The following is a 243,793-nucleotide window of genomic DNA, read 5'->3' as shown; positions in this document are numbered from 1 at the left end:
CTAGATTAATTTAATGCTGCATATTCATTTGGTTTATTTGACGTTTCTGTCAAACACATTAAACTTCTGGTCGGTAATAATTTTGTTTAAAGATTATAGATCTAATATTCAACAAACCTATCATAAGATCAGAGCTGCTGGCTGTGCATTCAGTTTAATTTAATGTAATTCAGGTTACTTAAACAGACTTTCTGAGACTTTCACATCATATTTCTTGAGTCAATAATCACAGCAAGATCTTTTACTGATTGAAATTGTCAAACATGCGGTGAAAGAACTGATTAATGCAGATGTTTTCTAATCCCCTGAGTTTTCCCACATTCTTGTGTAGTGGACCTGAACACGCCCGAGTGAGGCGCGAGACCGGCGACAGAACTTCAGGAGTTCTGATTGGTTGAGTGGTCGTAAGCGGTACCGCCCCCTCAAACACTATCTGAACAACAAGACTTGATATCGCGAGAAAGGTTATTAAAAGGAAGTGAGATAACAGAGGAAAACTTTTCTTAAAGACGCCGTAGTTTTGACTACTTGTAAAGAGATCACTTGCTTTATTGTGAAAGCGGAGAGTTGGAGAGTCACCACGCTTTGCATTCCTCCAGCTGTGCATTCCTCCAGCTGTGCATTCCTCCAGCTGTGCATTCCTCCAGCTGTGTTCGTTGTGTATGATGAGTGTGCTCGCGGTTTGTCGCCGTGGCTTTGTAACGCGTTTGGTCAGGCGAAGCTGTTATGCATTTAACCCGGAGAGAAGAACCCAATGGCTTCAGTCTCACAGATTCAAAACAACAAGCCCGAAAAACTTCACCGATTATTACAGTCTGATGCACTTCCCCAAAACACCAGTCCCTCCACTCTTCAACTTCGCTAAAGATGTGCTGGACCACTGGGAATCCGTGGAAAAGGTACTGAATTGTTATAACTGTAAAACATGCGAGAGGGGACAGGTGATGCACGTGACACCAAAACAAACAAACATAACCCAGAACTTTACAATCATTACTGATACTTTCTGTATAATTCTGTATCATAAGGAAATGTGCATGAAATAGCTCAAAATAAATAAATGGTTGGCTCATTAAATACGTTTAGTTTCATAAAGATAAATCTACATGTTCTTTTGCTTTTGGGTTATTAAATTAATAGGTTAATTTATTCATGAACCATTTTTCTATATGCATAAATTATTTGAATTAATGTGCATTATCGAGATTTTCTTTTTTAAACTGATGTTAAAATATCTAAAACAAATGTTCTGTTGTGTTGTAATAATTTGGGCAAAATCTTATGAGATTACTTACATAAATAGAGATTACTTAAGAATGTCCCTTTTGTAATATTCAGAAATAAATGAAAATATATGAAAATAAAATATTTTCAGAGGTTAAAAAATAAAATAAATAAACAAATAAATAAATAAAACACAATTAACTCTTTTCTTTTGGCTGTTTCCATTAGGGGTTGCCACAGCGGTTCATTCTTCCCCATAATCCAGCTCCCGCAAAAAAATATATTTTTATTACCCGCTACTCTGCCTTTTTTTTTTTTCCTTTTGAATATGAAAAAAAGAAACGGAAAATTAACAAACGTTTCGTTTTATTTGAGTGACTTTTTGTGTAAATGATGAACATGGACATGAACAAGGAGTTTTTTAGAACATAGAACAACCACTTGCTTGCGTTGGGTCGTGCGGGAGTGAATGTCTCTAGTCTATACCCCCCTGTCCTTTAAATCTGCCTCTTTCAAATCAACTCACATCCATAAACCGCCTCCTTGGTCTTCCTCTTTTCCTCCTTCCTGGTGGCTCCATCCTTAGCATTCTGCTACTGATATACCCCATGTCCCTCCTCTACACATGTCCAAACCATCTCAGTCTCGCCTCCCTCACTTTTCCCCAAAACATCCTACATGCGCTTTTTCTCTAATAAACTTGTTTCTAATCCTGTCCATCGTCGTCACTCCCAACGAAAACCTCAGCATCTTCAGCTCTGCTACCTCCAGCTCCGCCTCCTGTCTTTTACTCAATGCCACTGTCTCTAAACCACACAACATCGCAGGTCTCACCACCGTCCTCTAAACTTTCCCTTTCATTCTTGCAGATACTCTTCTATCACACATCACTCCTGTCATTTTTCTCCATCCACTCCACTCTGCCTGCACTCTTTTCTTCACTTCTCTAACACAATCTCCATTACTCTGCACTGGTGATCACAGGTACCTGAACTCCTCCACCTTCACCACCTCTTCTCCCTGCAACCGCTTCACTCCCCTGCCCTCCCTCTAATTTACACACATGTACTCTGTCTTACTCCTACTGACTTTCATTCCCCTTCTCTCCAGCATGTACCTCCACCTTTCCAGGCTCTTCTCAACCTGCTCACTACTCTCACCACAAATCACAATATCTTTGGCAAACATCATAGTCCATGCAGACTCCTGTCTGACCTCGTCCTTCAACCAGTCCATCACCACCAATGTATATTGTTAAGAGCGCTATACAAATAAAAATCCGATCCTTGTTGCAATTCCACCTCGACCTGTTGTTCTTACTGCACACTTCACTGCTGTCACACTGTCACACTTTAATTTAATTTAATAAATTTTTATTTGTATGGCACTTTTAACAACGAACATTGTCTAAAATCAGCTTTACACGTATAATGTGGTGATATAGATTGAATACGATGTTCTTGATGTGTAAGTTTGTCCCTGAAGAGCAAAATCATACATGTCCTGCACCACTCTCACATACTTCTCTGACACACCTGACTTCCTCATACAATACCACAACTCCTCTCTCGACAGCCTATTGTACACTTTCTCTAAATCCACAAACACACAATGCAGTTTCTTCTGACCTTCTCCATACTTCTCCATCAACATTTTTGTAAAAGGTATATTAAAAGTATAAATATATATATATATATATATATATATATATATATATATATATATATATATATATATATATATATATATAAAAACTTGAAACAAAACAAATTTATAAACTTATAAAATTACACTACACAATCTACACAGTTTAGGGCTTGTGCATGAAGCAAAAAGATAAATGTAAAATAATTAAATATAATTTTAACAATAGACATTGTTTAAGGAAGGCGTTAGAGAAATAATTTCTAAGATATTACTAATGTAAAAATCTGTTAATATGAGTTTATCTCATAAGTTTTCACTGAAATGGTAAGAGGAAGAAACCTTGAGAGGAACCAGACTCAGAAAGAAACCATCCAACCAACCAAATGCCCATTTATTATAGTTTTGTTATTTTTGAGGTTATCAACTCTTCACTGATAAAATGCAAAAACAGAAGCAAACAGAATGCACATAATCTGAACCAAGTGTTTTTAGATGGATAATGAAATGGAAAAGCAGAATTAAATAGAAGGAGAATATTGTATTATTAAGTAAATAAATGCAAAAATAAGCTTCATTTCCTAATTTATGACTTAATTTATGAATTTTTTATATATAAATTTTATTTTTTCTTTAATCCTCAACTGCTGGATAAAAGCTAATGAATACTACAATTAAATTTCATCCTGCCCTTTTTACATAAAATTTCATAAAAATAATAAAAACTAATAAATATTTCACCAAGTAATAATACCATGGAAAACCATTACATTGGAACTTACACTGTTTTAATCTTTTCATAGTTTTGCATGTTATTTCTATTGGCACATGTTACCTACTGTATCACTTTTCCTGCTATACATTAATGCAAGTTAATGTTAATGTTAAATCTTTTCTTTTCTGTAGGCTGGTGGGAAGTCGTCTCAGCCGGCTCTATGGTGGGTTAATGATAGAAATGAAGAGATCAGATGGAGTTTTGAAGAGCTGGGCTTCTACTCCAAACAGCTAGCTAATGTTTTGACTGATGAATGCCATTTGAAAAGGGGAGATCGAGTCCTTCTTGTCCTGCCCAGAGTCCCAGAGTGGTGGCTGGTCAATATCGCCTGCCTCAGAACAGGTAATCGCACTCATGTTCATGGCTGTAGGCTGATCATCACTTTCTTAGCTACTGCCACAACATTTGATTACATTCTAAAGCTGAAGTTTCTAATTTTATAGTGTTTTATAGTTTTAACATAAGTAAAAAAAAGTAATACACAGTGATGAGCAGAGGTGGCAAAAGTACACACATCCTTCACTTAAGTAGAAGTACAGATACTCATGTTTTAAAATACTCGGGTAAATGTTGAAGTACTGACTACACTTTTTTACTTAAGATTAAGTGAAGAAGTTTGGGCTTTGACATGTACTTAAGTAAAAAGTAGCCATTACCAGTACCTGTTTTAGTGTCTTGTTGGTAACTGGACGTAATCATAATAAAATATTTAATAACAACTTAATCACACATTTCTTTCTGTTCTAAATGTACCATATAATAAAACTTTGTTATTAATACTCTAAGCAACATGGACATAGATAATATAGATTAATTATGCAAATGTTTGTTTATTATTAGTGAAACCAAACTAAACATAATTTAGCAAAATATTCTTGTAAATGTTTTAAAGTAAGTATGGTGGTTTAAATTACATAAATCATCAGGACACCAAACGGTTAATGAGGTGATACCGGAGAAACTACCTCTGCTAACCTTCATATGGATTACATAATTAGAGAAAATTTGTTTTCGATGTGAATTTGTTTATGTAAATTGTTGAGTTTTCCATACATACATTTATTATGTCTGTGAGGTGAGTATTCATGGAGATCCATGTTGTATTATTTATGTGTTTGTTAAGGGAGATGACAGAGGTGGCAGAGAGCGCCCCCTGTATGTTTTCTTTATTTTACAAAATCAAAGAGTTTTGTAATCATAAATGTGTATACAAATAAAAAAAGACCCTTATAAATGATATAAGATATAAATGATGTATTGCTCTCATCAGTACGATCAAAAAAGTTCTCAGCTTTATGAGGAAAAATGCCACAAACGCGTTTGTCGACCCCCAAAGGGTAAATTGTGTGGATTTTGGTGTTTGATTCATGACTTGGTACATCAGTAAAACAAGTGTTTACTGATTATAAATATTGTTTTGGTAGAGTTTATTTATTTGTTTTATATCTGAAAGGACATCGTGAATAAATTGTTGCACTGAAATCATTAATTTCGCCAATTTTATATTTAGTTATTTATTTATGTATTTCTATTTTTTGTATAAAAATTGTCAAATAGAAATGCTTCAGTGAAAGAGCGTTAATGAAATTTAGCGCCTTTAAAATGACTTTAAAGAGAGATGGCACGAGAGCGCCCCCCTATCTGTTTACTTTATTTTATAAAAGCACAGCGTTTTGTTGTTATGAGTGTTTACAAATAAATTAAACCCTTCACAGATTCGTATGATGTATTGCTCTTATCTGTACGATCAAAAAAGACCCCTAGAGGGTTAAATGTGCGCATCATAGCGGATTTTGGTGCTGATTTGAGTAAAGAGCCTGTTTTGAAAATGTAAGACGTAGAAAGTACATATATTTGTGTAAATAATTTAATGAGTGAAAGTAAAATGTTGTCTGAAAAAGAAATACTGAAGTTAAGTACTAATACTAGAAAAATCTACTTATGTACAGTAACAAAGAATTTGTAATTCGTTACTTTCCACCTCTGGTGATGAGCACCAAGACATTGGACATTTTTGCATGCCCAGTCCTATGATTCCAGTTGCCTATGTATGTAAAAGATTAGGCAAAAAAAAACTTAACTAACATAATTTAATAACACATGGGTAGCTAGTTAGCGAGTTAAGTGAATTTACAGTAATTAAAGGTAACAGGTATAATTTCATGAAACCATAAACACTGATAATTTCTGACCTCAAGCAAAATACTTGCTTGTTACTACTTGTTACTACTACTACTATTACAACTACTTTATGGAAATTAGCATTAGAATTTAGCAATTAGCAAAACATTTGTGTTTTTACTTGACAATCATCTTCCCGACACTTGTGTGATCTCCTAATATCAGCGCTGTAAATTTGTTAAAAACAGTTTTCACAATGAAACAAAACGTAATTCTTGGTAAAGTCTACCATACACTCTACGATGTCTGTGGTGCCTTTTCTGATCAGGTAAGAATGACACAGCACACAGAATGGTGCAAATGTTCTTCTTCAGATTTCATGCAGATAACAGACATGTATATATACACTGGAAAGAATCCTAAGCTAAAACTGTTCCTGATTGGGTAAGAGGACATAGTAACCAGAGACGTGTGAGCCCAGACAAAGACTTTCTGTATACCTTACATACATCACACTGTAAAGATCCTATAGACACTGAACAGACAACATAGGAGAACCAGTTTAGAGAACCAGTGTGAGGCCAATCTTAACTCTAACAAAAGGTGAATTACTTAACAAGTTAAGCAATTAATTTTTATTTGTAGAGCACTTTTAACAATGAACATTGTCTCAAAGCAGCCTTACACAGATAATGTGTTAATAAAGAATGATTGTTCTTTATAAGTGTAAGTTTGCCTTTGATAAACAAACCAGTGGTAATTGCGGCAGGAAAAAACTCCCTGAGGTGGCATAAGGAAGAAACCTTAAAAGGACCCAGACTCACGAGGGAACCCATCCTCATCTGGGTTGCACCGAATGTTTATTTATTGCAGTTAAATGATTTTGAAGTGTACAGTGATGGTGATCAGATTCAAAGTGTAGTCTTGTGTCAGTGTAGCAGACTGATGACATTAACTACAGTCCAAATCCATCCTCAAAGCTCCTGTGTTACTCTGTAATTTCATGGATTCCCAGGCTGTTGATGTGAAACCATTTCCAGCTGCAAAGAGAGAGAGAAAGAGCAACCTGTCTGCATTGCAGTGTTGGATTATTATTAACATGTTGCCATTGTATTTATAATTAAGTTTTTCTTTTTGAAAAAATATTTGCAGATTTTCAGCGTTCCATAAATAAAGTTTTAAATGAGCATTTAATTAAATCAATTTTTCTAGTTTTAAAGCAGTTATTCATGATTGAGCTTATACCTTTTATTTATAATTTTTATTTCAATGCATTTAAATGCATTCAAAAGTTAAAACAAATGAACAATTTCAAAAATAAGACATGATGGCAAGATGTGTTAAATTGATCGGCTCATGGAAATGAATGGATTTGACATTTCTATATGTTAAAAATAACCAGTAGAAGCTTCTGGCAGCAAGTGAATAATTTAGAGTGCTTTATGACCACTTTCCACTCCTGTGACTGTGTTGTAAAAGTATTCAGCTGAAATCTGGAATTAATTTTTCACGTCTTTATACACTCTCTATGCTCTGACAGGTACAGTTCTGATCCCTGGAACATCCCAGCATACAGCCAGAGACATCCTGCATCGTTTGCAGGTCTCCCAAGCAAAGTGTCTGATCACAGATCAAAGTATGGCACCACTAATAGAAGCTGTGACTCCACAGTGTCCCACACTGACCTCTAAACTTCTGCTTTCCAACAAAGAGCGCCCAGGATGGGGCAACCTTGCAGCATTAATAAAGTGAGAACTTAGATCTTTTTTTTCCCCTTTATGTTTCTTATGCTTTGCATATTGTCAAAGAACACCATTAATCCATCATAAAACCACTGTTATACATGCCTTCTCATGGGTTATTTTTTTATTACAATACACAACTACACACTACTAATGACACAACATCTGCATTCCTAACACTTATTAGTTCTAACAGGAATTACACAATATGTAACCAATATATGATAATAAAGGCTGAAACATGCTCTTTTAGAGACTTGTAAAGTAACAGCATATTTATGAACTTCAGGAGTGCTTCTGCAGAACATGTATGTGTGAACACGAGAAGTGATGAACCAATGACCATCTTCTTCACCAGTGGAACCACTGGATCTCCCAAAATGACAGTTCACAGTCATTGTAGCTACGGCCTGGGTCTTACCATCAATGGCAGGTAAGTGTGTTGTAAGGTAAAAATGCCAAAGGATGTATTAATAAGAAAAAAATAACACAGAACCTTGGTTCATTAATGTTTTGACTGAAGTATTTGATCTGAAGGTTAGAAAATAAAAAATAAACTATGCAGAGACATAATTACCGTATCTTGCTGTCAGTAACACGAATGCTGTTTATATTTGGAACTCTGTGTGTGTCTGTATTTTATGGTTGTGTTGTAACAGGTACTGGTTAGATCTTACTGATGGTGATGTGTTTTGGAACACCTCGGATACAGGCTGGGCTAAATCTGCATGGAGCAGTGTGTTTGCTCCATGGACTCAGGGAGCGTGTGTGTTTGCACACCATATGCCACGCTTCGATTCTAAAACTGTCCTCAAGGTGTGTTTAAAATAAATCAGAATGTTTATTATATCACCATCTTATCATGTTTACTGCTAGACTGCTCCAGGTCATTCAGATTTAAAGGATCCCTTCTCCCAACTACTGTTTTGAGATCTCTCCACAGTTGTTCTATGTGATTCAGGTCTGGACTCATTACTGGCCATTTCAGAACTCTCCAGCGCTTTGTTTGTAACTATTTCTGAGTGCTTTTTAAAGTGTGTTTTGGGTCAGTGTGGTGCTGGAAGACCCATGACCTCTGGTGGAGATGCAGCTTTCTGACACTGGCCACTACATTGTGCCTCAAAATTCTTTGGTAATCAACAGATTTCATTAAACCGTTCACACTGTCAAGGCATTCAGTGCCAGAAGCAGCAGACCAACCACAAAACATCTTTGAATCTCCACCATGTTTGACTGTAGGAGCTGTGTTCTTTCTTTGTTGGCCTCATTTCTTTTTCTGTAAACAGTGACATGATGCCCTTTACCAAAAAGCTCTACTTTTTTCTTATCTGTCCACAGTATGTTCTCCCAGAAGGATTGTGGTTTTGTCACATAGGTTTTGTCAAACTCCAGTCTTGCTTTTTTATGCCTTTGTGTCAGCAGTGGTGTCCTCCTGGGTCTCCTACCATAGCGTCTCTTTTCATTCAGATGGCGCCGGATAGTGCAAGCTGACACTGTTGTACCCTGAGTCTGCAGATCAGTTGAATTTGTTTGGAAGTTAATTGAAGCTCTTTATCCACCCTTCAAACAATCTTTTGTTGTAATTTTTCATTAATTTTGCTCTTCAGTAATGGGCTGTAAACCTCTTGATGATATTGCACACAGTGGACACATGAACATAAAGATCTCTGGAGATGGACTTGTAGCCTTGAGATTTTCCATGTTTTTTCACAATTGTTTTTCTTGAATCCAGAGCTCTTTACACTTCTTTTTTTCTCCATGCTCAGTGTGACACAATACAACAAATGTTGAGTGAACCTTTCTCCATTTTAACTTGTTGCAAGTATAATTACTATATTGCCACACTTGTTACCTGCCACAGGTCTGTCTAAATACAAGTTACAGGAGCATCACATGTTTGAAAACAATTATTTCTTACAATTTTGTTTCTGACAGAATTTCAAGGGTTTCGATATTTTTGGCCATGACTTTTTTAACAACAAAAAAAAGACTCTTTTGTACAACATTTGAAAATGAGCTCACATGCCTCCCAGTTGTTGAGATGTTTCTACACTTGATTGGAGCCTACCTGTGGAAAAGTGTATTGATTGAAAATGATTTAGGAAGGCACAGATCTCTTTACAGTGCGCTTCACAGCTGACAATGCATATTAGAGCAAAACCCAGCGACAAGGTCAAAAGAACTGCCTGAAGATCTCAAAGACCAGATTATTAAAAGGCACAGATCAGGGGAAAGCTACAGAAATATGGATGCTGCACTGAAGATTTCCAAGAGCACAACTCTCAAATGGAAGAAGCGTGGTACAACCAGGACTGTGTTCTGACACATAAAACCATAAAATTTGAAGGAGGTATACTTTTTATTTTCACATTACAGTAAATATGGACAAAGGTATTAGGACTTCTGACTTCCAGCCAGATGTGGTTCCTCCCTTAACTGTTAATACAAAGTTAGCGTCTTTGGATGGTCTAGCATTTAATAATTGCTTCATTTTAACTAGGAGACCTGAACCTATTCCAGCATGATAATGCCCTGTGCACAAAGCCAACCGCATAAAGTTATGGTTTACATGAGTTGGAGCAGAAAATGTTATGTTTGCCTGCTGCAGAGCTCTGACCTTATTCCTGTTAAACACCTTTGGTATAAATTGGAATACTGACTGCCCCCCAGGCCCTCCTATTTGACTTCAGTACCTGAACATCTTCTCAGAACAGTGGAGGTTATTATAACAGCAAATGGGGAATGAATTTGGACTAGGTTATTTAAAAAAAAAAAAGCACATATGTATGTATGTATGTATGTATACATATAATGTTCTTAGGAGACATTTGTACAAAAGATTTACTAAAAAAAAAAAAAATCATAACTAAATAAATTGTTACAAAATAAATAGATTTTTTTGGTAATTTAACTGTAATTTCTTTAAAAACCCACTTTTTTTCTTTACTTAATTAAATTTTTTTTTATTGCTGTATTGTAATAAATTCTAGTTCAACCAAAGCCATTTATACTTTGCACTTGTGTTTTAGACTCTCTGCAGGTATCCCATCAGTACTCTCTGCACTGCTCCAACAGCTTATCGCATGTTAGTACACGAAGATCCTTCCAGGTGATGCATCAACAAATTTTACCTCAGTCTTGTCGTCATTAGTCGTATCCACCAATAACAATACCTGCACCATACAATCTCAGTAGGTTGTGAATGTGGTTTGTTGGTCAGGCTCAAAGGTGGTCTTTGTGCTTTATGTCTAAATAAAACACCACACTGACATGAGTTGACATAAACCTGAGCTATTTTACCTTTGTAAACATGCTAGTATAATCCTTACCTGATAGGATTGGTAAGGCTATTAAGAATTTTAGTCGAGTTTAACCAAATATTAGGAAGGAAACACCATAAATACCTATTTTGGTGATTCACATGCATTGTGTATAACCAAAGTTGCTACTACTGACTGTTATTTAATTTTTCCAGTCATATTATTTGTTAACAATGGCAGAGCTGAAAATGTTGAGGTTTTCATTGGGAGTGACGAGGATGGACAGGATTAGAAATGAGTTTATTTAACCCTTCCATGCACATGTAGGACGTTTTGAATTTGAGGGAGTTGATATTGAGATGGTTTGGACATGTGTAGAGGAGGGACATGGGGTAAATCGGTAGGAGAATGCTGAGGTTGGCGTTTGTTAACAATAATAGTACGGTGCTTGTAATGATGGATGTGACTGTTTGTATACACAAAGCAAGGAATTTCCATCTGACAAATTAAAGAAGACATGGCTGGTTCTCTTTAAATCATCCATTGAATCACTTCCTTTTTAAGTGAATGTATATTTGTTTGTATTAATATAGCCAAATGATTGTCTTTTTTAATGCAATTAGGGCAAATATAAAACCATGTTTTAATTTGAATAACCCTAATTACTTTACATACTTACACTAATTAAAACTGCCAGTTTGTCTGTGTAGCAGTGACCAGAACCAGACTATACTGATTAGACTGCCATGTGTGTGAGAGGTTTCAATTTCAGGCTCTGGAGCACTGCCTGTGTGCTGGAGAGCCCATCAACCCTGAGGTGATAAGTAAATGGAGAGAGATCACAGGCCTTGATATCTACGAGGGATATGGCCAGACTGAGACTGTGAGTAAATGAGGGAAGGGTCAGTAAAACAATGTGCAGTGAATTGACAATTGATACAATATTAAACCGGTTATATAGCCTAACAGTGCAACAGTACATTATGCAAACAATATATAATTATAAGGGAATAATAAAAGAAAAGGGACCTGTCTCTTCATATCATCACTTTTGTTTTTGAAAAGAGCACATATGGCTATGATGGTCTGGTATCCAAAAACAAAACGCACTGTGCATCATGATTGCATAGAATTAGCAGACAATTTATGATACACAAAATATTCCAAGTGTGTTGATATTTAGTACAGCACTAGTACATTGCACTGTATCACCCAGCATGTGTGTTAATTATGACATGATAACTAATATCACACCCACATTACTTTGCCTGCATGAGTAACCCTTCCATTGACACAATAAACTCACAAACCAATAAACTTACAAACCAATAAACAAAACCTAAATGCAAAGTACAGCTGAATAAATCATACCACCTATTTCAACAAATTATTGAACTTAAATGATCCTGCGGTAATGTAATATATATTTGAAAATATTCTGATTGTTGAACTGAAAACCTAAACACCTCATTCAAAGGGTTTGATTCATTTGTGCCGTCCCTTTGCTCAGGGAGTACATGACAAATATGTGCTTATAAATATTATATTAAATAAATGCCTAAAGTGGGCATTTGGGGCCAGTAATGTCTTCTCTCCTGGCCTAAACTCTGTAAGAATCACTGACAGAAAATCACAAAATATTTTAACAATTTTTAGCATCAATTTGTATTCAATTATTCCCCAAAAGGCTATTCTCTTCATTTCATAAAATTTATCTTGTGTGCGTTGATACAAGGAGCAGAGTAAGTTTCGGTTTCTATCTAATCAGATTTCAGCCATCACATCATGTGTTGATCAAATTGATTTGGTCACAGATAAAAGGACATTTGCAAGACGGTCTTTTCAAGAAAAGCTGGACATTGTGAGGAAGGTCAGCCAAAACAGTATAAGCTCGAAACATTTATACTAAACCGGCATAGAATTTGCACATAAACATAGACTTGTGTGTGCCTGTGCAATTGGAAATGTTATTCAATGTTCTGTAAGCAGTAATACAAGTAACTACAGAAGAATATTATACTTTAGTTTCATAAAGCACAAATGCATAGCTAATTTAGACCTAATTCTATACAATTATGTTTTTGGTAATTCAGGTTTTAATTGCTGGCACATTTAAAGGTATGGAAATTAGACCTGGCTCTTTTGGCAAAGCATCACCAGCTTATGATGTGCAGGTAAATGTAATCTTTGCACAAACAGGTTTAATCATTTTGATTTTGTTATTGAATCTTTGTGACTTTTAAATGTATTAAATTATATGAACATTTGTATTTCATTTCTAACACATTTTGTTCTATGTGGTAACTGTAGGTTGTAAATGAGGAGGGAACTATTGTTGCTCCGGGAACAGAAGGAAATCTGGCTATCAGAGTGAAACCAGAAAGACCGTTCTCTCTCTTCACTGAGTACTTGGTATCTACTTTCTGTTCTGTCTTGACAGTAATTTGTTACTGTACTTAAGTAGATTTTTCTTCATGTATCTGCACTTTACTAAAGTATTTCGATTTGGGGAGACTTTTACTTTAACTTCAATATATTACAAAGTCAAATATTTTACTTTTTACTCAAATCAAATCAAATTAAATTTTATTTGTCACATACACCTAAAATTTGATTTGATTTGAGTAAAAAACTCGACTACATTTGCAAATCAAGTCAATCCTTTTTATTTGAGTGAATAGAAAAAATTAACTGGTCAAACACACAGCAAGACACCAATCAGGGTAGAGAGCGAGCTCTGTTTTGACCTGTTTTAATTGCTGCTTATTGGTATCTATTTAGTACGAACATACAATTCAGCATCAGTTTAACAGCAAGCAGAACATTTTGAGAGCAATGAAAGAAACTCCTGAATATAACTTGCCACAACACCCATGGCCTTATTTGCACAATTTTCTGAAGTAGTTGAAAAGAAGATTTTGGGCTCATGATAATTTTAATAGATATCAATCAGTGTTTGACTTATTAATATCATTCTATTCTATTTTATTCGATCGGTGTGCTAAGAGTAACATTAGAGTCTTTTTCCATAGTCTGAGTTGATTAAGCAACAGTCTTATTACAAAAAATGTTAATAGGAACATTATAGCTATTATAAATTATAGTACTTTGTATACTTAAGTACATTTGAAGTCAAATTCTTTTGTACTTTTTCTTGTGGGAAAGTTTAAAGGGAGCACTTTTACTGGAATAATAGTTTGTGTACTTTCTCCACCACTTATATTTGTGTTTATTTTATTATTGGTTATATATTTTAATATCTTGAGGTGCCTACATTTCTGTCAGTTCTGAGAACATGGCACAAGTAAAAACATCTCAAAAATAGTTAATTAGGCATTTATGGTATGTAGCAAATATTAGGCAGGTTTTCATAATGTTATGCCTGATCAGTGTAAATATTTATTGCAGTGTCTTCACTAACTGCTAACACAATGGCTTTTTGTTATATTTTACAAACAAAGAGACAAAAATATAACTTGACTAAATATTTGCCATGCTGAATTTAGGGAGAGGCAGAGAAAACAGCTAAGTGTTTCCGTGGTGATTTCTACCTTACGGGTGATAGAGGGGTAATGGACCAAGACGGATATCTGTGGTTCGTTGGCAGAGCTGATGATGTCATATTGTCTGCAGGGTAAGTCTGGTGAGATAAATGATGATTTAGTTTTTCATGTATGCAGCTTCTTCTCAAATATTTGTATTTTAATCAATTAAAATATTAATCTATAAATATTATTTTAAATGTTAATTTATTTAAAAAAACAATTAATCGGGTAACCCAGCCATTAGCGTTGCACAAGCCAGTGCACTCTTAGTGCTGGTCCTAAGCCCAAATAAATAGGGAGGGTTGCGTTTGGAAGGACATCCAGCTTAAATTGTGCCAAATCAAAAATGTGGATCACGAAAGAAAAATTCATACCGAATCCGTTCGACGCCCAGGTTACCAATGACCGCTACAGGTATTGTTAACCAACAGGTACTGGTGGAAATTGGGCAGCTGTTGGCCAAAAGAGGAGAAGGAGACGAGGAAGATGTCTACAGAGACAGCAGGAAAAGGAGAAGTGTAGGAGAGTAGAGGTTCGGGTTGGTTTTTTAAATGTCGGTACTATGACTGGTAAAGGGAGAGAGGTAGCTGATATGATGGAGAGGAGAAAGGTAGATATGTTGTGTGTTCAGGAGACCAAGTGGAAATGGAGTAAGAACAGGAACATTGGAGGTGGGTTTCAACTGTTCTATCATGGTGTGGATGGAAAGAGAAATGGTGGAGGGGTGATCCTGAAAGAAGAGAACAGTAAGAGTGTAGTGGAGGTGAAGAGAGTTTCTGATGAACGTGAAGCTGGAAGTTGAAGGGGTGATGATAAATGTCATCAGTGCTTATGCTCCTCAAGTGGGTTGTGAAATGGAGGAAAAATTCTGGATGAGTTAGATGAAGTGGTAGAAGGTGTACCTGGTAATTGGGGCTGAAGGGAACAGAGGTGATGAGGAGGTGATGGGTAGGTATGGCCTTAAGGAGAGGAATTTGGAAGGGCAGATGGTGGTAGATTTTGCTAAAAGGATGAAAATAAAATTGGTAAATACTTATTTTGAGAAGAAGGAGGATTATAGGGTGACGCATAAGAGCAGAGGAAGGTGCACACAGGTGGAATATGTTCTTTGCAAGAGATGCAACCTGAAGGAGATGGGAGACTGTAAGGTGTTGGCGGAGGACAGTGTAGCTAGACAGCATTGGATGGTGGTCTGTAGGATTGTTTTGGAGGTGAAGATGAAGAGGAGGAGAGTAAGGACTGAAAAAAGAATAAGATGGTGGAAACTAAAGGAGGAAGATTAGTGTGAGATTCAGGGAAAAGGTCAGACAGAGGCTTGGTGGTGGTGAAGAGGTGCTGGATGATTGGTCAACTACTGCAGAATTGATAAGGGAGACAGATAGAAAGATACTTGGTGTGGCATCTGGAAATAGAAAGGAAGACAAAGAGACGTGGTAGTGGAATGAGGAAGTGCAGCAAAGCATAAGGAGGAAGAGGTTGGCGAAACAGAATTGGGATCAGCAGAGAGATAAGAAAAGTAGGCTGTGGTGAGCCCTGCTACTTTCGTTGGGAGTGACGAGGATGGACAAAATTAGAAATGAGTTTATTAGAGGGCCACAGATGTAGGACTTTTTAGGGACAACGTGAAAGAGGCTTGATTAAGATGGATTGGACATGTGCAGAGGAGGGACATGGGGTATATTGTTAGGAGAATGCTGAGGTTGGAGTCACCAGTAAGGAGGAAAAGTGGAAGAAGTTTATGGATGTGGTGAAGGAAGACATGCAGGTAGTTGTTTTGAAAGAGGCAGATGTAGAGGACAGAGTAGTATGTAGACGCATGATGCTTTATGCAAATGTATGTTTATTATTATTGAATCCATAGAGAACATAGAGCATTAAGACAAAATATTCTTGTATATGTTTTAAAGTAATTATTGTGTATTTATTTACTTAAATCAATAGGACACCAAACAAAACTTTTGCTGTGTTTCCACACGGATGGTTTTAATTGGTGGATATGTGCGTCATGGTGGATTTTGGTGCTTTATTTGAGACTTGGTGCATCAATAAAACAAATGTTTGGTGATTAAAAAAAATGTTTTCCGGTGGAGTTTTTTTTAATATTTATTTATATATAATTTTTAATAACAAATTGTTAAACAGAAAGGCCCGCTGCCATTAAAATGAATTTGTGTATTATTATTAAAGCAATTTCATATACCGTATTTTCCGGACTATTAGCCGCTATTTTTTCCCCACGCTTTGAATTCCGCGGCTAAACAATAAAGCGACTAATTTATGGATTTTTCCTGGGTTTTTCCTGGTTTCACAATCTTCAAGCCAAAAAACTGAGCCCCATAACATTAGACCAATGAAATTGCCAAACGGGTTCAGGTGAACGAATGAAATTCTTTATATTAAATCGCGCTCCCACTGAATCGGGCCGCACCACATCAGAAATATGATTGAGGTTCCTTTGACGTTTGACCTGCCGCTCACTCGGACTGTCTACAGGAAATGCGAATCGTTCTTCACGCTGAAAACAACCGGGCATGAAAAACACACTTCACCATGCACTTCACCAAATCATTGTAAAATTCAGTGTGTGTGGCTTATATTTGGGTGCGTTTAATATTCCGGAAATTACGGTATTCTATTCAGTTGCATTTTTTGTATAGAGCATACTTTTAGCATAGTGATCATCACAAAGTAGCTTTACAGATGTAGGTTTCGATCCCTAGAGAATGCCAGAGTTAAAAGTGGTAAGGAAAATCTCTTGAGCAGAATTCAAAGGATGCTGTAGTCTTTATTATTTTAGGTATTTATAAAGAACTTGCACCTTTTAATTGAAGGAATGTGGGATCATAATAGACAGAAGAGGTTTTATTAAGGTTCTATGTATTGACAACCCATCTTCTTCTTCTTTCGGCTGCTCCTATTAGGGGTCGCCACAGCAGATCATCCGTCTCCATACCACCCTGTCCTCTACATCTGCCTCTTTTACACCAACAACCTGCATGTCTTCCCTCACCACATCCATGAACCTCCTCCTTGGCCTTCCTCTTTTCCTCCTTCCTGGTGGCTCCATCCTCAGCATTCTCCTACCAATATAACTCATGTCCCTCCTCTGCACATGTCCAAACCATCTCAATCATGCCTCCATCACCTTGTCACCAAAACATCCTACATGCGCTGTCCCTCTAATAAACTCATTTCTAATCTTATCCATCCTCGTCACTCCCAACGAAAACCTCAAAATCTTCAGCTCTGCTACCTCCAGCTCCACCTCCTGTCTTTTACTCAATGCCACTGTCTCTAGTCCATACAACATCGCAGGTCTCACCACAGACCAATAAACTTTCCATTTCATTTTTGCAGATACCCTACTATCACAAATCACTCCTGTCACTCTTGTCCACCCACTCCACCGTGCCTGCACTCTTTTCTTCACTTCTCTAACACACTCACCATTACTTTGCACTGTTGACCCCAGGTACCTGAATTCCTCCACCTTCTCCAGCTCTTCTCCCTGCAACGGCACAACTCCACTGCCCTCCCTCTCATTCACACACATGTATTCTGTCTTACTCCTACTGAGTTTCATTCCCCTTCTCTCCAGCGCATATCTCCAACTCTCCAGGCTCTTCTCAACCTGCTCCCTACTCTCACAACAAATCACAATATCATCCGCAAACATCATAGTCCAGGGAGACTCTTGTCTGACCTCGTCCGTCAACCTGTCCATCAACACTGCAAACAGGAAAGGGCTCAGGGCCGATCCTTGATGCAATCCAACCTTTACCTTGAACCAGTCTGTTGTTCCTACTGCACACTTCACTGCTGTCACACTGTCCTCATACATGTCCTGCACCACCCTCACATACTTCTCTGACACACATGACTTCCTCATACAATACCACAACTCCTCTCTTGGCACCCTGTCGTACGCTTTCTCTAAATCCACAAATACGCAATGCAATTCCTTCTGTCCTTCTCTATACTTCTCTAACATTCTCAAAGCAAATAATGCTCTTCCTCGGCATGAAACCATACTGTTGCTCAGCCTGGCTTCCACTACTCTTTCCCATAACTTCATGGTGTGACTGATTAACTTTATTCCCCTGTAGTTACTGCAGGTCTGCACATCTCCCTTATGCTTAAAGATCGGTTCCAGCACACTCCTTCTCCATTTCTCAAGCATCCTCTCACCTTCCAGAATCTTGTTAAACAATCTGGTTAAAAACTCCACTGCCATCTCTCCTAAACATCTCCATGCTTCTACCGGTATGTCATCTGGTCCAACCGACTTTCCACTCTTCATCCTCTTAATCGCTGCTCTCACTTCCTCCTTACTAATCCTATCCACTTCCTACTTTACCAACTCCACATCATCCAACCTTCTCTCTCTTTAATTTTCCTCATTTATCAGCTGCTCAAAATACTCCCTCCACCTTCTCAACACACTCTCCTCACTAGTCAACACATTTACATCTCCATCCTTTATTGCTCTAACTTGCAACACATCCTTCCCAGCTCGGTCCCTCTGCCTGGCCAATCGGTACAAATCCTTTTCTCCTTCCTTAGTGTTCAACCTCTCATACAGCTCCTCGTATGCTTTTTTCTTGGCTTTTGCCACATCCCTCTTCACCTGCTGCCACAACTCCTTGTACTCCTGCATACTTTTATCATCACTCTGTCTATCCCACTTCTGTTTTATTAACCTTTTTCCCCTTATGCTCTCCTGCACTTCCTCATTCCACCACCACGTCTCTTTGTCTTCCTTTCTATTTCCAGATGTCACACCAAGTACTTTTCTAGCTGCCTCCCTCATCATTCCTGCAGTAGCTTCCCAATCATCCAGAAACCTCTTCACCACCACCAAGCCCCTGTCTGACCTCTTCCCTGAATCTCACACTACACTCTTCCTCCTTAAGTTTCCACCATCTTATTCTTCTGTCAGTCTTCACTCTCCTCCTCTTCTTCTTCGCCTCCAAAACCATCCTACAGACCACTATCCGACACTGTCTCCTGCCAACACTTTACAGTCTCTAATCTCCTTCAGGTTGCATCTCCTACATAGAACATAATCCACCTGTGTGCACCTTCCTCCACTCTTATACGTCACCCTATGATCCTCCTTCTTCTTAAAATACGTGTTCACCACTGCCATTTTCATCCTTTTAGCAAAATCTACCACCATCTGCCCTTCCACATTCCACTCCTTTAGGCCATACCTACCCATCACCTCCTCATCACCTCTGTTCCCTTCACCTACATGCCCAATAAAGTCTGCCCCAATCACCAATCGTTCTTTCCTAGGTACACCATCTACCACTTCGTCTAATTCACTCCAGAATTTTTCCTTCTCCTCTATCTCACAGCCGACTTGTGGAGCATAAGCACTGATGACATTTATCATCATCCCTTCAACTTCCAGCTTCAGGTTCATCACTGTATCAAAAACTGTCTTCACCTCCACTACACTCTTACTGTACTCTTCCTTCAGAATCACCCCTACACCATTTCTCTTTCCATCCACACCATAATAGAACAGTTTAAACCCACCTACAATGTTCCTGGCCTTACTCCCGTTACACTTAGTCTCCTGAACACACAACATATCTACCTTTCTCCTCTCCATCATATCAGCTACCTCTCTCCCTTTACCAGTCATAGTACCAACATTTAAAGTACCAACTCTAACCTTTACTCTCCTACACTGCTCCTTTCCCTGTCGTCTCTGTAGACGTCTTCCTCCTCTCCTTCTCCTCCTTTGGCAAACAGTAGCCCAATTTCCACTGATACCTTGTTGGCTAACGATACCTGTGGCGGTCGTTGTTAACCCGGGCCTCAACCGATCCGGTATAAATTTCTTAATTGTGACCCGCATATTCGATTTGGCACATGTTTTACGCTAGATGCCGTTCCTAACGCAACCCTCCCCATTTATCCGGGCTTGGGACCGGCACTGGCTTGTGCCTCCCTAATGGCTGGGTTATATATTGACAGCCCATATTGGATGTAAATTGGATTGCTGTTCTTTTATCATGGTAAAAACAACTGAAAAAAAGATCAGTACATACAGTACAGTTCTATATAGGTACACTATAGTCCCCTTAAATCTCTAAACTTCTTACATTCCCAACTTGTTATTTGGATATTCAAATTAAATTGAAATGTACACTGGCTGGTTAATACAATAAAATTAAACGAAAGGTCAGACAGATTTTGTTTAATAGCATCAAATGACAATGTACTTTACTTCCATTCTCTAATAGTTGGCTTTTGCAGATATCGTATTGGCCCATTTGAGGTGGAAAATGCTTTAATAGAACATGAGGCTGTGGCCGAGTCAGCTGTGGTCAGCAGTCCTGACCCAGTCAGAGGAGAGGTAATGCACCGAACAATCTGCTTCAATAACTTAATTTGTACTGCTTTATTTTGCATGGATTGTTTACACACACTTCAAGACTTCTTAGCTCACACTGAATCAAACAAAATATGTGTACAGTCATCATGTACAGCTGTCGTGATGTTTGGCTTTGAAGAGCACATTTCAGATGCCTTTATACAGGTGAATTGCCCAGCAGTTTAAAACATGATCATACATGATCCTACAGCATTTTGACAGAAGGGCAAACAGCCACTCTTTATAGATGTGGTGGCAGAAAAGCACATCACAATGCGCAACACATCAGTTTTATTATTATGACTCACAGTATCATTTATCTGAACTATTTTTCATGACACTAGGGAGTTGTGAGCTGTTTGTGCTGCAGAATTTGTGCTGCAAATTAATTTGAAGTGCAAGATTTTTTTTTGAATCGTGATCATTATGTTAAAAAAAAAAAAAAAATTATATATATGTCTTTTTTTCTATTTCTCTTTCTTTTACTCAGGTAGTGAAGGCATTTGTTGTGCTTACTTTAGAATATAAAAACAGAGACCAAAATGAACTAATCAGGCAACTGCAGGCACATGTGAAGAAAGTCACGGCTCCGTATAAATACCCTCGCAAGGTAAACACACACACCCACAAAGCAAAAATAAATTAATAAGGTGAAATAACAGTAATGATAAATAACAGCAATGAATAGGATACAAAAATTAGTAAGCATATACATAAAAATACAAAAACGTCTGTTAAAATAAGCAGTTTATATACAGAATAGTTACTCACTTCATCTGAGCCTACTTCTATATTTAACTTAACTTTAAAGTTTATAATTACATATATTTATTCTGACAATCCTTGCCTTGTTTGATACATATTTCCAGGACCAAATTCAGGGAGGTGTATGTAGTTATTATGCTACTTAGAGCTAAAACCAACCTTCAGAAAACCAGCGATCCAACCAGCCTTATCCATTTTAAAGGTTTAGTCAAAGTCAAAGAGAAAATCAGGGATTGCAATTATTGTCTTATTACATTGTAGTGCATCGTCTCAGTTTGCATTTCACATTTTTTTTTTTATATTTATCTTTTATTGTGCATGTTTTTTGTATGATTTATTCTCTTATACCTTGTTTTGCCTTTTGTCCTGATATCAATATTGTTTTGTGATTGTGAAGCACTTTGTCTGACCTCATTGTGTGATGTACAAGTAAATTAGTTTGGTCTTGCACTTGACTGTGACTTGTCTTGTAGCACCACTGCATTTGAAACTTTGCAGTAAAAAAAAAAAAAAAAAAAAAAAGTTGCAAATTAAATGCAGTTGTGTGCAGGGTTTTTTGTCTGTTTTGTGATTGAAATTTTTGTTTGATGATAGATTGAGTTTGTGGACCAGCTTCCCAAGACAGTGAGTGGCAAAATCCGGAGAGTGGAACTGAGGAAGAAGGAATGGGGACTGTCATAACCACTATAACTGCACTCTGGTGTTATTCATCAGCACCATTTACACTTAATATAATACATACTCCAAATATTTACACTTAAAATACAGGACATATAAACCTGGATTGGATATGAGAAAACTCAAAATCATCAGAATTTCTACATTTTTCTAAACTCAGAAAGGAACTGGAAATCTTTGCATATGGACCTCATTTATAATGTATTGATTGTGTTTTTTTCATTGTACATTAAGCTTCAATAATCCCTTTATACTGGTCAGGGGTGCATGAGAGTCACAACCGTTCTTAATGTCACCCATTCACCAGGTGTAATTTACAATAGATAAGCCACCTATTGTCATAGTTTTTAGGATGTTAGAGAAAGCTGAAGACCCTGAATGAGACCAACACACAGACAGTAGCTGAAACTATTACATGCTGCACCCTGTGCTGCAATTTTTATTCTATAGTCACATTTTCCCAAGTGAATTAACGTTATAAGTGTCTAAATGGGCTTTCTGTTTTATTCTGGATTTTGGTAAATACCCACTATACTATTCTACACATTCGTAGATAAATTCCCTATGAATACATTTATTTTAGTTTGTCCTAATAACCAGTATAGGGTTGAGGTTGAAACTCACAGTAAGAAATATTAATTTACATAATCCACAGGTACCTCACACACCTCACACTGAGTTACATGCAGGAAAAGGCTGTTCATTATCTGACTAGTTGAATCATAGTAGGGAAATGGATGTGCAGACCAGAGGGAACCTATAAGGTTTGTAGTGGGGAAAAATGATGTAATCCAAAATATTTTTGTTTTTGGTTCCTATGCAAACTGTCCTTAAGGGAACACACACAGTCTTTCAAACGAGTGAAGAATGAAATAATCACAACAGGAATTCTTTTGTGAGAGACTTTTTTTTAAGGTACTGAACAGTAATGTTTGATTAGTTGTGAATGTCTCCCTCTACAGGCAGTCATTGCAACTAAAATTATGTTTTGAGCTCAGGTCTATATATGAAGCTGTATAATGATTATAAAAGATATTTGATAGTTTATAGATTCTAAGTCAAAAAGGTAATAAAAAAATCCTCATTAACTCCCCATCCAGTGGCTACTTGTTAATATAGGCCTGAACTATTTCCGACACGTGATTTTGTGCATGAATGTAAAGGCGTTCCTAATAAAGTTGCCATCAAGTGTATACACTCCAGTCATTAATGTAGATGTGTACAGTGTGTATAGTGAAAGTTCCACCAGATCTTTTGCTGCTGCAGATGCGTGACAAAATGGAAAGGTCCATCTATATTATCTGCATATTACAGCTCTACATATCTGCATGTGCTCCAGCTTGTAGAAGGAAGAAATCCGTGCATAGGCAAGCGGAAAGATGAGACGATCTTCATTGAAATTCTTCATCATTGGGAGATCTCGGCATAAATGCACGCGCGATGAAAAAAGGTTAAATCGAGCTCACGTGATTATTTTAATAGCGCATGTTTGACCACGCCCCTGTTTTTTTTTTTTTTTTTTAACCCACAGGGTTTATGATACTCAGAGTCCTGTGTCGTTATTGTAAAAACTTTTTTAACTCTCTATTCTTTGCAATGTGTGTATAATTATTGTTTTGCTCTGTGTTCCATATGGTCGTGAAAAAGCTCTAACGCTATGAGAGTATGATGTAGCAGAAGGATGTACTTATTTCCTGTCTTATTGAAGATGCAGAGAATAAGTGAAAGTCAGTTTTGTTCCAAAGCAGGATCTTGGCTGTTCTGCATGGCCTGGAGATCAGGGAGCACGTGTCGAGCGTCAGGAGTGTGCGCGCTTTTGCTCTCAGCGCACATCAGCACTTCATTAGAAGCACTAGACCGGTACGAATGTGATCCAGCGCCTCCCGTGTCACGCCTTAGTTTAGTTTCTGTCCTTTCTTCTAGTTGCATCTTCTCCTCGGATCGCTATGGCGTGGCCGTGCATCACTCGGGTGTGCTGTCTGGCGCAGTTCTGGAACCAGTTTGACAAATCAGATCTGTCCGTCCCACTGACCATCCAGAACTACTCGGAAATCACCGACAAGGAGATCCGCTCGGTAACGGGAAACGTTCCCGCTGAGCGAGCGCAGAAGCGCGATCGCACCACGCCGGACCACGGCGACTCTCCCGCGGCACAGGAAGCCGGAGGCAACCGCGTGAGTCGCAGGCGCGCGGAGCCGAGTTACACAACGCGCGAGGACGCGCCGTTCCCCAGCGTGACCCAGTACAAACAGGACTATAAACCGTGGCCCATTCCGAAAAAAGACAACTTTCCGTGGATTAGTAACGGCGTCGGGGAAAAAAACAGCCCGGTCAAGAAGCACCATGCGCGTGCAGGGGCAGAAGAGCGCGCGGGCACAAGGAGACACGCGCTGAGTGAAGCGGCTAAGACGAGCTCTTACAGGTAACACAGAGCCTGGACTTCACACCAGTCCATCACTGGAGAAACAGACTACATATGCGGTGTGTGGGTGGTGGCCGGAATGAGCTTGGAACGAGAAATAAATGAGCAGGTTATTAAAGAGTGCTACCAGGGTAGAAGTATTTCTAAACCCAGTGTAGAAGTGACGCCTGGACACGGGCTGTTGCATTGCAGTGGTTTAAAAGCGAATAGCAATATCTAATGCGGGCCATTATGTAATGCACTTTATCAACTGTGTCCAAATCGGGGTATGAAAATAAGGCACAGAAACCTTAATAATGCTTAAAAATGAGTCTCTGGTGAAGACTAAGCTGTGCCGGATTTTTCAAAGTCATAAAACATGCGAGGAAAGAAGCTCCTATAAGCCTTTCAGACACACTGAGGCATATCGATACTGACCTACACAACACCAAATCTAATCAGTGCACAGTAATTCAGACACAGCTGTAAGATGCCCAGTAAACACTACCGGCTCGTTAAAACGGCCGATTAAACCGCACCTTCCGGTTAATGTTACTGCTGATGTGGTTCAATCTGTACCAATCTCAAACACGTCTACATGAGCTCTTCTGCAGAATATAACGGATAGTGATTTATTTAGCCTAAATGATTTTTTTTTTACATTGTTGCAGAATTGTGATGTTCTGATTGTTAGTCTGTGACACCAAAAGCACCCCAGTAAAAACACTCAATAGAACCCAATAAGACACTTCACTATATAGTCTTTTTTTCTTGTTAAATTATCATTTAAAAAGCCTGTGATTTTGGATATCATTTTCACACTGCTTAATGTAAGTGCTCTCCCTGATGTTCTACACATCTAGATTCCCAATAGACATGTTGGGAATTGGGTCCTCAATGGACCAGAGTTGTTTGTCCAGCACATACCCACATGGCTCATTTAGATGAAGATCTTGGAAATTTGCAACACCTTAGTCTTTTGATCATGTACAAGTTTACAGAACAGTTTTTGCAGTGTTGCAGAGAGCATTATCCTAATAAGAGGCCATAGTGAGTAGAAAATAATGTTGTGATGGGTCTGCGGTATACTGGGACTGCAATAATGTGTCTAAAAGGCATGAATGCCAGGACCCAGCATGTTTCTTACATTGCTCATATATTGCATTGCAGCTCAGAGACATCATATTATAAACTTTTTTTCAATCCTGATATACTAATCATGCTTTTGACCGTTCTCATAAAAAAAAAAAATCACAAATATTAGTGGGCTGTATGGCCTTCAAATGAGATTAATTTAGTGGAGATATTTTTGCTATCAAGCAGGAAAAATGCCTTGCAAATATTTAATTTTGATAAAAAATATTCTGTAAATATTATGTAGTGAATCCAGCCATAACAACTAAGTGCTTTATTTTACTGCTTGCTTTTTCAGTTGAATGGTTACCAATTCTTCAGTTATACTCATAAATTAGTTTGGTCTGCTATTTAATGTTGACTGACAAAACATTTGAAATCAGACTACTTTCCTTATTTCCTTACTTTATTTGAAACAGTATTCCTAGTTTGGGTACCTGGGCAAGCCTCTGTTTGCACTCAAAACAGAAATTATCTTGGATTGGAACTTTCATTTGATATTTAGATCCATTAGACATGATTACATCATGCATTTCCTGATGATTTATTAGGTGCATCTTCATTCTGCAAATCTGGTATTTTACCATGCTATTGATACAGTACTCATTGTCATGTTCATGAAACCAATTTGAGACTTGCATTGTGACATGTTGCATCATCATGCTGGAGGTTAGAAGTAAATTAAGGCCATTAAGAGATCCACATGTTCAGCAACAATTCTTAAATAGACTGTGCAATTCAAGTGATGATTAATTGGAATTAACAGGCCCAAAGTTTGCCAGGAAAATATTTCCCACACCATTACACCACTCCCAGCCTGGACTGTTCGGACAAGGCAGGTTTGCTTCATGGATTCATGCTTTTGGCATCTAAATCTGACACTCAGCAAAAATCGCAATGCATCAGACCAATACACATCTTCCCAGTCTTCAATTTGTCTACTGCTAAGATTAACCTGTACCTGAGATTAGACTGACATGGTCTTCTGCTGTTGAAGGCCATCTACTGTATCTCAACATCAACATTATATGCATTCTGAGATGCTTTTTTACTCATCACATTTGTATAGAGTGTTTATCTGAGTTACTGTAGACCAAGGGTCACCAACATGGCCTTTTCTAAAAATAGCTCACCATAGCGCCACTTACCAGTGAGCTGCATCAAATTTATTTTGTTGCTATTCTTTTTAAAATCACACTTGCATTGGTGTAAATTTGAAAATAAAAATATTAAAATATAGATGACTAGATATAGATGAAAATCATTAATTATTAATAATAACATATAATTAAAGGTAAATTGAGCAAATTTGTTATTTCGACTTGTGTGTATCAAACTGGTAGCCCTTCACATTAATTGTTACCCAAGACGTAGCTCTTAGTTTCAAAAAGGTTGGTGACCCCTGATGTAGACTTTCTGCAAGCTTGAACCAGTCTGGCCATTCTTTATTCTTTGTGTTAAAATTGAAATAGAAGTACAAATAGAAATAGAAAATAAAAATACTCAAACCAGCCTTTCTGCCAATAAACAACTGGGATCACATTTTTTTCTGATTGTTCTAATAGTTGATGTGAACCATGGCACTGCTAAAATTCAAAGAGGAGCACATTTATTTTGTTACATACACTGATCCGTCAGAGAGACATAATGGGGATAACACTGATAAGTAATGGCAGCTGACAAGGAGTAGCAACAAAGTGAACAGTTATTTCTAGAAGTTGTTTTGAAAGCAGGAAAAACGGTCAAGCGTGTACATGGTGTGTAAAGGCTAGCCTGTCTGGTCCCTTCCCAATAAAATGTTGATTAATGTCAGAGCCCAAAATGCATCACAGCTTGCTGTGTATCATGTAGACACCAGCCACATGTGGATCACTTACTTAGAGAGGATTTGGCACCAGAATATCACTATGGAAAGAAAGCAAGCAGCCAGAGACAATGTTCTGCTGGGGATGCTATTTTGACAGGTAGCACCTACCTAGAAATTGCTGCAGACCAAGTGCAAGCTTTAATAGCAAGAGTATTCCCTACTGGCAATGACCTCCAATGGCCTAACTCTATTGCAACAATTGGTTGTTTGAGGAAATAACAAAAAAATCAACCATAACAAAAAAAATAAGGTGTTGGCTTGATCCTCAGATCTCAGCCCAAATGAGTATTTCAGGCATGTTAATAAAGTTTTGGTTACAGATAGCACAGCTCACCTTCAGAAGTTGGCAGATCAGAACTGGCAGCACAAAGGGAAACTACAGAATGTTAGGCAGGCAGTTTTAATGTTATAGCTGATCTGTGTACATGTTTTATAATAATATTTGTCTCAGTGGATAATAAATATGGCAATTTATTTATTGACATGAATTTTCAAGTCCTAAACTGATTGAATAAATGTTGGGCTTTGTTGCTAAAATGTCCAATATAAAACACAATATCGTGATAACCACTGAGAAAATATATTGTGTTGCCATATTTTAACAATTACCAAGGGCAGGCTGGATCAATATGAAAGACCCAGGGAACCCCTGTTCTAATCTTGAATATTTAATTTCTGTCTGGATTTAGAGAGGAGTACAGACCATGGGCAGGGGTGCTGCCTTCCAAGCCCATTCAGAAAAGGCCTACATTCCTGGGTATGGAAACCAGTGAGCCTCCTCCTGAGACCAGCTACCAGGCTGCCTTTAGTACTGACACACACAGGCATGCTGATGTCAGTGTGCCGGACATGACCACACGTACACAGCCCAGCATTGCAGACATGGCAGGCAAACCTGAGGTCAGTTCCAGACCAGAGGTAAGTTGGAATACACATATTTGTGCTTGCTAATGAAAAGCCTCATCTAATTCTCAAGCTTATTTTCTGAGTTAGATCACTTGGTTGCAGCACTTCTTTATGGCACGCTGTGACTGTCCTAGATTTGTGCATGAAATCCCTGCCCTTATATTTTTCCTGCACTTTCACACTTACTCAGCTAATTATACAGCAGATTCATGAGCCGAGGTGTGTGTTATGGCATGGCAAAATGCTGTGTGTAAATATTATTGCAAAATATTTCATTTAAGCAATTCCTGTTAGATTAACTGTTGTTTTGGAAATTCTGATATTCTCTGTGTATATGTGTGTGGTGATGAAAGCCAATGAATTATAAATAATCAAATGTGTTAACATTTGCTGATGCCCACAGAACTACACTAATGACAAAGGTTAGAGAAAGCTGTGAATGATGACTAAACTGCAACAGAAAAGGGATTTCCTTGATACCACACCTGTTGTGTAAATGCTCATGTGAGCATTTATTTATACTGGACACTACAGGGTATAGTGGTTTCTGGTATAAGATGCTCTGGTTTAAGAAACTGTTGATTTTCTGGAATGATTAAATAACAGCTGTTCTTCAGGCAAAATTTCAGAGGTCAGAGGAGAATGGCTAAATTGGCTAGGCCAATTTCCTGAGCATTTCAGAAAGCAGCACACATTTACAATTTTGAGATGAACTGTTACAATTATAGAAAACTATATCTGGGTCCATTCCTGTCAGCCAAGAACAAAAACCTGAAGCTGCAGTGGACACAAACTAGACACTTGATTTTGAATTATAATTACTTTGAAGTACCTCAGGAAGTTTGGCTCATTATGTTTCAGTTATCACAATGCATTAAGTTTCACATAAATTTTTAAAAGGGAGTGATGGGGAAAAGTCTGATAAATAAAAAGAAGAGTATAGGGGGGCACAAGCCAGTGCACTCTTAGTGCCGGTCCCAAGCCCGGGTAAATGGGGAGGGTTGCGTTAGGAAGGGCATCCAGCGTAAAACATGTGCCAAATCAAATATGTGGATCACAAATGAGAATTTCATACCGGATCGGTCGAGGCCCGGGTTAACAACGACCGCCACAGGTATCGTTAGCCGACAGGGTACCGGTGGAAATTGGGCTACTGTTGGCCGAAGGAGGAGAAGGAGAGGAGGAAGACGTCTACAGAGCCGGCGGGAAAAGGAGCAGTGTAGGAGAGTAGAGGTTCGGGTTGGTACTTTAAATGTTGGTACTATGACGGGTAAAGGGAGAGAGGTAGCTGATATGATGGAGAGGAGAAAGGTAGATATGCTGTGTGTTCAGGAGACCAAGTGGAAAGGGAGTAAGGCCAGGAACATTGGAGGTGGGTTTAAACTGTTTTATCATGGTGTGGATGGAAAGAGAAATGGTGTAGGGGTGATTCTGAAGGAAGAGTACAGTAAGAGTGTAGTGGAGGTGAAGAGAGTTTCTGATAGGGTGATGATCGTGAAGGTGGAGGTTGAAGGGATGATGATAAATGTCATCAGTGCCTATGCTCCACAAGTTGGCTGTGAGATGGAGGAGAAGGAAAGATTCTGGAGTGAATTAGATGAAGTGGTAGATGGTGTACCTAGGAAAGAACGATTGGTGATTGGGGCAGACTTTAATGGGCATGTAGGTGAAGGGAACAGAGGTGATGAGGAGGTGATGGGTAGGTATGGTTTCAAGGAGAGGAATGTGGAAGGGCAGATGGTGGTAGATTTTGCTAAAAGGATGGAAATGGCAGTGGTGAACACGTATTTTAAGAAGAAGGAGGATCATAGGGTGACGTATAAGAGTGGAGGAAGGTGCACACAGGTGGATTATGTTCTGTGTAGGAGATGCAACCTGAAGGAGATTGGAGACTGTGAGGTGTTGGCGGGGGACAGTGTAGCTAGACAGCATCGGATGGTGGTCTGTAGGATGGTTTTGGAGGCGAAGAAGAAGAGGAGGAAAGTAAGGATTGAAAGAAGAATAAGATGGTGGAAACTGAAGGAGGAAGAGTGTAGTGTGAGGTTCAGGGAAGAGGTCAGACAGGGGCTTGGTGGTGGTGAAGAGGTGCTGGATGATTGGGCAACTACTGCAGGAGCGATGAGGGAGGCAGCTAGAAAAGTACTTGGTGTGACATCTGGAAATAGAAAGCAAGACAAGGAGACGTGGTGGTGGAATGAGGAAGTGCAGGAGAGCATTAGGGGAAAGAGGTTGGCAAAACAGAAGTGGGATCGACAGAGTGATGAGAAAAGTAGGCAGGAGTACAAGGAGATGCGGCAGCAAGTAAAAAGGGATGTGGCGAAAGCCAAGGAAAAGGCATATGAGGAGCTGTATAAGAGGTTGGACACTAAGGAAGGAGAAAAGGATTTGTACCGATTGGCCAGGCAGAGGGACCGAGCTGGGAAGGATGTACTGCAAGTTAGAGCAATAAAGGATGGAGAGGGAAATGTGTTGACTAATGAGGAGAGTGTGTTGAGAAGATGGAGGGAGTATTTTGAGCAGCTGATGAATGAGGAAAATCAGAGAGAGAGAAGGTTGGAGGATGTGGAGTTGGTGAAGCAGGATGTAGATAGGATTAGTAAGGAGGAAGTGAGAGCAGCGATTAAGAGGATGAAGAATGAAAAGTTGGTTGGACCAGATGACATACCAGTAGAAGCGTGGAGATGTTTAGGAGAGATGGCAGTGGAGTTTTTAACCAGATTGTTTAACAGGATTCTGGAAGGGGAGAGGATGCCTGAGGAATGGAGAAGGAGTGTGCTGGTACCGATCTTTAAACATAAGGGAGATGTGCAGACCTGCAGTAACTACAGGGGAATTAAGTTGATCAGTCACACCATGAAGTTATGGGAAAGAGTAGTGGAAGCCAGGCTGAGAGAAGAGGTGACCATCTGTGAGCAACAGTATGGTTTCATGCCGAGGAAGAGCACCACAGATGCCTTATTTGCTTTGAGGATGTTGATGGAGAAGTATAGAGAAGGACAGAAGGAGCTGCATTGTGTATTTGTGGATTTAGAGAAAGCGTACGACAGGGTGCCGAGAGAGGAGTTGTGGTATTGTATGAGGAAGTCAGGTGTGTCAGAGAAGTATGTGAGGGTGGTGCAGGACATGTATGGGGACAGTGTGACGGCAGTGAAGTGTGCAGTAGGTACGACAGACTGGTTCAGGGTGAAGGTTGGACTGCATCAAGGATCGGCCCTGAGCCCTTTCCTGTTTGCAGTGGTGATGGACAGGTTGACGGACGAGGTCAGACAGGAGTCTCCCTGGACTATGATGTTTGCAGATGATATTGTGATTTGTGGTGGGAGTAGAGAGCAGGTTGAGAAGAGCCTGGAGAGGTGGAGGTATGCGCTTGAGAGAAGGGGAATGAAAGTCAGTAGGAGTAAGACAGAGTACATGTGTGTGAATGAGAGGGAGGGCAGTGGAGTGATGCGGTTGCAGGGAGAAGAGGTGGAGAAGGTGGAGGAGTTCAGGTACCTGGGGTCAACAGTGCAAAGTAATGGAGAGTGTGTTAGAGAAGTAAAGAAAAGAGTGCAGGCAGGGTGGAGTGGGTGGAGAAGAGTGACAGGAGTGATTTGTGATAGTATGGTATCTGCAAGAATGAAAGGGAAAGTTTATAGGACTGTGGTGAGACCTGCGATGTTGTATGGATTAGAGACAGTGGCATTGAGTAAAAGACAGGAGATGGAGCTGGAGGTAGCAGAGCTGAAGATGTTAAGGTTTTCGTTGGGAGTGACGAGGATGGACAAGATTAGAAATGAGTTTATTAGAGGGACAGCACATGTAGGATGTTTTGGTGACAAGGTGAGGGAGGCGAGATTGAGATGGTTTGGACATGTGCAGAGAAGGGACACGAATTATATTGGTAGAAAAATGCTGAAGATGGAGCCACCAGGTAGGAGGAAAAGAGGAAGGCCAAGAAGGAGGTTCATGGATGTGGTGAGGGAAGACATGCAGGTAGTTGGTGTGAAAGAGGCAGATGTAGAGGACAGGGTGGTATGGAGACGGATGATCCGCTGTGGCGACCCCTAATGGGAGCAGCCGAAAGAAGAAGAAGAAGAAGAGGAAAGTGTGTTTGCAAAGGATTGCTAACGTGAGACAAATAAATCGGGAAGAGGCATTAACTCGAGCTCGGGTATATTTCAAACGTCACACCGATGCTTGGGTGATGAACAGGAGACATTTTAAAGGAAACCTTACACAGTTACATTTAGTAGAAACAGTTACAATATTGGAATTACTATTTTCAGTATGTGTACTGAGCTGAGCTCTGATTGCTTGCAGTGTAAATACATTATGTAAATGTGAGTTTTATAACCAGTATCTTTCTTTTCTTTTCGGCTTCTCCCGTTAGGGGTCGCCACAGCGGATCCTCCGCACGTTTGATTTGGCACATGTTTTACGCTGGATGCCCTTCCTAACACAACCCTCCCCAATTTATCCGGGCTTGGGACCGGCACTAAGAGTGGCTGGGGATGGTTCCCTGACCGGGAATCGAACCCGGGTCGCAGCGGTGGGAGCGCTGCATCTTAACCACTAGACCACCAGGGGACCCTCAGTTTTATAACCAGTATAATGGACAATTTTTGATTTACTGAACTTGTTGCAACTAGTTAAAAGCCACAGAGTAAATATAAAATGTAGCATTAACAGTATCTTTGTTTCCAACACAGTGCCTTCACATAAAGTCACATGTACACACACACGTTTCATAAATATACTCATAGTTCTAGACCTGTTTGGGGCATAAGTGAAAATAAGATAAGATAATCACTGTTCAAAGCTGCATTATGGTTCTTGATGTTAAGTAGTTTTGTGAGATGATTTTAAGAACAGTTTTTTTTTTGTTGTTTTTTTTACATAGTTAATCATTTAAAAACTGTAGTATTGCTTTAGAACTGTTTGCTTAAAAAAGCAGGGTAAAAAATCTGATTACAGCTTTGCAATCTTTTGAAAATAAAGTTAAATGTCATGTAACACTGCAGCTGCAGTACAATTATTCAGCTATTTGCTCCAAAAAGGGAACTATAGTTCATGTTAAAGGTTTGTAAGACAACCTAATAATTTCACATAACATTGATAACCATCGACAAACATTGATAACCTTTTTCTTTCTTTAAACAAATAGGGAATCTTCAGCAGAAATATTTGGTGGTTAAACCTTTTTTCCTTGCTAGTTTTATGATTCATGATGCAGAAGTTCATCCTAAATGTAGCATTTGTACATTAATTCTGTCAGCATAAAGATCTAATTAGTGGCACTAAAGCATATTGTTGATACCATTGGAGACCACTTGTTGTTGTTGTTGAGGATGGCTCCAAATGAACAGCATGTTACAATGGAAGGTTAAACTCAAAAATCATGAGGATGGACTTGAATTGTAAATAAGTCTGCTGAAGTGGTTTATGACTACAGTTGCCATTAGCGAACTTAAATGATGGAACTATAATAAATGTGAATTCAGTGTCACCCAGATGAGGATGGGTTCCCATTTGAGTCTGGTTTATTTAAAGGGTTTCTAGTTTATATAATTTAAGGGATTTTCTTTGCCACCATTGCCACTGGCTTGCTTATTAGGGATAAACTAATAGGGACTAATTTATACAATTATTATACATTTTTATAACTTTATATCTGTAAAGCCACTCTGGGGCAATATCCATTATTAAAAGTGCTATACAAATAAAAGTGAGTTACTGGATTAGAATAAATTAATCAGACACTGATTGGCAGTAGAAAAATCATAAATGTCAATAAGATGCAGCCTGAATTGCTTGTGCTTGCTAACATTCACTATTTTGACAAGCGAATTGTGTGTGTCAGCATCTGTCTGTGTTCTCGGGCACCTCTGAAGAGAGGAAGATTTCTTTCTTTCCTAAATAACATTTCACTGTTCTTAATATCTATAGAGCAGCTTGTATGTCAGATGATATTCTTTTTGTTATTCCAAAGATTTAAAAGCAAACAGGGCCATTCTCCTCCCTGTGCAATCTGCTCACATGGGTGAGATGTTAGCCAGCTGAGAGACACATTACAGATACATGTGCCAACTCCCATCTAGGCAAGGGATTAAAGAGAATTACAGTAATGGTGGGAGAGAAGATTATAATGGACAAACAATTATTCAGGAAAAATGGCCAGTGTGTATCGAATGTATGTACACACACACACACACACACACACACACACACACACACACACACACACACACACACACACACACACATTATTTCACCACACATTGTTATTAGACTAGGCATTGCAATAAATCAATGCATACAAATGTTCCATTCGGGTATATGTAAATAATAGACTTCTAACCAATCACATTTGATAATTCCAACTTGCACTTGACCAATACCATGATAACCACTTAGAAAATATTGTGTTGCCCTAGTTTAACAATTACCAAGGGCAGACTGGATCAATATGAAATTGGCCCTGCAGGCCTGTCTGAATAACAGAGTGTAGAGACACTGACATTTCCATGCTGCCCCAAATAATCCAGTTTAATCCAGTTCAACATTCAAAAGTGATCTTGACACAGCTGATCTTTAGCTAAGTGTATTAATGCATTTCTGCATGAAATATTAAAGTACATTGTAACAGACAACAGAAATTCTGACCGTTTTCTTTTGGTTGACCTGTTCCATGTCTGGCTGTTAGTTCGACAGTGATTAGTTTTTTTGGACATCCAAAATATATTTTATGAGTTTTCTTTTTAGTTTTAAAATGGCTTGTTTTTTCCCCCACAGACAGCTCACATGTTTACAATGTTCATGATGTGTATCCTTTTTCACAACATATGCCGTCTTCAAAGATAAAAACGTATTGCTCACATCAAGAGTAGACATTCTATGCTATTAATTGTTCAGTCTAATAAGGCTCAGTCTAATAAGGCAACAAGAATGTCCTATGAACTTTAACACATCTAGATTGAAATATCAGGAAATAGCTGAAATTCTTATCTATTATTATAGATCATACTCATACTTTTTTGTTAAAATGTAAATATAATGCAAACCCCCCCCCCCCCCCATACAGAATTTGTCCTTGCTGTTTCATTATTTTTGAGAGGACTGTTAAAGTCAATACAAAACATGCATGGTAAGAAAATAGATCTTTGTAAATGTATCTGTAATATGGTTGTTGGTGTCTGATAGGCTAGTTTGAGTATTCTGCTACTCTGATTCCTGTTTTACACAAAAAAGGTCTAAGTTCTACTTAAGGACACTAAACACAAGTTTTTGAATGTTATTATTGTTCTATGACTAAAGTGCCCTGGTGTATGTGGTGTCAAGAATAGCCAGAGAACATGCATGATGTAGTGAACATCTTTACTGGAGCCTGTCCATATCCACTGTCAAAAGATGATGACCTTGCAAATTATGGTGGAAAATAAGTATTTGGCCAATAACAAAAATTCACCTGAATACTTTGTTATATAGCCTTTGTTGGCAATGACAGAGATCAAACGTTTTCTGTAAGTCTCCACAAGGTTTTTACACACTGTTGCCGGTAGTTTGGGCCATTCCTCCATGCAGATCTCCTCTAGAGCAGTGATGTTTTGGGGCTGTCGCTGTGCAAAACGGATTTTCAACTCTCTCCAAAGATTTTCTATGGGGTTGAGATCTGAAAACTGGCTAGGCCACTCCAGGACCTTGAAATGCTTCTTATGAAGCCACTCCTTCATTGCCCAGGCGGTGTGTTTGGGATCATTGTCATGCTGAAAGACCCAGCCATGTCTCATCTTCAATGCCCTTGCTGATGGAAGGAGGCTTTCACACAAAATCTCACTATACATGGCCCCATTCATTCTTTGCTTTACACAGATCAGTCGTCCTGGTCCCTTTGCAGAACAGCCCCAAAGCATGATGTTTCCACCCCCATGCTTCACAGTAGGTATAGTGTTCTTTGGATGCAACTCAGCATTCTTTCTCCTCCAAACATGACAAGTTGAGTTTTTACCAAAAAGTTCTATTTTGGTTTCATCTGACCATATGACATTCTCCCAATCCTCTTCTGGATCATCCAAATGCTCTCTAGCAAACTTCAGACGGGCCTGGACATGTACTGACTTAAGCAGGGGGACACCTCTGGCACTGCAGGATTTGAGTCCCTGGCAGCGTGGTGTGTTACTGATGGTAGCCTTTATTATTTTGGTCCCAGCTCTCTGGTTCTGGGATTTTTGCTCACCGTTCTTGTGATCATTTTGACCCCACAGGGTGAGATGTTGCGTGGAGCCCCAGATCGAGGGAGATTATCAGTGGTCTTGTATGTCTTCCATTTTCTAATAATTGCTGCTACAGTTGATTTCTTCACACCAAGCTGCTTATCTATTGCAGATTCAGTCTTCCTGGCCTGGTGCAGGACTAAAATTTTGTTTCTGGTGCCCTTTGACAGCTCTTTGTTCTTGGCCATAGTGGAGTTTGACTGTTTGAGGTTTTGTACAGGTCTCTTTTATACTGATAACGAGTTCAAACAGGTGCCATTAATACAGGTAACAAGTGAAGGACAGAGGAGGCTCTTAAAGAAGTTGTTACAGGTCTGTGAGAGCCAGAAATCTTGCTTTTTTGTAGGTGACCAAATACTTATTTTCCTCATTTTGTCTCTCATAGTTGAAGTGTACCTATGATGAAAATTACAGGCCTCTCTCATCTTTTTAAGTGTGAGAACTTGCACAATTGGTGGCTGACTAACTACTTTTTTGCCCCACTGTATATATTTTCTATTTGTCATAAAGTGTGCATGGAACAGGTGTGCATGATGTGCATTAAGCCTGCAGCCTATTCATCTTCCAGCTCAAAGTGTCTTAAAAACCTGGCTTGGGCTGTTTCGATATTTTTCTGCTGTTATGGCTATTTCCAGAGGGAACATTAACTACAGCCAGCCAGCCAGCCAGCCAGCCACACACACACACACACACACACACACACACACACACACACACACACACACACACACACAATTAATTTGTATGCAGGTTACAGTAAGATAAAAGGCATATCTAATTTGGATTCTATTTCACATCTTCTAAATGCCAGCCACCTGAGAGTAACCTGAATACCTTCCATCAAACAATATATTTGCTATAAATACTACAGTCCCATCTTCACCTTTTTTCTATTCCTCGAACACATTATGACCACGTTCTCAATATGGAGCAATCAGTTTAACTGCATTTGACTTTATCAGAGAGACAGGTAACCTATCCATCAAAAACGACAATAGGCTCTTATCACTTCTTCTGCAGAGAGTGTATATCTCATGTATATTTTGGCGAGTCACTGCTACAGGGATTATAATAAGTTAAACTGACAGCTGTAAGCAAATGTTTTAAAATGCATGCAAGCAGTAATTTCTCCAGTGGTGGCCAAATGCAGAGGGTCCTGCTGTATTGCAATTTTTCTCAGTTGCTTTAGCAGTTGCATTCTTTGTTCAACCTCCACATCATTTAGTTATTTGTGCACATTATAAAAAAACATTTCTCATTGCTCTGATCAAATTGCGAATGCTTTAATATATTCATTTAATCGATTGTGTACAAGCATCCGCTGTTTCCATTATCAGTTGTTTATGTCATGCTGATCAAAATATATTATTCGAGTTTCACCTAAATAGTCTTAACCCCCAAAACATCTCGGCATCAGTTCACTGCATAAGTCATTGAATGCAAAAATGGTTAAAATAGTTGTCATCATCTGTCAAGATTAAATTTCTATAAATTTTTATTTTTTGTAAATGTGACTTGAATTGATGAATTGTGCAGATGAATCTTGAATGTCACTAATGAAGGTGAGTGAAAGGCATCAGATCAACCAATGATCAACTAGTTCTCTAAAATAGGTCAAAGGTGAATCTTGTGAATCTTCATTTGGCAACAGAGCAAAACACAGAATTACAATTTCTGAAAATGGATAAACAACTAAGAAATAAACAGACACAATAACAGTACAACAAAAGTGTAAATTCTGTCCGGTCTCTTGCAATCAATATAAATCAAATATGCAATCAAATAAATAAGTTTGTGCTGCTGATATTCATAGATGTCATACAAAGAAGAAATTTAACTTTGTGCATCTGCAGTCAGTGAAATCTGAATCTGGTTTATATCAAGAAATACTGAAATTGTGCACCGTCATACAGACAACATGACTAACCATTTTGATGATCTTGTTTGTGAACAATGACAAAGACACTTTTCATTCAGGTGGTAATGAGATGTTCATTGACAAATACTTACTTTTGAGAGATGTACTTAGGATTTTGAGAGAAATCTAATGTTTTGTGCTGTTTGTACAAATTGCTTTGAGAATTTTGCAAATCTTAAGGATGATTTGAGAAAACGTTAAAAAAAAAAAAAAAAACCCAAGAGCAGACATTTTAGGATGCATTTTACATCGTTTCATGCATTGCAATGTTACAGGAAAGAATTCCCTACTATTAAAACACAAATTTCATCAATGTGAGGTTAGATGCATTAAGTTTACAAAGGATTTTAACCTTAATATGTGTCAGGCATTACTGCCACACTGTGTGTGGTATTGGCCCTGGTTGAGAACGCTTGGAAAGTTCACTGTGGTACATTCAATTAATTTTATAATTTTTTTTCATCATCATCAATTCAATTCAATTAATTTTTATTTGTATAGCGCTTGAACAATGAACGTTGTTTTAAAGCAGCTTTACACAGATAATGTGGTAATAAAAATTAATATGTTCTTTATAAGTGCACGAACTAGTTTTTCTGCATCCTGTAACAACATCATATTTCAAATTTCAGCAATATTTCTAAAGTAAAAGAAGGCGATCCTGGTTATATTATTCACAAAGACCCTAGTCTTTTCTCAAAGGAAATTATTTAGAGGCTTAATAGCAAAGGGGGTGAATACATATGCACGCACCACTTTTCCGTTATTTATTTTTTAGAATTTTTTGAAACAAGTTATTTTTTTCATTTCACTTTACCAATTTGGACTATTTTGTGTATGTCCATTACATGAAATCCAAATAAAAATCTATTTAAATTCCAAGTTGTAAGGCAACAAAATAGGAAAAATGCCAAGGGGGGGTCAATACTTTTGCAAGGCACTGTACATACATTTGAACAGTAACACGTTTTTCTCGAAAGACCTACATCCTGATGTGAGCTCACAAACCCCTAGTCCCTAGTTTAAAAGTAGCCAACATCAATACAGTACATGATCAAAAGTAATTAAGTGTTGCTCCCTTCTGCTGCTGTAACAGCATTCACTCTTCTGAGAAGGATTTAATGAGGTTGGCCACTGGTGTCATTTGAGCAAGGCAGTGCTCCAATTTATGATTTTACCTTTTTTTTGGTTTTAGTTTTATCCTTAAATCCTTTCCTTTTATGCTTAAATGCCGGACAGTCATAAAAAGCATTTCACTGCATGTTGTTCTCTGTATGTATATGGAAAATAAAATTTGATTTGATCCCAAAATTGTTGAATGACAGAGGTCATGGCTCTGTGCAGGCTGCTCAAGTTCCTCCATACCAGCCTTGGCATTTTTTTTAAGCTTACTTTGTGCATCCTTAAAGTCTTTTAGACCTCTAATTTTCCAATGACAGTGAAGGTTAATGCTACAGCATTTTCAACACACAATAAACGGTTGTGTGATTTCAAAAAACTGTGGCAAGAGTTTGGGGGAAAACATATTGATGGGATGGTCAGGTGTCCACATATTTTTGGCCAATATCGTGTATATGCAGCTGTTTCACAGATGACCTTAAGTGAAATAGTGATGCTTTACCCAGGCCAAACTTATGAGAAGATAGAAATGAGATGTATGTGGTAGGTGAGAAATTGATATAAATTCAATCTTTTAATTTGTTGTGTAACTTAAAAAAAAGTGTCCAGTTCTGAGTGTCATTATTTGTGTTAATAATTAGCTGATGCCTTTCGTTTCTGTCCTACAGGAGCAGCTGGTGAGGACGAAGTTGTCTCCCAACCCGTCCGCTGTGTTCCAGAGTGGATCAAGAATCTTCAACATATGACCCAGTGGACCAGTTAACCCAGAAAACAAATATGGATTTAGGATTTCAGTTTGAGACAATGCGCACACGGCTCACTGAGCTTTTAGGGAACGTTTCAAAAGCTGCAGCAACAACCTTCAACAAGCTGAATTGTCAATGCTGCGAAAGATGGTGTAATAAAGCACCCTCGGCTATTTGTCCAAACCATTCCATAGTGCTGCATGGGTAGGAACAATGGAGGAATGTAGGGCTAATTATACTTGGCGTGAAATCTATGCAAAAGAACGAATTTCTGACATTGATACCTGTTCCATGCAAGCCTCTAAAGTTTTAATATATATTATTGGCATCCTACATCAAAACAAAAGAAGAAATTATTATTAAGTCAAACAAACAGTATATTTTGAGCTTAGGCATACAAGCACATCGCATAGATGGATTTCAACCCTTTTGTGGAAAGCAGTGCTTTTATTATTTTCTACAAAAAGTGATTCGAAATCACAGCACATGATCAGCACAATTGATACTTATTAGTGATTGCACTGGAGAGTCTCTCCCTGTAATGTTCAACAAGGTTTTAGGCACTTGTGTGTAGAGGATCATGCTGCACTCCTCCACACTCCTTATTAGAATTATGCACATCAACTTTGCTCTTCAATTCGGACCACAGGCTTTCATTAGGGTTCAAATCCAGAGACCAAAACACTGATTTGGTGGTTAATTTTGTGTTTAACCATTTTTAGGTTGCCTTTTGCTGAGATCAGAAGCCTATCTATGGCCTAGACAACAGCTCCTGGTAGAGGCAAGCAGATTTAATGATGAAATATGATGTTCAGTGTTCACAAGAGCTGCTGAACTACATGCCATAAGACACGTCCTTAAACATCATTAAAATCAGCACTATAGTGTTTTTTAAAAGGTTAAAACCTGCATGCAATTCCTTTGTGTCACTAAAAACATGCTGATGTTGTGCACAGCTAAAAAGCCTGCGGTTGGTCTCCTTTCAGTGAAACACATTATGGCAGTAAATCTAATGGCTCTAAAAGTCTGTAGGAATTGACATTTTTTATGGCCATAATTATGCTTAGTTATTATAAATGCTTATGTATTCTCTGTGTATTTATTTGTGCAGGTCAACAACAATCTGTTACGTTTGTACTAAAAGTTCTTTAGGTTTTGCCAATGGAAATGGAGGACAAAGGGATTTTTCAGCTGTTCCACTTAATAACGTATTTTTTCAATTGCCATGTCTGCAATTACTATTCCTGCATTCATTTTGCCACATTATTTTCCCCCAAGAGAAAGTACTATTATTTATATAGTTCTAGTGAGAATCGTTTTTGATAAATAGTATGATCATTATTGTGTAAAATTATTTGTGCTCAGTTTTATTACGGGTGTCAATAATTCAATTAGACACTGTAACAGGGAGAGACAGTGTGTCTGTATGAAGGAATTAAATCATGCTGATTATATACTAATGGAACACAAATATGCATGTTTCAAAAAACAATTTTTGTTTTTTGTTTTAGGTGTTTGACTGCAGGCTGCTTTTTGGTGAGATGTGTGTGTGTGTGTGTGTGTGTGTGTGTGTGTAGCAATTAGGCTGGAAAGAACATATAAAAAGTCTTTTTGAATAAATAAGTTAAGCTTTACCTCCATTTGAAGTTATTGACTGGGGAAATCTGATGCCTCCAATTTCTGCTTCATCCCTTCAAACTGTGCGAATCCTTTATTAAATCTAAATGTAGTTTTAGCAAATGAGCACTTCAGAACCAAAGTTAATTTATTTTGTTTATTAGTTCTTGATAAAGTTGAAAAAAAAAAGGAGACTGTACTCTTCTGAAATAAATGACTAGATTTTTGCCTTAATCAAACACAGTTTGGGTACAACAGAGTGAAAAAGACAGAATTGGCAGATGCATGTGAGTTTTTTACCAGATAACTCTTGTAGTAAATGCACTGACTCACTGAGAGAAGAAAAATATAGCCACTGACTTTGTAGCCTTAATCTTCACTCTAACAGCTGCTCATTCTCCACAGCCTGGAAAACACAAAACCTGAAAGAAAACTAGAATGAAATGAAATAAGCTGAAAGTGAATATTAGTTACCAATTGACCCCAGATACCTGAAAACAACATAAAAAAGCTTCCAGCATATTTTGATCTAGACCCTGGTAAGGTGCGCTCATACCACCATTTTGGTGCCTCTATCATAGTTAAAAGAAAATCTGATGAACACCACCATCCCTCACAACCAGAGATGCAGAAAGACTACACAGTATCTAAATAACGCAGAATATACAGTGCTTTAGTGGCATGTCTACCGTTTTAATACAAGAATAGTCATTATTTTGGTTACATTACAAGGCAAAATATAATTGGTCATGTCTACAATACATTAGGATTGGCTAAACAGGTAATGACTTTAGTGAAGTGTGTTGGTGCACAGAGCGCGTGCATACACAAAAGTATACAACGATCACAGAGCAAACAAACCTTGGCATCCAATCAATCAAATAATTAGACATACATTTACTTTTACAAATACACAGACACACTGGACAGACGCGTTGCTGGTTCATTAATTCTACATTGATCACAATGCAGAAAGTGATATTGTCGAGTGCAACAAGTTCTACAATTCAATGAATGTGTCCTGCAACATGACAACGGAAAACCTGAAAAGAACAGAAGGCAATAAATTGACATTGTGTCATGATCCTCACAGTGTACACACCTGATCTGAAAAAGGCAGTGTCTGACATGGGTTTATAAAAGATGTGTCGAGAAGAACAAGCAAAGAGTGGCCAATCAAACCCACGTAGGTAAAACAGAAAGAATAGGAAGGGTGGTGGGGTAAATATTACAACTAAGACAATCCAAACTAACCTTGTAAGAAGATACGAGAGATTGGAGGTAGTTCGAAAGGCAGGTGGGTAGAAGTTCTTACAAAATATTTATCACCACTTTCACAAAGAAAGCTGCAAAGTTCTGAACCGTGATGTTTTTCCACTTCATTATTTAGTTTTCCCTCTTCATTTTGTCTTAAAGTTATGCAAATGTGCACTCAACTGTGCCAGCTGTTTAACCCTAATGATGACTAACAGTTGAGATTAAAAGGCTCTTTATGCTAACGAAAATGGAATGAAACCAAGTGAAAAGTACGAGTTCGTTAATTATCAAATTAGTTGTATAATCACTTTTGGCCTCCCACAAAAATTTCTCCCTCCTCTGAAATTCATCAACACTGTCTACATGAATGAACCATCTGGACCCAGAAACTTTCCTCCAAAATAAATTATTGCCATTCTGGTGTTACAACTGCTGCATAATTTAGCTTTGATTCATCTCCAGCATAACTGATTCAGCTTGAACATGGCTTGGTAAGTAACCCGTTAAATAAGGTGTGTTTAAGCACATAAAACCTAAAAAAAAACTTTAGAGCTGTATTAGGACCACGTGTTAGAAAGGCTTGTGTATAGTGACAAAAGCACCTGAATATTAAGACTTTAGCATGTCTCCGTCAAGCACCAGCCAAAACCATAACAAAACAAATGCTTCAGTAAATGTAACAAAAAGTATTTTCACAACACAGGAATTTTTCCTTTACTGTCTATTTCATTACCTTACAAACACACATCCTGCATACGTCTTAGCCTGAAGATGGTCAAGACTTTATAGACAACAAACATAAAAACATGTCAAGTCGGCTGTTTTCAGAATGTTATGGGGGAAAAGAAAAAAAAAACACAGACTTCACAAAACACCGTCATTACTGACATTTTCTGGTTAACTGTCAGGTCTCCTAAAACAACAGTAACCTACAGATTAAGACCAGTGAATACTTAAGTATATCAGTGACACTACAACATAACCATTCTGTATCACTAGTATTACTACTATCCAGTCTTCCACTAAAACTGCTTGTATAGAAAACAGTGAAATGATGACGAGTTGAGAATAACGAACACAGACATAAAAAGGTCCACAGAGTGTATATTAAGTGCCTCTGCTTTTTCCACTCAGTCTACACAATTTATATCTAATTTAATGTTTTCCCTTGTTGTATATAGAAGCTAGTGTAGCTCCAACAGCCTGATGAGCAGAGAAACAGTCACGCAAGATCAGGTGCAGTACTGAGATGTGGATGTTAAATTCAATAGTTCTAACTCTGATGCTCGCATATTGATAAAAGCCAAACTACAGGCTGAAACTCAGAGAAAGATGGTTTGAACAGGTCCAGACACTACAAATGTGATCTTGATGAACCCGACAGCATGTCCATGTGTTAACTGTAATCATGATTTTAAACCATCAAAACACCAGCTTCTTGCCTTTCAATTTGTGCCCCTGCTTACATTTCACACTTGTGTGTTGCTGAACGTGTACAGAAGGCATGCTTGTAATCTGTGCATGTGTATGCAAATTGATTGTGGTAGCTCTGGCAGTCTAATTCCACTTTCAGTCTGCATGGTCACCATCCTTCAGCATGAAGCCCATGTACCTAGCAATCAAAGAGAAAAAGACATTATTTATCTTTAAACTATCCCCCTGTTTATTAAAATAAACAAACTAAACGTAAAAGTGTTAAGGAAAAATAAAAATGAGTAAAATGAATAAAAAAAAAGTGTGCAGCACCAGCAAAACACTGACTGCTGTAATAATAAAAAACTACATTACTACAAGCTACTGACAGACAAAAAGAAAACAAACTTTCACAAGAAGCTGTAAATAAGCATAATGCACAATAAAATAAGGTAGGCAGTTGTACCGGTTAGTAAGAAAATCACAGCTGGGAATCGAGCCGACAGCCTGGTGTATATTCATGCCTGTGATTTCTCTAGGAACTCTGGAAATAAAAGGGAAAAGAAAAAGTGAAACAAACCATTAAAAAAGACAGAAATAAACATGTTATATAATCACAAAATAACAGGGCTTTTAAAATACAAACAGGAATTTTAGTCGTCTCTGAAAATTTTAAATATACACTCATCAGGCATAACATTATGACCACCTGCCTAATATTGTGTTGGTCCCCCTTTTACTGCCAAAACAGTCCTGACCCATACAGTAGCTCGCTGTTGGATCGGACAACGCGGGCCAGCCTTCACTCCCCATGTGCACAAATGAGCCTTGGCATGACCCTGTTCACCACTCCTCCTTCCATGGACATCTTTTGATAGGTACTGACCACTACAGACCAGGAAACCTCACAAGAGCTGCAGTTTTTAGAGATGCCCTGACCCAGTTCTCTAGTTATCTCCACAATTAGGCCCTCATCAAACCTGCTTCACTTGCTGCCTGATATATCTTACCCACTAACAGGTCCTGTGATGAAGAGATAATCAGTGTTATTCACCTCACCTGTCAGTGGTCATAATGTTATGCATGATCAGTGTACACTGCGTGGGCAAAATAAAAATTTTGGATGAAATTAAATGCCTACTGCACCCCAGGTCTCCTCACCTTACACTGATAGCTGAATGAACACAAACCATCTACTGGTCAACACAGGCACTGTACTAGTTTTATTGTCTCATTGTGTAGTTTGCACCTGTTTTCACACATGGCATTTTATGTAGTGTCCTAGTAAGTTTTGTGCGCTGTGTCATCTGGAGTTAGATTGTTTCATTGCTCCACCTTGGTCAAGGAGGAAAACTTAGATTTTTTTGTGTACTGAATGTACTGTATATTGCTGAAATGACAAAAAAAAGACCACTTGATCTTCACCAACACAGTTGAAAAACTAGTGGAACATCTTCCAAGAAGAAGCTGGGTAATTCTAACAGCAGACTGGGGATAAATATTGGAGGGGATGTTCAAAAAACACACATACGAATCTTATGACTGTATGTGACCACAAACTAATAAAAGTATATAATAAAGTTTTAATTAAATGTTGAATGTTTATAAAGAACTAGAATACAAGAAGCAACCAAGTTGCAGATCTAATCATGTGGCACCTACAATTTCACATATAAATCAGTGATACAGTGTATGATCAATTACAGGATGCCATGCATTGGCTGAACCAGTGTAGCAATGATTTATAAAACCGTGATGACTTTGCTAACACTCTGGTTGCATATGAGAGATAAGAGAGACAGAGAGATGATGTATACATGTGTGTGAGAGAGGCAGAGATAGAGATCTGTGTAAACAAGTATAAGAATCTAGGCTGTATGAGCTGCCCTCCTGAGAATGAGATCAGACAGAAATGCTGACTAAGTACTTAGCCCCATCCTTATACTCATTTCCTGAATAACAAATATGCATATACATATAATATCTCTGTTAGCTTCTACTTTACGCAGACATTTCTTTCCAGACAAAACCTCGAACACATGTTTGTCTCAAAACCTAATAGAGATGTGCAACAAGACTGGCATCCCACCAATGTCCATTTATTTAGATATTTTTAGAAAGATGTGTAGATAACTAAGAATGGACACACAATGAATATTAATATTAAATAGATAATGCATTTGATGATTCTTTGTTTGATGTATGCATGGGTGGGCATACCTGTTTTGAGGTGACTTCCCATAGGCATTTGCTAGGGATTCCCTCAGGACCTCGCTGGCAAACTGTTGTGTAGCCTAGAAGAAAAAATAAAAAAATAAAATAAAAAATTACAGAAATAAAAACACAACCCAAGTTAATTTATTAATATTAAATACTGTTCAGAAGGTTTTCTAGTATTATGTTTTTTTTCTTCAAGAAGAATAAACTGAGGCAGCAGAAAAACGATGGCATTTATGTGGTAATTACAATACATTTGGAATGGCTCTGGAGAAAAACGTGGATGTGCTTTTTAATCTGCTATTGTTAAGTAGCTTGTTAATTATTTTTATTCCATTTAAACAAGAAACAAATAAAGACAAAATCAGCATGATCACAAGACAGGGTTACATATGCTTTTTCAGTAGTACATGTAGTGACATATGCAGAAATACACCAAACAACTTCAGCACCATAGTAGAACTTTACCCAGAAATCTTAAGATAACTAACTTTTGTTTGCAATCTGTGCTTTAACATAATATACTCGAGTCAAAACAAAAGAATCAGGTTTAATTACACTTTCTTTCATTCAGAAACACTGAAATGTAAGAATTTCTGTAATCTAAATAGTTTGTAAGTTTTTAAATTAAGTAAATTTTATTGTATTTAATTTAGGAAAAAAATCTTTTTAAATTACATGATAAACTTGCAAATTCCTTGCAGAAACAGATGTAGAATAAAGACAAGTGCAATTCATCGACTTATTCCATCACTCGCTCAGCATTACACAACATAAGATTGAAATGAAGGCAGAGCCTAAGACAGAAAAGTGCTTTTGTCCCAAAAAATATATACCTTGAGAATCATAGCTTCCACTATTGGAGCAAAGACGTTCCTCTCCACTTCAACTGGCTGAAAACTCACACCAATCTGAAAGAGACAGAGGTGATAAAGAGTGAAAGACAGGTCTAGATTATTGGCAGAGCTAAATTAAGTCTCTGTTGTAGACAGCTGTAAGAACAACAGACTGATCAAGTGTCTGTCTGAATGATAATAACCTGCTCTGATGTGTCTCTAATAAACTGTGAAGAGGGACACAACCCCATGAAATATTTGGGCTCCTGCTCTGCCTCCTCCTGCTCCTGCTTGACCGTGACCCTCTGGCTGCGAACCTCTTTAACAGCAATGATGTCGACAGGCTCCGTGTCTTCCTCTTCCGGCTCAGTCTTCAGAATCTTCTGCAACTGCTCTAGACGCTGACACAGTTCCTCACCATCTGTCAAAGTAGATGGACATTCTACAAACACACACACAAAGATTTAGCCCTCTCTTTATTAGAAGACACATTTCTGTCATCTTGCCATCAAAAACATGCTTTCTGTGTGCTCTGCCCTTAATATTATGAGCACAGCCTGTTTTATTCTCATTTTCTAATCAGAAATAATCAGCCAGTGAGTAAATCGTTAGGTCAGATGATCTTTTAATAGACATACTTGTCTTTATTTAGCAGAAAGATTAAATATTAAGGGGCTAATCAATAAAAAAAACCTTTGGGCACAAACACAATACAATCTTCATGCACACAAAAACAGTGTTGTAATTGGCGAACTGTTCTTGTGTGGATCATCATTATCTTTATTTTGCCCTGCTGATGAATTCGGGTCCCTGTTGATGTGGATTTACAGATGTGCACTGGACTGTACAACTACATGACATTAAGGTCTGGGATCCGTAATTAGTTAATAAACAAAAGTCAGGATAAATACACACATTTAATGAGTTTCTTCAATGTGCGCACTGAGAAGACTGGTCCAGCCCAGATGTTCTTATTAAGACTGCTGGGTTAAGTTGCGCCTTGATGAAATCAAGTTGTGTAATTTATCAATTACACAACCGTGCATCAAAAAAATATCAGATCATTCAAAATCTTGGGTGTTTTTACAGGTCACCACTATGTATACATACAAACACACATGAACAAGCACTTGGACACAAACCTGGCTCACTGTCTATCTGTGTGAGAATGTCTTCTATGGAGTCCTCCTCTATGCGCTGGGGTTCAGGGTCAGGGGGTGTGTAACCACGGAGGCGGCACCACTGCACCACTTCCCTGGTTTTGGGGGGACTGAGGGCCTGCAGTCGTGGGTTCCGGTCTAAAATATCCTGAACTAGACGCTTCACTGCTACTGCTCTCTGGAGCTACACATACACATGCAACGGAAGAGAGGAGACAAGAGTGAGACCAGATTTGACATTATGCTGACCTGAGACATATTAAAGTGCCATGTCATGTCTGTGTGAATTCTGTGAATTCTTTCTCAGCTTCAGACTCCCTCTCTCGACACACACACACACACACACACACACACACACACACACACACACACACACACACACACACACACACACACACACACACACACACACACACACACACACACACACACACACACACACACACACACACACACACACACACACACACACACACACAATACCTCTGAAGCTCTGCGCTTTCCAATGTTCCAGGAATAGTACTGCTCCACAGAGGTAGCACAGAATGGGTGGGAATCTTCCGCTAACATGCACACACACAGCATTATAGGTACAATTTAATTTGACAGGATATAAAAATAATAATAAAAAAAAAAATTTATCCAAAACCACCAAAAGTGAGTTTAAGATTAAATATAAAGCAAGTAGGTGAGAAGTGGCTCACTTTTTTCTGCGACAATCAACGGAAATTTCTTCAATGCAGCCGTTAATAGTTGCAACATGGTTTCAATATGTTCAGTACTACAAGAAAGAGATTAAGAGAGAATTCATTATCATTATTAACTTTGCCTTAAAATGCGTTAAAATGTAACAAACAACAGCAATCAAAATGTACTCTTAACTGTGATGAGTGTAACTGTACATGCCACTAGACTGTTTATGTTGGTTGCAGCATCGCTGGTTTACTATTTAGATATTACGACATTAAACAGCGTCTGCAAGACTGGTCATTACACAAACCACGCTAGCGATGTGTAGACCCTGGCAATAGAAATGCATGTCTCAGTGCTCAGTACTTTCAGAACTGATGTGATCTCATGTGTGACAGTTTCTCTGCACACTCGCTACACTAATTCACAGCATGGGCAATTTAATGAGGCTGATACTGCTCTATGTGCTCAGGTCAGTCATCTACAGCTCTATTCAAGATGCTGCTTTAACACTAAAATGTTTTATCAGGTTACTTGTATAAAAAAAAAAAAAAAAAACAAACAAAAAAAAAAAAAAAACCAGATGCTGTGGTAGTTCCTTACAATAAGTGCCATTTAATATTTAGCCAACTTCAAATTAAGCTTTCGCTTGAGTGCGACACACAAAGTTTTTGCAACACTGATTCCTATAAAAGCAACAAATCAATTTAACTTCTGACAACAGTGGGAATTTTTACAGTACCCTTTAGCAAATTACAAAATCAGCTTTTGCACTGGTCAAGTTCAGGGTCGCCTTCCTTTTTTGCTTCTCAGACCAGGAACATGTCTGGCATAGGAGGCGGGGCAGCTGGAGCACTCAAATGATTATTTCTTTTGTTGCAATAAATGAATTATGAATTTCTTGTGGGTTCATAGATGGTATTTGTTTTTATTTGACTTGTGGAGTGTTGGGGCAATATATTTATTGTTAAAGTGTATCAGTGTGTATGTTTTTTTTATTTTTTATTTGTGTGTGTTGCTGGCTGCACCGTGGGCTTGTGGGTTTAATTAAATTAACTTTTTATCTTGTGACCGTTCTTACTTAATGAGTTCATGTGTCGTGGTCTCTGTGCCTTGTTCCACTTTAACAGTAGCAGATGTAGCTGTGGGCAGTGGAGTAGATACAGGGGATAAAAGGGTAGACGTAGGCGTTACTGGAGTAGTGCAGGAGCTGGACAACCCAGGTTCTGTCTTCACTACACACACACACACACACACACACACACACACACACACACACACACACACACACACACACACACACACACACACACACACACACACACACACACACACACACACACACACACACACACACACACACACACACACACAATGAAAGGATAAAACCATTAGTAAGACATTGAGTATTGTAAATCCACATTCCTATGTGCATTTACAGGGTACTGTACGTATGCGTCTCACCTTGAGCTATAGGTGTGGTGGTAGAAGGGGAAACGCCACTCTGAGCACTGGATGCAGCTTTAGAACCCGACTGCACCACTGCACAGCACATACAAAGATGGAATTCTTAAAGATTTCTACACAATTTTTAGATTTTAAAAAGTCATGGTTATTTAAAAGCTTTATAAAGTATCCATGTCTGAGAAACATGACACATACGGTTTTCTCTCTTTGCCCCCACATAGTCTCTCTACTCTCTATTATGTCCCATCACTATGGAAACTGAGAGGACCATTACAGGAAACAGCTCGTCTAACACTAGGATGTTCATGTGCCTTTCCCACACATAGAATCGGAACTGGCTATCATGTTGCCTTTAGACAGAGGACTAAATCAATCTGTGCTGTAATTACAGCCTGTAAGGGATAGGGGGGGGGGGTGGGGGGGAGAAGAGAGAGAGAGAGAGAGAGAGAGAGAGAGAGAGAAGGAGAAGGCAATAAAATGGATTCAATGAAGGCATTGAATGAGAAGACCAATAGGAGCACTACAAACAGTACACAAGTTTCTGCACTAAAATATACACTGACTAAATATTTTGTCTTTAGAAAAATAACTAAAGGAGGCAAACGCACCAAACAAATGAGAGAGCGCATTCTGCAAACTCTCTGAGCACACCGTACACATACACATACATCATTCTAACAACAGCTTCTAGCCTTATAGGGTCAGAGTGTGGGCTTAAAAATCTGCAAACCTTCACTGGCTGTTGGCGTGAAGGTGGGCAGAGAATGAAGTTTGTAGTATGTATAATTCTCGAGAATAAAAATATGTAAGATGGCTTCACACTGCGCATTTTGACACTGTTAAAGTGAGATTTATCCACTTACTAATAATCCAAACTGCCTTAAAAAAAAAAAGAATTGATGAATGTGTACCTAGAGGAAGAGAGCTGAGAGTAGATATGGGATTGGAAAAATATACAATATGTCACAAAAGTGAGTACACCCCTCACATCCATGCAAACCATTTTAGTATATCTTTTAAAGGATCAATACTATAGAAATGAAACTTGGATATATTTTAGAGAAGTCAATGTGCAGCTTGTAGCAGTACAGATTTACTGTCCTCTGAAAATAACTCAACATACAGCCATTATTGTCTAAATAGTTGGCAACAAAAGGAAGTACATCCTAAGTGAACATTTCCAGTGTCAACGTTTTGTGTGAACACCATTGTTATCTAGCACTGCCTTAATCCACCTGGGCATGGAAATCACCAGAGCTGCACAGGTTGTTGCTGGGTTCCTCTTCATGACATCACAGATTTTCTGGATGTTAGACACATGGTGCTTCATCACCTTCTGCTTAAAGATGCCCAACAGGTGCTCACGGGTGGAATCCATGTTTTCCTCAATGAACTGCAGCTCTGCAGTACCAGCGGCACTCATGCAGCCCCAGACCATATTGCTACCACCACCAAGACTGACTGTAGGCAAGGCACAATTTTGTTAAAACTCCTCACGAGGGTGTCACCACTCATGGGACATGGTTCCATTAATTCATGCTCCTGAACAAGTTGAACAGTAAATCTATACTGCTATACAAGCTTCACATTGACTAAAATATATCCAAGTTTCATTCCTATAGTATTGTCCCTTGAAAAGAATATAATAAAATGATTGCTGAAACGTGAGGCGTGTACTCACTATTGTAAGATACTGCATATAAGTACGAAGGTAGAGAAAAAGAAATATACAAACAAATGCCTAAGGCTTAATAAGCCACCTGAAATGTAATGCCAAGGGAAAAAAGAAAAAAAGAAATTGATATGGAGCAGGTCATCATTTTATACGTGTAGTGAAAGAAGCAGATAAACATATACCGTAATTTCCGGACTATTAAGCGCAGCCAAATATAAGTGTGAATTTTACAAAGATTATTATTTTTAACATAAAAAAGCCGCACCTATCTATAAGCCGCAGGTGTCTACATTGAAACTAATAAACTTTACACAGGCTTTAATAAAAGACAGTGTCTGTAACACGCCTTGTATCTAAACAGTAGCCTACCAAGAAAGTCATTGTTCACTGTCTTCCTCCTTCCTTTCACAACAATTTCTCTCGGGAGTTTTTCTTTTGGCATCGTTGTGCGTTTAAAAATCACCATCGGTGAAGCTTTTCTCCTGATGCCGTGCAGCTCAGAACACAGGTGACGTGCGTTTGTTTCATGCCCGGTTGTTTTCAGAGTGACATCGCCTTTCCTGTTGACAGTCCGAGTGAGAGGCAGGTCTAACGTTAGAGGAACCTCATCCATATTTATGATGCGCATTTGTTTCGATATAAAGAGTTTCATTGGTTCCCCTTAATTTTGGCAATTTCATTGGTTTAATGTTATGGGGCTCAGTTTTTTGGCTTGAAGTTTGTGAAACCGGGAAAAACCCAGGAAAAATCCATAAATTAGCCACTTCATTGTTTAAGCCACGGGGTTCAAAGAGCGGGGAAAAAAGTAGCAGCTTATAGTCCGGAAAATACGATAGTTATGTCCATTAATATCAGACATTGACAAGGTTATTGTTAGCTGTTCACTATATTGATGGAATTAAATAATCTTTGAAAGTTATTGTTTATACAGTACGATTTTTATGAGGTGGAATGTGATTAGCTAATTCTTAGCACGGTCACACTCCCAATTACAAAATGTCGTGCCTGTTTATGCACACAGGTTACTATAGCTTTCAGACGTTTCTTTAAAACTCAATTTCAACTCTGTCAACGCATCCAAAATTCCAGTTCACTCCTGTTGGTTGTGGACCGAATTTGTTCTGTATGCTTGATTTCCCCCCCCCTTCAGTTTAAACATTCAGCTTTTCTACATGCAAATATCACATGGATTGTTACAGCACCCACATTACAGAAAGTGAGGGAAATGGGGTCACCTTTTCCTACAGGCATTAAAATGGTCTGGAGACCGGTGGAGGCCCCGCTGATGCTGAGCTGCTTAAGTTGGTTAGCTGGAATTGTCAGTACAGTCTGTTGTGAGCCTGACTGCCCAGAGTGTAGCTTTAACATGCCTGTTAAAATACACACACACACACACAAATTATAGATTACAAATTTTTAAGCAGTAATCAAAGATCAAAATCAAAAGATTTTATATTTGAAGTAAGATTTGTAATATTTTTGTAATTACAATTCTAGTTCTTTTGATTTTCTACTACCGAAATGATTTGTTTTAATCCTAATCTATAATTGTAAACATTGTACTCAAACTTTTCTTCCACTTTCTTCCAAAAACATCCTCATTATAATTTGAACTTCAGTTACCTGTGCAAAATATATGATTCTAGAACAAAAAATCAGACACCTGAAATTGCAGTCGCCGTTTTCCCACTGACTGTAGCTCCTCCCACTAGAGATGCAGCACTGACCAATGAGGGGCTGGCGCTCTTGGGCACGCTCATGACCGCTGTCCCTGCCCCCTTTGACAGGCTAATGAGCGGCATGTTGATGTTTTTAGACATTGTTACAACGGCGCTGGTGTTTTTCGAAAGGCTAGCTGCTGAGCTAGCACTCTTGGCAGCACTGATTACTGCAGCCTGATTGGCTGCCATCAGTACAGACTGCGGTGCAGCTGCTTTAGTACCTGAGGAAGAAGAGGACACTAGGGCTCCCTCTGCTGACTGGAGGGTGAAACACAGGGGAAAGAGTGAGAGGAATGAATAAAAGCATGAATGCTAAGAATAAACAGCAGAAATACAGTAACATAGCCACGTGCCAATGTGTATTTTACCTGCTGGGAACTGGAGGTAGCGGCAGGTGAACTTGAAGTAGTGGCTGTGATGATCCCCCCAGTCATCCTCAAAGTTGTACTGCCTGGTTTTGACAGGTGTGCAGCAGTCACTGTCTTCACTGATCCGTCAGACAGCTTTACCTGAGATCCCTGGGAGCCTCCGACCACCTGCCAATTAACACACATACCATGACACCTCGGCCGGTTTTGATGATTTTAAGCTTAAAACAATAATTCAATCCAAAACTACATACTGTGTTTAAACAGTAACATGGTTCTTGTGCACCTGTTTTTAAAGAAAATGGATAAAATAATATATAAATTTTACATGCTTGAGTAACATGATATAATTGCATTAAAATATTAATGCATGAAAAAAGTCAGCTTTTGCAGTAAGATTTATAAATGTAACTCCTATTTGGTGACAGAGCAAGTACAAGTTAAAGGTTTGTGCTTTGGCTTATGCTCTTTTGATTACATAATCATGCGGCAAACTCCTAATATATATCATATTTGGATAACAACTGGCAGACAAACAATATTTGGTTTCTTCCCAAGTCCTTTTCTCCCAGTATCCAGTTTATAAATTGCTAAAAATTTATTTAAACAATTACAATACATTTAAACTTTGGAATTAAAAAGGTTCTGACTGACTGGCAATAAGTAAGCAAATGTTATTTGCATACATGTACTGCAATTGAATATACATCTTTTACAGAAAAAAATTTGAGGTTTCAAACCAAATTTATTAAATATATTTAAATGACATCATTCCTTTTATTGCCAAACAGCTTACATTGCTGAATCTTACCAAAACATGTCAGTTTCAATGTGTTTTAAATGTTTTTTTTTTCTGTATTTAATAATAAAAAAGAAAAGGTCCCTGGTGGTCTAGTGGTTAGGATGCAGCGCTCTCACTGCTGCGGCCCGGGTTTGATCCCCAGGGTCAGGGATCCGACCCCGGCCACTTTCAGTGCCGGTCCCAAGCCCGGATAAATTGGGGAGGGTTGCGTTAGGAAGGGCATCCAGCTAAAAACATGTGCCAAATTAAAAAATGCAGATGATCCGCTGTGGCGACCCCTAACGGGAGAAGCCGAAAGAAAGTTTGAATAATAAAAAAGAAAAAGTAAGAAATAATGTGAAGCTAGCGTAACAGAAAATATTTAGAGCTTTCTGTGTTTATGTTCTACCTCACTAAATGGCAGATTGTGTATTCAAATGTGTGAAAACGTCAGTTAGCAGGAATGCAAATGTAGGAAATATTGTATGTAAAGGTCTATAAAAATTAAATTTCCACACTTTAGTACCTAGCCAACTTTTTGTTGTTGACAGAACAAGTAACTGCTTTACTAAATTACTGAATGCATCGTTCCTGCTTGACAAATCCAGGCTGAAGCAAATGGGTCTGCTGTGAAAATGAAGCAATCATCACTGTAGCGGGTTGGAACTTCGATGCCACAGTAATAATCAGAGGCAGACACAAATAGGGGTTTAACGGTACACAAAATTCACGGTTCGGTACGTACCTTGGTTTTTCCAGTCACGGTTAGGAGGAAGAAATTGCATGACAAAATTGCTTGCCATTTTTTATTATTATAACATTTGTGATAAACATTTGAACATTTTTAAAAGAAATAAAATAAAATGTCTGCTTGGTTAAATATTAAAAATTATATATTTTATAAAAACAAAATGATGAAATTAATGCTGAACTATTTGATAAAATTAAGTAATCAATTAAATTGGCACAAAATAAATTGATTGAATAAAATTAAATAAATGGAAAAATTTAATAAAATAGTTTACATCCGTTACCCATTTGGTGTGTTTTATATTAAATATTTAATTTCTAAAAAATATGCTCTACTTAACCGTTTTCATGCATGTGCAAAACAAATCTTACTTCCGGTACAGAGTGAGTAGCCACAGTGACACTGCGCTAACTATTTTTATACCCCTGCCATGTATGATTTCAAGTTTAATAATAAAAGGAGTGCGAGGTGGAGACTAAACAAACTTGCGGTTTTTTTTTGCTCCTGATGGAACTCAGATTATAACTTTGTTTCGCACGTAAAAAGGATTGCATTCGGTAAACGTGTACTGAACCCGAAAGCCAAAAGAAATTTCAGTACAAATACATTTACCGTTACACCCCTAGACACAAACCTGTTTAGCAGATTTCTATTGTCTAATACAAGAGAAAAACTTATTTCCGAGCTTTTGTAATATGAAATGTAATAAGTAAAGGCTGGCCAATCTTTTTCTGGATCTCATTATTAATGTTTAGATCTCACTGGGAAACAATCATCCAAAAGAGTAGATTTAAGCAAACTAGGAACAAACACCACTTTCATTCTGAGAGGAAGTGGGTGAACAATTCTGTTATGTTAGTGCAGTGGTTTCTGCAATATGAGGTAACACCTAAAAAGATTACTTTGTATAAAGAAGAAAAAAAAACACGAGAGAAGGATAAGTGCGTGCGCATGTGTGCGCGCGCGTGCAAATCTTAGGCTTTTTTGCCTCTTAGCATGCAAATGCATTTAACCAACACACAGAGCTCTAGAATCACACTGTAGGCTGAGAGAAGAGAGTGTAAGGAGAGGCAATTAATACTCAAAATCTGATTCAACCAAAATGTGTGTCAAAGAAAGCAGGCAAACAGAACGAGGTGGTGGATACACAACTATCACCATTGCCTGATATCATCACTGTACCATGCAATACTACACCATCAACATACCAAAAGTCTATTATGCAAACCCTACTGACCAGTCTACAACAAACACTTCCTCCATAACCACAGTAATAATTTTATATTTATTTATGAATAATTATCATCACAATTATCAGTCCTATTCTCTCCCCCACACATAGGCGGTATTTCAATGGAATATACAGTGCTATTTTTGATGCCCATTTTGTTTTTGAGTACAGAAAATAATTTGTGGGGTAATCAAACTGACACGCATATTGCAGAATCCCGGCGCAGGTGCGCATTCAATACTCAGCAGCAACTCCTGAAGAATTCAAGAACACATCCACCCACACATGCACCAAAGCCTGCTTATTAGCCACGATTTATTTGCCTAGATTTATTAAAAGTATAGTGAGTTCTGATTTAACATTGATATTTGGTAACAATATACTTGCAATAATTTTGATGTCCTGTATGTATTTTTGCCCAGTACAGCTAATATCATACTACAATGTACAATACTACTTACAGCATGAATATACTTTTACTACAAATCATAAATCTGCACAGATGGGGATCTCATTTTGCTTCTACAAAACCTAAAGATTCTGACACTATGAATAACAAGAACCTTGCTTCGATAAATATTTCAATTCTTTATGTATAGCACTTTTAATGGTGGATATTGTCACAAAGCAGCTTTACAAAAGGAAAGAACACGTGGGTGACACTTATCATCCATTTATTCTAGTTCCATTCAGAAGTTATAATTCAGAAGTAAAACTGAAGAAAAAGCATCAAGATATATAACTATGTCAAACTAATATTGAACTGATTTCAACTCATATACCCATTTGTCATGCGAAGATTTTCACAACACATACCTGAGCCAGAATAGCCGCCTTCTGTCCTGCTGTAACTCTAATGGCCTGCTGGGTAATGGAGGTGGGACTAGCTGCAGCATGACCTGTGGAACTGGCAGTGCCCGTTTTCCCAGAACCCCCTGGCTGGCCGACCAAAAATGTGCCCTGGAAAGATCAATACCAATAGGAGTCACTACATTATAGACAGACCGTGTTGTTGTTACATGATGATGTTGATTTATTCCAAAAACTCATGAAACATGTTTCATTTTAAAAAAATAAAAAAAATAAAACATGAAACGTTAAAAGTGGATCAAAATTTAAACACTAGAATAGTATTTGATCAGTGCAGAGAGTCCTGAAGTGTGGAGGTGTGTTACCTGTGGGGTCTGTTTCAGTATATAAGAGGTGCAGGACAGGCTACTGGATCCAGTGCTGCTGCTGGATGACTGAGCAGAACCAGCGGAAGAACTCTGAGACTGTTGCGCTAAAGAGAGAAATTAAACACAGTGAGAGCATTTTAGCAGCTAAAAGAGTAACGTGAAAAAAATGGCTCGATATCTCTATCTATAATAAGGACTCGCTCAAAACTTACCAGCATTAAGTCACAATTTATCATCAGGGTTCCAAAAAAAAAAAAAATTATTATACTGACTGCCAGGAAAATGGTGTGTGTGTTTTAATTTTTGTGTGTATACAAGGCCAGAAAATATGTAAAATATGCATCCTTTGTTACAGCTCATGTTTTACTTTCCTCAGTTCTTACTAAAACATTCAAGAAATTTTATCCAAAATCCAAATGGAAGAAAGTAAGGGTTGACAGTAATAATAATGATAATAATAATAACAGTTACAGACCCAATAGGACTAGTGTTAGGGAAAGACAGACAGATTCTACTAAAATAGAAGTTTAGTGTGTCCGTATAGCCAAGTAAAAGAGCCCTGACCTGCAGTATTGGAGGCTCTCAGGATGGCTCCCTGTGGGATGAGCAGGAGCTTGCCCTTGCCTGATGGATTCTTGCTGTTCGTGGTCAGGTACAACTTGGTGCCCGGAGGCAGGTTCGCCAAATTAGCCAGGTTATTCACCGGCAACTGCAGCGTTGCCATTACTGAGGATGCAGACAGACAACTGTAGTTAGCGCATTTGTTAAAAGAAGTCAGTGATAATATAATGAGGAGCATGAAGATGGCGCAGATGTGTGTGGCTTGCCGTCTGACCCCCATGTTTCTTTTGTTTGTATGGACCATGTTGCTTTTATGTTAATCACCGATTGCCTACGATCTGCAATAACCTTTAGACATTTATTATTCAATGCCAAAGTCTTCTGGGACATACCCCAACCTAAACAACTAGGAGTTTTACCCACCAGCCCCACAGGCAAACTTATCCGGTTACCTACGTTGGAGAGGCTTTCAAACCCCAAGGGCAAAGACGCCGAAGGAGAAAAAAACGGGAACGCCGCTAGGTTGAAGTCAGCCTAGGCACCAGGCTTGACTTAAGCCTCGATCTCTGCCTCATCTAATATAATGCATTAGATATATAAATGACCATAGACGTTGGTGACATTGTAGCTTTAGTGCTATTAGATTTAAGCTCAGCTTTTGATTTCGTTGACCACAAGATTATCTAATCTCGACCAGGAACGGTCAATTGGAATCACAAACACCCTACTTGAGGGTGGTTCCAGGCCTTTTTTTCTAAGAGAAGTGTTTTAGTTAATCTAGGTGTCGATTCGTCTTCCGTAACCCACCTTAATTGCGGATTATCCCAGGGATCGATTCTGTCACCTTTATTATGCTCCTTATACAAATTACCTCTAGGATCTATTATGAGCAGATCTGATGTCTTGCCACTGCTATGCGAATTACACCCAACTCTACATACTGCTTCTTCTAATCAACACTCCTCTCACTAATCCCAATTTTTCATTCCCTTAGTTCTCAATGTTTTCACATCCCTCATGTTTCTCTCACTCGCTCAGTTATTTTCTGCATCTCACATATTCACACTCTGTTCCCAAAATACTCTCTCTCTCCCTCCATATGTTTGTTTGTTTCTGGCCTCGATTAATCTTTTCGATTACCACCGTTGGCATCTTGACATCGGAACGTTACAAAGATCACATTACACAAAATGTAAATTTTTCTTTAATAGATTTCAATAAGCAGTTGCATGTTTCTGGTGCTTTGATAGCATTCAATTTGTGTGAACGTTGCTTCTGTTTGCACCATTAAACTGGAGTTGAAATAGTATGTTATATTGCCCTAAAATATCACATTCATTAATACGTTTCAACAAACATATGGCATGATTAAACTTTGTTTTGAGGAAACATAAAAGGTAATGAACTCTGACCTCCACTCTTGCCACTGCCTCCCGATCCTCCTGTTGATTTGGTACCGGTGTGCACCTGCTGTACAGACACCCCACTGCTGGTACCGGTTCCGCCCCCACTGACAATTGCCTTAGCTACGCCCTGCGCCAACACCTGCTTCTGTCCCATTACCTTGGAAACTGCAGGGCTGGACTTAACTATGATTTGACCACTGCCAAGTGCCACTTGCTTTACTGCAGACTGCAGGGCAGAGCCAACTGGAATCCCCACGATCTACAAAAAAGAAAAGAAAAATAGACTTTTATTTATGATCTAACTTTCTGGAGTCATTTGACAGCAAAGCAACAATTAAGTTTTGCCAGAGGAGATTAACTTATTTTAACACTTCTTCATACTTCTAAGTGCCTCAGTTATTAACTAAATAGACTAAATCACCTTGGTAGGTGTGGCTCCACCCCCTGACCCGACCCCACTCTTCTGAGGTGACACAGCAATCATGTGACCTCCTTTCACAGTCACATACTGCTGCTGCTGTGGCTGGGCTGATGCAGTAGTACCGGTCTGCTGTTGTGAGGATGTCTGAGTGGTCACTTCTCCTGGCTCCTGCTTGATGATCACCTACAACACGATGAAGAACATCAGGGTGATGTGATCGCTGTCAAAACTGTACACTGTGCATAACATTCCACAATGTATGTATAACAGCAATGTTCTAAAGAGTTTATGGTAACTGTCTCTTTTTAGTATTAAATGACACTTAATGGCATTAGAAATGAGGCAATATTTAAAAAAAAAAAACTGCTTTGTGGGGGGGTATCTATACATTATACTATAGATCTTGTAAGTACACATGAATTAAACCACAGCTGAATATAAAAACTATTCCAGATTCCACACTCGTATTATTGATGTGTTTCTAAACAAATATACAAACTCTATAAATAACTAGCAGTACTGGTGTGTATAAGCAACATGTACTAGATTAGTTGCATAGCCACTGTAGCGTGATAAAGGACATCGGTATCATCTGGTTTCCACAATGAGCTCTGTAATCAGAGATTTACAAACTTGCCGAATAACAGAACTGTCAGAGAAAATATTGCTTCCAATGCTTTTACTGAGTAATTTCCTCACTACATTTTTCAGACTTAAAATAAAAGAACATAAAAAAAAAAAATCAACATGGAAGTTACAAGCAACACCAGCCTTGCAAACTATTGGGGTTGACATTTCACAATACCGAAATTCCACTGAAATAAATATAGACAGTGGAAGTTCACAGAATATTTATACAATTTGCAAAGCATACTGAGTCACAAGACTTACATTAACACACTTAAAAACAATCCCAACACAGATGGGAATTACATGTCTAGGGAATAATGCTGATGGATGTCCTAATACTTTAAAAACCCCAAACTCCTAAACAAATCTCGCTTCTAGTTTTAGTGCTACACTCCTAAAATACACACATGCACTGTAGGTAAGAAATGCAATATGACTGAAAGGCAAGCAGACATACACCCTGGTCCAGAATGATTGGAGGATGCCTGGAGCTTTTCCCCTCTAATAAGATATATAATGCTGACATGACATGTAAAGAGAAATATTACAAAGAAGTGGCTTGAAAATTGCTGATTCTACCTATTGCACTGACATGAGTACATTATCAGACACCCTTACCTAGAAATTCTACAAATATGCTTAACAGACACAAGCATTAACTAGCGGCCTTTACAGGTGCTTTATCGGGCCAAGAGCTCCTGGGTGTCTGAGGAATACTGCAGTCTTATGAGAGAGAGAGAGAGAGAGAGAGACAGAGATCCATGATTTTAGAAAAGGTTGTAGCACAGCAGTTTTGCTCACATCTACTTAGGAATAACATTTTTGAAATGTATCAGTCAGGCTTAAGGCCTCATCATAGCACAGAGACGGCGGTAGTTAAGGTGGTAAATGATTTTTCTGCTTTTCTCTTTATATATATGCTGCCTCTGGGTGAAATTATACATAAACATGGTATTCACTTCCATTGCTATGCTGATGATACACAGCTGTATATTTCAGCAAAGCCAGATCAGAGAGATCAGTTTAAAAATGTTGAGCGTGTAAAGGACATTAGACAGTGGATGCTTGATAACTTACTTCTGCTCAACTCAGATTAGATGGAAGTACTTTTACTAGGACCACATGCAGCTAGAATTAAACTTTCCGATTACGATTTACTATTAGCATCTCTGTAGTGTTTTTCTGTCTCAGTGTGTACGGCTGTCAAAAACCTTGGTGTGATTATTGACTCGAGTCTTTCCTTTGAGGCTCACGTGAATATTACTACCAGGATCGCTCTCTTTCACCTTAGAAATATTGCTAAAATTAGAAATATGATGTTACAGGATGCAGAAAAACTAGTTTAAAAACTAGCTTTTGTTACATCTAGATTAGACTACTGTAACGCTTTACTGTCTGGGTGTGCGAATAAGTGCATAAATAAGCTTCAGTTAGTTCAGAATGCAGCAGCAAGAGTCCTCACTAGATCTAGGAAATATGACCACATCAGCCCTGTTTTAATCAGTCTACACTGGCTTCCAATTAAATCTCGCATTGATTATAAAATACTACTACTGACGTATAAAGCACTTAACGGTCTCGCACCACAGTATCTGAGTGAACTTCTGTACCAGTATGATCCTCCACACCTACTTAGATCAAAAGGTGCAGGCTATTTGTTGGTACAGCATATAATGAAGACTACAGCAGGGGGCAGATCTTTTTCTTATAAAGCCCCACAGTTATGGAACAGCCTTCCAACCAGTGTTCCGGACTTAGACACAGTCTCAGTGTTCAAGTCGAGGTTGAAAACGTATTTATTTAGTCAAGTCTTTTATCAGTAGATTTTTCTTAGATAAAGGAGCAGATCTGGAGGGAACATGGATATAAAGTGTTCGGTGAAAGGAAATATTTGTATGCTGTCGTCCCCTCACTCTCACACGTTCACTCAGGTTTGTTGACGGTGGTGTGGTGGGTCGTCTCTTATCCCAGAGATCCCTCATGTTTACATTTACATTTACATTTGTGGCATTTAGCAGGCGTCCTCATCCAGAGCCCTTATCCAGAACGATGTACAAAAGTCCTTTGAGTCTCTAGCTCATGTCTGTGTTACCTTCTGGTTCCCCCTTTTAGTTATGCTGCCATAACGAGTTTTGCAGAAGTCCCAACTGCGTAGTGACCTTAACTTTCATACAACAATGAGGGCACATAATAATCCATATCCCTCTCTTCTCTCTCTCGGTCGAGTTAAACATGCTCCTGATCCAGGATCCAGTGACCACTGTTCCTGCCCCTTTTCTCGCCACAGATCTCCTCACTTCGTCCAGGCACACTTCGTATATCTGCAATAAATGGACATTCGGTGCAACCCAGATGAGGATGGGTTCCCTCTTGAGTCTCAAGGTTTCTTCCTTATGTCATCTCGGGGAGTTTTTCCTTGCCACAGTCGCCAACGGCTCGCTCATCAGGGACAAACTTACACTTATAAAGAATCTGTGTAAAGCTGCTTTGAGACAATGTTCATTGTTAAAAGCGCTATACAAATAAAACATTAATTGAATTGAATATAATATAGTTCAATTTAAAGAACTATTTCTCACACACAGCTGCTGAATGCGTCTCACTGCTCAGCCTGGCGGGAACTATTAATATCTTTGTGCGTGAAAATAGCCAGTAGTGTCAGGGGACAGAAAACATTGCAACACCCTCTGAGCCTGTCCCAGATAGAGTCAGAAAATTCCCTAATCTGCACTAACTGTCACTGCACAGAGGAGAACAGCCAGAAGGCTGCAGTTCATAAAAGGCGTAAGAAACAGAGAGAAGAGAGACAGCGAAATTAAGTAAGAGCATAAGAGAAATAAGAAAGGAACTAATTAAATGCACTGAAAAGAGATAGGACGAGGACGCCTCGACCACCAAGTCGAGCCCTTCTTGTTGCTAATCCATAGTTCAGAAATACCCTTAAAATATAGTTCAAACTTGAAGAAAGCTTTAAAAGGAACTATTGCAGACATTGATACTCATAAAACTATTTCTATTTTCTAATCAGTTGATCTGTTAATTACAGTGATAATTCCATCCCTCTACCAGTTGGACAAATGGACAACCCAGAAAGGTAATGCCTCCCTACATACTGCAACCATTAAAAAGGATAAGAGAACATGGCATGATGGTGAATCAACAGGCACATGGGGGCATTAGGGTCATCCTTAGTTTATGTCAAAAATCTGGCATCACAGTACACCTGCTTTGATATTGAACACCTGCTTTGATATTGAACAGAAGGTGTGTGTTGGAACAGCTGTGGCAGAGAAGAAGTGTCAGTTAACATTAGCTTATTAAATTTTAATGGGCACAGCAGCATAGCTGTTATATTAAGACCAGCATTTCTCTCTATAGATCAGCGCTGTCAACCAATTCAAATATTTAATCATGATTAATCGCAAGATAGTCATGTTAACTCATCATAAATCGCTTAAGTGCACATTTTGATCTGTTCTAAATGTACCTTAAATAAATTTTTTTCTAATTTTTACTTGAATCAACTGAAATCATACTGCAATCCAACCTAAGTGTGGACTAATAATGATGCTTAATGCAAATGTATGTTTATTATTAGTGAAAACAAACATGTAGCATGAAGACAAAATACCCTTGTAAGCGTCTTAAAGTAATTATGGTGTTTTAAATAATGCAAATCATCAGGATACCAAACTTTTGCTCTGTGTATACAAATATATCCAGTGGTTCCCCCAGAACTCGTGGGTGTTATGTTCTAAGACGATGTTTGACTCAACAATCATGGTGTCCTCCTCGTTCATCCTTCATACAAACATAACGCAGAGACAATTAGGGGAGCACACCGACGAGAATATATATATATATATATATATATAAAAATAAATGGGCTCTAGGGTTTTGCCTCATCATAACTTTGACAGTGGGTGTAGGCACTTTAAAGTGGAACATCATCCTTGTAGGCAAACACATACAGCATCAGCCCCACCTTTTACTGAGGTGTTCCATTTGGTTGCAAGTAGCTTTCATGCTGCAGACTCAGGAGTAAACTAAGGGGCAGGGTGTTTGAAAGTCACAGCACCCGTACTGAGAGGAGGACCTAATTTGGGGAAGTGGGGAGAAAATCATAGTGGCAGCTTTGGACAGGGAGCACAGTCTCAGTGATCGGAAATCATAAATAAAAAAATAAAAAAAGCATAAAAAGGCGAATATTTAACGTTTTTAAAGTGACATAAAGGTCTGTTTGACCTCAGTGTGAGACTTCTGTTCAATGATACCAAAATAAAATAAAATAAAATGTCATTAAATTAAATAAAAATGGCCAGTAGGTGTACGATGCTGTTCCTGATACACATATGGTGCACATGCTGCTATAGCATCAGTAAAAAGGGACCACCGTTACTAGCGCTAACGGATAAGAGTGTTACTGAGAATTTGTGCATAACAACATCATGGTCACACACTCAATAATTTTATACACACCAAATAACTTTGGCTAATAAAATGACAATGTACACTGAAAAAAATACAAAGATTTTATATACACACAGTGCAGACAGAAGGCACCACTGGACTAGAACCATGCACAGTCAAGTAAAATAATAAAAAATGTATACTATATATAAGATATGTACAGGCTACAGCATCACCCCCTTACAGGCTGTGACACAGTGATCAGTCTCCCATGTCTACAAGTATGCAAGTTATATTCTGTCAGGCATCTTAGCAAATTTTTCCTCACAACCTTTTTTTAACACATTAAACAGGATTATTCTAGTCCTACTGCAGCACACTCTCCCCTCCCCATTTCTCACTGTATGCGTGCAATATGCTCCAACTGGGATTTAGTGTCACACACCTACGTATCCTCTCTTTGTCATTACGCAGACCTGTCAACATTAACATTCCAGCAGGCAGTGAGAAAAACCAGAGAGAATAAAAACAGAACAGCTTTGACACAAAAGCAGGTTGATTCCGAAAAGCATAAGCGATAAATGCTGTGAAATCTTTTGATTCTCTGTAGATTTTAGCAGCATGGCACAAGTTTTGGCCTCAAAATGGCTTTTAATAAACACTCATACCAACAAATGAAAGCAAGTTCAGGAATTTGTTTGCTCCAATAGAAATACAAAAAACGCTTATAACTGCCTGCTTTTTTACTTTCTACTGTCTCATAAGGCAGTGGCTCATGGATGACGTCACCGTTAAAATTGGAGTGCTGTAAGGTGAGTAACCAGTACCAGATAAGAAAGTATGAAAATACAAAAAGTTTTCAGGTTGCTCCCTTACTGGTGTATCAAGGATCGAAAATGCTGCAGCTAGATGTTAGCAATTGTTTCTCTCAGACTTTTGCTATCCTTTGTGTTTTTTCCCCAGCTCAAAAATCCACTCCCCCTACCCCTTTCTTACCTTGACTCCAGACGAGAGAAAGCTGCCTGAGTGAAGTTTGGGAGCAGGTGAGCGTGCACCGTGTGCAGTGCAACTTTGTTTGGCCGATGGACTTCCTAAAGAAAACCAGAACAAAAAAAACACAGTTCATCACCTTATAATGTACAACAGAGAAACATTTTTAAAGAACTAAAGATTGTGGCCATTCCAGAGCCATTATTTTCTCTAGAGTACACACACTGGCTATTTGAGCATTCCCTTCAGTTGAACACTTGCATATTTCTGAACAAATGAACGGGTCACAGATGGACAGCTGATGCGTATATAAGTGCAATTATACTTGCATGTCACGGGAATATGGCACAGTAAGCAGAAATGAAAAAATGTAAAAAGCCGTTAGAAAATAAATGAAGGGAAAAAAAAAAACAATGCACTACGTTAATAACTAATTACTTCTGGAAAAACTTTCTTTTGAACACCAGTACGCCTAAAAATTCATCAGGTGGCATGAATCCCTGGACCCAACCTGCCTGTCTAGGCAAATGGAAGAGAATATGTTGTTTTGGCAAACTATGAGCGTTTAAATTTCAATCACTGTTTGTATTTAAAGCCTTGTTGCTGACCAAACACACACAAAAACAAAAAAAAAAGAAATCAGGAAAGAACACTTTCACACCACTGTAAGTACAGTTTATTAGAGTGATGTTATATTTACTTTTGTTCTGGTCATCTAAAAAGCACAGATCACCGTGATCCAGGTCCACTTGTATACACCTTTATTCTCTCTCTCTCTCTTTGTAGGCTTTGCCTCTTTTTTATCTTTATTTGATGATTACGGCTCCTCTCTCTAGTCAGTTCTTACTTTTTATTCGTCTCTGATTTCTTTGCACTACACTGAATGCAGTCCCTCATTATAATCCCATAGAGTTTATCTGCATTTCTAAGACCTTAAATAAACATCATTCATGTAAAAGATATGTAAAATTGTCATTAAAACCATCAGTAGAAATGATAGCACTGTAACTAAAGGACAAAGGGAATACCTGCAGTGGGCGTAGTCATGCTGATCACCTGACCTGGCTTGTCAGCGATGAGGTAAGCGTTGTTAACAGATGAGCTGGCCTTTATGTGGACAGGCGTGGAGGTGGGTGTTCTAGACAAGGGTGAGTGACTAGGGGTTGAAATAGGTGAACCTGGAATGTACAAATACATGCATATAAACATATAAAGTGAACACACAAACTGAACAGAGTCACAAACAGCAGAACCTAACCATGTCTACCCAAGAGCTTTGTTTTATTTAAAAAAATAATAAATAAATACTATGTAGATGTAACCTCTCAACTATAAAAAATTAAGAAGCAGCTACATGACTACTAACTGGAAATGTCCCCATGAATCATTATTCAAAAACACCTGAAAAAAGTGTTTTTTCATAAACATGTGAATTTGGCACTACTCAACCTTCAACTATGAACTCTCACCAGATACAATTTTGCAGCTCATGGTGATGGGCTGAAATGATTTTCCAGGTGACTCTGCAGGACTGGGTGCCTGTCCATGGGGCATGATCTTGCAGCTGGCTGTGATTGGCTGAAATGCTGAGCTACTATGAGATCCCTGGGTGATTTTTTCCACACTTTTGGATTGTGACCCAGTACGCAGCTCAGAACATGACAATCTCACCACTTCGCTCTTCACGCCTGGGATACAGGAAATAGAAATTAACTAATGCAGAAATGCAACATTAAAGTTTTCACTGGAAGCCTAGACATCTGACAGTCTCCCTACCTTTCTCTGAGCTAGAGTCAGGAGACAATCGAGAAGGTGACATAGCACGGCAAGAATTCTGGGAATTCTGATTTGCAGCTTTTCCAGCCAACACACCAGAAGCAGCTGAACTTGCCAGATGAGAGGAGGAGGAGGAAGAGGAGGAGGATAATGAGGAGAAGGAAGAAGGGAAAGGGATGAAGTCCTCACCCAGGGAGTTTCTGTGTAACTCAACATCCACCACCTACAGTGAAAAGCAGTAAAACAATCACCATGACTTTGCAGCCAACACATTAGACATATGACTGCAAGAGAGATTAACCCACATGCAATGTTTTATATACATATAAGAGACGCTAACTGAAATGGAGCAAAAAGTCTATTAAACCACACAAACGAGCAGAAAACCATATAAATCTGTAAACTCTTACCAAGTATGCAAATAAGTAGACAATAGAAAATTATACAAACAGTTATGTTAGATCATATCTGGTAGTTAACATTCAATGATTACTTTTTTCATTAGGTCATGTGAAACGATCAAAATGACTGATCCTGACGCACAGCATCAATCCGCCAATGTATTATGCCGTATAAACCCATAAAATAAAATCTTAAGGCGAGTCCATATGCCATAAAACTTTGAAGCTTGATTGTTAAACTGGAGCTGTTATACTGTAGATGTACCCATCAATATCCTTGAAGGCAACTACTACCTATAACTATTCCAGCAGTAGAAATAACAACACAAAACTAACATACACAATTTTGTTAAAATTCCTAATACTAATAATAATAATAATATGATGATGCAGCAGGAAATTAAATCTTTCCTCAAATATTCTGTGACAACTGAAAAAACAAGTTTTCCTCTCACAATTAGATATTTATTTCTTCTTATTATTTATTTATAATAGATTTTTATATATTTATTATATTCTGAAATAGTACTTCTTTCGGCTGCTCCCATTAGGGGTCAACACAGCGAATCATATTTTGAAATAGTACAACTTTCAGTAATAATAATAAAATAAAAATCCAGTATTTTTATTTAAACAGTGGCCCTAAAACACCCTTGTACTGTCAGAACATTGCACATGCTGAGACATGTCAAAAATCTACTAATCATGTCCCATTGTGGATGCATGTTTGCCTGATGAGGCTAGAAAATGAGGTCAGCATTCCACTGACCAGTTAAAACTGCAGGCAACACACCAAGCAAGGTTCAGAAAGTTCCAAAAACAAATTTTGACATAAACTAAACATGATCATTGTGTGATCTCCAGGAGTCATCGTATGGCCTCATACCGTCTCTGCGCCAAGAGTCTGTAGTCCTGTGTATGTCCTGTCCAGCTGTGGTAACACAGAAAAACAAAAAAGGTCAGCAACTAATGGGTAAAACCTACAAAAAAACGTATTATGTATTTAAAACCAAAAGCCAAAGTCGAAATTGAAGACAAAACGTCTGTCTTGCAGGAAAAAAGCCAACAAACTTTTTTTTAATCAGTTATCTGTTCCACCTTCTTAACTTTAAGTTTTCATTTTTGCCAAAGAATGATTACATTTCTAAAACTTTCTCCTCAGCAAATCTAGAGATCACGAGATAAAGAGATCATGAGTCTCAATAACGCAAAGGCATCCTTTACTGGAGAAGATGCTTTTTCTCTCATTGTCAATGTAAGCTATATGCAAAACAGGGCAGATAACATTCCCCAAGTGTGTTGTGCTGCACTGTAACGATGCATGACTATCAGTTTAACTAGGCATAGCTGTCTGTTTTAAATTTTCTCGAACATGGCATGTGTGTGCAAGTCATGCGATTTAGCTATTTAGCTAGTGAGTGCAACAAATAGGAAGACAAAACTAAGACAGTAGGACAGTCAGAGAGAAAGACAGTGTGAGTAAAAGATAGAACATGATTCACAGCTCAGTGCAGCAATCGGGAAAAACTCTGACCTTCAGATTATGGATGATATCAATACGTTTATTCCTCTGGTCTTTAAAGTGGATCTGCACACGCACAGGAAATTCACCCCAGCCCCGCCGTGTCAGGTGAAATGGGGGTTCACTGCATGTTAACACACACACACACACACACACACACACACACACACACACACACACACACACACACACTCTCAGCCAGTAGTCATATTTACACAGGTAATGTTTAATTATGTAACGTACTGCAGTGTTTGGTGTAATTACATTTGTGCACATTAACATATAAATGTCAAACAACACAACTAGTTTACAAGGTGAACGAGGCCAACAAATAACATGCAAAGAAAGGAAGATAGAAAATGATAAATATATAAGTAAATATATATATATATATACGTAATACGTAATACGTAAGTGTTTTTGCTGAGACCCCAATTTTTAGTAACTGGAGTTAAGACCCAATGTTCTAGCATGTTCAAAAGATCCAATTTTTATAAACATACCTGACTTCCACCAGGTCATTGGGTTTATAGCTGGGGTGGAGGAAAAACCAAACCTTCTTTACAAAGTGGTCAATGGTGGGCTCCTTCCGTGAACCTCGGACATACACCATCCACTTATGAGTGGACTGATCATTCTCCTCTCTTTTATCAGGAGCTATGTACCTGAGAGAGACACAGAGAGAGAGATTCTAAAACTGATAATTTCACAAAGACATAATAGACATGATACCATCATTGGTATATGAAATGAGGTTTGTAACAATTCCTACAGATGATAAGTTCTCAAACTTTTGAAAAAAAATGTTAAGCTGCACAGCTCAGTCAAACAGTCATCTAAAATACTTTTGGGTACAATACAGATTTTTTTTAATAATTTTTTTTTATTTTTATTAAGCTGCACAGCTCAGTCAAACAGAGTGTACCAACAACAAGATCACTACCCACAGCAAGATTATGAATCAGTAGATCAAACATTTACACCATCAGGAACACCAAAGACAAGACAAAACATAAGGGTGCTGTACTTTGATACGTTGCCCACAACAATGGTTTTCTTCACATAAAGTCGTGATGCCTCCTCTCCCGTAGTGTGGAATGTGATGTGCTGGTCTACAGATGATGGCACACCAAATGTGTCCTGTACAGACAAGATATTAAGGAAAAAAGAAATTATTCATATCTGCATATATTGTATAATGTTATATTTTTGTGTTTCAGGTAACATTATATCTTTTTAAGTACTTGACAGAAAACTGATGGCATAACATGCAGCGGTGCAGTACGCTGTTCAACATACTGCCCACGGCTTTGTTAACCAGCTCACATTAAAGAAACAAGTGTAGCCAGAAACTCAAATTTGTAACAGACATACTAATGAGACTAGGAAACACAGATCCTATAATCACAATAATAATAATTCATATCATCATAATCTTCATGATGTCTATTTTTTTTGTTTCATCACAAAACACGAATAGGGGGACAGAAACCTATACCGAAAATACTGATCAGTTATTGGTACACACAGGACTTCAGTCGCCTCACCTTGCCCGTATTGCGTCCCGGTCTGCGCTCCGGTTGCTGGAGATCTTCGTCTTTCCAGGCCTGGGTCTCTCTCTCTCCTGGTTCTGTTGGCTGGCTCAGCGACTCTGTCTCCGAGTGGCCTAAAGATTGTGCCTCAGAACCCTGGTTTAAAGGGGATGATGAGCGAGAGGGGGACCCCAGGTAGCGCTTGATAGCTGGATGATTTAAATCACTCACTGAAGACTTTAGGAGAAAAACAATAAACAGTGTTTATATGTTTTGCAAATGTTTTAAATAATCCATAATGGAACTAATTCACAAAGCCTTACTGTAAATTTATACATTTATATAGTAAATCGTTTTCTTTTCCAAAGTGATATCATGCAAAATGAGCTCAGTTTTACCTCAGAAGCTTTGGTCAGCCCAGCACTGGTATAGTAACTGGCTACTATGCAGGCTCTCAGCTTGTCCATCATTCTTCTCGCTTCATTCAGACGCTACAGAGAAGACAACAGTTGATAATATTTTATACTTGGCACATGGCATTTGTTTGAGATTCAGTTTAAATGAGAATGTGGTTAAAGGAGACTGTGGTTGTTGCATTAAAAATCAACTCCTTAACTATAGTACAGTCTTTATTTAATGCGTGAACAAATGCTCATACACACATATTTGTTTTCTGTAAAGCTGCTTTGAGACAATGTCTGTTGTGAAAAGCGCTATACAAATAAACTTGACTTGACTTGACATATACGCCATCTGACTAGGTCTTAGAATTAGGTAAATACAACCTCAGAACAAATACAAATGGCATGTTACAGTGTTATTACATCGTGTTTCAAAATTATTATATAACTAACATTTTTGTAAACATTTATGCACCAGGTTTTCAAAGAAAGCATTTTTATTTCATTTTTTTCTCCCCTTATATATTGTGGTATCAATCTTCGTTAATTAGTTTGCCAGGTGATCTTAGTTAAAGAAGGAAACCTGGTTAAAGACGCTGTTCCACATTATTAAGCAAGTCACAGTTCTCAAAATATCGGGAGGAAGAAAGATCTTTCTGAAGAGGAACAAGCAATTAATGTCTTACAAAAGGCTTAAAAACAACCAATTCATTACAGAAACTGAACAGAGATCATTAAACTATCAAAAGATTTGTGACGGATTCACAACAATTCAATCGGATGAAGGCTTATTAAGCAAGATTTCTGTAAGACAAATTAAGAGTCGTAAAATTGCCGCTGTAAAAAATTAAGAAAAAAAAAAAATAAATCAATGTTGAGCAGCAAACAGATATTTGGAGCTGCTGGTGTCTCTGGAGTTGCAAGAACCTTTTGATGCAGGATCCTTCAGAGGCTGTCAGTTCTGCTTAAAGCTGTATTTTGTTTAACCCTAACCAAAGCTCACAAAGAGAAATGTTTGCAAACTGTTTGTTTTCCACTGACTAATTCCATGTTACACTGGATAGGGTGGATGGATTGAGTTCCACCCCGTTCCAACAAGACTGTGACATCAGCAAGGAGGTGGAAGAGTAATGATTTGGGCAGGAATATTGGGAACTTCGATGGTAGGTCTCTTTAGGACCCCTGAGGTGTCAAAATAACCTTGGAGAGATATGTGGAGTTCCTAACGGGTCATTTTGTGCCATAAAAGAAGAATTGCACCTTCCAAAATAAAAAATTATTTTCATGCAGAAGAACCATCACATTCTGCACAAAAAAACAAAAAAAAACCCACACCATTTACGTTTTGGTGTGGCCATCATTCCCTGAACTCAATCCTACTGAGAACCTGTGAAATATCTTTAAAAGGAAGATCTATGAGGTTGGGTGGCAGCATAGTTCCAGCTCTGGGAGACAATACTGGCACCCAAGTTTTACAAAAGACATGGCAAAGCATTTCACTTGAATCTTTGGAGAAACTAAATGTCTGAATGTGAAGTGTGTGTTAAGCTGTTTTTCGTTCTAAGGAAAGAAGTTCTGTTCATGCTCATCTGTACAGTAATATAATTGATTGTTCAATGCTCATCTTTATACTGTTCAATTATTTAGTTTGTTGCATATAAACAAATGGAGCATGCGAGTGTGTTACCGAACTGTACAGCCTGAACTTAACACACACTCATTACTCATCTCAATCCAGTCCACCATCATTTATTTATTATTATTTATACTCGATATGCTGTGTTTGTTTATATATACTCCCAGTTATAGTTTTTCATAGTTCACTTTGCACAGTAATGTATATTCAGAGTATACAGTAGGTTTACTGTATACAGTTCGTTACACTCTAGATGATGTAGCTCCCCTTAAGACCAAAATGATCAGGGAGAAAAAATTAGCACAGTGGTATAATGATCATACGCACACCTTAAAACAGACCACTCGAAAATTAGAACGTAAATGGCGTCAAACAAAATTAACAGTATTTCAAATAGCATGGAAGGAGAGCCTCTTAAATTATATAAAATCTCTTAGTGCTGCTAGATCAGCATATTTCTCCACCCTCATAGAAAATAACAAGCATAATCCTAGATTTTTATTCAGCACGGTAGCAAAATTAACAGGGAATAAAAGCACTGCACTAACATGCACACCATCAATAGGTAGTAATGATTTCATGAACTTTTTAAATAATAAAATTGTAAACATCAGGCAAGAAATCAAGACAATTAATATAAATCCAAATAATTTTACAAGTAACCCTGTAGACAGCAGCATAATTATAGCAGACAATCAACTACAAAGCTTCACTCCTATTCATGAGAATGACTTAATTTCATTAATCTCCTCATCAAAATCATCAACCTGCATTCTCGATCCCTTGCCTACAAGTTTCTTTAAACAGATAATTCCAGAGGTAATTGAACCTGTTTTAAAAATAATAAACTCTTCCATTAGCACTGGTTATGTACCAAAATCCTTCAAACTGGCAGTTATCCACCCCCTTAATTAAGAAACCTGACCTTGACCCATGTCAGCTGGCCAACTACAGACCAATATCAAATCTCCCCTTTATATCAAAAATTTAAAAAAAAAAAGGTTGTAGTACAGCAGTTATGCTCACACCTAATTATGAATAAAAATTTTTAAATGTATCAGTCAGGATTTCAGCCTCATCATAGACCTGTTATTGTTACAGGGTTTTTTCGCCTGACTTGTTTTGCTCGACCTTAATGCAGCTTTTGACACCATTGATCACACTATACTGCTTGCTAGACTTGAGAATGTTGTTGGAATAAAGGGAACAGCTATTTCTTGGCTCAGGTTTTATTTGACTGATCGCGATCAGTTTGTTGATGTAAATGGTGAGTTCTCCACACTCTATGAGGTAAAGTTTAGTGTTCCTCAAGGATCTGTCTTAGGCCCACTGCTTTTCTCTTTATATATATGCTGCCTCTTGGTGAAATCATTCATAAACATGGTATTCGCTTCCATTGCTGTGCTGATGACACACAGTTGTATATTTCAGCAAAGCCAGATGAGCTAGATCAGCTTAACAATGTTGAGAAGTGTGTAAAGGACATTAGACAGTGGATGCTTAATAACTTTCTTCTGCTCAAAAGATGGAAGTACTTTTACTAGGACCACATGCAGCTAGAAGTAAACTTTCCGATTACGTAGCATCTCTGGATGGTGTTTCTGTTTCAGCGTGTACGGCTGTCAAAGACCTTGGTGTGATTATTGACTCGAGTCTTTCCTTTGAGTCTCACGTGAATCATATTACCAGGATCGCTCTCTTTCAATTAGAAATATGATGTCGTTACAGGATGCAGAAAAACTAGTTCATGCTTTTGTTACATCTAGATTAGACTACTGTAACGCTTTACTGTCTGGGTGTGCGAGTAAGTGCATAAATAAGCTTCAGTTAGTTCAGAATGCAGCAGCAAGAGTCCTCACTAGATCTAGGAAATATGACCACATCAGCCCTGTTTTAATCAGTCTACACTGGCTTCCAATTAAATCTCGCATTGATTATAAAATACTACTACTGACGTATAAAGCACTTAACGGTCTCGCACCGCAGTATCTGAGTGAACTTCTGTACCAGTATGATCCTCCACGCCTACTTAGATCAAAAGGTGCTGGCTATCTGTTGGTTCCTCAAATAATGAAGACTACAGCAGGGGGCAGATCTTTTTCTTATAAAGCCCCACAGTTTAAACAGCCTTCCAACCAGTGTTCGGGACTCCTGCCCCTCTCCCCTCCGTGGAACTTCACACTTCTGTGCAGCTTGGGACGGTCTCTCATCAACACCTTGGGTGGTTCCATGTAATTCCGGAGTAGAACGGGTGCTTTGAGGATGGATTGGACTGTAGTTGGTGTCGGCGGTCTGCTGCACTGACTCGGGAGTGCAGTTTGCTTCTGATCGTCATCACTGTACCCCGCCGCATTGTATATCTGCTTCAAATAGACATTCGGTGCAACCCAGATGAGGATGGGTTCCCTCTTGAGTCTGGTTCCTCTAGACTATGTTTTGAAGACTACGTGCTTCAAAACATTTTAAAAGATGCTCTACTATTATGTGAATATTGTGAATGTTGAGAAAAACAATAAAGTACAATCCGAATCTAGTACCAAGGAGACTTGAACAGATATATGGAACAGCAACATAAATAAAAACCAAACTAAAAATTAAGTACTTGCAGATGCAGCACATGACAGCAATAATCGAATCCAGAAATTTAGTTTTCCACAATGAAAATTATTATTATTTTTTTTAAAAGACCATAAATAAACAAATCCCACTCAGAGTCCCACTGACATTACACAATGGCTGGTCTTACCTGGCTGATGACCTCAATCTCATGTTCTTTGTTCTTCATCTCCAGAGTAAACTGGTCTTTGATGATCACTTCGATCTTCTGTATTGTGGCGTCCCGTGCTTTTAAAAAAAAAAAAAGTGAAAAGAGAGAGAGAGAGAGAGAGAGAGAGAGAGAGAGAGGAAGCTTAAAACTTCATTCAGAGTACACATGGGTTCAGAGTGCACATCACGTAAGGAATAACACAGAACATGGTATGTTGTTAAGCAAATAAATAATCCACTATGGCCTTTTAGAGTTCTGTGTAGTTCTGTGGTCCTTTTGTTCATGCATGTTGTTTGCTGTAGAACGTTGGTCCTGAGGAACCGTTGTTTCATTTCACTGTGTACTGCACTGTAGATTGTTGAAAAGACAATAAAACCTACTTGACTTGACTAATGCAGTCCATTAAGAAGCAGCATTAGTGCTACCACCCAAAAATAGACCTTTCTCCAATAACAGCACATCGCAAAGTGTTTCATTCCTCTGATACCAGACTTTACCAAGAAACGGCAACTTCTGATCTGATCGGCAAATAAAAACTTTCTTTTGAACCATTTATAGTTAAGTTTAATGCTGTAGAACATCCACTAGACATTCCTGTTATCCCTTATTTCCTCACCTCAACTTCTCTTTCTCTCTCTAGAAAAGTACAAGAAAAGATATAATGCAGCGTTTCATCTCGCTGCCCAAACAGCACAGCGATTTTCACACTGTTCTTAAGACAGTAGTGACATTGTGCTATTTTAAATGCAAGTAGATTTTTGCACTGGGACTGAAGTCCTGTGGGAACAAAGTTGTGGATGCAGGCTTTAAACTTTCTCGCAGACAATCAGATTATTCAGGACAAGCATAAGCCGTGTTCATTCAAACACTGCTTTCACTACTACTACTTTCATTCATTCATTCATTCATCAGTAACTGCTGCAGGTCAGATAGAGTCACAGTGGTTTAAAGGACCAATTTCTTAAACAGAACTAAGTTGAGCAGAAAATTTCACATGCGCAAGTATAAATAAAGATCATTGAGGGAAATGGGACTGATCAGAATTCCTTCAAGAGCAGGAATGTGATGAATAACCTGATTACACCTCTGTATCTCAGCCCTACTGCACCTGCTCCACTCATACCCCTGAAAACACACACTGTCATGTTACCTTTCACAAAACCCCATCAATCCCACACAGTATAGCATACAGAATGACATTTCTTTACCATTCCGTTCAAGGACTTTGCTCCTCTTGCTCTCCTGCACCTGGGTGATGTCCTCATAGTCTGGATCTTTATCCTCCAGTTTCCTTTTAACTCCTGACATATTTGCTCAATCTGAAACCACCAGAGCTCAAATCAGCAGCTTCGCATTTAAATTGTCGGAAATATAAAACATATGGTTTCCTTTAGGTTTTAAATAAAAAAGCAGATTTTCAGAAATAAACGCTAAAAGCGGCTCGGGTTGTTGTTCCTACTTGACAGCTATATCAGTCTCCCCCACACTGCTCCAGTTAGCTAGCATGCTAAGCTATTAGCTGTTAGCATGCACCCTTTACTTTCTATACAAACATTAAAGCAAAACAAAGCACTAAAATAAATAACATCAAATAAACCAGACCATAATAAAAGGCGTTATCCTCGTGCACGACAATGAAACGAAATAACGTTAGCGCCGTAATTGTTGTATGTGTTTAGCGCCGCTTAAACACTGCATTCAAACCGGTATAACGTCCCCAAAGCCCGGACACATGTCTCAGGAAATGCCGGTGAAAGCCTGAGGCCTTAGCCGAGCCGCTTGCTAGCGTGTAGCTAACATACTTCGCTGGCAGTTTGGTAGAGATAAAAAAATAACCCATTCAAAACTATTTTTGCTACTGCATGGGATGATTTTACATTCTACACTTGTGTAAATTGCAGTCTGAATGCAGAGCGCAGTAAGAACTAGTTAACAAGTGAAATAAGTGTAGCTAATGATACAACAGTGAATGTACCGTTACCTGTCACAGTACAAAACCCCACAGCAGCGGCTCTAAACGCGGGCAAAAGTTACAGCGCTCGCCGCTTCACTGAACAAACAGCGAGCTCATTCTGCCTGCAAATCTCCACAATTCTGCAGCTTCTTTAACTTCTGGCTTCTCAGACAGCATGCGGGATAAATATGCACTGTTAGGGACATGCATTTGTTTTGGATTGACGCTAGCTAAAGCCCAGGCTAACAGCAGGCATTATTCCATGTGTGTTAGCAGCATGGAGAATTAGGCCTCGCCATTTCAGGGAGAGTCCACAAGAGGGCGCTAAACTCCAAACCATTTTAGCGGATTCAGCGGCCTGGGGAGTTTTAGGGGCAGTCGGGGGTCCGTTATTGCGCAATAACGTGCAAATGTAATGAATATACATATTATATGATTTAAATATTAATTTAATAATTAGTGATAGAAGAGTATCTGCAAGAGTGAAAGGGAAAGTTTATAAGACTGTGCTGGGACCTGGTTTGTTGTATGGTTTAGAGACAGAGGTATTGAGTAAAAGACAGGAGGCGGATTTACAGATGTTGTGATTTTCATTGGGGGTAACGAGGAAGGACAGGGATAGAAGTTTGTTTGAGGGACAACTTGTATTTAGACACATTAGTGAGGTCAGGCACTGGTTTTATATGAGGAGGTCTGAGGTGCTTAATCTGTGTTCCACTTCATTCCAAAAGTTCATTTGAGGTAAAGGATCTGTGTAGGACACACTACTTCCACTTGGGTTTTAGCTGTGGACAGGAGCATTGTCATGCGGGAGAAGGTTTAGGATGGTAGTAACACTGAAGGGAAACTATAAGGATACAGAATTCAAGAAAGTAAAACAGATCTTTTGTTTGCAGCCATTTAACACCCCCCCCCCCCCTCCTTTATCTGCTGTTATATCCTCGCTTTGAAAATAACATGGACGTTTTGTCTGCAGTAATCCGCCCCAGAATATTTCTACACCTGTGCAATTACACCACAGCCACCTGCTCACACATTACAGCTGTCGGAGAACAAATCACAAAAGCATCGCTTACAGGAACCAGGTTGTCCAAAATACAATCCATTCAGTCATTACATTCTGCATTCTTAATACAATCATGATTGATCTTTTCTTAAACTCTTGCCATGCAATCTTATGTAAAACCTCTTTACAAATTGCAGGCTCCTTGATAATTCCTCCAAGACACACAAAATGACACTAATTGTATATTTTCAGATAAGGAGGAACGTAAGAATGTAAATAATGTCCTGTCCTCGAGGAAGGATTTCGTAAAGCAATTATATTATTGTAACTCCATCAGATATCGTACATCTAGTTAATACTGTCAATATGGCAACTATACAGTTTAATGGTAGAAAGTAAAGGAGGAAACACTTATCCTTGCAGTATAAAACCAGGATAGTAGCTTTCATAAACCTTAAAACAAATATATAAACTTCATGATGCTAAGGTTAGGCTAGTTTATGCTAGGTTATCTTTATCGTTACTATAAAAGTACAGAGGCAATGAAATGCAGTTAAAATCCAACCAATTTAAATAGTAAGCTTATGTTGCAGTAGTAAATATGACAATAAATAAATAAGAATTAAAGCGCATTGGTTGACGATGAGGCAGGAAACAAGGGATATTTTCAGATTATACATATAATTTTTATGCATTTATAATAACATTTTATTACAAGCTTCAAACAATTAGCATTTTTCTACCATACACAGGAAATGCCTGCTTCATATCCCTCACCCACAGGAACCTTGGACTACTACAAGCTTGCTTTTGTGCAATGTTTACAATCCAGTTGTTCTTTGGAACAACTTATACTTCTTGAGCAAAGGTGTATGGACACCTGGTTACTGAACATAACATTCCAAATCCATGGGCATTAGTAAAAAGTGGTCCAACTCTTGCTGTTATAATAACATTCACTCTTTTGAGAAGGCAGTGGGGATTTGAGGTTAAGCAACAAGGGAAGTTCTTTTTTAGTCTCACTCATAATCTTTTTCACTGTCTGGCTTGGGGGAAAGGGTGGAAAGGTATGTTAATCTGTCCATTTCCTGCCAATCTTTTGATTATCTGGACATTTTGATTGTGTCTCACATAGCACTGCATGGTACATGTAACTCCCTAAGTACTTCTTCGTATAGCTTTTATCTGACTTTGTGTTCGAGCTCTATTGTTTTTATCATGGTGATGGTTGACAAAAGGATTATGCATGCAGGAGTATACTCTATTTGTGGAAGACTATGTGTGATTATACAATGTCATATTATTCTGTGGAAGGATTTTGCATAACTTTCAGGATAGAAATCAGCAGAAGTAAAATGCACTATGCTGATTACCCTAACATGCGTAACATGCTGTCTTTTGTTAACACTTAGTATTATTAGAAGAGGAAATTATTATCAGTGTGTACAAATTAGACACATAAACACATTTGAAATACCTGTGTATGAGGTTAGTAAGAGGTGGCTTAAAAATTAGTTTTTTTTGTTTTGTTTTTTTTTACATAAGAAGGACCGCTTTAAATGTAACACACAGATGCTCACTGTTTACAGTAGAGTGCTGATTGAGGTATAATTCCAGTCATTTTTATGATCTGTATCACTGTTTTCCTCTGGAACATGGTATGCTATGCCTTGCATTTCCAATGAAATACAAAAACAAAAAAGCTCAGACCTGCTAAAAAATCTGGCATATTTCCTTATGCCTCAATGAGCAACAGGCAAAAATATTTAGTACCAAACGCAATGAATTATAATTCGATCATGATTTGGACCTCTTGGGAAAAAGATGATTCTGCAGAGCACAGCTGTGATGTATCATTCCCTTCATATGTTTCTGCAACTATCTTAAAATATTTGCTTGGCCATTTGGGAATCATACAGTCCGCTCTGTAAGTAGTTGAACTCGCTAGCAAGCCTATTCTGTTTTTCATCATGCACAAAAGACATTTATGTTTAAGATCAAAGATGAATGGGGATGATGGTCAGAATTTCAGCTTCCATTTCCTGCTATTTACATCTGTTAAACAACTTTAAACATTTGAACCTCCCAATGTTTAAGCTATTCAAATATTAGAGCAGTATATTGGAGAAAAGCAAGCTATTGCACAAGCAGTGGGAATAAAAAATACAACAATTTGGAAATCCTGGAAATGAAAGAACCCACTTGTGTTCTAACAACATTTCAATTGAGGAAAACAAGAACAGCTGTTGACAGAAACATGGAACCATGCTGTGAAGGAAAAACCCCAAAACAACAGTGACATCATCAACATAATTCACAGTTCAAACAAAACTTTGAGAGCGGAAAATACAGAGGCCAAAAACGAGAAGATGCACACAATTCATCAGCAGTAAGAATCAGATGGTCAGATTGGATTTGGCAGAGAAATATAAAAAACAAACCACAACCATTCTGAAAGCAAAATGAACCTCTACCAATGTGATAGCAAGAGCAGATAAAGAAAGGATCCACTCATGATCCAAAACATACATAGGCAATAGTCAGGCATGGTGGAGGTAGTGCCACAGCTCGGGCTAAAATCGCTGCTTCTGTAACATAATCCTTAATCTTTATTCATGATGCATCCATCCATCCATCCATCTTCTCCCGCTTATCCGATGCCGGGTCGCGGGGGCAGCAGTCTAAGCAAAGATGCCCAGACTTCCCTCTCCCTAGACACTTCTTCCAGCTCTTCCGGGGGGACACCAAGGCGTTCCCAGGCCAGCCGGGAGACATAGTCTCTCCAGCGTGTCCTAGGTCTTCCCCGGGGTCTCCTCCCAGTGGGACGCGCCCGGAACACCTTCCCAGGAAGGCGTCCAGGAGGCATCCGGAACAGATGCCCGAGCCACCTCAGCTGACCCCTCTCGATGTGGAGGAGCAGCGGATCTACTCCGAGCTCCTCCCGAGTGACTAAGCTTCTCACCCTATCTCTAAGGGATCGCCCAGCCACCCTGCGGAGGAAGCACATTTCGGCCGCCTGTATCCGGGATCTTGTCCTTTCGGTCATGACCCAGAGCTCATGACCATAGGTGAGAGTAGGAACGTAGATTGACCGGTAAATCGAAAGTTTCGCCTTGCGGCTCAGCTCCTTCTTCACCACGACAGACCGGTACATCGACCGCATTACTGCAGAAGCTGCACCGATCCGTCTGTCAATCTCCCGTTCCACCCTTCCCTCACTCGTGAACAAAACCCCAAGATACTTAAACTCCTCCACTTGCGGCAGGAACTCCCCACCAACCTGAAGTGGGCAAGCCACCCTTTTCCGACTGAGGACCATGGCCTCGGATTTGGAGGTGCTGATTCTCATCCCAGCCGCTTCACACTCGGCTGCAAACCGTCCCAGTGCATGCTGAAGGTCCTGGTCTGATGAAGCCAACACGACAACATCATCTGCAAAGAGCAAAGACGAAATCGTGTCGTCACCAAACCGGACACCCTCCGACCCCTGGCTGCGCCTAGAAATTCTGTCCATAAAAATTATGAACAGAACCGGTGACAAAGGGCAGCCCTGCCGGAGTCCAACATGCACCGGGAACAAGTCTGACTTACTGCCGGCAATGCGAACCAAGCTCCTGCTTCGGTCATACAGGGACCGGACAGCCCTTAGTAAAGGGCCCCCGACCCCATACTCCCGGAGCACCCTCCACAGGCCGCCGCGAGGGACACAGTCGAATGCCTTTTCCAAATCCACAAAGCACATGTGGACTGGTTGGGCAAACTCCCATGAACCCTCCAGCACCCTGTAGAGGGTATAGAGCTGGTCCAGTGTTCCACGGCCTGGACGAAAACCACATTGTTCCTCCTGAATCCGAGGTTCTACTATCGGCCGTATTCTCCTCTCCAGTACCCTGGCATAGACTTTCCCAGGTAGGCTGAGAAGTGTGATCCCCCTATAGTTGGAACACACCCTCCGGTCCCCCTTCTTAAAAAGAGGGACCACCACCCCGGTCTGCCATTCCAGAGGCACTGTCCCCGACCGCCACGCGATGCTGCAGAGGCGTGTCAGCCAAGACAGCCCCACAACATCCAGAGACTTGAGGTACTCAGGGCGGATCTCATCCACCCCCGGTGCCCTGCCACCGAGGAGTTTCTTTACTACCTCGGTGACTTCAGCTTGGGTGATGGACGAGTCCGCCTCTGAGCCCTCAGCCTCTGCTTCCTCAATGGAAGACGTGACGGCGGGATTGAGGAGATCCTCGAAGTATTCCTTCCACCGTCCAACGACATCCCCAGTTGAGGTCAACAGCTCCCCACCTCTACTGTAAACAGCATTGGTGGGGCACTGCTTTCCCCTCCTGAGGCGCCGGACGGTTTGCCAGAATCTCTTCGAGGCCAGCCGATAGTCCTTCTCCATGGCCTCACCGAGCTCCTCCCAGGCCCGAGTTTTTGCCTCGATAACCACCCGGGCTGCAGTTCGCTTGGCCTGCCGGTACCCGTCAGCTGCCTCAGGAGTCCCACAAGCCAACCAGGCCAGGTAGGACTCCTTCTTCAGCTTGACGGCATCCCTTACTTCCGGTTTCCACCACCGGGTTCGGGGATTGCCGCCTCGACAGGCACCGGAGACCTTACTGCCACAGCTCCGAGCGGCCGCTTCGACAATGGAGGTGGAGAACATGGTCCACTCGGACTCAATATCTCCGGCCTCCCTCGGGATCTGGTCAAAGCTCTGCCGGAGGTGGGAGTTGAAGATCTCTCTGACAGGAGGCTCGGCCAAACGTTCCCAGCAGACCCTCACAGTACGCTTGGGTCTGCCGAGTCTGTCCAGCTTCCTCCCCCGCCATCGGATCCAACTCACCACCAGGTGGTGATCAGTTGACAGCTCCGCCCCTCTCTTTACCCGAGTGTCCAAGACATACGGCCGCAGGTCAGATGAAACGACCACAAAGTCGATCATCGACCTGCGGCCTAGGGTGTCCTGGTGCCACGTGTACTGATGGACACCCTTATGCTTGAACATGGTGTTCGTTATGGACAAACTGTAACTAGCACAGAAGTCCAATAACTGAACACCGCTCGGGTTCAGATCAGGGGGGCCGTTCCTCCCAATCACGCCCCTCCAGGTGTCACTGTCGCTGCCCACGTGTGCATTGAAGTCTCCTAGTAGAACGACGGAGTCCCCAGTCGGAGCACTGTCCAGCACCCCTCCCAGAGACCCCAAGAAGGCCGGGTACTCTATACTGCCGTTTGGCCCGTAGGCACACACGACAGTGAGAGACCTATCCCCGACCCGTAGGCGCAGGGAAACGACCCTCTCGTTCACCGGGGTAAACTCCAACACATGGCGGCTGAGCTGGGGGGCTATAAGCAAACCCACACCAGCCCGACGCCTTTCACCATGGGCAGCTCCAGAGTTGTAAAGAGTCCATCCTCTCTCGAGGAGTGTGGTTCCAGAGCCCAGGCCGTGCGTAGAGGTGATCCCGACTATCTCTAGTCGGAACCTCTCAACCTCACGCACAATCTCAGGCTCCTTCCCCGCCAGCGAGGTGACATTCCACGTCCCTAGAGCTAGCTTCCGTGTCCAGGGATCGGGTTGTCGAGGCCTCCACCTTCGACTGCTGCCCGATCCTCTTAGCACCGGCCCCTTACGGTCCCTCCTGCAGGTGGTGAGCCCACTGGAAGGCGGCCCCACGTCGCTCCTTCGGGCTGAGCCCGGCCGGACCCTGTGGGGGAAGGCCCGGCCACCAGGCGCTCGCATACGAGCCCCAACCCCGGGCCTGGCTCCAGGGTGGGGCCCCGGCTGCGCCATACCGGGCGACGTCACGGTCCCTGATGTAGTATCTCTCATAAGGGGTTTTGAACCGCTCTTAGTCTGACCCGTCGCCCAGGACCTGTTTGCCTTGGGAGACCCTACCAGGGGCATATAGCCCCGGACAACATAGCTCCTAGGGTCATTCGAGTACTCAAACCCCTCCACCACGTTAAGGTGGCAGTTCAAGGAGAGGATTCATGATGCAACTCATGCAAAATATTATTATAATATTCAGAAATCTATAAAAACATGCTGTTTGCCTATTTATAGAAAAATGCATTGTGTCTAATTGAAAAGAACATCATCAAGCAGCAAGACATTAAGCACACTACCGACACTTCTTCAGGGGAAAATGGGTGAGGGTTAGGTTTTAGATTGACCAAGTCAATTACCCAACTAAAGGAAATTGCTGTACAAGCCTGGAAAATCAGTAGAAGTAAAAAAAAAATGGTGTTATTTAAATCACTTAAATAATGTTCCTATACATTCTCTCAACTAAAATGGGCTTTTCTGCACCTAATTATGTAAGGTATTGTTCAGAGGTGTTTAACATATCTAAATCAGGGGTCACCAACCAGGTCACCCGCAAGGACCACGAGTTGCTCGCGGGCCTTTTCTAAAAAATAGCTCATCATAGCGCCACTTACCAGTGAACTGCATCAAATTCTTTTGTTGCTATTCTTTTTTAAATCACACTTGCATTGGTGTGAATTTGAAAATGACAATATTACAAAAAAAAAAAAAAAAAAAAGTTGTTTTTTGTACGTTATGTAATTGATCATCTGTACAATCATGATGCAACGTAGTGCATGATTTGTTAAAAATTGTTAGTGGCTAGTGAAAATGTTGTAGATGTGATCATTTGAAAATTTAAATACTTGCAAAGATTTATAGAAATAAAGTTTTGCATATTGATATTTATGTTTCCTACCTTGTTAAATCATTGTTGATAATTATTGTGAGAAATCGTTAACATGATCAGTGTCTTCACATAGATAAATATCATTAATTATTAATAATAACATAATTAAAGGTAAATTGATCAAATTTGGTATTTCAGAAGTGTGTATAAAACTGGTAGCCTTTCACATTAATCGGTACATAAGAAGTAGCTCTTAGTTTCAAAAAAGGTTGGTGACCCCTGGTCTAAATGTACTTCAATATTTTCAGGGTGTACCAAAAAGGAAAGAATTGTCCTTCTTATGTGATATTTGTTTACAGGACACTGTAAACGATTGTCCAACACTACCATAGGCAACACTCTGTTATGACCATAGACACTATTAGATAGTATTAAAAAAAAAACTTTATTGAGTTTACGAACAGGTTTGCAAATCTCCTTCTCACACATACACACAATCATATTTACTGCGCATATATATATATATATATATATATATATATATATATATATATATATATATATATATATATATATATATATATATAAAGGAAAATAATTTAAATTCACATTTCATACTTGAGGCTAATTCTTACTATACTCACTAGCATGTAATCCTTTGTATGGAATCCAACATCCTATAGAGATTGACTTGATGTTTGGTGATACATGGAGGCAAAAACAACAAACTTGAACTAGCAAACTAATTAGTTTTTACTATACTATTTAGTAACACCACAGTTATTACCTTATTATTCTAATGTTCTAACCAGACATCTGATCATTTAATAATTTGGTTCTGAGTATAAACAGAAACATTCATATTTTAATTGACTTTAATCTACACACCCACACGTATTTGCAAATATGAAGCAAAAGCATGTGCCAGGTAGGACAAAGAATGTACTGGGATTACTCAGTAAATCAGACTGACGATTGGCTTTGGCAACGACTATGATTTTGACATTTTACAAGATCAGATGTAACCGTGTGATTCTAAACATTTATTGCAGTTCTCCGAGAAAATGCAGAAACGCATACCTCACTGAATGGCAAGGGATCAATAATCATTAAAGAAGCTGACATCAACTGAATAATTTGCTCTCTTATTTCTGTAAAACTGCAGCGATTTGGAACAGCGTTGAAGCCGCTTGACTTTCAATCAGCAAGGCCAATATATCACAATTGTGATATTAACAAAAGCATGTTGATTTGACAAATTTGCGTAGTAGGAATTTGTGTTATAGAGTTAAAAGTAAAATTCATTCGAAAAGGTGCAGTTTCTTAAAAAAAAAAAAATAAAATAAACAGTTCTTAAAAATTAATCTGGCACATGCAAGGAAAGTGGCTTACAGAAAAAGGAATGGTATGAAACATGCTAATATTATATAATAAAAAATGCACATAGAAAACAAAGAATTTACATTAAGATATCAGCACTAACAATGACACACATTAACATGACATTAAGTGCATTATTGGGGTTTTCTTAAAAACACACACACACACACACACACACACACACACACACACACACACACACACACACACACACACACACACACGCCTGTGCACACACACAAAAAGGCACAATGGTTATAGTCACTAAGACACACTTAAATAAAAAGTACAAAAAGGAAAGGGTTCACAGCAAATATCCCACCTGAATCAGAACGCTCTTTCTCTCTGTTTATACAGATTCTACAAAGGACTGTGTCCTGTGCGTTTGTCATACAAAATAAAAAAAAAAGAAAACCTACTTAAGCTTTAAAATCAATATTATAATAATGAAAATGTGTAAACACACATCAAGTATCAATTTAGAAGGTTTTCACAAATTTTGACACTGGTCAAGCAAATTCATTTACAGAATACATGGTACATCACTTTATATACTGCAAAAAAATTAAGTAAAAATAAAAATGAACAGTTCAATAATAATAATAATAATAATAATAAAAACCAATTATGAATGAATTAAAAAAAATGAAAAAGGTTTGATAAAGAGTAATAACCATGTTAAATAGCAAGTCAGAAGAACAAATGTAAAAGATGAACAACAAAAGAACAAATGACCAAGCAGCTCATATCTGCCTGATGCTGCTCGTGTTCTGTGTACAGTTCTGTGTGAAGCTCACAATACTATGAACTTGTTGCTGAAATGTTATGCATGACGCTATAATTATGCATGTTATGATCTCAGAAGAAGTGTGATTTACACATTACAGGGTGGCAGAAAGAGAGGGGCAGAGAGAGAGAGAGAGAGAGAGAGAGAGAGAGGGGCAGAGAGAGAGAGAGAGAGAGAGAGAGAGAGGGGCAGAGAGAGAGAGAGAGAGAGAGAGAGAGAGAGGGGCAGAGAGAGAGAGAGAAAGAAAGAGAGAGAGAGAGAGGAGAAAGGAGAGACCACATGAATGAATTTAAGAAAACAATATAATAAAAATAACATACAAAGTAAAAATGCAGTAAAAAAGTCATCTCAGAGAGAAACTGTAAATCAGAACAGTAAAGAAATAGAAGATCTGCTCTTTTTGATAAAGATTTTTTGATCACCTTGAAGAAAAAGCTGAACAAATCATTCAAATCAAGAGCATCTCTTCAACAACAGTACAGTCCACATTGTTGTTCTGAATGTTTAAACAGATCCTGCTGTGTTTAAAATTTTTATTTTGTGTGTGTGTGTGTGTGTGTGTGTGTGTGTGTGTCCATGTGTGTATGTGTATATGGAATGTCGGTCTCAGGTCCGGTGGAGCTTCTCATCGAAACGGTGTATAGTGATGCAGCCGTGACAGGAAATGGGGCGGGGCATGGCAGCGACACCAGTCAGTATGCCAGAGGCAGGGTCATAGCACATGATGCTGTCAGAAGCGGTACCGTTCTCTCCTCGCCCACCCAGGATAAAGATCTTGCCGTTGCACACAGACATGCCGCAGCATTCCTAAACAGACACATACAGTACACACTTATCATTACACAAATATTTCCGTGACAGATCATTTAAGCGTACCTCCTACACCTGGCTTCCTCCACGGATTCCTACGAAAATAACTCGAGCGTAATCTAATGAGCGTATGTTAGACATGTTTTTGGTTGTTTCATCAGCTTGAGGACTTTAGAAAGAAACTAAGCAGGTGCCCTTTTTGCACACGTTACAAGCTCTAGTAAGCTTGTAACGTGTCCAAAAAAGGTCACCTGCTTAGTTTCTGCAAATCTTCTTTACACATTCAGCTGAAATGTTCGCTGACCTCTGAAAACATCACACTAAGTCCTTATTTGTGGGAATAGATGTCATTAGAGCCTGGATTACTTCTTTGTTTTGCCTTGACATGTTTTCAAATGCAAAATGATGCTGCAACAAATTACCAGTAGACTTAAGAAACGGTTCTTGCACTGTACTGCTCTGAATTAAGCTCAGTGGTGGTCATTGTTTCCATCTCATTATGCACTTAATCACCCATAATTAGCTAGTTTGTTTACATTTTTTGCCAGGTTCAGGGCCTAGAACAAGGCTACAGTGGCTCAGTCTCTTTGCAGTCCTCGACAATGTCCCCAGTCCTACGAGTTAAGGTAAAACCTATTCATTTTCATTTTCAACATGAATTAGCTTAGTGTCAAGATCAGAGCATGATGATAAAGCACTGCTGAGACACATGCAAAGTGTGCCCACGTGCATAACCAACCACAGTAACGTTTATACTCTAGTACCACTATACTTAATATTTGATTTGATTATTAATTTAAATCATATTATACAGTGAGGAAAATAAGTATTTGAACACCCTGCTATTTTGCAAGTTCTCCCACTTAGAAATCATGGAGGGGTCTGAAATTGTCATCGTAGGTGCATGTCCACTGTGAGAGACATAATCTAAAAAAAAAAATCCAGAAATCACAATGTATGATTTTTAAACTATTTATTTGTATGATAAAGCTGCAAATAAGTATTTGAACACCTGAGAAAGTCAATGTTAATATTTGGTACAGTAGCCTTTGATTGCAATTACAGAGGTCAAACGTTTCCTGTAGTTTTTCACCAGGTTTGCACACACTGCAGGAGGGATTTTGGCCCACTTCTCCACACAGATCTTCTCTAGATCAGTCAGGTTTCTGGCCTGTCGCTGAGAAACACGGAGTTTGAGCTCCCTCCAAAGATTCTCTATTGAGTTTAGGTCTGGAGACTGGCTAGGCCATGCCAGAACCTTGATATGCTTCTTACAGAGCCACTCCTTGGTTATCCTGGCTGTGTGCTTCGGGTCATTGTCATGTTGGAAGACCCAGCCTCGACCCATCTTCAATGCTCTAACTGAGGGAAGGAGGTTGTTCCCCAAAATCTCGCAATACATGGCCCCGGTCATCCTCTCCTTAATACACTGCAGTCGCCCTGTCCCATGTGCAGAAAAACACCCCCAAAGCATGATGCTACCACCCCCATGCTTCACAGTAGGGATGGTGTTCTTGGGATGGTTCTCATCATTCTTCTTCCTCCAAACACGTTTAGTGGAATTATGACCCAAAAGTTCTATTTTGGTCTCATCTGACCACATGACTTTCTCCCATGACTCCTCTGGATCATCCAAATGGTCTTCGGCAAACTTAAGACATGTGCTGGTTTAAGCAGGGGAACCTTCCGTGCCATGCATGATTTCAAACCATGATGTCTTAGTGTATTACCAACAGTAACCTTGGAAACGGTGGTCCCAGCTCTTTTCAGGTCATTGACCAGCTCCTTCCGTGTAGTTCTGGGCTGATTTCTCACCTTCCTTAGGATCATTGAGACCCCACGAGGTGAGATCTTGCATGGAGCCCCAGTCTAAGGGAGATTGACAGTCATGTTTAGCTTCTTCCATTTTCTAATGATTGCTCCAACAGTGGACCTTTTTTCACCAAGCTGCTTGGCAATTTCCCCGTAGCCCTTTCCAGCCTTGTGGAGGTGTACAATTTTGTCTGTAGTCTCTTTGGACAGCTCTTTGGTCTTGGCCATGTTAGTAGTTGGATTGTTACTGATTGTATGGGGTGGACAGGTGTTTTTATGAAGCTAACGACCTCAAACAGGTGCATCTAATTTAGGATAATAAATGTAGTGGAGGTGGACATTTTAAAGGCAGACTAACAGGTCTTTAAGGGTCAGAATTCTAGCTGATAGACAGGTGTTCAAATACTTATTTGCAGCTGTATCATACAAATAAATAGTTTAAAAATCATATATTGTGATTTCTGTTTTTTTTTTTTTTTAGATTATGTCTCTCACAGTGGACATGCACCTACGATGACAATTTCAGAGCCCTCCATGATTTCTATGTGGGAGAACTTGCAAAATAGCAGGGTGTTCAAATACTTATTTTCCTTACTGTACATATATATATATATATATATATATATATATATATATATATATATATATATATATATATATATATATATGTAACTCAAATCATCATAATGTAGATTCGGTGCAAGCTTAATTTTTTGATGCATTAAAAAAACCTGTGACTAATAGAATTGTGGGACATTGACATAAGCTGGTCATTTTTTTGGGGAAAAAAAACATGCAGACCATGAATGTCAATAAAAGGGAAATAAAATTAACATTAAAAAGTTTAGATTTTTAATCTCCAGCACAGTAACAAATGACACATGGCCTGGTACCAGTCCATGGCCTTGTGGGTGGGGACCCCTGTACTAGAGTGTTTAAGGGCCATACTCAAGTCAAGTCAAGAAGCTTTTATTGTCTAGTCAACCATATATATCCAAAGCAGTACACTGTGAAATGAGACAACGTTTCTCCAGAACCCTGGTGCTACATTAAACAACCAACAAACACAGAGCTATGGACTAAAGTAAGTTGTCCTTGCTACATGAAGTGCATCGTGTGCGACCTTGTGCAAACACAAAACAGATAAGTGCAAGCAGATAACAGTGTGAACAGAAGGCAGTGTGGGACAAATACACAATAATGACGCTGCCAGTAAACCTACTGTGTATTATACAGTACAGTGTCCAAAAGAGAACTGGATGCAGGAGTGTTCTTGTAAATAAACACAAAATGTAAACAAAAAAAGGTTTTGTAAAACAGCAACAGTCAATGGATGAGCAAAAAAAAAAAAACTGCATGTAAACAGTAATGTAATAATAAAACAATATAATCTGGGTGGTACTGAAGACATGAATGTGTGAAATAATTATTGAGTATGTGTTTGAGTTCAGACTTTTGGTGAAGTGGTAGCTCAGTGGTTTAGGTGCTCGGTTACTGATCAGAAGATCAGGGGTTCAAGCCCCGGTATTGCCAAGCTGCCACTCTTGGACCCTTGAGCAAGGCCCTAAAGCCTCTGTACTCCAGGGGCTTAATGTACTCATGGCCGATCCTGTGCTCTGACCCCAGCTTCTGAGCAAGTTGGGAGATGCGAAAAACTAATTTCACGGTGCTGTAATGTATATGTGACAAATAAAGGCTTTTCTATTCTATATTCTATAAAAGATTTAGTAACAGCTCAGTAACACAGTTGAGCGTGTTTGAGTTTCAGTTCCAATATTTGTGTGTTCAAATATTATTAAGCCATCCGGGACCATGTTGATTCATTCTTCCATATTACAGTAAAAGGTAGAATGTAGTAAAGAGGTGGATTTGCGATTGTAAGTTTGTGAGTTTAAATTCTAGAACTGCCAGGCTGGTGCTCCTGGTCCCTTGAGCAAGGCCCTTAACTTTCAATTGTATATAATAAGCATGTCACTCAGTGCATGTGATGAAAAAACATACTTTTCAACCTTCAGTGCTTGGACCCCTATACAACTCTATTTCTGAAATGCCTAACTAGGTTTTTAACAATTGTGTGAAGTCAGAAACAACTTATCACACAGCTGCTAATGCACACACTCTGTAACGACACAGAGTACTGAGCCCTCCTCAACTGTATTCCACATGTATGCAAATTATGCTATTGTGTATTTTAATTGTCTGTCTGTTTATATTGGCTTATAAAGACCCATGAATGGGATTATCATGTGTAGACGTGTGTTCGTGTCGAGTAAATCTGTTTGAGCTTGTTTGTTTGTACCTGTCTGCTGAAGATGTTGACCACAGGCATCCAGAAATCCTGTGCTGGGTCGTAGCAGTAAATGCACTTAGTGAGGCCGCCGCATACGTACACCAGGCTGTTCAGAGCCACGGCCGTGATGTTGCGCTTACACACGGGAACGTTGGCACGCAGCAGCCAGCTGTTCGTCTCCGGGTCGTAGCACTGCACCTGAGAGTCAGAGAGAGACCTGATTAACCCAGGGATCATACTAACAACAGCGTGTATACACACATACAGGATATTACTAATGCAATTAAAACAATTCGAAATTTTCACTACACACAAAGGTAGGTTTAAACACTACCTTTCAATACTTATTGTACAAACTCACTTTGACATGAGAAACAAAAGAACACAAATGCATGTGACTAGGAAAACAACGGTGTTTCTCAAGAAGTTCCCTAAGTGAAGACAGCCCAAGGGCACAAAAAAGTTTCCGGATGAGGAAGTACACGAATGTGTGAACAGCGTGGTGAACCAAAAAATCTATGCAAACTACCAAACTCATACTGTACTCTCCAAATAGAATTAAACCTAGATAATACCTTGATATACTAACAAATGAAAGCATCACCACAAAGAGACATAGTTTGGTAAAACATACAGTACTGACCAAAAGTTTGGACACACCTTCTCATTCAAAGAGTTTTCTTTATTTTCATGACTATGAAAATTGTATATTCACACTGAAGGCATCAAAACTATGAATTAACACATGTGGAATTATATACATAACAAAAAAGTGTGAAACAACTAAAAATATGTCATATTGTAGGTTCTTCAAAGTAGCCACCTTTTGCTTAGATCACTGCTTTGCACACTCTTGGCATTCTCTTGATGCCTACTTTGAAGAACTTACAATATGACATAGTTTCAGTTCACTTTTTTGTTATGTATATAATTCCACATGTGTTGATTCATAGTTTTGATGCCTTCAGTGTGACTCTACAATTTTCATAGTCATGAAAATAAAGAAAACTCTTCGAATGAGAAGGTGTGTCCAAACTTTTGGTCTGCACTGTATATATAATATATATAAACTTTTGGTCTGCACTGTATATATAATATATATAAACTTTTGGTCTGTACTGTATATATAATATATATAAACTTTTGGTCTGTACTGTATATATAATATATATAAACTTTTGGTCTGTACTGTATATATAATATATATAAACTTTTGGTCTGTACTGTATATATAATATATATAAACTTTTGGTCTGTACTGTATATATAATATATATAAACTTTTGGTCTGTACTGTATATATAATATATATACAGTACAGACCAAAAGTTTGGACACACAAGGTATGTAGTACACTTAAAGAGGAAGCAGTAATATTCTGGAAACCTGAATCTCTATTTGTACTGGAATAATCAGTGCAATCTCTGTGTGCTGTAAACAAAAACTTTTCAGTGGAAAACGCTCAATTCAAAGCCTTATTAGTATTCTATCGCATGCTCCATCTCTTTTTTCCCGATCTCCCTCCATCATCTGCTGATCTAGATCACGTTCTTGCACTTTCTCTGCAGCAGATGGCTGATAAATAATGCCAGAACGAGGGCAGAGGAGAAGCAAAACCAGAGAGCCGCTAATGTCCCGGAGACAATACACACAAGTGGACTGTCTGTGTGAGCGGATATCTGATACCAGAGAGTGTCAATATGCAGACATTTGTGTGTGTGTGTGTGTGTGTGTGTGTGTGTGTGTGTGTGTGTGTGTGTGTGTGTGTTATTCCCAATAAGGCAGGTTCCATTATCTTTAGAACGAGATAAAAGGAATATAAGATTACTGTGAAGAGCAGCTGGTCTTCTCCATCAACTGCACATCCATTAAAAGACCCTTTTCTCCCTCTTTTTTATGTTCTCCCCTTCGCTTCTTAAGACTCTAAACGTTCATAGCTATTTGTATGTACATGTTGGCATCACAAGTCCAGCAGTGATGCCTTATTGACTTAAACCAATCTTAAACAGGAGTTTGAGCACAGACCATAGACTTTTAATAATATGAATAATAATAATAATAATAATAATAAAACCACAATGTATTATTCTGTTAAACAATGCTGTTCCCTAACACACACTAACACACTTGCTCACCTTATCTGTGCAGCTGTTCTCGTCTAGTTCTCCACCGATGACAAAAAGTCTCCCAGCACAGCTGGCCACAGCTGGAGAGCTCACAGCCTCCTTTAGAGGAGCCACCTCCGTCCAGCGGTTAGAGAAAGAGTCGTACACTTCCACGTTACTGAGGCAACTCTGACCATCATATCCTCCGACTGCGTATGCCTGCAAATGCAAACACAGACATTATTACTATCCTTGGAAGAACCGAACATAATTTATGACAATTTTAAAGCACATGGGGAGTGCAGGTGCTGAGGTTGCTGCAGCATCCAGATCCTGCAAGATCCCTCTAATAGGAAATAAATCTGCACCTTCAAAAAAAATTTTTTTTTAAAAAGCAGCCTAAATAAACGATCGCACGAGTATTTTGAGTAGAGTTTGTATATGCAAGAGAGCAATACTTCTACACAACAACAATTTGGCCACAACTTTCTCATTTAATAATCAACAACACATTAAAAAAAAAGTTCATGGTTTTATTTAATTTCACAAACAGTCTGCGAGACCCGAGTCCTCAGGAATGAGTCTTTTGATCCCAAAAAACTGAAAGCACACTTTTACACACACACACTGATCTGCATCACTCGCTCGCACGCACCCGCATTTAACCTTACACACACAAAAGTTGAACAAGCACACGTGTTTGATCGATATCACCTGCTGCTATACGGCCGTGCAAACTCATCTATGATTTAGTTTTGTTCTTAAAAGACTTCCACAGAACTCGCCCTCGTATCTGTACATCATCTGATAAGAGCATTAAAAACATAAAAACATACCTTATAAAAACATACACACATGCACACACACTTGCTGCTTAAACACAAAAACCCTGTACTTTTGCTGCTAGACTGAATTAATTATTGTAAATACAGAATTTTACCATTATATTGTTATATCTTTTTTTCTCCACAACCTATTCAGTCCTATGAAGGCCAAATTTAGTTTTATGTTGTTTTACATAGCACCATTGTTCACAAGGAATGTTCTTTCTTTCTTTTTTTTCTTTTTCGTTTCACTATGTACTGTAACAGCTGTATTCTTGACCATATAGGCATCACACACAACAGAGGCATAGCTATTAGAGGGAGGAGGCATTTAGAGTTTAAACCTCTGCGAAATATTTTAGGACGAAATGTTTCCTAATGGCTACATGGTCAGAATTATAAAATCACCTTGAACACGAAACAAAGGCATCCCTTACAGTGTTTAATCATATTTTATTGTCTACTAGCTGTTGTGGTGAGAAATTAACTGGACAGGATTAACCAGTCTGCATTTTCCCCCCCGTTTCTGTTTGAAAACCAGCTCCACTGTGAGCAGTGGTATATCAAGTTTGAAGTACGCAGCGTAGAGAAGTAGATCTGGTTTTCTAAGGTGTCGCATCCCAGTAATAATAAACAACGTGTTTTAGGGCAAAATTATAAAAACGTGGTATATGCACAAAAGTTGGACACCAGAGTGTAAGATTCATATATGTTCCACATTTAGTTCTCATTTGCTGTTATAATAACTTCCACTCTTCTGAGATGATGCTCCACTGGACTTTGGAATGTGGTTGTGGAGATTTCGCTCATTCAGCAGGAAAGTCTGGTACTGAACAGGTTTGGGTCTGCTTGTTCAAGTTTAAGGAAGATATTTACGCTACCAAATCCAGAGACATTCTATATAATTGTGTTTCCAGCTTTGTGGTAACAATTTGGGGGAAAAAACACTGAGCTGAAAAAGTCTAGTGTCCAAGTACTTTTTATCCATAGTGTATTTGAATGTACATAAAAACTAATGAACAGATGAAATGAGTTAAATACATGATCTGGTTTACATTCCATAGAAAAGCTCTCTTTGTTAAGAACAAGTGGAGTCAGTGGAGTTTTATATGTGCAGTAGTGGAGTATAGGTGTAGTACAGGGGTCACCAACCTTTTTGAAACTGAGAACTACTTTTTGGGTACTGATTAATGTGAAGGGCTACCAGATTGATACACACTTCGGAAATAAAAGATTTGCTCAATTTACCTTTAATTATATGTTATTATTAATAAAACTTTCTTTCGGCTTCTCCCATTAGGGGTCCCCACAGCGGACCATTCGCATGTTTGATTTGGCACACGTTTTTTATGCTGGATGCCCTTCCTAACGCAACCCTCCCCATTTATCCGGGCTTGGGGCCGGCACTAAGGCTTGTGCAACCCTAATGGCTGGGGTTGGTTCCCTGACCGGGGATCGAAACCGTGCCGCAGCGGTGAGAGCGCCACATCCTAACCACTAGACCACCAATAATTAATGATATTCATCTATATCTAGTCATCTATATTTTGATAGTCATTTTCAAATTTAAACCAATGCAAGTGATCTAAAAAAGAATAGCAACAAAAAATTTTTTGATGCAGCTCACTGTTACGTGGCGCTATGGTGAGCTATTTTTAGAACTGGTAACCGTGGGCACCACGTTGGTGACCCCTGCTGTAGTATTTTACATCAAACCCCTTAGAGCGAATTAATGAAATGCTTGCAGATAGTTAACTTTTGAAACCTAATGTTCAGAGAAGGAAGAAAATAAAGAAACCAAAGCTGTCATTCATTTTAAGAAGTGTTTAACAGTGTAATTGCCAAGTCCTCTAGAGTTTAAAGGCAAGTCAGAACTATAAGTTCGCATGCAGTATCAATCAAGATGTTTTACGCACACTTGCTATTACAATGTGACATTTTTAGCAGTGTTCCTTCATGAATGTTTTTTAGGTAAAAAAATTTTGAGTGAAAAATATTTCAATGAAAACCAAGTGATTTGGAAATTAACACGATCTGTCTTACAAACATATTTCAAAAATAAGCTTTTATTATAAACTCTTCAAGACAATAACATTTAAAACTTCGATTGTATTTGCATAGCACTTTAAACAATGACACTGTTTTCTGAGCAGATTTACAGAAATAAATAAATGAAGAAGAAATAGAATTAAATTCATGAATGTGTCTCTATAAGTTTATCCCTAAGAACCAGACATCAAATGGGAACCCACCCTAATCTAGGTAATTACCATCTACCAAATCATCTATCTAACAAATTCAGATTTTTGAATGGAATATCATCTCAATCTTTTTATTTTAACCTTAAAACATGGCAGAATAGCTGCTTTACATATGATCACTGTTTACACCCATGCAGATTATTTTAGACCAAATCAAACCACATTCCCACTACAAGGAAACTGACCACTTGACCATTGAGCTACCACTCCTAGGCAAGTGGTAACTCTTGTGTTTAAATCCCAACACCACCAAGATGCCACTGCTGGCCTCTTCAGAAAGGCCCTTAGCCCTGAATTGCTTAGTTGTATAAATGAAATAATTATAAGTCATATATAAGACTAAATGCTGTAAATTTACCTTCTATTTATACCACACCAATTTGACAACAACTTTTGTGTTCGCCAAACCTTTCATCTATTTATCATTTATCACGTTGTCTATAAACAGTCGGAGAGTCATAAACAGTAATTTATCCTTCACTAGCTTCTCTCTTCTCTGTCTCTCTTTTAAATCTAATAAAACACACAAATAAAAAAAAACTTCTCATGTTACTGAGAAACCACATCATGCAAGGTCCAAATTCTGAAAAAAATTAAACCCAAAAACCCTCCTTTATATAGATAAAAAATGTCCAGTTTCCATGTACTTTGCATTCTGACCAACAAGACTGGATACTTTGAATAATTCTGTACAAGGGCTGTTTGTGTTGTGTTGGCTAAGTAGGAAATGGAAGCACAAAATAGACCTAAAGCTATTTCATGATATTTCAGTTTTTTTCAACAGTAAAGATATTAATGATGATATGAAAACAGCATCATTTATATTAAACTCTTCTTTATTTGGCTACAAGTCACATTAGTATTCAGTCTTGAGAGCCACACAAGCACAAACAATATTAATCTGAAAAAAAGGTCATCCTGTCCAGCATCATATACTAAAGTATACTAAATTAAATAAGATAAAATTTAGAAATTCTAATTCCCAGTACAAAATGAAAAACACCAATACTCAAAGGATCCATGAATCTAACCCTGGCAAAAATAACTGGAAATGCTGTAAAAATATTTTTGATCTGTCATCATACACTGTACACGAGCCGAGAAAGAAAGAGAGAGAGAGAGAGAGAGAGAGAGAAAGAGGCTGACAGAATAGAAACACAGGCATAGATAGACAGAAAACGAGACAGACAGACAGACACAGATATAATCAGATACACAGAAAGGTACAGACACCAACTTTAGGGAGAGAGAGAGAGAGAGAGGAGGGGGGGAGGGGAGAGACTAGGGCTGTAAGGAAAAACGTATTCAGAAAGGCTATTCAGGAAGTAGTCCAGTAGTCTCTGATACAGCAGTGTTAGTTTACAAGTGTAGAGCTCAGATAAAATAAATAAATAAAAACAGAAAAAGCGGTTAAATCTGTTGGTGCTATTGAAAATCAATGAATGCTCCCTGGTCTGTGAGTAAGTATAAAAGTATGAGAGAGAGTTAAAGAAAGGGAGTATATCAAATCCAAACTCTGGAAACTTTAGTTTCATCAAAAACTTGGGAAGCAGGATATCCTGATAAAAAGCCCTGTTGTACGTTAAACCTGTAACACTGCACCTAAAAGCTCGCTGCACAACAATGAATGTGGTGAACGTTAGCCGAAGCCTGCAGCTGAAGAAGCAACAGGCATTTCTAGTGTTACTTTGTTCACTCCCTAATACACACAGCTGCATGATGCAATTGGTGAGGTTATTTGCATAGACACGAGGGCACGATAACACGCGTTACAGAGAACGTTGGATAGGATCAAAAATAAATGATAGCATGTTAGCAGCATTGCAGTGAGATATGTATCCCCACTCTGTACAAGAATCCCATAGAATTAGAGAGAGAAATTATGTAGTCAGAGAAGTAAGTAACTACTACTTAAAAAAAAAAAAAAAGACTTTCCTGACACTGATAAATCATAAACAAAGCATGTTACATTGAACTACAATAACAGTAGTGAATGTAAAATGTATTAGATAAATACTGTATTGTTCTTGTCTTATATGTGTTCTATGTATTCTTAAAGCTTATCAGAAAGTGCATTATATCGTCTGAATTAGTGAGAGTCACACCGCTGGTGGGAAATAAAAAACAGGAGAAAGATGTTCAGAGAGGCAAAAATGTTAATCTTGAGTATGTACTTGTATGTATTTGTATTGGATCTGTTATGCTGCCTCAGGTTTCTACCATGAACATGTTCAAACGGAGCGAATGCTTCAAAGTAGCAAGAAACCGCAGCAGGGAACAAAAAGGGAAGAAACTGAAAAGCAGGAAAAAGAGAAGATAAATTGCAATTGATTTTTTTATGCTTTACTCCTGCTAAAAAAGGTACATGAAAGAAAAGGGTACTTAAGTGGGGTAGTAGAAAACAGAAAACATTCATTTTAGCATGACATTAGCCAGATATGGGCATCTGTGAGCTTATCTTTGCAGGAATGGATGGAGTGTTATGCCGGTTAACATTAAGCTGCAATATAAATATGCCATTTGGAGCATTTACATTTTTGCAATTTGAACCCAAACATGAATTTGCATTAGACCACACACGAACTCATGTTCACCTGGCTTTCAAATTAAATCCCTGCAGTATCAGTCTTATACCAAAGCGCACTGCAAATGATATTCTGTAAAGGACACATCAATGATCATGCTACTTTTTTTTTTTTATGAAATTAGAGTACAAGTTAATTTAGTTAATCATCTACAAACAAGTTTCATCCTATCATCACTCAGATCACAACATCTATTAAGCTGTCTCACAGGTTTCGCTAGTTTCGCTACCGTAAACCTAATGAGGGGGAAAAGAAGCACAGTTTGTGATGTAAATGTGCAAAATAAACATCCTCTGAAAACTGACCACTGACTGGTACAAAGCATTGAACATTAATAGTTTTTTTATTTTGTTAAACACCTGCACTGAAAGTATCACAAGATCAATGATGTGCATCTACAATTCATGGTTAAATAACAAAAAAATTAAAAAACTAAAGTCACTACTGTCAAAGCTACTGCTCCTGAAAATTAATCAACACCTTCTGAGGATATAACTACCAGTACACTGTGGTCATTAAAGACTGAAGAACAGACCGTGTGTGTGTGATATATAAAAAAAAGAGAGCATGAGAGAGAGAGAGACTGTGTGTGTGTGTGTGTGTGTGTGTGTGTGTGTTTTTGTGAAACTGTACGTGTATTGGGATGAGAGTTCTGATGTTAGAGAATGAGAATATACTCTATAAAGTGTGTTTAACTTCAGATGTCCTTCAAACAGCAGGAACAAAGTAAGTGTGATATAATCCTGAAACATCATGTTGATCAGTGTAGATGGAGAGTAAAGCACTGGGGACGATGTAGAGACACACTTGGCAGAGCATGCAGCATGAACAGAGCACACAGCATTACTGAGTTTAGGACAGAGGCATTAGCGAGGAGACAAAATATATTGTTTGTCTATGATAAGAAAAACATTCCTTTTTTTTTTTGTTTTAAAATCTGACATTACACTATAATGCCTTGCAAAAGTATTCACCCCCTACCTGGTGTTTTTGATCTTTTGTTTCATTACAACAAAGTTAAAATGCATTTTTCGGGGTTTGTGCTGTTTGATTAACATGTCCATTGCTATAAAACCCAATCAAAACCATGTTTAATATCTGATATACCTTTATCATTTTTAACATGACCGTTTGGTCCTCTATCAGCTCCAGAAGCTACTTGCTGGAAAAACTACATCTTGTTTACAGCCGTTACATGAGACACACTGTATTTCCCCAATGTACATACTTACACATGAAGTCAGAGCTGGATGCAGAAATTCATGGAAAAGCCAAAAAAAAAAACCCAAAAGAAAAAACCTTTCCAAGAACTGGAATTTCAAAAGATCTAATGGGCAAGTAGCTGCCAAAGTAGTTGCCAGAATTACATTCTGGCAACAACATTCATGGCAGAAACTGACAGAGCAGAGTGCTGTGAAAGTAAAAATAATTAAGAAAGGATGTTAAGAACAATAAGAAACATGAGATGAGCTCATTTTAGAGTCCTGGCATGGAGTTGTACTGATTGCAACAACTGTTCTAAAGTCCTTTAACAAAAACATCTTATTTCCCCTTTGGGCCAGTGTCTAAACACATTTAACACAATTGTAATAAAATCTGTTCAACATTACAATAAATACATCTAATAGAATGTGTTGTTGGAAAAAAATATGACGTTGTAGTAAATGTGACAAGTAAAAGCTTTTCCTATACACCATGTCCATGACACAAACAATGTTCTTCAATTTCTTCATACACTTTACAACTAAAAGTACCCTTGACCATCGCACTGATACTATATTTGGTTCGTCTCCACACTGTTTCCACAAAGAGGAAAATTAGTACAGTTGTATTTTTAAATGGCTAAAGAATAATAAAAAATGCTATCAGAAAATGGCGATTGGTTGAATAATGGCATTTGTGCAGTATAAAGCCATTATTATTTTGCGTCCTACCTTTCCAAGCAACACGGACATCTTGTGTCTCCAGCGGCCCTTGTTGAGCGATGCTACCCTGATCCACAGATTCAGCTGAGAGTTGTACATCCACACATAACTGCTGTTGATGCGTCCACCTGTAAAGCAACAGTCGACGTTGTCAGTAAACTCGCCAGTAAATGAAAAGGCTGCCAAGACACAATTTATGCATGTATTGAACTGCAGTTTTAGGCAACATACATGTCTACAATCAGAAACTGCACATTACCCAACAATGTAACTAGAAACATTGTGCATTGTGTATTTGCACATGAACTCTTTACATCATTCTACGAGCTGTTTTTCTTCTTTCAGCTCAAAACACTAACTGCTAATCCATCAGTGTAAATATACTGAATAAACTTTTGTCTCGTCAAGCTAACGAAGTAGTGAAGCTTTGAACATTTTGACTACATCACCATAAAATCTGTACATGTGTGTATTATCGATAAGCTAGAGCATTGACTCAAATGCTTCCAATCAAATGAAACCTGTCTACAACATTCGTATGAACGTACTGTTTTCCCCCTTTCCCACTGCTGCGCTCTCTCATGCCAAATGAGTGATTGTTTAATTCCAGTGACTAAGACATGTCCTGACACTTCCCATCTGTTGCATGTCTCTTCCACGTCCTCGGTTCTTTTGTTTCCCTCTACAAAACTCAGACATGCCTGCAGAACTGCCTGACAGAGCACCACTGAGTCTGATGATGTCTCTAGGTCACAGGCAGCTTTTATTTCCAAAGCATTTGATCATTGACAAAAAATATATATATATTTCTATATGACAGCCAAGACGGATATAAATATCCACAAAATATAGGCTAATATTCAAATTTTTGCTCTTAGAGTAGTTGGAGTATTTGGCCACATAATAAATGATGTAAATAGGTAAGAAAATAAACAGATCAATTCACATACATGACAGAATTAAGCTTTATGCTTCAACAGTTTTAGCTTAAAAAGAAAAATAATGTTACTTTGTGAACTAAGCAGCAACAATAAGCAGCTGACTAAACATGTTTTTTTCTGTTATTATTACATTACATCTTTTGTTTTTACTATACACCACATCGGGCATAACAACGAATAAACCCAAAAGGCTTAAACGGCTAAAAATGACCTTGTTACAAAACTGGGTGTTTTGTAACAAGGCAGATGCGAGTGCGGATAAATACTTTAAAAAACACGCAAAACCGTCAAAAAAATAACTAAACACAAAACAATGACCATAACAGAAATGTGGAACAAGCAAACCAACAATTGAAAGACAAAATGTACTAACATGAATAAGGTGTGCAAACATGCGACATGGTGCATAGAGGTGAAACGGTTCATGGGAATCAAGGCCTCTTCCCCCTACATCAGTACCTGAATTTACTTACACCCTTAAAGCTGAATGAACACAAATATCCACAAGCAAACTCCAAAATGTAGTGAGTCATCTTCCCAGAAGAGTGGAGGTTATTACAACAGCAAATGTGGACTAAATGTGGAATGGGACATTTAAAAAGCACATACGTACCCTACTATTACTTTTAGAGAGGTGTCCACAAACCTTTGTCTATATATTGTACATATATTAATAAAGAAAAGATATGATTATGCATACCTGTTTATAAACCTCACTCTTCCTCTCATTCAACATGTGCACCCTGGCTGTTAGGAAATATCTGTGTACCATATTATTGTAACATGTTTAACATTAAATGTAGGTATAATACTTACGAGAGAGAGAGAGAGAGAGAGAGAGAGAGCGCGAGAGAGAGAGAGAGCGCGAGAGAAAGAATACATAGCACATAAACTAACGCTCTTGTTTTTTTTTTGTTTGTTTTTTTTACCGAGAGGGAACCTAGCTAGCTTTCAGGAACACTGCTATTAGTGTTTCTGAGGGATAGAAACAAACACCACAATAGAGAAGTCAAAAGAAGAAGTGGAAAAATAGTGTAAAATAAGAACAATGCTTAAAACTCATGAGCATAAAAACAATTGGCCATTTATAGACTTCAATTCTGGACTGTAATTTGCATTGTGAGACTCCTACAGTAAGATTATTATCTGTAACTTGAGCACATGCACTCACTTTGACCTGATTGGAAAACTATATCTAGAGCTTTCAGATCACGGACACCTGTCACAGATAATTTCCCAAAATGGACGGGATGGACAGGGCAAGTGTCTGTTTCATGGCAGCAGCATCAACACAAAAGAACACACCAACATACTGCATAACTGTCTCGTGGCCTTTACACAAAGCACACTCTCAGAAGCTCCTCATGTCACCACAGTGCTGCTGCATGGCCTAAAAACAGGAGGAAGCACATCAATCATCAGCCTGATCACATAAGAAGTTCGTCTGTTTTGACTGTTAATGGTAACTGAAGAAACCATATGATGCTAATCAATAAAAACCTAGATCAGTAACTTTCTTTTGGCTTCTCACAATAGGGGTCGCCACAGTGGATCATCCGTATTCATGATCCGCATGTTCGATTTGGCACGTTTTTACGCTGGATCCCCTTCCTAACGCAACCCTCCCCATTTATCCGGGCTTGGGACCGGCACTAACAGTGCACTGGCTTGTGCAACCCTAATGGCTGGAGTTGGGGTCCCATCAGTAACAAAAAAAAAAAAAAAAAAAAAAAGGAATGTTATATGTAAGAATGTTATAGTAAAACAAGTGGTGTAATCTGCCAAAATGGAAAGTGGAGAATTGATTATTTTCCTATGATGACACATATTCTAAAGAATTTTACTCCTATTTCTGCCACAGCTATTGAATTTAAAAGTGAGTTCCTCTATTTACGGAACTGTAACTGGTTTTCTCTCACACAAAGTTGTGTGTAAAAGACTCTCTTGTGGTGAAAAACTAAACCATTGTATAAATTCTGATACATGAGAGTATTTGCATACATTTTAAACAAAGTCTCATAAGAGAAAACCTTTTCAAAATTTACAATTTTACATATTTGCTAAATAAAAACACATTTTTAGGAAAATCTTTTGTTTAAACTCCGCATTAGACTTTAAATGTGTGGAACATCTGCCATGCAAGTTACTGTGAAATTTTTACTACAGAAGTTAAAACACAACACTGTCGGAGCTGCTGTTCTAGAAAATGAACCGACACCTTCTGACCACTCAGACTGAAGAATTTAGCAGCATGACAACCCTCTGCACAAATCCAGCTCCATGAGGACATGGTTTACATGGGGTGAAGTGGAAGATCTTGAGTGGTCTGCTTTAGTGCTCTGACTTCACCTTTATTGAACAACAGATTTTAACAACACTATGGTATATATATATATATATATATATATTATAAAACCTGTTGAACTCATCAATGTGCTGTATTGTTCATGTAATTTCTTTATTTCTGCCCACTGTGACTTTTATTTCACGTATTATTGCTGATGTTTTTGAAGTTCTGTGGAAAGAATTGTGGAGTCCAATGTTCAATTATAGATTCAGACCTGCCAACCCTGAAAAGAAATGTGTATTCTGTAGGGTGGCTGGTTGTGTAAAAACAAATAACATTTTCTATCTAGTCCTTTCACAAATCACTTGTTTAAGATAAAAGGTGCACATATATTAGGTTTAAACATAGCCAGCAGGAAAACTACATGCAGGTACATGCATGTACACATTGTGGAGAAAATAAATCAATATAGCAATTCTACAGCTGGAGTGATGAGAACAAACACAATGACTACAATCATCTCTGCCAACCATCACGGACGAACAGCTTATACAATGGGTCAAATAAGTATTTGATACACAGCAGATTTTTTTTAGTTTTCCCACTTACAAATATTGGAGAGATCTGTACACCTCAACTGTGAGAGACAGAATAAAAATAAATAAATCCACATTTAGTCACATAAAGTCACATTGTATGATTTTTAAATAATAAATTTTCATTTTATTGCATTAAATAAGTATTTGATACAGTAGAAAAATATAACTTAATATTTGGAAGAGAAACATTTGTTTACAATTACAGAGGTCAGACATTTCCTGTAGTTCTTGACCAGGTTTGCACACACTGCAGCAGGGATATTGGCCCACTCCTCTATACAGGTCTTCTCCAGAGATTTCAGGTTTTGATGCTGTCACTGGGCAACATGGAGGTTCAGCTCCCTCCATAGATTTTCTATTAGGTTCAGGTCTAGGCCACTCCAGGACCTTGAAATGCTTCTTATAGAGCCACTCTTTAGTTGCCCTGACTGTGTGTTTGGGATCATTGTCATGCTGGAAGACCCAGCCACGACCCATCTTCAATGCTCTTACTGAAGGAAGGAGGTTGTTGCCCAAAATCTCGTGATACATGGCCCCATGTATCCTCCCCTCAATACGGTGCAGTTGTTCTGTCCTCTTTGCAGAAAAGCACCCGAAAAGCATGATTCCCCAATGCTTCATGGTTGGGATGGTGTTCTTGGGATTGTACTCATCATTGTTCTTCCTCCAAACACAGCAAGTGGAGTTTATACCAAAAAAGTTCTACTTTGGTCTTAGCTGACCACATGACCTTCTCCCATGCCTTCTCTGGATCATCCAGATGGTCTCTGGCAAACTTCAGACAGGCTTGGACATGTGCTGGCTTGAGCAGGGGGTCCTTGCGCACGCTGCAGGACTTTAATCCATGACGGTGTAGTGTGTTACTAACGGTAACAATTGAGACTGTGGTTCAGTTTTTCTTTAGGTCATTGACCAGGTCCCACTGGTGTAGTTCTAGGCTGATCCCTCACTTTTCTCAGGATCATGGATACTCCACGAGGCTAGATCTTGCATGGAGCTCCAGTTCGAGGGAGATTGACAGTCATCTTGAATTTCTTCTGTTTTCTAATAATTGCAGTTGTTGCCTTCTCACCAAGCTGTTGACCTATTGTCCTGTAGACCATCCCAGCCTTGTCCAGGTCTACAAGTGCCTAGTGTCCTTGGACAGCTCTTTGTTCTTGCCCATAGTCGAGAGGTTGGAGTCTGATTGTGTGTGTGGACAGGTGTCTTTTATACAGGTAACGAGTTCAAACAGGTGCAATTAATTCCGATAATGAGTGGAGGATAGGAGTGCTTCTTAAAGACAAACTAACAAGTGTGAGAGAGACAGAGTTCTTGCTGGTTGGTAGGTGATCAACTACTTATTTTATGCAATAAAATGGAAATTAATTATTGAAAAATCATACAATGTGATTTTCTGGATTTTTTTTGATTCTGTCTCTCACAGATGAGGTGAACCTACGATGAAAATTACAGATCTCTCCGTTATTTGTAAGTGCGAAAACTTCAAATACTTATTTGACCCACTGTATATGTGTATAAGAAACAGCTACACAGACTTTCAAAACCTCACTGAATAGCCACCTTAAGACACATCAGGTCCACATCCTGGTTATCCGTGCCTGCATATGCATACATACACTTAGGTTTACTTACATTAATAAATAATAGTTAAAAATATTATTTCCTTAATTGCTCTAAGGTGGTTATATGCATTTTTTATTTCCATAAACATAACAAAAATAGAGCCAGTGTTTATCACCCTCAAACACCTTCTGGCACTGCAGTTTCTACCATGATGGGCCTAATCGTTTTTCTAACAATCACTAACGTTAAAATGATGTGGTGTTGTGAAATTCTAGTAAAAGATCAGGATTTATGTGTAAAGTCTAAAAGCCTACAAAAAGTACTTCCAGATGTTGGTTCAGCAGTAAGTACAACACAGTCTACTAACACACAACAAAAGACGGTAGGACAGCATAAATAGCACGTGTATTTTACAGTTAGTATAATGATTATCCTTACCATGCAAACACCCTTTAGGTCGTGTAATCATCCCAGACATGTTCAAAAAACACACACAACCGGACAGAAATGATCGTGTTTTGCGCTAGTGAGGGGCATCTTACAGAGTTGCTTCAACAAGATTACATCATTCTTCATTTATGCACACTGCCTTGGCAAAAAAGTCACAATCTGGATTTAACTAAGCAAATAGGTAAGATTCTTTACATTTACTGTATCGATTCATATGTTTCAGCTGAAGAACTTGTTTTAACCCTGAGTGATATGTGAGCTGCCTCTCATTTCTTAAAAAAACATGTCAGAAGACACATCCTGTGGTTGTTGAAATGATGTTCCTCTGTTTCAGAAGGGTAACATTATTGGCCAATGCGTTACTGAAACTGGGAGGAATAGTGGTGGACCATCATCTTTAAGGAAGAAATGTGATCAGATTTAAAAATCTTGAATGATCGCAATCAAAAATCACTTAAACTTTGGTAAACTTAAATCATAAAAAAAAAAAAAAAAACCCAGTAGAAACAGGAGAACTCATGGCTTTTTAAATAAAGAAACTTATAATATTTTCACACAATGTGAAGAGAATTAAAGTAGTTGGGACTAAACAGCTGTGTTCAATTATCAAAATCACTTTTTAGTGAGGGTAATCGGAGGACGGTTTTCAATTTGCTAGGGAGATTCATGGTTGGGCTCTGAAGCAATGGAAAAAGGTCATGTGATCTGAGGAGTCCAGATTTACCCTGTTCCAAAGTTATGGGTGCTTCAGGGTAAGATGAAAGGAGAATGAAGGTTAGGTTCAGCAACATTATGTGCCAACTCTCCTCTATCAATACAAGATCTTGGCAAGAAATTTATGTTATGACATAACTCTGGACAAAATTAAATGATGTGAATAGGACTGTTAAAACTAATGCGTCAATAATACAAGCTGCACATTGACCACCCTAAAATATATTCAAGTTTCATTTCTATAGTATTGTCCCATGAGAAGACGTGAGGGGTGTACTCACTTTTGTGCAATACTGTATGTACACACAATATCAATAGTTAAATGAAGTTAAATGGACTAAAACGGAGTATCGAGGCAAATAATATATATATATAATTTTTTTAATATTCATTTTTTTATTTTAAGTGTATGTACATTTATATACTGTAAATGATAAACGGCCACCACCCTAAAAATGCTTTTTTTAAATTTATTATTGTTTAAGCCGTAAATGATCCTCCCACACACTTTAAATGCACACAGAAAACATTTGCAAGAAAATAGCGAGATGAATGATGTGTAAATTCATAGAAATACAGTTCTCTATCACATTTATAGTGAGTACATGTACAGTATTAAATTCTTTCACTTCATTATATAAGCAATAATTATATTTTTATTAAAAATATTTCATGATTTCAACATAAAACTCCATAAAACCAATTCCCTATAAGTTTTTTTTTTCTATGAGAGATCGGGACCATCAGCAAAACAAATTGGTTATGGCAAATGGAATTCCGCGATAAACCGAGGCGCGAGATTCGAACTGCGGTAAAGCGGTGGATTACTGAACACTCATTTACTTACAGCAACAGTAACTGGCAATGTTGGCACTGTAATGCCATGTACTAACAAAAATAAAATAAACAAACATAAAATCAATATAAAATAAATACTTTTCTTCTTCATATTCATAATTAACTAACCAATAAATATATATATTTTTTACTATTTCTGTATTTAATTATTTTTGTTTAGAGATTGTAGGAATATTGGGATTTTAGGATGCAACTGTACATGTGTAATAAAAAAAAAAATCTAACCTCCTGACTATGTTTACCTTTTTTTCTGTGCCTGAGGCACTTTACTAATGCAGGAGGAGCATTTTTCACAGAAACTCTGTTCTTGGAAGGCACAAGCACAGAAGTTCAGTTTGCATACCATAGCACAGAGTATACTACATTCTTCTACAATTTGAACTCTCATTCTTTTTGTGTTTCAGTGACTTCAGTGACAGAGAACATGTTTATCATGGATACCTCATACATTACACTGGTGCAACCAGTTAAAACCTGTAGCAACAGTGTGGGTTCTGGGGAAATGTAACTCTAAACCTGATCATGGTTTAGGAAGAATGATCAAAAAAATGGTTTAAGTTTCCTCATATTTTGGCTGGTGAATCAGGTCAGGGTTTTGGAATGAATCAACCTCGTTTATTCAGTTTGAACTGAATAGTGAAAGAACCGTGTTCCTACTCAGCAGACTAGAAGCGACATTAAAAGATCACTAATATTAAACTTGCAATAGTGTGCACATAATGTACTTGATCCAAGTCCTGGACAATAGTGCCTTTTGCTTAATCATGACCTCCAGATGGCTGGCATGAGGTCATTTGCTCCGTCCGCTCCGAATGTGCAGAAAAGCACTTTTAAAAGTGGAAACTTGGAATGCTGCTGAAGGAGGCCTGGAACTCAAACCCACCCACCCTAAAACTTCAGTGACCCCATCAGTGAACCAATCAGAGTTAACTCCAGCCTGCCTCTAGGCCAATAATTCTTCAGGTCTTGCCAAGGGGGAACATTCCCAGGCAGCTCTTTCCTGATCTCACAAAAACAGACGTGGTTTCCTTTTTTCTACGAACTGTTTCTGCACGTGCCTAAAAATATTCTGTGTCAACACGGAATAGAAATATAAGCCTGCCAGAGGAGAGATTCCACTGCAAATGAATTGATTCTGAAAAGAATGTGGTAAGGCGAACGCTCAAGCAGAGCTGTGTGTTTAGATGGCTTACCCTGATGGCAGATCTTTACTTACTTCCACCACAAATATGATGAAAGCATTTTTGCAACATTCTGACATCCTGAACCAGCAACAGTAAATAAAAATAATTCTTTTTTTATTTTTTTTTTTTTATTTGTTTATACAGTCTTGTTGTATTGCCACATTGCTCCCTAATTTCTATTGAGCTTTTTGGAAATGGGTGGATGAATCCACCCACTGCGAGTGCGTCAGACACTGAGCTCACCTGAGACGAGGATGTCGTTGCGCAAGGCACACACTCCATACTCCGACTTGGTGAACTCTGGGTGCTTGGCCAGAGACTTCCACTCACCGGTAACAGGATCATAACAATCTGTGTAGGGCAGGTTAAAGCCTCCTGCCCTCTCACAGCCTCCAACCACCACAATGACCTCCGAAAACCCTGTGGACCTGCATTGAAGACAGAGAGATTGTCAGACTGTAAATGTGTAATCCAACTGTATCATTAAGACTAATGGAAACATTCTGAGTCACCGAGGATATTTGTTTAGTTAGAACCCCCATTAGCTGTCACATGAGCAGCAGCTAATCTTCCACATAATAAAAAAAAGTAAGAAGAAAGTGCAGCAAAAAGTTAAATGAGCAATGAACATTTCTTTCCCTAATGTACCAGCATTGCTGATGCCAATAAAATCACTTCCTATTAAACAACTAGGAAGTCAAATAAGCCAGTGTTTTACACACAGGTACAGCACTCACTAACTTACTGTTACAGTTTGTTGGGCTTTTAGGAACTAATTGTTCTCTATTTTATTCACAAAGCACTATTAAATCTAACAGAAAACAACGAAACAAATGTTTCCTTTTCTGGCTTATGAGTCAAGCTGATAAACAATGTGGCCTGTGCAGCATGATCAGATCTGATCGTACATGGTTTAGGTTTGTTTCAGCAGCTGTGTGTAGTGCGCTTGTCAAAAGTGTGGATATACCCAGTCTTTTATCATTTTTGAGAGACGCATGCATGTTCCATTTGTTGATATGCAACAAACCAGTTTAATAAACAGTATGAAAATTGACTTTAAAAAAAAAAATCTCCCACTGCATGAATAACAGCTTTACACACTCTTGCCATCTGGACTGTTAGTTTCTCCAAAGATGAATCTGAAATACTTTGGGCCATGTCTCTTACCAAAGGTGTTCTTCACTAGTTATACAGGGTTATCCAAAAAGAATTTTATTAAGGAAATGTAATACAAAACTCCAGCCAAGTCACAAGTATTATACTCACAAACAACTAAGATAGCTCCTCTTTCAAATGGTCACTGACTCGTTCCATGATGATGCTTGAGAACTGAAGCAATGCGTCATGATATCGGTTCATTCTTTTTGGATAACCCTGTATATTACTTTCTTTGCGATCAGTTAATCCTAGAGCAGTTCAAAAAGATTGAGGTGCGGTGACTGGGCAGGCCATATAATAATAGTTCCAGGTGACTGTTTGCTCTGTAAATATTGCTTACAGAGCTTTTATATGTGCTTTGACTCATTGTTTTGTTGTATGGTGAGGTTGGTTTCAATTAGCTGCAGTCTAATTACATGACTGTGGAGTATGGAATGGTAGCCATGTTGGTTCAGTATTCCTTTCACCCGGAATAACGCTCCAACATTTCCTGCTCCAAAAAAAAAAAAAAACCAAACCATCAAGTTCTTCTTCTTTATTTTTATTTTTTGCATATAAACAAAAATGTGTTTGAACAATGATAAAAAAAAAAAATGTTTCCAAACTTTTGACAGACAGTGTTCAAGTTTATATATATATATATATATATAGCTGACAAGCTGCAAGAACATAAACAAGTTTTAGACAAAAGAGTTACAAATGACTTGGCACTGACATTGCCCAAGATAGTAGGGAGAAGGCCATGTCAGTAAGTAAACAAAATGAGACATCTCTATGTGCTCGCTCTCTCTCTCTCTCTCTCTGTCTCTCTCTCTCACACACACACACACACACACACACACACACACACACACACACACACACACACTTACAATCAAAAGAGTGAGAGAGAGAGCACAGATATAACAAAGCCTCTGGGTTAGCCACACATGCGCCTAATCTTACACACACACACACACACACACACACACACACACACACACACACACACACACACACACACACACACACACAGGCTGCAGTTAATCTGCCTGACTCTGACTACAAGCTCCAATGCTAACAATTGCAAAGCACTGCCAACATCCACGCTAGCACATGTTACTGTGAATGCGCCTGTGTGCACCTGTAGGAGTGTTTTTTTTTTTTTACACAGTAAAAAAACTGCTCTGATAAAATTACAAACCGTCAGCAACATTTTCGTTGGACGTTTTCATAAAGGAATGCCATTGTTTGAGGAACCAAAACTCACTGATACAATCTCCTTCACATTATCAATTTTATCTTGATGATTCATAAGGTATCGTGTTGGCTTTTCTAGCCGGTGCTCCTAAAGTGTACAATACTACAATCAAGAATAAACCCAATTACGTTCTCTTCAACGTTTAGGTGTCCATACCTGCGTGGCCTGGTCCGAGGCGACATCATCTCATTGCCGAGGACGTGGTAGCGCCGGGCCTCGTGTAGCAGTTGGTAACACTCAGGAGCGTTCTGGATCAGCTGATCTCCCTCCACCTTAAACAGAATCATGGCACATTGGAACAGCAACATCAGACACAACACCAACCACATTTTACAACTTAAACTTTGCAAAAGTGACACTGTACATTATATAAGGGACATCATAGATTAGGAGCAGCATCAGAAGATATACTAGGGACATTACAAACTTAAGTGTGTGTAGAACACATTGTAACTGCAATATTAAATGCCAATCCAGTTAATAAAATCCACAGTAAATCCATTGTAAAAATGGACAATATCACTGATTAACATAGGAAACATGGCAGCAGACACTCTAACAGAAAGTTGTGTATGATAGACAGTACATATTGTACATACACATGGACAATTATAATGCATCAGACATAGCAAAAGGGTGATGAGGGACTCACTACGAATAGGACTGAATAAGTTGTACCGTGGCATTATACATCATATAGAGGATATCAAATGTCATACCATGGAATGATAAAATAAGAGGATTAAGCTGTGTAAATATATGACAGTCAGCATTGATCCAAATGCCTAAGGCTCAACCGTGCTTCAGTGAATATTTTCAATTATACTGTAGAGTTGTACCAAAGAACTGCTGCTGTAATCATAAAGGCAGTCCTGTGATCATTCCAGGCCTCTTAACAAGATCCTTATACTGAACATCTTTTTAACCAAGTCAGGACTGTTTGATTCTGGTACATCCTTTAAATCAAAGTAAATTATCAAGTAAATTATTCCAAAAATATCATTAAGCATTAAAATGGCAAAAAAAAAAAGGTGTCAGGAAAATTATAATATAGCAAGAATGTTAGATACTAAAGCGATGAGACATTGGAATAGGAATATTACTGTACACAGGTTGAAATTAGCAATATATAATAGCATTAGTGAGGCTACTCACAGTCTGTACAAAGTAGTTGGGGTGCAGAAGTGGCAACCGGACGTGCTGGAGGAGCTCCTTAAGCATCGGCCGACGATACTCCACGCTGTGGTAGACCCACCTCATGACGGCTTCAAACACCACCTCTTCCCTGCTCACGCACAGTTCCTCGCTCGCTATGTACTCCTCCAGCTCTTCCTTGCGTAGGTCCAGGAACTCCTCATGCTGTGCCACCTCTGGAAAGTACTGCAGCGCGTAGGCTCGGCAGCGTCCGGCCAGCTGCTTGAGTGAATGCACCTCGGCGAAGCGCTGCATACCGAGGCAGTTGCAGGGATCCAGCTGGTCCTCGAGGAACTTGGCGCAGGCGTCCCTCAGGGCTCCAATCTGAAAGAGACTGGATGTCTCGAAGAGATACTGGACATTTTGCGTGGTAATTGTGGCACGGCCCGTGTAGACATACTGCAACAAGACATCCATGGCATCAGCCTGGACGCCACTGATCTCCACCAGGGTCTGCCGGCTCTCACGGTGGTCGTTGCAGAACATAGCCTTGAAGTAGACGCTGCAGGCAGAGAGCATGGCGCGGTGGCACGGGAACTCTCGCCCCTGCACTCCGATCACAACATCCGTGAACAGCCGATTTGTGCGGAACTCGTCAAAGACGTGCAGCACACTCTCGGCATGTGACGAGCCTGAAGAGAAGTCCAAGCTGTCGTCTACGTTCTTGGAGTCCATCTCGAAGACTTTGCGCTTGACAGCAGGCAAGTCGCGTACAACTGCCGGATCCTCGCGGTTCGCACGTCGTCCCAAGATCAACACCATGACTGCTGTCTGAGGCTACTGCAGATCAATCACTGATAAAACCTGTGTTCCGATAAAGTATATCAATGTCCTTGCAAAAATAATCCATATCCCAAACCTGCCACAGCAACTTTTCTGAGTACTGGTTAATCAAACTGGGTGCTTATTGGTTGAGAATTCTAAACATCTAAACCGTAAACGTAGGAAAGGGTTATTAAACAAACGAAGGTAAAATTTGGTCATTAATCTAAAGTGTTCTTAACTGTTTATCGCACACATTTCACAGAATCAAACAACACAACACAACTAATAAACCTACACAGGCTTATACGCAGTGTTTTTCTGAGAGATTTAGTTGAATCAGTAAATTGTTTAATGTGTTTTGTAACTTGATCTGTTTCTTAAAAATGGCAACACTAAAATAAGATTTAACCACTAGTATAAAATGCGCCAATACAAGTCTTTCTAAATCCTAAAATATCCGAGACAGTGAAATAATTTCCTTATATTAATTTCACATCAAGTATTAACACACCTCATTCACAAAAGCAGACGTACTCACCTGAGAGCTGCACAGTGGAAAAAACTGAGAACGAATGCAGAACACACTAAACCCATTTGACTGCAAAAATGCTGAAACACTACCACTACAGATAATGATACCTGTGTGTGGGATTCAAACAATTATTTTGGATTCTAAACTCATAAGAACTGCATAATGCATAGTTTTGCAATTTAACACAATCAGCACATCAATGTGAGAAAAAAAACCCTGGACTCTGTGCTTTGACCTTCAATGCTTAAGCAACTATACATTATCACGATTGTGATTCTTAAGAGTCTACAAAAAAGAATCCCAGCTTATTGCATCACTACAAAAGAAAAAAAACTGCTCTATTTCTAAATTGGGCACAGTAGCAAAGCAACACACGTGCAAAGATTGCATAATATATCATTCAGAGAGGAAGAACAAGTGAGCAAGTCAGCAAATTACACAACTTTTTTTTTTTTTTTTTTGCTTGGGTTGTTTTGGATTTTGGAACATGCCGTGTTGAGTAATAATTATTGATGTTACAAAAATCTGATTATAAATGAACACAACAGAAGCGAATCTGGGATCTTAAAAATGAACTAAAACATGAAAAAAAAAAGTACATCCTGTGCGAATGTACAAAGTAATACAACAATAAACATGATATTTTAGTGTTAATAATGTGATCATAAAATGTGTATTAAACCATATAATACCCGAATGCTCACTAACAAATGGGTAAAATATTCATTAATAAAATCATCCTACAGAAAATGAACATATTAATTTTTTAGTCATTGTATAAATCAACTAGATATTGATGAGCCAATCTTAAATTTTTTCCCCAATCTCATTAATAAGTAAAATACTTACAATATACATCATTTTGTAAATACACTTATGTAACTCCAGATTTAGGCCTGCTAATTATATTCCTGAGAAAGAGGAAAGTAAGTAACAAGGTATGAGCACAAATCCTATTGTTTGAAATACTTTTGCTTCCACAGAAAATCAAACGTCACCAACTTTTGCTGCACCCTGAACGTTGCACAGGTTAATCCCTCAATAGAACAGGCCTACAGGTACCTACAGGTGTCCAATATAGTTTTTATGTTGAATTATTACAATAACTGACTGTAATTTCACCCCACTGCTTAAATGTCATCGAACTAATTTATTAACGTAATGTTTGCCTTCTGCTTCTTCATAATGTAGAATCATAGTGCTGTTATGCAATTTCTAAGCAGCACGCTGTGATCACCTGTTGAGACACTGGCGCTCTTGAACGTACCATAACAAAGACATAACACGCGTGTGATACTGAAAACAAAACCGCGTAAACAAAGAAATATTAAACATCTTAAATATTATTTTTACATTCAACAAAGAGAAAAAACAGATTAAAACACAACTGAGCTGCTGAACTTACCTTAAACAAAAGAAACAAACTTCCCACGTTACCAATTATACAAACAAAAGGAACAAAGACGGAGGGTCCATATGTGAGTGTCAGCAGACAGGAGAAGCATAACTGAGTCAAAAGGCCGAATTAGTTGTATTTTTATTTTGACAGAATATAAATGTAATGGATATATCTTTCCCAAACTTTACCGTCATATCCGCCACCGACGAGGATTCAAACGAGTCTGTTAAGGTCAATAACGCACTGAGTGTTTTTTTTTTTTTTTTTTTTTTTTGACAATTTATAAAAAATAAAAAAATCAGCTGTTTTGGGAACGCTGGGAAATGTAGTTTTAGAGAGCCACAGTTAGGAGTGCTGAATACTGCACAAGAACACTTTTACCCACAATTCATTTGGGGAAGGCCGCCAATGTGACTGACTTTGTTTGCAAACAAAACAGGGACAGCCTGGGGGCGGGCGCGAGCAAACTGCTCACGCTGGAACTGTGACGGAGTGGAGCAGGAAACCATGAACTCGTTTTCAATTCTGTGTTGAGATCAGTGCGGGTTTGATTTCTGATTTTTTTAGATTTGGATCTACAGCAAAAATATTCCAAAGACACACAAAAGAATTTGCACGCACACACACACACACACACACACACACACACACACACACACACACACACACACACACAATATATATATATATATATATATATATATATATATATATATATATATATATATATATATATATATATATATATATATATATATATATATATTTAATTATTGAATTATTTTCCAAATTGTACATTAATAATAAAGACATCCAAACAATGAAAGACTCTGTTCTCACCCTTTCCTCTGTACAAGACAAATGAAGGTCTAAAGCACAGTTAACACTTGCCAAGACACACCTGTGTACTGAAAACCATTTCGGGTGACTTCATTGTGAATTTGATAAGCGAATGCTACGCTGTGATCAACCCACCGTTTTAACCACACACTAGACTTAATAATATCCCACGGAGCAGACGTCACTGATATAGATATTTTACCCCAGAGTGATGACATCACAGACCATTATCTCATACTGTACACACTACCGGTAGAGCAGATTAGCCGTGTTTCACCACGGTATCGACTTGGTAGGACTATTATTCCAACCACTAAGGACAGATTCATAAATAACCTGCCTGATTTATCTCAGTTTCACATTAAACCCATAAATGCTGATCATCTTGATGAGATGGCGAACAACATAGACCTTATCCTCACTAGCACTTTAGACACTGTTGCCCCCATCCGGTTAAAAAAGGTTCGAGAACAAGCACCTGCACCTTGGTATAATAGTCATACGCATGCCCTAAAGAGAACAACACGTAATCTGGAGAGAAATTGGAGGAAAACTAAATTGGAGGTATTTAGAATTGCGTATAAAGACAGTATGCTTAGCTACAGACAGGCGCTAAAAGCTGCTAGAGCTAAACACCTGAGCAAACTCATAGAAAATAACAAAAACAATCCCAGGTTCCTTTTCAGTACAGTCGCTAAATTAACAACAAATCAGGGATCTGAAAAATGTGTTCCATCACAGTTTAGTAGTGAAGACTTTATGAATTTCTTCACTGAAAAAATAGATAACATTCGAAAAACAATTGTGGCAGTTCAACCTCTGACAGCATCTCCCGACACAATCGTACTTACAACCCCACAACTACACTGTTTTACATGTATAGGACAGGAAGAGCTGTATGATGCTATTATGAAAGCTAAATCAACAACATGTCAGTTAGATCCAATTCCCACTAAACTACTGAAGGAAGTGTTATATACAGCTGGTGAGCCTCTTTTAAATATTATTAACTCCTCACTATCGTTAGGTCATGTCCCTAAATCCCTCAAGTTAGCAGTTATTAAGCCCCTCATTAAAAAAACTAATCTGGATCCAAACACGCTATCGAATTACAGACCAATTTCAAATCTCCCATTTATGTCTAAGATTTTAGAAAAGATTGTCGCTGCCCAGCTATGTAACCACTTGCAGGAGAACAATATCTTTGAAGAGTTTCAGTCAGGTTTTAGGCCCCATCATAGCACAGAAACTGCTCTAGTTAAAATCACTAACGACCTGTTTTTAGCTTCAGACCAAGGCTACATCTCCCTATTAGTTTTACTAGATCTTAGTGCTGCGTTCGACACTATAGATCATGATCTTCTCCTCGATCGCTTACAGAATTACATCGGTATTCAGGGACAGGCATTAAGCTGGTTTAAATCCTACCTGTCCAATCGTTACCATTTCGTAGATTTAAATGGAGAGCTATCCAGGATAATGCTAGTAAATTATGGCGTGCCACAAGGGTCAGTTCTGGGACCCCTGCTTTTTACAATATACATGCTTCCATTAGGAAATATTATTAGAAGGCATGGAATTAGCTTCCATTGTTATGCTGATGATACCCAGCTATATATTTCATCCAAACCAGGCGATACAGCTCAATTAGCTCGCATAACTGAGTGTGTTGAAGAAATAAGAGATTGGATGACCCATAACTTTCTGCTATTAAATCCTGATAAAACGGAGATTTTGCTCATCGGCCCAAAAAATAGTACACAGAAGCTCCAGCATCTCAGCCTGCATTTAGACGGTTGTTCTGTAACTACTAGTTCAACGGTAAAAGACCTGGGAGTTATTTTAGACAGCAACTTATCTTTTAAAAATCACATCAATCAAGTTACAAAAACAGCCTTCTTTCACCTTAGAAATATTTCTAAGCTAAGAAATATGTTATCTATATCTGATGCAGAGAAGCTCGTCCATGCGTTTATGACCTCTAGAATAGACTACTGTAATGCATTACTAGGTGGATGTCCTGCATCATTAATAAACAAGCTTCAGTTAGTTCAGAATGCCGCAGCAAGAGTTCTTACTAGGTCAAGAAAATACGATCATATAACCCCAATCTTATCGTCCCTACATTGGCTTCCTATTAAGTTTCGAATAGACTACAAACTACTGCTACTCACTTATAAAGCACTAAATGGTTTGGCTCCCATGTATCTATCCAGTCTCTTAACACGCTACAATCCGTCACGCTCCCTGAGATCTCAAAACTCTGGGCTTCTAGTAGTTCCTAGAATAGCAAAGTCCACTAAAGGCGGTAGAGCATTTTCACATTTAGCTCCTAAACTCTGGAATAGTCTTCCTGACAGTGTTCGGGGTTCAGATACACTCTCCCAGTTTAAGTGCAGATTAAAAACATATCTTTTTAGCAAAGCCTACACATAACACACATCACACACATCACATCACAACCTTGTGCTCCAGAACATCTGATCACATGCACATTATCAACTTGTGCTGTTAATATCATGAACAGCAGCTACGCTAATTCCTCTCCACTGCTTCTCTTTCTCTCCCCATCCCGAGGCTTCCTGAGGTTTGGCCAGCTCCAGTCACGTCCCACCTCGTGAAGATTATGGACCTATGGATGATCATGGAGAAGTAGATGCCGAGTGTTTAAAGGCCCTGGCATGGAGAAGCTGATGCTGGATCTATGATGATCACAAATTGTTCTGTATTGTTGAAAGATTTATGACCAAACTTTTGATGTCACCCATATGAGGATGGGTTCCCCTTTGAGTCTGGTTCCTCTCAAGGTTTCTTCCTCATATCATCTAAGGGAGTTTTTCCTTGCCACTGTTCCTTGGCTGCTCATCAGGGACAAACGCACACCATTCACCTTCACTGTTGTTTTCTGTAAAGCTGCTTTGAGACAATGTCTGTTGTGAAAAGCGCTATACAAATAAACTTGACTTGACTTGACTTGACTTGATCAAACCTAAATGTGGATATTTTGGAAAACCTAAACTATTAAATGTATTCTGGGTTGTTTAACCCTTGTTTCGTTTACTGCATAATTCTATATGTCGCAGGATGGTCAATGAATGGATGAAAGTTCTGACATCATGCAGAAAAATGGTGATTAATAAAACCTTGGTAATCTGGTTCCTGAAAAGCTGGTCAAGCATTCAGTATCCATGAGTAGTGAACAGGAAAATAAAGCAGAGCAGTGAAATGTGAGTCTCTGCTGCTATCTTTTATCCTGAAGGTTTATGAAAGGAGGTGTATAAAAAGCAGGAATTTTAAACTTCCAATAAGTTAAAGAAACACTATCAGCTGTAAACCAAATGTAGTCATGAAACAGGCATATATATATATTTTATTTTTTATTATTATTTTTTTTATAATGCATTTATAATACAGGTATAAGCAAAAGGTAAATTACATGCATATTTAAAATCGTCAAACTGCATGCAGATTTATAGAGGAGATGCTTCAGTGCTGGCCAGGTGAACTTCTGGTGATATCTTATTTAATGCATAAAATGTTTCCCTTTTTAGTCTTAATTAAAACTACTGTATGTTCTATCTGAAAAATGCTGTAGATGAAGAAGGTTTATAATTTTCTATGAAAAGGCTTTCAATTAAAGGGCAGAGTTTTTTTTTATTGATTCAACCTGACAAGAAACTGTCTAGTTTAATGTCAGTGTAATTAGTTACAATCTGGCAGATTACTGTGCTAGTTGATAGACAACATGATAGACATTTGTTGAAACATCTAACCCTTTATCATCTTATCCAGCAGGTTCTGGGTCTCTTGTGATGTTGTTTAATCAGTGCATGGCCACAAGCTTGGATGATTTCGAATGGAAAATTTTTAGAAAACATTATTTGCCCGATTCTGAGTTGGATGTTTGCGACTAGTTAGTAGGAACATAAGGGTTACAACTCTCAGCATTATTTGTTGACAGTGACAGATTAACCTTCCCACATTGTGTGTATGCAAATATTAAATATTTACGCTGAAATTTATCTCTCTTCATCCATTATTAACCTGTTAACCTCCTGTACTACAGTCCACTATCGCCCTCTGTTGGTTATGATTTAAAATAGACTGCTTAATGTATTCTACACTGTACAGAAAAAAAGGAATGTGAGGGTAAGAAATAGATGCATGTGTGCAGAGCATTTAAATGATCAAATATATATGCATATGGATGACATAAAAAAGTAGAACCACTGTGTAGAATCTCAGACCTACCAAGTGTTACATAGATTCCATGTATTTCCATTTATAGAATCTACTTTAAGACTTTTGCCTATTACGCTGCTAATTTGAATTCAATAATTGATTATTTTCTATTAAACTGTGGACTAAGAAGAAATACAGATGTATATTTAGTTGCCTGGTGTGCCAAACTCCACAGAAAGTACAAGGAGAGTTATCCTTGAAACTGGATTAGAAGAACTTATATAAATATAAAATAAGAGAAAATACAATGACAAGTGGAAAAAGGCATACAGTATATTGTAAAAGGCATAAAACATCTGGATAGGGAGACCACAGATTTTGGTGTCATTAAAAACAAATAAGCAAATAATCATAAAAGCTGCTCCACTCTACAGAACAGCTACAAATTCATACAACATATCCATCAATAATAAATTGCATCAGAATTGCAGATAAAATACAAAACACACACACACACACACACACGCACACACACACACACACACACACACACGCACACGCACACATGCGCACACACACACACACACACACACACACACACACACACACACATTTTATATATATATATATATATATATATATATATATATATATATATATATATATATATATATATATATATATATATATACAGTGAGGAAAATAAGTATTTGAACACGCTGCTATTTTGCAAGTTCTCCCACTTAGAAATCATGGAGGGGTCTGAAATTGTCATCGTAGGTGCATGTCCACTGTGAGAGACATAATCTAAAAAAAAAAAATCCAGAAAACACAATGTATAATTTTTTAACTATTTATTTGTATGATACAGCTGCAAATAAGTATTTGAACAACTGAGAAAGTCAATGTTAATATTTGGTACAGTAGCCTTTGTTTGCAATTACAGAGGTCAAAAGTTTCCTGTAGTTTTTCACCAGGTTTGCACACACTGCAGGAGGGATTTTGGCCCACTTCTCCACACAGATCTTTTCTAGATCAGTCAGGTTTCTGGCCTGTCGCTGAGAAACACGGAGTTTGAGCTCCCTTCAAAGATTCTCTATTGGGTTTAGGTCTGGAGACTGGCTAGGCCATGCCAGAACCTTGATATGCTTCTTACAGAGCCACTACTTGGTTATCCTGGCTGTGTGCTTCGGGTCATTGTCATGTTGGAAGACCCAGCCTCGACCCATCTTCAATGCTCTAACTGAGGGAAGGAGGTTGTTCCCCAAAATCTCGCAATACATGGCCCCGGTCATCCTCTCCTTAATACAGTGCAGTCGCCCTGTCCCATGTGCAGAAAAACACCCCCAAAGCATGATGCTACCACCCCCATGCTTCACAGTAGGGATGGTGTTCTTGGGATGGTACTCATCAATCTTCTTCCTCCAAACACGTTTAGTGGAATTATGACCCAAAAGTTCTATTTTGGTCTCATCTGACCACATGACTTTCTCCCATGACTCCTCTGGATCATCCAAATGGTCATTGGCAAACTTAAGACCTGCCTGGACATGTGCTGGTTTAAGCAGGGGAACCTTCCGTGCCATGCATGATTTTAAACCATGACGTCTTAGTGTATTACCAACAGTAACCTTGGAAACGGTGGTCCCAGCTTTTTTCAGGTCATTGACCAGCTCCTTCCGTGTAGTTCTGAGCTGATTTCTTACCTTCCTTAGGATCATTGAGACCCCACGAGGTGAGATCTTGCAGTCCGAGGGAGATTGACAGTCATGTTTAGCTTTTTCCATTTTCTAATGATTGCTCCAACAGTGGATCTTTTTTCACCAAGCTGCTTGGCAATTTCCCCGTAGCCCTTTCCAGCCTTGTGGAGGTGTATAATTTTGTCTCTAGTGTCTTTGGACAGCTCTTTGGTCTTGGCCATGTTAGTAGTTGGATTCTTACTGATTGTATGGGGTGGACAGGTGTCTTTATGCAGCTAACGACCTCAAACAGGTGCATCTAATTTAGGATAATAAATGTAGTGGAGGTGGACATTTTAAAGGCAGACTAACAGGTCTTTGAGGGTCAGAATTCTAGCTGATAGACAGGTGTTCAAATACTTATTTGCAGCTGTATCATACAAATAAATAGTTTACAAATCATATATTGTGATTTCTGGATTTTTTTTTTTAGATTATGTCTCTCACAGTGGACATGCACCTACGATGACAATTTCAGACCCCTCCATGATTTCTAAGTGGGAGAACTTGCAAAATAGCAGGGTGTTCAAATACTTATTTTCCTCACTATATATATATATATATATATATATATATATATATATATATATATATATATATATATATATATATATATATATATATATATATATATATATATTTTACAAAAGTGAGTACTATCAGCAATCATGTTATTATATGCTTTCAAGGGACAATATTATAGAAAAGAAACTTGGATATACTTTAGTCCTCTGAAAATAACTCATCATACAGCCATTATTGTCTAAATAACCAGCAACAACAGTGGGTACATTCACTATAGTAAATGTCAAATCTGTGTCCAAAGTGTCAATATTTTGTATGAGCACCACTGTTATCCAGCACTGCTATAATCCTCCTGTGTATGGAATTCACCAGAGCTGCACAGATTGTTCCTGGGATCCTCTTCCACTCCTCCATAATGACATCACAGAGCTGCTGGATGTTAGACACATGGCACTTCTCCACCTTCCGCATGAGGATGCTCAATAGAGTTCAGGTCTGGAGACATACTTGGCCACTCCATTACCTTCACCTTCAGCCCCCTCAGCAAGGAACATGTTGAAATACATATTTCCCTAAATGAACCACAGCTCCCCAGTACCAGGAGCACTCATGCAGCCCCAGACAATGATGCTACCACCACCATGCTTGACTTTAGGCAAGAAATACATCCATGTCCACGTTGATTAGAGCATTAAAAACTTGAAATGTATTAATTTAAGGTACATATAGAACAAATAAAAATGTGCGATTAAATTAAAATATTTAATTTATATATATATATATATATATATATATATATATATATATATATATATATATATATATATATATATATATATATATATATATATATATAATTTAAGTCCTGTTCAAAAGTAGCATCTACATTTTCATAGAATGCCAAATCAAACAACAAAACCAAGCAAAAGAAAATGAAATTGAAAGGTGACAAAGTAGTCAAACAAGAGAAGCAACAATGGCAGCAATTAGACACTTTCAATCTTTAGAAGATAATGCCACCCAACAACTATTAGCAACAGGTATAATAAAAACAAGCAAGTGGTAACTTAAAAAATGAAAATGGCTTTTTTGAACTATTCCATTATGTTATCATTTATTTTAAAGACCACAGACTCTAATTCTGAGTAAACCGATTACACGGGTGAGTAATCGGTAGTCACATGAATGTTCAGTATTGTTTACAGTCAAATGGCACCGCATAGTATACTGCATAATTCTTCAAAGCAGGATATGTTATTAAAGTCTAAACATAAAATAGTCTTTTGAAAACCTATACACAATGTTGACAAAAATGATCGTTTTAAGAATCACATAACAGGTGTGATGGCCCTAGGCCTATTTAGCCCAAAGAAATCCAGCAGTGCCCCACGCAGGTCCCTGTATCTGAGCCCATACAGATAAGGTGCCAGGGCTTTGGGCAAAACCAGCAGGATATTACACAGTATCAGCGAAACCCAGAGGCCTACACTGGGATGTAGCTCACTGCTGTAGCTGTACAGCAGCAACTTGATGACTAGTAGCAGCATGGGGCACACAGACAGGAACAAGTTGAGATAGTGAACAAAAAATGTCCCTTTAGCCCGGGATGAGCGTTCTCCTCTCCACACACCGGACTTGCTGGTATGATAGTACAGAAGCACATAACCAAAGACCACCAGCAGCAGAGTAATTAGGACAGCCGTGACAGTTAGCAACATGCACACCTGGAGCGGTTTCGAGTGGCTAACAGTCAGCACGAGCACCAGAGGCAGAGAGCAAATGTGTTGGGTACAAGGGCTCATAGTATGGTACCACAGGAAGAGACCCACAGATGCGGCAGGGAAGAAGACAGAAATAACCCAGATAGTGAGGACGGCTGCATAGGTTCTAGAGATGGGCCACAGCGTAGCATATCGTAATGGGGCTAATATAGCCAAGGAAGTGTCCAGCACTATGGCAGTGGCGCTGAAGATCCCACCGCTGTAGAAGATTCCCATCAGGAAGAGCATGGCAGCACAGGCCAAGTCTGACATCAGCACAGTAGCTGCATTCAAGCAGGTGGTAAGCATGTAGAAAGCCACAAAGAGTAGGTCGCTAAGCAAAGCATTGGCCAGTAGAAGGTAGCGGGTCTGCTGACGCAAGTGAGCTCGGGACAGGATCCGGGCCAAGATGATTGGTGTGGTTAAAAATACAGCCAGAAATCCTAGGATGGGGCAAATCTGGAGTACCCTAACATGCCGTGGAGGGAGAAAAACCTGCCACTCTTGCACAAACAACTCCATTGCGGTACGGGAGGTATTAGTCAGAGCAAATTGTCTTCCGAGACGCTCAGCCTGCCCCGAACTGTTGTACCAGTCACCAAATGTACACAAAAGAGACATTATGAAATCCTCTGCAGCCGTGAAGAGCCTTTCCGTTCGCCCCTGCAGAAGCGCGTCCATTACTGCCGAAATCTGCGTAAGCAAGCGTTCAGCACTGGCAGTTCACACTTCTCCTCACTGCAGAATGACAGGCAAGCGTGTGAGCCAAGTGATATTGAACGGTTTTGGTCATGTTTCCATGGAAGTGGAGATGAGGGTAAACATCACAGTGCAGGTAATGGAGCAGAGTGAGCTCTCTCACTACACAGTGTATATAAACAGATAGCTTAGCCATAACTAGGCCTGTTGTATAACTTAATCTACTTCTGTACATAAACTAAAACATGTTGACAAATCTTTATTAAAATAAGTAATCAAGTACAAGTAGGAAATGTTTTTTGGATATCAGCAACAATGACAGCAAAGAGATATAACACCCATAACAGCACAACACCAAAATGTGATCAGTTCCTGTAAACAAATCGGTTATTCTTATACTCTTATTTCCTGAATGAAGTTTTTATTTGCTAAATATTAGAGATTGTTACAAAGTAGATTTAGAGAAATCCATATATTCAGTCCCCTCTGAAACTATTAGAACAGCAAAATCAATGTATTTGTTTTATTTGTTTATTTAGCTATATGATGAAGACATTTAATTTTAAGTTCAGAGGATGAATGTGATTTTAGTGATTAGTCAACATAAAGAACATAGATCTGTGAGTGTGGGAACAACAAGGGTTTCTAGAGGAAAGAATCTGTAAAAGGCTTTGCACACACAGATAGTGAGATAGTGCCATTGATTTAATTTGGCTGCTTCTAGAATTAGCTGACTAAACTTTAGTGATGACATAATACATGAGGGTAGCAGCAGAATGAGGACAGAAGTTCACAAAAACATTTTGTCTGCAAGTTTACTGAGAAATGCAATCAGCTTTATCTGAGGAACTTTATCAGGCCAAAATGGAATGATTCAAAAGACAGCCAACACAAAAAATAGATGAGGAATACTTTCGACTGCCCAAATCAATCATGAGACCTTGAACAAATTAACCAGCATTTTACCTCATAAACAAGAGTCTAACCGGAAAAATCTCTGTGCAAAACAACAATTAAAATAGGCTGCCCTAAAAACATCTGTAGCATCACAACAGAAGAACCCACACTTTGTTAAGGTCAGTGGGCCATTGGCTTGATTTTGCCTTGACTTCAAGACTTATATATAGATATACATATACCTATTCATATGCTCATGTAAAAATGTTGTCATCTGATACAAATGCTTGTCAGTTTTATGTTGTGTAGATCTAAATGTTGCAAAATAAAAGCTGAATCCTTAAATGGGAAATTCACCTTTTGAACTTAAACCCAAATGTCCCCAGTCTACAGTATTAAACAATTGAATTGACCTTGCTGCTCCAATAGTTCTCGGTGAGCCAGTGGCAATAGTGGCAAGGAAAAACTCCCCGAGACACCATGAGAACTGAAAAAAAAGGAAACTCATCCCTGATATCACCTGATAGTGGGTTTTATAAATCATTACTATTCTACTACTGTATATTTAAAAGTGAGTTGAAAGCAGTGCTCGAATTGAGGGGGGATCAGGGACCTCCCCATTAAGCCATTAGGGTAGGGACCCCCCCCACCTGACAAGTGAAAAATTGACTTTTGGGGGTCCCCAATATTATTTTATTAAAAAATATATGAATTACACAACAACTGGGGACCCCCATAAGACTTGACTCAAATCGAGCACTGGTTAAAAGGACCCTTGATATATTTCCTTTTTTTAAGAAGAGTCCAGGAATGAGCACAGGACACTCTTTTTATTTGAAACAACAGGTCTAAACAACAATAAGAATGGAGGGAGGTGCTACCATGATAAAGAAGGGAGCACTTTCCTCACAAATAGTAATTAAAGAAAGGTTTAAGGCAAATAGTCTGTAGTAATCATAAGTAATGCCAAATGGCTTTTACATTTATTTCAATCCGACTGCATTGTTTTGCATGTTTGGGTATTTGAGGTTACTGTGTAATTGTGTAATAGTTAAGGGCTTGTTGATGGTAAACTGTTGGCGCGCTGGCTGAGCAATTTTTTCTTCAGCATCTGCCGAACAGTCTCATAGACCTCCCGATAACGCAAACCATACAAGTAGGGGGCACAAGCACGTGGCACAACCATCAGCACCGCCAGATTCACTGTATTGATCCACACAGCCAGCTCCAAATGATAATTAACCAACGCATCAAACTTCGCAAGCTCCACTGTAAACACCAAACCAGGTGCAAAGTATATTAGTAACATCACAGCGTGTGCTAACAGAGTCAGCCGAGCTCGAGAGTAACGACTGCGCCATATTCCAGATCTCCTGGTGACCATGTAGAGACGGATGTAGCAGTAGAAGATCAGGATAGTGCATAAAATCACCCACACGCTGAAGTAAATATGCAAGCTAACCGCTATGTCGTTTTCCAGTGACTTAAGAGTGAGCAGCACCAGACACACCTTAAGGTTCGCTGGGTCGCCCTGTTTTCTGACCACCATCACCACCAGCAGTGACAGTGGATACATCAAAGCTATGGCCCACACCAACCCGACAATCTTCTTTACCCGTGACAGAGGCAAGATTTCATTGTAGCGCAATGGCCATCTCACGGCCATAAACGTATCGATGACCATCAGCGTGAGAGTCAACACCGAGGAGCAGTACGTAGTCACTGTGGCAACCATCAAGACCTCACAGAATATGTAGTGCATTTCCATGTCCAGCGCATTACAGGAAATGTTGGCGAGGTTGAAGCTAAGAAATAGGATGTCTGACAGTAGGGTATTAGCCAGGAGCAGGTAGCGTGTTTCCTGTCGGAGAGCTGGACTGTAGAAGATGCAGAAGAGGAGTACTGGATTTACCATCAGAGTGATTGTAGTTAGGAGAGCAGCAGGAATGATCAGAAAATTCATCCCTTCCTTCTGCATGGCCTGGAACCAATCAATAGAAGTAATAGAGAGTAAAGTGTAATTCATCTTTGGGTATTACTGTCGTCCTTTTAAAGATGAACAGGTTCAGGTTTTACCTACGAGTTCAAAGGAGAAAAAACAAGGAAAGTTAACTTAAACCTCATTCTTTTCCAGTGAATATTCTTACTTTAGATATTTCAATCAGTAGAGTTGTGGCTAACAGGACAAAGTCAGGGACTGAAAGAAAAGCTACTAAACTATTTCAAATATACTTTGGGTGTAAATTTTATTTAGTCTCTCATTGGCACATTGCTGAATACAAATATTTTTGACTACATACTTATAGTTCTTGTTCATTAGCCTCTTAAAATCTCATAATTTGAAGCACAAGAAGTGAATTGACTACAAAAATAAAGAATTTTTTTGTTAGCTCCTAAAAAAGACAGAGCTAAACCTTCTTTTTCTCATTTTCAAAAGTGTCAATGTCATATATAAAAAAGATCTAGTGTAAAAGTGGGGGAGATAAAAAAAAAAAAAAAAAGAAAAGCTTCTGAAGTAAATAGCAGTCTAAGTTAAAGCCAGGAGACTGTCGCTTTTCTATTAAAAAAAAAAAACAACAACAACGGTAATGAAAGAAAGTGAGGAAATAGGGCAGCGGAGGTTCACATGGCACTTGGCAAATGGGCTCCTGATCAGAAGAGATCAAATTCCATCACCATTTAAACTGCTACTGTTGGACCACTGACCAAAACTTTTAACTCTTTACCTGCTCACCTGTAAGTGCTTTGCATAAAAGCTATTTGCCTATATCTGTCATTCAAGAAAGATATATATAAGAATACAGCACTGAATAGAGAAGAAAAATTTAAATCACATGGTTGTTCACATATTTACATAGCACAGGTTTATATTTACCTTTGATCCAGTATATTATAAAACTTGTAAAAGAACTGTGCTAGACACTTGCAAAATTATGGATAAATTGGAATGGATGATAGATTCCCATAAGCATTTTCAATGACCGATGCATTTTTGCTGGTGTTTTCTGGATTAAACATGAACAGTAATTAGTTAGTAATTAGTACTTTGTGCATTATTGTGCACTGCATGCTGTACACATCTCTTCAATGCCAAAGCATGGGTTCTTCATTGTCTGGCATAACACTGACTTCCCAAACTCACACTATAACTGATATAAGAGCACAATTTATACCTTACAACATATAAAAAAAGACATATTGCAGCTTTAAGTAACAATATATCAACTTTGAAATGTCCGCTGTCTGAGATCGTCCTTATCTTTCCAAGCCTCATCTTATCTCAAGTATATTGACCTTAATAATGGAGAATATGGTCAAGTGACTAACCATCTTTCCCCCTTCCACGAATATCCGCTTCTGATAAGACTTGGTTCAAATTACGGATGTAAAGGTGTAAATGTGTGTAAAGGTGGGCCTGATGTTTGTGTGTTTGCTTGGATCGTTATAACAAACTGCCTTCTTAATGTAGTCTGAAGTTTTTACATATTCTGGATTTAGGTTTCATCCTTGGAAACAGATTCAGAAACAAGTAGAAAGTAGTAAAGTGATGTTAGATTGAGGTCATTCTTTTTTTTTTTTTTTTTATAAAACAAGCATTTATGTATCAATTGAGACCTTAACGCAGGCTTATCTTGTTTACACAACTTAAGTTTTCCTTAAGAGTTTTCCTCTTTACCACCCAATATATTTAGTTTACTATTAAAGATTTATATTTAGCAGTTTGTTTATGACATTCCCTCTATTTAAATTTTTATATATTTGTGTGTTGTGTATTGTTCTCTTTTTTAGGCAAATGTGCCAAAGCCTCACATTAGCTATTCAGTGTACATGTGCTTTTGCATGCTATTTATTTACAAATACAACTGACAAATTAAGAACTGGTTACAATTTGGATGTAATTTCAGTTAGAGAACACATTTTATTGCCTCCCTCACTGTATCTGTATTACATCTGATTTAGAAGGACCATGAAGAGCTACTTTATGAATGAAGTTCGTGTTATTCTTTTGAACCAAGAAGTTTTTTCTAAACAAGATTGGAGTTTAGGACACCAAATGCTGTTGTGTACACAGTTAAAATCATGTCCCCTGAAAGCGCCATTAAGTCAAAGACTCATCTGTTCTATCGATTTAAATTACTTTCAGTCAGAACACACACACACACACACATACACACACACACACCAACCAATTTCACAGGAATAACGATCACTCGCTTACCTTTAGGTCACACATCCATGCTGTCCGTTCGTTCACATCAATGTGAGAATCGATACACACACACACACACACACACACACACACACGCGCGCAGGCGCGCGCTCGACCAGTGCGTCAGCGTTAAACCGGCGCGAGAACGCGCCCGCGACCTCAGAGCTCTAGAGGCGCTCCATGACTACACACAGCGTTCTCGGGCTGAATGCTCGCCACCCCAACACTACACTCCAAAACATCGCAGAAAACCAAACCAGGAATCGTTCAGCAGAAACCTGAGGAGAAATTTTCCCTGAGAAGAGAACAGTAGATGCTTGTCACATTATGTTGTGGCATCACTGGCTGCTTGTTTGAGCAAACAAGTTTTTATGATGCATCTTGTGCATCAAGTTCCTGCTTTTCCATACAAACATAATTTACAAGATCAATAAAATGCATGGACTCTATAAAACATTTATTTTCATATCGATAAGGCATACCACAAACAAAAAAGTTTAGTGACATTTGGGCAAATTAGTGTCCTTCTGGCATCTTGGACCTCTGATTCGTTTTCTTCTTGGAGCTAGATTCCAAAGAATGGGGTCTCTCCATAACCTCACTGTCATCATCATCATCATCATCATCATCATCATCATCATCATCACTACTACTATACTCTTCACATTGCTGCTCTTCTTCGTGCTCTCTTGACACAAGTTTCTTAAACACAGCGAACTCTTCCTGTGTGGCCTTGGCGATATCTGTGAGAAAAGTTTCCTCCGAGACACTGAGAAAGTCTTTGAGGCGTGGGTTGAGTATAAGTGTCTGGCCCTTCTTGTCAGGGGTTTGGTACAGTCCACGACGCTCCAGGAAGCTGTGACGACACCGCAGCTCCTCCAGGGAGAGTCTAAAGAGCTTCGCCTTCACCATCTCAGCCTGGTGACAGCCCATACGGAAGTATACGTACTGCAATAAGATAGGGAGAGAGAGAGAGAGAGAGAGAGAGAGAGAGAGAGAGAGAGAGAGAGAGAGAGAGAGAGAGAGAGAGTGAGGGAGAGAGAGAGAGAGAGAGTGAGGGAGAGAGAGAGAGAGAGAGAAAGAGTGAGAGAGAGAGAGAGTGAGGGAGAGAGAGAGAGAGAGAGGGAGAGAGTGAGGGAGAGAGAGAGAGAGTGAGAGAGAGTGAGGAAGAGAGAGAGAGAAAGAGAGAGTGAGGGAGAGAGAGAAAGAGAGAGAGAGAGAGAGAGAGAGAGAGAGAGAGAGAGAGAGAGAGAGAGAGAGAGAGAGAGAGAGAGAGAGAGAGAGAGTGGGTAAAAGAAAATTTGCATTGTGAAACTCAGGACAAAATCTAGATGAAGTGCAGTCTGCTCTACTCCACAACTGGCTGGGTTTTTTGGCTCCCTGAACCAGGAGAAAATCTACCTGATATACTGAAAGACTGAGCTGGACAGAAGAGGAAACATTTTTGATAATTGAATAATAATTGTTGTGGGGATTTTTTAGTTGTTATGTAGGAATTCTTCTCATTTTGTGGGGAAGTGGTAGATCGGTGGTTGGACTGTGGATCGGAAGAAGTTCAAATGGCAGCACCACCGAGCTCCCACTGCTGGATTCTTGAGCAAGGCCCTTTACCCGCAGCTGCTCAGGTGTATAATTTTTATAAATATTTATGTATATATATATATATATATATATATATATATATATATATATATATATATATATATATATATATATATATAATGTATAAAGATTCCTGGATAAGGGTGTCTGCAAAATACACTGTTTTAAAGAGAGAAAAAACATGTCGTGCCATGAAGGCTGAATGGAATAACATACTGCAGCTACCTGAAACATGTACTCCAGACGTGCAGGCTCTTCCTCCACTACATGTGGTGAGTCTCGAAGGATGTCTGCCATCTGCTGAGCAGTGAACTGGCATTTTTCTCGGAGGAGACGAGACACAGTGCTCATCCTCTTCACTGGAAACGATAGGATCCGAGGGTAGAGGCTTATCACCCTCTGCAAACTGCCTGACAAACAGAGCCCAGGGTTTACGAGGTGATTTCAGTCAGCAATGCTGCACTCCTGTTCATAAACCCTGAGCCAATTTCATTGAGAAGTCATTAAAATGTAAATTGTTGTTTGCATAATGACTGTTAGGTGAACGTTCTGAATACAGATGCTGCTGTCTATATAAGAAACAGAAAGGCGCTGTACACTTGTCACATGCACTTTAACAGCACAGCGATGTTAAGAGCTCAGGTCAGCCATGACACCTGGAGCACAGAGCCTTGAACCCTCAACCTCCTGATCAGTAACCCAGATCCTTAAACACTGCGCCACCACCTCTCCTCTATGGTGTCTGTCAAAGGAATCCATGGGTACATGAATACAAATAAGATGTCTGTGAATAAACACTATATGGACAAATGTATTGGCACACCTGCTCTTTCCTGCAACATTTGGTTCTTCTCTGAACTGTTAAGACAAAGCTAAAGGCACAAAATTTTATATCGCTTTTCCCCAAAACGTTCCTCATGAATGGTTTCTCTAATGAATTTATTTCTAATCCTGTCCATCCTCGTCACTCCCAACGGAAACCTCAACATCTTCAGCTCTGCTACCTCCAGCTCCACCTCCTGTCTTTTACTCAATGCCACTGTCTCTAATCCATACAACATCACAGGTCTCACCACAGTCCTATAAACTTTCACTTTCACTCTTGCAGATACCTTTCTCTTACATAGGATGCCCTATAATAAAATTTTGCATTCACTTGAACTTGGAAACCCAAACCTGTTCCAGCATGTCGATGCCCCTGTGCACAAAGTGAGCTCTCCTTGAAGATCTGGTTTACATGCTTCGGAGAGGAAGATCTTGAGTGATCTGCTATAGAACTCTGATCTCATCCCTACTGAACACCTTTGGGATGAATGTGAACGCTGACTGCACCCCAGGTCTCCTCACCTACATCAGTACCTGCATTTCATAACACCCTTGTGGCTGATGAACACAAATATCCATGAGCGCACTCCAAAATCTAGTGGAACATCTTCCCAGAAGAGTGGAGGAAAAAACAAGAGCGAATTGGGTCTAAATGTGGAATGCAATGCTCAAAACTCACATACCACACCAAGTGTCTGCAAACTTTTGGCAATAAAGTGTATTTTAAGCCAAATAAATAGCAGATTTTTATTTTTTTAACTCTAATAATAATGTTGGAATTAAAGATTTTTCTAACTCTCAATATTTGCAAATTGGCATGTAAAATGCATGTGATATTAAAAAGCTCCCTACAGACCTATAATATAATTTTTAACGTCACCTTAGAAAAGGCCTCTAAAGAAATACTCTGCTCTGCTTTTTATAAGGTGAGTATCAAAAGGTTTCCAGACTGACTGGTTCTATTCTGACCATGTGTGTTACCACGTCTGTGATTTCATTACAGACAGCAAATTAAATAAAAAAGATCAGACGTAAAACACGACATACGGCGGTTTTGAGTGGCACGCACGCTTCAAAACAGAAGAACGTCACTGGAGGACGAGAGATCAGGATGATCTTCAACGAGCGCAACCCCGAAAACCTCGAAACCGTTCGGCAACTTGTGCATAATTATCGTCTGAGAACAATCCATATGATCTCACTTCCGCACCCACTCTACTCGCCAGATTTGGCTCCTGCAAACCTCTTCCTGAAGATAAAGATGCGGCACACAGGTCCCCCTTTTTCATACCAATGCGGAGATCCTGCGCAAATTGCAGAAGGTGTTTGACGAGCTTCGAAAAGAGACCAGGACACATTCCAGAAGTGGCAGGAACGCTGGGAGCACTGTATTGCTGTGCAAGGGGACTAATTAAATGGTGGTAGTGTGTAAACAGAGATAAAAAAAGTACTTAAATAAAGTATGCAGTGTGAGGATGACATGGATGTCCCTGGCTCCCTCACACATTAACAGAATGCAGTTGCTCTGTGGATGTAAGGTTGTGCTAACTTTATCAGATCTCTCCTGCAGAGATTCCAGCTGAAGCATGCTTGATCCCCAAACCCTCACAAAAGGATGGCAAAAATAAATGTTAGCTTGTTGAGATTGAGATTGTAAAGTATTGCTGATGTTTTCATTGCATTTTTGCTCCTTTTAGCTGATGCTGAAAGCAGTTATGGTGAACTACTTTTTATTAATAATAATAATAATAATAATAATAATAATAATTGGAATAAGAAGAGTTAAAACAAATATAAATATATTTAAAAAGTCCTAAATATGAGACATAAAAAAATCAAACAGGAAGTAAAAGGAAAAGCTGTTCACCTTCAAGCAAGCCAAGCTTCCTCAGATTCAAAACCCGCTGCTGTAACTGAGCTTCTTTAAGAGAATAAAGTTCAGGACATTTCTCCAGGACCTTCAGCACGGTGCCTGGGTTTAAGCCGAGGCTGAACAGCACGGTTAAGACTGGCAGGTCATGCTTACAGCGATTTGTATTTGCTGCTTCATACACCATCACAGCCTGTTTCTCAGAGAAACCCATTTCAGCCAGAGAATGCAGGGTTATCTCTTTCCTGCCAGGCTGGATGGTCTGAGCAGGTGTGGACAGGGGTGGAACTGGCCGCGATGAACAGAGTGGTCGGAGAAGAAAAAATAATGGCACCCTGGGCAATTCTTTCCCAGGGACACGTTTTGGTAAGCAGGTTTTCCACGTCCATCGTAGAATCTGTCAAAATACAAGTCTGTTATTAGCTAGAGAGAGGGATGTATAATTGAAGTCGTTTATTCTAACTACATAATAAAAAGAATTAAATGATGACAGCATTTTAATGTAAAAATTTAGAACTGTGCTTCAGTTCTCATACTATCTCAGGGGTCACCAACCTTTTTAAAAACTTCTTGGGTAGCGATTAATGTGAAGGGCTACCAGTTTGATACACACTTCTGACAAATTTGCTCAATTTACCTTTAATTATATGTTATTATTAATAATTAATGATATTCATCTATGTGAAGACACTGATCACTTTATTTCTATAAATCTCTGCAAGTATTTACATTTCGACATGATCACTTCTACAACATTTTCACTAGACACTAACAATTTTTAACAAATCATGCATTACATTGCATCATGATTGTACAGATTATCAATTACGTAATATACAAAAATCTACTTGGAGACCAGCTAGCTCTAATCTAATCTAAAACATTGTTTAAAAGTTTTTTTTTTTTAATATTGTTATTTTCAAAATCACACCAATGCAAGTGTGATTTAAAAAAGAATAACAACAAAATTAATTTGATGCAGATCACTGGTAAGTGGCGCTATGGTGAGCTATTTTTAGAAAAGGCCATGTTGGTGACCCCTGTCCTAGACCATGTCTAGAAGTGTTTTAATTCTCCTCTACCACAACAAATTACCAACAACTACGCTTTATTAAAGATCTATCCACCATCTAGTTCGATAATATACACGCGCACACACATATATAAATAATGGAGAATTTTTGTACTTCAACAGCTTCTGCACACTATTTTTTCACCCCAGAGCCTTATTTTATGTGTGTGTGTATGTGTGCGCGTGTGCATATATATATATATATATATATATATATATATATATATAGAGAGAGAGAGAGAGAGAGAGAGAGAGAGAGAGAGTCAGTTTGCACAACGCTACTATTTGCTAGATGCTAATCTGCATTTCATTGCTGTATTATGCAATAAGATAGTTGTCTCAAAATATCGGTCTATTAATCCAACACTTTGTGAAATCAGATTTCACAACTCAACCCCATTATTTCTTTTAAAATGAACACAATTATCGCTTAAACGCTGCTTAAAATGTACAGCTTCATCTAGTAGTAGTTTAATAACTAATCGTAAACGACTTCTTACTACTCAAAGTGTAAAGGTAAAGAAAAAAAAGGCTTCTGGCACTTCGTATTTAAAGATGCTGGTATTTGGGATGCAGCCGCTGCCTGGAGCTGCGAACTAGTTACAGCTACATGTAAACCTCTCACTCCGCTTCCAGCGTTTCAGAAACCCGCTGTGCTTTACAGAGCAAACAACTCAAATCTCACTAAACCCAATCACAATGTAATTATTATATTCTCTCGGGTTTCTCACTCACCCCTAAAGCAGTGTGTGCTTGACTACTCATTGGTCCGGCGTCAAAATGTGTTCCCCTGAATACAACTTCGTTATAAACCTCGTTCCGGGGTAGGAAAGGGGAAAAAAAGAACAAAGACCAAGAATGCTTTGATTTCTTTTATTTAAATCCAGAAACACTTTCTTGAATAACAATCACTTTTAATGTCATACAAAAAATAAAAAATAAAAATAAATTAAAAACATATGTAAAACGTTCTGTATATTTAAAATGTAAATAATTTAGTTTTCAAAACTTAAAATGGAGTTGTTTACACAACTGCTTTTTATAAATGATTAATGCAGATTCAATGCAAAAACCACAGATTTACATACTTCAAAATACACTTAGCACAAATTATTGCTTTTGCAGGATTGCTAAACACTTTTTACTTCATCAAAAAGCAGCAATGCAGTCAGTCATGAAAACAAGAATGCAACAATTCATACATACAGTGCCTCTTTAATCTGTGATTTACATCACCAGTGCCATATACAGCCACACTTTTTTTGAAACATGGGCTAGTCTCTCTGCCTTCTATGCCATTCATCTCAATCACACTTGTGTGTGAGAAGACATGTTCATGTAGGACGTCATGATCTTGGACACTTTAGTGTTCAAGCCAGTCATCGAGCAAATCATCAAAATCTACTGGACTACTGGCAGCAAGTGTTTTTTTTTTTTTTTTTTTTTGTTTTTTTAACACCTACGTTTTTTTTTTTTTTTTTTTTTATATATATATAAATAATTAACCTTTTCCCATGACAGGTCTTTGTTTAAAAGAAGCGCTAGCGCTTCCTCTATCTTCCATCTTCAGTTAGATACTTAAGGAGTTCAAATTCCAGTGCTGCCATAGTTCTCCTTTGCTCTTCATCCTCTTCTTCATCCATTCCATAATCATCATCCTCCTCCAGGGGTGTTTTGTCACTGTTATTATGAAGGATGGCCTTCTGCTGCACACCTGGACTGCACTGACTTTGCATGGAAGAATCTGTCACAAACAGGGGGAGGAAGAAAAAAAAAATCAATATGAATTGCAAACAGTAAGCAAACAAAATCAACAAAGTGAACAGACATAAGGAAGTAGCACATATTTGCATGAGAATTATGAACTTAAATTATGTAATAAGTTTTTGCTTGTTACATTGATAAACCAACATAAATCAAATATTTAACCACAGTAAAATGTTTAAGAGCTTATAAAATGACAACTTAAATTAAAAGTATAATTTAGATGATTCACAAACAAACTGGAAAAGTACAGAAGGTTGCGCGCTAACAGCAGAACTCATTTCACTAAGTGGTGAGGTACCTGATGTACTGGCATATTTTGTCTGTAATGTGCACATTGCTACTGTGTATCGAGAGCTTACCGTGATGGCAGGGGAACACGTCACTCCAGCTGTACTCCGCTAGGTTAATAGGCTGCCGGATCCACGGTTCATGCAGAAGCTCCTCCAGGGTCATTCTCTCAGTCGGCTCTCTGTGCAGCAAACCGGCCAACAGTGTGTGCAAATCTAAAAACAAAAATGAACTATCTGCTGTAGTCAGCACTTACCAAATTAAGTCACTGACTTACTGCTGCCTTAAGTTTTTTTGGACTTTATTGCACCCAACTATAAGCTTCTAATAACTAGGAACAAGGGAAAAAAGATTTATTAAAAAATTAAACACAGATTGGCAATTTATTGAACACCGCATTTAAACTAAAACAAGCTGTTTATCAGCTGATCAAAAGTTTAAGACTGTAGCCCAGAAATCCCCACAAAAGAATTAAGTGTCAAAAGGACTCCCCCTTGCGAGTACCCCCACTGTTTTTTATTGATAATGTCAAACACTTATTTCTGCATGCTTGAAACAACTGTTTCCAGGAGGCTGGTGGGAACATTGCCCCATATAGCCAGCCACCGTTTGACGCCCCTGCACAACCTGAAGCTCCATTGCGCCGAGTAGAAAACACCTCCAGTGGGATCTCCTGGTCATGCCAGTATCGTTGGATACTTTTTTTTTTTTCTCGTCTGAGAATAAAACTTTCTTCCATCTTTCAATGTCTCATGTTTGGTGCTCCTTTGCAAATTCCAAACAGGCAAGTTTGTGGTGTTTGAAGAGACGTGTCCTTCCGAAGACGTTTTTTGTTCTTTAAGCCCTTTTCTCACAGATGGTGTCTTATGGTTATTATGATGCAGTCAGCATCAGTAAGCGCCTTCATTTGGGTTGAGGATCGGCATGTGTCTTCACGGAAAGACCGTCGGATCCTCTGGCTCGGTACAGGTGACTTTTTTTTGACTACCACTAGTTTTTTTTGTCCCATAACTCTCAGGATCTTTTAAGAAATTTAAAATGACCGTCTTACTGCGTCCAACCTGGGCAGCAATGGCGCGTTGCGAGAGCCCTTGCATGTGCAGCTCAACAATCCTGCAACATTCCAAAATAGAAAGCCTTTTTGCTTTTGCCACCAGGAGATCATGACAGTGTGTCTAAGGGACAATGACATTAAGACTAACTTTTAAAGGCTATGGTCTTAAACTTGATCAGTTGACTACGACCTGGTTACGATCCCCCAGCGCAAAATGCAAATACATGGAATGTTTCCCCCGGTCTTACAATTTTGTTTGAGTGTGCGTGTGTTGTGTGTGCGCACGCATGTGTAAATATAAATATATATATGATTTATACACACAAACACACGGGCTGTACACACCACACATGTATGTGGGCTGCATCTACATCACTGAAGTACACACACACAAATATACGCACCTGGAGAGATTTCATAGGGGATGTTGAGTTTGGCTTGGATGATCTCTTCCACACTACCAAAAGGGTTTTCACTGAACAGCAGGGTATATACAAGCACTCCAAGAGACCACATCTCCAGTTCTGGTCCTTTATACCTACACAGTGCAAGAACTTTTGGTAGAAATCAACTCATCTAATTTATGCTATTATTCAGTAGTGTTACCAATACGCTTTTGTATCACTGAAATGAAAAACTAACATGTGGAATGATTATGGAAACTATAGACACCATGTCAAACTATGTACAAGGTAACTTACAGTACTGGTATAAAAACCTAAAGGCTGACAAAAGTATATGGATTTTCTATATTAAAATTATATACAGGTCACACACACTACATCAAGTTTATGTTGTCCCAAAAATCTAAGAAGTATAAATGATGCTAAAAGCTTCTGTGCAGAAGCTTTGTACCTACAGGTTTCCTTGTAGCACCTCAGGTGAGCAGTACTCCAGTGTGCCACAGAATGCATGGAAGAGTTTCCCAGACTCCAGCAGGGTCACAGACCCAAAATCAATCAACTTGATATGAAACTCTGCATCTATGATGATGTTTTCGTCTTTAATGTCCCTGTGTAATATGCCTTTCTTGCGAAGGTAAGTCACTGCTGACACCAACTGTATTCCACACAAACATACTTTCAGATTATTATTGTTTTTTTTTTTTAAACATGTTTAACAGCCACTCCTTGTGCACCCTCACACTTATCAGCTTACACACACCTGCCGAAAGATGTAGCTGGCTAGTGGTTCATCCAACCTGGGTTGCATGTCAATAAACTCAAACAAGTCAATGCCGTCTCCATGTTTTTCCATCACCAGCTGGAAGAAGTTCTCATTCTCAAACACCTCCAACACCTTTGCAAAGACAAAAAAAAAAAAAAAAGGTATATATATATATATATATATATATCTATCTCACATATCACACGTATACATATCCATATCACATACATATATATACATATACACATACATATATATATACAGTGAGGAAAATTAGTATTTGAACACCCTGCTATTTTGCAAGTTCTCCCACTTAGAAATCATGGAGGGGTCTGAAATTGTCATCGTAGGTGCATGTCCACTGTGAGAGACATAATCTAAAAAAAAAAATCCAGAAATCACAATGTATAATTTTTAAACTATTTATTTGTATGATACAGCTGCAAATAAGTATTTGAACACCTGTCTATCAGCTAGAATTCTGACCCTCAAAGACCTGTTAGTCTGCCTTTAAAATGTCCACCTCCACTACATTTATTATCCTAAATTAGATGCACCTGTTTGAGGTCGTTAGCTGCATAAAGACACCTGTCCACCCCATACAATCAGTAAGAATCCAACTACTAACATGGCCAAGACCAAAGAGCTGTCCAAAGACACTAGAGACAAAATTGTACACCTCCACAAGGCTGGAAAGGGCTACGGGGAAATTGCCAAGCAGCTTGGTGAAAAAAGGTCCACTGTTGGAGCAATCATTAGAAAATGGAAGAAGCTAAACATGACTGTAAATCTCCCTCGGACTGGGGCTCCATGCAAGAACTCACCTCGTGGGGTCTCAATGATCCTAAGGAAGGTGAGAAATCAGCCCAGAACTACACGGGAGGAGCTAATCAATGACCTGAAAATAGCTGGGACCACCATTTCCAAGGTTACTGTTGGTAATACACTAAGACGTCATGGTTTGAAATCATGCATGGCACGGAAGGTTCCCCTGCTTAAACCAGCACATGTCCAGGCACGTCTTAAGTTTGCCAATGACCATTTGGATGATCCAGAGGAGTCATGGGAGAAAGTCATGTGGTCAGATGAGACCAAAATAGAACTTTTGGGTCATAATTCCACTAAACGTGTTTGGAGGAAGAAGAATGATGAGTACAATCCCAAGAACACCATCCCTACTGTGAAGCATGGGGGTGGTAGCATCATGCTTTGGGGGTGTTTTTCTGCACATGGGACAGGGCGACTGCACTGTATTAAGGAGAGGATGACCGGGGCCATGTATTGCGAGATTTTGGCGAACAACCTCCTTCCCTCATTTAGAGCATTGAAGATGGGTCGAGGCTGAGTCTTCCAACATGACAATGACCCGAAGCACACAGCCAGGATAACCAAGGAGTGGCTCTGTAAGAAGCATATCAAGGTTCTGGCATGGCCTAGCCAGTCTCCAGACCTAAACCCAATAGAGAATCTTTGGAGGGAGCTCAAACTCCGTGTTTCTCAGTGACAGGCCAGAAACCTGACTGATCTAGAGAAGATCTGTGTGGAGGAGTGGGCCAAAATCCCTCCTGCAGTGTGTGCAAACCTGGTGAAAAACTACAGGAAACGTTTGACCTCTGTAATTGCAAACAAAGGCTCCTGTACCAAATATTAACATTGACTTTCTCAGGTGTTCAAATACTTATTTGCAGCTGTATCATACAAATAAATAGCTAAAAAATCATACATTGTGATTTCTGGATTTTTTTTTTTTTAGATTATGTCTCTCACAGTGGACATGCACCTACGATGACAATTTCAGACCCCTCCATGATTTCTAAGTGGGAGAACTTGCAAATTAGCAGGGGGTTTTAGTCTCTTACAAATGTAAAGAATGTGCATGTATCTGTTATGTTGACTTTACTTTAAAAGACATACCCAGAAGAATTCACTCGCCCAATGTAAATCCTGTGCAAGCTAACGTGGATGTTTTGCACTTTCAGAAAGCAACTCCGCAATGCCCCCACTCTTCTCTCACAATGAAGCAAATGAGAGACTCAGAACATACATTTATAGGGACTTTTAGATATAGCATAGCGTTCCACAGATACGGCCATGTAATTGAATGATGTAGCCAAATAAAAATCATACAGAAATTTGGGCTTTATGTCAAATTATTTTATATAAAATATGTACAGCCTGAAGGCACTTGTGAATAATATAAACAAGGATAATTTACACAGTATGAATAAATCCTGATCCCACCCAAAAGATATGGCAATCTCATAGGGGGATCTACAAAAGAACCAGTTTATGGTGTTCAGCTGAAAAACATTTGTACCTTGACAATATTTGGGTGATCCAGTCGCACGAGTATGGCCACTTCCTGAGCGACCCGACCCAAATCAGGGTCTTCCACCCAACACTCCTCTATCACCCTGCTCTTCCTAATAAACTTCACTACCACCTGGGAGAAAGAGAGAAATCTTTAGAGATTAAAAGAAAGGGAAGGGAAAATGTGAACAGTAAAGGAATGTCAACTTCCATAGAAAATGGAAGATGCCTCAAACATTCAGCTCTAACCTCCTGTTCGGCATGACGTCGTGAGGCAAGCCAGACAACGCCAAAGGCTCCCTTCCCAATGGGTCGCAACGGATAATAATCTTCCGCAAACAGTCCTTCACATGCTCCAGACTGATTCAGACTCATGGAGGAGCGTAGACCTTTACCATACTCTGCTTCACTGATCACCTGAATAAAACAAAGGCAAAAAGTCAAGAGTAGCCAAACAGACCAAAGGTTTTTGGACACATCCATCCATCTTGTTTGTTTATTCAGTGCTTATCTCATATACATATATACATACACATTATATATACACATACACACACATATATATATATATATATAAATAATATAATATATAATATTATATAATATTATATAATATATAATATTATATAATATTATATTATATTATATATTATATAATATTATATATTATATATATATATAAATATAAAAACTGTACCACTGCTACGATGTGATATATTTGGGCCTCACCTCTCGCAAACTGGAGGCTAAGGAGTCTTCAATTGAAGACTTTGCTATGGATGTCTGTGTGCTCTGCAGTGTCTCCTGCTGGTGAAGGAAAAGATGACTCCCACTCAGCCACACACAGTACAAAGCACCTCCGCTGGAGAGAGTAGCTCTGCGCACGTCACACTGCACCTCTATGTGACAAAAATAATAAAATATTTAAAATAGTAAACAATTCCCCCCCACACACACACATGCATCCTTAAGGCAACAAGGGAAATATTAAATACAGGACCAAGTCCAAATTTTTAAATTGTAACCTTTGTTTATTAAAACTTTAAATCAGACAAAAATAAAATCCTTACCAATCGGGGTTCCATCTCTGTGGTAGCAGTTGGCTTGAAACCTGCCCTCCTGTATCAGGGCAGGTGGTGTTAGTGCTCTAACAGGAGTGTACTGTGGCCTTTTAGGGGTCGAGGTTGCCAGTCTGTCACTTGACAGACTTTTACAAAGCTCTGAGAAAGAAGTACACTGCTCTGGATTTGCCTCTAAAAGTGAGGACTCTTTCAGTGATGAGATCACACCTCCCCCCAGGCATTCTTGCTCAGAAAGTTTGTATTTTTGGTCAAGGGGTTCGGTTTCAGGATCAGAATCCACAATGCAAGGTGATTGTGTGCGCAGGAGCTCAGCCGTGTCGCACTCACTCAGGTCTAGCTCACCAATGGCAAGTGCAATTGCATCACCGTTAGTATCCAGGTCTAGGAAGCAGCTGCTTGAATCGGCTACTTCTACTTCCTGTTGCGTGTCATCAGATTTCTCAGGACCCGCCCACTTTTCACAAAATCCCGAGGACGAACGACTGCCAAGGGAGATCACCTCGAAGCTGGAATTTTGGAATCGGGCTGAGCGATCCTGCTGAGACTCGAGCAAAGCAAAGGTGTGTAGTAGAGCTGCGGTGGAATCAGATGGAACAGACTCAGACTGGGATACTACTGCAGCTGCCTCGCTGCAAAGCTCTGCAGTGTCCTCCAATCTGTATGGAAAAAAAAAACAACCATAGAAAAAACTAAATCAATAAACATCTAAAACAGTAGCACCAACTTTTTAAACAATTCTAAATGCCAGGGTAATGGAGATAAATGTTGCTTTGTTAAATTATACATCCATCTTCAGTTACAATTAAACCCCCCCCCCCCAAAAAAAAAAATAAAAATACAACACTACCATAAACTGTACACCCCCCCCACCAAAAACACCAATGTCTGTACTACTAGGTCAAAAAAATGTCACTAGTCAGAAACTTGATTCTTTTAATTTGAGCTCTCACTGGTTTGCTGGTGAGCAAGAGGTTAGCCCACCTTTTTACAGGCATGGGGGAAACTGCAGGAACAGTAAATGCAGAAAGAGCCTGGTGCGTCTGCTTAGCCTTGACAGCAGCAAAGCCTTGCCGCTCCTTTGCTGCACCTCCTTTCCTCTTTGGTGGTGGGAACAACAGACTGTCTTTGGCCAGCACAGTCTTGAGACCTTAATTATATTTAGTACAAAAAGATTATGATGTTTATATGAAATGAACCACATAAGTATAGTCAACCTGGGCATAATGTTCTGGTACAGGGTTAAAGCACATGGCTGGTGTACCAAGGATTACTCTAAACCGATTGGAAGCCCATCAAAAGGCTTCAATCACAATCGCAAAGTATTTCATAGTCACAGTGCTCAGATTAAATACAGCATATTTAAGTAGGTTTTGTTTTTATACCCAATTATGTTGCCAATTGACCTAATAAATTGCAAATTGGTCCTCCAGCTGTTCCTTATATGTACATTTAACTTTTCCGGCCTCTTATTGCTACCTGTCCCAACTTTTTCGGAATGTGAAGCTCTCATGAAATCCAAAATGAGCCAATATTTGGCACGACATTTCAAAATGTCTCACTTTCAACATTTGATATGTTATATATATTCTATTGTGAATAAAATCGAAAAAGTTTGAGATTTGTAAATTACTACATTCCTTCTTTATTCACAATTTGTACAGTGTTCCAACTTTTGTGGAATAGGGTTTGTATGTTTAACATAAGCTCTAAGGAGTAAAGAGACAAGGCTATTAATATGTACACACCAGCAGATCTAACGCAAACAGCAATGCAAAAATACACGTGCCACTTACTAAATATGGAATAACTCAATAATTCCATCTCCACAGCATAGAAGTAGACTGTTCGCAGAAAGCACTCACTATTATATGTGTCTTGAGTCTCCTTTGCTGAAGTAGCACAAGCAGATGGGCTTGATGTACCACCTCCACCTCCATTAGAGCATCTGTAGGAGTCTAAATAGAGAAGAGAGAAAAAAAATAAAAAAATAAAAAAATAAAAATAGAATCGGGATAAGAAAACAAATTTCACTCTGCCATCTGATCCTGCCTTTACATTAATAAGGATAAATACAGAGGAGTCTATGTAACTAATTTTATGGTGCATGATGTCCATAAATCCCAAGTTTCTCTACTCTTACAACTTCAGTTACTATCAAAACATTTTGTCAAATTTACAAGCACAATATTTACAGAAAACATTAATAGATTAAAATACTGTAGATCTTTAACAGTTTTGAATGTCTGTGCCATTCAAAAATGCTGATCATCTGCTTCTTTCCTGCCCAGAATGATGCACACTTTACTGTAGGTTAGCTTGGATCTTATTGTTCTAAAAACAAATATGCCCTTAAGCCTTGGTGTTTCAATGTTTTGGGAATTATTTTTTTACCCATTCAATAATTGCCTTTAACATTGAGACTTTGTCTATGTAAACATTTTGACATCACTTGAACAAGCTTCTAAAGCTATTTGGGCTTAAACACTACATTGATGATTGCTGTATGCTAAACACTTTCAACCCTGAGAATGTAATTGGTTAATTCTGAGCATGATGTATGCCTCATTACAAAAAGGGTGTGCAACCAGGTTACTTTGAAGCCTATTCCAAAAAGACTTGGCTGCAGGCACGAATGCACATTGGATGGGTAACAGGGGGCAACAGTTTAACACAGGGCACTGTCAAACTAACATTTCATTCAAGGACAGTGAAACCTTTACCAACATCATCTGTAAAAAAAAAAAAAACATGGTGATTTAATAGAAAATGCATATACCTGTGTGGCCTCTAGGAGGACTGAATGCTGGGCAAACTTCATGATACAATACAGGACTGGGACTTCTGTCAAAGGCACACATCATCTCGTAAAAGGCTGGTATCAAGAAGGTGATCGTCTACATACATGCACAGAGATACAAACACACAGGATTGACTTTAGACGCATATACTTAGATTTTTAAACACTAATCCAGCTAGTGCATGATATAGTAACAGATAATTATATAGTTTATAATTATATATGGATTATTTTTGTAATTAGTAAGGGGTAATATCAAATTTTATTTCGAGAGAAATTAGAGCACTACCTTGCCCACAAGCTCAGTCATGCTATATCCCATCAGCAGGGGAGAGTAAATGCTGTTGATGCTGTTAATGGTGCCATTGGGGAAGAGTGTCAGAAGGCTGCTGGAGGGAACAAAAGTCCACAGTGACCCAGAATAAACCACGTCTGGGAGGGACAAGCACAGACCTTCACTGCCACTATCTTTAAAAAAAAAAAAAAAAAAAAAAAAGGAGAGAAATAGAACAATGTGTGAATGCAGAGCATTTGCAGAAGGAATGCCAAGGCCATAATTTTCAACAAACTGGTGCATTATATTAAAGTTAGTTTACTTAGCACAGTCATAGCATGGCTCATCAAATGCAGCGTAGGTCAGAGCTAAATAAGGTGGTCATAATTTATGATTTGCGCTTAATGTTATTGGATGTTTGAAGTGCGATATGGTGTTTAAGATGCTCTGCTGTGAGTGCATTTGGGAAACATTAAGGGAAAGAAAGGAAAAGTGCACCATGTAAACCGGTGGAAAAAAAAATTTATCCAAAAGATCAATACAGACCCCCTGCACCGAGTACTGCATGTGACTTTTCACTGGGCTCAGCACAGGGAGATGTGTCCAACTGGTTTAAAGGCTTCCCACAGGATATCGCAGTGCGCAGTCGCACACTCGCCCACAATTCTGTGCTGTTCCTGCCCTGCACACGCACCCTCTGCAAGCGCATCACCTGTAAGACACAGGTTAATCTTCAGTAAATACACCACAGAAATAAGCACTTAGTATTCTTGCTTTATTGTTGAAACTATTGTAAAAGTGAACATTTGCTGGCCCAGAATGATCTCAAACTAATAACAGTAAATGAAAACTAAATTATTTAAAAGCTATAATGGCTGCTACTGCTAGAACACAATGCATTAGGTTTTAGAATGAATAACAACAAAGACCACACGCACGCACGCATGCACGCGAGAGAGAGAGAGAGAGAGAGAGAGAGAAATGTTTTTAGCCAAGCAGTTATAAATTAGAGTGCGCTTTAGACCTTAGGTATGGTCCGACACTGCGGTGGAACAAGAAGTGTTGGCATCACGGATGTGACCGAAAGCCCAATCAAGTCATCAGCATCACAGTAACCATGGAGATGAGCAAAAGTGGAGTCATAGCTGAGAATCCCACCCTAAAGCAACATATTATAGTACATTTTTAAATGTGGCACTACTATTTTGACAGCAAACCTAAAATAGTGTGCAAAAACATTAGACAATTAAATCAGTTGGCGCAACACCATTATTTTAATAAAATAAAGTTGTTGATACAACAGCGGCCATAATAAGCTTTTTTCCCCCATCATGTGAATAAAATGTGTAAGCCATATGCTAAACCCAATCTTTTTATGCAAAACAAAGTTTATTAACCACAGCCAATAAACAAATAAATAAATAAAATAGCACATAGCTAATATAAATCAAACCTCTTTAGAGAAAGAGAAGTGGGCGGATATCCTCTCCACTTTCTCCAAAAACAGTACGCAGGTTTTGTGATTGTATGAACACGTCCATACAGACACAGGGATCTCAAAGCCTGCTTTACCTACTGCATTTACCTAGTAAGCAAAACAGATATAAATAAAAGACATGATTAGAGACAAATTAGGAAGTAAAATAAGTGAATAAAAAAAAAATAATAAAAAAAAAAAAGGTTTGTATGCTACACCCCAGACCAGAATGAAAAAAACACTACAGATGAATAAAGTTTCATTATAGTGCATCTCTTTTTTAGAAACAATTCTTTTTTTTACCTTCTAAAGCTCCCTCACAAGTGTACATACCACTTTTCTGGATATGGTGATTATGTTGCCTGCAGAGTCTAGGCTGTCCTCTCCCAACACATCCTCAGTCATACGACTGGTCTTCAGAAGGCAGGTCAGGGTTTTTCCAATCAGCTCACTGCGTGTGTATTCAAAGAGCTCGCAGGCTTGCTTGTTCACATCCACTACCTACACATTAACAGTTCAACAGTGAATGTTTACATAAACTACGACACCAATTAGGCAATAAAATAACTGTCCATGTGCATCAATCATTTTAACCCCTCTAATTATTTCTTGCTATAGAGTAGGGCTGAAATGATTCTTTGAGTAACTTGAATAATTTAAGTACCAAAAATGCTTTCATTTAGTACATTTAACTACACGTGAAGTGCTGTGTTTCCCACAGACCATTATTACTGCCGTACCACCCGCTAAACTCTGGAGCGCTCTGCCCAGGTAACACAGAAGACGTTACAGAATGAAAAAAGGAGGAACTGGAACAAAAATCACAAGGGGCAAGGAGAAGATTCAGGCCAAAGAAAACGGCAGAAAGTGTCCAAAGTTTGGGATCATTTCAAACCAAAACTATTTTATTTATATACAGCGCGTTCAAAAACTCCCTCGGCAGTGGCGGCGCAGAGCAGGTAGTGGAGCACGTTTTTAAAGCTGCCAATAAATACACAGATTTAGTGTGTGGAAAATTTCAAACATTGCGAAACTGTGCGAGATTTAATAAATAAATACATTAGTGAGAATAATAATGAGAAACATTTTCCCATAACCTACTGCAGAGGAAATTAACCGCACTGTGTTTGCAATTTGATAATTAAATGCACTAAATGAGTTTAGTTTTCACAGATATTCCTGTATGCAATTTCAGCAATAGAAATTTTATTTTCTAAAAAGAAAAAACTACTTGTTCGTTTTAAGGAGACCTGTCCTTTTCTCTCTTATTTGGTATTGCTCTTTAATAAAGAAAAAAATTAAACACTCGATTAATCGATGATATAATCGTTAGAATACTTAATTACTAAAAATAATCAGTAGCAGCAGCCTTTCTATATAGTACAAAAAAATCAAAAAATTTTTCAATAAGTAATTTTACTATGCTGTATGGTACTATACACACGCTACACACGCTACATAGCGCTACACACGCTACATAGCGCTACACACGCTACATAGCGCTACACACGCTACATAGCGCTACACACGCTACATAGCGCTACACACGCTACATAGCGCTACACACGCTACATAGCGCTACACACGCTACATAGCGCTACACGCATTAAATCGACAATGAACTTGTTTATTATGAAAGTAGGCGTTAAAAACATGAACTTATGCTTAAATCATGCTTAATGTCGCAAGCTTGCTCATGTATGTGTTAACAGTATATTGCCAACTCCTCTGCCAAATTAACATTGCAATTACACGGCTAGACAAATTTCATGATAAATGGACATTTGGCATACAAACAGTACAATTCCATAATCTGCATTCTTGTATGCATGTAAATTTGTCTATTAATCAAACACTGCTGCTGGATCTAACGACATTTCAGTCTCATTAACAACTCATAAGAAACACGCCTAACATTTTGTTTAGAAATAGCTTTATATTGAATGAGTTTTGCTCATTTGTTGCGGGTTACCACAAAAGACACTGTATATTTGCTTTACAAAAACAGCTACTACTTTATACCTACATTAATGGTCAAAGACAAAAAAAATCTTTTAAATGTGTCTTGTGAATTTATCTATCTTGTAAGGATTATAATCTTTGTGCGTGGTGTTTAAAAATGACAAGCAAAAAAATTATTTTTTGTATGAAGGAATCATTGTGTGTTTCATTGTGTGTTTTTTTAAAACACAGGATGTTTAAAAAAAAAAAAAAAAAAAAAATTAAGTTGACATTGAAATTTAGTTTGAAAACAACTGAAAATATTTCATATTGTAGGTTCTTCAAAGTAGCCACCTTTTGCTTTGATTACTGCTTTGCACACTCTTGGCATTCTCTTAATGAGCTTCAAGATGGAAGACCTGAAATGGTCTTCCACATGCTTGGCACTTGTTGGCCCTTTTGCCTTCACTCTGCAGTCCAGCTCACCCCAAACCATCTCGATTGGGTTCAGGTCCGGTGACTGTGGAGGCCAGGTCATCTGGCGCAGCACCCATCACTCTCCTTCTTGGTCAAATAGCCCTTACACAGCCTGGAGGTGTGTTTGGGGTCATTGTCCTGTTGAAAAATAAATGATGGTCCAACTAAACGCAAACCGGATGGAATAGCATGCCGCTGCAAGATGCTGTGGTAGCCATGCTGGTTCAGTATGCCTTCAATTTTGAATAAATCCCCAACAGTGTCACCAGCAAAGCACCCCCACACCATCACACCTCCATGCTTCACGGTGGGAACCAGGCATGTAGAGTCCATCCGTTCACCTTTTCTGCGTCACACAAAGACACGGTGGTTGGAACCAAAGATCTCAAATTTGGACTCATCAGAACAAAGCACAGATTTCCACTGGTCTAATGTCTATTCCTTGTGTTCTTTAACCCAAACAAGTCTCTTCTGCTTGTTGCCTTTCTTTAGCAGTGGTTTCCTAGCAGATATTCTACCATGAAGGCCTGATTCACACAGTCTCCTCTTAACAGTTGTAGAGATGTGTCCACTGCTAGAACTCTGTGTGCCATTGACCTGGTCTCTAATCTGAGCTGCTGTTAACCTGCTATTTCTGAGGCTGGTGACTCGGATGAACTTATCCTCCGCAGCAGAGGTGACTCTAGGTCTTCCTTTCCTGGGGCGGTCCGCATGTGAGCCAGTTTCTTTGTAGCGCTTGATGGTTTTTGTGACTGCACTTGGGGACACTTTCAAAGTTTTCCCAATTTTTCGGACTGACTGACCTTCATTTCTTAAAGTAATGATGGCCACTCGTTTTTCTGTACTTAGCTGCTTTTTTCTTGCCATAATACAAATTCTAACAGTCTATTCAGTAGGACTATCAGCTGTGTATCCACCTGACTTCTGCACAACACAACTGATGGTCCCAACCCCATTTATAAGGCAAGAAATCACACTTATTAAACCTGACAGGGCACACCTGTGAAGTGAAGACCATTTCAGGTGACTACCTCTTAAAGCTCATTAAGAGAATGCCAAGAGTGTGCAAAGCAGTGATCTAAGCAAAAGGTGGCTACTTTGAAGAACCTAGAATATGACATTTTCAGTTGTTTCAAACTTTTTTGTTATGTATATAATTCCACATGTGTTAATTCATAGTTTTGATGCCTTCAGTGTGACTCTACAATTTTCATAGTCATGAAAATAAAGAAAACTCTTTGAATGAGAAGGTGTGTCCAAACTTTTGGTCTGTACTATATATATATTATATATATATATATATATATATATGCAATAATTTTACTGTTTGCAGTCGTTTTACTATATGCAGTCATTGCTTTTGTTAATTGTACACATTCTACATTGGATGAGTTTTAGTGCGATAGCCCCTAACACACACACACACACACACACACACACACACACACACACACACACACACACACACACACACACACACACACACACACACACACACACACACACACACACACACACACACACACACACACACACACACACAGCTATGATTCATGTGTGTAAGAGAATGCCAAGAGTGTGCAAAGCAGTGATCTAAGCAAAAGGTGGCTACTTTGAAGAACCTAGAATATGACATTTTCAGTTGTTTCAAACTTTTTTGTTATGTATATAATTCCACATGTGTTAATTCATAGTTTTGATGCCTTCAGTGTGACTCTACAATTTTCATAGTCATGAAAATAAAGAAAACTCTTTGAATGAGAAGGTGTAGGACATGAATACAATTGAATTAAATGATTAATCACAATGAATATACACTGACTTCTATGGTTTATGTACTAGGACATAATCATCTGCTCCTTATCAGGTTCTAGAACTAGGTAAATACTGCGTCAGATGAACAACACAACCTTAAGTCATGACATTATTTGTACAAAAATCAAGTTGAAATGGAGAAACCACATGTGAAAAACTACATTTAGCAAGCAGCGATAGCTTAAAGTAATCGTGTTTTGTATGACCATCAATCTCGCATTATTGTGGAGGAATTTTGGCTCATACACAGCTCTCTTAAGGTCCTGCTACAGTATTTCAGTCGGACTGAGGTGTGGCCTTTGCAACACCCAATTCTGTTCTTTTTTAACCAATCTGTTGTAGGTTTGCTGGAACGCTACTGCTACTCTAAGCGCATTGCTCATGCCTTTCCTACTTGGCACGGTGACAAACATGAACGCTCCAGACCAGCAAACTGTTAAAACTTGGGCATTTATAGAGGTGGTCACATGCTGAACATTTAAGCATAGGTTTTTAATTTACAGCAACTGGCTGCTACCTAGCCTCTTAAATCATATAGAAGCAGTAATTGTGTACTTAGTATTTAATGCATGATTTTATTTGTGTAAAATAAATAAATAAAATCATGATGTAATGTGTTGTGGTGTTCATTTAAGGTTTTATACAATATAGAAAGAGCATACTTATATATATATATATATATATATATATATATATATATGTATGTGGGTGTATGTATGTATAATATTTCTCTAGCTTAACCAAGTTATTTTCTGTTTAAACCCAGAATGTACAGGATTGGTCTAAAGCTTATGGTTTAATTGTACAGTTATTAGATATAATCATGGTAATATAACATGCAGTTCAGTTCTCAACCCTCCAATGTTAAGACTTTCAAGAAGGTCAGAGGAAAAAATGGATACACTTTAATCCCTTTTGAAAGTCCCTTTATCCAGTTATGATCAGCCTGCACTCAAGGGAGTACACAAAAATAGTGGCTGATCCATCTCATGTCCTTCATTCTAAAAATTTTCCTCCTCTCTCTAGCAGACAGTAAAGAATAGTAAGGTGCAAACTTAACTGATAAAAAAAAAAAACTAAACAAAAAACTAAACACAAACACTGACATTTGGATCCATTTGTGAATATGTATACATAATTTGAATGTGGCTGACCAAAACATTTTGAAGGTTATCCTACTACCTGATATGCAAGATGTAGAGATGCAAACCTCACAGTGTTTGTTATACCTGTGCTGTTGAACGGTCCAGAGTGATTGTGGCCTTATTAGGACAGTGGATGAGCTCGAAGCCTTTCTTTCCAAGGCAGAGACTGAGAGAGAGCAGCTGTTCAAGCTGTGAGCTCTCTAACCGAGCCGGAGAGGAACCTGAAGCGTGACATCGGCAAGGAGACCCACAAAGAAGGGATAATGAAGCAGCCTTCAGCATCACTGGCAACTCTTTTCTATCAACTAAAAGCAAGCAGAATTACCACATCAGGATTTTACATAGTCTTGAGGCACATACAATAAGGTACATTTTATGATTCATATGTCAGTCTCATTTGACTTGCACAATACAGCAACATTTGCTTGGTTTTGAAGCCAAATCTCAAGTCTCATAGCTCTTCTAAGTTGCATAGTAAACAGAGACGCTATACTTACCATTACCCAGCTTTTACATTCAAAACACACAAAAATTTCATTTTTATCACTGAATTTGGAACAAGTTGCTTCATTTTCATCTAACATGACCGGCAGCGATGAGACATCAATCTACACCCTGAGCTTGGATTAAATCAGCCCAGCCTCAGGTTTTATTTGCATTTTTACATGGCTGGTGCCGATTTCTTTAGTTTGTTCCACACTAATTAATAAGAAGAAAACAATTAAAGACATTTATTAAAATCTAATAAACTTTATTAAAATCTAATAATCCTATTTACAGTACAATGTAGAGTTTATCCTTGTAATATCAATGATCTCTAATGAGAGCCATGAAGCTGCTCCTTATATTCTCACTTCTTTCCAAATTGGGCTAATTCATATCCACTTATGGTCACTTTCATTCATTTATATTTTTTAATATAAAGTGTTATATTAAGGATGAAATTATTCATGAAGCTTTGTATCAGTGATCTTTTCCTCTTCTCGTGTATGACATTGGGGCCCTAGTGTGAGCATCTCTGCTTTAGTCATTGGTTTGTATTGTTAGCTGCTGTGCTATTGCTTTTTTTTTCTCTTCAACTTTCTATTTCCATTTGTATGTGAATTAAACGGTGTCTCACCTGTAGTGGAGTCTGGAGAGGAAGGAAATGAGCTCTCCTTTGCAGTATGCTTTGGAGGAGACAGACCTCCTTCCACAGAGTCCTCAAGTCCCATCAGGGGGAATTTAGTCTTAGCAACGGAACAAACACTGTCGCTTGTAGCATTAACATGGCCGCCCTTCTGTTTATCAACTATGTGGCGCCACAGCGACATTTTCCACTTAAAAAAACAAACAAAAAAACACATTAACACTATTGCGATCATAGTTTTAAACTAGCTTTGGCAGTGCACTATTTAACAGAGGAAAGACTGCCGGAGTTTGTTGCCTCATTCAACAGCGAAGCAACAAACCAGCTAAAATTCCGCTACTTAAAAAGAAAACTAGCTAAATATTAATTAGCTCATAGGAGTCATTATATGAAAATCCACAACTTTCTCTCGTCACTCACCGGTGATATTTCGGATAAATAAGATCACTGTTTATCCGTTTTTTCTAGCAGACCCACTCGGAGAGCTCCTGTTCACCCCAAACACGTTTTCACACCCAAACTGAACTGAAACCCGAAAGTTGAACTGTTGTAACCAAGCCGTTTGTTGTGCATTTGATATAATAATGTCCATAGAAACATAAGAAATGTTATTAACACAAACAAGTTTTTTTTGTTAACTCTCAGTCTAGGATTGTGTGCTCAAAATCCCAGGAAGCATTTTGGCGCTGCTGTAAACGAATGAAAATGACGCCCAACAAGCGACCAATAAGAAAACAGATTCCGCAAACTGAGCGAGCAAATTAGCCAATCAGAAACGTCAGTAGGCGGAACTTTGTTCTGAGTGCGTCTCCACCCATCAGGCGTAACATTAAAACCGCCGACAGGTGAAGTGAATAACACTGATCATGAGATTGGGATTCCTTTAAATATATTTATTGGGAATTTCCTAATCCCCAATAAATAAATGTTTCCGAGATACAGGGGATAATACCGAGTAAAGGTATTCAATATAATATATTGGTATTGGTATATTATATATATTTTGGAAATATATATAAAGGTTCAATTAAAACACACACCCACACACCCCAAACGTTGAAATGCTGACAGAGTCATGAGTGCCCAAAGCCCACAGCTGAACATGAGGTGAAAAAGCTAGATTGTCTATCTCAGGGGTCACCAACCTTTTTGAAACTAAGAGCTACTTCTTAGGTACCGATTAATGTGAAAGGCTACCAGTTTTATACACACTTCTGAAATAACAAATTTGATCAATTTACCTTTAATTATGTTCCATCCATCCATCCATCTTCTCCCGCTTATCCGATGCCGGGTCGCGGGGGCAGCAGTCTAAGCAAAGATGCCCAGACTTCCCTCTCCCTAGACACTTCTTCCAGCTCTTCCGGGGGGACACCAAGGCGTTCCCAGGCCAGCCGAGAGACATAGTCTCTCCAGCGTGTCCTAGGTCTTCCCCGGGGTCTCCTCCCAGTGGGACGCGCCCGGAACACCTTCCCAGGAAGGCGTCCAGGAGGCATCCGGAACAGATGCCCGAGCCACCTCAGCTGACCCCTCTCGATGTGGAGGAGCAGCGGATCTACTCTGAGCTCCTCCCGAGTGACTAAGCTTCTCACCCTATCTCTAAGGGATCGCCCAGCCACCCTGCGGAGGAAGCACATTTCGGCCGCCTGTATCCGGGATCTTGTCCTTTCGGTCATGACCCAGAGCTCATGACCATAGGTGAGAGTAGGAACGTAGATTGACCGGTAAATCGAAAGTTTCGCCTTGCGGCTCAGCTCCTTCTTCACCACGACAGACCGGTACATCGACCGCATTACTGCAGAAGCTGCACCGATCCGTCTGTCAATCTCCCGTTCCACCCTTCCCTCACTCGTGAACAAAACCCCAAGATACTTAAACTCCTCCACTTGCGGCAGGAACTCCCCACCAACCTGAAGTGGGCAAGCCACCCTTTTCCGACTGAGGACCATGGCCTCGGATTTGGAGGTGTTGATTCTCATCCCAGCCGCTTCACACTCGGCTGCAAACCGTCCCAGTGCATGCTGAAGGTCCTGGTCTGATGAAGCCAACACGACAACATCATCTGCAAAGAGCAAAGACGAAATCGTGTCGTCACCAAACCGGACACCCTCCGACCCCTGGCTGCGCCTAGAAATTCTGTCCATAAAAATTATGAACAGAACCGGTGACAAAGGGCAGCCCTGCCGGAGTCCAACATGCACCGGGAACAAGTCTGACTTACTGCCGGCAATGCGAACCAAGCTCCTGCTTCGGTCATACAGGGACCGGACAGCCCTTAGTAAAGGGCCCCCGACCCCATACTCCCGGAGCACCCTCCACAGGCCGCCGCGAGGGACACAGTCGAATGCCTTTTCCAAATCCACAAAGCACATGTGGACTGGTTGGGCAAACTCCCATGAACCCTCCAGCACCCTGTAGAGGGTATAGAGCTGGTCCAGTGTTCCACGGCCTGGACGAAAACCACATTGTTCCTCCTGAATCCGAGGTTCTACTATCGGCCGTATTCTCCTCTCCAGTACCCTGGCATAGACTTTCCCAGGTAGGCTGAGAAGTGTGATCCCCCTATAGTTGGAACACACCCTCCGGTCCCCCTTCTTAAAAAGAGGGACCACCACCCCGGTCTGCCATTCCAGAGGCACTGTCCCCGACCGCCACGTGATGCTGCAGAGGCGTGTCAGCCAAGACAGCCCCACAACATCCAGAGACTTGAGGTACTCAGGGCGGATCTCATCCACCCCCGGTGCCCTGCCACCGAGGAGTTTCTTTACTACCTCGGTGACTTCAGCTTGGGTGATGGACGAGTCCGCCTCTGAGCCCTCAGCCTCTGCTTCCTCAATGGATCCTTTAATTATGTTATTATTAATAATTAATTATATTTATCTATGTGAAGACACTGATCATGTTAATGATTTCTCACAATAATTATCAACAATGATTTAACAAGGTAGGAAACAGATAAATATCAATATGCAAAACTTTATTTCTATAAATCTTTGCAAGTATTAAAATTTTCAAATGATCACATCTACAACATTTTCACTAGCCACTAACAATTTTTAACAAATTATGCACTACGTTGCATCATGATTGTACAGATGATCAATTACATTCATTCATTCATTCATTCATTCATTAATTTATCTTCTCCCGCTTATCCGTAATGCGAGTCGCGGGGGCAGCAGTCTAAGCAGATTCCCCAGACACTTCTCCGTGTCCAGGGATCGGGCTGTCAAGGCCCCCGCCTTCGACTGCTGCCCAATCCTCTCAGCACCGGTCCCTTATGGTCCCTCCTGCAGGTGGTGAAAGTGGGAAGTGATTAATTACATAACATATAAAAAGCAACTTGGAGACCAGCTAGCTGTAATCTAATATAAATGGTGTTGCTCTGTTGTAAACTGGTCAGTGTGCCCATGCTAACCCCTGTCCACCACCAATATCTTTTACAATGGACCAATGGATGGTGGCCTTATATTCTTAAACATCATGTGGAAAGCAGGGTGCATGTGCATTGCTTAGGAAGAGATGGAACCAGGGTGCATTTTGGGAAGGAGATACACAGTGAAGGTAAAATGTAGTTCTGGGCAATGTTCTGCTGGAAATCCTTGGGTCCTGCCTACATAAATATTAGGCAAGTGGTTGAAATGTATAGCTAAACATTGCATTAGAGACCTTAACTCAATTCTGTACATGCATATGACGTGTCATGATTGTACAGATGATCAAATACATAACGTCAAATCTTGTGTCATGCATGTGATGTTTTTGCATGTTGGATGCTAGGTATTGAAAGTAGCTCTTCATGAAAATCATGTTGATATTGCTATATCAATTGCTGTATGAAAAGGCTGCAAAACAAATAGGATTAATTTAAATTCAAAGAATGTCACATAATACGTACCCCCCACATGACAAACAAGTCAAGAACTTTAGTTGGCATGAGAGAAAAGTCTGGATAAAATATCTTCTCTTTAACCTTAGTGGTGGCATGATTGTTGGTGCAGATTGTCTGGTTTGAGTATTTCAGAAACCAGTGATCCTTTTTTTTTTTTATGCACAGCAATCTTAAGAGTGTAAACAAAATGGTACAAAAATTATTTGCAAAAGTGACAGTTCTGTTGCTTCTTTTAGCTCAGATTAGTGTGGTCATTCTCCTCTAATCTCTATTATCAAGCTGTTTGAGTTTCTGCACAGAGGATGTCTTTATTTGTTTTTTTTTTTGTTTTGTTTTTTTCCAAAACCATTTTGTGCAAAACCCTGTTAAAATTCCACATCAACAGTTTCCAAAATACTCAAACCAACTCATCATCTTAGTCCAATAACACATAGACCAAGCAGAAGTTTTTTGTATTACTGAACACAGAAACATGGTGAAATGAGTAGAATATAAACTTAATATAAATATGTAAAATTAATATTGAAGTCTATTTAATCAATAAAAAAAATAAACAATTGCCTAATTCTTATATTACTATAAAATTGCTTACATGTAATACAGTGGAACCTCGATAGTTCATGACTTTTCATTTGGAACTGGACTAAGAGTAACTCGTGAAAAATCTCATAGTTCGCAACAAGCCGCGAGTGGCTCGAAAGCTCGGCGTAACATTTCAAAACAGAGTTTGTACTAATAAATTACATAAAATGTTTTTTTTTATTATTCAATTAGAGTAGTAAATCAATCATTTATGACAAGTAATTCACAATTTCTGTTGAGTTTACAGTGCAGTACATGTACAATCCCCCTTGAAAAAGGAACCATCAAAGGGAGGGTCAAAACCTTACTATTTTTTTGTTACTCGCAAGGGGTCATAGAACGTAACCCCTGCAAGTATCAAGGTTGCATTGTATAGTGTACAATTAAGCAACGTTGGCTTATGAAAGAGGAAATGAGAGGCAGGTGTCTGTTTTCAAAAACAGAAAAGACTTTATTTTGCCACTACTTTTAATTCGCACACCCTAAAACTTAGAACATTCATTAACCAAAATATCACTCAGGATTTGGATCCTTACCACTTTCACAAGCTCCACCCTCTATTCCACCAACTGGTGATCGACCATGCCCTCAGTGCCACAAAGCTCCTGTGTGGATGCACACAATTTTGTGTTCTTATATATCTTATATATCTGCTATAGATGCACTATCCACTGAAAAATGTAATGAAAAAATTTTATACTGTCCAACATTTGAAAACTGCACACCAGGTGTCTTGAAGTTTTCCCTTATCCTGCCTCTACTATTTTACACAAGACAAACACTTGCAGACTTGTTACAGCTACCAAGATGATGTTGGTATAAAATTTGGCTTACAATCAAAGCTTTATTGAAAAAAAGTGCTGTTAGTACACCCCTAGTACTTGCAATATTAGCTTGAGGCCCTGGAATTGTGTATATGTGTATGTTTCACTCTTGTGTGCGAGAATAAGGGCTGGCTGGTCTGTGCATAGAAAATATAAATCCTTTCAAAATGTTTACATTTCTTTTGTGTGCAAATCAGTAAAGGTCAATGATTTAAATAGGAACATGTTTTTTCCATCATCGAAGCAACACAACATACAATACAAATGCAGTGAATTTAATTCAAAATGGGCAAAAAAGTACCTTATTAACAGACCTCAGAACCCAGAGTCAATACTTTGTCAGCATCTACAGTATATCTATAGCAAATACGGTCTTCCAAAAGTCTTCTTCCACTAATCTTTGCAGAAATGTTCATGCCAGGACAGTTTAGACTGTATTTTGCTGATGTGTAGCAACATTTAAATGATTCTAATTATTATTATGATTTAGGTCAGTACTATGACAAGGCCACTCCAGAATCCACCTTGTTCTTAACAAGCTGGAGGCTTAGCCCTTATGCTTGGAATCATTGGCCTGTCATTTTGCATACATACCAATACCATCCAACCACAAAAAAAGATCCTTCAGCTGCCATTCCACCCTGTTTTGCTATCATATGTGCACAACTTTGTTGCATAGTTGTTTTGGGAGGTCTTTGGAGGCCATGCTGATGCTATACAGCTTAAAGATAAAAATTAAGCTTCAAAATAACTTTTTATTCAAGTAATTGTAACGATTAAGTCATTTGGTTAATCCAGAGCTTTTAAGGAATTTTATAGTAAAGACTGTAAGTTGGGTGTGTTTGCAATTATTATAATGATAATAATAATTATTATTATTTGTATTATTTGTAGCACTATTATATACATTTTTGCAAATCAATGTAGGGAATACTGTTTTTATAGTCAGTGGAAATAAAATGTCTCTATTGGAATGTAATTAACAAATTACAATGACAAAAGTACACTTTTTTTTATCATGAATCTAATTCTCAACTGCAACAAGCTCTAACTGATTTGCAAGATGAAAAATGACCCAATGATTTGTAGAGGAGCTGTTTTATTTCATTTCTAAAAGCAAACTGAACAATAAGGTACTTTACAGCCTATATCACAAATCTGTAAACCCTTTGACTATTTCATTGGAACAGCCAAGTTTAAATAATTTGTTTTATGCTGTGTACATCCTACTACCTCTCCCCAAATCCGAAATCTGCAGGAGCAGCTTAAACACAAGCAAATACATCAGCATGACTATTTTCATTTACAAATAAAGCAATTCAATAAAATCCAGCAGCAGAATTTAGCAGAATTTCTGGAATAGGTACATATTCATATATGGTAAAACAGAACACAGCACAACTGTGAATTGTTAACAGGCATACACTGGTATGAGGGAAAAAAAAAAATTATTAAGATTTTATGAGGAAAATGTCACACAGTTTGGAAAGCACAGTATTTGTCCATCAGGTCTATGCAGTTCCAGCTTGCACAGTCAACCTTGATCACACAGTGTAGTCCTTCAGGCATCATTATCCACTGTATCTTATCAAAAAAATATTTTAATTAAATGTTAACTCTGTATCCTCAGGCACCATGATTCAAACTCAATTATCCTCTAATGTCCGAATAAATCAAAAGGACAAAAGAGGGATGACCACCCGTTAACTGTTTCTTATTATGCTTGTTAGACAGAAGGACACGTTTAAAATACCGACTATTTCTATGAGGTGTCGTCCCCCCCACATAGATCTTCAGTCTCACTAACACACACTTAAGCATGCATGGTTCTGTGGACTGACTCAAGACACACTGAAACAGTATGAGCAGAATATACTGCCATGTAAATATAACAGGAATGGTACAGTAATACAGTAATGCAGGTGAGAGACACACTGACGGGTCAGGAACAATATGCATCCGTTTCAGTCCCAGAATTCCTCAGTGGTGATAGTCTTTTTTACTGTGGGGTCTGTTACCCAGAAGTTTGTCAATCTCTGAGGCAATGTGAGGTGTAATCTTTGGAAGCACCTGGAAAGAAATGGTCATTTGAAATAACTTTAATAACTTGAGCCGAAATTAGTCACATATTTCTTTTTTTCGTTGCTGATGAAAATGAAAGTTTTTTAAATATTAAATATTTCATTTAAAAGGCAGTTTAAAATCCAACATAAAAAGGTGGAGTGTATATTTTTCAAGTGACCCTAACTGGATGCAAGCAGCATTGTTCATACACTCACCTATCTATCTTATTAAAAAACTGTAATCAGAAATTCGGTTAATCTTAAAAAATAGTAACAGTTTAGTATACAATTCTGTGAATGCAGTGTTGTCATATACACACTTAATTTAATAGTGCTATATTTACATGTAACTCAAAAAGCTGAATTGAATGTTTTAATAATATGTACTGTACTGTATTTTGATTAAATATCACCAGCTTTCTTGCCTGTATTGCGCCTAAATTTTCTGTGAGTTGCGCAGGATTGGAGCTCCCCAGCAAAACTGAACTCACTCCCTCATTCCGTAAGCACCAAGCTGTAGAAGAGAAAAGAAGAGACATGATGATTTCAGAATAACCTTTAGACTCATCATCAGATTAATTGTTTCCCCAATCAAACTGCAGCAATTACATTGAACAAAATAATAAATAAAACAAGCAACTTAAAAGTGCAATGATTCTAAAGCTCTCTTAGATTATGGCTTTAGTTACTGTTACATTTACTCACTAATAAATTGCCCATGCATTAAGTGAAGCTTAAACATTTAATAATCCAAATGCTGATTTAGTTTTAGCTTTTAACATCTTAATTGAATATTGTAGATTTAAAAAGCCTGATCCTAGAAGTACATTTACACTGCACTGTAAAATATTAGCCAGGGGTTATTTAATTTTAGTAGTCCTTAATAGCAGGTTGTGATAGGACAAGAGTAAAGCCCATTTAGTTATAAACACAGTACACATGCTGTAATAATTTAATAACAGTTCTGTGAAAAAAACACAAAAAAACAGGCTCTTTGGTAAATCGTTTTTTGGGTTTTGTCTCACCCACGGCAAGTTGCGGAAGTGTACAGCTCAGCTTTTCTGCAATATAACTCAGCTCTTTCAGCTTAGCCTGCTGTTTTCTTCCATCCTCACTTACTATCTTATCCTTCAGCCACTGGTATGACTGGTTATGACATAAAACACACACACACACACACACACACACACACACACACACACACACACACACACACAAAAAAAAAACAACACAGCTAGTTATAATAATGATGATCTATATGGAATGTTATTCAACATTTAACATATTTTAACAAAAGATTCTATCTACCTTAATTTTCGAACTATAAAGCGCACCCATATATAAGCCGCACCCACTGAATTTTACAAATATTTTTATTTTTAACATAAATAAGCCGCACCTGTCTATAAGTCTACACTAATGTACTTTACACAGGCTTTAACGAAAGACACGTTACACACGGTGTAACGGGTGAAATATGTTGCGCTTCCTTTAGGAGCATAGCGGTATTTTGGGAAAAGACCGGCACAGCATTTTTTCGTATTACTGCGTGTGTGGAGACCGAGGAATATGTCCTTATTATTTTCTGATGCTCATTTCTAAGTTTCTTTGAGTAACCCTTAACGCTGTTGCCAAGAAAAATAAAAAAGCATGAGTTTTGGAAACCTGATATGATTTCTGTTGCAACTGGAGTTACAACTCTATCTATCTATCTATCTATCTATCTATCTATCTATCTATCTATCTATCTATCTATCTATCTATCTATCTATCTATCTATCTATCTATCTATCTATCTATCTATCTATCTATCTATCTATCTATGCATGAACACACACACTCAAGATAACTTGGGCTTATTTGAAATGGTCTCGCTTGAGTTCCACTGACGTTCAGGTGCAAATTATTTCCACTAATTTACCTGGAACTGGTCATTCAAGGCTTGTGTGTGCAACCAATGAATAATTACATTGCGCTACAATGTAATTATACACACTGCAAAAGTTCAAATAAAGATACAGCAATATGGCAGAGAATAAGAAAGTAGTTATTTATTTACTTTTTACTCAAGCTGAACAACAACTTATAATTAAAATCCATGATGAGTTTAAAATCATTACTGAAAAAAAAACTTGGCAAATAAATCTCTTATATTGTATGGAATAAACTAGTTGCATGAGAAATGACTTCACGTAAACACTATAAATGCAAAAATAATATAGAAAATGTTTATTGATTCTGTATAAAAACTTACAAGTACAAATACTGTATTATTAAACAGTTTGAATAAATACATATATTAGTTACTGGACTAACTGAATTTATATAATGTGTACCTTATTAATTTTATTCTGAAGATGTTTAGATTTTATGCTGACTATACGTTTACTTCATGGAAAGAAGAATGTTTATTGAATTTCCTTCATCCAAAAGTGCTTCATCCACATTGGTTCCACATGAATGAACTACGTTGCAACCGGTATGATATAATATTGTATTTTAAAAGTGTTGAAATAAATTCAACCACCACACACTCACTAAGCTCACACTGCTACATTTTTGTCATATAAATATAAACAATTTGTTTTTATTTCCATTCAAGGGATTTTGTTTTTAGTTCCATTTGTGGAAATAAAACGAACAGGAAATAGCTCGCCTTATTAAAATGAGCCTGACATCTTAACTTGACTCACTTCAACAGTTACTACCATGTAGTCCCACCTTAATTGCTGCCCTGGAGGATTCTGGGACCCCATTCTCGTACTTTCCTGTAATGATTCCACAGGCGAGAGGAGACCAGGAGACCACGCCCACACCTGCAGTGCATTATTTTAGGGACAAACAGAGCAAGATTTAGTTTATAAAACTATTTAAAATGTTCACATTTTTATTTTTAAATGAAACATTTCATGGAATCTTCTAAGGTATGCTGTCTGGCTCTCTGCTGTCTACTAAATACCCAAGTTCTTTAAGTTACATTACCTGCATTAGCTGAGTTACTGTTTTGCAACAAATCAAAAATGTTTTAGGACCATCATTGCCAAACATATGCACTGCAAATTAAGACTGAATAGCACTGATACAAAATTATATCTGTGACGGTGTGCTTAATGTAGCCTTACCAATTTTATGATACAGCTCAGGCAACTGGACTTCCACTTTGTCTCTCTGGAAGAAATGATACTCAGCCTGCTCACAGACTGGAGGAATCAGATTAAATTGCCTTGCAACAGAATATGCCTCCTTTAGAGGAGGGGGGAAAAGAAAGATAAGGGGAGAGAGATGAAAAAAGAAAAAAGAGGTGTGAATATGTTTACTTGTGAGAATACAGAGCCTATATCGTATACAGAGTGCAAAAGACAAAGACTTTGGGGTTTTCTCTATTATCATAAGTGACAAAAAGTGTCAAAGATTTGCATATTATATCTTGTTCAATGAAAATCCTACGCTCTAATAATCTTTTGCATTATGAAACAATGGGGGGTTTAAACCTTTGTACTTCAATGTGTATTTGTGCCATTAAAAAGCTACTGAATTGTTCTGGTTACATCATGCTATTTAAAAATGGGTTACCTGAAAAATCTGCATGACACATCATCTTTAAAAAAAAGGTTAAAAGTTGTACAAAGCACAAATAATACAATACAAAGAATTGTTTAAAGTATTAAGATGAAGGAAATGTACATTGCCCACACTATATTACTTTATTGTTAGCTTTAAATAATGTGTGTTTTAGGAAACTCATTAGTTTGTTTGTCCCTCTTGTGATTGTATCTTCTTGTTCCCACAACATGGTTGTTATTGGAACATTTTCAATGACTAATCAAGATCTGAGGTAAAAATACAAAGTTCAACTGACCATTATCTCCATGGCAGTCCAGCGTGACGTCCCCCAGTACATGGACATCCCCTGATTTATTGCGTGAGTCATTGCTCTCACAATCTCTGGTAAATACAGAAGCAACAATTATATCACGCATTATACTCATATTTGTCATTTTCTGCAAAAAGCTCTAAAATTGATTCAGCAATGTCATTAGTCATTCAAGCTGCTTTTACAGGCTCTGCCAACACAAAACCAGCATTTTGTGGTGTTAAAATTCAGATTACTGGAAAATTCACTGTCTCAGCTTATATGCTTTTTGTATTTAATGGACTAAAAACTATTTATTTTTGTGTTTAGAATGTGCTGGAAAACCAAACTTTAGTCAGTGTTTCTGAAAAAAATAAGTGCCACTGAAATTATATGAGGAAGGATTTGCATAATACAGCTCAATGTTGCTGAACATGTTCCTTTTATCAGAAAGGTTGAAGCCGTATGCACACATTGCACACAGCAGACTGTTCACTGCATTTAAAAAGTGCACTTCATCCAAAAGTGCCTCCTAAAAAGTTCACTTTAATTCACTTGCTAATTCTGGATCTGGAGTTGCTAAATGTGAATTAATGGCACACTGTGTAGGAATGCATGTTTATGTAGTATACAACAGTTTAGGTAATAATGTGTTAGTGTGGTTGTGCTCATTAAGACACAAGTGCATTAGTAAAATAAGGTTCTGCTGTAGGGGGAAGAGGCCTGGGGTGCAGTCAGCATCCCAGTTTATCCTAAAGGTGTGCACTAGGTTTGAGGCCAACGCATTACAGCAGGACAAAAGATGTAGGAAATCTGGAAATTCAGATCCAGCCTGATCCAGCTTGAAAGAATTTGTAATGAAAAATGGCAGAAAATTGCCCAATCCATGTTTGTCATACCTCAAGTCATACCCAAAAAGACTAAGTCTGTAATTGTTGCCAAATGTGCTTCAACTAAGTAGAGTAGCGTCTGAATACTTATGTACATGTGATATTTTAGTTTTTATTTAATTGTAAAAAAATTTACAGACATTTCTAGATTTCTGTTTTCACTTTGCCATTATGGGGTACTGTATCAATTACATAAAATCAATTTGAACAATTGTAGTATCAGGCTGCAACATGAAATTTGTAAAGTGAGGGGAGACTAAGTACTTTCTAAATATACTGTGTGTGTGTCTGTGTGTGTCTGTGTGTGTGCGTGGCTCCCTGCCTGCCTGCCTGCCGGAGTGCCGACTCGTCATCAGCCAGTACCTGTTCTACAGTTGTTTATTGTGAACTCTAGGTGGCGTTGGCTTGCTGAGAGTAAGCGCTTCACTGCTGATACATTAACTACTATAGAGGTAATATCTACAGTAACAATATAGGGAAAGCGGTCTCAGAACACATAAAAAAAACTTATTGGAATGCTATAGTTTCTGTACAATAAAAAAATTATAATAAACCTTTAGCCAGGAAATATGTCAAAGAGCCCAGATATAAAAAAATCTTGTCCAGCCATAGAAGAATTTAAAAGTGAAATGAAAAATCCACCATACGGAGATTTAGTTCTGGCTTCCTAACTACCTAAAGAAGAGTTGTGGTGCTAATTTAGTCCTTTAGTCTCTCCTGTTCACCTTCATATATGTACACTTTGATTCTTTAATTTTATGAGCGAACAATGAAACATGACTGTTATCCTGTGTGTTTGATTTAAACAGACATTTTTCAGGATGGAGGATTCACTTCAAAGCTAGTCAGAAAAAGAGAACAAACAAATGTAGCATTTTTACTGTAAGTAAATTTAGATACACCATAGACAGCCCAAATAGTAGTGGCTACCACTATGATTACACTGTTCCACTGTTTATAAATAATCTAAATGTGGTTCTTTGTGTAGACACAATCACAATTTTTATTCCAGTGTAGTTTTGGAGGGCCTCCAGTATCTTCTTGCTTTCAGAGAATGAAGAACTGGGATGCTTATTTTGTAAACTGCAGCTGTGGTTGCATTTAGCCAAGCCAATTAAATATTTGCACATACAGATATGTTTACAGGATTAGATCAAAAAAGAAAGGTATAAGAATTATTTAGGACTACAAGAAATATTTCTGTCTATTTATATCCAAAGATACATTTATTTACACTTTGCTGAAGCATCTAATCACCTAAAAATATCAGTCTTTATGATGTGAAATACCGAACTTATTATCAAAATAGCATAACTCTATAATAATAATAATAACTTCAACACATCTCCATGTCTCTTTCAGCCTGATTAGCTCTTACCTAAACAGAGATGCAGCAGATTTTTTTGCTGTCCAGGAAGTCCACCCGAGAGAGGGCATGTCGCTAACCTAAAAAAATCTTCCACCCTCCATGCCCCACTTCAAGTTTGCTTGTGCCCTTTGTTTAATTGGGGGTGTTTACGTGTTCCACTGGCCTTTAAAGATCAACATTAGAAGATCTGCCACTAGATCTCAGCTGCATTATGGAGATCACTACATCTCCCTGCTCCACCCTAGACATCACTGTATTGACATTACTATATGAGTAATGATTCAAGTTCAGATGTCATTCTGCATTTCTTGTTCTACTAAGGACGTTGCTACACATTCTTTGCAGAGCTCAAAACTCCCTCCAATGGAGTTTTCTCACCATTAGGGATTGGAAAGAATGTTGCTCTCACTTCAGGGTAAATGTTGATCCATCCTCTGGCTCCACAGAGAAGCCAAACTGAGTCAGTTGGTGGCTTTACAATGCTTCAATACCTTCAGCATTGATGATAGCTATAGCGATCCCAATGATCTTTATCTATTCTCGTATAGAGTACTGTAGTAAAAGGCTTTGCATTTCCTGTACCATTTAATGATACAGCTGGTCAGAAGTCTTTCTATCATCCCTCTTTATAAGGTGGAAAGGATGGGAGGAGGAAGTTTGGCTTCCTTCAGCCTCTTCATAAAGTGGCTGTTTGGCTAAGCATGTCTTTTTTTAGAGTACAGAAAAGTTTCTTCTGTGTAGTGATGCGTGGCTAACTTGGACCTCCTGAAGTCAAGAATAATTTCTTTAGTCTTATGAACATCAAGAGCTGCATTATTCTGCAGGCTTGTTTAGTTCCTCTCTGTATGCTGACTCACAAGCACACGTCATAATGTGATATGAACTGTACTGTAGCATAGTCATAGTAAGCAGCAGTTGTCTAAGAACCCAGCCCTGCTGATGTTCAATGTGGTGGTGGCAAAGGTAAGCTGCTGATCCTTATGGGTTGGGGTCTCCTTGTCAAAAAGTCTAAAATCAAGTTAAAGAAGGCAGTGGTCAAACCCAGCTCACCACAGGCCTAGCTTTATTAGTTTTTGTGAGATAATTGTGGTGAATTCTGAACTGAAATCTAGTTTACATACTGTAACTGCCATTTATGTGCAGATGGGTCAAAGTTAGGTTGAGCAGGCTGTTTGACTGGCAGGTGTATAGAAATAGGGTAACATGGGTATGTTGTGATATGCAGCTTTATGTGGACTCTAAACAGAGTTTACCAGAGACAAAATAATAAGTACTTGGTTGGTGGGAGTTGGAGTATATTTTGCCCTATGCTTTGAACTGTGCATACATTTTTTCCCCAGTCCACCTACAAGTCAGTTGCCACCATTACAGACAAGTGGTGTAGCTTTGTAGTCTGTGCTGCGGAATTTACGCTGTTGAGGACACTTTCTGTCTTGTTTACTTTCACCTCTCTGACTCAGGTCAGATTGGCCTGAGCTGTAAGTTGGCTGTGTGTCAGGTTTTCAGCAGCAAGCTCACTTCAGCAACCATCCACACATCCGCACATTGTCAGTGCACTTGCTGCATTGAAAGCATTGCTGTTGAGATTTATTTGTCCAGCCTGTCTTTACAAAGAATGGCTCCTCAGATCAGATCACCTGTTTTTGAATAGGTATGGCAGGTTTCAAGAGTAGCTTTATGTCTGTATTAACAAAGCAAATGTGTTGTCCAAGCAGCTGAGGTGGGGACTGGGGGTAGTCTTTTAATCACTTTATGTAAACAAGGTTTGTACCACAGGTTGTGGAATCAACTTGCTGGTGTAATTTGGTTAAATGGCAATGAAAAATCTATTGACGTGTACTGTCTATAAGTTATCCTATAGAGTTCACTTGGCAGCCTAGTTCCAGTGCATTAGAGCCAGGAGGAATGTACATTCCAACAATGAGCCTGCTGGTAAACCCTCAGGACATGTAGGCCAGCCATCATTTCTTTTATAAGCTCCACCATCGAATATCAGTATTTTAAGATTACAAGCGCGTTCCTGCCCTATTCATTGTTTATGTAAAGAAACAGAGACCACTGCACTGAGTATTACCAGACAGTGCTGCTATCCTGTTGGGGTGATGGGCAGCTAGCCCAGCTAGCAGAATGACTTCACTAGGAAGGCTGCTGTTGAGCAATACTTCTACAAAAACAAAACCACAGCAGTCCCTGATTTCATGCTGGGTAGGGAGCTGTAGTCTAAGGAAATCCAGATTTTTGCACCACTATGTTATCCTTCTACACAAAATGTATTTATAAAATAAAAAAAAAATTGCACACTATTAAAACATAAGTGCACTATATAGTAAACAGTGTCTATCTGTATATTTATTTTGTTTTACTGCAGAATTCTGGAGGGACTTATGTGTTGTCTTTGAATAGAAAAGTAGTCCAATAACCATCCATTCTATTATTGGCTCCTGCAAGCCTAGTTGCATTTGGTCTCAACAAATCATTCGGGTCCACCATAAATCTTTTAGACATTTAACATCTTCTTTACAATACAAATAAATGTAAAACCATTAGGCTGGTAATTTTAAGCTAATGGTGTGCTATCTGTCACAGCTGCTCTGGAAGAAAAGAGAGCATTTTGTCTTTAACAACAGTTGAAATAAAACCTCTAAATCACCTAAAATAAATCTATATTAAGATTAATCGATATGGGGTGATTCTGCTCTTTGGGTGTAACAAAAATAAAACTCTTTCAATCAGTCATCACTAACAAAATCTTAAAATGGTAATGCCAAAAATAAAAATTAATAATTAAGTTATGCAACCTACAAACCAGATCTTCTTTTGTTTAACTCTTTCGTCATATCAGGTCTCATACGCCTAAATAAAGCTCAAATTATAGATTTCTAGCAATGTGTGTGTGTGTCATCAGGTTGACACACTTACTGCCTCTCTAAAACAGTCTAGCATTCTATATGACAAAAGTCCCATATGAATGGAATTCCATCTTTCCATTCCAGCCCCATGCCTGTGCTCTTTTTATTTTGCTGTATTGGTCATGCTCAAGGCATTTTGCTTTGCCTATTACTCAACCATGTGCTTTTGTTGACTTTGTGATCCGTCTTTCTACTGCAGTCCACATAGAAAGGACTTCAGTACATGCATTTTTTTTTTTTCCTGCACTACAGCAAGACTGCATTATAAAAAAGATTTAATTATCAATTTAATCATCAACAAGCATGTGCACTCCTGTAAGAGGAGGTGAGGAAAAACGAGTGAGGAGAAAATAGCAGGCTTTGTTTAAGAGGCGCACTGAAGCTGGAGAAGCACATAATGGAAATGAGAGTTTTCTCCCACTCATTCATTAGCAAAAGGGGTGTGTGTGCGTGTGTGGGAGAGAACAGTAGGAGGAAGTAACGAGAGGACGTCAGCTGAGCACAATACATCAACACACAGAGAGATGGAAAGAGAGAGACGGAATGAGGGTGAGAGTGGGAGAAAGGAAGAATGGGAATATGGTGGAGGAGTTTTGCAGCTATAGGTATTATGGAGTATATTTTTATCAAACCCTCCACATTAAGCCATGCTTCTCTGTTACAGATTTCAGAGTATTTGCATTTCATTTGATCGAGTTTACTTAAGTAAGGAACTGCATGCACAGTGTATAAAAGCTTATGATGCTGCAGTGTCACTATTAGCATTCAAACAGAATAAAAACACACACGATCAGAAACCTGTAGAGTCAGTGGCATGCTGTAATCTGAAATGGCACTGCGGCAACAGGCACTGCAGCTTTCTTTCTAACCTCACTCCAGGCAGATGCAGGAACAATGAGTAAAAAGTGACTGCATTTTTTACAGTTTGAGAAATGTTGAGATGTAATACGACTCGGTAGTTCACTGCAATATTGGACTGTAAATAAAATAAAAGTGACAAGGCAATGTGATTGTAGTAAGAGATTTCCAATCCACCCGCACACATGAATCATAGCAGTGTGTGTGTGTGTGTGTGTGTGTGTGTGTGTGTGTGTGTGTGTGTGTGTGTGTGTGTGTGTGTGTGTGTGTGTTAGGGGCTATCGCACTAAAACTCATCCAATGTAGAATGTGTACAATTAACAAAAGCAATGACTGCATATAGTAAAACGACTGCAAACAGTAAAATGATTGCATACATATATATATATATATATATATATATATATATATATATATATATATATATATATATATATATATATATATATATATATATATATAGTACAGACCAAAAGTTTGGACACACCTTCTCATTCAAAGAGTTTTCTTTATTTTCATTACTATGAAAATTGTAGATTCACACTGAAGGCATCAAAACTATGAATTAACACGTGGAATTATATATGGAATTATATACATAACAAAAAAGTGTGAAACAACTGACAAATGTCATGTTCTAGGTTCTTCAAAGTAGCCACCTTTTGCTTTGATTACTGCTTTGCACACTCTTGGCATTCTCCTGATGAGCTTCAAGAGGTAGTCACCTGAAATGGTCTTCCAACAGTCTTGAAGGAGTTCCCCGAGAGATGCTTGGCACTTGATGGCCCTTTTGCCTTCACTCTGCGGTCCAGCTCACCCCTAAACCATCTCAATTGGGTTCAGGTCCGGTGACTGTGGAGGCCAGGTCATCTGGCGCAGCACCCCATCACTCTCCTTCTTGGTCAAATAGCCCTTGATGCCTTCAGTGTGAGACTACAATTTTCATAGTCATAAAAATAAAGAAAACTCTTTGAATGAGAAGGTGTGTCCAACATTTTGGTCTGTACTGTATATATATGTATATATGCAATCATTTTACTGTTTGCAGTCGTTTCACTTTATGCAGTCATTGCTCTTGTAAATTGTACATATGTATATATGCAATCATTTTACTGTGCAAAAGTCCACTTCTAAATAATATAAAGTGAGAATGCTTTCAAAATAAAATGTATAAATTTCTTTTTACCAGCTAACAAAATTAAAAATAAAGTCAGCTGTATGATTATGGACATTATACCATGCAGCTGCTAAACATTAATAATTTCATATATAGGTTGAAACACAAACATCATCAAGGTCTCTCCCAGAGAAAGATTACAAAGTAGACTTCGTATGTATTTTGAAGAAGCACAAATAAACACGAAATGTTGAGGACCATAGATGCAGTGGTCAGCTAAGAAATTTTGTGTAGCAGATGAAAGACACATCATGCTCAATTCTCTATAATAATGGAAGATGTCCAGCAGTGCCATCAGCCAAAAACTGTCAGAAACCAGTGGGACCCAGGTTCACCCATTTACTGTCTGGAGAAGTCTGGCCAGAATTGTCTTCATGGAAGAATTGTGGCCAAAAAGTCGTACCTCCCGACAGGGAAACAAGGCCTAGAGACTCAACTATGCATAAAAACATAAGAACTGGGATGCAGAAAAATGGCAGCAGGTGTTCTTGACTGATAAGTTAAAAATCTGAAATATTTGACTGTAGCAAGAGGCAAGTTGTTTGCCAATGGGCTGGAGAGCAGTGTAATAATGAGTGTCTGCAGGCAGCAGTGAAGCATGGTGGAGGTTTCCTGCAAATTTGGGGCTGCCTTTCTGCAAATGGTGTTGCAAATGAAGATTTGGTCAGGATTAATGGTGTCCTCAGTGCTGAGAAATACTAGCAGATACATATCTATCATGCAACCATCAGAAAGGAATCTGAATAGCCTCAATCAGCAGGACAACGACCCCAAACATACAGCCAATTTGTACATTAAGAACTATCTTCACAGTACAGAAGAGCAAGTTCTGGAAGTAATAGTTTTGATATGTGTATAATGAAAATATGATGGAAAAAAATAATGGTTCTTTATATGAAAGAGAGAAAAGACAACACTCAATTATCTCTATAGGTTGACTGGTTCTCTAATGGTGTTATATTAAAATAATTGTAATAGGGTTTTTTTTTGTTTTGTCTTCAACATCACATTTATTCACTTTAAATTGTAGAAGGTTATGTAAGACAATATTTAACACCATGATAAATGCAAATTGGGCTGCCAGATTTTCCAGAGGGCATTAAAATCATTCATTTTGCTGCCATATGGACTTTATATAAATAAGATTTAGTGGAATAGTGCTTTGTTATTGATTCATTGTGAATGGAGCACTTAGTTAAAGATCAGAAATAAATCATTCAAATCCTTGTTATAACAAATCACTGACAGTAAATACAACTTCCAAAAGGTAAGATGAAATCCAGTATTGCTTTGTATAATATTTATGCACTAATAATTAATGTTATGTTTGCTTAGTGTCGGCACTTCAATTAAATGTTAACAAAATCTATTTGTATAATTTCATTCTCAGCTCTTTAGCTGATGAATGTTTCACATTCATTATAAATAAAAACCAACTGAGGTCCCTAAATAACATTTATAATAGATGATCTGTCGTGTGGATATCACTTTAGAACCTTCATAACCAAGGCCAAAGAACAAGAGGCTGTTTCAGGGCTGCAATGCAGAGACTGCAGTCCCTTGGTGAGTGTGTGAGTGTGTGCATGAAATGACCTGTCATTCTGTAATAATGTGTGTAGGAGGTGAGGGGGAAATAAAGTATTGCTGTAAGGGTTGTTGTGTGTGTATGTGTGTATGCGTGGGTGATATTTGTCTGAAAAAAAGCAACTAAAGTGACTTCCTAATCATTCCACCATGACACGATCCTTCTTGGGAATGGTCATAAGGCTTCTTTACCATGCTGACTTTCTGGCACTTTAAACGATTGTGTTGGATTTATTACTGTAAATATAACTTGAGAATTTTTTTTTGTGTCTAGTGCAGGAAAATAGATGCCATTCAGATCTCAGCATGGGAATAATTTATTCCACATCATAATCATTTTAACTTTCAAGTTCCCAAGAAGCCTCTAGAGAAATTTAGTGTAAATCTTTAGCATTATTGTGCTTTTTGGTCTTGATTTTTATTTGCTTTCTCCTACCCAAATGCTCACACTGTTTGTATCTAAAATCCTTCTTTAGCCTCTTTCTGCTTATTTGATACAACAATCGATTTTCAATTTGATTCTATTTTATTAACAGGACAAATTACAGTATGCTATTGTCTGAACAAAGAGCAAAGTGCAAATACATGCAGCTGTTTCATTTCATTCTGTCCCTCTCTCTTTCTAACTCTCTATCTCTGCTTTTCTCTTTATCTCTTTTTTGTGTTTCTTTCTGTTGCACAAACAAATGTATGTATGTAATTCTTTTATTTAAAAGCAACAGAAAATTTGATGCCCAAAGATAACACATGGAAAACATTTTGCAACACCTTAGACTTTTGAACTGCAGAATAAACATTGCTGTCACTAAATGAGAGTCATCTTTTTTTTTATTTCTGACTGCAGTTACACAATGTGTGTTAAGTGTGGGAGATTAATCTTGAATATTATTTAATAACGTGAAGTGTTGCAACCGCTGAATAAATTGGAATGGAGTGTGATTTTATTAAGCTTTTTGTCTCCAGAATGTGGCAGTGTTATTGATGGCAAATATCTAAACCTATTATGAAAAATGTTTGAGTCTGCATGATCACCGTCTCCTGCCTTTTCTCTACAATTGAGTCATTGGTAATAAAAGCCCAGGACTCACAAGACATTTTGATTTAAGAAAAGATCACAAAAAATCCTGAGGCAAAGCAGATAAGTGAGCTATTTTCTTCCATCTGTACTAAAGCTTATCATAGTCTTTTGCTCATGAATATGCAGGTGGAAACAGAAAGTTTAAGGTTTTACAGAACTTTTTTTACAGAACAATTTTTTTTAATGATTATTATTAATTAGTTGCTTCACCATTATTAGTTGTAGAGACATTTTTATTACACCAAAACTTTTTAGAACATTGTAGGAATTTAACAGTCTAATTATTCTGTTTAATTAATGTCCTAGTAAAGGTTTTAGTAATATAAATGGGCTGATAGTTGATTTGGAAATAAAGAAAGAGAGAGAGAGAGAGAGAGAGAGAGAGAGAGAGAGAGAGAGAGAGAGAGAGAGAGAGAGAAAATATAAAATTGGACCATTAATGTTCATTTAAAGTAATATATATTACAGTCAACAAAATTCAAGTAAATAGAGAGCAAAAAAGAAAATGATCTAGCTAAGAATAACCTGGTTGTATAAATGTGCACACCCCCTTTTATAATGAGACATATGACTTATTCACATTTAAACTGATGTGCAAAAGCATACTGTATATTATAGACCTCTTATCATATCAATCATTCTAACTTAAAAGAAAGATCAGATTTTTCTACAGGACATCATGGTTCATCTACTACTAAATCCATGGTCTGCAAAGAGTTCAAACCATGTACAGAATCACATTGTCAAAAGGTGTTGTACAAAATAATAATAATAAAATAAAAAAAAAAAATTTAGAAAATTATGCACCACAGTGACATTATTACAAAACTGATAAAAGGAAGAGGAAATCCAAGAGGAAGACTTATAAGAAAGACTGCCAGGAAAGCTATTGCAACATTATAAAAGCTGCAGGAAGATGGATATAAATGGCTACATAACTTTTGATGCAAAAAACAATCAAACTCAAAGAAATCACCCCAACCACAAGTCACTATATGTTATGGTTCACTGAAAACAAGGTATGATGTTTGGCGCATAATTATAAAAGATATATTTGGCATGAAAACAAGGCACCCATATTAAACCATACCTATGATGGCAGTGAGAATAGTGGTTAGTGCCATACAGCAATTTTTGCAAGGAAGCATACAGCAATTTTTGCAAGGAAGAGTGGAATAAAATGCGCAAATCAGTAGTGCATTCTAACAAACATTATGTAATTTACTAAAGTATTAACTAAGGATTGTGCACATGCGTTTTTAAAAAAGATATTCTTAAGTTAATCTTTTCCCCATAAACACTTTCTGTTTGTTTTTACCTTGAATGTTGCTGGTTTAAATATCACAATGATTGATTAAATATCACAATGATTCAGAAGCTTTCACACTATGAGCAGAGCTTCTGAATGAAGACAATCATGAGAAGTTCAACTCTAACACTTTTCTGATCTCCTTCTAGCTGTAGTTTGATAGTGTTCAATATAATGTCCGTTAACACTAAATATAGTGTTGTTATGTTAAACTCTATTCAAATTGTGTGTTGATCAGCTTTCACTTCATGGTTAATTCCTGTTCTGTTTGAGGCTGTGATTGCTTTGTGACTCTGTTAGCTCTCCTCACTAATCTAAGAGAGGCTTGCGAGAAAATACACTATCACTGGCAGCCTGAGCATTTGTACTGAGCCTTCTCTCCAAGGTATTGGAACGATGTAACTTTTTCTTATCCTGTCAGCGAATACGCCGGGTCAAATATTTCTCAAATTTATGAGCATATTATTTCTGTAAATGTGTGGCAGTCTGGGGAAACCTTTCACACTGTGAAATGTTGTCACTTTAAACTATGTATCACTAAAAAATATGTTTCTGTTTTGCACATAGCTCAATCACAAGCAAAATTGAAAGCACAAATCTGAAAGTGATGAGGAAAAAATACCTGCATTTAAAGATTGCATTCTAACTATGGTGCCGGAACATCACAGACATTCTGACAATATTTAATTACTGATATGTCTGAAATATAGCATGTCTCAAACCATTAAAAGCCTGAAATGTGCAGTAGGCTACCGAGGTTTAGATTAATGCGGATACATTATTCATACACCGTGTTATCTTAGTAAGGCTGGTGAAATGATAGTATAGCCTTCATTTTGGTAAAAAACATTCATGGATTCTTGTCAAACTATGTTACAGGCAGAAGATTTCAGCCACAAAGATATCAAACAGATTTCCCAGACTGCCACAAAAGAGATTGTGGTGTATACAGTCATTAATTAGATTAATATTAGAGCAGCTACATGAACTAGAACAGCTACATGAAATAAACCAAAAACTAGATCCAAAAGGCCCCAGTGCTTAAATCAGGACACTCCATTGAATACTGGGTAGTATATTGGGAGTAACTGGAATACCATCTTTTAGTGCTTATGTAATATACTATGGGAAGCCAGTTGGAATACAGGGTTTGGTTCAGTTTCTACAGGGTTGTGGTAGCATTTAGGATAAATGGCTGCAAGTTTTAAGTTTTTTTGTAAATTGTAAAAACAATTTGAAAATGAACACAGACAGATTATGTTTCATGTACATGTGTGTTTATATTTCCCCTATAGTATGTGTAGTCTCAAAATTCACTCTAGTACTACAAATTAAATAATATTAGTTCGTTTAAGATATTGCACAGTACTGCAAAAAGCAAAAGTCTAGGAAGTGTACAGTAAGAAGGCTGTAAATAAAGAATGCTTTAAAAAATAAAAGTGTTAATAGTTTATTTTCACCAATTAACAAAATGGAAAGTAAACAAACATGAGAAATCCAAATCAAATCAATGTTTAGTGTGACTACCCTTTTCCAGGCAAAACAGCATAAATTCTTTAGTTTTTTTAAGGAACTTAAAGTAGTTAAAGAAAATTAAAGGCAGGTAAGTTGTTTCAAACATCCTTGAGATCTAAGCAGAGATCTCCTGTTTATGCCTGGTGCCTCTTGGTCTGGGAATACATGAAGAAGCAGAAGAATGTGAGGCAACAGACATACTGTAAACAGAAGATCTCGGCTCAGATCTCAAAGATGTTTGAGATCCAATAAAGGGAGGAAGTAATAGTTTTGGCCCCCACAGAGTCCAAAACTATTACTTCCTCCACTTATTCTTATCTGTGCTGAAGACGTTCTTAATGACATTGACTGTATGTTTGGGGTTGTTGTACTGTTGCAAAATACATTCTGGCTAATTAGATGCCTTCCTTATAGTATTGCATATTAAATATGTATCTCCCTGCATTTCTCAGCACTGAGGAAAACATTAATCATTACCAAATCTCCAACTCCATTTGCAGTAATGCAGCAACAAACTTGCAGGGAACCTCCACCATGCTTTCCTGTTGCTTTCAAACACACATTATTGCACTGCTCTTTAGCGCTATCGCAAAACTTGCCTCCTGCTACAGCCAAATATTTCAGATTTTGACTCATCAGTCCAGAGCACCTGCTGGTATTTTTCTGCATCCCAGTTCTAATGTTTTTATGCATAGTTGAGTCTCTAAGCCTTGTTTCCATGTCAGATGTTCAATGTAGAATGCATTTCATCATTCACTTAAACTCATCCACTATTTACTTTTGAGGTTCTTTGAACACCAGACGACCCCCAAACAACTTTTTTGTAACATGCCCTGAAAGCGGACAATGACTCGCAAATGAAATGTTTCACATCAATGCAATTTTTTGCACCATTAAGGGCACGGTATACATCTTGTGAAGCTGACATTTACATGGATTTGGCTAAACAATCTGACATAACTAGGGGAAAAAATAACTACATACTGTCATGTAGAAACTTTGCTCAGTCTGTCAGCTGGAATGTTGCAGTACTCCGCCCTGTGACAAAGCCTGTGACTGTCATTCACACACAAAAACCGTAGCTTCTTACAAGCCTTGCAAAATGTGCTTGGCTAAAAGTACACCGAGGAATTTAGACATTTCTTTGTAAATCCTCAGTGAAATGTGTGTGATATGGTGTTACTTTAGAAGTATGTAAAAAAAAAAAAAAACACTGCTGCACTTTTAGGGGTTGAGTTTAAAAGAATCTGTCAGCTACTCATCAAGTATTTGAGTGGTTGGATTTGGGACAGATCTTGGTTGGTATTTGTGTGTGTGTGTGTGTGTGTGTGTGTGTGTGTGTGTGTGTGTGAGTGAGTGTGTGTGTGAGAGAGAGAGAGATATGTTTGTAGCAGCAGGGAGTCATATGTGAAGGTCAGAATCCTGCAAGGTCTTTCTCCCTCTCTTTCTCTCTTTCTTTCTCTCTCTCTCTCTCTCCCTCTCTATCTCTCTCTCTCTTTCTAACTGCTGTCTTCTTGATTCTCTGTTTTAGTTGCACATGACACATGTAGCCATCCAGATGGATTCTCCTCTCTCTTTGTGCAAGGTTGAAATGAGCCACTGGTGAGAGACTGCAGTTATTTCAGTCATCCTGCCACACTCTCTCTCTCTCTCTCTCTCTCTCTCTCTCTCTCTCTCTCTCTCTCTCTCTCTCTCTCTCTCTCTCTCTCTCTCTCTCTCTCTCTCTCTCTCTCTCTCTCTCTCTCTCTCTCTCTCTCCCTTAGTCTTGCTGCAACGCAGATCAGCCCAAAAATATACTGTCTATTCCCCACAGGTTCTCATTTAATCCCGTCTGAGAGAGAAAGAGACTAGGATAGAGAGGCATGGGGAAGGGATGAGGGGCAGAGGCGTGACTTTGCAAGTCAGAAAGTAAATATAGGGCAGTGATTTCCTCCATGTTGAACAGTGCAGCTTGAATTATCACAGAACGCACAAGACAAATGTGATGCTGTGCAGAAGTTAACAGCAGACAGCAAGCAATACAGAACAAGAAATGATTCAAAACATTGATTAAGTGTTCGGAATCAAATCTGGTCATTTATTTTTGTCCTGAGAAAAAAATAAGTAAAAATTTGGAGTGCATTTGATTCTTCTACTTCTTCTTCTTTGGACTTCTCCCATTAGGGGTCGCCACAGCGCATCATCTTTCTCCATACCCCCGGTCCTCTACATCTGCCTCTTTCAAACCAACTACCTGCATGTCTTCCCTCACCACATCCATAAACCTCCTCCTTGGTTTTCCTCTTTCTTGGCGGCTCCATCCTCAGCATTCTCCTACAGATATACCCCATGTCCCTCCTCTGCACATGTCCAAACCATCTCAATCGCACCCCCTCACCTTGTCTCCAAAACGTTCTACATGCGCTGACCCTCTAATAAACTCATTTCTAATCCTGTCCATCGTCATCACTTCCAATAAAAATCTCAACATATTTAGCTCTGCTACCTCCAGCTTCACCTCCTGTCTTTTACTCAATGCCACTGTCTCTAAACCACACAACATCACAGGTCTCACCACAGTCCTATAAACTTGATTAATCAGTGCTATTTTCCTAACCAAGGATTTGATGTAAAGATCATTGAAAGCTCAACATTTGCCATTACATGTCTATAATTGCTTGTAAACTTCTTATTAAGTTACCACTGGCTTGGCACTGTTTCCAAAGAATAATGACAGAGAAACCTAAGGGTCCAAATTAATCTAGGGGTATTGAATATCACTTGGATCAACAATGCCACAGTGTCATGAGAGACCAAGAAACCAGCACACCTTTAAACAGAATAGAAAGGTTGTAATCACTGCCGCACTCTATCTACTGTACAGAACTATCTTGATCTTGTATAAACTAAAGAAGTCCATCTGTTAGCTAAAATGTTGATGTGCACCACCCATTGGTGTGAACAGATCAGATTACCAGTTGATCTGGTGATCACATTATCACTATTTGGTCCAACACAGGGTATATAAGGAACCTCAGCAGGTTCTCCTGTATAAAATTCTGCAGGGTATTTTTGTGCACTTTGTCCAAACAAAGGCTACAATGGTATCATCCTGCTCCCAATGCATGCAAGGTGACCGTATTCCAGGGCTGAAGTGATTATTAACAAAATATATATGAAGTCTGATTGTCTCTAATAAACAGCTATAATAGTTAGGGTAAAATGTTGTGTGTTCATTAACACCAGCTTCAGTGTACAAAAGTTGCTGGATAGACTTACCATGCATTACTTCTTGAGCAGTTACCAGAGTTAATTTTTTTATGTATATGTATGTATTTCACTGGTCTCCCTAACAAAAGATGATTTATTTCTTTTGTTGACTAACACTTAAAATTGACAAGTGAATTAATTAAAATTTGTTCTAGTTAAAAATTTATATATTTTAATCATGCCAAATCCTTTTTTTATTTACATAAAAAAATATAATCTATATAAAATGTATAAATTTGGGCTGTCAATCGATTCAAATATTTCGGCGTGATCAACCACAACTTAATTGAACATTTGTATCTGTTCTAAATGTACCTAAATATTTATAGTTTTTAAGTTTTTAATACTCATCAACATGGGCATGTATTTTTATTATTAGTGAAACCAAACTCAACAAAGAGCATGAAGACAAAATATTTTTGTAAATGTTAAAATTATTTATGGTCTTTAAAATTACGTAAATCATGAGGACACCAAACAGAACTTTTGCTGTTTCCAGATGGACGGTTTTATTTGCCGGATGTGTAAATCATGGCGGATTTTGGTGCTTGATTTCAGATAAAACAGTAAAACTAATGCTTAGTGATTGAAACTTATTTTTCGGTGGAATATATATATATATATATATATATATATATATATATATATATATATATATATATATATATATATATATATATATATTTGTTTATATGAGTAAACAAAAGATGCTCTAATTAAATGTGGGTTTTAATTTAATGTCTTTTATATTTATTTGTTTATTTATTTATTAGCAATTATGAATTGAAATTTAAATAACTGGAAACATGTAACTGGGGCAAATTGTCCTACATAACAACCGCCTTACAGCAAACATTTAACTGCTTATGTAGTGTAATTAGCATAACGCAAGAAAGGATGATCTAATGTGTGTAATAACGGCTTGTCCTCCTCTGGCTTTTAGTAACTAGTAACATTGTTGAAATGTTGCAGAATGGGTTCCTTTAAACTGGAAATCGGACTATAAAATGTTCTGTATAATCACTTAGACTCGCACTTACCCTCCATTGGAGTGTTGTTATCAGGCCGATTGGCAAAGACGACGTCCACATATTCTAACTGTAACCTCTGTAAAGACCCTCTAAGACCTAAAGAGCAAAAGAGAGTGGAGAAACAGAGAGTGAGAGAGAGTCATTTCTTGAGGATTAGCAAAATAATGAAAAGAAAAGTAAGATGATGAAAGGAGAATCCAGTCTGCCTCTTTTGAAAATTGGTTCATTTACATAGATAGAGTGAGAGAAAAGTAGAGAGAGAAGTAGAGGGAAAGGGGTTAATAGCGAGTCATTGGGTAACAGACAAGCTTAAGCAGAGTTGTTAGGTAGCTGTTAGGTACAACTCTTTGTGTGTGTGTGTGTGTGTGTGTGTGTGTGTGTGTGTGTGTGTGTATATGCACATGTGTTGGTTGCCACCTCGAGGTAGTTTGCTCTAATTAATCCCATGAACAAATGTCACTCTCATCCTGTCATGTTTCTTCACGCTCTATAATCCCTCACAACCCCAGCGACAGTAATTTTATTGAACACATCTTCCAAGCGTGTGTGAATTTAGCCAGGCAGACTGTTCTGGATCTGCCGGCTTAATTCACGCAGGTATTATTAGCATAGAGCTATTTCTGGCATTTGCAGGGGGATAAACCAAAGAATTTCAACTTGCTAATGCTGTCATAATGGCTAAAAGGGGTAAATAAACCTATTTTTTTTGTGTTTTGTGTATGTGTGTGTATGTATGTGTGTGTGTTTGTGTGTGTGTGTGTGTGTGTGTTTGTGTGTGTGTGTGTGTGTGTGTGTGTGTGTGTGTGTGTGTGTGTGTGTGTGTGTGTGTGTGTGTCGGTGCCTACTTTTCTGTACACATTTCTCCATTTTGAAGTTAGTGTCTGTTATGTAGTTTTAATGAAACATCTATATAACATGGCCAAAAGTATATAGACACCCCAACATCACATGCCTTCTTCAAACTGTTGCCACAAAGTTGGAAGCAGTGAATAATTTTTTTATCACTGGAGGTAAGTGGCCAAAACCTGTTCCCACATAACCATGTGGCTATACACAAAGTGATTTCGATAAAAGACATGGTTTTTCCAATGTTGGGTGGGGATGCTAATTGCAGCCCAGGGTTCCTCAGCCAACATCAATGCCTGACCATACTAATGCTCTTTTGGCTGAATTAACACAAATACAAAATCCCATGTGTCTTCCCAGAAGACTGTAGGGTATTATAGCAACAAAGGGAGACTGTATTTGGATTGAGATATTCCAAAAGCTGATTTCGGTATTATAGTCAGGTGTCCACAAACCTCTGGCCATGCTGTGTGTAATCAGCATAGCCGTGAAGGTAATTCCATGTTTATTAATAGCTGCACCCAGAGATAAATATGAGTTTGGAATATTGATGAGAGTCTACTGAAACACCCAATTTGTTTGAATAGAGATATCATCATAATTCTGAATACAATAATATCAAAGCCTAATCTTTCACTAAAACATTGCACATAAAGATAGATGAATGTTACATAATATCATATACTGGTTCTAATGATAAAATTGTGGTTGTTGCACCAATTGTTCTAAGTTTAATACATAATTTCATATCTTTAATGTAAACTGATTTTTACAACCTTTATTATCACTGCTTGTTATGAAATGTTGCTATACCTGTGGAACAGAAACACATTAAATAAAAAAATCTATACATAAAAAGCAGCATAATATTTCCAGACTAAGAAGGCACTGTATTTAAAAAAAATTAATGACTGGCATGATTAATTTGAACAGGACTAAATTCCCAGAGATGCACTAGTAATAAATACATTACCACCTCCTCCCCATTTTAAATGAATCTGTTTGGATTATGAATTAAAACTTAGGCTACTGCTTATGTTGGACAAGAATTCTTCTGTTATTGTAAAAGAAACTACATAAGGTTTAATGAGCTAATATTATCATTTCTCAACTTCATAATAATTCAAATTATACTTAAACTTCTTAATGTGTCTTCAGTGCATGAAGATACTTTGAGACATTTACACAGATTAATACAACCCGTTAACCAATGTGTATAAATGCATATTTTAAACTTATTTCAATATTAATATAAAAAAATTAAAAATAATTGTAGTGTAAATATGCCAAGTTAGCTACACTACTTTCTAAACCTTGACTTTCATGTCACAAGTTACAGAACACTAAATAAATGTTTTGCCAAAAATCACTCAATATGCTGATTCGTCATTATCTTAATATAATTCTCAATTGTGGTTATCAACTGAGTAACAGCATATGATAAATTATGCTTTGATGAAATGCAAATAGTTTGATCACTTCTACTAGAAACTACTTGTTCATTGTCACACTTTTATCCTGGATTTTATATCTAATTAGATTAAATTAATTGCAACATACAAAAATTATTTAAGATTCATTGTATTACTTATATGTAAATATATACAACTACTTCTGTAGACATATTTGAATGTGTGAATAACTAATTTAGGCGACACTATTTTTGTGTGCAGTTGCATGTGCTTTCCTAGAGATTTTGGTGAGTAGTTCATTCTGAATGTTTTCATCAGTTTTTGGTTTTTTATTTCCCACTGAGAGGCTGTTTGTGAGACCTGAATTTTTTTCACACATTTAAATTGAATGTTTTCACTATTTTTGCCCTTGCGTGGGTCAAACTTGAAACACCTGACAGGCGAATTCGGCAGACATAGTTTGTCAAAATACCATTTGTTAATTCCTCTTTATTAAAAAGATGTTTGTAAATAGTGGCTAACCATTTTTTGTAAACAATTTCGGACAATTCGTCCGTTAAACTGCAAGATTTCACTGACAAAATTGGACTTGAATGTCTTGTTAGTCGTCTGTTCTCATTTTTTTCCCATCAAGGGACTGATTATGAGCATAAAAACTTATTTGCATTGTTTTTCTTGCCTCTCCTTGTTTTTTTTTATCTTTCAACAGACGTTGGGTCCCTTTGCCTTTGCGGACTACACGTCATTTTGATGGGGGTGATCCTTCCACTTTCTTCAAGATCTGCTCCGTAAGTTAATTTGTTGTAAATGTTGCAGATGCAAAGTAACATTTTAATCCATTAATAAAGACTGTTTGCTACTAATTTTCAGAATCAAAATGATTTGGTTAATATGGCAGACTGAAAATATTTGTTTACAAAAAAGTAAAATGGGCTTTAATTAGTATTTTTTTCTTTTCCAGTAGTTTCAAGGCTTAGTTTACCCAAAAATTTAAATCACGTCATCAGTTACTCACTCTCATGTTGTTCTAAAACCATAAGGCTTTCATACATATTCAGAACAGAAATAAAGATATTTTAATATCTGAAACCTGAGAAATTTCTTTCTGATGCAATTATTATTAATTAATTATTTCACACCTAAACCCTTCCTGAGTGTGCATTATTTTGGAAGGGAATTCAGTGATGGAACTGGACAACCTGCCTCAGGCCTTCTGTCTTCTATTTGGATAAATTTATGACCTGCAATAGAACTATCCAAAACACTTTCCATTTTGTCCAGCAGGTATTTCTTTACCTTTGGAAAGATTAACTCTTCTTTTGAAAATTATTTTTATCGGCAAACTTGTTTTAAACTTGTTTCCTCACTTTTTTGTATTTTGAAATGAAAAGTTAAATAGCAATACATGTAAAAACATGCTCTTTGTTGTTGGCTTGTATTTGTATATAACTGAATGCAAGGTTAAGTGGAATAATTTGACAAAACAAAATACTTAAAATAATTTAGTCTATTTAACTGAAATAAAGTTGATCAGTCACACCATGAAGTTATGGGAGAGAAGAGGTGACCATCTTTCAGCAACAGTGTGCTTTCATGCCGAAGAAGAGCACCACAGACACATTATTTGCTTTAAATGTTGAGAAGTATAGAGAAGGACAGAAGGAGTTGCATTGTGTATTTGTGGATTTAGAGAAGGCGTACGACAGGGTGCTGAGAGAGGAGTTGTGGTATTGTATGAGGAAGTCTGGTGTGTCAGAGAAGTATGTGAGGGTGGTGCAGGACATGTATGAGGACAGTGTGACTGCAGTGAAATGTGCAATATAAACCACAGACTGGTTCAAGGTGGAGGTTGGACTGCATTAAGGATGGTGATAAACAAGTTGACGGACGATGACAGACAGTAGTCTACATAGACTATGGTATTTGCAGATGATATTGTGATTTGTGGTGAGAGTAGGTAGCAGGTTGAGAAGACCCTGAAAAGGTGGAGATACACGCTGGAGAGAAAGGGAATGAAAGTCAGTAGGAGTAAGACAGAGCGCATGTGTGTAAATTAGAGGGAGGGCAGGGGAGTGAAGCGGTTGCAGGTAGAAGAGGTGGAGAAGGTGGAGGAGTTCAGGTACGTGGGGTCAACAGTGCAGAGTAATGGAGAGTGTGTTAGAGAAGTGAAGAAAAGTGTGCAGGCAGGGTGGAATGGATGGAGAAGAGTGATAGCAGGAGTGATTTGTGATAGAAGACTATCTGCAAGAGTGAAAGGGAAAGTTTATAGGACTGTGGTGAGACCTGTGATGTTGTATGGTTTAGAGACAGTGGCATTGAGTAAAAGGACAGGAGATGGAGCTGGAGGTAGCAGAGCTGAAGATGTTGAAAGTTGAGAGTTGAGAGTTGAGCTGAGATTTGTTGGTGAGGGAGGCGAGATCGAGATGTTTTGGACATGTGCAGAGGAGGGACATAGGGGTATATCAGTAGAAGAATACTGAGGATGGAGTCGCCAGGAAGGAGGAAAAGAGGAAGACCAAGGAGGAGGTTTATGGATGTGGTGAGAAAAGACATGCAGGTAGTTAATTTGAAAAGAGGAAAGAGTAGTATGAAGATGAATGATCCGCTGTATCGACCCCTAATGGGAGCACCCGAAAGAAGAAGAAGTCTATTGACTTCTATTGAACTGAAAATAATTGTTAGAATAAATACACATTTTGAGTTATATTTACTATGGTGAAACTCCAGTTTATCCAGAAACATTACTTAATTTTTAGGGCAACCAGTTTTATCAAATATTTTAAGTAAACTTAACTCCTGGCTTAAAGTGTAGACTGTAAATAAAGTGTTAAATACATTTTCTTAATAAGTATTTCCCTGAGCAAACATCTGTTCTATATACTGAAGCCTGACAATTAGTTAAACAGTATACAACCAATCTGAATTAAAATATGTGATGTACTTGTAGAATGTGATATATGTAGGAAATGTTGATTCTTTTAGTGATTAATTTGAATTGGTCTTTAAGGGTGGGAAGCTCAGATTTTCATGATTTTTTCCCCTGCCGCTGGTGCTTGAGCAAAAGGAGCATCTTATACAGTCACACCTGAGCCTACTAAAGCATTTCAAACTGACCTGCTGTCTGACTCAGCCAATCAGCTGCTGCTGCAGTGAGTCAGTTGTGGCTGCAGTGACCAAAACTCTGACACCCACTGACTCGAACTCTATTTTGTATATGTGTGGGCACTTGAGGCTTTAAAAAATTTACAAAACCTCACAATAGGTTATATTTATTTTAAAAGGCTATCTTATTTTATACAAAGAAAAGCCAGAAACTGAGAAATGTTTTCCTTAGCCTTTCAAGCTTAAATATAAGGAGAGATTTTCCGAACTCCAACAGAAGGTCTCACAGGATCACTGAATTCCTCATCACTGAGAAAAAAGTTAAGGGGCAACAATAGAAAAGAAGTTATTAAAAATAGATTGTGTTATTTTTAAACAATCAAAGAAAGGGTTAATTTTTTGTCACATTCCAACAGCTGTTAAAAAATTAGATGGTCTGAGAAAAGAAGAAAAAAAAAAAACAATCGCTGTGACTGCGAATGTGTTAACCAATAACACATCGAGGTGTCTTTGTATTACTGTCAATAATTTTTAGCGTAGGTAGCAGAAGTGGGCAGAAAGTGCAAAAATCCTAGGAAGAAAAGACCACGGAAGGCTAATGGTAAAGTCAGGTAGCAAAACTAAATATTCCGTTTTGTAAAAAGAAGAAGGAGGACAAGGAAAATAAATCTGGGTTGGTCAGCATGAGCTTTACTCCTGCCAGACAGGTAATTATTCTGCTTGGCATAACATTAATTCTGGTCTCTCAAAAACTTTTTTCTGCCTACATGTAGGTGGGCTAAACAGTTAAACAGCTATGTGTAATATTTTTAGTTTGTTATATAGACGTGTATGCGCATGGCTACAGTAGACTGTAAGCAATTTGCTAATGTTAATCATTAAACTGGTTGCAAAGCAGAATCTGTAATAAATGTATGACCATGTTGTGGATGAAAATATAACCATGATATAACCATATGTTTAATGTGTGTGTGTTTAAGAGGGCCCTTTTAAGAGGCTGGAGTTATTTGTTTTCAGGATTAGCTACCTCTTGCAGGATTAGGCAGTATAAATGGTTCAATCATGAGAGAAAACGAAGAAGAGCAAAGGAAAGTCGAAGAGGCACTGCAATATAAAAGAAAGAATCAGGACTGAAAAAATTTTTACCTTCAATAATGTGCTTCCTTGAGAGACCCCTTTCTGTTTCTGCTCTAGAGGAGAAAAAGAGAGAGATTCAGCCTTGACCTCTGCATTCTATTAAACTTCTCATGCCAGAATTCCTTCCTTCCAAATAAAACCTAAGATAGTCTGCTGTTTCACTCTGTGTCTTATTTATTCATGGATATTGGCTGACAGGTAACATTTGCTCACCCACCAGGAGGGGATAACAACTACAAATTATTTTTTTGCAAAACATCCCAAAAAGAAATCAACTAAAGAAAACAAAAAATAAATAAAATCCATACACAAACTGTGTTTTTGTGGAATGTCTCCTCTTCCTGAATGACAGTACAGTTTGTAGAAAAAAATTGATGCTTGTATTCAGTGCTTATTTGGCTATTTTTTTGCAGATATAAAAATTTTATATTTTGTAAATGACTCATTTGCTTTAAAAGTGGCAGTAGGGTGTAGGCAGTGATTTATTGCCGGTAGTGCTGGAGAAAAAAAAATCATGAAAGTGTGCAGTTTGACACAGAATACTGCACACACGGCATTCAAAATTTAATTATCCAACATCTCTTAATAACATATCATATCCAAAATAGAAAAGACAAAAAAAATGCTACTATTTCTTGCTTGCGATTTGCACTATAGGTACTATGACATCACTTGTTTTCAGTCTGGCTGCATCTTGAGAAACTTCTGGTAGAGAATTTATAAGTCCAGACACAAAAAGCCTGTTACTATTCCACTTCCACTCAGACCTCTGACTTGGATATATTTTATTTGACTGTTTTCAAGAAGTTCATGGCATTTGTTTATTATAACCTATTAATTACCAATGACAGGGTAAGTACAAGCTCGAGGATACTGTGACATGTATGAATATGAAATAAATTAGAAGCTACCTGTCTGTCATTATAACAGCTCTTTAATCAACAGGATTGTGATTTTTCTCCAGAATATGTGTATAAAGATGTCTTACAACAAGTGATCAAAATGTTTTCCAGTACAGACAGCACTGCCTGCCACTGAAATTGCAGATGTTTATTGAAAGAGCATTTTATAATTAAAACACTTTGTATTTACATAATATATGTAATAATAATGTATGTTACAATTATATATAACTATGTATATTACATAGTGATGACAGGCAGGTGATCAATTACATGGAGAGAAACACATGGATTATCACTATGGAACTCACAAAGAAGCATATAATGATTATTATTTATATACACTGACCATCACACCCATTTGTAGGTCTTCCTAAAACTGGCCTATAATTGAAAAAAGCAGGTTTTTGCAATGTAAATGTATTTGCATGTTTGAAAATGCCCCTGAATACAAATTGTGGTCCATAAAGACATGGAGGCCAATATCTAAATGGAAAAAAAATAAACAAAGTGGCTTGCACAGATCCCTGACCTCAACCCCACAGGGTGCATTTGGGATGAACTGAAACATCAACTGCATGCCAGCAATCCCCACCTAACATCGATGCTCACCTCAATAATGCTCATGGGAAAATCTCTACATCCATGCTCCAAAATCTAGTGCAACACCTTTCCAGAAAAGTTGAGGTTACTATAACAGCAATGGGTAAATTAAATATTTGAAAAACACATAAAGGTGTGATGGTCAGGAGACCAACATTATGTTTGTGAATCATACATACAAGGGGCTGTCTTTACAGAGATATAATATGTGTCCTAAAAGAGCATCTTGTTGGATATCAAAGTTGCACATTCTGTGAAGTTAGATAAAAATCTGCAGAATTTGCTTGTATAAAGCAACCATTTTTGCATGTTAATTCAAAACAAATATCATGGTTACTCCGGTCCTAATTGTTTTCATCACTTTTCAAAGGTGAACATTATTAGAAGAAATGACTAGCAAATCAATGCAGTTTGATTTGAGCGAGGGACATTTCTAATCTACTTGTGGATTTTGTATAAGCAATGAAGCAGCATTCTAATACGGCCTAAATGAATTTTAATGCATACTGTTCAAATGGATTGTACTTTGAATTAAAATACATTTAAAAAGCTTTTAAATACCCTTGGATGAGTGAAAAAACATCTTCAAGGTTATAACACAAATCCACTTTGAAATGCTACAACAAAATGTCAACAAATTTTGAACCAGAGCTGATCAGTCTAAATTCTATATCGAATGCATTCAATTTAATCTGTAATGTAACAGTGTTTCCTGTTGTCAGAATTTTAATGGAATCTTTTTCTTTATCTTGCTTTTTATCCCAGCACCTTTCTCTCTCTCTCTCTCTCTCTCTCTCTCTCTCTCTCTCTCTCTCTCTCTCTCTCTCTCTCTCTCTCTCTCTCTCTCTCTCTCTCTCTCTCTCTCTCTCTCTCTCTCTCTCTCTCGCCTGCCCTCTTTAATTGTGTGAATCTCTCAGTGTAATCCACCATTATGAAAAAGTGCTAGAGACTTTAGAAGAGTGTCTGCTCTGATTGGAGCCGTTCTTACTCGCTTGATGGAATTGAGCTTCAGCTTAGTGGCTAATGCATATAGATTAGCTTTCCAGTACATTGCAAAATCAGTCAACTCTCACACACACACACACACACACACACACACACACACACACACACACACACACACACACACACACACACACACACACACACATATTATGTCACACTTTGTAAACCAAATATAATGTTGCAAGTTTCCTGGGAGACAAAAGTGTTCTGGGCAAAAGGTTTTGCGCTTTGCTTTTACATCATGCAGCATGTGATGTTTTTTTTCTTTTATCTTATGATCTTCTAGAAGGAGAATTCAAACAGAGCAGTTGGTGAAGGAATAATTGTTAACTGCTACTTTAATATATGCAATAGCAGCATTTAACATTTTAATGGACATTCCATGACATCAAATAAAACTGTAAATGGATAAAAATTAAATAAAATTTAAGAATTATATAACTACAGCATCACATCATTAAGTTATATCCAGATTTTCATTTACTTACTTTCCTCCCCAGTAAAGTTTGGTAGTGATCACTAGACTTGATCTCCTAGATAGAAGAATTTACACACACATCAAAGATATTCGCCAATTAAAGAAAACATGAGTTAGACACAGCTGGTATCATTCATCTGTGTTTAATTTCTGCCATAATAACAGTGTATTTTCTCCATACATTGCGACCTACACACCCTTCACCTGATACAGATTTAGCTGAATCATTTATGCAGTATTTCACATTGCCATTGTAGCCGATTACATCAGCATGACAAGCTATGGATTAGCGTTTTTTTTTTTTTTTTTTAGCAAAAAGTGTATTTGGATTCCTACCTCCAGCATTTCTTCTTAATGATATTTCCAAGAATTATTTCAGCTCTAAAGAGAGGAAAACACACATTAGAAATGAAGTAATTTGGTGTACTGGGTGCAAAGTGTCTCTCAATGACCTTCATTAGCCTCAGTAATTTAGTAAACATTATAGAAAATCTAAAAACATTTTCAGCTGAAGTGTCAAATTTCTGTCTATGTTAATTTTCTAAATGTAAAGTTTGTAGTAAGATGTCATGCTTAAACTGGCATAGTATTGTTTTAGCTGTCAGAACAATGTAATCAGATTATTATTTTTTTGCAATAGCCTGTATTTTATATCTTATCTGGCTATGTACACAGGGATACTGCTTTTAAACCAATTTATTTGTACACATTTTGTCAGCTGCACTTGTGGCTACATCTCTGCTAGTTCAGGCTCCTCTATTGCATAAGAGCTAACAGTCCGAGTAAATGATGAGCGTGATGAATACAGCCACCGCGTTTTGTCAGAGAGTTACAGGGCAGCTAAATAAGCCTGGGGAAGAACACTAACTAACAAACACTTTTTACTGTATAAGTTGCTACCCTCAGGTCAAATATCTTCACTCAAGCCTTCTAGCCTGAGATCATATCCTGATGATCAGGGAGATATGTTAGATACCAGTGTCATTAAAAAGTTATAATATTAGTAAAAATCACAAAATATCTTCAACTAACAGATAATTTTTGCCCAAATATAAAACATGCTGCAATTTGCACAAATATACGATCTTGGCATGCTTATTTTTCTTTTTGTGCTTCTGTGTTACAAAGTCTTTGTGTTGTCTTGCACTATACAAAAAAGTCAAGTCAAGTGAAAAGGTTAAGCTAATGCTGGCTTAGTGCAGGCTTACTGTATAAAAAATACTCATACAAAAGAACAAAAATGACATCCAGTTATTTGTAAAGTGCTTTTTGTGGGTTCTAGCATTACTTCAAGTGAACTATACTTGACTGTGTAGAACAGAATGACCATACTCACCTCCCAGCTGAGTACACCTCAGCTGTGTCGAAAAGGTTAACCCCGTTCTCATAGGCTATTGTCATTAGCTGCTCTGCTACCTACACACAAACACACCGAGACAGTTATACACACATATATACACAGTATATACAGTGAGGAAAATAAGTATTTGAACACCCTGCTATTTTGCAAGTTCTCCCACTTAGAAATCATGGAGGGGTCTGAAATTGTCATCGTAGGTGCATGTCCACTGTGAGAGACATAATCAAAAAAAAAAATCCAGAAATCACAATGTATGATTTTTAAACTATTTATTTGTATGATACAGCTGCAAATAAGTATTTGAACACCTGTCTATCAGCTAGAATTCTGACCCTCAAAGACCTGTTAGTCTGCCTTTAAGATGTCCACCTCCAGTACATTTATTATCCTAAATTAGATGCACCTGTTTGAGGTCGTTAGCTGCATAAAGACACCTGTCCACCCCATACAATCAGTAAGAATCCAACTACTAACATGGCCAAGACCAAAGAGCTGTCCAAAGACACTAGAGACAAAATTGTACACCTCCACAAGGCTGGAAAGGGCTACGGGGAAATTGCCAAGCAGCTTGGTGAAAAAAGGTCCATTGTTGGAGCAATCATTAGAAAATGGAAGAAGCTAAACATGACTGTCAATCTCCCTCGGACTGGGGCTCCATGCAAGATCTCACCTCGTGGGGTCTCAATGATCCTAAGGAAGGTGAGAAATCAACCCAGAACTACATGGGAGGAGCTGGTCAATGACCTGAAAAGAGCTGGGACCACCGTTTCCAAGGTTACTGTTGGTAATACACTAAGACGTCATGGTTTGAAATCATGCATGGCACGGACGGTTCCCCTGCTTAAACCAGCACATGTCCAGGCACGTCTTAAGTTTGCCAATGACCATTTGGATGATCCAGAGGAGTCATGGGAGAAAGTCATGTGGTCAGATGAGACCAAAATAGAACTTTTGGGTCATAATTCCACTAAACGTGTTTGGAGGAAGAAGAATGATGAGTACCATCCCAAGAACACCATCCCTACTGTGAAGCATGGGGGTGGTGACATCATGCTTTGGGGGTGTTTTTCTGCACATGAGACAGGGCGACTGCACTGTATTAAGGAGAGGATGACCGGGGCCATGTATTGCGAGATTTTGGGGAACAACCTCCTTCCCTCAGTTAGAGCATTGAAGATGGGTCGAGGCTGGGTCTTCCAACATGACAATGACCCGAAGCACACAGCCAGGATAACCAAGGAGTGGCTCTGTAAGAAGCATATCAAGGTTCTGGCATGGCCTAGCCAGTCTCCAGACCTAAACCCAATAGAGAATCTTTGGAGGGAGCTCAAACTCCGTGTTTCTCAGCGACAGGCTAGAAACCTGACTGATCTAGAGAAGATCTGTGTGGAGGAGTGGGCCAAAATCCCTCCTGCAGTGTGTGCAAACCTGGTGAAAAACTACAGGAAACGTTTGACCTCTGTAATTGCAAACAAAGGCTCCTGTACCAAATATTAACATTGACTTTCTCAGGTGTTCAAATACTTATTTGCAGCTGTATCATACAAATAAATAGTTTAAAAATCATACATTGTGATTTCTGGATATTTTTTTTTAGATTATGTCTCTCACAGTGGACATGCACCTACGATGACAATTTCAGACCCCTCCATAATTTCTAAGTGGGAGAACTTGCAAAATAGCAGCATGTTCAAATACTTATTTTCCTCACTGTACATACAGTGCCTTGCGAAAGTATTCGGCCCCCTTGAACTTTGCGAACTTTTGCCACATTTCAGGCTTCAAACATAAAGATATAAAACTGTAACTTTTTCTGAAGAATCAACAACAAGTGGGACACAATCATGAAGTGGAACGAAATTTATTGGATATTTCAAACTTTTTTAACAAATAAAAACTGAAAAATTGGGCGTGCAAAATTATTCAGCCCCTTTACTTTCAGTGCAGCAAACTCTCTCCAGAAGTTCAGTGAGGATCTCTGAATGATCCAATGTTGATCTAAATGACTAATGATAATAAATAGAATCCACCTGTGTGTAATCAAGTCTCCGTATAAATGCACCTGCACTGTGATAGTCTCAGAGGTCCGTTTAAAGCACAGAGAGCATCATGAAGAACAAGGAACACACCAGGCAGGTCCGAGATACTGTTGTGGAGAAGTTTAAAGCCGGATTTGGATACAAAAAGATTTCCCAAGCTTTAAACATCCCAAGGAGCACTGTGCAAGCGATAATATTGAAATGGAAGGAGTATCAGAACACTGCAAATCTACCAAGACCTGGCCGTCCCTCTAAACTTTCAGATCATACAAGGAGAAGACTGATCAGAGATGCAGCCAAGAGGCCCATGATCACTCTGGATGAACTGCAGAGATCTACAGCTGAGGTGGGAGACTCTGTCCATAGGACAACAATCAGTCGTATACTGCACAAATCTGGCCTTTATGGAAGAGTGGCAAGAAGAAAGCCATTACTTAAAGATATCCATAAAAAGTGTTGTTTAAAGTTTGCCACAAGCCACCTGGGAGACACACCAAACATGTGGAAGAAGGTGCTCTGGTCAGATGAAACCAAAATCGAATTTTTTAGCAACAATGCAAAACGTTATGTTTGGCGTAAAAGCAACACAGCTCATCACCCTGAACACACCATCCCCACTGTCAAACATGGTGGTGGCAGCATCATGGTTTGGGCCTGCTTTTCTTCAGCAGGGACAGGGAAGATGGTTAAAATTGGTGGAAAGATGGATGGAGCCAAATACAGGACCATTCTGGAAGAAAACCTGATGGAGTCTGCAAAAGACCTGAGACTGGGACGGAGATTTGTCTTCCAACAAGACAATGATTCAAAACATAAAGCAAAATCTACAATGGAATGGTTCACAAATAAACATATCCAGGTGTTAGAATGGCCAAGTCAAAGTCCAGACCTGAATCCAATCGAGAATCTGTGGAAAGAACTGAAAACTGCTGTTCACAAATGCTCTCCATCCAACCTCACTGAGCTCGAGCTGTTTTGCAAGGAGGAATGGGCAAAAATTTCAGTCTCTCGATGTGCAAAACTGATAGAGACATACCCCAAGCGACTTACAGCTGTAATCGCAGCAAAAGGTGGCGCTACAAAGTATTAACTTAAGGGGGCTGAATAATTTTGCATGCCCAATTTTTCAGTTTTTTATTTGTTAAAGTTTGAAATATCCAATAAATTTCGTTCCACTTAATGATTGTGTCCCACTTGTTGTTGATTCTTCACAAAAAAATTACAGTTTTATATCTTTATGTTTGAAGCCTGAAATGTGGCAAAAGGTCGCAAGGTTCAAGGGGGCCGAATACTTTCGCAAGGCACTGTATATTTGTCAATTGACTGCTAAGCATCTGAATCAATCAGCAACTAACTATCGGCCAGCATGTATATGATAGCCATTAGCACTTCAATTCAGGAATGGTGAGTTTAATATTTTTCAAACATTGTATTGCGCTCTATTTTGATTTAGATTTTTTTTCCCTATAGAAAATATTCATGCACAACGTCTTCATTAAGATAGCTAAAAATAGCAGTTGTTCAGAGTTGCAATATTATTTAATGGAACATAGCTGGCAGAGCTAATAATAACAATAATCATTCGGGAACAAAAAAAAAAAAAAAAAACACAAATAAATTAGATAAATCTGCCCTGCCACTTTTGTTCTCTTTCTTCTTTCAGATTAGTGGTTCTGTATAATTGGGTATATTATATACAATGACAACAACAACAAAAAATAATGACAACAACTAATATTAGTACTATAATAATAAAAATATACTGTGAGATAAGAGTTGGTAAATTCGTAAACTCTTTCTCTTTCTGTGTGTGTGTGTGTGTGTGTGTGTGTGTGCATATGATGATGATGTGCATGATGTGTATGTTATTATAATGAGTGACAGTGACTGTAGGGTGGTGTGTTGATTTGACCATGAAGGCAACAGCACCAATTATAAATGTTATTAAGTTAGACAGCTTACTATAGGGCGATAAAAAGGGGGGTGTTCCAATCTTAATTTGATTAGATAGCCACCATGATGAGATTGGACATCAAAGACCTCGCCTCTGGAGACAGTGAGCTTTCTGCAGGAGCCTTTATGATGGATGATTGACTAATGGGGCTGTGTCTATGCCTCAGTGAATGTCAGAGACAGCAAGAACCCACGCAGAATATAGCTATTGTTAGTAGGAGAGCACCACAGAATGATTCATATGTGGTGTTACTATAGAGCTCACTGGCTTCTGGCACTGCAGATGAGCTCAGCTTTGCTGAAAGATGAATCTTTTATATAAAACGAAATGTTACTGCTTGTGTATGGATGTTTGTTAGGTGTACCCACCTCATCAGAAATCTGACCCCCAAATGTCACCCATGTTCCTGAAAGAGAAAGAAGAAAATGATAAAACAGAAAAAAACTGTTTAGTATGTGATACATAGGAAAGAGAGTAGTATATCTATTTGATGGATTTGTCTGAAGTGATGTAGTGAATGATCATTTCCTCTCTACCTCAGTTTCCTAGAAACATTATATGTGATATGTTACAGCCAGCCATTTCCAAATTACCCTATTTTTTCTTTAAAAGAGTACATTTCCTCAGTGTATACATTTGATATGCTGTGTTTTACATTGAAAAAAAATATGGGTTTAAAAGATTTGCAAATAATTGCATTCTGTATTTATTTACATTTTACACAGCGTCACAGTTTTTTTTTAATGGCATTGCAAGATAATACCATTGGGTCATACATTCTGAATTCAAGCAGTCCATGTTAATCCATCTAGAGTTATATCAATATTTTACATTTAATGTTTACAGAGCAGTAGTGTGAAAAGGTTGACCATAAGACATCTGAGATATTATATATATATATATATATATATATATATATATATATATATATATATATATATATATATATATATATATATATATATATATAATGACTTTGCCCACAGTCTACAACACCCATGATTCATAATGTTTATGTGGCCATGGGTGGAAGCACTGAGTCATTTACCAAATCCGGATTTCTGTCCCTGTGAGGTGTGCATAATGTCTCATTTCATTTATATAACATTTACTTTCCTTTCTGTATGTTCTCTCTTAATTGCTTATTCTTTACATTTTTTTTTTTTTTTTTACATATTATTCAGATGGGCCAAATCTTTAGGCTAAATGGACTGTTACATTATTTTACCTCAAACTATGTAACATATTTCCAGGGACAAGGGAGGTAGAATCCATATGTGGTTTATTCACAACACAGTAGCAGGTCCAAAACCTGAGTTGAGGAAACAGGCATAAAAGTCTGGTGCACAGAAAACCTTAAGTAGCAAAAAGTAAACAAAATCTAAACACATGCAAGCAAGGAATCAGAAACATGGCAAAAGTCGATGCACTAATTTGAACATGAACCAGAGTCAAGGCTTGGTATGTGCAAGATACACAATACTTTCACAGTGTAGCATAACATTAGCATGTTATATACTGTAAGGGCTAAACACAGGAAATAACCCATGACCTGGAGATGTTCAGAATTCAGGCAACAGCTTGCTGCCACTTCTTTGGAAGTTGTGACAGAATTACCCTTTTGGAACACCTCCAAGAATTCTTCTATACTGTCACCCACACTGGTTGGTCTAAGTGGTTTTGGTGAAATTCCTCAGTGAGGAAAGGATCAAAAATGTCACTCCTGTCCACCATTATTGTTCTTCAGGCCCATAACCCTCCCAGTCTACCAGGCATTGAAGTTTGCCACCCCTTTGACATGACCTTGGAAATTCTCATACCATGCATGCTGTGTTACCATCAATCTCCAAGTGTGGTGGGGGATCTCGTTCGCTGTTCTGGGGTGGTGTGTGCACCGGCTTGAGTAGTTATACATGGAACGAAGGTTGAGATACTGTACTGTGATGGTATTTGCAACCGGTAGCCAATTCGCCTGCATTTCCTGACGCCGAAACTCTCTGTAGACGCACGTGAGCCTGTTCCCATACCTTTGTACTGTGCTGGAACCAGACATTTATGTCTGAGAGTTCCTCTGACCATGGAAAGACCGGGGTTCACCCTCTGGACCAGTGTGGTACTGAGAAAGGTGTGTACCCACTCCAAGAACTGCTGCCGTAATACTGCTGGGACTTACTGTTTGTTAGGTGGGCAGCTCGGGGTGGGTGGGTTTGTTACCTAAAGCTTGTTGGATTTCTTCCATGATATCCCACTGTATGGGAGCGATGATCACCAAAGGGAGGGGTAGGATAGGTTCTGGGACATGTGGTTTTTCGATGTGGTCATGGCGGTGTGATAGTGCATCTGCCTTGCTGTTCTTGGACCCTGGACTATATGTGACTGTGAAATTAAATCAGGTGAAGAACAGGGGCCACCGGGCTTGGCGTAGGATCAATCTTTTAGCATTTTTTTATGTATTTAAGGCTGCGGTGGTCAGTGATCACCTGGAATGTATTCTGTGCCCCCTTTAAGCAGTGTCTCCATTCTTGCAGTGCTTCCTTGTCCACATCATAGTGACTCTCTGCGATGGTTTAATTTCGAGAAAAATATGCACAGGGAATTAATTTACATGGCTGGCCATGGCGTTAAGAGAGTATGGCCCCAATCCCTTAGTTATAGGTATCCACCTCTACCACAAAGAGTGTGCTTGGGTCTGGGTGTCTCAGGATCAGAGCTGTGGTAAATCGCTGTTTCAACTCGTCGAAGGATTTTTGTGCTTTAGCCGTCCACTGAAGCTTTTTGGGTTTCCTTGTTGAAGAGTTGAGAGGCTGATTTATCTTAAGTTGTAATGTAGCAAACCAGTGTAGATTACTTTATTGCTAGAGACTCAAAGCACTTTTGTACTTTGCTCTGGACAAGGGCGTCTGCTGAATGACGCAAATGAAAATGTAAATGTGGAGCTGCCACCATAGTGTAGACGTGGATGAACCGTAAATAGAAATTTGCTAAGCCCAAGAACCTTTGCAGCTCCTTGATGGTGGATGGGGCTGGCCATGCCACCACAGCTTCTACTACAGGCTGAACAGTTAATGCTTTTTTCCCAATATCGATATAATCTGTGATAATATTTTCAAATTGGGTAGTATTGAAGCTGTGCAGTGTGCCTACCATATGCCATCATTGATTCTGAGTGACCCAGCTTTAATAATAAAAAAAAAGCTTTTATAGCCTATAGTATTGCATTTAAAGTGTCCAGAGACTCAGTCTAATATCCCAGACTAGAATCAATAACTGCTGCACACATCTCCAAAACATTCAGACAACAAACACGCTTTAGATGTATTAGACTTTATTATTAGATTAGATTAGATTAGATTAAACTTTATTGTCATTTTGCAAGTTACATTTACAGAGCCAATGACATAAAGTTAGCATCTAACCAGAAGTGCATAAGTGGCCTATTTACAATAAATATTGATAAATAGGGATATGGGGTTTATATTTACAGGGCTGAGGTTGAATAATGTACAGAGGGTGCAGCAGGTAATAACATGTATACACACATACTGTATATATGTTATATGTATCTTGGGGAGTTTTTACTTGCCACAGTCGCCATTGGCTTGCTCGACAGGGACAAACTTACACCTATAAAGAACATCTTATTCATTTTTATCACCACAATTGTCTGTGTAAAACTGCTTTAAAACAATGTTCATTGTTAAAAGCGCTATACCATTAAAAATGAATTAAATTGAATATATAGTAATATACAATATACTTTGCAAAGATTATGCATAAATGTCGGGAGATGACATGCACAAATTACATGATATAGTTATGTATGTTAAGTATAAATGCTGTATGGTACAGTATATACAGAATAAATATGGGTGGAATATATAGCAGTGTGGTGATAATCAAGTTATGGATGGTGCAAAAAATGCATAGTGGATAAACAGTGCAAAAAAACAAAAATCAGAAAGTGACATTGTATGGTGATCAGTTGTTCAGTCTAGTAACAGCCAAAGGAAAAAAGCTATTCTTCAGTCTGTTTGTAGAGCTCTGAAGCACCTGTAGCATCTGGCTGCTGCGAGAAGGGTAAATAGTCTATGATTGGGGTGAGAGGTATCTTTGATAATGCCCCTTACCCTTTGCAGACAGCGTTTTTTGTGAATGTCCTTCAAGGTGGGTGGCTGAATGCCAATGATTTGTTGGGCAGTTTTCATCACCCTCTAAAGGGCTTTATGGTCAGCGGTCAAAGTTCTCAAGTATCCTGTAGCACAGATGGGACTTTTTAAGTCTGCTCAGGAAATACAGGCATTGTTGTGCCTTTCTGATCAGGATAGAAGAGTTCAGGGACCAGGTGAAATCCTCGGAGATGTGGACTCCAAAGAACTTAAAGCTGGGTACCTGCTCAACACCAACATAGTTGATGGAATGGTCTAAAGTCCACAATGACCTCATTTGTCTTCTTGGTGTTGAGTTCCAGGTTATTGTTCTCACACCATGCTACAAGGTGCTGGATCTCCTCCCTGTAGGCCGTCTTATTGTTACCTCTGATCAGGCCTACCACTGTGGTGTCATCTGCAAACTTAATGATGCTCTTTGAGGCACAGGCAGGTATGTAGTCATGTGTGAAAAGGGGGTAGAGGAGAGGAGACAGTACACATCCCTGAAGAACCCCAGTGCTGAGGGTGAGACTGGAGGAGACAGACTGGAGGAGACAGACTGTGGTCTGTTGGTCCAGGGTCCAGTTGCAGAGATGTGTGCTGATGCCAAGCTGTTTCAGCTTTACAATTAGTTTGGAAGTGCTAAAAGCTGAGCTGAGATCAACAAACAACATCAACAAACAACTTTTGCCCTGCAAAAAATGTGTTGCGAGCTTTGAACAGAAACAGACCTCCCGTTTCATCCATGGCTTCTGATTGGGAAACACTATGATGTTCTTTTGTGTGGTCACCCTATACTTACACCTGTTGATGTGATTAAGAACAGAGTTGGTGTTGATATTGGTGACAGTCAGTGGTGGCCTGTGCAGCAAATTCACTCCATTCTGTATGTGAGAACTGCTGCTGAAGAGCAATGTCAACCCCATCCAGCCAGACTTTAACAGACCTGATCGCAGGTCTCACAATTTGATGACTGGGGAAAAATTGGGCAGCAGGAACAAAGAGAGATGGTCCGGTTGTCCGAGGTGCGGGAGAGGTGTGAACCTGTAAGCATCAGCCACACTTGTATATACATGGTCCATGGTTTTGTGTCCTCTAGTGAAACAGAACACATGCTATTCGAATCTTGGCAGAACAGATATTCAATTGTAGTGATTACAACAATGAAGGCTCCATCAGGATGCACTTTCTACAGTTTGTAGATAGTAGAGCTTAGTTATTTTATGGCTGTGCTAGCCTTAGCATCCCGGGGGACATACACACAACAACGCATGTGAACTCAGATGTTAAATAAAAGGGTCTGCACTTAATGATGAGGTATTTAAGATCAGCAGAGCAGTGTGAAGAGACAGTGACAGGGACAGTGCATCATGTTTTGTTTACATAAATTCATAAGTCTCATCTGTTTTTACCCATGCAGCTTCTCCATCAGCCCTGAAAATGGTGCACCCCTCAAGCTCCAGCAAGCTTTTTGGGATGCAGAGGTTGAGCCAAGTATCCAAGAAGACCATTATACTGCAGTTGGTAGTCAGTCTCTGTGTGAGGGTCCAGATCCTGAGCTCATTTAGTATGTTCGCCAGGGGTCGAACATTGCCGAGAAGAATAATAGAAAGTGCTGGTTCAGCCTTAGTTTAACCTGAAGTCTTCCATGTTTTCCTCGTCTCTGATTGCGCTCTCTGCGCTGGCACCGGACAGTTCCGGTCGGGATAAAGGGCTCTCTGTGTTGCGACTTCCTTATGAGCTCTGGTGTTATCTGGTCAAAGGTGAAAATGAAGTCCTAAACAAAGTTTTGTGCAGATGTGACCAAAAGTGCGTAAATAAGCACAAATACGGCAAATCTGGAGAGACGCTGAGCCTTGAGATGTGTACGCACCACCATCTTGATCATGAATATCTACATCAGTGTTACATATACAGTACATCAGTGATTTTATTGACATACATATACATTCCTATTCATATCAAAGTAACTTAAATAGAAAGGTCATTTAATTCATTAATTAATAATCTGCTTCTGTTGTTATTACAGTGGCATGGTAAAAAAAAAGGTAACATAAACATTGTGTAAATCCCACAAATAATCAAGATTTTGTAAAAATGACTGTATCAGAGAAACAGGTTCTTTGTAACAGGTTCTTTATTTCTCTGCAAACAAAGAGATTCCTGTAGCTTCTTCCACTCTAAATCTCATTTTCCACTAAATGAAATTACATTAAACCTTTTATTCTCCACACAGGAGAACGTAATTTCAATGGTGTTTCATAACTGAAGTTAAATGTGACTAAGAAAACTATTTCCCATCAACTCGTTTCAGCCCTGCTGTGCCTTAGCTGTGTGAGCTAATTACTGCAAAGCATTTTCCTGTCTGTCATAGGCTATAAATTAAACATGAATATGAGAAATCTTAACAGGAGGATTAGCTGAGCAGATGCCAGTTAAAGCATTTAATTATGCAATGCTCCAGACACAATGGATGCTGATGATTGAAATATGACTTGTTGAAACAAGAGAAGGAACTTTTCATTCATTCATGAAACTGCTGCTTTTTGTAATCAAAGGAGAGCTCTAGCTCGCCTAAAAAGATAAACATTTTTGTTTTGTGGTTTTGTGTTCCAAACTGGCTCATCACTTAATCATGAAGCCATTGATTAGTCTGAACACTTGTAGAGAGAGTAGTGAGAGGCACAAAGAGAGAGAGAGAGAGAGAGAGAGAGAGAGAGAGAGAGAGAGAGAGAGAGAGAGAGAGAGAGAGAGAGAGAGAGAATCTCTCTGCTGTGAACCGGATAATGAAGATCTTAAGCTCACAGCCAGAATTAGATGATGGTGCTATAATTGGCTAAAGACTCACCAAGCCCCAAACATGATACTCGTAATCCAGATTTCCCAAGATTCCTGTAAAAAATAGAAAAAGCTATTAATCAATTAAGTGGTTTCACATGCATCTGTTTTGTGGTGAAACAAAAACATATAATTAAAGCTATGAATATTAGTTAAACTGGATATTGCCATGGTTCATTTTATTGGTGAAATTCTGTAGGAACATTTGTTTGGTTAATTAAACTTATATATAATTATACATTTTAAATTTTAAAATCTTATAAGATTTGTAGTGCGCTAATTGTGTTAGCTTCAACGTCTCTGATTTCCAAAAAAGTATGATATGCTAGACTGACTATGCTAAAGAGTTAATTGTCTAATGAAAAGCAGGTTAATGCAAAAGGTGAGTGATACTATCCAATGTTATTAAAATGTAAACCCTGTTACTGCATGGCTATTGTCAAGTGGCAGTTGTGAGTGGGTGAAACAGTGGAGGGTAAGGAAAGAGCACACCTGTGTGTGGCTAATTGGCAAATGCATTTATTGATGTGTTTGTGTTTCCAGTCAATGGATGAAATCCCACAAGGCAGCAGATAGCAAGACGCCCATTAACTTTACTGTGAAGTAAGAACAGTGATGAGACCTAAGACATTGGAAGGAACATAGTATTGTAGCGCACCCCGGGAAGTAAAAGGAGCTTACGAGAGTGAGGGAGTTGCAAGGCATTAAAGGAATGATGAAATACAATAAGAGGGACCTGTTCTGGTTTTGACCCATAAATGAAAATGAGCAATGTTGAACAAGGCGGGCTAGAGACTAAAGGCACCCAAGGCAATAGCTAAAGGAATGATCAGCACTAATGAGGATGCTCCTCACATCTTGCTGCTGTGGAGGACTGGATTTGTTGTGTGCTTTATCCTCCTGATGCAATTCTAAGTTGATATCAACACCCTATCACTAACAGCCTGCAGAGCCCTTAAAAGTGATCGAGATTGATGGTCAGTGACAACCATGTTCATTACAGCTGCTTTTACAGAACAGTGAGGTTTAAGACATGGTACTCTGCTTTAATCTTAGTGACAAATGAGCAAGGTATTTCTTTTTCTGCTTTTTGTTTGTCACAGCATTTAAATGCCTTTTGCAGTGACTATTCATCAGTTGAAATAATGGCATTAAATTGTTTTATGCCATCACCCAGTGCACTTAAAGCATAATGCTTCCCTGCAGAAGAAATCACATTAAGGAAATCTGTAATACTTGGATTTATCAGAGCCCTGCTGTTCTGCTGGCGGTGAAGGGTTACACCTAATTCATTTACATTCCCCGGCACTTATCCCTTAGTGTAATTTTCAACTGTAAAGGTGCTGCACAATGATCAGCAAAAGCTGATCTTAGGTATGTCCTCAGTGTATTGTATAATATGTAAATTTATTATCTCAAAGTTCATTATTCACTACCTGATTGGCTTCTTGGCCAAACGATGAAGAAATACATCTTAGTTTGTTTGTTTTTACCTGTTTTTATAATATGTCAATCATGATATGATTTATTTATGATTTACTTAATCTCTGGTCTGTGTTACAATTAATCTCTTTTCAAATTGCTGTGGTTTAAGCAAAGAACCTTAAGATTGTAAAGTGGCTTCATATTGTCCCTGACAGCTGTAGTGTCCCCAATTTGATCCTGAGCTCAGGTTAGGTTATGCTGCTTAAGACTTAATACATTTGAAAATTTATCAGATTTTTCAATCAATTTAAAACCTTAAATAAGTATAATTCTTGCTAAGATTTATTAAATGTAGCTTGGGGAGACAGATAAGTGATATATGTCAAGTATCCTGATAAAATGCTTCTCAAACCACATAGATCAGTTTTACAGATTTACAGTATCAGATTTATTTTATTATATCTTCTCAAGGGACAATATTATAGAAATTAAACTTGGATATATTTTAAAGTAGTTATTGTGCAGCTTGTATAGCAGTACAGATTTACTGTCCTCTGAAAATAACTCAACATGCAGCCATTATTGTCTAAATAACAGCAACAAAAGTGAGTACATGCTAAGTGATAACAGCTGTACATTGTTTAACCAATCAAAGCCTTATATCCTTATATCATCATGTTCATATTTTAGTCTGCTTGACAGGACTATTTTGGGTGTCTTGTATTAGAGCAGTTAGAATTTGGGGCTTTGAGTACAATTCTCTCATACTGACCACTGGATGTTCAACATGGCACCTAATCATCAGGATACCACCGGCCACGCATCCCCCCCGCCACCCCACCCAGGCTAATAAACGTCCTATTCGTATTGTGGTTTCCGACTCCTGTTTAAAGCGTGACACTCATGGCAAAGAACTCTGGTCTGGTGACACCTTGCTGAGGAGTATAAAGAAATTAGTTTCTTGTCTACAGTAAAGCATGGTGGTGGTAGCATCAGGGTCTGGGGCTACATAAGTGCTGTTCATACTACGGAGTACTGCAGTTCATTAAAGAAAACGTGTACTGTGACATTTTGAAGCAGAACATGATGCCCTCCCTTTAGAAACTGAGCTGAACTGCACTTTTCCAACATAATAACGACCCCAAACACACCGCCAAAATGACAACTGCCCTGCTGAGGAAGCTGAAGGTGAAGGTGAGTGCTATAAAAGCTGCACATTGACTACTTTAAAATATATCCTATTTTCACTTCTACTGTACGTCTGTTTCAAATTCTTTACTGTCATGTTTATGTGGCTAAGCTCTGTCTGGATATAACTAATTTACTCAACATCTGTACATCTTGTATATCTTTTTTATATTATTATATTCTCAGAAAATGTGCTATTATTAAAGTGTTTAAACAGTCTTTAAACAGTTTACTGCTCAAGATCTGCCATTCAGTTTCATAGAGTATGCAAAAATGCACTTAGTGATCTAAGCAATATAACAATAAAGTCTGGGTCTCAAACTCACATATTACTGCACTAAATCCTATAGGCATATATTATTGCAGTTGTTATTTGTTAATACTACTCTAATTAGTGATAATCTTATACAAACCAAGCAGTTTTTTAGGTTGAAATGTTATGAGAATCACAAGCGTCAGTCTAATTTTTCAGACCTTATATAATGTGACACATTCCAAAAATTGTACCATTTCTGTTTCTTCATTCATTTTGTGCAGTTTTCTCCACTATTGCTTTGTAATATTGAGTCTTGTATTTTTTTTGTGGTATGTTCATCTAAATTCACACTATCCATGTTGAGGCTGAGCTGCCACCTGCTAAAGGCAGCAGGCTGCGTGACGCACACTGCATGTTCACACATCTCTGTCAATTAACATTATGAAACTAACAGTTGAAAACTTGTCATATAACCCAGCTGGGGGTAATGGAAGCCCCCCCCCCCCCCCCCCCCCCCAAAAAAAAAAAAAAAACCAAAACAAAAAAAAAAAAAACCTCAACAGTAATATTTTTAGTCTTTGAATCGAAGTTTTGTTTCACAAGAGTGGTCATTTTGGTAGTTGTAGACTGCAACCAGTGGTTTGGTGCAAAAGGAAATGTATAATCTATCGCTCCCTTCAGGAATAAAACAAAACAAAACAAAGGGTTTCATTATAATTTGTAAGAAGGATGCATAACAGATGATGGTACATTGTGTCAGTGGTACTTTTGGGAAGAACTATGGATATTTAAAGTTATGAAACATCACAAAGATGGTTTCTGAATCCTAGGTCTGGTTTTGCAATGCTTCTTCTTGCTTGACATATTTGTTGATTATGCAGTATATTTTCAGCCACTGTTCAAAAATATCACATTACAGAAGACCACTCATGCAACGTGTGAACAAGGCCACAGATAAAGGTTATACCAGTAGCGCAAGTCACCTTGGTTATACAGAGACGCAAGAAGGAGAGAGAAACTCAATTCACAGATAAATGGCAAAATTAAAACCTATTACATAAAGCAAGTTACTTTCATTGCATGCAACCATCTGTGAATAATTATCAGTCCACTCAAAAAAAGCACCTTTATCTTTGTGACCATTTTTTTCTGTCTACTGTATACAACCGATATTATTAGCTAAACAAACTATCTAAATCTTAACACTGATATTATAAAACACAAAAAATTTTTTTTATTTGTGCTTCACCTACACACAGCCAATACGCAGGTGTGTGAATCTTAATTAGATTTGCTTTGGCAAATATTTTCTCACAACTCGGCAATTTCTTACCTTGCTCTTAAAAAAAAAAGGATGTACATTACATATTTGCTAAGGTTAAAAGAAGTGCTGACCCAAACTCTGGACCCTAGACACTAGAGTTACTATTTTATAATACACATACAGAATTTAATTTCTGTTGCACTCAAGCAGCATTTATATCAGCAGGATTTTTCCACCAGTGTAAAATTTAAAGTGATAATGAAAATGGTACACACAGTGGGAAAACTGCAAAGTGATAAAATGGTAGAGCTGCACACTCACTTACTTTATTAAATGCTTTACCCTGATCAGGGTCATAGTGGATTTGGAGCCTATTCTGGAAACTGAGACCATTAGAAGAAATCATGCTCACATTCATACAATTCATACAATTTATTATAACCAGCCCAGCTACTAAGCTTTGAGGATTCAGGAAATACATGCCCAGACTCTCTACGTAGAGTGTAGTGATTTCCTTTGTGTATTTGCATTGCACACCACATGTTCTAATTACTTTTTTGTTGGAAAAACTCTAGAGCATGTTACAAGGTAGATGCATATTTATAAACTTTTCTCCATATTTTTGTTCCCTAGATTTAGAACCTATGTCTGAATGCACTACTTAAGATTGGTCAAGGTTTGACTTTTAGAGTTTTAGAGATTTAGATCAAGAACGGTTTGAGTCTAAGTATTAAAATTTTTATGGGGTACCTAGGTAAGTAAGCAAATTCCCCTAAGACTGGGGTTAAATATATCTGTTGGGGGACCAGACATGCACCTGAAATTAATTATGTTTATCATTGAACCTACAATAGCTTTTGCTTGTTAAATGTTAAAACAATTAATATTGGAAACAATTATATTTGAGTTCCCGTGGGCTCACCACCTGCAGGAGGGACTGTAAGGGACGGTGCTATGAGGATTGGGTAGCAGTCGAAGGCGGGGGCCTGCTTAGACTGCTGCCCCCGCGACCCGAATTACAGATAAGCGGGAGAAGATGAATGAATGAATATTTGAGTTTGAAGTTTCATATGATCTGCACCAGGTTCTGCAGAGTTAGGTCCAATGTTTGATCTCCCCTACCTTTAATTTTCGAGTAATCCTGAAGACCTTGGTTAGCTTGTTCAGGTGTGTTTGATTTGGTGGAGCTAAAGTCTGCAGGACAGAGGACCTTGAGAGCCATATTTAAAGAATTTTGGTCTATCAAGTTAGTAGAGGTGTAGAGATGGTCTCATTTGTTTGTTATGGCACAGATTTCTTTAAGAGAATTAATCTGTAATATTCTTCTGGTGATGGACTTTTGCCACTGTAATTCTCTGTTGGATTTACTTGTATTATTTTGTATAGGGGTTTTAATATTATTTTAGAATTATAATTGCCATGTTAGTTTTGGACTGTAATTAAATTCACATCCACTATTGAATTGTTCCCTTTTGAATATGATTTCACTCAAGATTTCTTCCTCATAACGTCTACCTTCCCCTCTGGTTCCCCTCTTTGTCCATTAGGTCTAAATTTATATAGGGTACATTTATTTATAAAAAAATATATTAAATTATTTAGTATTTTAAATTAAATTATATTATATACAGTACATGTTTATTATTGTAATGCTATTTTTTTGACAATGCTTATTGTTAAAACCCTGTAGCCAGCATTTCTCCTTTGTCCCCACCCAGTAAATAAGGTCATCCAGTTTCCCATCTCTTTTACAAGAGCTTAATAGCTATTTGACTATGTATGTCGGCTGGCCTTTAATCTCAAAGGGGATTGGATGGGATAACATGATTTAAAGCATTAGATGTTCTTGTGCCACAGTACCTTAGCGATTGTGACTACAATCCACCGTTCCTATGCTGATCTAAAGGTGCAGGCTGTTTGTTGGTACCTTGAATAGTGAAGAGTACAACGGGGCAAAGGTTTCTCTCAAAAATCCCACAGTTATGGAACAGCCTTCCGATTAGTGTTTGGAACTCAGACACAGTATCAATGTTTAAGTCTAGGTTTAAAAACATATTTGCTTAGTCAAGTGATTAGGTTTTTCTTAGGTAAAGGAGCAGACCAGAAGGGATTATGGTGTGCTGGGGCAGCCTCCCATATTCATGCCTTTCTATGATTAAGCCCCTGCAGCCATGTTCAATTCAGGAGCCCATGGAGATGCCAATCAAGACATGCTCAAGTCAGAGGCCCATTGGGAGGCCCCTCAAGCCATGCTCATTTAAGGTGCTAACAAGTGGGCTTCTTCAGCCATGCTAGAGCCATCCAAGACCTGTCTGAGAGTTCAACGTCAAGGGGCAATGTCTCTGACTCCGTTCATGACCTGCTTAAGACAGGGGGTGATGCCGAGGCCTCTACTCAAGACCCATGCAAGCCAGGAAGTGATGGTACAGTGTATGCCCATGACCTGCTTAAGCCAGGTGGCAATGGCACCACTTCTGCCCATACCCTGCTCAAGTCAGGGGATGAAGGCACCACCTCCTTTCCGGATTGGGGCTGATGAATCTTAAATGGCCTGTCCATCCCGCATGTCATGCTCATGCCAGAGACTGGTAGTATGGTATCCATCCAGCAACATGTCCTCATACAGACTGTTCCAGCACCCTTATAAAGACAATGCCTCTCTCCAGGAACAGGCTCTTGGACTGACATTTGTGCATGCTTTCATTTTCTATTTATCTCCATATACGTTTGTTTTGGTCATGTCTTTAACCCTGTCTTGTCATTGGTCAAGTGTCATTTTGTTGGTTTGTATTGTTGTTTGCCAATAGCCAATTGTTTGCCAGGATCACATCTGCTTCTTTACTTTAGCAGTTCAGAATCAATATTTGTCTAATAACATAACAAAAACATTAAAAAGTCAATAAAATACCACCTACTCACCATAGGTGAGCTGAATAGTCATAATTTGTACCACTCCTCAGAGGCTGTAATTAAGTGGTACCGCATTCACTGGTCTGGAAGTGGTAAACAAACCCTTTCCCGGGATGAGACAAGCTAGCTAGCTTTGGGGTTGGCCGACCTCTCCTCATGATGTCTAGCTTTTCTTCAAAATGTATTTTTATGTATGTCCGCGACCAAATTAATTAATTTTTCTCCGTAGGCATAAAAAGGTCTAATTCAGATGTATTAATCTGTGCAAAGCTACACACGTGTTTTGCCAGTTGAACTTGGCTGTAACAGTTTCCCTCTGACCAACCAATCAGAGGACGGAAAAATGCTGACGCTATTCTGGGCCAACTAGCTGGCCCTGTGAGGCCAATATGAAATCTGATTGGACAAAGAAACAGAGCTATTTCTTAAGGAGACTATGGTAAAAAAGGCCAACAGTACTGACGCTGAAGGCCCTGGGCAGATTATATTGACATAATCATTAATCTGATTGGACAAAACATCTAACATCCACATACACTTACTGGACACAGTGCAGCCAAGAGAAACACTACGAAATGAAGAGAATTAACTGTTGGGAATAAATTAATACAATTTCATGAAAAAAATATTAGAGTTTCAAATGTAGGTCAGTGCTTCTGATAGTGTTTAGGCCAGCAGAGAATGCTTTGCTGGCCCTGAACGCCCGCCACTGATATGGCTATATGTAAAACTTTTGCTAATCTAGCAACAGAAAATTTAATGATATATAGGCATGTTGATACCAGCAAACCTTCACATTAAATCAAAACCAGATGGAAACCAGAAAATTCACCAGCCACTGCAAAACCAATCAGCTTACTGGCATGCTGTTGACATCACAAGTAAATCAATAAAGAGCACACTTAAACTTCAACAACTACAAAAATATAAAAATATAAAAGATAAAATATCAACATAATAATCACACTAATTAATTACAGTAGTCAACAGGATTAACATGTAAGTCTAATATTCTTATACAGCTGTAGGTGTAAGTGGATCACATTTGGTAGGTGTGTGGAATGAGGTGTGATTTCACAAGCTTTACTTGTCATTCACGCAACAGCCAGATGCTGAAAATGTCAGCATTATGAAGTACTCCTGAAATAAAGTTCTTCTATATGGGTCACAAATTCTGCATACGTTCCAGTCTCATTATCAGATGCCCTCTGTTAAAGAGAATTGGCAACGAGTTTAGGAGACTCTTGGGAAAGAGAGAAGGCCCACAGTGATGTCTGTTTCTTAGATTAGAGGCTTAATTGATAGGTGAACAAGTATGTAATGTAATTAGAAACTATGGGTGTGTATCGCTGTGTGAGAATTTGCATGGCTTAACTTTTAAAAATTTTCTTTAGCAATTTAGCTGAGAAGTGTCAGTTTATTTATTAACCTATAATGTATACATTATATATTGTTAAGTGTTATATGTTATACATTATATAACATATAATCTTAACATTATATTTGAATATCAACATATTAACACTCACTGCAACACCCACTGTTGTAAAAAAAAAATACTAATTATAATTTTTATAACAGTGAAACAATATTATTAGTTATGCTATTTATATTTTTTATAATTAATTTTATTTGCATTGAGAAATATGTTCATGTTATTTTAACCTGAAAATAGTAAGTGGATTTTACATCGTAAAAATGTTCGAATGATGGTATTCGGTGCACACAGACAAATGGAGATGGTTTTATCTACTAACTGTCTGTCTCAAATTCAGACTGACACACAAAGGTTTACTAAAATCCTAGACAATTGGAAAATTATATGCAAGATGCTACTGACATAATCATGCAAAAAATAAATATTTTGCAGACCGAATGGAAAGTAAAGTAAAGTCAACAGAACATCTAAATTGCTGAAGTCTATCATTCTTGTCGATTAGTGTCCACTCAGCCAAGGCTGAGTTAACCTGAATGGTTGGCCTGACTTACATACAGATGAATAAGATGTCAAATTGATTAAGTGTATGTAGCTCTGTTGTTTGTGCTAAAGCGATATATATTTTCTTTCTCTCTCTCTCTCTCTCTCTCTCTCTCTCTCTCTCTCTCTCTCTCTCTCTCTCTCTCTCTCTCTCTCTCTCTCTCTCTCTCTCTCTCTTCTCTTTCACTTTTCTCTCTCTCTCTCTCTCTCTCTCTCTCTCTCTCTCTCTCTCTCTCTCTCTCTCTCTCTCTCTCACACACACACACACACACACACACACACACACACACACACACACACACACACACACACACACACAGATAGAAGCTTCACGCTACACAGTATAAGAAAATCAATTGAAAGACATATGCTATTGAGAAGCATAAGGGCAATATTGTTATTGTTATTTGTCCTTTATTCTTGTGTGTGTTTGTGTGTGTGTGTGTGTGTGTGTGTGTGTGTGTGTGTGTGTGTGTGTGTGTGTGTGTGTCTGTGTGTGTGTGTGTGTGTGTGTGAGTAACTTTAGGGAGTTCCGTGTGTGGAGCAAGAAATGTTTTTTGAATATCATGTTGAGGGGGAGTGGTGGCTCCAGCGGTTAAGGCTCTGGGTTGCCGATCGGAAGGTCTGGGGTTCAAGCCCCGGTATCACCAGGCTGCCACTCTTGGGCCCTTGAGCAAGGCCCTTAACCCTCTATGCTCCGGAAGTCCCTTACAAGGGAAATATCAAGGTCCGTGACGTGGGGCCGCCTTCCCGTGGGCTCACCACCTGCAGGAGGGACCGTAAGGGACGGTGCTGTGAGGATTGGGCAGCAGTCGAAGGCGGGGGCCTGCTTAGACTGCTGCCCCTGCGACCCGGATTACGGATAAGCGGGAGAAAATGAATGAATGATGAATGAATGAATGAATATCATGTTGTTGGAATTTTTATTATGTTACTAGTTGGCAGCCGATATGTCCTGTTCCCGAGATTTATTTCCAATTCAAATTATGTATTCACAAATAATCATTGAGGAAAAATATGACCTCACAAGGTTGTCGAGTGCACAAAAACGTGTGTGTTTATGCATGGTGATGGAACGTTTTCATCCAAGATGCATTCCCACCTGCTGAACTCAAAAGTTCCATCTTTCAAACATGTTTAACCTTAATATAGTGTCCATTACTTATACCAACTAATGATATATTAATATGATGTTTTGTGAAGTTAATTTAAAACAGGGTCCAATGGTAGCAGAAAAAAGGGAGAAAAGGAGCTACAATTTTACATTTTAGGCTGTATTTAAAAAAGATCAGTGTGAGATGCTCTAGTGTTTGTAATAATGAGAGACAAAGCTGCTGGCCATCTGGAAAACTGTAAGAATGATTGGTGTGTTTGTGAACAACGAGATGTCAAATGACTATGTCAGACCTTGTTTTCTTTTAATCTTAACACATGTCGGAAGATTGCTGCTATACAATTTCATCCTACATGGACAGACAAACAAAATTACATGAACATACACCCACACACACCTGTTATGTGTGATCTATGGCATGTGATATCTAATGTGTAATTATATTCTGTGTGATATAGTGTGATTATTACCCAACATGGCTAAATGCACCTCTATAACACACACACACACACACACACACACACACACACACACACACACACACACACACACACACACACTCCATCATGTACACACATTTACTGTGTGAGTTTTCTCATCTGCACTGCAGCACTGGGCAGTCAGGCAATTCCCCTTTCCACCCCCACACCAAACAAACATACCTAGTAATGTTAAGAAAATAGGGCAGGCGTTTATTCATACTAATAACCATTAAGTGCATCTCAATATAAAAGTACAATCAGGGCCGTTTCTAGCCTTTTTCGGCACTATAGAAAATATTCTTATTGCCACCCCCCCAATAGCTATGCCCTCCTATAACAATGCTCCATCCCTACACCATTTAAATCATTCTCAACCTTCCATAAACAGGTTAAACACTTTTAAAAATCATTGAAAAATTGCCTGAATTCAATTATGTAAGCAAATACTGTATATTAAACATCAGCTGAAAAACAGGTAAATAATTTAAATAGGCGAGAGCCACATGTCTAAGAAAGTTTGAGACAAATTTCATTTTGGATAGTAAACTTTTTCCATTTCACCTGGCAGTGTACGCTGGCTTTCTCTAGTGTCTCCAGTCTCTGTTTTCAGCACCAGCATTGCAATGAATAAAGTTCTGAGCGCTGAAACCTTTGCTGACCAGCAAGTGACTGCAGAATTAATATGGAGCTTAGAGTTGAAGAGAGTTATAGTTGGAAACTCAGGGGAACTTATTACAACCCCTTTTTTTCTGTGAAGTGGTTTCTGGTAGAAATGAGTTTCATAACTACTTCAGATTTAGAAAGGGTACATGGTGAGATCGAATAATACACCATGTTGTGTCGAAACTCAGGGAGGGACGAACACCATCCAAATCCGAGTCCTATATATAATATATCACAGTGTATCATAACACACCTATACCTACCCTTTTCTATGTATATGAGATAATATTTGCCCGTGATTGGCTGTTGCTTTGTTTGAGAGAGAGAGAGAGAGAGAGAGAGAGAGAGAGAGAGAGAGAGCGAGAGAAAGAGAGAGAGAGAATATGCCATATTCTCCATCAAGCATGGCCAGTTTATTTCCTGAGACTTCCAGCCACAGATGGCTGAGGCATCATCTGGATTCTAACTAGTAAACTCCCATAGGGCAAACACTTTTTTTTTTTTTTTTTGCTGTACCACATGGGAACCACAGAATTTATTTAAAGTGTGTGAATTCTTAGATACGTAGCACAGTGTTTCCACTGATAATACATAATAAGCAAATTTTTGCCCATGATTACACTGAAGATACTGGAGCTCAGCCAGTCATAGGTTTCTGGAACTGATGTTATAAATATTAAAGAGAATCACACAAGTTTTTTTCGTATGAATTTGCAGCAGTTATTTGGATAAATATAAATAGTTAAAGTACAGACTAGTAATAGTTGATGGTCATTAAAAAAAACTAGGAGTTTTATGATAAAGAACAAGAGAGCAAAATAAATAAATAAATAAATCTCTGGAGAACACTTTGTTTGACAGAAACATGCAAGGTGTTTGCCAGTAGCCATCAAGTAAAATAATGATCAAGGCAAAAGCAGGGTCAGTAATTCCCACTAGACAAACAAAGGAGAGAACTATGTCATGGTTAACAGCATCAACCATGGGGATAAGGTCAAGGAAAAACAGAATACTAATACAGAGTGAGAAGGTCATTAATGACTTTGAAAAGACTAAAAAAAGACACAACATTGGCTAAAATGTGCAACAACAAACCACTTTTAAAGATGCTCTGTGAAGATAACGTGTTATTATATTAGGTGGTACTGGGGCCATGTTTCATTACAGTGTGACAGCAAAAAGAAGAAAGAAAATATAAAGAAATATGATGTGGAAAGAGAAGTAGCTAGTGGCTAGATATTCATAAACTGTGTATGCTGTAACAGTTCTATCACAGTATATTTAAAAGAAATCATACACTAGTTATGTAAAAAAAAATCAAAACCTTAAAATGAGGTTATTAATATTAAAGCATATTAATCAGTAATGTGTGATGGTGGCACAGCATATACACTATATGGCCTAAAGTATGTGGACACATGACAATGTCACCCATACTTGGTCTTACTTCAGTTTGGGTTTGCATTTTAATAAGAGCCATGGGCCACAAAGAGTTTCCAAAAAAACGGTAAGAGTTAATTGTTAAAAGATAATAAATCAGGAGTGGAACATAAAAAAAATTGACAATGAATATATCATGGAACACAGTCAAAACCATCATCAATAATTAAAGAAAATGTGGCACCACAGAGACATTCCGAAGATAAGCACAACCCTCCAAAGTTGAACAGAGGACAAGGACAAACTTAGGGAGGCAAGTGGCCAACAGCAACACTGAAGGAACTACAGAAATTTTTGGCAGGTACTGGTCAGTCGATCTCCTTTATTCTGCACAAGTCTGGGCTATGGGTTATTCTTACTAAGAATAATATGCAAACCTGTCTAAAATATGCCAAAAGATTCATTCAGTCACATCAAACCATGCGGGAAGATTTTTATGGTCTGACAAGACAAAGTTTGTACTTTTAGGTCATAATTGTGAAATTAATTTTTGTACAAAGCAAATACAAAGCATCATCCAAGAAACACCATACCTACAATAAAGTATGGTGGGGGTAGAATTATGCTTAGAGGCTGCTTCCCTTCAGCCTGGCTAGAAACACTTGTCAAGATAGATGGAAAAATTATTAGCTTCAAATACCAAGACATTTTGACAAAAAATCTTGTGTTCTCTGTCAAAAAGCTTAAAATGAAGAAGAATGTCAAATTTCAACATGACAGTAACCCAAACCACACCATAAAATGAACAAAGACATGGCTTCAGAAAAAGCATTCCCCAATCACATAAAAAACCTATGCGAATACAGAGTCATAATGGTGTTCATCATCCAATGAACACCATACCAACAGTAAAGTATGGTAGAGTAGAATTATGCTTCACACAGAAGATCTTCTCACAATTTGAAGGAATTTTTTTTTGCAAAGAAGAATAGGATAAAATAAAAAATAAAAATAGAGAGAGATTTGTGAAGTTAATAGAGACATATTCACAAAGTCCTGATGCCATAATAAAGGCAAAATTATTTTGGTGAAAGTCTTCCGAGTGGTGCTTCCACAAATTATTAGTAATTATACAATCAGAGTATCATAGGTTTTTATTTACAGTATTTAACATTTTCCAAATTTTTCATATTTATTTTTTTCCTCTGGATTTTTGTTTGTTGAAAGCTCACATTAAAGATGTAAAAAAGTGATTAAAGAAGTCTGATATTTATGTATTTATATTTATATTTTGTATATATTTTTTATAAACCTGCAATTTCCTAAGGGTGTATAGACCTTTTATATCTACTGTATGCTCTAGCATTACAATGGCCCTTTACTGAAAGAGGCTCAAACCTGTTTCAGCATAACAATACCCCTGGGCACACAGCAAGGTCCATGAAGACATATTAAGTTTGAAGTAGCAGAACTGAGTGCCTTGCACATAGCCCTGAAATGAACCCCAGTGAATGACTGCACTTTAGGTCTCCTCACTCGACACCAGAGTCTGACCTCATTAATGCTCTTGTGGCTGAATGGGAAAATCCCCAAAGCCACACTCTAGTGCCACAAATTTTGGTGGAAAGTCTTCCCAGAATAATGGTGTGTGGATGTTATTACAACAGCAAAGAGAGAATGAATCTGGAATAGCACACATGAGTTTGATGATTAGGTGTCCACAAACTGTTGACCATATAGTATAACACTGCTGTCTCACAGCTCCAGGGACACAGGTTCAAACCTAATCTCGAATTACTCTCTGTGACAAGTTCTTCACATGTCCTTCAAATTCCTCATTACCTCCCACCTCCCAAAGACATGCATGCAGGTATAGTGGTTACTCTAAATTGACCATATTGTGTGAATAAGTGTGTGTGTGTGTGTGTGTGTGTGTGTGTGTGTGTGTGTGTGTGTGTGTGTGTGTGTGAGTGATACATTTAAGCTCACCCTAAACAGAAAGAAGTTGTGTTGCCAGAATGTTGGCAGAAGTACTGAAAGTGAATAATTTAATAAATGACTGAATATTTTTTAATAAGCACCACAAATTAATGAATGACAAGTGAAACTAATATAAAATGTTTGCATGTAAATCTAGACACTATAATGCACTAGTATAGCAAAACAAATAATAGGACCCTGTTAAAGGGCGGAAGGGGGTGAGCACATAGAGAGAGAGAGAGAGAGAGAGAGAGAGAGAGAGAGAGAGAGAGAGAGAGAGAGGGAGAGAGAGAGAGAGAGAGAGAGAGAGAGTATCTAATATTATAGAATATATTTAATAGATAATATATAATATATATATATAATGTATAATATATAATAGAGAGAGAGAGAATATTTTATCTTTGGATTGCTGTGCTCTACAATTCATTCTAATTTTGGTGTTGGTGTGGTGTGTGAGAGTGCTGGACCAGTAAAATCTGCACATACAAAACAGAAATACATACTGATTACTGTTAATTAAGTATGAAGTAATTAAACATAAACTTTAAACATTAAACATACCAATAAAACTTTCTAAATTTAAATTTGAGTACTTTGATGAAGCACATCAACAGCCTCCATGTTGTTATGGAAACTGTTGAGTTGCATGCTTACGGTAATGTTGTGCTTTCACTTGACAGATTGCACACCACGATAAATTATTCTAACTTGAAAAACCATTAGTTCATGCCTCCCCCTCACTCTGTTCCCCCGACTCACTCACTCACTCACTTACTCACTTACTCACCCTCTCTCTCTCTCTCTCGCTCTCTCTTTCAAACAGTGAGCATAATGGCATAAGATAGATTCTATTTGTGGTTGATTGAGAATTTGTATTTTCTTATATATCAGAGGAACATTTGCTGAGTGTGTGATCATTCTTAAATACTATGATTTTGATGTTAATTTAATTTCATGTCAGAGCATTTCAGCAACAGCTGAATTATTTATTATCCTGCATTATTAAATCAATAAAGTGTTAATTGTATTTCTAATATTATCTTAGTATCATATAAGACAGCAAATTTAGCCACATAAATAGATTTATTTGAAATTTTGTTGGATTTTATTTGAAAAATGTAATGATTACATTCAATCACATGCAGAATCTATAGATTTTACTACATGCAATCACTGGGAAACAGAAGTGGGGCCAATAAAGTGTCTAGAATGATGGATTTAGAATGATGGATGAGTATCAAGGAATGGGATTTTGCATACCACATACAGTATTATATTTTCCTGCATTTGTCTTTTCCATATGATTGTTTTATTATAAATAAAGAAGTTTTTATTATAAATTTTGTTCATGGAATAAAAAGACTGATTAGATTTTTTTCTGGCACAGAAAAAATAAGAATGTTACTAAATCAGTAAGTGAGGTACAAGTAACACCAAAAATGTTTATACACATTTGTAATGAACTGCAAAGTACATAGTAGTAAAACATAGTTTCTTATGATTCATTCTTTCCTGTAGATCTTATATGTTCTTCCACTGGGATTAGTTTGAATTCAGGATTGGTGGTGTTACCTTAAAAAATAGACATGTGCCGTACCTGTACTTCATGCCAGTCAGTTTGCCTGTGGACTCCTTCAATGAGATGTGGTGGCGGTGAGTGAAGGATCCCAGGCTACGAGCGATTAGCGCCACTGTGCGGAACCGAGCTCTGGCTGCACTTGTCGTGTTTGGACTCGCGGTGCTTTGCTTGGTTGGCTCATTGTTCCGCGGTGCCTTAAGCCCATGATCTGTGCATGCGAAAGACACCTGCATGGTGAGAAGCGGAACTGACTGAGTCCCTGCAGAGAAGCTGTGAATGAGGCAGAAGAGGACAGGGTGGCAAAAACTTCAGAAGGTCCGAGCTGAAACTTGCTGATGCGGATTTAGAGGCTGCAGGTTTTAGATAAGCACGTAATGTCCTGTCTTATCTGTGCTGTGTCCAGAGTCGTGGATGTTCCCGTGCTCAGAGCATACAGTCTTCTTCATAAAGTGACAGGGTCGGGAGAGTGGCACATGCTGCATTTAGCATCGCTTGTGTGTGACTTACTGTGATTCTCTCTCTCTCCTTCCTCTCTCTCGCTTTCCCTCTATCCGTTATAGGGACACTAATCTGCTCCAGTTTCTGATGACAAATATCTCCTTCTTCTTCTGATTCTGCTCCACTTCTTACTCTGTTCCTCTCTCGTTCCACTCCTTCTTCTAGTTCTTCTTCTCCTTCTATGTTTTCTTCTTTTCCTCTATTTTTATCCTACTATGGTTTCTGCTTCAGTGAGTCTCCCCTCCCCCTTAGGATACCAATGTAGGGGGGTTTCCCTGACTACCGCAATAAGATTTTCAGTCAGGAGCGGCTACAGACGCTTAGCGAAAGGACAGTCTCAAACTCTTTCCCATGAACTAAGAAATCCACAGAACGGCAAGGTTACGACAAACCAAATTTAACCCATAAAAGGCATTTTCTTCCAAAACGGGTTTTCTAAGAAAAAAGTGCTGAAAAGGCAGAGGTCAAATGAAGATTTTTTACCCTTTTTGTCCCAACTAGCAGGATGCAGCTCGGCCAGCACGGTGCAGGTTTGAAAGAAACACCTGCTTGATAAAGCAACAGGGGAATGTAAAAAGACAGGCAGAGAAGAGGAATGAAGGAGAGCAAGGGAGAGCAGGGAGAGGAGAATGAGGCATGATCGCAGTGCCAAGTGCTGGAGGAGAGAGAAACAGAGTCTGAGAGAGCGAGTGTGATGAAAGCAGAGAAGTGCCGAGAGAAGGGGCGAAGAAAGAGAGAGAGGGTAATAGAGAGAGAAGAGATGTGAAAGGAGAGGAGAATAAAAGGTATAGAGGGTGGGTAAGAGAGATGTTGGATTACTGAAAAAACAGCAGTCTCTTACCAGTGGTTCATTTCAGCATTGTAAAAAGAGAGTGATGGACATCCATCTCAATGTGGTTTTGCGCACGTGCACGAGTGTGTGTGTGTGTGTGTGTGTGTGTGTGTGTGTGTGTGTGTGTGTGTGTGTGTGTGTGTGTTTGTGTGTGTGTTTGTGTGTGTGGGTGCTTTTTTGTTGTAAAATACAGAGATGCAGCAGAAGATAAATTGCATGTATTCATGCAACTAGCACAACTGTTAGCCTGTCTAAGGATGTTTCTCCACAACCTAAGCATTATTTACGGAAGTACCTGCATTTCCCTGTGAAAAAAAACTTCTCAGAATCTTTCTATATGCCCATATTCTCCATTTGCATCATTTGCGTAGATGAAATGTAACCTAAATGTCTTAAATTATTCATAGAAAGCACAAAGAGAGAAACCTAATGCGGTGACTGAGGGTACATTTCATCACACCAATGAATAGATGAAGCATCAGTGGTCAGTGACTCAGGAAGTGAACGTTTTTTCAGGAAGATCTACTATGTTTTGCAGTCTTGATGCCTGGATTATACACATTCTGCTGTTGCCAGATGCCATCCCCCCTCCCCCTGGTCTTGCATTTATCTGCATGCTGCAATGTGGTATTATGCAGCTTAGTCAGCATGACACTTTTGCAAAATCAGTTTATGAAAATTATTCTAGGAGTTTTAGGACTTTTTACTTTTTTTTCTTAAATGTATTAATTGCAAGTACAGTATGCATGCAGTCCTTCCCTATTATAAACTGATATATGCTTGTTATGGTAAATGTTAAATAATCTACAAAACGTGATTACTTCACACATACAGGTAAATCTAAGTAAGCAATCCTGCTGCTAACAGTATTCATACAGGTACATTCCGTTACTGCATATTTTTGAGGTTTGGAATGAAAGTGAAGAATTCAGAGAAAACCCACATTACATGAGAGGGTTTTTTACAATTGATGAATGATATATACTTGATAAGTATGGTTAAATGTATCATATTTTGCATATTTTTATTTTTGCAATGTTTCTCCTCAAACATTCAAGTATTTGACTTCACATTACTAGTTTAGCTATCAATACCCATTTAATTATTAGTATATTAGTATTAGTATATTAATATTGGTATTATTAGTATGATAATTCTTATAATTATAATGCTATTTTGCATATTTAATCTAATGTTTGTACGTGTATGCTGCATGATCTGTCAGCTCAACCAATCTTTCACAGGTTATAACAGTTACTGAAAGCACAAGAAGAGAAAATGGCCATAATAAGACACAGGTGATAATTATTTCCTGTTGATTTTCTCTGTGTACAGCACCGGGTTGTTAAACAGTATATCATGTGCATGCAGTGTCAGACTGCTCGATGGCACCTATCAAACAAAGAAATTGCCCCTTGCAACCTGGCAACCTGTGCTTTCTGGGATGCCAAAAGGGGTTCGCCACAGGGTACTATGGAAAATTAGGCTGTACTTTTTGAATATACCTCTGGTCACAGCTCCTAAGTATCTGTGAGTAATAAATCAAATGGAGAAACCCCATTGAAGGCTGGCAGGATCTTTTGTTCTGCAAATAACAAAAGCTCAAGACTCGAATTAACTATGTCATCATAAACTTTCAATCATGTTTTTAAACACTTGATCAAACCATTGGACCAGCCCATCCCACTCTAGAAGGTAAACACAATTTCAAATAGATTTAATCACCAATATTTTAGTGTCCATGACAAGTGCACAGTGCCCTTGTCAGTCACTATCTTTTTTTAGGATCCTGAGTTTGGAGATGTCACTGAAGATATCACTCTTGTAATGTCCAAACAATGTCCACAACACATTTTTCCTGATTAAGGAGCCTGATTAAGGACAAGGGGTAAAGTGAAATTCTTGAGGTGACAGATTGGCCATCTGACATTCAGGACCATCTGTAAACATTTTTGCAAATGTTTGGTCAATAAAAATGAGCTATTAGTGAATATAGTGTTTACCTTGGTTGTACCCAGCTGTGGTGTCATCATGAGCAGAGTGGAAAAAAAGATCCCTACTGCTTGTTGGGACCATCATTAAGATACATTTGTGCCTTAAATTTAGTGTCATGCAACACTTGAAACAACCTATCTTTAATAATAATTAAAGAAAAAAACTTAACTTTAAGATTAGGCACAATTGTGCCTCAGGGTCTTGTTGCACTTTAAGTGTATACCTGCCAGTAGTGAAAGGGCGAAGCTTTAACCCTCATTGAGCCTGGCTACTACATAACCCATCAACATATTCTCATATTCCAGCTAATTTGTTCCATTAGTAAATGCAGGAAGACCAAATAACCACCTACACCCCATGGTTTTGTCAAAATGTAATTATGACTGGCACTAGCATGAACATTCCTGTGCACAAGCCTCACCTTCACAATCATGCATTTCCCAATACTTTGCACTGAATCAGGGTTTGATGGATGGTTTGAGAGAGAGCATATTAGAGAAGACATTAGAGCTAAAAACAAAGCAGGGGAGGAAAACAAGGAAGAAACTAGATTTAAATGCTGATACTGGCAGGGTGGGGGAGTAGTTTTTGATGTTCTAGGAGGAGCAAGCTTGCGAAAGAAAAAAATAACTATTCAATTCAATTCATTTTTATTTGTATAGCGCTTTTAACAATGAACATTGTCTCAAAGCAGCTTTACACAGATAATGTGGTGATAAAAAATGTATATGTTCTTTATAAGTAAGTTTTGCCCTGATGAGCAAGCCGGTGGGAACTGTTGCAAGGAAAAACTCCCCGAGATGGCATAAGGAAGAAACCTTGAGAGGAACCAGACCCAAGAGGGAACCCATCCTCATCTGGTTTGCACCGAATGTCCATTTATTATAGATATACGATGTTGCGTGGTACAGTGATGATGATCAGAAGCAAACTGTAGTCCTGAGTCAATGTAGCAGACTGTTGACATTAACTACAGTCCAATCCATCCTCAAAGCACCCATTCTTACTATGGAATTTCATAGAACCACCCAAGGCATTGATGAGAAACCGTCCCCACAGAGTGGCCTCCAATCGAAGAGAACACCATCCAGCGGCAGCCCTTCACAAAGTGGGAAGATCCACAGAGGGAAGAGGGGCAGGAACAGTGGTCACTGAAACCTCAGGAGCATGTTTAACTCGACCGAGAGAGAGAGAGAGAGAGAGAGAGAGAGAGAGAGAGAGAGAGAGAGAGAGAGAGAGAGAGAGAGAGAGAAGAGGTGACAGGAGGTGTCCTTATTGTTGTATGAAAGTTAATGTCACTGTGCAGTTTGGACTCCGGCAAGACTCGCTATGGCAGCATAGCTAAAAGGGGGAACCAGAAGGTAACACCGACATGAGGGATCTCTGGGATAAGAGACGACCCACCACACCACTAAGACAAATTTACTGATAAAAGACTTGACTAAATAAATTAATTTTTAACCATGACTTGGACACTGAGACTGTGTCTGAATCACGAAACACTGATTGGAAGGTTGTTTCATAACTGTGGGGATTTATAAGTGAAAGATCTGCCCCCTGCTGTAGTTTTCATTATTTGAGGAAACAACAAATAGCCTGCACCTTTTGATCTAAGTAGGCATGGAGATCATATTGGTACAAAAGTTCACTCAGATACTGTGGTGCCAGATCGTTAATTAAGTGCTTTATACGTCAGTAGTATTATTTTATAATCAATGCGAGATTTGCTTGAGAGCCAGTGTAGACTGATTAAAACAGGGGTGATGTGGTCATATTTTCTAGATCTAGTGAAGACTCTTGCTGCTGCATTCTGAACTAACTAAAGCTTATTTATGCACTTACTCGCACACCCAGACAGTAAAGTGTTACAGTAGTCTAATCTAGAAGTAACAAAAGCATGAACTAGTTTTTCTGCATCCTGTAACAACATCATATTTCTAATTTTAGCAATATTTCTAAGGTGAAAGAAGGCAATCCTGGCAATATTATTCAAGTGAGCCTCAAAGGAAAGACTAGGCATCAAAATGTGTCACACCTTCACCTTCATAACAATTTCAAAGTCCATGACCACACACCTACCACACAGTCAAAGAGTTCCAGGAAAGACATAAAGACCATTTTCATTAGCATCATGTGTAGAACAAGGGCATGGGACACAGCTGGAGATGTGGTTGGGTGCAACATCTCATGGAGCACCGGCTGCTCATAGGTCATGCCTGGTTTTGGGTTTGCTGGAGAAGGGTCATGAATTTTAAGAATCACAGACAGGAAGACTTCCATGGTGGCATTAAAATCTACCCAATCATTTGCTGTAGAACAGCGGCATGTGTTGAGGAAAACTATAGCTCAAAAACTCAACAGCTCAACAGAAATGAATACATTTTAAATTAAGAGTACATAAAGACATAGTGCTAGAGATGTAGTTCACAACAGAGGACACAAAACCCATAAAATATTATTCTCTTCGGCTGACTAAACTATTTTTCATTTTTTTTTCTTTTTTTTCATCTTCTCCCGCTTATCCGTAATTCGGGTCGCGGGGGCAGCAGTCTAAGCAGATTCCCCAGACACTTCTCCGTGTCCAGGGATCGGGCTGTCAAGGCCCCCGCCTTCGACAGTATTCAAAACTATTTTTTATTTCTTTTATTTGGGATCATAAGGAATTTTTTTTTCATGTAAACAGGATGAAGGCCAGTCCCAGTGTGAGGGCCTCTGCTTGATGCCCAGGCTTTTAGGTTCTACCATATTATTGGTTCTTTACTATAAAGAGCTTGTATTTGATGTGTAGTTCCTGCAAGCCCAATGTTTGAAATATTTATCAAAACAAGCTGTCTACTAAAAGATCATCTTTGACAAGACATTTCTTGCTCCAGATCTTGTGCTCTCTTTTCAGAGATGTAACTCATGGGCCTGGTTATTTCTGTATAGTTTAGAACAAACATGTGATAGCATCCAGCCAGTCCAAAGAAAATGCTTCACCTTCTTTTTCGTCTTGGGTCTTAAGCAGGCCAAAATTGCTGATGTCGTACTTGGGAGCACAGCTACCAATGTCATAAGTGAAATTTTACTACCACCCAGTTGCACATTTCTCTGAATTTGTCTGTGCTCCAGCTGGAGATAGCATCTTTGGAAATCCCACTTGTAATAAATGTGGTACTAACAATGATTACAGTATATAAACTGTATTTTACAATATATATTGAGTAAGAATGGGCGCTTTGAGGATGGATTGGACTGTAGCTAATGTCAACAGTCTGCTACATTGACTCAGGACTTCTTTTCGCTTCTGATCATCAGCACTGTACCCCGCAACATTGTATATCTGCTATAAATGGACATTCGGTGCAACCCAGATGAGGATGGGTTCCCTCTTGGATCTGGTTCCTCTCAAGGTTTCTTCCTTATGTCATCTCGGGGAGTTTTTCCTTGCCACAGTCGCCACCGGCTCGCTCATCAGGGACAAACTTACACTTATAAAGAACATATTTACTTTTAATCACCACATTATCTGTGTAAAGCTGCTTTGAGACAATGTTTATTGTTAAAAGCGCTATACAAATAAAAATGAATTAAATTGAATTGAATATATGGCATATGCGGCAGAGCTTCTGGTCCATCAGATGTTGAAATGTGGCTGGAGCCCTGAACAGACCAAAAGGAAAAGTGACACATTTGTATAACCCAAAGCTGTGAAATTTTTTTTATAAAATCTTACAGGACATAGATATTAATGGCATATGCCATTATTATTTAATTAACTACAGTTTTGGAAAAATGGGACAATGAGACAAAAAAAGAGACAACACACATCAAACAAAGACTTAGACTGTGGATCTAAAGTCCTCTTTTTTGTTCAGGCAGCTTACTGGGGTGTATTCATACAACCACTCAAGGGAGATGGGCAGAAGATGGTCTCTACAGGGTTTGAGATGCACATGTTGGATACTTTTCCTTGCTTGGAAACTACAATTAGCAGAGGAACAGGGATCACCACTTTCCATTATTTCCAGAAGTCTGATTGGCATATTTGCAGTGCATCACATGATCCCCTGGGCCACAGGCAGCATCCAGACTTCTCATAAAAAGCCATGCTGTTGTAATAGATGCAGTATGCACTTTATCAATGCCTTGCTAAAATATGCAAGACCTTTTCTGAAGTTATTTTGGTGGAAGCATATTTTGCTCTAAAACCTACATATACCTTTCACTATTGATGGTGCCTTAAAAAAAAAAAAAGCTTCACATTACATAGGCTCTAATGCACCCCATACTATCAGAATTAACCCATACCAGGCCAATTCCTGTTCTGAACATCTGTAAAGCAAAAACTAACCAGCACCTTTATCGCTTCTATTTCTGGCCCTTAAACTAGCCTGTGATAGGGTATTTAAAAGACCTAAACAGCCCCACTTTTATAGCAGGACATTGGTCCTGAATATGTCCAAGCTTTCTGCAGCACAAACACACCTGTCCAACCACTACCCCTGTTCTGTGTGAGCCACCTTATGTTGAATGTCCAGAGGATTACCCCTACTTTTCAGGAGTACTGTAGATTTTGCAAAATAAACATGAAACATATGCCATTAGAGAGAGAAAGAGCACCTTCTGCCACTTGAAATGCTGCCTTTTGGTCCAATAGCATTTGATGAAAGAAGACCTCAGATAGTGGTAGGTGGCAGCCTAGCCAATAAAACATTATTGTTTAGTATACAGGTCAAGGATATCATGTTTATCTCATTCTATATCATTTCAGTTAGTGACAAGGGCTCCATGACTACATACAATATCTTCTAATTTGGATAGATGATTATAAAACCCTAAAAGGCAGTGGAAAAAAAATTGTTACCATAAGCTCTGCAGGTGTTCCTTTAGACAGCCAGAACATATGTTTTTAGCCACACAGACATAGCCATTCAATCATACTCTTTCTCTTTGACTCTACCTTCCATTTTCAGTCATCACTTGACCATGTCCTTGCTGCCACGAAGGCATGTGACTATTTTATAATGTAGGCCAGGGTTGTGTTGGATAATCAGCTGCCAGTCTAAAATTGGATTTCACACCAATTTGCATTACCAATTTTATTGTAAATTGCTCACTCATGATATCTCAACAAATCTTGATAAACAGAAACCCTGTTTTCACTATATACTGTAAAATCTAGTGGATAATCTTGTGTTACTTCCGAGATTCATCTTCCTGCCTCTCTGCCAACATTAAGTGAGTGTAAGTGTGCCATTCGAGTGAGCCATCAGAGACTGTCACACTTTGCACTCCCAGGTGAGACACTATTCCTGGGTGCCCTGAAGTGAAGATCTTCTCAAAATTCCCTCTGTTAATGAGCCTTGGAGACAGAGCGCTAGGAGCATCACATTGCTCTCATAAGAACAAGCTCACACAGCAAATGAGTTTAATATAATGCCACTGTTAGAGGACCTTCTGGGGCATTGCTTGATCATTTTCAAAGTTCTTAATTTAACCAGGAACATGTATTGTTGGTTAAGAACAAGCTTTCCTCTTTGAGAATGGCATTTGATCACTTAAACTGAGCACTTTATTAGGAACAGTATGCTAATACTGGGTAGGGCTTTCATTTGCTCTCAAAACAGGCTCAGTTCTTCATTGTATGGATTTCATAAGATTACTGCAAAATTCCCATCTATTTTGATATTATTAAATAATTAGATATTATGCAGAATTTCCAGGTGCTCTGTAATGCTGTGAATCTCCCATTTATACAGATTCAGATTACTGGCAACTCATTGATAGGTTCATGAAACCAGTTGCATTTGTGACATGGTACATTATCATGGAAGTAGCTATTAGAAGTTATTGTTGCCAATTGGCATCACCAATCATGTCACAGTCCAAATCATTCTTTCCCTATTCTGTTGGTTAATGTTAACACCAACGCATCTACAGCTGATTACAAAATTGCGTAAATGTGTAGGTGTATGTGTACAATGTATGTGATATATTCTGTAGATTATAGTTTATATTTTGTTACATTTACATAGTGAAAACCCTGCAAAGTGCAATTAACTATAGATTGAAAAATTATGAATTTCAAACTGTACACTTCTCTTTCACACACTTTCTAGCTTTCTGAACCCAGTAGTGGACATCACAGATCAAAGTCCAGATACTGTATCATTTCTTTCATTACTGTTGAGCTTTCTTGCTGTGCCCTTTTAATCTCTCTACTGGTTTCTAGTAGTCTCATCATTGCACCCTTTTCCTCCATTTTCACTGCAGCACCTGGTTTTTAAGAATTTTGCTAGTTGAAGATTAGAATTCTGCCTGTGTCACAAAAGTGCAGCAGAATGATACGGAAAATCAGAAATTAACAGTGTGTGTACAGCGAATTATATGAGAGTACATTTAAGAAATAGGCAATGATTCTGTTTTGTTAAAGAAAGAATTAATTGCAAATGAGCAGAGAGAGCAATTAAGGATACATTTCTGAACTTTACAGTTCATATAACGTACTTTATTAGTTTATCATTTATCATTAAGTGCACTTATATAAATATTTTTAAATAGCAAACTAAATGAAAGAAGAATTTGACAAAGATTTTGTATTATTTTTTTTATTATTCTTGCATTGGTATGTTAATAAATGCTGACCACCCATAAATTACCAAGCAAGTGCAAGACAAAGCTGATTCACATTTGTGTCCAAAAAATACAAAAGTGCATAAAAAGCAAAACTCACCCAGGAAGCTAAAAATGTTCAAAAGGGCAACTAAAACGTTGTAGCTTTTCAGCATGGAGTATGCTAAATATTTATAGAATGCTGATTTTTTTGGCATTGACAGAAACCAACTGTAACTCCTTTTATAGGGATGCACTTAGTAAAGTCCAAATTGGCCATGTTTTTTTCCTAATTGCCTTATTTACCTAAATTATATGGAAAAAAAATGGTGCAAAAATGTTTTAATTGTACCAGCTGTCATTATTAAAAACACGTTATTGGTTGAAAAGAATACAAGTAAAATATTGCAATCATGATAAAGCCTTTTCTATAGTTTTTAGGGAAAAAAAATTATTATTAAGTACTTAGCTATAGCAAACTATAGAACTATAGCAAACTAGTGCAAAAATAGCTTTTGTTTAAAGAAAATAGTGACAAAGTCATAAAAAATGCATGTCATCTTTCAAGGTAATAACTTGTTGGATATGAAATTTGAGCTTTCTTTCTTTATGTTGGAGCACTTAATAACTGAACAGACATGTTGCCTCAGGTCTTGTTTGAAAATATGCAGATGGAAAGTCAATGGAACAACAAACAATCTCTCTGAACAGGTGCAAGATTCCATGCCCTCGGACTATGCAATCTTGATAAGGTAAGAGAGAAGACCGCAGTCACTTGTAAAGAGTTCCCAGATTACCGTACCTACACAAAACTCCTATGTTAAAAATAGAAATGCATTAGACAAACCAGAACTCACTATTCTGCTTGTCGTTTTTGTTGAATAAACATTTACTTATCAGATCCAAAACCCACAGTGAAATATAATGATAGGATCATGATGAAATGCTGCTTCTCTTCAAATAATACTTTACATTTTGAACCTCATAAATATCTAAGCATCGGCTGTGGATGAAGAGGACATTGGCAAACCAGCAGGTGACATCTGAGAATTCTGAATCAGTGTCTTATTACTGCCAGTTTACTTCAGCATTTCTCTTAATGCTCCTAGTTCCATAAACAGCACAACAGAGAGAGAGTGGCTGAACAGTTAATGCAAAAGATATTCAAAAACACAGACAGTGTTTTGTGAAGTGATCAATGCTCTTAAAAGTGTAGAATGAATAAATAAATGCCAGGAGATCACTTTACACTTCTACTTTTCCTGCTGTCTTTGTAGACGTCTTCCTCCTCTCCTTCTCCTTCTTACCTGTGGCGGTAGTTGGTAACCCGGGCCTCGACCGATCTGTTATGAAATTCAGGTTTATGATCCGCATATTTGATTTGGCACGCAACCCTCCTCATTTATCCGGGTTAAGGACCGGCACTAAGTGCAATGACTGGGTAATGTGGGGTACTGTATATTACCATTATTTACCACCAGGTTTTTAATAAATGATGGTGCAGTTTGGTTAATAATGTAGAGGATTACCAGTGTATATTAAAGTTTTCAAATTCACTGGTCATTTAAAGCAAATAAAAATGCTTATTTTGTGCATGCCAATTCTCATTATGTAGATTTGTTTATCAAAAAATATATATCCAAAAATGTTTCTGTTGATCTTTCTTCATCTTTGCCCACATGCATGACATCATGTTTCAGACTTTTACTGTGTCTTAAAGAGAAAGGCAGTGGTGCACAAACTCGTCCAGATGCTGGAGCTCAGAGGCAGATGTTAATCTAGCCTGATAAATTTTTTAGTTTTCACTTCTTAAACGACAAAGTTAAAAGTTTTTTTTCTCTCTCAGGTATCAGTGCTTCTGATGACTCATTGACTGGGTCTGCAAATCTACTGGTGTCTTTGTGAGCACAGTGAGCTTGAGCTATGAGCTGATGCCTAGCCAAAGCAAATGTGAGACATGTGGCTAAATAAATAAATTAAACAGGGCACCCTTTAAAGCCACTGTCTTTTTTATTTCACAGGCAAACATTGCAACAACTGCATCAAAATATTGTATCTACATTTTACACACTAATATTTTGTTAAAGCGAGTGGGAAAAAAAAGAGATGAGTATTTTTGATGGTGACTTTTGATATTTTGAGGACACCTTCTGATCAGCATGCAGTGAACGTCTGCTGCAGCAAGTGGCTCTGGTGAGTGATAAAAGTTTAAAGAGTACCAAAATCAGATGCAAAGCTCTGCGATTACACAAGCAACACTGTAGTGCAGAAGCAATCGAAGGGAAATCCTGAATGGCAGAGAAAGTAAAAGGGAGAAAAAAATGGCATGATTTAAAAAAGAAAAGAGCAAGAAAGGATATAAATGAAAATTACAGGCAGAGAAAAAAGAAAGGTAAAAGGATACAGAAACAGAATGCTAACAGAGAAAATGACTGATAAGGAGAACAAAAAATGTTTCTGGGTTTTTGGAAAGTGACAAGTGTTTTCACTCTGTCATTACAATGACATGCTAAATCATTTCACACTCTTTGTGATTCTGCAGTACCTGACGCTTCAGTTTCTCTAGTTCTCTTTTATTTTGAATTCTGGTGCATTAAAACATCAAAGTGTTGACTTTTCAGCAGAATATGACAAATTCTCCTGACCCATAAAATCTTGTATGACTCAGTTGTCTAGGTGCTTTTATTACTGATGTAATTACTTCCGATTTTAGTCTTTTTACATATTGTGTTTCTTTTAAATTGCTTACAAATCTCCTAACTTCTGGATCAAAATGAACCTCTTTATTTTAAACACAGACATAATTATGTATGCACTTGTGCTTCTACGAACCTCGGATAACTGCCAAGCTTCCTTGCCATTTTAAATGTGTGCCAGCTCAGTTACATGTTTTTAGAGAAAGATGATGTCTGTATGACTGTGGAATTTATTGCACAACTGCATATATTTTGTACGGCAGATATTGTTATTCAAAGCAATACACTATATGGCCAGAAGTTTGTGGACAACGAACTATCACACCCATATGTGAGTTTTCCCCAAACTGGTGCAACTATATTGTAAGCACACAAGTGTATCAAATTTTTTTGTATGTTGTAAGCATGACAGTGCCCAGGTGCACTAATGAGGTCCCTGAAGACATGGTTTTTCTAGGTTGCAGTGGAGGCGGCCTGCACAGAGCCCTGACCTTAAGCCCTATGAACACTATTGGGATGACTTATACTTAACTGCATGACCTCAGTAAAGATCTTTCCCACAGCCATATAGTATAATAATTAAGCTGAGCTACTAAATGTTTTTAATGAATTTTTCAAGGACGCAACAGGCATAATTTTACTGCCTGACTTTAGGCCAAGGTTATGATGTCTACCACCTATTAGGCCAGCCTTGGAAGGGCCATAATTAGCTTAAGGGACCCTGAAGTGATGCTATTCATGGTGCTGTGGTGCACTACAAGGCTACCACATCCTCCTTTGCAGATGGGGACACACTGCTGTTTGTAAAGAAACATGAAGAACCTAAAAATCAGGAATTATATTATTATTTTGACAAAATGTGATTCACAGTATAATTTTCATTAACAAGCAAATTCATTCTGGACTAAAAGATTACATCTTCGGGTTTGAAGTAAAGACAATGTTTTAATTAGGGCCAACTGTAAAATGTAAAAGTGCAAGATCTGTGCTTTTCATAGCACAGCATTAGGGCTCTATGAGCCATATCTTATCAGCCAGAATACACTCTCTACAGTGATTCATTATTTCCTATTAGTGATAAGCTCGAAGCAATACAATGTAAGCAAGTTTACACTGGATATTAATGATGCAGTTTTTAAAGTCCTATTTAGTACACACACACACACACACACACACACACACACACACACACACACACACACACACACTTGAAACATAACCTAATCAGGCTCTTACTGTGTGATGGCAGTGTTACCAACAAACCCATTAACGTTTGCCTACCTGGTATTACAGGTGCTGAATAAACAAACACATCCACACAGTGCCAGCTGTAGTCTCTGCTGGAGTGCCTGGTTTCATCAGCACTGCCTGTGGATTTCCTCCTTGTCCTCAACAACCTTTGTGTCATTTATTTTTACTTTTCTTACTTTTCACTTAGAAAACCCCTGAAACAATAATTTTTTTAAACTATGTATAACATTATATCTTGCTAAAACCAGTCCATCAAGGAACAGACTCTAATGTCGTATTTTGTGCTTCATATCTAAACACATTGCAAGACAGAGGATCAAATGACAGAGGATCAAATCCGTATAATTTACATGGTGGGACTCTGCAACACTTTGAATAGCATGCAAAATCAAAAATCTATTTATTTTTATAAAAGTCAACTTATTTAAGATTACTGGGAAAAGTAGAACAAACTCTAAAACAGAGTCCATAAACTCTAACTGAATTGTGCTGGCAATCAGTGGAAGAACGTTTCTAGGTTACATATTTAACCTTAGTTCCCTGAGGGAACGAGATGATGCATCACAATGCTTTGGGAACGCGTCCGTGTTGCTCACGCTCTGAATCACTTGTGAAATCCGACCAACGGCAAAGCAGGGTGATGTCACGACCAGGAAGCTACAAAATGTGCATGCAGTGGTAGCGTCTGAAAATAAGAAGGAAGGTGCAGCATGGATGCAGGAAGTGTGTCTCAGAGACGCAACGTCTCGTTCCCTCATGGAACAAAGGTTACATACTTAACTTAGAGATGTTCCCTTTCAGGAACTCAAACTGCGTCACAATGTTTTGGGAACGAGTGTCCAATCATGCCACACTGACCAGTCCTTGCCTAGTGTGTGAGAGCACAACCAGAACGCAGGACAAAGAAGCCGGGAGTGGCTCTATTGTCGACATCGTAGAACCTGACGAAAGTCAGTGGGGTGAACCAGCCCTCAGCGTTGCAAATGTCCTGGAGTGGGACTTCAACAGATTAAGCTGTTGAGGGCACCACACTCCGAGTGGAGTAAGCCTCAACCCAGAAGGAGCGGGGAGACCAGAGGACTCATATGAAGATGAAATAGCATCCACAATCCACCTACTGATAGTCTGCTTGTTGCCTATAGGGGCCATAGCAGATAGACAGCTGCTCCGACTTCTTCACTGGACACAGTCGGTTTGTTTCTCCTGGTCAGGGGCAGAAATGAAGGAGGGTAGAATGCCTGCAGCACGACAGGCTGTGGGGGAGCCGTGGGCATGTTAGGTACATACCCTGGTTGGGGTAACCCAAGGGCCACCTTGGCCAGTGGCTTGAAGGGGGGGCTCAGACAGAGCCAACAAGACAGCCAAGTCTCACACAAGTCCCAGCAGCCTCTGGAACTGCTTCACAGTGAGTGACTGACCTTCTCTCACTCTCTTGACTGTCGTGAGGATAGCTTCGATCCGAGCAGGAGACAGCTGTGCCAGCATAACGGTCGAGTCCCCCACCACGCATAAGAAGGTGGTTCTCTGTACTGGGGAAAGCACACTCTTTTAAGTGTTTTAGTCATAACCCCAGTTCCTTCATACAGGCGAGAACGGCATGGGGTCAAAGCCACATCTGTGCATTTTGTGAAGGTGTGGTTTGAGGACCCGATATTGGTAAGCTTCGCCTCTGAAAGCAAACCTCAGGGACCTCCTGTGAGCAGGAAGGATGGATATGTAGAATTATGCGTCCATAGACCCATTGTGACAAACCGGTCCTCAGTCCTGATCTGAGACATGACCTCTTAGGAGTGAGCATCCTAAACTGAGCCTCATAAGCGAATGGTTTAAAGAGCGTAGAACTAGAATTGGATGCAACCCCCCCTTCCTTCTTTGGGACCCCGAAGTACTGGCTGTAGAAGCCAGACTCTCTGAGTAAAGGAGGGACCATCTTCTATGGCCTCCTTCCACAGGAGAGTGCTTACCTCCTCTTCAAGGACCAGAGCCTGTTCGGGACCCACCAGAGTGGGACACGCCTCGTTAAAACTTAAGCCCTTCTCTACTGTACGCAGGACCCACTGAGACATGTTTGGCAGCCAGGCTGCCAGGAAGTCTTTTAAGGAAACCAGCCTCATGGTCTCTGGCCTATCCAGGTTGTCAGGGCCGTGCCATGGCCCGCTTGCTGGAGAGGACGACTGTATGGTCCGTCGGCTCCTTGGGCTTGGGCCTGGGTGGCAACGCTCTATCTTTGGGCTTCGGAGAAAGAGCGCTAGACCCGGCTGGTGAGGCAGGAGAAAGGGACCCGCCTGTTTCCATGCCTTCTGTCAGATCTGCTTGCGAACCCCATGACATCAGGCAATGCTTCTACAATGCTAGCAGTCGACTCCCTCCAGAGCTGACTGAGCATGCTCCTCTCCTAAGCAAACGACACATTGGCTGTGTGTAAAAAAAAAATAATTTAAGCAGGGGCAAGGAGGAACACACAGTCGGCCAGATTTCACACATGATGCAGAGCGTGAGCAACACGGAAGCTTTCCCAAAGCGTTGTGACGCAGCTCAAGTTCCCAAAAGGGAACAGGGTAAAATTGACAGGACTCATCCTATTATTAAGCTAAGGAAAGGCACAAATGTGTATTAGGAATTGACACTTGATGATTCCATGTTCTTAGGGTGCAAAAACTGCACCTTATTGCACAAATTAAATTGAAATTGGACTTAATTGGTATTTTTTTCCTATGTGATTTACACATTTAATTTGTAAATTTAATTATGCTGTATTTTTTTTTTATTGTGACACAGAGGTTAATTACTGTAAGTAAACAAAAAAGGCACAGTATTGCACAGATAATCTCTTCCTGGGTCAATACTTGTAGAACCTGTAATTACACTTGCATGTCTTCTGGGAACTGTCTCTAAAAAGCATTTTAATATCTGGAGTCTAATATATTCTTTGTGGTTAAAATTGCTGAAGCTCAGACAGACTGGATACTTGTGGTTAACAATGGTGAAGTAAAGATCACAGATTCTTAATCAGTTTGAGCTCTGTACAGTCAAGAAATGTATACACTATATTACAAATAGATTGTGAAGGCACATTTAAAATATGAATACAGTATATTAAAGTATGAGTTATCCATCATTCCTTTATATTAAAAACAACTCCAAGCTTCAGATGACTCAGAGTTCAACATCATGCATCTGCCCTCTACAGGCCAAACCCTATTCTTACATGTTATATTTTAGTTTTTAGTTGGCATAAAAAAAAAAACAAACACACAACTATTGCACAGAACTGGTGACATGCACATGTAATTTGCATTCATTTGTGTGAAATCAATTACTGTTTTTTTTTCTGCAAGATACCAGACCTTCTGCAAAATTAGTATCATGTAGAGCTGTGGTTACCAAACTAGGAATGCCACATATCCACATAAAAATCTTAAAGTCTTTTACTATTCACTCATTTAAAAAAATTGTCAGTCTATTATTAACTCTATCTCTCGTTGCCATTTAGTTTATCCTAATCAGGAACAAAATAGTGCCCGAGCCTATCCAAGGAATACTGTCCATGAAACAGGAATACATCCTGAACGGGATACCATTCCATTGAGGAGAACATGCCAAACTCTAAAATTAACCCTGGCTTATGTCCTCAAACCGAGGACCCCACCGCTGTGAAGCAGCAATGCCTCCGTCCTGCACAGGTAGAGTGAATTTTTCCCCTTTTTCTTAGCTGTCTATGTGTGTATGTAATGAGTGGCTGTTGCTTTGAATGGCTAATGAATTTAGTGAAGATGTGTATCTGTAATATAGCATATATGATTAATTATAAAACAAATCGAGTACCCACATATTACTGAATTATCTAATTAATTAATACAAATATAAAGACCCTAATTGCATATGTAGGACAAAACAGTCAGTATTGATTCTCCTTCCATATAAGCATTAGTATATATAATTGATAAAACTACCATTATAGCGTTAGTTTTAACAACTAACTTTTCTGGGCATTAGTATATATAATTGATAAAACTACCATTATAGTGGTAGTTTTAACAACTAACTTTCTGGTTTCTGGGAACTTAATTGTACATATTTTATTATATACTACTTGTTTCCTATTAAAACCTCCGGCCACATTGCCTACATGATAAAGCAAAGTCTAGGTCAAGTCGTTTTATGTCCTGTTTAAAACATTGCATCCTTAAATCATCCTACTTGAAAATAAAATCTTTCACAGGACAGGTGTAAAGTCTTATGCATTTAGTTAAAACTGAAGCTTTTACCAAGACCAAAAAAACAAAACAAAAAACATTATACAGAAAAATAATTATTGGCACTATTGATGACAAAAATGCAAAACAAACAGCATGAGAAACAAGTAGAATAAGTCCTCCCACAGCACACTCTCTCTCTCTCTCTCTCTCTCTCTCTCTCTCCCTCCACAGGGAGGTCTGATATTGTTGAGTCACTGAATGTTCTAGACACGAAGCAGCATGATAGGAATATGCAAATAAACACATCAACAAAGGAGCTATAAGTTTTTGGCTAATAAAACAACAGTTGAGTTGTTTGGCAATGTAATGTGTGGAGAGACAAAAGAGGAAGAGGAAGTATTTAAGAGAAGAGTGTCAGTAAAGTCAAGGGTTAGGCTCAGTGAAGAAGTTTATTATCCAGCAAAATAAAAGCACAGGATCATTTGAAAATACTATGATCCATACAAGGCAAAGTCAACAGAACACAAATTAAAAACAAAGTGAGCTTCTTGCTATAGCATTCTGAATCACAAAACCTCTATAAAAAAAAATAAAAAAAAGAATTACATAGTCAGACTGGCAACTTTATAACTGGGATGAAAGAAAACTACTATAGAAAATCTGGATCAATTTAGTAAAGGGAGATTAAGTCTTTAAATGGTTTACATTTTATTTAATTATTATAAAAAATATATAATAAAAAATCTGATAATTAATGATTTGTATTACTGAATTTATATATACAGTCAAGTTTTTGATATTATAAACCAAGTTGATAAAATGTTTACCAAAATAGACAATATTTTGGATGTGTGTGTGATTATTTATTGATCGCCCTCTTACTGCTTTCGCTTTTAAATACTCTAAAGAAATTAAAGGATTTTTATAATCAGAAAAGTAATAAAAACACAATAAATGCACACACCACACTCTGACCTTTCAATTGAAATCCATTTTGGTTTTTATTATTTTTTTTTTCATTCATTACAGCAAGAGAGTCAAATAAAACAATAATAAATGTGCATAAAACATTTTTCAAAACATAGTACAAGATCTTAGCAACTGTAAGCAAAGAGTGGGCGTGAGATTACATGGTGAGTGTGAAGCGTTTTTTAAAGCAGGTGCTTTCAGCAGGTAGGGACCACCGACGGTTTCACTGTGGCAGACGCAGAGCAGAGCTGTGCCTTGTGTCTGTTCGGAGGAAAAGTGATGCTTTGGTTTATTAGCACTTGTACAGCAGCGGTAAGTGAGTCATACCCTCGAATGGAGATCAAAAGTTTTACATTCATTGTGTTTCCTTTGTTTTGGTGGCTGACCTTTTCCTGCTGAAGGCACGGTTGCCTTGTTTGTGTGTGTGTGTGTGTGCACATCATATGGTGTGTAAGGCTCACGCTAGCATGTCTGGTCATTTGAATTCATTAGTTTTCTGTGTTAACCACATTTATCCTTATGGTTTAGAGTAAATGTGTGTCACTTAACGTATGCTTAGAATCGTCACTATTGTCTAATGACATTGTCTAATGGGAACTGCAGTATCGTGAGAACTTAGTGACAAACCTACTTATCTAAAAGGTGGATTTTTATTATGTTAAATCTCTACATGCAGCTAACAACATTTAGGCCAGGTTAAAAAAAAATCTTTTAGAGATTTCCTAGTGAGGGTACATGGGACATTTTGGAATCAGTCCTCAAGCTTGACAGGTAGTAAAATATTGTAAGACACTCTGGAGTCTTTCTATCAGGAATTTACCAAAGCAGATATTCTTTTAAGTCATTTTGCATAATCAGTCTGATCAATAATAATAATGAATGAATGAATTATAAATCTTCAGCTTTTGCAATTGACTACAGTCCAATGTTTTTATCTCATTATGATCTACTTTGATAAACTTTTTACAGAAAAAAACTCTTGCCTTAGTTTTACTGGATGTCAAGCAAGT

The 243,793-nt window shown here is 38.3% G+C and overlaps 10 protein-coding genes and 2 long non-coding RNA genes across 65 annotated transcripts in view; 3 read left to right on the top strand and 9 right to left on the bottom strand.

Moving 5' to 3' along the window:
* Positions 1-444: 444 nt before the first annotated feature.
* On the top strand, positions 445-22,632 carry acsm3 (acyl-CoA synthetase medium chain family member 3). The gene is made up of 13 exons (XM_083525788.1): positions 445-899; positions 3,775-3,985; positions 7,305-7,512; positions 7,796-7,939; positions 8,166-8,322; positions 10,536-10,615; positions 11,526-11,649; positions 12,860-12,940; positions 13,077-13,178; positions 14,273-14,400; positions 20,582-20,681; positions 21,190-21,309; positions 22,059-22,632. The coding sequence occupies exons 1-13, from the start codon at positions 663-665 to the stop codon at positions 22,143-22,145; spliced, it is 1,779 nt and encodes a 592-aa protein (XP_083381914.1). The 5' UTR covers positions 445-662; the 3' UTR covers positions 22,146-22,632.
* Positions 22,633-22,768: 136 nt separating this feature from the next.
* On the top strand, positions 22,769-42,279 carry map6d1 (MAP6 domain containing 1). 3 transcript variants are annotated; one of them, XR_014530881.1, is made up of 4 exons: positions 22,769-24,564; positions 28,234-28,444; positions 40,405-41,263; positions 41,594-42,279. XR_014530881.1 is itself a non-coding variant. In XM_083526102.1 (3 exons), the coding sequence occupies exons 1-3, from the start codon at positions 24,089-24,091 to the stop codon at positions 40,480-40,482; spliced, it is 765 nt and encodes a 254-aa protein (XP_083382228.1). In that variant the 5' UTR covers positions 22,769-24,088; the 3' UTR covers positions 40,483-42,279. The 3 variants fall into 3 exon arrangements, 2 of the variants coding, with proteins under 2 accessions (XP_083382228.1, XP_083382227.1); XM_083526102.1 differs by having other exon boundaries at positions 40,405-42,279; XM_083526101.1 differs by lacking the exon at positions 41,594-42,279 and having other exon boundaries at positions 28,234-28,462; positions 40,405-40,629.
* A 492-nt stretch (positions 42,280-42,771) lies between these two features.
* On the bottom strand, positions 42,772-79,568 carry yeats2 (YEATS domain containing 2). Of its 2 annotated transcripts, none has more exons than XM_083525495.1 (31): positions 79,273-79,568; positions 78,506-78,783; positions 77,277-77,374; positions 72,892-72,984; positions 72,509-72,730; positions 71,989-72,101; positions 71,465-71,626; positions 70,974-71,085; positions 70,326-70,370; positions 69,039-69,261; positions 68,732-68,950; positions 68,291-68,440; positions 67,269-67,363; positions 61,233-61,415; positions 60,818-61,070; positions 59,409-59,570; positions 58,842-58,948; positions 58,483-58,626; positions 54,904-55,071; positions 54,478-54,793; positions 54,050-54,184; positions 51,137-51,214; positions 50,754-50,907; positions 49,687-49,763; positions 49,466-49,545; positions 48,965-49,166; positions 48,026-48,264; positions 47,823-47,897; positions 46,990-47,063; positions 45,236-45,313; positions 42,772-44,968 (listed from the first exon to the last, which is right to left on the bottom strand). In XM_083525495.1, the coding sequence occupies exons 2-31, from the start codon at positions 78,603-78,605 to the stop codon at positions 44,926-44,928; spliced, it is 4,200 nt and encodes a 1,399-aa protein (XP_083381621.1). In that variant the 5' UTR covers positions 78,606-78,783; positions 79,273-79,568; the 3' UTR covers positions 42,772-44,925. The 2 variants fall into 2 exon arrangements, with proteins under 2 accessions (XP_083381621.1, XP_083381622.1); XM_083525496.1 differs by having other exon boundaries at positions 78,506-78,616; positions 79,279-79,568.
* Positions 79,569-89,624: 10,056 nt separating this feature from the next.
* klhl24a (kelch-like family member 24a) lies at positions 89,625-118,869 on the bottom strand. 2 transcript variants are annotated; one of them, XM_083525776.1, is made up of 8 exons: positions 118,583-118,869; positions 115,842-116,684; positions 114,843-114,958; positions 112,532-112,716; positions 103,699-103,817; positions 96,125-96,313; positions 93,999-94,187; positions 89,625-89,884 (listed from the first exon to the last, which is right to left on the bottom strand). In XM_083525776.1, exons 2-8 carry the CDS (start codon positions 116,640-116,642, stop codon positions 89,684-89,686), a joined length of 1,800 nt encoding a protein of 599 aa, XP_083381902.1. In that variant the 5' UTR covers positions 116,643-116,684; positions 118,583-118,869; the 3' UTR covers positions 89,625-89,683. The 2 variants fall into 2 exon arrangements, with proteins under 2 accessions (XP_083381902.1, XP_083381903.1); XM_083525777.1 differs by having other exon boundaries at positions 118,765-118,830.
* LOC310717816 lies at positions 96,618-101,955 on the bottom strand. Its single transcript, XR_014530944.1, has 2 exons — positions 98,071-101,955; positions 96,618-97,815 (listed from the first exon to the last, which is right to left on the bottom strand). It is a non-coding gene; the product is annotated as an uncharacterized lncRNA (long non-coding RNA).
* Positions 118,870-126,730: 7,861 nt separating the features above from the next.
* Positions 126,731-129,826, bottom strand: LOC310717136 (putative G-protein coupled receptor 148). The gene is made up of 2 exons (XM_083524820.1): positions 126,993-129,826; positions 126,731-126,928 (listed from the first exon to the last, which is right to left on the bottom strand). Exon 1 carries the CDS (start codon positions 128,301-128,303, stop codon positions 127,191-127,193), a length of 1,113 nt encoding a protein of 370 aa, XP_083380946.1. The 5' UTR covers positions 128,304-129,826; the 3' UTR covers positions 126,731-126,928; positions 126,993-127,190.
* A 203-nt stretch (positions 129,827-130,029) lies between these two features.
* On the bottom strand, positions 130,030-133,546 carry LOC310717138 (putative G-protein coupled receptor 148). Its single transcript, XM_083524822.1, has 2 exons — positions 133,438-133,546; positions 130,030-131,294 (listed from the first exon to the last, which is right to left on the bottom strand). Exon 2 carries the CDS (start codon positions 131,242-131,244, stop codon positions 130,270-130,272), a length of 975 nt encoding a protein of 324 aa, XP_083380948.1. The 5' UTR covers positions 131,245-131,294; positions 133,438-133,546; the 3' UTR covers positions 130,030-130,269.
* A 322-nt stretch (positions 133,547-133,868) lies between these two features.
* mterf4 (mitochondrial transcription termination factor 4) lies at positions 133,869-139,611 on the bottom strand. Its single transcript, XM_083524821.1, has 4 exons — positions 139,533-139,611; positions 137,723-138,122; positions 135,256-135,440; positions 133,869-134,376 (listed from the first exon to the last, which is right to left on the bottom strand). Exons 1-4 carry the CDS (start codon positions 139,560-139,562, stop codon positions 133,945-133,947), a joined length of 1,047 nt encoding a protein of 348 aa, XP_083380947.1. The 5' UTR covers positions 139,563-139,611; the 3' UTR covers positions 133,869-133,944.
* A 381-nt stretch (positions 139,612-139,992) lies between these two features.
* On the bottom strand, positions 139,993-158,237 carry pask (PAS domain containing serine/threonine kinase). The gene is made up of 20 exons (XM_083524802.1): positions 157,941-158,237; positions 157,512-157,710; positions 156,476-156,696; positions 151,347-151,514; positions 150,990-151,121; positions 150,561-150,695; positions 150,083-150,248; positions 149,552-149,730; positions 149,242-149,359; positions 148,328-148,420; positions 147,447-147,612; positions 146,454-147,121; positions 146,113-146,282; positions 145,633-145,800; positions 145,391-145,516; positions 143,071-143,205; positions 142,766-142,965; positions 142,311-142,444; positions 140,924-141,067; positions 139,993-140,541 (listed from the first exon to the last, which is right to left on the bottom strand). Exons 2-20 carry the CDS (start codon positions 157,702-157,704, stop codon positions 140,351-140,353), a joined length of 3,507 nt encoding a protein of 1,168 aa, XP_083380928.1. The 5' UTR covers positions 157,705-157,710; positions 157,941-158,237; the 3' UTR covers positions 139,993-140,350.
* LOC310717878 lies at positions 153,483-154,383 on the top strand. Its single transcript, XR_014530988.1, has 2 exons — positions 153,483-153,692; positions 154,154-154,383. It is a non-coding gene; the product is annotated as an uncharacterized lncRNA (long non-coding RNA).
* A 5,663-nt stretch (positions 158,238-163,900) lies between the features above and the next one.
* kcnab1b (potassium voltage-gated channel subfamily A regulatory beta subunit 1b) lies at positions 163,901-225,150 on the bottom strand. Its single transcript, XM_083525976.1, has 14 exons — positions 223,768-225,150; positions 207,538-207,581; positions 200,910-200,947; positions 196,525-196,604; positions 195,525-195,569; positions 195,199-195,243; positions 192,210-192,253; positions 185,713-185,799; positions 168,741-168,826; positions 168,004-168,124; positions 167,603-167,697; positions 165,907-166,027; positions 165,307-165,395; positions 163,901-164,888 (listed from the first exon to the last, which is right to left on the bottom strand). Exons 1-14 carry the CDS (start codon positions 223,980-223,982, stop codon positions 164,799-164,801), a joined length of 1,200 nt encoding a protein of 399 aa, XP_083382102.1. The 5' UTR covers positions 223,983-225,150; the 3' UTR covers positions 163,901-164,798.
* A 17,640-nt stretch (positions 225,151-242,790) lies between these two features.
* Positions 242,791-243,793, bottom strand: part of mbnl1 (muscleblind-like splicing regulator 1) — a 71,363-nt gene continuing 70,360 nt past the window's right edge. For all 50 annotated transcript variants that reach the window (XM_083525934.1, XM_083525918.1, XM_083525967.1 and 47 more), the window contains one exon: positions 242,791-243,793. This exon is cut by the window's right edge and continues 3,233 nt beyond it. The gene's annotated coding sequence lies outside the window, so the exon portion shown is untranslated.

Source organism: Silurus aristotelis (genome assembly GCF_946808225.1).
Source record: "Silurus aristotelis genome assembly, chromosome: 22".
Lineage (NCBI taxonomy): Eukaryota > Metazoa > Chordata > Actinopteri > Siluriformes > Siluridae > Silurus > Silurus aristotelis.
Note: the sequence above shows the minus strand (reverse complement) of the source record. Positions and strands in the feature narration are given on the sequence as shown.

Excerpts from the sequence above, each read along its gene's own strand:
- acsm3 (XM_083525788.1), top strand. The coding sequence starts at position 663 with ATGATGAGTGTGCTCGCGGTTTGTCGCCGTGGCTTTGTAACGCGTTTG. Across the intron at positions 8,323-10,535 it reads ATTCTAAAACTGTCCTCAAG|ACTCTCTGCAGGTATCCCAT; the intron begins GTGTGTTTAAAA and ends CTTGTGTTTTAG. Across the intron at positions 21,310-22,058 it reads CGTATAAATACCCTCGCAAG|ATTGAGTTTGTGGACCAGCT; the intron begins GTAAACACACAC and ends GTTTGATGATAG.
- map6d1 (XM_083526101.1), top strand. The coding sequence starts at position 24,089 with ATGGCGTGGCCGTGCATCACTCGGGTGTGCTGTCTGGCGCAGTTCTGG. Across the intron at positions 24,565-28,233 it reads GCTAAGACGAGCTCTTACAG|AGAGGAGTACAGACCATGGG; the intron begins GTAACACAGAGC and ends GTCTGGATTTAG. Across the intron at positions 28,463-40,404 it reads AGGTCAGTTCCAGACCAGAG|GAGCAGCTGGTGAGGACGAA; the intron begins GTAAGTTGGAAT and ends TCTGTCCTACAG.
- yeats2 (XM_083525495.1), bottom strand. The coding sequence starts at position 78,605 with ATGTCAGGAGTTAAAAGGAAACTGGAGGATAAAGATCCAGACTATGAG. Across the intron at positions 69,262-70,325 it reads AGACTCTTGGCGCAGAGACG|GTGGTGGATGTTGAGTTACA; the intron begins GTATGAGGCCAT and ends TTTTCACTGTAG. Across the intron at positions 54,794-54,903 it reads CTACCTCCAGTTCCCAGCAG|TCAGCAGAGGGAGCCCTAGT; the intron begins GTAAAATACACA and ends TTCACCCTCCAG.
- klhl24a (XM_083525776.1), bottom strand. The coding sequence starts at position 116,642 with ATGGTGTTGATCTTGGGACGACGTGCGAACCGCGAGGATCCGGCAGTT. Across the intron at positions 114,959-115,841 it reads CCAACTACTTTGTACAGACT|GTGGAGGGAGATCAGCTGAT; the intron begins GTGAGTAGCCTC and ends ATTCTGTTTAAG. Across the intron at positions 103,818-112,531 it reads CAACGACATCCTCGTCTCAG|GTGGACGCATCAACAGCAGT; the intron begins GTGAGCTCAGTG and ends GTTGCTTTACAG.
- LOC310717136 (XM_083524820.1), bottom strand. The coding sequence starts at position 128,303 with ATGGACGCGCTTCTGCAGGGGCGAACGGAAAGGCTCTTCACGGCTGCA.
- LOC310717138 (XM_083524822.1), bottom strand. The coding sequence starts at position 131,244 with ATGAATTACACTTTACTCTCTATTACTTCTATTGATTGGTTCCAGGCC.
- mterf4 (XM_083524821.1), bottom strand. The coding sequence starts at position 139,562 with ATGAGTAGTCAAGCACACACTGCTTTAGGG. Across the intron at positions 138,123-139,532 it reads AAGCACACACTGCTTTAGGG|ATTCTACGATGGACGTGGAA; the intron begins GTGAGTGAGAAA and ends GTATTTTGACAG. Across the intron at positions 134,377-135,255 it reads GTCTGGAGTACATGTTTCAG|TACGTATACTTCCGTATGGG; the intron begins GTAGCTGCAGTA and ends ATCTTATTGCAG.
- pask (XM_083524802.1), bottom strand. The coding sequence starts at position 157,704 with ATGTCGCTGTGGCGCCACATAGTTGATAAACAGAAGGGCGGCCATGTT. Across the intron at positions 156,697-157,511 it reads CTCTCCAGACTCCACTACAG|TTGATAGAAAAGAGTTGCCA; the intron begins GTGAGACACCGT and ends GCTTGCTTTTAG. Across the intron at positions 143,206-145,390 it reads ATCACCCAAATATTGTCAAG|GTGTTGGAGGTGTTTGAGAA; the intron begins GTACAAATGTTT and ends GTCTTTGCAAAG.
- kcnab1b (XM_083525976.1), bottom strand. The coding sequence starts at position 223,982 with ATGCAGGTGTCTTTCGCATGCACAGATCATGGGCTTAAGGCACCGCGG. Across the intron at positions 196,605-200,909 it reads GGGGTCAGATTTCTGATGAG|GTAGCAGAGCAGCTAATGAC; the intron begins GTGGGTACACCT and ends GTTTGTGTGTAG. Across the intron at positions 164,889-165,306 it reads AAAATTTAGGCGCAATACAG|GTGCTTCCAAAGATTACACC; the intron begins GCAAGAAAGCTG and ends ATTTCTTTCCAG.